Source organism: Hyla sarda, chromosome 9 (genome assembly GCF_029499605.1).
Source record: "Hyla sarda isolate aHylSar1 chromosome 9, aHylSar1.hap1, whole genome shotgun sequence".
Lineage (NCBI taxonomy): Eukaryota > Metazoa > Chordata > Amphibia > Anura > Hylidae > Hyla > Hyla sarda.
The window spans coordinates 83,317,138-83,605,495 of record NC_079197.1 but is presented as its reverse complement, the minus strand read 5'-3'; the positions used below and the strand labels follow the sequence as shown (position 1 = coordinate 83,605,495).

Below are 288,358 nucleotides of genomic sequence, written 5' to 3'. Positions count from 1 at the left end.
GGCCAAACACATTGATGTGCGTTTTTCTGAGAGACAGGAGGAACTACGCTTAGAGAGGGAACCAGCCTGAACACGGAGATATCCTCGCCTTGCACGCGTGTTTCAATGTCCACCTCTTCAGTTTCCTGCGCTTCTTGCTTAAGAGGCAATGCAAGTGGATCGTTCTCGTCTTACGCAACAGGAGAGTTCACAACGACGCAGTGAGAATTTTTGCTTGTATTGTGCTAGCCCAGAGCACTTCCTCAAGGACTGTACTGTTTGCTCTCAGCATCCGGGAAACTCCCACACCTAGGGTACGTGGGAGAGGCGTCCCTGGGTGTGAATACTACCTCGCCACGCTTAACTATTTCTGTACAAGTCTTCCTTCTGTGCTACAGCATTTTTGGATTCTGGATAAGCAGGTGACTTTATTGATGCTTCTTTGGTCCACAAGTATCATCTTCCTGTCACTCGGCTTTCCAAGCCCTTGTTCATCTCCTCTGTTAATGGACAAAATCTTGACTGTATGGTTCACTTCCGTACAGAATCTCTCATCATGCAAGTGGGAGTATCGCATAATGAAAAGATTGAATTCTATGTTCTGCCACACTATACTTCAGAGATTCTCCTTGACCTTCCTTGGCTGCAACACCATTCTCCGCAACTTCATTGGAGAACTGGAGAAATAATTTGCTTGGGACATCCTGTCAAAATCTTTGCCTCCAACCAGTTCAGCCTAAAGTTGTTTCTCGTCTTCCTTCTTTACTTGGCCTGCCGCAACCTTACCAAGAATCTCTGAGGTATTCTGCAAGAAACAGGCTGAGTCTCTGCCTCCACATCATCCTTACGACTGCCCTATTGTGTTGCTCGCGAATATTCGCAATGCGAATTTTATTCACGAATATCGCATATTCGCGAATTTGCAAATATTTGCGAATATAGCACTATATATTCGTAATTACGAATATTCGTTTTTTTTTTTTTTTTCTTCACAGTACACATCACAGTGATCACCCCTCTCTGCTTCCAGCTTGTGTGGTGTAAAGAAGCCTCTAATACTACTGTGTGAGACTGGTGCGCGAATTTTCGCATTTGCGAATTTTCGCATATGCTCATTTTCGCATACACGAATTTTCGCTTATGCGAAAATAAAACGCGAATATTATGAATATGCGAATTTAGCGAATATATGACGAATATTCATTCATATATTCGCGAAATATCGCGAATTCGAATATGGCCTATGCCGCTCAACGCTACTGCCCTATAGATCTTCTGCCTGGTACCACTCCTCCTCGTGGAAGGATATACCCTCTATCGGTTCCTGAGACCAAAGCCACAGCTGAATATATCCAGGTGAATCTCCAAAAGGGATTTATCCGTAAGTCCTCTTCTCCTGCAGGAGCTGGTTTCTTCTTTATAGGGAAGAAGGATGGCTCACTCCGTCCATGCATTGACTACAGGGGACTTCACAAAATCACGTTCAAGAACCGTTACCCTCTACCTCTTATCCCAGAGCTTTTTGACCGTCTACATGGTGCCATGGTTTTCTCCAAGTTGGACTTACGTGGAGCGTATAACCTCATTCGCATCTGAAAGGGAGATTAACGGAAAATGGCCTTCAATACTAGTGACGGACATTTTGAGTATCTCGTAATGCCTTTTGGTCTCTGCAATGCTCCAGCCATTTTCAAGAGTTTTTCATTGATATCTTCCGTGATCTTCTCTACACCTGTATTGTCGTATACCTAGATGACATCCTGATCTAGTCTTCCAACTTAGAGGAACATCTTACTCATGTTTGTCTGGTTCTTCAGTGACTACGGAAGAATCATCTATACGCCAAACTGGAAAAATGCCTGTTCGAGAAGTCTAGTCTTCCGTTTCTTGGCTACATTGTCTCTCATCAGGGCCTGCAGATGGATCCAGATAAATTGTCTGCAGTATTGGATTGGCCTCGTCCTTTGGGCCTACATGTTGTTCAATGCTTTCTGGGATTCGCTAACTATTATCGTCAATTTATCCCACATTTATCATCCTTGGTTGCTCCAATCATGGTTCTCACTAAGACTTCTAATCCTAAGTCTTGGCCTCAAGAGGCTGAAGAGGCCTTCTCCCGTTTCAAGTCTGCATATGCCTATGCTCCTGTGCTTACAAGGCCAGATCTGAAGAGGCCCTTTGCTTTGCAGGTTGATGCCTCATCTATTGGAGCGGGTGCCGTTCTTACTCAGAAAAATGCCAAAGCAAGACTGTAACTCGTGGTTTTTCTCCAAGACCTTCTCTCCTGCTGAGAGGAATTACTCCATTGGAGATCGTGAACTTCTCGCTATCAAGCTAGCTTTGGAGGAATGGCGACATTTATTGGAAGGTTCTTCTCATGCGGTCAGCATCTACTCCAACCATAAGAATCTTCTATTCCTTCAGTCTGCTCAGCGTTTGAACTCCCACCAGGCAAGGTGGTCACTGTTCTTTTCTAGATTCAACTTCTTCATCCACTTCCGTACGGCAAATAAGAACATCAGGGCAGATGCTCTCTCCAGGTCCTTGGACGTCATTGGTTTGGACTCCACAGCTAGGCATATTATTCCTCCTGACCATTTGATTCCTGCCGCTCCTGCTGAAATTCAGCAAGTTCCTCTTGGAAAATCCTTTGTACCAGCCAGATTGAGACGAAAGGCACTGAAATGGGGTCATTCTTCCTTGACAGCAGGTCATCCTGGTATGCGCAAGACTCTACTTCTAATCTCCCGGCACTACTGGTGGCCCCATCTTGAACGTGATGTTTCTGATTTTGTTCATTCCTGTGAAACTTGTGCTCGTGACAAAACTCCTCAACAGAGACCTGCAGGACTCTTAAAGCCTTTACCCATTCCGGAGATTCCCTGGTCCCATATCGCCATGGATTTCATCACCGATTTGCCTCCATTTCTGTAATGGAGCTGGTTGTGGATTCTCTAACCTGTGTGGCTGATGACTCAGACCGTATCGGGGAGCAGAGTCTAAGGTGCCGCTGGTCTTCACCAGAGCCCACCACAAGGCAAGGATGGGCTTGCTGCGGCAGGTGACACCCAGGTCGCTACCCCCGACACAGCTTGACCACACAGGTAGCTGGGCAATGCGAGGTACCGAAGGATAAGGCAGTAGCATAGTCAAATGTAGCAGAAGGTCAAGGCAGGCGGCAAAGGTGCTGAGTCTAATAATGTAGCGGAAGGTCTGGGCAACCTGGGCGTGCGTGCCCTAGGAGACGGGGACGCACGCACCGGAGCTGTGGCACAGGGGAGGAGGCGGCAGCAGAACATGGTGAGTGATGCTCTGCGCTCACGGCCGGTGCTTGCGGCCGGAGTGAAGAGTTTAACAGTACCCCCCTTTGGTCTCCCCCTCTTTTTGGAGGACAAGAACTTCTGGATGGTCTAGAATATTATCTTGTGGCTCCCAAGACCTTTCCTCTGGTCCGAATCCTTCCCAATCTTCAAGGAAGAAGCGTTTTCCTCTGATCAGTTTGGAGTCCAGAATTTCCTTGACAGTAAAAACATCGGGGGTACCTGAGATGGAAGTAGGAGAAATGTCCTTTTTAGAAAAGCAGTTATGAATGGCAGGTTTCAAGAGGGAGACGTGAAAAGAATTCGGGATCTGGAAGGAGGAAGGCAGATGAAGAGAATAAGCCACTGGAATTAGACATTACTTCACCTTGTTAGGACCCAAATAGCGAGGACCCAGTTTATAAGAAGATAATTTGAAGCGAATATATTTAGATGACAACCACACTCTGTCTTCAGGAGAGAATTCGGGAGGAGACGCCTTTTCTTGTCCGCTTGAAATTTCATACGGGTCATGGCATATAATAGGAAGAGCCGAGTCTTCTTCCAGATGGGGGTGAAACTCTGCACAAGTTATTTTGCCATAGGAGCACTGGAGGGAGAGGACAAGGGAAGGGGTGGACGTGGATTAAGTCCATAGACTACATGAAAAGGAGACGTCCTAGTGGATTTGGAATCCCTATGGTTGTAGGAAAACTCGGCCCAGGGGAGTAAAACGGTCCAGTCGTCCAGACGAGCCGAAACAAAATGGCGAAGGTAGTCTCCCAAGACTTGGTTCACCCTTTCGACTTATCCGTTAGACTGAGGGTGATAAGCCGAAGAAAAAATTTATTTGACTTGGAGACGTGAGCAGAGGGACCTCCAGAATTTTGAGACAAATTGAACTCCCCGGTCGAATACAATATGGGTAGACAGTCCATGTAAGCGGAAGATGTGGTGGAGCAAAAGTTTAGCAAACTGCGGTGCCGATGGTAATCCTGGCAGGGGCACAAAATGAGACATTTTATAGAATAGGTCTACTACAACCCAAATGACTGTATTGCCGCCAGAGGAAGGAAGGTCATGGCAATATCGGTCCAAGGTCGCTTAGGAACTGGATATAATTAGACATGGCCAGAGTTTCCGGGACTGACAAAGGGTAAATTCTACCCCTGGGAGGAGTGGTGCTGGGCAGTAAGTCAATAGGACAATCATAGGGACGATGTGGTGGTAACACTTCGGCTTGCTTTTCACTGAAGACATCAGCATAGTCCTGAAGAAAGGAAGGCAAACCGGAGATAGTACGAGATGATGGTTCCAATTTTGAGATACGTATGTGGATACAGTGGTTGTTGAAATGCGGGCTCCAGCGAAGAACTTCTCCAATTTTCCAATGCAGCTATGGAGCATGGAGTTGCAACCACAGTAGGCCAAGCAAGAGAGGAGAAGTACAATGTGGGAGAACATAGAAGGACAAATTCTCCCTATGCGTGACTCCGACCGACATAGACAATGGTTCTGTGCGATATAGCACAGTACAGTCCTGTCTTTCACCATTGTGAGGAGCAAAAAATACAGAGGACAGTGCCTCGTGTAATTCTGTGGATCCAAATGGCTATTTTGTGAGGGTCTGTGATGGGACTCTCACCTGGATAAAGCCTTGAGGCAAAACATATCACCCCTGTAAGTGGGGTACTCTGGAAGACTTGCAAGCTGGGATTCGACCGGTGCCAACTGCGTGGAACCAGTAGGGAAGATGCAGAGAGATGTGGCAGAAAAAACTAACCCCGCTAGGCGCTATCTCCAGAGGAACAAATAAAAGTGAGGGGAATCCTCTAAGTAACAATAAAACTTGTTTATTGAATAAACAAAAAAAGAAAATATAAAATTTAAAGGCTACATCAAAAGCAAGACGTGCTTCGGGTGTTGTACCACCCTTCCTCAGTTGCAGATGTGTGGCCACTGAACAGAACTTGGGATCCCCCTCATATTTCTCGGGAAGAGACAGACGGGGTTTTGATCCGGAGACGACTGCAGAAGCGGGAGGTGCCACCGAAGCAGGAGGAGGCTGTGGTTGTGGCGGTTGCTGCTGAGCAGTTAGCAACTGCTGCATCATGGCAGATAAATGGCTCAACTGCTGTGCCTGCTGGGCCAACTGCTGTGACTGGAGCGGCACAATGGAAGCAAGATCCGGGCTATCAGGCAGAGGAACCCCAGCAGGATCCATGGCCGGATCTTGCTGTAACGGAGCTGGATGTGGATCCTCTAACATGTGTGGCTGATTGCTCGGACCGTATCGGGGAGAAGAGTCTAAGGTTCCGCTGGTCTTCACCAGAGCCCGCCGGAAGACAGGACAGGCTTGCTGCGGCAGGCGACACCAAGGTCGCTACCCTGACACGGCTCGACCACACAGGTAGCTGGGACTGCAAGGTACCAAAGGATAAGGCAGTAGCATAGTCAAACGTAGTAGAAGGTCAAGGCAGGCGGCAAAGGTGCGGAGTCTAATAATGTAGCGGAAGGTCTGGATACCCGGGAAAGGCTAACAGGCTAAAGGGTCGCTTAATCTAAGGCTAAGGGCACTGAAGATCCGGCAGGGAAGTGTGGGAGGTGCAGGGACTTTATAATGTAGTGTCATGTGCAAACAGTAATTGTGGGCATACTGGCCCTTTAAATTTTAGAGCTCCGGAGCACGTGCCCTAGGAGATGGGGACCCGCGCGGGAGCTGAGGCACAGGGGAGGAGGCGGCAGCTGAACATGGTGAGTGACAGGCCGGGATTCGCATGCAGGTGCATCCCGCGATTCGAATCCCGGCCCCGCCAGCAGACAGGGACTCAGAGCGCAGAGTGTAACAATCTCATAATAACACTGTAATTTGGGTCATTGTAGATCGGTTTTCCAAGATGGCTCATTTTATTCCTCTACCAGGTCTTCCTTCTGCCCTACAGCTGGGGAAGTACTTCTTGTTGCATGTCTTTTGTTTACATGGTCTTCCTCAGCATATAGTTTCCGATCGTGTTTTGCAATTTGTCTCTAAGTTCTGGCGAGCCCTTTGTAACCCTCTGGACATCAATCTGGACTTCTCCTCGGCCTACCACCCTCAGTCCAATGGTCAGATGGAGAGGGTTAATAAAATTCTTGAGCATTATCGTCTGCATTTTGTTTCAGCTCGCCAAGATGATTATTTCGACTTTCTCCCCTGGGCTGAATTCTCATTCTCCCTTCTTTGTTGTCTACGGACTTCATCTCCATTCTCCTCTTCCTCTCCCAGTATCCTCCGGTGCACCTGCTGTTGATGAGCTAGTCCGTGACTTCTCCACCATCTGGCAACAGACCCGACAGTTGTTATCCCAGGTTTCTTCACGCATGAAGATGCAAGCTGATAAGAGTAGAAGACCTCCTCCGTCCTTCTCTCCTGGTGACCTGGTGTGGCTTTCATCCAAGTACATCCGCTTCAAGATACCCTGTTACAAGCATGGTCCTTGCTACCTTGGTCCCTTCCAGATTCTACAAAAAATTAATCCTGTCTCCTACAAACTCCGTGTTACGCCGAGCGCTCCGCTCCTCCCCGGAGCGCTCGCAGCGTCTTCCTGTTCGCAGCGCCCCGGTCAGACCCGCTGACCGGGAGCGTTGCGATAATGTCCCTAGCCGGGATGCGATCCGCGATGCGGGACGCGCCCGCTCGCGGTTCGCATCCCAGCCCGCTTACCAGACTCGTTCCCCATCTGTACTGTCCCGGCGCGTGTGGCCCCGCTCCCTAGGACGCGCACCGGCTCTCTGCGATTTAAAGGGCCGGTGCGCCGCTGATTGGCGCCTGGTTCTAATTAGTGTATTCACCTGTGCACTTCCCTATATAACCTCACTTCCCCTTCCCTTCCTTGCCGGATCTTGTTGCCATTGTGCCAGTGAAAGCGTTCTTTGTATGTCCCAAGCCAGTGTTCCAGACCTCTTGCCGTTGCCCCTGACTACGACCCTTGCTGCCTGCCCTGACCTTCTGCTACGTCCGACCTTGCTCTTGCCTAATCCCTTTTACAGCGCCTATCTCAGCAGTCAGAAAGGTTGAGCCGTTGCCGGTGGATACGACCTGGTTGCTACCGCCGCTGCAAGACCATCCCGCTTTCCAGCAGGCGCTGGTGAATACCAGTAGCAACTTAGAACCGGTCCACCGGTACGGTCCACGCCAATCCCTCTCTGACACAGAGGATCCACCTGCCTGCCGAATCCTGACACTCCATCTACCCGCTACGTTACGTATTCCCAATTCCTTCCACATATCTCTCCTCAAGCCTTGTAAACCAAAAAACGATTTTCTCAAAAGAATCTTGTCCCCACACCTGCCTCCGGCTCTTCTGACATCTACAAAGTTAAAGAGATTCTTGCCACTAAAACTGTGTAAAAAATTTTTTCTGGTTGACCTGGTGCTTCTCCTGCCCCCGCCTCTGCCTTCCTGCTACGGCGCGCATGTCTCCGTCCCTAGGGTGCGCGCGTGCCAGAGCTTTAAGATTTAAAGGGCCAGTCCACCCATTAGTGAATTAACACGTATGTCTCATTGATATATTCTTCCACCTCCCACACTTCGCTGCCGAATCTTTGTTGCCCTAGTGCCTGAGAGAAAGCATTCATGTGTATTGCCTTGCCGTATCATACCCTTTGCTCTGTGACCTGACCTTGCTCCTCTGCCACCTGCTTACTGACCACTTGCTACGTTCCTGGCTACGCTACTGTGCCGCCTGCCCTGACCTTCTGCTATCCTGACCACGAGTTGCTGTATCCTACCTGTGCCTCGAATTCCTCAGCCACCTGTGTGGTCGAGCCGTGCCAGGGGTAGCAACCTGGGTGCAGCCTGCCGCAGCAAGTCCATCCTGCTTTGCGGCGGGCTCTGGTGAAAACTAGTGGCACCCTAGACTCCGCTCCCCGGTGCGGATCTGCCACACAGGTCCAGCAGATCCACATCCTCAGATGTTCCTGTCTGCTGAAACGTGAGTGTTACAATTAACAATATGTTCGATGAGGTACAATTTCATATAGATTTGGTGAAATCTTTGCGAAAGTTAAACCTGTATAAGATTTTCAAATATAAATACACTGATACCTCTGAAATGCCCCTGACAGGGGAAACTGTGGTGAACATTGGCCCATTAGGGTTTTTATGTAATGAGCAATACAAAGCGCACAGTAGTTACCAAACTTTTTGAATAACTTGATGAAGGTTGTGAATATGTGGAGAATATGGATGATACATTTACAGGTGGATTTAAATCCCGGTACTTCCCCCCTTTGTCCCCAGGCTCCAGTTTAGATATCTTTAATACAGTAGTACTGTCAGAAATTAAAAGCTTGACATATCCTACAGCCACAGATAATCTTGCATCTGCAGAGAAAAAAAGCATTGCAGTGGCTTACGAATCATGATAAACTGATAGTGAAACCTGCGGACAAAGGGGTAATATCGTGATTTTAAACAAGAGTGATTACATCCAGGAGGCTTACTGACAACTTGGAGACACATAGACATACACACAATTAGACAAAAAAAAACACAAATATATATTCTACCAGACTACAATCATTACTTAGGAAAGTAGTTGAAAAGAACACAATAACAAAAAAGACAGCAGAGAAATTATACCCAAAAAATCCCCAAAAACCATATTGGTATCATGTACTTAAAATACATTAAACCTGTGATAAGCCAACGGGGAGACCTATTGTGGCAGACAGGGGCTCCCTTACAGAGCCCCTGTCCCGCTATCTAGATTGGTAACAATTGGTTGGTAAGCAATTAGGTCCTTGTTGGAGAGATCAGTTAATGGTCAAGTATGTACTGATTTCATCTGTGAAGCTTTACTTTTTGTTCTTGAGCATAATGCCTTTCGCTTTGGTGAAACCTGGTATGCCCAGCATACTGGTACGTCAATGGGCACGCCAGTGGCACCAACTTTTCTATTCTCTTTTTAGCCATCTGGGAAGAACAATATATTTATAATCCAAATAATCCATATCGCCATCTGTTAAAACACGTCCAGATATTTGGATGATTGCTTGATAGTGTGTGTGTGTGTGTGGGGGGGGGGGGGGGGGGGGGGGCACACAGTCTGAGTTTGATGGATTTTGTAGCTACATCAATCAAAATGATGTGAACATGCAGTTCACGGCCAACTATGGGAGATCAAAGATGGAATTTCTAGATGTGACTATATATGGAAATATCGAGGAATTAAAGGTAAAGGGAAATAGGAAGCCAGCTTCAACAAACTCTTTACTACATTTTAATAGCTTCCACCCTAATCATGTCTGTAGATCTCTACCCTACAGACAATTTTTAAGACTTCGTAGAAACAACTCTGAGTATGGCTCGTTCTTAGAACAATCGTGTGATTTAATGAACCCCCTGAGAGATCAAGGGTATGAGGAACAGATAATATATAATGGCTTTCAACGTGCATGCAAACAAGATAGAAAACAACTTATCTATGGGAAACGAATAAGAACTAGAACCAGAACACAGAATAGATGTGCCATTTTTTCATTTGAGTATGGTCCTATGTCAGAGATAATTAAGAAAACATTAGGAGAAACTGGCATATCATTCAGGCTGATAAGGAACTTACAGGTATATCCTTTGCGGGACATGTTGGTGAAAGGTCATATGACCACATGTAGGGAGTATTGGATTCAGAGAGTGCTACCGTAGAGTAATTATAGATGCAGACATTGTCCCTATTGGAGATCCTTGGAGACCTCACGTACCATTCAGTTAGGATCAGACAGAAAATACCCTAAAAGTGGTGAGAAGGGAACGTCTCGCGTAATAACAGCAGTACACCCCTATGTACTCCCAGGTTCTAGGTGAGAGGACCATATAATGTCTGCTAATACAGCAGTAATAACTAATACTGAACAAGAAAAAGCTGTAACAGACCAATGTAACAAAAAATTCCTTTATTACTCAAACATGGTTTAAAATACATTTTAAACTACGACACAGAGGAATGACATCTGACAAGGACGTCCCCTATCTAAGGTACATAGAGGTGCTATAGTGGAGTAGAGTAGAGTAGAGTGCCACATGCTATTTAACACATACAGAAGATATGGTGGGTATATGCATGCAGACAATTGCACACTACATGTGGTGTATAAGTATACAACAAAACGGGCAGAAACAGATGTAACAGTGTTGCATTAATGTCATTGTATATAAAATACAATTCAATAATATGTGCAAAAGGACACAAGAAGTGCAGAGTACACAGAGTGCAAACTGAAGCAATACCCACATGTAAGAGAGCAAATGATAGCGTGGCCAGGGGACGTCAACCCCTACGATCTTTTCGGACTACGTCCTTCTCCCGGAAGAAACGATCGTAGGGGTGACGTCCCCTGGCCACGCTACCACTTGCTCTTTTACTTGTGGGTATTGCTTCAGTTTGCACTCTGTGTACTCTGTGCACTTCTTGTGTCCTTTTGAGCATATTCTTGGATAGTATATTATATACCAAGTATTTTTCCATGGTATTTGCAAATTTCCCTATGTTTTGCAATTTTCCGTACATTTAGCTGTTTTTACACATGCTCTGAACTGTAGGGTTTTCCAGAGCTCAAATCCACCACATTTTCTGTTGAAACCTTTGTAAATATGTTAAGATTTTTTTTTCAATGCCGGGGACACGTCCTTTCCCCAACAACCACACCCCCTTTTCGGGTTGTATGAGTAAAATGGAAAATTTATTGAGTTTTTAAATTTTTCGGTGCAAATTCTGGTGCATGACCCAACAAAACAGATCAGGTTTACAATAGTAAATCAGGGCCACTGTCTAATCATTGCAGGTTCCAATTTACTTCCAATAAGAATTTTTGGTTAAAAAAAAGGTTGAGCCTTCTAGAAAGGGGTAGAGAAAAGAACACCCCTGGATTTCCACATGGCAGTTTTTTTTTTTAATTGCCACTACAGTCTTTGAGCTAAAGCCAGAAGTGTATTCAAAAGGAAAGGGAAATATAAAGGAATGACTTACACTTCTCCTTTCTCATTGATCCACTTCTGACTTTGGCTTTAAAAGTCTTAAATTGTCTTAAATTTGATGTTATCACACTCACACTCACTAATACTGGTCACTGGAAGTTCAACATAGCACCTTAATGGCAAAGATCTCTTTGAGTATCTGAAAAAAATAATTGTTATTCTACATAAAAATTACTTAGGCTATGAGAAAATTGCCAAGATCTTGAAACTGAGCTGCAGCACAGTGGGCAAGACCATACAGTGTTTTCACAGGACATGTTCCACTAAGAACAGGCCTAGCCATGTTTACCAAAGAAGTTGAGTGCACGTGCTCAGTATCATATACACAGGTTGTCTTTACAGCTGCCAGCATTGCTGCATAGGTTAAAGGGGTGGGAGGTTAGTCTGTCAGTGATCACACCATATACCACACATTGCAGCAAACTGGTCTGCATAGCTGTCATCCCAGAAGTAAGCCTCTTATTAAAATGAAGCACCAGAAAGCCTGCAAAAAGTTTGTTGAGGACATACAGACTAAGGACAAGGATTACTGAAACCATGTTCTGTGGTACGATGGGACCAAGATAAAGCTATTTGGTTCAGATGGTGTCAAGTATATGTGGCAGCAACCAAGTGAGGAGTACAAAGACAAGTGTATTTTGCCTACAGACACGCATGATGAATGAAGTGTCATAGTCTGGGGCTGCATAAGTGCTGCTGGCACTGGGAAGCTACAGTTCATTGAGGAAACCATGATTGCCAACATGCACCGTGACATACTGAAGCAGAGCATCATCTCCTCCCTTCAGAGACTGGGCCGCATGACAGTATTTCAACATGATAACAACCCCAAACATACCTCCTGAGGGTAAAGGTGATGTAAGCATGTCTCCAGAGCTAAACCCTATAGATTAAAGAACATCTGTGGGGAATCCTCGAACGGAAAGTGGAGGATCGCAAGATCTCTAACATCCACCAGCTTTGTAATATCATTATGGAGGAGTGGAAGAGGGCTCCAGTGGTAACCTGTGAAGCTCTGGTGAACTCCATACCCAAGAGGATTAAAGGGGTACCTGTCTCCTAGGGCGCACGTGCCGGAGCTCTGAAATTTAAAGGGCCAGTACGCCCATAATTACTGTCACACCTGTCACTACATTAAAAAGTTCCTGCACCTCCCCCACTTCCCTGCCGGATCTTCAGTACCCCTAGCCTGAGATTAAGCCTTCCCTATTGCCTGTTTGCCTAATCTGTGTTTCCAGACCTTCTCGCTATCTTTTAGACTTCACACCTTTGCCACCTGCCTTGACCTTCTGCTATGTCTGACTACGCTACTGCCTTATCCTCATGTACGTAGCCTTGCCCAGCTACCTGTGTGGTCAAGCTGTGTCGGGGGTAGCGACCTGGGTGTCGCCTGCCACAACAAGCCCATCCTGCCTTGCAGCGGGCTCTGGTGAAGACCAGCGGCACCTTAGACTCTGCTCCCCGATGCGTGTCATCAGTCACACAGGTTAGAGGATCCATGTCCAGCTCCGTTACAGCAAGATCCGGCCATGGATCCCACTGGGATTCCTCTGCCAGGTAATTAGGATCTCGCTTCCATCGTGGCACTCCAGTCACAGAAGTTGGCCCAGCAGGCACAGCAGTTGAGCCAGTTGTCCGTCATGATGCAGTAGTTACTCACTGTACAACAACCGCCAGAGCCTCCTCCTGCTTCGGTTTTGCCTCCCGCTCCTGCAGCCGTCTCAAGATCTAAACTCTGCTTGTCTCTTCCAGAGAAATATGAGGGGGATCCCAAGTCCTGTTGTGGTTTCTTGACTCAGTGCTCCATGCACATAGAACTCATGGCCGAACAGTTCCCTACGGAACGAGCAAAGGTGGCCTTCGTCATCAGTCTCTTAACTGGGAGGGCCTTGGCCTGGGCAACTCTGCTTTGGGATCGCAGTGATGCTCTTACTACTAATCTCCAGGCATTCTTGCCGGAATTTCGAGGTGTCTTTGAAGAACCGCTGAGTCGGCATTGCTGAGTCTATCTCAGGGCAACTCCTCTGTGGGCGAGTATGCCATACGATTTTGTACTCTGGCATCAGAGTTGTCATGGAATAATGAAGCTCTTTGCACTACCTTCAAGAGAGGATTATAAAGTCAAATCAAGGATGTCCTCGCTGCCCTGGAATTGCCATCTAACCTGAATGAACTTATACACGTGGCATCCCGGATTGATATCCGTTTCTCTGAGCAACGTGAGGAACTACGCCAAGAAAGGGAGTCTGCAAGACCTCGGCCCCTTCCTCATCTGGCACCTGTCTTCCAGCAACCCTTGCAAACTTCAATGTCGCCTCCCGCAGTGGAGGCTATGCAAGTGGATCGGTCTTGCCTGACCCTGCAGGAAAGAACTCGCTGACTAAAATGAGAATCTATGCCTATACTGCGCCAGGGCAGATCACTTCCTCAAGGATTGTCCTCTGCGTCCACAGTCACAAGGAAACGCTCGCACCTAGGGTTTGTGGGAGAGACCTCCCTAGGTGTGAATACATGCTTAAATATAACAGTCCAGCTTTTTCTACCCTCCAAAGAGATCATCTCCGTTCTTGCCTTTCTGGACTCTGGCTCTGCAGGAAACTTTGTTGATGCCTTTCTAGTTCATAGGTATCATCTGCCTGTGTTCAGCCTGTTAAAGCCTCTGTACATCTCAATAGTCAACGGAGAAAAACAGGACTGTGTCGTGCTATATCGCACAGAACCTTTGTCAATGCAGGTCGGAGTCTCGCATACGGAGAACTTATCCTTCTATGTACTACCCCATTGTACTTCTCTCTTGCTTGGTCTACCAAGTTTGCAGCTCTATGCCCCGCAGCTGGATTGGAAGACAGACGAAATTCTTAGCTGGGGTTCGTATTGCAACAGCCACTGTATTCATATACGTTTGTCTGAGTTGGAACCATCATCTTCTTGTCCTCTGTCCGGTTTGCCTTCGTTCCTCCAGGATTTTGCTTATGCCTTCAGTGAAAAACAAGCTGAAGTGTTACCACCACATCGTCCCTACTATTGTCCTATTGACTAACTGCCTGGCACCACTCCTCCCAGGGGCAGCATTTACCCTTTGTCATTACCTGAAACTCTGGCCATGTCTAAATATATCTGCTTCAAAGTTCCCTGCTATAAACTGAGTCCTCGCTATTTGGGTCCTTGCAAGATCAAGAAACGTCTAAATCCAGTGGCTTATTCTCTGCATCTGCCTTCCTCCCTCCGGATCCTGAATTCTTTTCACGTCTCCCTCTTGAAACCTGTCATTCATAACCGCTTCTCTAAAAAAGACATTTCTTCTACTCCCATCTCAGGTACCCCCGATGTTTTTACTGTCAAAGAAATTCTGGACTCCAAACTTATCACAGGAAAATGTTTCTTCCTTGTGGATTGGGAAGGATTCGGGCCAGAGGAAAGGTCTTGGGAGCCACAAGATAATATTCTAGACCCTGACCTAATCCAGAAGTTCTTGTCCACCAAAAAGGGGGGAGACCAAAGGGGTACTGTTACACACTGCGCTCCGGCCGCAAGCACCTGCTCTCCGGCCGCGAGTCCCTGTGTCCCCATCTGCTGTCGGGGCTGGGATTCGCATTGCGGGATGCCCCCGCATGCGAATCCCAGCACGTCACTCACCATACTCCGTTGCCGCCTCCCCTGTGTCTCAGTTCTGGCGCGAGCATCCCTGTCTCCTAGGGCGCGCACGCCGGAGCTCTGAAATTTAAAGGGCCAGTACGCCCATAATTACTGTCACACCTGTCACTCTGTCACCACATTATAAAGTTCCTGCACCTCCCACACTTCCCTGCTTGATTTTCAGTGCCCCTAGCCTGAGATTAAGCATTCCCTATTGACTGTTTGCCTTATCCGTGTATCCAGACCTTACCACTACGTTATAGACTTCAAACCTTTGCCACCTGCCTTGACCTTCTGCTATGTCTGACTACGCTTCTGCCTTATCCTTTGGTGCCTCATCTTGCCCAGCTATCTGTGTGGTCAAGCCATGTCGGGGGAAGTGACCTGGGTGTAGCCTGCCGCAGCAAGCCCATCGTGCCTTGAGGCGGGCTCTGATGAAGACCAGCGGGAGCTTAGACTCCGCTCCCCGATACGGTCTATGTTATCAGCCACACAGGTTAGAGGATCCACGTCCAGCTCCATTACACTTTACATTTGGACATAAAGTGCTCTGCGGGTGCACTACAGGGCTCAAAAGAGAAGGAGTGCCATTGGGCTTTTGGAGGGAGAATTTGGCTGGAATTGAAGTCGGGGGCCACATGCTTTTATAGAGCTACCATGGTGCCAGAACAGTGGAACCCCCCCCCCCCCCATTTGTACCATCATTCTGGAAACTACACCCCTCAAGGAATGTAACAAGTGTTTACACCTCACAGATGTTTGGAACAGTGGGCCGTAAAGATGGAAAATTTGTTGTTGTTTTTTTTTTTACTCAAATGCCGGTGTTACCCCAAATTATTCATTTTTACAAAGGGTAATAGGAGAAAATACTCCCCAAAGTTTGTAACCCCATTTCTTTGGAGTATGGAAATATCCCATATGTGGACGTTAATTGCTCTGCATATGAATTACAGGGCTTAGAAGAGAAGGAACGCCATTGAGCTTTTGGAGAGAGAATTTGGATGGAATTGAAGTCGTGGGTCAAGTGCGTTTACAAAGCCCCCATGGTGCCAGAACAGCGGAAACCCCGCACATGTGACACCATTTTGGAAACTGCACCCCTCGGGGAACATAACAAGAGGTACAGTGAGTATTTACAGGTTTTTTAAACAGTGAGCCATAAAATAAAAAAAATTTGATTTTTTTACACTGAATTGCTGGTGTTACCCAAATTTTTCATTTTCACAAGGAATAATAGGAAAAAAAGCTCCCCCAAATTTGTAGCCCAATTTCTCCCGAGTAAGGAAATACCACATATTTGGATGTAATGTGCTGTGCTGGTGCACAACAGGGCTAAGGAATAAGAGAGCACATTTGAGGCCTAAGATGGAGGTTCTGACATACAATAAAAGAAAAAGAAAAAACCAGCAAGTGACCTCAATTTTGAAACTACGCTGCTCAAGAAACGGGGTACAGTAGGTATTGACACCTCACAGGTGTTTAGAACAGTGGGCTGTAAAAATGAAAATTTTTATTTTTTTTACACTAAAAATCAGGTGTTACCCCAGTATGGAAATACCCCATATGTGGACGTAAACAGCTGTGTGGACGCACTACAGGGCTCAAGAGTCATAGAACTATGTTCGCATTTGATGCCTATGACATCAGTTGCTGACGGTTACATGCATTAAGAGGAAAATACAAAAAATAAACACCCACGTGTCACCATTACAGAAAGTAATTGGTTTATGGGTTTAAAATTTGGAATACAATGTACTCTGAACTGGTACATTGGGGTCAAATTATGGGAAATTAAAATGGGGTAAAAGGATTACAAATTTATTATTCCATGGAAGTGTGGTACTCCCTGAAACTATTAATGCAGAGGCCCAGATGATCGGGGCATGTGTGGCACGTGTGTGGTGGTGTCTTTCCTTATCCCCCTCCAGCAACACACTATGCATTTTTTCTGGGACCGTCCCTTCTTTCCAGAGTGGGGAACCTCACCTGGAAAGTGTTGGCCTGGTACGATCCTGGCACCTACAGTTCCAGTTCCAAGGGAACTCCAGCCTGCTCTTTCCCGGTCGCCAAAGAGAAAGAACCTGGAGGACTTCCTCTTGGAACTGAAGTAATGTCCCTGTGTTGCCAGCATACTGAGACAGAACAAAAGAGTTGTATATGGCAACCTGGACCATGTAGACTGCAACTTTTTTGTACCACGCCCAGGTTTTCTGCATGGCGTAATATGGCTTGAGGACTTGACCAGAGATGTCAACTCCCCCCATATACTGAATGTAGTCCAGAATACAAACAGGTTTGATTGTACAGGGACAGGGGTGATGCAGTTACCATGAATTGTGGTAAGCATAAAAACCTCTCGTCCATAAACCTGGCAAGCAACAGGTTTCCACTGATAAGTGTCCCAGTCTCACCCACGGCATAGGTGTGGGGAGGTCTCTTTGATTCTTCCGCACCATCCCACAAGCGACCGTGAATCTGGTGGCGAGGGATTTGAAAAGAGGGATACTGGTATAAAAGTTATCCATGTAAACGTGGTAACACTTTTTCCAGAAGTGGGTGCAAAAGGTCCCACACGAGTTTCCTGTTAACACTCTGAGGTACTGAATAGAGTTTGATGCTATACCTCGCCCGCTTAGTGGGAATGTACTGGCAGAAGAAGAGTCTCCACTTAAACCTAATGAGAGACTCATCAATAGAGACCTCCCTTTGGGGTACGTAGGCCTCCAAACATTTGGCCCCAAAGTGATTGATGACTGTCCTAAAGGCGGTCATAGGCAGGATCACCTTGGGGGGGGGGGGGGGGAGGACATGCTGCATTATCAGTGTAATGCAGGTATTTTCGTATACCCTCAAAATTTCCCCGTGACATGGCCATACTACAGAGTGTTGTCTAGTAGAGGACGTCCCCACTCCAGTATAGCCTGACACTAGGTTTTTTGTCTAGACCCATGTGCAGCACAAGGCCCCAAATTGTTCTAATTTCAGCTGCACTGACGGCGAACCCTCCATTGGGCCTAGCCAAAAGGGAATCTGGTTGGTGGGCAACAAACTGTTGGGCGTACAGGTTTGTCTGCTCCACCATAAGATTGATAAAGTCTTCACTGAAAAAAAACCCTGAAAAAGTCAGTTTCAGTGAATCCGACAATGTCAATCTTGATTCCCGGGTACCCAATAGACTCAGGAATCATGGGCTGATAGACCTCTGGGGCTCTCCAGACAGATTCACCATTAAAGGGTACAGGTAAACTTGTCTGGGGGTCGGACAACTAGGGACGCTCGTACTAGTGTGGGGCACTGGCTCACTTTTATGGGGGGTTTGTGGCCTGGCACGGCAGTGTCTCCACCGCCTTCACTAGATGATGAGGAGGACAAGAAAGACAACAGAAAAGTGGAGTCTTCCTTGCCCTCACTGGCACTTTGGGTGTCAGAGAGCATCATAGCATATACCTTCTCCACCGAAAATACCCATTTTAACAACTTCTAAAGGGGAATAAAAAAAGCACAATAATATGCGAAAAAATGCCTACACCCCAAAACTTTTATAACAAAGAGGGTCCAGCCAATGTTAAAGGGGTACTCCAGCCCTAATACATCTTATCCCCTATTCAAAGGATAGGGGATAAGATGTATGATCGCAATCTGTCATTCTGCACCCACCTTTGTGAGCTCTCCGCAGCGCTGGAGGCTCTGATTGTGTGACATTACGTGCCACCCTCCCCAATGCAAGTCTATGGGAGGGGGCGTGACGGCACAATACTCCGACCCCGTAGTCGTGATCCGGCATGTAAATGATACTTTTGTGCCCTAAACCTCCTCCAATAAAGGTTATTTAACAAAGCTTATTTAAAGGTTATCCAATAAAGGTTATTTTATTGTTCAGCTTCTTCATTATTCCAGCTTTGTCCAATTCACTGGTAGGGTGTCTGCTCTGAGGGGGACATGTATCATTATTTGTGTATGGTAGAAGCAGTTTACCCCTTTTCCCGAATTCTGAATTATGCTTTAGAGCATCTTGCTACGTTAAAGGTGTACTCCGCCCCTAGACATCTTATCCCCTGGGATCCCTGCTGCGGCACCCCGCTATCATTACAGCACAGAGCGAGTTCGCTCTGTGCGTAATGACGGGCGATACGGGGGGCGGAGCATCGTTACTTCATGGCTCCGCCCCTCGTGATGTCACGGCCCGTCCCTCGTGATGCCCCATCCCATAGACTTGCATTAAGTGGACGGGCAGTGATGTCACTAGGGGCGGAGCCATGATTTCACGCTGCTCCGTCCCCCGTATCGCCCGTCATTACGCACAGAGCGAACTGGCTCTGTGCTGTAATGATAGCGGGGTGCCGCAGCAGGGATCCCAGGGCTCCCCAGCAGCGGGACCGCGACGATCTGACATCTTATCCCCTATCCTTTGGATAGGGGATAAGATGTCTAGGGGCGGAGTACCCCTTTAAGTCCAAGATGGCTTATATTTGCGCAAAAAAAACAGCTCTTGCGGCAAAATTTTTGGTGTAAAAAAAAAGTACGCAGTTAATAAATCCATGTGTACTATAGATGTCACTCCAAGGTACCCTGATTCGGCCACATCTGGAGGACATGCTCTACCAAAACGTGCGCAAAAAAAGGGCTTGCACAAAATTTTGCACAAAAAAATACACACAAAACACTGGTAAAATCTTTGATACATGTCCCCCTGAGATCCCAAAGTTCTAATATTGAACGCCAATTCTAAGGATAGACCATTACTTAACATCTGGATAACTCATGCACTATACCACACCACCAGTAATATTAGGTGTTTACCAGTAATTTCCATCATTCATGAATTCCAGGACAGCCCTTATAATGGAAGAAGGGTGCATTTTGATGCATATACATGGTGGGCACAACATGCTTGGAAACTCCCTTTAAATATAATGTAACATATGCTCTTTAGACATGATACTTCCACTGTGATACTTATTTTCTCCTGTCTTTGTAGGTAAAATCCAATGTCAACAGTTCTGATCAAAAACTCAGTTTATTATATTGTATTATAAAACCCCACTAACCTCCAATCCTCCTTTTCCTCTATTGCTTTTCCTTCCACTCAGTATGTAGTTTGGCTTATAAAAATGTTTCCTCAACTTTTACAGCAACCCCATGTATTGTACATTCTACTTGTTTCAAGTGCCAATTAATTCAACAACAAAAAATCAGGGGGTTTTATTCAATGGTTGATACATATGCCTTCAATGTTCCAATTATTTCGGGTCCCTCAGGCATCTGGGACAATTGTAACCTCTGCACCACCCCTTTTAGTTAAGCTACTAGTTTTTATTATTCACTTTTTTGCAACAAGTATCTGCACACAAGAAACTTTCCTAGATGCTGCCATTATTGCTGGACAGTAGATTTATTCTGCGACATCTTTGTGTGAATTTGCTGAAAGAGAAATGAAATAAAAGTGTTGGAGTTTGTACATTACCTTTACTGCCTGCAAAAATGGCTTCTAACATGATGCAGTGTAGTCCTGTAGGGGCTATATGTTCTGATTTCATGTGGTTTGAATCTAGTTTGCATGCTAAATGCATTTAAACCAGATGAAAAGCCATCTAGTAAAGAGGCTATCTTTGTTATTAAACCTGCTTTTATTTATAAATGTATGATTTATGTATGGCTTATGGCTGATAAATGAAAAAGGAATCCAAACATCAACCCATTACATGCTATTCCTCCAATCTACTGATAGGAAGGAGAATAGTATAAGTAGATACTATGGGAGAGATTTACTCAATGCGGTATTTTCATATGCTAGTCTTCTGTATTCCGCTGCAAAGGTTCACTGCGCTGCATTTACTAAGAGGCAAACGCTCCAGATGCAGAGATTCTAAGCCCGATCAAAGCTGGCGTGAACTTCTTAAAGGGTACCTCTCCTCAAATAAACTTTTGATATATTTTAGATGAATGAATGTTGAATAACTTTCCAATAGCATGTTAATGAAAAATATGCTTCTTTCTATTGTATTTTTCCCGATCAGTCCTGTCAGCAAGCATTTCTGACTCATGCTGGAGTCCTAAACACTCAGAGCTGCCAGCCTGCTTTGTTCACAGCCAAACAGGCTGTGAACAAAGCAGGCTGGCAGCTCTGAGTGTTCTCCTTTGTGAACAAAGCAGACTGGCAGCTTGTAGTGTTTAGGACTCCAGCATGAGTCTGAAATGCTTGCTGCCAGGACTGGTAGGGAGACCCCTAGTGGTCATTTCTTCAAAGTGGAAAATTAAATAGAAAGAAGCATATTTTTTAATAACATGCAATTGTAAAGTTATTCTATAATATATCAAAAGTTTTTTTGATGAGAGGTACCCTTTAAACAATTTACACCTGCGTGCAGATGCAAATTGTGCTATATGTCACATGTAAAGCTGCACCCAATTTCCTGCCCCCTTGGCATGAGCGGCACATTATGTGCAAAAATGTGAATTTTTTCAGTCTGTGCCCTGCATGCAGATTGATATATCTCCCCCTATGTCTTCCATCATAAGGTTGGCAGATAATGACAATGTAGGTGAAAGTAGATCCCGGCACACAACAATCTTGATGCAAATCTTGATAATTTTTATTTAAGCATTAATTCATGCTGAAAAGAACGCAGCACGCGTGCTGCGTTCTTTTCAGCATGAATTAATGCTTAAATAAAAATTATCAAGATTTGCATCAAGTTTGTTGTGTGCCAGGATCTACTTTCACCTACATTGATCTACTTCGATCCACGAGCACCTCTAGTACCAGTGTCGACCTCCTCTTTACTCTTATGGCAGATAATGACAGGCCTTGTTACTGTACATCAGCCAAGGAACATCCTCACCGTTCTCAGACTTTAGATTTCTCGTATATGCAGTCAAACATAGAGCACTGTGTAGTACCTCGGCTGAGGCCACACTTTGCCCTCACCTGGATATCGCAGTGGCACAGTCATAGATATCCCTGGAGGAAGCAGAAACTCTGGATCAAATCAGATGGTTTACATTAAAATGTTTTTGTATAGAGAAGCATCACATGGTACCTCTCTTAAAGTTTAGAGACATAAGGAATGTATGTGAATGAACAAATGTTTTCATTGTAAACTATTTTGTAGACATATCCAGTGAAAGAGATGATAGATGGCAGCAATTAATGTTTTCTTAATCAAGTCTTTATTTTGGTCTTCACATATTTCCTTTTAACCCTCCACTATCTTTCCTATCTCTTCTACCTACAAGAATGTTCTTTAAAATCAAACCAGATGGGTGAAAAGATTTTGCAGAACTTTTAAAATAAGCATCCAAGATTCTCAGGGGCATATCTTAAAAGAAATGTGTCGGCAGAAAATGAACTCTTGTTTAAATAGGGTTTTTATGTTAAACATATTTTTTGATGATGTCTTTTATAATTTTCCATTTTGCAATCATTATTTTATAATAATCCTGATATCTTGCAATTTCCATTATGGCCACAAGTTCTAAATTTACTTAATTTAAGCTAAGACCTGCTGTTCTGTACAGATCATTTCTCAGCAATGACTTTCTACTCAGGAACAGGATGAAAGGTGACACCAGTAGAGACGTATCAGTGGATCCCCACCATTCACAGCGGAGTTCAGCACCCCCCTCCATGTAGAAGACCTCTGAAAAAATCTTCAGTTCATCTGAATAAGACAGGTGCTGTCTATGGTTCACATGTCCAAAATCTATCTGATGAGAAAGAAACTAATAAAGGGGAATATGTAAGAACATGAAAATGATGTGTGACACATAATACGTAAACAAAATCAATCAAATGCTAGTATAATAGACACAATCAGTCCAATATTAATATATAACATGAACTGCAGGTCTGTACACAGATATGCTTAAATGGGCACTCTCATTAAAACTAATTGTTGCTATTACACTCCTTATGGTAAATAAAAAAATATTTCTAATTTACGTTAAAATTTAAGTTTTCTATGTTTTATTTGTGCTTAAAAAAAGCTCAAGAGCACATTTCCCCCCATCTCATACACAGACTTAGTGCCTGGAGTGCTGAGGGGGTGTGTCCAGCCTCATCCAATCATAGCTCCTCTCACACTTAAAGGACAACTGTAGTGCAAGACTTTTATATATCGCTGTTTCCGGGCTGCAAAAATAAACAAAATAAACTTTAGCATACCTTCTTACATGCCCCCGTCGGTCCGGTACTGGCCTCACGGTCCAGCAGTGCGAACCTCATTCAACTTCCTGGGGACGGAGACGTCACAGAGCCGTCAGCGTATCACCAGTCGCAGCGATGTCCCGCCCCGGCCGGTGATAGGCTGAACGCACTGTCATGTAAGGAGCTCTGGCCGGCGCTCAGCCTATCACCGGCCGGGCGGGACATCGCTGCAGGCCGTTCATATGCCAACGGCTCTGTGATGTCTCCGTCCCCAGGAAGTTGAATGAGGTTCGCACTGCTGGACCATGAGGCCGGGTACCGGACCAACGGGGGGCACGTAGGAAGGTATGTGAAAGTTTATTTTGTTTATTTTTGCAGCCCGGGCACAGCAATATATAAAAGTCTTGCACTACAGTTGTCCTTTAACTGCCATATGCTGTTGGTTGGACACCCCCTCAGCACTCCAGGCTGCAATTCCTGTGTTTGGGCTTCGGTCCTAAGTCTGTGTATGAGATGGGGGAAAATGTGCTCTTGAGCTTTTTTTTAAGCACAAATAAAACATAGAAAAGTTCATTTTTTTTTTAAACAAAGTATATTAGAAAGATTTTTTATTTACCATAAGGAGTGCAATAGCAAAAATTAGTTTTTATGAGAGTTACCATTTAAAGAAATTAACCACAAGAAAAGGTTCCAAATGCACCACTACTACTCATATCGTTCAGTAAGCTCCACCTTCCAACATGTTTCCCCATCTAGTAGGTCACAGGTTTACCATGCAATACACTTCAATTATGTAGTGCAGTAAAGGCATCCCTTGGATACCTTTCTACATTCAGTACCCACTAAATAGATCAATAATGATAGGTACAATACTATGACATTGGCGTCTCTCGCAAACTAGGCATAATTAAGGGATATTCCAGTGTTTGCTAAAGAAACACAATGGGGGAGATTTATCAAAACCTGTCCAGAGGAAAAGTTGCTGAGTTGCCCATAGCAACCAATCAGATCACTTCTTTCATTTTGCAAAGGCCTTGTTAAAAATGAAAGAATCGATCTGATTGGTTGCTATGGGCAACTAGACAACTTTTCCTGTGGACAGATTTTGATAAATCTCCCCCAATATGCTCCTGGAGTAGGGGAAAACTTCTCTAATCCCCATTCACTGCTATTTCTCTGTTCACCTTTGTCCAGTCCACAAATCTTTCTTTCCTCTGGCTTAGCCAATCACTGGCCAAGATGGGAGACCACTGTGTTGACACTTAGTGAATATAGCCTTACATTTAAAATAAAAACATCAGCTTAGCTTTATATACCTATTTTGTGGCCTTTTTTTTTCCCTTTCATTTTACAATTGGTGAACACAGAATAAGGGTATGTTCACATTGCATAAAAAAATATGGCCATACATCTTTTCAGATGTATATTTTTACGATTGCAGTAAAAAAAAGACAGAAAATACAGCTGTACATAACATATGTCGATATTTTTTATGCAGTGTGAACCCTACTGGTGGATAGTTTATTATTTTTTTTACCCTATACTTGACATTGCACAACTCAGAGGTGACGATCTGCTGTGAATGTACAGCTGAACATTTGGGTAAAGGTGTCATAACTTAATACCATGCTCAGTAGGGTTAGCATGCTGACATTTGTAGTACTGGTATTTATCTATATCCTTGTACAGGTTTGTTTATCTATGGTCAATCATCGGAAGTGATGCAGCCCGGAGGAGGGGACCTGAAGTGGAGGTGACCTACAGAGCCCTGTACATCTTTAAAGGAGGGGCTGGCAGGTAAGGGTGAGCAAGGAGGTGTGCCAGGCTGTACAGGAAAGGTGCAGTTTGCTTTTATACCCTAAAGTTACCCATACCCCTTCCCAGCACTTACTTATTCCCCTTCTCCTCGTAAACATCTGCTTCCCTCCCTTGGTTGAACTTGATGGGCATATTTCATTTGGAATAACTTAGTAACATATAAAATGGGTCACGTTGACTGCTGTTAATATACAGTATCTACAGTATGTTTCTGCACATTTCTAGAGTTGGATTTTTAGATTTGAAAACATGTGTCTTACCATTCTGTGTACTTGAAGCATGAAGCATTCATTTCTACAAGTTAACATGAAATGTCAGAGCAGGGCTTGGAATAAACTTTTTTTAGAAAAGTGTTCTACTTCAAAGTACATGATTTCTACTCTAATACATAAATTAAAACGATATTCACAATCTAAGACCCGAGAGTGGACCATTTCAGTCACAATCTAATTTCCTCTGCTTAAATTGGGGTGCTGAATTTAAAGTGTTACTCTCAGGATGGCTGGCGGCATTAAAGGGGTACTCCGGCAGAAAGTTATATAGATTTGAAAATTACTTCAGTATAAAAAAAAAATCTTAACCCTTTCGGTGCTTAGCTGCTGTATACTACAGAGGAATTTATGTAGTACTTTCCAGTCTGACAACACTGCTCTCTGCTAATACCTCTGTCTGTGTCAGGAACTGTCTAGAGCAGTATAGGTATGCTATGGGGATTTGCTCCTACTCTGAACAGGTCCTGAAATGGACAGAGGTGTCAGCAGAGAGCACTGTGGTCAGACTGGAAAGAACTACACAACTTCCTTTGGAGCATAGAGCAACTGATAAGTACTAGAAAGATTAATATTTTTAAATAGAATTAATTCACAAAGCTGTATAGTTTTCTGGTACCAATTGATTTGAAAACATTTGTTATCCTCCAGAGTACCCCTTTAAACTAAATGAGCAATTTAATCACATTCGAACTCATGCTAAATTGAAGTCATTACACACCAGCCATTATTTAAAAGGACTCTGAATAATCACAAATTAAGTTTAACTGTTCTAGTAGGATTTTCCTGACATATGCTTAGTTGCATCAGAGAGCAGAAGCCATGATCTGCAGAGAGCATTAGAAGTTGAAAAATATTAGGCAGGAGAAGGGTACAACATAATTTATAAAGCATCAGGTATACCATGGAATACAATGAAGGCAGTTATTATCAAGAGGAGAAAATATTGCACAACAGAAACCTTACCAAGAACTGGATGTCCCTCCAAAATTGATGAAAAGACAAGGAGAAAACTGATCAGGGAGGCTTCCAAGAGGCCTACTGCAACATTAAAGGAACTGTAGAAATTTCTGGCAAGTGCTGGCTAAGTAATACATGTGACAACATGCTCCATATTCTTCATATGAATAGGTTATGGGGTAGGGTAGCAAGTCGGAAGCCTTTTCTTACAAAGAAAAACATCCAAGGCTGGCTGAAGTTTGCAAAAACAAACATGAAGCCCCCCATAAACATGAGGGGAAATGTTTTATGGTCTAATGCAACTAAGGTTGACCTTTTTATATTTTTTATTTTCCATACAATAAAATATTACACAATCCATGAATATTAATAAAACCCAACCCACCCTGTTTGGAGAGGGAAGGAGAAAACAGTTAACCTTTAAAAAAAATTGATTGGTGCAAGAAAAACACTAAATATCATCCAAAAACACTGAATATCATCCAAAAAAAAATAAAATAAACACCATATCCACAGTAAAGCATGGTGGTACCATGACAGTTTGGACCCAAAGCCTTCAGGAGACCCTTAGAAAGATGCAAGGAAGATGTGCCATGCTAATACAATCCTACCCAAATAGATGGATTGTTGTGCACACTTATGCAACCAAGTTATTGTGTTATTTTTTTTTTTAGTTTCCCCTCAAATATTTCAGTTTGTTTTGCAATTAAATTGTTCACGCTAAAGGTCACATTAAAGGTTCTGACATAATGTATCTTTGTCTCATTCTTTAGCATCACAAGAACCTGGTCTTTTATAGGATCTGGCCAACTGTACACTATAAGGGTATGTTCACATATGCCTATTTTCTGCTGCAGATCTGCTGCAGATTTGCTGTAGCAGATTTTGCTACTCATTGAAGCCAATGGGCAAAAAAATCTGCAGCAGCAAATCTCCATCAAAAGTAGGCATGTGTGAATGTATTCTAAAGTGTAATGTAAAAAGTTGTTTAATCTGTCTGGTAGCACAATTAGTCCCTCAAGAAGGAGATGATGGAATCAAATGAAACATTATGTTTAAATATAATGATGATAGTGAAGTGTTTTATAATATTCAATCAAAAAGATACTTTTATTGGGGAAAAGTGTACAATGGAAAGGAGGCTCTAATACACTGTTGGGCTAACTGTAGCATGGATACAAGATTAGATATGGCTGGCAAAGAGGCATACATGTTCCATATGGCTTCCTGTGGCAGATTTGTCCACAAATGATGCAGCTGGGCCTGTAGGTCCTGCACACTTGTAGGTTGCCAAAGACAACATCCCAGCTGGTTCCATAAATGCTTGATTGGTGATAAATTTGGCAACAAGATATACCCAAGAGGTGTTGCAATCTGGCAGAGACACTCCTAGGAAACCCTTGCTGGAAAATGCCAGTTGGAAGCCCTACCATGAGAGGGAACACAAGAAGCACATGATGTCCTGCACATGTGGCTAAACTGTAAGGGTCCTTCGTAGGAATGATCGACTGTCATATGCAATGGCTCCCCAGATCATCACAGCAGTTGGGGCAATATGTTATTCTATAGCAAAAGCTGAAGTGAAACACACATTATAAACCCTGCATACAAACAAAACCTGGATTCCTTGCTAAAGACAATACAGTTCAGTCCATAGCAGTCCAGGTTTCTCGTTCACAACACCACTGCAAACAAGGGCAACAGTGGCTGGCTGTCGATGGAAGGACACATAAAAGGTGGCAAGACATGACAATTTCTTTTGCTAACTACCTGGAAATGGTATAGACAGAGACAGGAAATAAAAGTGCCACCTGTGTCTGGAAGCTGGAAAAGGTAGCTGCTCGTGCTTGTCAGCGAATCAAACAATCCTCTCTACTGGTGGTATGTCTGGGCTGTCCAGAGCCTCTATGGGGTATATTTGGGCTATCCAGAGCCTCTATGGGGTATGTCTGGGCTGTCCAGATCCTCTATACAGTACGTTTGGGCTGTCCAGAGCCTCTATGGGGTATGTTTGGGCTGTCCAGATCTTCTATACAATGGAGGTAGGCAGTAAGGCAGGAGATGGAAGCTGGTAATTGCGCTGTTGAAGAAGGATAAATCCAACGTATTTTCATACATTTATTGAAACTATGTATACACGCAACGCGTTTCAAAACCATCAGTTTTTTCTCATTAGACGTGGTGAAGCCTGATGAAAAAACCAGATGGTCTTGAAACGCGTTGCGTGTATACATAGTTTCAATAAGTTTATGAATATACGTATGATTTATCATTCCTCGACAGCACGATTACCAGCTTCCATCTCCTGCCTTACTGCCTACCTCCATTGTCTTCACACCGATGAGTCAGCGTGGGGAGCCGCTGCAGCCGTTTCTCCTTTATGCCTTTCTGAATGTTGTGCCTCGAGTACAACCTCACCAGGTGAGCGAGTTTCCACTTAATTTCTCACCTTGGCGACATCACTGATTCCACACAGGGAACGCTCCGTGTCTGTCTTGTTTTGCAGATCCTCTATACGGTATGTTTGGGCTGTCCAAAACCTCTGTGGGGTATGTCTGGGCTGTCCAGAGCCTTTATGGGGTATGTCTGGGCTGTCCAGAGCCTCTATGGGTATATCTTTACCAGCTTGTAGTCTCTACCAAATGCTGACTTTATTAAAAAATGGACAGAGGGAATTTGTAAAATGTTGTGCAGATACACATCTCCTGGAATTCCTCTGGTTTATTTGTTGCACAAAATGTAGCAACTTTTTTAATGCTTCTGTACAAAAATGTGTGACTTTTCTATACATACACCAAAATGTATTTTTGTGACTTTTGAGAAGTTAATAAATACAGAGTACACAATACATGCATAGTGAAAAGGATAAATGGTGTATTGCACGTTAACTTTGTGAAGAATGTCTATTTAAAAAGTCGCAAAAAAAACCCACTTTGCCTAAAATGCACCAAATATAGACACCAAAACAGCTCTAAATGCAATGATAAATCTCCCCCATAGTGTTCAATTTTGGTCTCATCTGACCACAGGACATTCTTTCACATGTCTGCTTTGTCTCCCACTTGGTATGTGGCAAACTCCAAATGGGATTTCATGTGGCTCATTTTCAACAACAGCTTTCTCCTTGCCATTCTTCCATAAAGGTCAGATTTGTGGAGTACAGGAACAATACTTTACTTGTGAACAGATTCTCAAAAAGACAACTATTATTCAACCTCAGGCGTTGATCTTTTCAGCTTGCCTGGCTTGTCAGTTTGGGTGGACAGCCTTGTCTTGGTAGTTTTGTGATTGTGCCATATTGTTTACATTTTCTTTTGATGGGTTTTATGGTGGTGTATTGAGATGTTCACCGCTTGGGATATTTTTTTTATAACTAAAAGGGGTACTCCACCCTGAGACATCTTATTCCCTATCCAAAGCATAGGACATAAGATGTCTGATGGCAGGTGTTCCGGCTGTGGGGAACAAAACGCCATCACCAGCTAGGCACCCCGGCATTCTGAACATTATGTACAGAATGCTGGTTTCAGGTGGCTGTGGTCCATTCATGTCTTTGGGAGGGGGCTTGACATTTAACCCCTTAAGGACCAAGGACGTACAGGTACATCCTTGGTCCTGCTCCCGTGATATAACGCGGAGTTACACGGTAACCCCGCATCATATCACGGCGGGCCCAGCGTCATAGTGAAGCCGGGACCCGCCGCTAATAGCGCGCAGAGCCGATCGCGGCGCCACGCGCTATTAACCCTTTAGCCGCACGCTCAGAGCTGAGCTGCGCAACTAAAAGTGAAAGTAAAAGCTGCCGGTTAACTCAGCAGGCTGTTCGGGATAGCCGTGGCGGCATCCCGAACAGCTTACAGGACAGCGGGAGGGCCCCTACCTGCCTCCTCGCTGTCCGATCGCCGAATGACTGCTCAGTGCCTGAGATCCAGGCATGAGCAGTCAAGCGGCAGAATCATCGATCACTGGTTTCCTATGAGAAACCAGTGATCAATGATAAAGATCAGTGTGTGCAGTGTTATAGGTCCCTATGGGAGCTATAACACTGCAAAAAAAAAGTGAATGAATATCATTTAACCCCTTCCCTATTAAAAGTTTGAATCACCCCCCTTTTCCCATAAAAAAAACACAGTGTAAATAAAAATAAACATATATGGTATCACCGCGTGCGGAAATGTCCGAATTGTAAAAATTATATCGTTAATTAAACCGCTTGGTCAATGGCGTACGCGCAAAAAAATACTGATAGGTCAAGTGAGTTCCTTGCCATTAGTTCTAGTGTTTGTGTCTGTGGCAATGAAATCCTTTACAAATTGTGGTCACTTAATTAAATGGGCACTGTTATTAACATTATTTTTGGCATATGAGACTGCAGGCAAATTAAATAAGATTTGTAATTTACTTCCTGTAAAAAAAAAAACTTTTATTTTTATGTCACTTTCATGGCCTTATAAATCTGGCCACTAGGGGTCTCCATTCTGGTGCAGACAGCATTCCGTCAGCTCAAAAGCACAGACTTTTGTCTGCTGCTGGACTGGCAGGAGACCAAACTCAGGAAGTGAGGTCTGGCCATAGGCGGTGAATACCACTCTCTCCTGTGTATGAAACAGGGAGAGCGAGTGCTATTCACTGCCTATGGCCAGACCAGTGCTTCCTGAGCTTGGTCTCCTGCCAGGAGATCAAAGTCTGTGCCTTTGAGCAGATGGAATGTGGTCTGGACCAGAAGGGAAACCCCAAGTGGCTAGATTTATAAGGCCATGAAAGTGACATAAAAACTAATTTATTAGTAAATTACAAATTATTTTTACAGCTGAATGATACAGAGGAAATTCCTTTCTTTTTGGAACACTGAGGACATGACGAGCACAGTGCTCTCTGCTGACATCTCTGTCCATTTTAGCAACCATGCATAGCAGATGAATGCTAAGGGCAGCATGGTGGCTCAGTGGTTAGCACTGCTGTCTTGCAGTGCTGGGGACTTGGCTTCAAATCCCACTAAGGACAACAATAAATAAAGCGTTGTTATTATTATTATAATAACATCAGCAGAGAGAACTGTGCTCGTGATGTCATCAGAGAGCATTCCAAAAAGAAAATAATTTCCTCTGTAGTATTCAGCAGCTAATAAGTACAGGAAGGATTAAGCTTTTTTAATAGAAGTAATTTACAAATATGTTTAACTTTCTGCCACCAGTTGATTTAAAAGAGAAAAGGTTTTCACCGGAGTACCCCTTTAAGGCCACAGCTGAGCACATAGAGAGCAAAGCACTCACCCATGTCATTCATTAGCATATTAATGAAGGGGCCAGCCTGACAGAGAATATGGAGGAGGCAGGGGAGCTGGGTGAGCCGGCTCCCTGCCTCCATTGCGCACTGGGGCATAATGCCGAAGGAATATTACAGTGCCAGAACTCTGCAAATACTGCACAGATTTAAAGGGGTACTCTGGTGGAAAATTATTTTTTTTTCTTTATGAACTGGTGCCAGAAAGTTAAACAGATTTGTAAATTACTTCTATTAAAAAAATCTTAATCCTTTCAGTACATTTTAGCAGCTGTTTGCTACAGAGGAAAATCTTTATTTTTTTTAATTATTTTTTTGTGTTGTCCACAGTGTTCTGTGCTGACACCTGATGCCCATATCAGGAACTGTCCAGAGCAGGAGAAAATCCCCATTGCAAACCTATGCTACTCTGAACAGTTCCTGACACGGACAGAGGAGTCAGCAGAGAGCACTGTGGACAGCACAAAAAAGAAATTCAAAAAGTAAAGAATTTCCTCTGTAGCATACAGCTGCTAAAAAGTACTAAAAGGATTAAGATTGTTTAATAGAATTAAAAAATCTGTTTAACTTTCTGGCACCAGTTCATTAAAAAAAAAAAAAAAACTTTTTTACCAAAGTACCCCTTTAAGTAAGTGACGCTTCTTTTTAAAGCTGCTCATCCACACTATAACCAAGTATACTGGGTTTAGTGCGGGTGAACAGGGTGTCAGATTCTCTTTAAAGGGGTACTCCGGTGCTTAGACATCTTATCCCCTATCCGCCACTGGGGACCCCCGTGATCTTGCACCCCGCACCCCGTTAAAATCAGTCCCCGGCACGTGTTCACTCCGGGTCTGATTACTGTCGATCACGGGGCCGGAGCATTGTGACGTCAAGGCTCCGCCCCGTGTGATGTCACGCTCTGCCCCCTCACTGCAAGCCTATGGGAGGGGGCGTGACAGCTGTCAGATGGGGTGCGGCGTGCAAGATCACGGGGGTCCCCAGCAGCGGAACCGCCGCGATCAGGCATCTTATCCCTTATCCTTTGGATAGGGGATAAGATGTCAAAGCGCCGGAGTACCCCTTTAATCTACAATGTTCAGAATATTACTTCTTACCCACTCAAATGCATATGTGATGGAGATAACAGACAGAGTAATAATGTCTTTATTTTCATATACAGCCACAAAATAAACACTCTTTTCAAAAACAATGCAGTTAGGTATGACTAATATTTCTATGTTAATGTACTTGCACAGGGTTATTCTGGGTGACAGTATAGACAGAGAATACAGTGTAGATATAACACTATGTTCTATGTGCCATCTGGCATATATTACCTTTACCAGAATACCTCTATACAATATGAACCTATAATGAGGAATCACAGGAGTGAAATATAAATATTCCTTTAATCGATGGATATTTCAGTTGTGCGTACCACATAATCAAATCTTGTTATTGTAAAATGTGTGCAGGCTGTACAGACTGTGCCAGTCTTTTACATTGCTGTCTCGCTGCTGATGCACTCACAGCACCTCCCTGTCTCCCACGTGTGCTGTCTGGATCTGAGCTGTATGCGCTAGATGTGCAGACACAGTCGCTCTGCTTTATGTATTTAATACACAGAAACCTAAGCACAAGGAGTATGAATTGAAAATACACTGAGCACCTTCCGCATCACAATAAAACTACAAACGGCTCTACATACTACGATAAATTCCTCTATTTTCCTATGAATGCAGTACTCTTTGTAGACAAGGTTTACCGGGTTCAATAGATTATGCATGGATGTTGTTTTCGAAATGTGACTGCTGTACTGCATTTCTAGGAAGAGCACAGGGTAAATACAAAGCACGTAATTGTCCTGCCCACAAGTTGTGCTGATGAACTGATGGGAAGGGCCAATGTTTACCATAGAACAAGTGCGTACACAGAAACGTTCACTGGTAATGCAACGTCTCTTCAGTCTCTGCAGTCAGTGAATTTTTGAAACTCTACACTGTTAAAAATCATCAATGGGTAAAAGACATATTGTAACGGTCTTACCATAATGGCTGAGTAGTGGATCCGCTGTCCTGTGTGAACAATGACTAAACCATACCAGGTAGTGGAGTCTAAGGTGCCGCTGGTTTTCACTAGAGCCCGCCGCAAAGCGGGATGGACTTGCTGCGGCAGGCAGCACCCAGGTCACTACCCCTGGCATGATGCGTCCACACAGGTTGCCCAGATGTTACTTGGCACAGAAGATTAAGCGTAGACCGGTTGAAGCACGGGTCCGTAGGCAGGCAGCAAAGAAGCTTAGTCGGGTCACATGCACTAGGTCAGGAGGCAGACGGCAAAGGAGCAAGGTCAGGTCACAAGCTGGAGGTCAGGAACACTAATAAGGCACACTCTATGAAACTCTTTCTCTAGGGCACTAGGCATGAAGATCCAGCACCATAATAGAAAGGTGCCGGACTATATAGAGTCTGCCCTGCAGGTGACCAATTAAGGGGTTACTGGCCCTCTAAATCCAGTAACGCCGGCGTGCGTGCGCCCTAAGGAAAGGGGAAGCGCATGCCGGCAAAGTACGGGAGGAGAGAGGCCAGGGACAGTGAGAGGTGAGGAGATGCCTGGGACCCGTATGCGGGCGCATCCCGCACAGCGAGTCCCGGAGCCGCCGTAGCTATGAGGAGAGGTGCGCTCACGGCCGGGCAGAACAGCTGCAGCATTGCCCATAGCAACGACCAGGACACTCGTGCGGGTGCTTCCAGCACCCCGAGTCCCGAGGCCACTAATGTTAAGGGAGAGGGAGCGCTCACGGCCGGAATGAAAGGCTGGAGCGCTGCCCATAACAGTACTCCCCCTTGGGTCTCCCCCTCTTTTTGGGTCTTAGAAAGTCTCGAACCAGGCTGCAATCAAAAATGTTCTCCTCTGGTTCCCAAGACCTTTCTTCTGGACCAAACCCTTTCCAGTCAACAAGAAAATAAAGTTTTCCTCTTACAGTTTTCATAGCAAGGATCTCCTTTACCACAAAAATGTCCAAAGAACAAGAGACAGGAGTAGGAAACCAATTAATGACCAGAGGCTTGAGCAGAGAAACATGAAAAGAATTTGGAATGCGAAGGAGAAGGGCAGACATAATTTGTAAGAGACAGGATTGATCCATTGAAGAACTACAAATGGACCCAGGTAACAAGGACCCAACTTGTAACTGGGAATTTTAATGCTTATGGGGGAGATTTATGAAAACCTGAGCAGAGGAAAACTTGCCCAGTTGCCCATAGCAACTAATCAGCTTGCTTTTTTCATTTTCCTGATGGCCTGTGAAAAATGAAAGAAGCGATCTGATTGGTTGCTATGGGACACTGGACAACTTTTCCTCTGCACAGGCTTTGATAAATCTCCCGCTATATACTTGGAGGAGAGCGAGACCCTGCAGAATAAGATGGAGGAGCTCTTCTCCTCTTGACCGCTTAAGACTTCATTTGGGAGGAAGCGGATAGCAACAAGCACCTAGTCTCATCCCAGATGGACACAAAATTTCTGATTAGGGCATCTATGGCTGGCACTCCAGAGGAATCAGGTAAGGAAAGAGGTGGACAAGGATGAAGACCATTGAAAATAAAAAAGGGAGAGGTCTTCGTGGACTCAGAGTCTCTTTGATTATAAGAAAACTCTGCCCAAGGCAGAAGATCAACCCAATTGTCCTGCTGAGCCAAAACAAAATGTCGCAGGTAGCCTTCAAGAATTTGATTAACTCTCTCCACTTGTCCATTGGATTGAGGATGGTAGGCAGAAGAAAAGTCCAGATAAATTTTTAAACGAGAACAAAAGGCACGCCAGAATATAGAGACAAATTGCACCACATGATCCGAGACCATGTAGACGAAAAATTTGTTGAACAAAATGTTTGGCCAACTGAGAAGCAGAAGGAAGTCCGGGCAAAGGTATTTAATGCGCCATCTTGGAAAACTGATCAAGACCACCCAGATGACGGTATTGTTACAGGAAAGAGGAAGATCGGTGATGAAATCCATGGCTATATGAGTCCAAGGGGTATCCAGAATAGGCAAGGGCTGTAAGAATCCAGCAGGTTTCAACCGGGGAGTCGTGTCACGAGCACAGCTCATACAAGAACTGACGAAGTCAGTTACATCCTGTTTGAGATGTGGCCATCAATAGGGTCGAGAGATTAACTGTAAAGACTTCTTGGTCCCAGAGGGACCAGCCAGCAGTGAGGAGTGTCCCCAACTGAGGACACGACGTCTGAGACGAGGAGGCACGAACATCTTCCCAGGTGGGACTTGAAGAAGAGAAGCTGGAGTCGCAGTAATTAGGCACTCAGGAGGAATGATATGACGAGGAGTGAAATCTTGACCAACAACATCGGAGGATCGAGAAAGAGCATCGGCTCTAACATTTTTCTCAGCAGGACGAAAATGAATGATGAAGTTGAATCGGGAGAAGAAGAGCGACCATATTGCTTGACGGGGATTCAGGCGTTGTGCAGATTGTAGCTATAAATTTTGTGACCTGTAAAAATGCTGACAGGATGTGTAGAGCCCTCTAAAAGATGGTGCCATTCTTCTAAGGCAAGTTTAACGGGAGGAATTCCCGATCACCAATAGAATAGTTTCTTTCCGCAGGAGAAAAGGTCTTGGAGAGAAAAACGCAAGTAATGTTTTTGCCCTTAGAGGACTTTTGAGTCAGAACTGCGCCAGCTCCTACAGAAGATGTGTCTACCTCCAAAAAGAACGGTTTTCCAGGATCAGGTCTTCACAGAGGTGCAGAAGTGAAGTCAGACTTTAATTGAGAGAAAACCTCTTCAGCCTCAGGAGACCAATTTTTGCTGTTATTGTTCTTTTTGGTAAGGGCTACAATTTGGGGCAACTAAGGAAGGAAAATGAGGAATGAATTGACGGTAGTAGTTGGCAAACCCCAAAAATCGTTGAATAGCACGAAGACCAGAAGGACGTGGCCAGTCCAAAATGGCAGAAAGCTTAACAGAATCCATCTGTAGTCCTTGTTGGGAGACCCAGTAACCCAGAAAAGGAAGACTTGTTCTCTCAAAGAGACATTTCTCCAGCTTGGCGAACAGACGATTCTCTCGAAGATGCTGCAGGACTTGGCGGACATGATGAAGTTTTAAATTGAGAGAGAAAACCATGATATCGTCCAGATAAACCACCATGCAGGTATACAAACAATCACAAAATCGAAAGGCTTGACTAGGTACCCAAAATGGCCGTCTCGGGTCTTAAAAGCCGTTTTCCATTTGTCACCTTTCGGATGCAAATTAAATTGTATGCTCAACGCAGATAAAATTTAGAGAAGATTCTGGCTCCACGTAGACTGTCAGAGTTCAGAGATCAAGGGCAAAGGGTAGCAAGGGCAAAGAGAATCATCTTTTTTTCCAATAAAGAAGAATCCAGCCCCAGCAGGAGAGGTGGATTTCTGAATAAAACCTCTTTGAAGGTTTTCTTGAATATATTGTTCCATTGCTTGTGTCTCAGGCACAGACAGCGGATACATTCTTCCCCGAGAAGGTGTAGTGCCAGGTTGGAGATCAATGGGACAATCATAAGGGCGATGTGGTGGAAGAGTCTCTGCTGGTTTTTTGCAAAATACATCAGCAAAAGCTTGACTTAATGAGAGGCGATGGATCAGTCTTAGGCAGAAAGGACTCCAGACAGTGACCTTGACAAAAAGTTCCCCAACGAGAAACTTCTCCAGAATTCCAATCAAATTGCGGAGAATGACGCTGAAGCCAAGGAGGTCCAACAAGGAGTTCAGAAGTACAATGTGGAAGCACAAAGAACTGTATCTCCTCCCTGTTCAACACTCCTACTTGCATGATAAGTGGTTCAGTACAGTAAAGGACCATTCCCCTTAGGTTCTCTTCATTAATAGATGAGATATACAGTGGCTTAACAAGCCAAGACACTGGCAACCAATGCTTTTGGATCAGGGTAGCAGCAATAAAATTTCCCACGGAACCAGAGTCCAGGAAGGCAGAGGTGAAGAACGAAGACATCATAGGAGTATGAACTTGGCATGGACAAATGTGGAGAGGTACTATTCACACCCAGGGACGCATCTCCTACGTGCCCTAGGTGCGAGCGTTTCCAAGACGCTGAGGACGAAGAGTACACTCTTTTCCTCTACATAGCTTTTGAAAAATATCCCCCTATATTCACAGCCGCCTCTCTGTCCTGGTTTCTACTCACCTGGTCATCAAATCAAGATGGTGTGAAAACTTCTATCCTTAAAGGGGTACTCCAGTGGAAAACATTTTTTTTTAAATCAACTGGAAACAGAACATTAAACAGATTTGTTAATTACTTCTACTAAAAAATCTTAATCCTTCCATTACTTATCAGCTGCTTAATACTACAGAGGATGTTGTATTTCTTTCTGGAGTTTTTTTTCAGTCTGACCACAATACTCTCTGCTGACACCTCTATCCGTGCCAGGAACTGTCCAGAACAGGAGCAAATCCCCATAGCAAACCTCTCCTGCTCCGGACAGTTCCTGATATAGACAGAGGTGTCAGCAGAGAGCACTGTGGTCAGACAGAAAAGAAATTCAAAAAGATAAGATCTTCCTCTGTGGTATACAGCAGCTGATAAGTACTGGAAGGCTTAAGATTTTATAATAGAAGTAATTTACAAATCTATTTAACTTTCTGGTACCAGTTGGACTGCCTTTGACTTTTTGATTACTCTTTATTCTGTCTTTTCTGGCATTTAATGTGACCGAATATCAGAAATTTTGGACTTTGGTATTTTTTTTATGTGTTTTCTGTTTTTACCCATAGCAACCAATCACAGCTCAACTTTCATATCTTAATGAGTTGTGGTAAAGTGAAAGTTGAGCTGTGATTGGTTGCTATGGGAAAAAACAGACAATTTCAGGCTGATAGATCGGACATTTCCACACACAGCGATACCAAATATGTTGATTTATTTAATTTTTTCACATATTTGTTTTGTAAAATCAAAAAGAGAAAAAATGTATTTACTTTTTATTTTATTTTTCACACTTTTTAAGTCCCCACAGGGGACAATTTATTGCAATCTGTAAATTGCAAATACTGATCAGTGCTATGTAAATACCTAGCACTGATCAGTGTTGTCGGAAATCTACTTCTGTGGTCTGCGAGAAGGTAGACAAGAGAAGATTATTGCTCCAGGTCCCGCAGATGCCGTGATCAGCACTGATCACTGCATCTGAGGGGTTAATAGCAGGCATCAGCAGGATTGCCGATGTCCGCCATTATCGGAGGTCCCCATGCTATGTAGCATTCACTGCTCCTTTGCTCGCTTCATAGCCGCACTGTAAATGTACTGCGTTGTGTGCAAAGTTACTCACTGCTGCGCCACACATTTATGGCACGGGTTCTTATGAGGTTAAAGTGATTTTATCAGTATATGATAGTAGAGGGGCTTATGTTGTAGTAATTCTATAAAACAATCCCACAGCACTCAGCTGTATAAGTTCTAAGAATTTGCAGTTGTAACAGCAAAATTATCCAGAATGTTCAACCTTTTCATGGATGTTGGGAAAATGTCAGGCGCCATGTGATTCATACTATATATAGTATCCTGACACGCTGCATCATAGAAAATATTTTGTTTCATGCAATGTACATACATTCATATGACCTCTGCAGCCAGTCACTGGTTTGAGTGGTCACATGACATATATATGCTGGCACCACTGCCTGGCCAATGACTGGCTGCTTCCCCTGTGGTTGCACTGCAGCGTAATTAAACACTTACCATCATCTTCAATGGCTGGCATGCAATGCTACACTTACTTTTGTAGATAGAAATGTTAAACCATTTAGAAGGGAAATTTTTTATACTTATTTAATGAGACAACCCTTTAACCCCTTGGTGATGCATGCTGTACACTTACGGCATGCCGGCCATCAACGTCATTTAAAACCAATGATTAATAGCAAAATAAAATCTCTGTGCAGACATTCCGGAGACTTCGGGCATCTGCATAACATACCGGCGCTAAAACCACATGGAAATGCGCCGTCTCATAGACGGCTATGCATTTTGTGTGGAGCCTGCAGAAAGACTGGACAGGTTCATTATTTCTGCTGACAGGGAATTTAGCATTTCCATGCCAAGAACATCTGGCATGGAAATTCCACCGAGTGCACAGAATACAATGGGACTCTGCTGCTTTGGAATCTCCAGCGGAATTCCAATGCAGCATTTTGCACGAAAATTCCAGACATGTGAACATAGCCTTAAGGTATGTTCACGCAGCAGAATATTCTTGAGGAATTCTGCACGGACATTTCGCTGCAGCAGAGTACAATTGATTTCAATGGGATTCTGCTGCACTGTGAACACGGCAGAATATCCGCATCAGATGTTTCTGCCACGGAAATCCCCACTCTGGTGTCTGTAGAAAGAATAGACTTGTCTTTTCTTCCCGTGGAATTCGCTCACTGGATTATTCAAATGTGAGGAATGTCCACACATGGCGGACATTCCGCAAATTCTTCAACCGTGTGAACATACCCTAAAGGGAAATATATAATTAATGCCTTTCTTACTCCACTATTCTGGCTTACACTTTTTCCATTATGTAAAATTAAATGGGCCCAATTTATAATGTTTGGGCAATGCATGATAGATTTGGCACAGATTTTAAATCACTTTTTGTCTGGTAGATTTCTATACCACCTACTAAGTGAAGTGTGTAGATTGTGCAACAGTTATTCGACTAAGTATATTGCAAATAATAATGTCTAAAAGCCTTACTCCAGCTAAACCATGTTCTCTGCATGTGTTGGAAAGCAAAATAAGGTACAAAAGCACCAACAAATGTTGCAAAGACATAGTAAACTTGAAGAAGATAGTGATGAAAAAAGATAAATGGTGCAAAGACATAGCAAACTTGAAGAAGATAGTGATGAGAAAAGGGAGCAAGAGCAATGATAAATTCCCTCTGTTTGTTGGATTTGTTATCCTTGATAAATTTGGTATATTTTGTCTTCAAATCAGGAAATGAAATCCAAGCTATGAGCAGTGAAGATTTGCAAAAAGTGTGTGGCATTTTCCGGCTGTTATTGTAACAAATTTGTCTTAAATGGCCACTGCCGTTTCAAACAACTTTCCTCCATTTGATAGAGCATGATTCCTAACATATTTGTAAATCAATTTGTTAACCAATAGTCTTGGCCAATAGGTGTCTCATTTCTCTGCAATCTGCTGTCCACTGCCTGGTGACATCAGTGGGGGTGGGGTTTAGCTACTGCTATGTGAAGGAGAGAGAAAGCCTGGGCTGTGCACCTGCAAGCTGAGTCAGTCTGTCTGCTGAAGATGATTCCACACTGTTCCTCAAGGGTAAAATAAGGCTCCCCTCTCATCTCAGACCATCCATAAAACTGAGTTTCGCTGTCCCTCGTGAAAATACCAGTATACTACTGCTGTATGTCCAGAGTGCTGCATTGTAATCTCTCTCTCTATCTTAGCAGCAGGAAAAGCAGTAGTGCAGTGCTTAGCAGTGGTTCCCCCAAACTTTTCTGGTTCACAGCTCCCTTAGTGTATCACGATTTTCCCAAGGCTAACTAAAATCATGACATATGCCTATCTAACCATTGCAGCATGCAAATAGTAGTTAGGTACACCTTTGTGCCCGCATAGTAGTTAGGCCTACCTCTTATTATTATTAGCCCCCCCCCTATTATTATTATGCTCCCCTGTAGGTTACTCTGTATAATTATTATTATTAGACCCCTCCCTGTGTATTAATATTACCCCCTGTAGTATTGTTCTGAACCCCTGTATTAATATTACCCCCCAACCCCCCCCCCTTGTATTGTTTAACCCCCATAAAGAAAAAAAAATGTAAGAAACATACGTATAACAGTACCCCCTCTCAGCTCATTCCTCTCATTCCTATGTTGTCCTTACTGAAACGTCTCTCATCTGCCAGCAGGCAGCGTGATATCGTTCCGCTGCCTGTGCTGGAAAGTTACAGTTGAGAAGTTGTGTGGCGCATCTGCAGGCAACGGAAGTCCTGGCTGCTCTGCTCCAACTGAAGTTCTCTTCGGTCAGGTGGGACTTACGTGCCTCACAGCATCTCTGCTTTTCAGTGAGCGGACGCTTATAAACTGCAAACTTACTTTGTTAGCAGCACTTATTTAAAGTGTGTAAGTGCTAGCTTAGCACTTCTGGGCTCCCCTTGCAGCTGTAACACCCTTGAAAGCCATCCATAATGTCCATCCATAGGAATATGTGTTTTGATTGGACAGGAAAGTAATAGAAAGGAAACTTGTATATGTACAATTAGCAAACAGCCCAGCTCTAGTCCTGCCTCTTAAAATAGAAAGAATAAGACAAAGGTGTGCACTATGGAGGGGGCTACCAGGGGCTCAATAACAGAGGTGAGAGCACTAAAATCACCTTGTCACCAATATAACCAAACCATACAGGTTCTAGTTTTTTTTTTCTTAATCTTTTGAATTCTATGCTTTAAGTTTACTGTCCATGCCAACTCCTTTCAGTTAATGCCCATTCTAACATCACTTTAATTTTGAAATGTAAGCTCATGTTTAATGTAAACAATGATTGGGCCAATGTGAGGCCTGTGTGTCCAGGATGCTGTGCAGTCATTAGCTTACACAACCCATGCAATTTGCCCTCCCTTCCTTTGTGCTTTCCTCCCTATCTACAGGCACAGTGCCTGAAAGCATCCATGTTTTAAAAGCAGACAAGTTAAAGAAACTTGTTTGCCTTTAAAACATGGATGCTTTCAAATTTCCCCACACTCTAATATGAAGCTTCCTCCTCCCCTGCTGCTATCTGTAACACCAAGATTCAGCAGGACTGCAACGTGGTGAAGATGTTATACAGACTCCAGAGTACTTGGATATTTGTAATCTATATATATATATATATATATATATATATATATATATATATATAGATTATAGAAGAGAAGGCCTGACTCACTGACTCATCAACGCCCAGTCTAAACCTTGGACCTAGAAAGCTGAATTTTTTCACAGGTGTTGTTTTTAAGATGTAGACAATGAATAAGAAAGGATTTTTCTAAATTCAACCCTTAAGGGGGTGAAAAAGGGGTTGAAAGTTTGTGTGGAAGTCTGTAATTTTTGAAGCTAGAAGCATGAAACTTTGTTTTTAGGCTAACAATTAGAAATAAAGAAACACATATATTAACGTTTTCTAAAATTTCACCCCTGAAGGGGTGAAATGGGGGTTCAAAGTGTGTATGAATTAACCCCTTGCCGCAGAACGCCAGGCATACCCAGTGCTGCGACATGGGAGGGTTATGAAGCGAGCTCATACCCGCACCGTCCTGGCTGCTATCAGCAGCCAGGACCCGTGGCTAATGCTGGACATCGCCGTTCCAGCAGATGTCCGGCATTAACTCTTTAGATGAAAGTTGAAAAAATTCGGCTTGTTTGGATGCCGTAGACTTTACCCAGAGCGGCCTCATTACTATAGGATCGTAAAAAGTAGATCTATGTTACCCCAAATTTAACGCAAGCGAAGCCGCGGTCAAAAGCTAGTAAAGAAACAATTACATTGATGTGGTCTAAGGTGGTCTAAGGTGATACAAGGTGCTCAACCCCAAGTGCAGTTGTGCACCTAGGTTGGAGTGGAGGACCTGCACCTATGGATCACAATGTGGTTTCACAACTGTGGTTAATGTAAACAATGACATTAGCGAACCCTGTAAAATTGAGACATTAGCCAGTATATCCTTATATGAAGGACACACTTGAGCCTGCACACCATGCCAAGGTTTCTCAAATGGTGCGTGACCTAACAACTAACCTACCTGGCCTGATAAATAAAACCAGGGACCAAATTACGGAACCTTAGCTCCAACTTGCAGATTGCTCCTCAGTTACCTCCAGTATGGACTAGGCACACATACAATGGGAGGGAGGAGACAAACTACAAGCCCCACCCTGGTTGGTTCATTTATAGCCGGCCTCACAGGTGAAACCCTAATGCTACCCAGCAAGATAAAAGGGTGCATTAGTATAAGCCTTAAGCAAAGACATATCGGCTTATATTTGCATGAACATGGTTATAGCAGGAAACTCAACCCCAAGTGCAGTTGTGCACCTTTACTGGGGTAGAGGTCCTGCACTTGTGAACCGTTGTTAAGGGCGATCCCCAGCAAAAATTGCATACAATGGAGGATGCCTGCAGACGGTCACAAGTACCACAGTGGCATCCTGACACCAGATAAATGTGTATATGGATGTGTATATTTTGCAAAAATACTGTGCAGGTAAAGTATAGGTAAGGTATACTGTAGATGAGGATTATGCGAAGAATGCAGATGCGCTAAAGGTAAGGTATAGGTAATACTGTAGGTAATATATATCTAAATATGGTAGGGGAGGTATAGGTAATACTGTAGATGAGGTATAGGTAATACTGTACATGATGTATAGGTAATACTGTACGTGAGGTAAAGTGGGGATCAAAAGTTTGGGCTTCCCAGGTAAAAATTTGTATTAATGTGCATAAAGAAACCAAGGAAAGATGGAAAAATCTCCAAAGGGCATCAAATTACAGATTATAATATGTCAACAAAAGTAAAATTTTATTTCCATCAATTACACTTTCAAAATAACAGAAAACAAAAAAATGGCGTCTGCAAAGGTTTGGGCCCCCTGCAGAGTTAATATCTTGCACTGCAATATCTTACAATATCTTGTAAACGCTTTTTGTAGCCAGCCAAGAGTCTTTCAATTCTTGTTTGAGGTATCTTTGCCCATTCTTCCTTACAAAAGTCTTTGAGATTTCTGGGCTGTCTGTCAAGCACTGCTCTTTTAAGGTCTATCCATAGATTTTCAATTATGTTGAGGTCAGGAGATTGTGAAGGCCATGGCAAAATCTTCAGTTTCCGCCTCTTAAAGTAATCCCCCGTGGATTTCGAGGTGTGTTTAGGATCATTATCCATTTGTAGAAGCCATCCTCTCTTTAACCTCTTAAGGACCAAGGATGTATGAGTACGTCCTTGGTCCCGCTCCCGTGATATAACGCGGGGTCCCATCATATCACAGCGGGCCCAGCGTCATAGTGAAGCTGGGACCCGCCGCTAATAGCGCACGGCACTGATCGCGGTGCCGCGCGCTATTAACCCTTTAGCCGCGTGCTCAAAGCTGAGCCACGCGGCTAAAAGTGAAAGTAAAAAGTGCCGGTTAGTTCAGTGGGCTGTTCGGGATAGCCGCGGCGAAATCGCGGCATCCCGAACAGCTTACAGGACAGCCGGAGGGTCCCTACCTGCCTCCTCGCTGTCCGATCGCCGAATGACTGCTCAGTGCCTGAGATCCAGGCATGAGCAGTCAAGCGGCAGAATCATTGATCACTGGTTTCCTATGAGAAACCAGTGATCAATGATAAAGATCAGTGTGTGCAGTGTTATAGGTCCCTATGGGACCTATAACACTGCAAAAAAAAAGTGAAAAAAAGTGAATAAAGATCATTTAACCCCTCCCCTATTAAAAGTTTGAATCACCCCCCCTTTTCCCATAAAAAAAAACGCAGTGTAAATAAAAATAAAAATATATGGTATCGCCACGTGCAGAAATGTCCGATATAGTTAATTAAACCGCACGGTCAATGGCGTACGCGCAAAAAAATTCCAAAGTCCAAAATAGTGCATTTTTGGTCACTTTTTATATCATGAAAAAATAAATAAAAAGCGATCAATAAGTCCTATCAATGCAAAAATGATACCGCTAAAAACTTCTGATCATCGCGCAAAAAATGAGCCCTCATACCGCCCCATACGCGGAAAAATAAAAAAGTTATAGGGGTCAGAGATGACAATTTTAAACGTATTAATTTTCCTGCATGAAGTTATGATTTTTGCCAGAAGTACGACAAAATCAAACCTATATAAGTAGGGTATCATTTTAATCGTATGAACCTACAGAATAAAGATAAGGTGTCATTTTTACCGAAAAATGTACTGCGTAGAAACGGAAGCCCCAAAAGTTACAAAATTGCGTTTTTTTCAATCTTGTCTCACAATGATTTTTTTTTCCGTTTCACCGTAGATTTTTGGGCAAAATGACTGATGTCATTACAAAGTAGAATTGGTGGTGCAAAAAAGAAGCAATCATATGGATTTTTAGGTGCAAAATTGAAAGAGTTATGATTTTTTAAAGGCAAGGAGCAAAAAACAAAAGTGCAAAAACGGAAAATCCCCCGGTCCTTAAGGGGTTAACTTAGCTTTCTCACAGATGGCTTCAAGTTAGTATCTAAAATTTGCTGAAATTTTATTGAATCCATTTTTTCTTCTAGTCGTGAGATGTTCCTTGTGCCACTGGCTGCAATACAACCCCAAAGCATGATTGATCCACCCCCATGCTTAACAGTTGGACAGAGGTTCTTTTCATTAAATTCTGTTCTCCTTCTCCAAACGTACCTTTGCTCATGCCGGCCAAAAAGTTCAATTTTAACCTCATCGGTCCACAGAACTTGTTTCCAAAATGCATCAGGCTTGTCTATATGTTCATTTGCAAAGTTCAAACAATGATTTTTGTGGTGAGGATGTAGAAGAGGTTTTCTTCTGATGAATCTTCCATGAAGACCATATTTGTACAAGTATCTCTTTATAGTGGAATAGTGTACCACAACTCCAGTGTCTGCCAGATCTTTCTGGATGGATTCTGCAGTCAAACGTGGGTTTTGAATTGTTTTTCTCACAATCCTGCGAGCTGTTCTGTCTGATATTTTTCTTGGTCTTCCAGATCTTGCTTTAACTTCCACTGTTCCTGGTGACTGCCATTTCTTAATTACATTCCGAACAGAGGATATTAACATCTGAAAATGTTTAGCCTTCTCCAGCTTTGTGATCATCAACTATTTTCAGTTTCAACTGCTTAGAAGAACCCATGGTGCTGATTGTTGGGGCAAGGTCAGATGAGTCTGGGCATTTAAAACCTTTGAGATTGACATCACCTGGTCTTCCCAGATGATGATTGAGAACAATCCATGACACTGGCAGGTCTCAGCTTTGCAAAGGGGGCAGTGCATGCTATAAATTCTGCAGGGTGCCCAAACTTTTGCAGACGCCATTTTTTTGTTTTCTGTTATTTTGAAAGTGTAAATGATGGAAATAAAATCTAACTTTTGTTGACATATTATAATCTGTAATTTGATGCCTTTTGGAGATTTTTCCATCTTCCCTTGGCTTCTTTATGCACATTAATACAAATTTTTACCTGGGGTGCCCAAACTTTTGATCCCCACTGTATAGGCAATACTATAAGTAAGATATACAGTGTCTCACATAAGTGAGTACAGCCTTCACATTTTTGTAAATAACTGAAAACACAGCCATTAATGTCTAAACCTTGGTAACAAGAGTGAGTACACCCCTAAATGGAAATGTCCAAATTCGAGCCAAAGTGTCAATATTTTGTGTGACTACTATTATTTTCCAGTGCTGGAGTTCACCAGAGCTTCACAGGTTGCTACTTGATTCCTTGTCCACTCCTCCACGACGACATCACAGAGCTGGTGGATGTTAGAGACCTTGCACGCCCCCATCATCTGCTTGAGGATGTCCCACAGATACTCTTTAGCAGTGATCTAAAACTGTGGCTCTCTAGATGATGCAAAATGTTCAACTCACAGCATGCCCGGTCAGCTGTTGGTTGCAGCACACAGCTGTCCAGTTAAGGTCTTGAGACATGCCTGGCCAATCCATCAACCTTACCCTCAGCTTCTTCTTAGCAAGGCAATGGTCATCTTGGAGGTGTGTTTGTGGTTATCTTTCAGGAATACTGCCTTGTGGCCCAGTCTCCCAAGAGGGGGTGGGGGTGATATCATGCTCTACTTCAGTATGTCACAGTGCATGTTGGCATTCATGGTTCCATCAATAAACTGTAGGTCTCCAGTGCTCGCAGCACTCACGCAGCCCCAGACCATGACACTCTTATTATCATGCTTGATTGTAGACAAAAAAAACTTGTCTTTGCACTCCTCACCTGTTTGCTGCCACACACTCTTGACACCATGTGAACAAAATAAGTTTATCTTGGTCTCATGCGATCACAGGACATGGTTTCAGTAATTGTCTTCAGCAAACCATCTACAGGCTTTCTTGTGCCTTATCTTAAAAGAGGCTTCGTTCTGCAGCCCAGTTTGATGCAGTGTGAGGCATATGGTTTGAGCACTGACAGGCTGACCCTCCACCCCTTCAACTTCTGCAGCAATGCTGGCAGCACTCATACATCTATTTCCCAAAGACAACCTCTGGATATGACGCTAAGCATGTGCCCTAAACTTCTTTGGTTAACCATGGCAAGGCCTGTTCTGATTGAAACCTGTCCTGTAAACTGCTGTATAGTCTTGCACACCATGCTGTGTACAGTACTCACTTAAGCGAAATACTGTAGCTATATACTGTAGATGAGGTATAGGTAATTTATACTGCAGGTGTATAGTGTGACTACTATAACAGAGGTATAGGAAACTGTACTACAGTGAGGTAAGGAAAGGTATACTTTAGGAGATACAGGCATTTATACTGTACAGGGTAGGTTAGGGTGAGGTATAGGTATGGTAGTTGTATAGTGTGACTACTATATATGAGTTACAGGTGGCCATACATGTTATGGTCAAGGTGAGGTATAGGTATGGTATACTGTGCGGGGGGGGGGGGGGGTTGTTTGAGGCACAGGGTAGGGTCAGGGTGAGGTATAGGTAAGGTATACTGTAGAGGTACTGGTTACTATACTGTAGGTACATTCAGGGTGTGGTTAGAGTGATACAGGTTAGGTATTCTCTAGAGGTATAGTGGGGTACAGGAAACGATCAGGGTGAGGTTTAGGCAAGGTATATTATAGGGGGCACAACTGTCTATACTATAGGTAAGTTAAAGGGTACCTCTCATCAAAGAAAACTTTCGATATATTATAGATTAATGTATGCAGGATAACTTTACAATTGCATGTTATTAAAAAATATGCTTCTTTCTATTTAATTTTCCACTTTGAAGAAATGACCACTAGGAGTCTCCCTACCAGTCCTGGCAGCAAGCATTTCAGACTCATGCTGGAGTCCTAAACACTACGAGCTGCCAGTCTGCTTTATTCACAAAGGAGAACCCTCAGAGCTGCCAGCCTGCTTTGTTCACAGCCTGTTTGGCTGTGAACAAAGCAGGCTGGCAGCTCTGAGTGTTTAGGACTCCAGCATGAGTCAGAAATGCTTGCTGACAGGACTGATCGGGAAAAATACAATAGAAAGAAGCATATTTTCCATTAACATGCTATTGGAAAGTTATTCAACATTCATTAATCTAAAATATATCAAAAGTTTATTTGATGAGAGGTACCCTTTAAGGTACAGGAAAATGTCAGTTAGTGATACAAAGTATGGTCAGTGTGAGGCACAGAAAAGATATATTTTAGAAGGTACAGGCATCTCTACTGTAGGTAAGTTCAGGTACAAAGTATGGTCAAGGTGAGAAACAGGGTAGGGTAAGGATGAGGTATAGGTAAGGTATACAGTAGGGGTACAGGTGTCTATACTACCGGTTACGTTCAGGTATGGTCACTGTGAGGTTCAGTGTATGATCAGTGTGAGGTAAGGTATACAGTAGGTGAGGCATAGTGTGGCTAATAAAGATAAAGTACAGGTTAAAGGGTAGCTCCCACCATCCTTTTTTTTTTTTTTTTGCTAGACCGGTCCCCCCCCCCCCCCCCCCCCGCTACAGCACTAGCCCATTCAAACCCCCCCCCAACCCCCCCCCCCCCCCGCCCCGCATACCACGTTCCCTCATTACACTTGCAGTTACTGCAGAGTCCGGCAGCGGGCGTGCAGGGACAGTGGCGGCAACGAGGCGGTGGTGGCGATGTGCGGGAGGAGTGGCCGGTGAGCCAATGCGCTCGCTCTCGTCTGTCTGATTGACAGGCAGGGAGCGAGTGCAGCCTAACTTAAAAAGGACAGATTGCCACTCCAAAATCAGTCCTTTTTCAGTGGCCGGTTTTTAAATGTAAATTAAACCTTTTTAATGAAAAAAATAAAAATGTAAGTATATTAGAGATATGTTGTAGTACATAAGTACTACAACATATCAAAAAATAAAATTGGTGACAGTGCCCATTTAAGTATACTGCAGGGAATATTGTGTGACTACTATAGGCGAGATATACGGTAAGTAATATTATAGGTGAGATATAGGTAATAATGAAGTGTCAGATATGGGTAATACTGTAGGTGAGGTAATTATTACTGTGTAGTGTGACTACTATATAAGAGGTATAGGTGACTATGATATAGGGTATGGTCAATGTGTGATATAGATATCAAATAAATTGGAAGGTACAGTCATCTATACTGTAGGTAATTTCATTAAAAAAAAAAATTGTGTACGCTGCTGTGGCAAATACAACCTATACAGATAGAAGGTTGGAGCAGAACTCTGGGTTTAAAAAAAATAAAAAATAAAAGTGCAGTTTTGACCATGAGTGCTGCTGAAACCTTCTATGTGTATACCTAGGTAAGTTCAGGAACATGATACCGTCAGGGTGAGATACAGGATAGTCAGGGTGAGATACAGGATAGTCAGGGTGAGATACAGGATAGTCAGGGTGAGACACAGGATAGTCAGGGTGAGATACAGGATAGTCAGGGTGAGATACAGGATAGTCAGGGTGAGACACAGGATAGTCAGGGTGAGACACAGGATAGTCAGGGTGAGACACAGGATAGTCAGGGTGAGACACAGGATAGTCAGGGTGAGATACAGGATAGTCAGGGTGAGACACAGGATAGTCAGGGTGAGACACAGGATAGTCAGGGTGAGACACAGGATAGTCAGGGTGAGACACAGGATAGTCAGGGTGAGACACAGGATAGTCAGGGTGAGACACAGGATAGTCAGGGTGAGATACAGGATAGTCAGGGTGAGATACAGGATAGTCACGGTGAGACACAGGATAGTCAGGGTGAGACACAGGATAGTCAGGGTGAGACACAGGATAGTCAGGGTGAGATACAGGATAGTCAGGGTGAGATACAGGATAGTCAGGGTGAGACACAGGATAGTCAGGGTGAGACACAGGATAGTCAGGGTGAGATACAGGATAGTCAGGGTGAGATACAGGATAGTCAGGGTGAGATACAGGATAGTCACGGTGAGATACAGGATAGTCAGGGTGAGATGCAGGATAGTCAGGGTGAGATACAGGATAGTCAGGGTGAGATGCAGGATAGTCAGGGTGAGATACAGGATAGTCAGGGTGAGATACAGGATAGTCAGGGTGAGATACAGGATAGTCAGGGTGAGATACAGGATAGTCAGGGTGAGATGCAGGATAGTCAGGGTGAGATGCAGGATAGTCAGGGTGAGATGCAGGATAGTCAGGGTGAAATACAGGATAGTCAGGGTGAGATGCAGGATAGTCAGGGTGAGATGCAGGATAGTCAGGGTGAGATGCAGGATAGTCAGGGTGAGATACAGGATAGTCAGGGTGAGATACAGGATAGTCAGGGTGAGATACAGAGCACTGTCAGAGTAAGGTGCAGAATACGGTGAGTGTCAGATACAGGATACGGCCGAGATGAGGTGAGGGTCTCCGGGAGCCGTGTTCTGCACCGTGGCGCCGGCCGGAGCAGGTAGACGGGGCATGTTGGGAAGCAAGGGGCGGAGGCATGGGAGGGGAGCTGGGAGGGAGCACTGGGGAGGAGGAGAGCCAGACGATGGAAGAAGAGACGGAGGAGGACGAGAACCTGCCACCGGGGGAAGAGCAGGGGATGCGGGACAGCCTGCTCGGGGGAACCCCGGAAGGGGGACCGGTGCCTGCTGAGGTGCCCTCACATGGAGACCTGGAGAAAGAAGAGCGGAGCCGGGTCCCGGAGGGAGGCTTCGGCTGGGTGGTGGCGCTGGCGGCCACCTGGTGCAACGGCTCCATCTTCGGTATCCAGAACTCATTCGGGATCCTATACGTGATTCTGCAGGGAGAGATGGAGGGTAGCGAGAAGCACGGCATGGACTTCAGGACAGGTAACCGGGACTACTGCTCCCATCCTCCTCCCCCCGTCCTGTACTCTGCTCACAACTTCCCTCACTCTCGTGCGTGACAGCCACCGCCTCCTACTCCACGTGTAGTGGCAGTGCGGACTCCATGCAGGGCAGCCTGCTTTACCCACCGTGCCAGCCCCGTGCCCAGGTGTAAGGTGTACCTGACCTATAGAGGGGGCAGCTGTAGGGTCACAGCGGGTACAATGGTGCCAGCACATCTCCTGTGTACATGGGAGATCTGTGCAGCACAGGGGCAGGCACACACCACTCTTCTAGGGGAACAATAAGCCCCAGCATTATACATTATAAGGGACAAAAAACCTGGTTCCATAGACTGTGCCTGGCTGTGAAGGGTCTAGGATGGTACCAGTTATGTGGGCACAAGGTACAATATGCTCCTAACAAGTCTACTGATTTATATAAGCAAAAGTAAGGAGACGGTGGACACGCCATGTTAGGAGTTGTAGTTTCACAACAGGTGCAAAGACTACTACTAGTGGCGGATGAGATGGGCTTGTTACCATAAGGCTTCTGAATGGAAAAAGTGCCCCAAAAACCCTACACACTGTATGGTGCCCCATGCATAAAGAACACATAACATATTCCTAATGATGCCAGGACGAGCATATGGAAAGTGCCAGGCTCTAGACCAGTGGTCTTAAACCTGCGGACCTCCAGATGCTGCAAAACTTCAACTCCCAGTTTGCCCGGACAGCCAACGGCTGTCCGGGCATGCTGGGAGTTGTAGTTTTGCAACATCTGGAGGTCCGCAGGTTGGAAACCACTGTTCTAGATCACTGCTAGAAGTTCTATAGTCCATATAGATAATGGACCAGTCATTGAAGCCTGATACAAAGGGGACACAAGGCATAGCTTCTATGTAATTCTGTATAACCAGGCAGCCTCCGGTCATCTCTGTATACTTGATGGGAAGTGCCTGCAGCTCCTCCATATAAAGCTGGGACTCCATAAGGGACTGGCAAAACAGTGTAAGCTGGGACTCCTATAAGGGACTGGCAAAACAGTGTAAGCTGGGACTCCTATAAGGGACTGGCAAAACAGTGTAGATCCTAGGAGCCTGTAAGACCCCTCAGTAAAAGAACTTGAGTAGAGAAATCCTAATAGGAATTGGTTACCTGACATGGGATTGCCAAGCCTCCCTGTGGTAGGTCCACGCAGGGCAAATCCGCACTACGGTCTCAATGCGTTACATGTGGATTGTGGCGCAGATTTCACCTCTGCTATATTGAAAGAGGTTAAATCTGCCGTCAACCACCTAAACACAAATTGCCATGCTGCTGATCTGCACCATGGGGCAATTGTAAATACCTCAACAGCCTGTGGATATAATTCACGAATTCACACCCCCCTATGCCCACTTCTGTATTCCGCTGTAGATTTTACCTGTGCAAATCTAAAGGTAAACTATGCAGCATTTTTACCGTGTGTGAATTTACTCTTACATTTTGTAAGTGACAATAAACCGGAAGAATACAGTGAAGAACTTTCTTTTTATGACTTTCAGAAGATTATTCTCTAGAGATGAGCGAACTTACAGTAAATTGGATTCGTCACGAACTTCTCCGCTCGGCAGTTGATGACTTTTCCTGCGTAAATTAGTTCAGCTTTCAGGTGCTCCGGTGGGCTGGAAAAGGTGGATACAGTCCTAGGAAAGACTCTCCTAGGACTGTATCCACCTTTTCCAGCCCACCGGAGCACCGGAAAGCTGAACTAATTTACGCAGGATAAGTCATCAACTGCCGAGCGGAGAAGTTCGCGATTAATCGAATTTACTGTAAATTCGCTCATCTCTATTATTCTCACATTTTTTCTTTATTTTTCACAGTAATAGACAGGACATCAGAATCCGCAATACATGTGTGTAACAGGCAGTATGTCCATTTATTATGCCCACATATCTTGTATATAAAAGGGTCGTAGACATCTGAAGGTGCCCATACACCTTAGATTAAAGTTGATGAAAGTGGATGTTTTCAACCTAAATGATTGTTAATCTGGTGACATGTAACAATGACCAGTTGTCTACCTGACCGATGACAGAACTGTTAGCATCTGAAAAGAAGTCGGCTGGGTTTGGAATTTTTCTGATAACAATCAGTCAAAATATAATTTATGAATGAAAGAAGTTTTGTCCGAGAATGCTCTATTGGGAAAGAATATTCTTAGAACATTCCAGGCTATTCCCAGGAAGATCTAATTGATCATGTATGGCCAAGTTGCACAACGTAAACAGCAAATATGAACTAGAATATGTGTGGGTGCATCTTTGAAACAATTGTTCACCAGATGATTGATTGGTCAATTTACTTTTATCTAATGTGTATTAGGGATCGGTTTGGCCGATATTCACGATTTTGGACGTTATCAGTATCGGCAATTACCTTCACGATAATCTGATAATGCCCCCACCGCACCGCGCCGCACCCCCCCCACGCCCCGCGCCGCACCCCCCACTGCCCCGCCCCTGCCGCTGCCCCATTGCCTCCCCCATCCCCGGTTTTATAATTACCTGTTCCCGTGATCCACGGTATTTCTGGCTCCTGCGCCATCCTGTGTTACACTGCGCAGGAGGACGGCGCCGGAGACAGAAGTAGAGCGGGCCCCGGGAACAGGTAATTATAAAACCGGGAATGGGGGAAACAATGGGGCAGCGGTCTCTGGCCGGGGGCGGATTCGGTGATAGGACTCAGGACCCCAGGACAGGCAGGGGGAGAGAAGCGGGCGGCGGCGAAGGTCTCTGGCACAGCAAAAGCCACTGCAGTTCATTGATTTACAGCGCCCGCTTTAAATCAATGATCTGCAGCGGGGGAGGGGTGGAGATAAATAGCCGATAACTTATACCAAAATATCGATATAAGTTATCGGCTATCGGCCCTAACCTCCACAGAGTATCGGTATCGGCCCTAAAACAACGATATCGGTCAATCCCTAATGTGTATGGTTGCATTAATTCAGGTCTGTTGAAAAACAGATGCAAGTGTATCAAACAAGCAGTGTATATGTATGTATAAAGTAGTGTATATGTATATAGAAAGCAGTGTATTTGCTTAGGGAAGCAATGTCTTGTGCTGAGGTCTCACAAGGAGTCAGTCATTGAAAGTTGAAGGAAGAGATTGTAGCTGCTTATAGATGTGCTGGACAAGGAGAAGCAATGCTGCCTCAGATACAGCAGCACTCCAGATCAGCTCTGGACATGACTGCATATATGCCAATAAAGTTTATATATAATTATACCTAACTGTGTAAAATACTCCTGATAGATCACACAAGACCATATACAGTGGTCCCTCAAGTTACAATATTAAGTGGTTCCAGGACGACCATTGTATGTTGAAACCATTGTATGTTGAGACCAGAACTGTATGGAAACCTGGTAATTGGTTCTGAAGGCACCAAAATGTCATCAAAAATAGGAAAAGGTGAGGATTAAAGAAAAATAAGTAGATAATTAATATAGATAAAGCAAATCCTTACATATAAAAGTAATAAAGATCTGCTGGGGGCTGTAATCACTGTCTATATGTCAGTGTTTCCCAACCAGGGTGCCTCCAGCTGTTGCAAAACTACAACTCCCAGCATGCCCGGACAGCCGTTGGCTGTCCGGGCATGCTGGGAGTTGTAGTTTTGCAACAGCTGGAGGCACCCTGTTTGGAAAACAATGGTTTATGTAGAGGACAGGAGCTTCTTCAGGGTCCTATACAGTACACACAGTGTCCCAAATGGAGCCACCCTTACTTGGTGTCCAAAAGGAGCAGCTAACCCTGGCACAGGTAAGTAGTACGGAACTTGTAGTTCCTCCCAGTACTGTAGGGGGCGCTACCAGACAGCCAGTCAGTGCTTGTACTTCAGTAATAGAGGTGATTTACCAGTAAAATGCCCATTCTGATTGGTCAGTTCCTCCAGTTGTGACAGGTTTCACAGATCTGGACGGTCTGTAGCATTGTATGTTGAGTCTGGTTTCAAGTTACAACGGTCCATTGTATGTTGAGGCCATTGTAAGTTGAGGGATCACTGTACTAGAGTAAGATGAAGCCTCCCACAGATATGTCTACTCTCTGCAACTTTATGTAATATTCTAGAGGCCTGCTTATACACACACTTAGATATATACTTTATGATAGTAATCTTCCAGAGGCTTCCTTATGCACAGATAAATGTATATTATATCTAATTATAATTTTTTTTTTCTGCTACTTTATGTAATATTCCAGAGGTTTTCCTATACACAACTGTATACTTTCTGCTTCTTGATCTAATACTTCGGAGACTTCTCCATACACAGATAGATATATATATAGAATATATTTCTGCCTTTGTGTAAAACTCAAGAGGATTCTTAGTCATCTTCCAGGTCAGGTTTTTAATCCTTGTAATATTCCCCGGATATGGAGAATAGTCAACACAGGTATGTATCCAGTTTTATTGTAGCAGGCTACAGGTAGTTGCAGTGGTTTATGCGCATTTGCATAACATCCCCAGGTTGTAAGGAAACTCTCAGTGGAGTTGGAAATTGCGACATGAATGAAGTATACATAACAATGTGACTTGCACTTATGGAAGAATAAGTACTGTTTTATGGTGGTGATATGAGGGCTTGATGTAACTATTGTAGACAATGGGAATCATGCATTAAAAAGTGATGATTGTAAGATGCGTTCATTTTCATTGCAGTGCCACTAGAGATATTGCATTGTGCTCCACAAATCTCTTTCCGCATAAACTGTAGGAAAGCTTACTAGACATGTCTAGCCTGTTAAGTGTGTACGCCATTGTTTTGGCACAAATAGCTGGTGTAATGAGTTGATACTTGCCACAATATTATGCCAAGCCGCAGTTTTAGAAAGAAGACAGAACGATTGCAGCTGTCAAAATGTGGTTGGAAAATGGGAAAAGGTGTTGAATTTGGTGCCTGTTTTGGCAGACATGCTTAAAGTGCTAGGGTTATTTAAAGGGGTTACCGGCTGGGGGTTCAAAACTATGCCCATTGTGTGGAATATAGAAAAATAAACCTTCGCTCACCTCCAGTGCTCCCGCAATGGCTCCAGTTTCCTTCTTCCGTCCCCTAATGTGATCTTCCTCCTGAGCTGCAGCACGACTGTCGGGCCCAGAAAGCAATGTATCGAACTCTCGCACAGCAAGTTTTTGGTTGAGGCAAGACACTTATCACTATAAGGGAATATAAGAAACTTTGTAATATATCTTATCAGACAAAAAGGCTTCTCTCTCCTCTTATCAAGCTTCTTTCCTCCCCATTAACCCCTAGAGGACACCTGATGTACCATGTATGTCACATTGGATTTACTGTCTATGAAGCGAACACTGGAGGTGGGCTCGCTACATAGACCTGCTGCTAATGGCAATATCAGTGATCCCACTAATGTTTACCAACAACCCTTTAGATGTTGTGATCCATACTGATGAAGAGAAGCTGTGGGGACTGCCCCCCCCCCCTTCCCCCATGACTATTTGCTCCGTTCCCAGTGGCTGTATTAAAGTATAATTTTACTGAAGCTCTCCAGTGGATAAGACTAGATCATAGCGTGTTGGGCTCGTTCTCCCGTCTGTGTTTCATGCGGCCTGCCATTTGGGCAGCATAAAACTACTGACAGGTTTCCTTTTAAAGGAAAATATATCAGCCTGTTTATCCACACTAAAACAAATACACTTATAGTACAATATACAATGAGTACTTATAGTACAATGAGGGGTAACCCACTTAAATATGCCCAGTAGGTCCTGAGATATGTCCCCCTGAAGCTCCTCTGCTGAATTTAGTGAGTTGCGCACAGGGGGTGGGGCTTCTCTGGGGGCAGGGCTTTGTGATTCCACTTTACTAGGATGTGGAGTCACAGACAATGAGTGGGGCCCCACATCCTGCTGCGCGATGAACAGAATTTAGCATAGGATTTTTTGGGGGACAATCTCAGGACCTACTAGACATATATAAAGGGGTATTCTGGGCAAAAACCTCTTATCCCCTATCCAAAGGTCCAAGATGTATGATCGCAGGGGGCCCACTGCTGGACCCCCCCCCCCCCCCCCCCCCAGTGATCTCCCTGCAGCATCCGCATTCTATGCAGGGCTGCGTCTCCAGTGTAGGAAACCTCCAGGTTTCCAGGACTGGAGACGTGATGTAACACCACGCCCTCTTGTGAAGGCACGCCCCCTCCATCCATGTCTATGGGAAGGGGCATAAGTGACCCCTCGTTGGACTCCTGTTCACCCACACTGTAATCCAGTGTATTGTTTTGAACATTGTGTGGAGTTAGATGTATGGAGCATTAGATTTGCAAAAGAGCAACCTGTGCTGTTTGCATCCTTTTTTATTTTAATTTTTTTTTTTTTTTTTTACAGCAATTAAAATCCTATTCACCACTTGTTTAGCACAAAAATGGCATGCTACATTATCCTAATACATAAGCATGGTGCATACATACCTGCAACACTCTGAGTAATCTGGGATTACACAAAGCATTTTACTGAGCGAGGCATTGTTTCAATCAGATAGGTAACCTGCTCCGTGTCCTATGCTGTGAACACATTAAGCAGAAATCTATTTATTGATGTGAGGTGATACCATCTGCCACCCAACAGACAGATGGTTTACTTCCATTAGCTAAGAATTGGCTGGACAAGGGGCACCCCTGCCCCTGTCATGCTATAGTATTAAGTGAAACATGAACCACTTGTTCCTATTCATATTTTAGGGACTGGTGACTATAACCGTAATCTCCACAGACATTTGTCGATTAATCCACCTATACATATATTCACTTGCTTATAGCAGGATTTCAATGTGTTAGTGAAAAATGAAAAATGATTATATGTGATGGCTTATTCTTTATCCGGAACAGTTTTTTCCCTTTGGAATAGAGCAATGTGAAGGACAGATTTCATCGTAGTAAACATGCATGTCATATATAATATATATATTTTTTTGTTATTTATTTATTTTTTTTTCTACATATTTTATTTATTTTTTATTTTCATTTATTTTTATTTATTTTTTTAGGAAAAACAAATATACGATTGTCCAGGGCAAATGACAAACTATTTTCTATATAAATATACAATCATTCTGGATTTGTCAGCAGATAAGAAAGCAACAGTATACAAATGATGCCCTTTTTAATAATGATACAGATGTATTATACATAAAATGTAACCAGCAAACATTAAACATGTTACACTCGTGTCGAACAGAACAATTTGTGTACAATTGTTAGGGTGATAATAGTCTGTCGTGTATGAGTATATTGTGTATATAAAGAGACAAGTCGTTCGGACAGGTGAATACTAAAATACAAGGTCACTCATATCTGGACAGTATTGAGCGCTTACCAACTCTTCTCCAGAATGGGAGTCATTTGGGACAGTACCGCATCGGCATAGCAGGTTTTTATTTTATTTTTTAAGTCGCTAAATGACTAATACATTTGGATAGTTTGTTTGATATTGAGTGGGCTACTCTCCACTGATGTCCTGACAAATGAGAGTTAAAGAGCTACTCTGGTGGAATTTTTTTTTTTTTTTTTTTTTTAATCAACTGGTGCCAGAAAGTTAAATTGTAAATGACATCTATTTAAAAAATCTTAATTCTTCCAATACTTATCAGCTGCTGTATAATACAGAGGAAGTTCTTTTCTTTTTGATTTAGTTTTCTGTCTGTCCACAGTGCTCTCTGCTGACACCTCTGTCCATGTCAGGAACTGTCGAGAATAGAGGCAAATCCCCATAGCAAACCTCTACTGCTCTGGACAGTTCCTGACATTAACAGAGGTATCAGCAGAGAGAACCATGGACAGACAGAAAAGAACTTCCTCTGTGTTATACATCAGCTGATTTTTTTTTTTTTTTTTTAAATAGAAGTAATTTACAAATCTGTTTAACTTTCTGGCACCAGTTGATTTAAAAAAACATGTTTTCCACCTGAGTACCCCTTTAAGATCTAATAGGGCTAGGATGAGTAGGAGAAGGGAGATATGATGTCTTATAGGGGTGTCATTTGACACATTGACTCTTGTGGGAGCGGAGCTGTAAGTGGTAACTTGTAGAAGTTGTTTCACACAAGAATAAGTAGGGATAGTGGAGCATCAGTACTCTGTTGCCAATGTTAATTGTCTTATGTAGAATCTTTTTATTTTCAAATTTTATCTACTCTATATTGCGCCTGAATTCATATAAGGGCAGGAGGTACTGAGATCTGGTCACTTAAGAGAGTTTTTATTATTATTATTATAAATATATATATATTTTTTTGTATTTTTTTTGCCGTAGCAATTTGTTTTGTACAACTTTTTATGTATTTTTTTCTTGGCATATTTTTACTATATGGCGCAAAATAACTGACGATCTAGTACAGTGGTTCTCAACCTGGGGTACAAGTACTACCAGGGGTACTTAGCGGTTCTCCAGGGGGTACTTGAAAAAAATCAGTAATGGCAGCAACAGACACTGGTTACTGGTCTGGACCACTTTGATAGAAATGGTAGTCTGACGTCACTGCACCGAGGAGCGGAGCAGGAGGACAGCAAAGAGAAAGTGTGAGCACTGGGCTGCTTTGGGCAGTAACTACTAGGGATCGACCGATTATCGGTATGGCCGATATTATCGGCCGATAATCACGATTTGGGGCATTATCGGTATCGGCAATTATCTTGCCGATAAGCCGATAATGCCCCGCCCCCACCGCACCGCGACCGCCACCCCCTCGACCCGCCGCACCGCACCCCCGACCCACCGCACCGCGTCGCACCCCCCACCGTGATGCTAGGCGGCATACCGCTATGGATTTTTGCCCATACCGCTATACCAGTCGGGCCCCACCCCCACCCTCCGAGTCAATAAAAAAATTTAACTTGCCCGTAATGGGGGTGGTCCGGGCCATCCTTCCTTCCTTCCTGTAGTGTCCAGGGGCGTTCCGGGTGAAGAGTGAACCGGTCCGGGCTGTCCTTCTCCCACGGTCTTCTTCTCCACTCCGGGCAGGCTCCGGCCTAGTACGCTGCATAGACGCTGCTACGCAGTGACGTCAGGTGCGTCGCTGCGCACGGGCGTCACTGCAAAGCGGCGTCTATGCAGTGTACTAGGCCGGAGCCTGCCCGGAGTGGAGAAGATGACCGCCGGAGAAGGACAGCCCGGACCGGACCACCCTCCACCCAGAACGCCCCCGGACACTACATGAACGATGGATGGCCCGGACCACCATGACAGGTAGGGGAGAGAAGCGGGTGGTGCGGCGGCGGCCTATGGCCCCGCAAAAGCCACTGCAGATCATTGATTTAAAGCGCCCGCTTTAAATCAATGATCTGCAGCGGTGTCGCAGGGGGTTAAATAGCCGATAACTTATACCGGAATATCGGTATAAGTTATCGGCTATCGGCCCTAACCTGCACCGATTATCGGTATCGGCCCTAAAAAAACGATATCGGTCGATCCCTAGTAACTACCATCAGCTTTGTTGCTCCACTGCCCCTGCAGACTGGGGACCTACTGCTATGAGCCATAGCAATAGGTCCCCAGACCAGTGGAGCAGTGGAACACAAAAGCGGGAGAGTATGGTGGCCTACAATTATATATGGGGGCAGTTTGGCAGCCTACAGCTATATTTGGGGGCACAGAGGGGGCCTAACAACTTTATGGGGATGCAAAGCGGGTAATATTACTGTGTGTGACAATAAACATGGGGAGTTTGTAAATAGCTGGGTACTGTACTGCAAAAGAAGCCTAAAACGTTTGTTTGGCGGGTTCTGTGGAGAAGTCTTGTATGGGAGAAATCTTAATGGCGATCTAGGCCAGATAGTGAAGAAAAGTAAACAACTCTGGTTAGAGAAGACACCATCTGTAAATCAGGGGACTGGGGAGATAGGGAGAGGAACAGATAGGGGAAAGTAACGCATATGAATTATACTATAATCATTACAAAATGTCTCTAATATGGGGGTACAATTTTTGGGGGAATGGGCCCCTCTCCTGTCTTCTGGTTTTCTGGGAAGTTAAAATTTGATGACATCTAAGGCCTTGTTCACATCACCGCTGTGCTCCGCTAAAAGAAGCTCATTGCAAAAAACCGGAGTTGGATAGGGAAAAAATACTGCATGTCCTGCATGCACCTCCCCTGAAATAACCGACACCTGACAGACCCCATTCAAAATCAATGAGACTTGTCGGGACTCAGCGGTGCCCGATGTGCTCCGACCCATTCAAGGTCTGTTAAGCGGAAGAAAAAAAGTGCCTAGCTGACCCAGAACGGGGCGGAACACAAAGGTCATGTCAATTTAGGCTAAACTGAAAAACTGCAAGCTTAAAATGCTGGCTTTTTTTGGAAGTGGGAGATGGATTTAACATTTATAATTATATGCAATGTGAGGTCTCAGTTTACCTGTTAATGATAAGTTCTGGCCTGATATAAATAGAAAAAACTAAATTGGAATATTACATCTTCGGGTTGTGCATCACTTCGTGTATCCTTCTCAATTAGTTTAATGCTTTAATAACACAGGTTCTTAACCCCTTAAGGACCAAGCCCATTTTCACCTTAACCTCTTAAGGACGCAGGGCTTACCTGTACGCCCTGCGCAGGGTCCCGGTGTTTAAAATGGGTCAGGCCGTGACCCCGCATCACACCGGGTCGGTCCCGGCTGCTATGCATAGCCGGGACCTTGGGCTAATAGCGTGCGGCACAGATCGTTGTGCTGCGCGCTATTAACCCTTCAGACATGGCGATCAAAGTTGATCGCCGCGCCGAAAATGAATGTAAAAGCTTCCCGGCAGCTCAGTCTGGCTGATCGGGACTATGGCGATAAAATCGTGATGTCCCGATCAGCTAGGACGTGAGCGGAGGCCCCCTTACCTTGCTCCGTCGCATCCGATCGGCGTTTGATTTCTCCAAGCCTGAGCTACAGGCTTGAGCAATCAACCCCCTATTATGCTGATCCATGCAAAGCTATGCCTCTGCAGGGATCAGGGTAAAAGATCAGTGTGTGCAGTGTTATAGCCCCCTATGGGAGCTATAGAGCTGCAAAAAAAAAAGTTAATAAAGGTAATTTAACCCCTTCCCTAATAAAAGTTTGAATCGCCCCCTTTTTCCCATAAAAAAAAAAAAAACTGTGTAAATAAAAATAAATGTGGTATCGCCGCATGCGTAAATGTCCGAACTATAAAAAATATATCGTTCATTAAACCCCACGGTTAATGGCGTACGCGCAAAAAAAATTCAAAAGTCCAAAATAGCGTATTTTTGGTCACTTTTTAGATCATAAAAAAAAATGAATAAAAAGCGATCAAAAAGTCCGATCAATGCAATAATGGAACCGATAAAAACTTCAAAACATGGCGCAAAAAATGAGCCCTCATACCGGCCCGTAAGCAGAAAAGTAAAAAAGTTATAGGGGTCAGAAGATGACCATTTTAAACATATACATTTTCCTGCATGTAGTTATGATTTTTTACAAAATGTAATTTTTTCTTCAGTTTTGTCGCACAATGAATTTTTTCCTCGCTTTTGCCATGGATTTTGGTAAAATGACTAATGTCACTGCGAAGTAGAATTGGTGGCGCAAAAAATAAGCCATCATATGGAATTTTGTGTGCAAAATTGAAAGCGTTATGATTTTTAGAAGGTGATGAGGAAAAAATGAAAATGAAAAAAACTGAGTCCTTAAAGGGTTAAGGACCAGAGCATTTTTGCACATCTGACCACTGTCACTTTTAGCATTAATAACTTTGGGATGCTTTTACTTTTCATTCTGATTCTGAGATAGTGTTTTTTATATATATATAATATTATATATATATTTTTTTTTTTTTGTGACATATTCTACTTTAACATAGTGGTAAATTTTCAGTGTTACTTGCATCATTTCTTGGAGAAAAATCCCCCAATTAGATGAAAAATTTGAAAATTGAGCATTTTTTTTTTTTTTACTTTGAAGCTCTCTGCTTATAAGGAAAATAGACATTCCAAATAAAATATATTAATTCACATATACAATATGTCTACTTTTATATTTTGCATCATAAAGTTGACATGTTTTTACTTTTGGAAGACATCAGAGGGTTTCAAAGTTCAATAGCAATTTTCCAATTTTTCACAAAATTTTCAAAATCAGAATTTTTCAGGGACCAGTTCAGTTTTGAAGTGGATTTGAGGGGTTTTTATATAAAAAAACACCCCATAAATGACCCCATTATCAAAACTCTCGAGTAAGGAAATACCTCATGTGTATGTAAAGTGTTCTGCGTGTGCACTACAAGGCTCAGAAGGGAAGGAGCGACAGTGGGATTTTGGAGAGTGAGTTTTTCTGAAATGATTTTTGGGGGGCATGGGGGCATGTCACATTTTAGGAAGCCCCTATGGTGCCAGAACAGCAAAAAAAAAAAAAGTCACATTTGACTTTTGGAAAGCAAATTTAGCTGAAATGGTTTTTGGGGAGCATGTTGCATTTAGGAAGCCCCTATGGTGCCAGAACAGCAAAATTAATTTCACAAGTGGTAATAGGAGAAAATGTCACTGTAACTTTGTAAATACATTTCTTTGGAGTAATGACATGCCTCATATTAGGACATATGTAAATCTAGTTACTGGTGGATGTGGAGTACTTTAGTACTTTTTTCATAGGGGGGGGGGGGCACACATTTTAACTTGTTGGTCATTGTTTGTATAACACAGTAGGGCTCCATATAACAACAAAAATAGCTATCAATACAAGAGTTGGCAAATACAGGCATGAGATTACAGTCATGTTGTTACTTTTAATTAGCTTTCTGCCACTTTTTCACATTTGTAACTTTGAGCAAAAAAGATCTGTTTTCTTCCAGTATCTAGCAGAAAGCCCATACCCTGGATAGGTCTGCTAGAATTACCTCCTGTTGGAGCTCTGGGGGTGAAGTTGTGTTTATTTGATGTGTTATATCTTTGTAGATCTATGAGGTCGAATTATGCACACAAGTGTCAGACACAGGGGGTGATGTGTAGGATGAACACATCTGCTGCTACGATCACATGATTAACAATTGGTTTACAGCAGAACAATTTATGCTGTTTTCAACTTCTTGGCCTGTATAGTCCATGGACTGTAGTTTGCATGTATGAAGCATACAGGCTCTGTTGCTTTTGTTTAGGAAATTTGCATTTCCTAAAAGTTCATATCTCTTCATATTTTTTATTTAGTTTGTAAATGTACAGGGAAAAGTAACACCATTGATAAGGTGAAGAAAAATACAGATTGTTAGTATACCAGATATAATAAAGAAAAGTCCATCAGCAATAAATGGTGCCCCAAACATTGCTATACAACATAGTTTCTTTTTACTGCAGATAAAGTTCTTCTATGTGACTTTATGTATCTACCTAGTCTTAAGAAATATATTGTCTTGTTGCAATTTAATAGTTTCATATCTGATTGTGTGGTTATAGGGATACTCCACTGGCCAGCATTCAGAAGTAGATGTTCCGAACGCTGTTTTTCACGCCACACCTCTCGTGACGCCAATGCCACGCCCCCTCAATTCTAGTCTATGGGAGGGGGTGCGAAAACAGCGTTCAGAACATTTACTTCCGAACGTGCACAGGTATGGCATGTTGAAATATCAAGCTTGTATGGGTTTGTCGGAGTTATGGTTGCATGTGTGTGGGGGATCCTCGGGAGTCAATATGGCATACAATGTAGAGTACATGTTCGATATTTGTATTTTGATATGGCAGAGATCTACTGACACATGCAGTGCTCTGTGACTATGACGATGTCATTCATACAATTGCATGAGATTAGCTTTCTTGCCGGAAAGACTCTCTTGTAGTACTGTATTCTGTGAAGAAGAGAATCAGTTGGGGTCTGTCAGCGCTAACAAACATATTTTATTGTCAAGCAGCACCCATTATAAAGTTCAGGAACCAAATGATGCGAGCCCAATATGGACATTGTCATATTGGATGATAGATGTGGTTAGTATGTCTTGAGGATAATGTGTGCTGAGTAGCTCTCGCCGGGTATCTAGGGGAGACTTTTGTTGGTGGGGGGGGGGGGGGGGGGGGGATGGTCATAATGTCTTTCCAATCCTCCTTATCTTTTATATTGTTGTTTTTGTTCTATTTACTGTACAAGATTAGGGGACAGCCATTTTGCCTGAGCTGTAAGGAAACTTGCCTTGTCTGAGCTGTAAAGAACAGTTCAGACATTTACTTTACTGCAAGCACATGTCTCTAAGAAGGCCTTAAAAGAGGAACATGTTTTGTCTTCTATGCATGTGTTTTGTGAAATCTGCAGGTGGAGGAAGGAGGAACTGTAAATATTACCTAATGTTGTGATCTTGTATTATATAATAGAAGTGCAATCCTACCTGTGAAGAAAATGAGATTTATTTCATGTTCTAGAAATGTTAAATACAGGTCTGTCATGTGACCTTCACTATTAAATGGTGTTAGTGTCTTTATTTAAGACCAACTCCTCTTGTAATCAATGAAACGGGAGCTCGGATGGAAGTTCAGAACAACGCATTTAAAGAGGTAGTCCCGTGGAAAACTTTTTTTTTTTTTTTAAATGAACTGGTGCCAGAAAGTTAAACAGATTTGTAAATTACTTCTATTTAAAAATCTTAATCCTTTCAGTACTTATTAGCAGCTGTTTGCTACAGAGGAAATTATTTTCTTTGTGAATTTCTTTTTTTGTCTTGTCCACAGTGCTTTCCACTGACACTTCTGTCCGTGTCAGGAACTGTCCAGAGCAGCATAGGTTTGCTATGGGGATTTTCTCCTGCTCTGGACAGTTCCTGATACGGGCATCAGGTGTCAGCAGAGAGCACCGTGGACAAGACAAAAAAGAAATTCAAAAAGAATTTCCTCTGTAGCATACAGCTGATAATAAGTACTGTAAGGGTAAAGATTTTTTATAGAAGTAATCTACAAATCTGTTTAACTTTCTGGCACCAGTTGATAAAAAAAAATAAAATAAAAAAAAATTCCACCGGAGTACCCCTTTAACCCCTTAACGACGCAGGACGTAAATCGCGCCGCGATCCCGCATCATATCGCGTCGGTCCCAGCGCTAATCAACGGCCGGGACCCGCGGCTAATACCACACATCGCCGATCGCGGCGATGTGCGGTATTAACCCTTTAGAAGCGGTGGTCAAAGCTGACCGCCGCTTCTAAAGTGAAACTGAAAGTATCCCGGCTGCTCAGTCGGGCTGTTCGGGACCGCCGCGGTGAAATCGCGGCGTCCCGAACAGCTGATCGGACACCGGGAGGGCTCTTACCTGCCTCCTCGGTGTCCGATCGACGAATGACTGCTCCGTGCCTGAGATCTAGGCAGGAGCAGTCAAGCGCCGATAAAGCTGATCACAGGCGTGTTAATACACGCCTGTGATCAGGATGAGCGATCAGTGTGTGCAGTGTTATAGGTCCCTATGGGACCTATAACACTGCAAAAAAAAAGTTAAAAAAAAAGTGTTAATAAAGGTCATTTAACCCCTTCCCTAATAAAAGTTTGAATCACCCCCCTTTTCCCATAAAAAAAAATAAAACAGTGTAAAAAAATAAATAAATAAACATATGTGGTATCGCCGCGTGTGTAAATGTCCGAACTATAAAAATATATAATTAATGAAGCCGTACGGTCAATGGCGTACGCGCAAAAAAATTCCAAAGTCCAAAAAAGCGTATTTTGGTCATTTTTTATAACATTAAAAAATGAATAAAAAGTGATCAAAAAGTCCGATCAAAACAAAAATCATACCATTAAAAACTTCAGATCACGGCGCAAAAAATGAGTCCTCATACCGCCCCGTATGTGGAAAAATAAAAAAGTTATAGGGGTCAGAAGATGACATTTTTAAACGTATACATTTTCCTGCATGTAGTTATGATTTTTTCCAGATGTGCGACAAAATCAAACCTATATAAGTAGGGTATCATTTTAACCGTATGGACCTACAGAATAATTATAAGGTGTAATTTTTACCGAAATATGCACTGCATAGAAACGGAAGCCCCCAAAAGTTACAAAATGCCGTTTTTTTTTCGATTTTGTTGCACAATGATTTTTTTTTCTGTTTCGCCGTGCATTTTTGGGTAAAATGACTAATGTCACTGCAAAGTAGAATTGGCGACGCAAAAAATAAGCCATAATATGGATTTTTAGGTAGAAAATTGAAAGGGTTATGATTTTTAAAAGGTAAGGAGGAAAAAACGAAAGTGCAAAAAACGGAAAAACCCTGAGTCCTTAAGGGGTTAAACTCAATACCTCACACCACACTATAGTAAACATTATTCATTAAAACATACTCAAATATAACACAATCCTTCCAGTTGGTGGACGTCTTGGTGCTTTTGAATTTGGGTGTTTCTCATCAGCCTCAGGTTGTATTGAGGCTTTCCTACCATGTACAGGATTCTTGGGGAGGACCATTCAGCTCTCCTGACATGTCTGTTTTGGAAATAATTGGATTCCTCATTGCATGATTTTAGAGCAGAGAATTTTTCTTAGAATGCTTTGTGGTGCTGTTCCTTTGTCATTCCTCTTGCCAATAAGGTGTTACCAGTTTGGGATGTGTCAGTTACTGTCCAAACAGTGATGCCAGTATCAGACCATAAAGGTACACTCCCTCTGGCAAGGGAATTGGTAACATTCATGTTGTTGTCTACTTGTTTATACAAAGGAACGGCACAATGCAGAACCAGATCTAGAATTGTATTCCCCATAAACAGGAAATGATAAATTCTCTTGAAAGGAGTAGTCCGGCGTGTGCTTTTCTCATTTTATCCCGTCCGGGCTTCAAAATAAAAGAAAACAAACTTTCTCTTACCTGCCAACGAGCCCCCGGTGCTCCGGTACAGGTGTTCGGTCCCTGGGCTGTATTCTTCTTACTTCCTGTTAGCCCGGCACGTCACACGGAGCATCAGCCTATCACCAGCCGAGGCGGGACATCGCTGCGGCCAGTGATAGACTGAAGCTCCGTGTGACGTGCTGGGCTAACAGGAAGTAAGAAGAATACAGCCCGGGGACCGAACACCTGTACCGGAGCTCCGAGGGCTCATTGGCAGGTAAGAGAAAGTTTGTTTTCTTTTATTTTGCAGCCCGGACGGGATAAAATGAGAAAAGTGCGCGCTGGACTACTCCTTTAATCCAGATATGATCAGGATTATCCAGATGTTACCTAGGACAGTTGATAAACCCAGATTAGGAACCTGAATCCTATTAAGAAACATATTCCACCTGACCACATGCCTGAAGTATCTTCAGTCTCTAAGATCCCGATACATTTGGGCTAATTTATCACAGGTACTGCAATGAAAATTGATGACAAACGACATTGCATGAATACATATTAGAATGATCGGGTTGCTGTTGACATCTGTATGAGCAGTATCTTGTGTGGCTACTTGTAACAGATACTTTGCACTGTGCGAGATCACTCTGTAAAGAGACATAAGTGATATGCGCTTCTGTGGCCTCTGTACACAAAGTTGCATATTGTTTGTTTGTTTTTGAAGCTGCGATAAAAAGACCTGGTAGTTAATAATAGTAATAATGTAAAATTAGAAAGTACATCCATGTATCAGAATTATAAAACCTGTTTGCACGATAAGACATTTATTTTATATTTAACTCTAAAGATTAATAATTTTTTCTCTCTAGTAACTTTGGGTACGCGAACATTTATAACACATTTTACCAGAAGTAGATTTGCTTTACCTGTTTGTTTGAAATAATTTTCTATCAGACGATACCTCACTTGTCTATATACAGTGGTCCCTCAACATACGATGGTAATCCGTTCCAAACGGACCATCGTTTGTTGAAACCATCGCATGTTGAGGGATCCGTGCAATGTAAAGTATAGGACAGTGGTCTACAACCGGCGGACCTCCAGATGTTGCCAAACTACAACACCCATCATGCCCGGACAACTGTTGGCTGTCTGGGCATGCTGGGAGTTGTAGTTTTGCAACATCTGGAGGTCCGCAGGTTGTAGACCACTGTTAGAGGAAATTGTACTTGCCTGTCCCCGCCGCTCCGGACCGTCACTGCTCGTCACCGCTGCCCGGGATGTCGCTGTTCATCGCTGTCGCCGCGTCCCCGGGGTGTCCCCGATGCTCCGGCAAGGCCTCTGCTTCCCCGGCATCCTCGCTCTCCGTCGCCGCCATCACGTCACTACACACGCCGCTCCTATTGGATGATGGGACGGCGTGCGCAGCGACATGATGACGATGATGGAGAGCGCCGATGATGCAGGGGATCCTGAAGAGGACGCGCCGGAGCCCCGAGGACAGGTAAGTGATCGCCAGCGGACCACACGGGGCACCGTAAACAGCTATCCGGATAGCCGTTTATGCGCTGCCGGATAGCCGTTTATGCGATGGCCCCGACATACAAAAGCATTGTATGTTGATGCTGCCCTCAACATGCGATGGCCTCTGAGAGGCCATCGCATGTTGAAATTCTCGTATGTCGGGGCCATCGTAGGTCGAGGGGTCACTGTATTCACATTTAGCAGTAAGTATTGTGCTGAGAGCATATTCCTTATAATACAGTGCAGACTGGTAAACCCTTCCTGATCAGCCCATATCACCTGCCTCTCTGTGGGTAAGGTTTGCTCACAACCACTTTCTGCAGACATCCACCGGACAGATGGTTTGATTCTGTGAGTAACACCTCCCTGCCGTCACTTTTCCGTGGCCTTTGAAAGGACTTCAGGGGGGGCGGCTGGAAGAAACAGATTGTTGGGAGCTGCCTATTGAGAAAAAGCATGCTAGGTTTGCTGCAGGCCTACGTTCACTGTACATTCCAAACTCTCTTGGAATAAGCCTTTCTAACACTCTCTGCCAGAAAGAGCTTTATTGTGTTGTTGCTGTATTTGATGACGATAGTGTTAAGACAGTACATGTGACCTGTAGCTTGATCTCCTCAATGATCAGACTGTTGTCCAAGATAAACAAGAATATCTGAATGTCACCTTTATGAGATTGAGTCTCTTTGTACTAAATAGGTTTTGTAGCCTATTTTAACTCTCTTTATTTTTATTTTACATTTTCTAATAGAATAATTAATGTTCCTACCTGGGTTTTATGTTTTTTATTTTTTTTATTTTAATTTTAATTTTTTTAGGAACACTAAATATGAGTGTGTAACTAGGGGTACAACAAATATGTTGGAGTACTCTTGGAGTTTTTTTTTTTTTTTCCTGTATGTCAAGAGAAAACCCATCATACATTATTTAATCTAGATGGTTGTTCTGTAGAACATTTTAATAATCCTGTTCAGCACTGCAGTAAACTATCCGCATTTAGTTCTAGATCCTCATACAGCTACATTGATGGAAAATAAAAATTATATGTCTCTCAAAATGAGCAGCTCATAGACCCCTCCCCTAACCGCTCCGTCTGCTATTTGTATGGGATCAGGATTTATAGGAGATATACACCTCCTCTTAGGCTGTGTTCGCGCATTGCATTTTTTGTGGCAAAAAGTTATTTTACAACAACTGTTCAAATAACGGAAACATTTGTAATTTTTATCACTGTTTTTGAAAATTGCAACCAAAATGCAGTAATATGGAAAAATGCAGTAGAAATTCAACACTTGCCAAAGATATCAGATTAAGGTAAAATACCTCAGTTGTGATTATCATATCACTGTTTCTCTGAAAAACGCACTTTGAGGTCACAAGTTGTTTATATGCAGCATATTTTACGCTGCGTAAAATCGGCTGCCCAGTGGAAAATACTATGTATATACTCCTTTGAACAAACACACAGGAATTTCCCATGGCAGCCCTGTGTGCTTAGTGAAGTTTGGAGGCGGGTCGGCAGGGAAACCCTGTTTACACTCATAGAAGAAGACACAAAATATTTCCCACTGGGCAGCGTATTTTGCGCACTGTGAGTTACACTGCATATACATGTGACCCTACCCTAAAACTGCATATAGTATGAATTTGCACCAACCAACGCATGAGTCTAATGAGTTCACCTGGGTGGACCATGTGATCCTTAGCCAGAGGATTTATGGGAAATGTAGGCTGCATTACAGAACCCACAATATTTTGCATATCAAAATGGTCTATCCCATGCCTGCTTCATCAGTAAAAAGAGGTAAGCAAAAATCCCGGAATGCTTCTTTAAGGAATTGAGGACTACTTATTTATAAGTAGTGGAACATCTAGGATGTTTTTCTGCAAAATACAGCTAAAATGCATTATTTGACCACCCAAAAAATGTTTGTGTAGGGACTCGGCTGGGATAAAATTCTTACCTGCCCCAATCTTCTGCCTTATCTGTTCTGACTGCGCAGCACTTCCTGATGTCATTTTGATGTGCGGGAAACAGTCAGTTAATTGCAGGCTGTAGTAATGACCCGACTTGACATGTAATTGGCTAATCAGGCATTTTTTGCATGTTGCATCAAAAGCAAGAAGCCATGTTCAGGCATCGATGGGACAGATGGAGGATGGGAATAAGAAAAATTCTAAATCCTTTACAGACAGAAGATACCTTTTGTTATAGTACCCAAGGTGTCCATTAATGTCAATGGTCACCCTGGGTACTATATTGGCATCCCATTTGGACACGTTGGTGATGTAGAGCCGAGCCATGTGGGAGACAAAAAAGTGGTATGACTGCAGCCTACCCTGTGGGCATACTGGGGGTGCAGGGGTGGAATTGTTGTATTTCTACTGTAGTTGTTTAGTGGTAGCAAATAAACTGAACATCAAAATAAACCATGTATATTATATTTATATTTTTGGGATTTCTGAATGTTCACTTTTAAGTGATTGCAAAGCAGTTTGTGTACCAAACTGTTCTGACACCATGGGGGCTTTGTAAACACACATGGCCTTCAATTCTCCAAAAGCCCAATGGAGCTCCTTCTCTTCTGAGCACTGTAGTGGGCCCGCAGAGCACTTTGCATCCACATGCGCTTGTCTTGGGGCTAAATATAGCCTTTTCTGAACTGGTATTTCCTGTTTCATTTTTCTTCTTTTGCCTACAAATCCCATAATTCCATTTTCCTCCCTCCCACACATCAGCCACCCCACCCATTGAAACATAAATGAGCGGCATCCATTCAAACGACTTGTGGTTTTCAATCAGGGTGTCTACAGCTGTTGCATTAGTTGCAGATTGATCTCTCTCCCACCAAGCGATCTCTCCACCCATTGAAGCCTCAAAGAGGGATGTCGGCCGTCACTCCCCCTCCCATAGACATGAATGGAGGGGCGTGGTGTGACGTCACTTCCCCAGTCCCGGGAACCCAGAGGTTTCCGAAACTGGAGATTCAGCACCCGCATAGAATGCGAGTGCTGCAGAGAGATTGCGGGGGGTCTCAGAAGTGGGCCCCCTGCGATCAGACATCTTATCCCCTATCCTTTGGATAGGGGATAAAATGTTTTTGCCGGAATACCCCTTTAATGTCCTTTTAACCTTTCCCGCACTCCATGTACTAGTTTAGTAGCTTTTCACTGAACTCTTTCCTCTAGATCTATATTTAGTCACATCACATCCCTAAAAAAATTTTTTTATAATAAGTGCTCGAAAAGTCCAATCAATGCCAGATTGGTACAGCTAAAAACTACACATCATAGTGCAAAACATGACACATTGCTCCACGGGAAAAATGTTAAAGGTGGGAAAACAGGGCAATTTTAAGCATACTCCTTTTAAAACTAGTAGAAAAGAAAAAAAAAATATTGGCTTTTAGAAGGTAATAGGGAGAAAGAAAGCAAATACACAAAAATGAAATTTGGCTCAATTGTTGAGGGTAGAGCTGAGCGAACTTACAGTAAATTCGATTCGTCACGAACTTCTCGGCTCGGCAGTTGATGACTTATCCTGAATAAATTAGTTCAGCTTTCAGGTGCTCCCGTGGGCTGGAAAAGGTGGATACATTCTTAGGAAAGAGTCTCCTAGGACTGTATCCACCTTTTCCAGCCCACGGGAGCACCTGAAAGCTGAACTAATTTATGCAGGATGCAGTTCGTGACGAATCGAATTTACTGTAAGTTCGCTCATCTCTAGTTGAGGGGTTAAAATATTTGTTATGGGAAAGCCACAGATTAGCATGGAGATCAACTGGCACATCTGCAACGGGGATCCTTTGTCTCTGAAAACTGCATGAAAAACTGTAGTGGCAGCTTTCAAAAAAACAAAACAAAAACCCCATGTGTTAGACCAGCCCTATTTTGTTGCCTACTTTTAACTCACCATAATGTTGTAAACAGTTTAGAGGATCTATGCATAATCTTGTGTAACTGCAAAAGTGGAGCTTCAATTTAAGTTGTGATTGAATAGAAAAGCAGGCCCACACTTGAACAGGCTATATGATTCAAGGCCAAGTAGGGATTACTAAAATACATGTTTCAAAGGGATTATTTTTAATTATGTCAGGCTTAACAAATAGTTTTAATTATTTGTAACACATGATACAGTGTAAAGCTCTTTAGAATGTACTTATTTTTCTCTGAAAATATTAACATAGAAACCTTCATTTTGATTCAGCAATTTAATTAAAATGTTACCTGCTATACGCACAGCAGTGGTCTAGGAAATCGGCATATTGTAAATCAAAGTTGTGCATACAACTATAGATTGTTCTATTCTGTAGGGGCAATGTCAACAGACGGTGTGAAAAATTCACATTCCACTTAAAAAAGCATTTATCAAAGCCAAGTCACTTGATTGGGAAATATTTGTTATGGTGATTGGGAAACTTTTTCGTTCTTGAGTCTACAAATGACTCCACTGTTTTTGATCCAAAGTCAGAAGGGGATCCAGTAGGAAGGAGAAGTAGAAGTTCTTGCTATATGTTTCCTTTTGAAACCACTTCTGACTTTGCAGTAACAGTTTTCCAAAAAATGACAGAAAAAAACCTGTGTGGGAACCTAGTCATAAGGAGAATTAGAAGTCACTCCTTTGTATTACATATTCATTTCGAGTCAAATCAGAAACTGCAAGAAAAAAATAAACACTGACTTTGTGGTGATTTTATATATTTGGTATGTTTCCTTTTCTGTTTTAATACTTAATGTGAATGTGTGTTTGTTTTTTTTTTTTATTATATATTTTTTTAAATGGCTTCAAGTAAAAGAATTCCCCTAAATGATCTTTTATCATTCTGAAATTTCATTCAGCCCATAACTTTAGTCTACCTCCTCATCTTTTGTAAAATGCGTGTAGAAGTTATAAATGCAGTTCAATAAATTGTAGATGTAAATATATTTTGTGCCTCTGTGTGTTTTTTTTTTTGCCATACTGAGTATAAGCAAATATCAATACAGAACAATACACTGTATTAACCTAAAGGGAACCGGTCATGAGATTTTACCATGTATAATGTGTGGCAATGCTTTATGTATGTTAAAATCTTTTTCCTCACCATGCTCGGGAGATGTTTCTGACAGGATAATGAGAATATAAGCTAGAAAGTTTCCCCCCGCTGGCCTGTACTTACCTAGTCCCGACTTCTCTGGGTGTAATGATGCCCCCTCAGCGTGATTGACAGCCCACGTCACCGCTCTGCTCCCTGAGCAAAAGAAGCAGATCGATGACTCAGGCCAAGCCCGGGCTGTCAATTATGCTGAGGGTGTAGGATTACAGCTGAAGAAGATGTGACTAGGTGAGTATAGCTCCCCACTAAGGGGACTACATATGGGGCCAGCAGAGGACACTTTCTAAACTTCATATCCTCACCAACCCTGCGGGCAGAAACGTCTCCCGGAGATAGTGAGGAAGAATATATATATATATATATATATATATATATATATATATATATACCAAATATGCAGCACTATCCAGGAAAAATGTTGGTGCAGTGGGTGTCAGCATCCAGGAATCCAGATCAAAGTTCCTCCCACATATCCAACCAAAAGACGCAGCACACCAGGAATCAGGGTGGGGGGGGGGGAGCTGTTATTTAAGTAATTAATAAAAAAAAGAAATAGTTATTATTGAAAAATGTTATTAACCCCTTAAGGACTCAGGGTTTTTCAGTTTTTGCATTTTCGTTTTTCCCATCTTACCTTTTAAAAATCATAAATTTTCCACCTAAAAATCCATATTATGGCTTATTTTTTGCGTCACCAATTCTACTTTGCAGTGACATTAGTCATTTTACCCAAAAATGCACGGCGAAACGGAAAAAAAAATCATTGTGCGTCAAAATCGAAAAAAAAACGCCATTTTGTAACTTTTGGGGGCTTCCGTTTCTACGCAGTGCATATTTTGGTAAAAATTACACCTTATCATTATTCTGTAGGTCCATACGGTTAAAATGATACCCTACTTATATAGGTTTGATTTTGTCGCACTTCTGGAAAAAATCATAAAAAGTTTTAATGGTATAAAAAAGTGACCAAAATACGCTTTTTTGGACTTTGGAATTTTTTTGCGCGTACGCCATTGACCGTGCGGTTTAATTAATGATATATTTTTATAGTTCGGACATTTACGCACGCGGCGATACCACATATGTTTATTTATTTATTTTTTTACACTGTTTTATTTTTTTTATGGGAAAAGGGGGGTGATTCAAACTTTTATTAGGGAAGGGGTTAAATGACCTTTGTTAACACTTTTTTTTTTACATTTTTTTTGCAGTGTTATAGGTCCCATAGGGACCTATAACACTGCACACACTGATCTCCTATGCTGATCACTGGCGTGTATTAGCACGCCTGTGATCAGCATTATCGGCGCTTGACTGCTCCTGCCTGGATCTCAGGCACGGAGCAGTCATTCGTCGATCGGACACCGAGGAGGCAGGTAAGGGCCCTCCTGGTGTCCGGTCAGCTGTTCGGGACACCGCGATTTCACCGCGGCGGTCCCCAACAGCCCGACTGAGCAGCCGGGTCACTTTCAGTTTCACTTTAGAAGCGGCGGTCAGCTTTGACCGCCGCTTCTAAAGGGTTAATACCGCACATCGCCGCGATCGGCGATGTGTGGTATTAGCCGCGGGTCCCGGCCGTTGATGAGCGCCGGGACCGACGCGATATGATGCAGGATCGCGGCGCGGTGAAATGGAGAAAAAAAATCATTGTGTGACAAAATCGAAGAGAAAACGCCATTTTGTAACTTTTGGGGGCTTTCGTTTCTACGCAGTGCATATTTCGGTAAAAATTACACCTTATCATTATTCTGTTGGTCCATACGGTTATAATGGTACCCTACTTATATAGGTTTAATTTTGTTGTACTTCTGGAAAAAAATTATAACTACATGCAGGAAAATTTACACCGCGATTCACAGCGGTGGTCCCTAACAGCCCGACTGAGCAGCCGGGATAGTTTCGCTTTCGCTTCAGACACGGCGCAGTTGTTATTGTATATAGATATTTCAGAAGATGTTTCTACCAGAATTTTGGGGTGCGAAAAAAACCAAAACAAAAGTGCAGCGAAAAATGAATTTTCACATTTTCAAAGCGGCATAAGACCTTTGAAAATGCGAGGAGAAAAAAAAGGTGTGAACAATATTGTAAGAACAGAAATTACAGTCGTTTATGAGAATCTCCCCCTGTGTGTTACCGAAGCTTGAAAATGGCTCCATAGAGAGCAGAAACATTGCTTGTTGACTTGATATGATGGAATAAATACACACTTGCTGATTCCTGGTGTGCTGCGTCTTTTGGTTGGAGATACCGTATATACTCGAGTATAAGCCGAGACCCCTAATTTCAACCCAAAATCCCAGGAAAAGTTATTGACTCGAGTATAAGCCTAGGGTGGGAAATACCTCATCCCCCCCCCCTGTCATCATCCAGACCCGTCATTAACATCCTCATAATCATCCCCTTGTCATGATCCCACACATCCCCCCCTTCATCATCCCCTTGTCATCATCCCACACATCCCCCCTTCATCATCCCCTTGTCATCATCCCACACATCCCCCCTTCATCATCCCCTTGTCATCATCCCACACATCCCCCCTTCATCATCCCCTTGTCATCATCCCACACATCCCCTTGTCATCATCCCACACATCCCCCCTTCATCATCCCCTTGTCATCATCCCACACATCCCCCCTTCATCATCCCCTTATCATCCCACACATCCCCCCTTCATCATCCCCTTATCATCCCGCACATCCCCCCTTCATCATCCCCTTATCATCCCGCACATCCCCCCTTCATCATCCCCTTGTAATCATCCCACCCCCCCCCTTCATCATCCCCACCCCCCTTCATCATCCCCACCCCCCCCCCTTCATCATCCTCTTCTCATCATTCGCCCTCAGTGGTCTTCAACCTGCGGACCTCCAGAGGTTTCAAAACTACAACTCCCAGCAAGCCCGGGCAGCCATCGGCTGTCCGGGCTTGCTGGGAGTTGTAGTTTTGAAACCTCCGGAGGTCCGCAGGTTGAAGACCACTGCGGCCTTCAACATCATCCAGCCCCCTCTCACCCCCCTTTAGTTCTGAGTACTCACCTCCGCTCGGCGCTGGTCCGGTCCTGCAGGACTGTCCGGAGAGGAGGTGGTCCGGTGAGGAGGTGGTCCGGGCTGCTATCTTCACCAGGGGCGCCTCTTCTCCGCGCTTCCGGCCCGGAATAGAGGCGTTGCCTTGACAATGACGCAGAAGTACGTTGGCAATGAACGCACCTCTGCGTCGTTGTCACGGCAACGTGACTATTCTGAGGCCGGGCCCGAAGCGCTTAGAAGAGGCCTCCCCGGTGAAGATAGCAGCCCGGAACCACTATCCCACCGGACCACCTCCTCTCCGGACAGTCCTGCAGGACCGGACCAGCGCCGAGCGGAGGTGAGTACTCAGAACTAAAGGGGGGTGAGAGGGGGCTGGATGATGTTGAAGGCCGCAGTGGTCTTCAACCTGCGGACCTCCGGAGGTTTCAAAACTACAACTCCCAGCAAGCCCGGACAGCCGATGGCTGCCCGGGCTTGCTGGGAGATGTAGTTTTGAAACCTCTGGAAGTCCGCAGGTTGAAGACCACTGCGGGTGGGGGAGTTCACTCGAGTATAAGCCGAGGGGGGTGTTTTCAGCACGAAAAATCGTGCTGAAAAACTCGGCTTATACTCGAGTATATACGGTAGAGAGATATATATATATATATATATATATATATATATATATATATATATATATATTTGCCATATAGAACGCATTACCATGTGTTTTATATATGGTAAAATTTCATGGCAAATTCCCTTTCAGTCTGGCTATTCTTGACATGTGGTGTGTAATTAGAGCATCTCAGTATATTCTTAGTGTAGACAAAAATTACGAAACTGGCATGTAAAGAGTTAGTATTTTATACAGTACACTCAGAAGCTGCTCAGCATTTTCTCATTTTATTGCAGTACAGCTTTATTTTAAATGGAATTGACTTTTTCATTAGTGTAAATACAATTAAACCATTCTGATGGTGATACCCTTAACTTTATTGAGGCACCTTTTTGTCGTCTGGGTATGATACTTGGGTATAACCCTTTTGCTACCAATGTAACACTTTTGAAACACAAAACAAAAAATGTATAAAATTATTACACACCCACACCTATAGGGCAGGACTCTGCCTCTGACCGCCAAGGGGGTGTCTGCTCCAGTAAGGAGGGAGGGAGGGAGGAGTGCAGGGCAGGCCAGACAGGTACTGGTAGTGGGGGACTTAATTATTAGGGGGACAGACAGGGCGATCTGCCACGAAGACCGGGATCGCCGAACAGTGGGTTGTCTTCCTGGAGCTCGAATTAGGCACATTGCGGATCGGGTTGACAGGTTGCTGGGTAGGGCTGGCAGCAGTGATGGCACATATTGGCACCAATGACATAGTAAGAGGTAGGGGGAGTGTAGGAAGGAGGGGTTTGGGTTCATGGAGAACTGGGCTGACTTCGCTGTCGGTTACCGCCTCTACCGTAGGAACGGGCTGCACCTCAATCGGGAGGGTGCAGCTGTGCTTTGGGAGAAGATGGCTAGAAGGGTGGAGGAGTGTTTAAACTAGGGACTGGGGGGGGAGGGAACCTACAACATAGAGGGGGAAGATAATGTAGATAGAGAGGGGGGGACTTAATAATGTACCTGGGGGTGGAGCGGAGGGAGGGGTTAGAATCGTTAATAGGGATAGGCGTCATAGGAAAAAAAAAAACATACACCATTGAATTGCATGTTGACTAATGCCAGAAGTCTGACCAATAAAACTGACGAACTAGAGTTAAACATTTCTGAGGAGGATTATGACATAGTTGGTATAACAGAGACTTGGTTGGACGATAGCTGTGACTGGGCGGTCAACATACAGGGTTATAGTCTATTCAGGAAGGGTCGGACAAAATGGAAAGGGGGAGGAGTTTGTCTTTATGTAAAGTCTAGTCTGAAGGCCGCACTGTGGGAGGATATTTGGGAGGGAAACGATAATGTGGAGTCATTATGGGTAGAAATAATATGGAGATAAGAATAAAAAAATTCTGATAGGGCTTTGCTGTAAGCCACCAAACATAATGGAAGAGGCAGAAGATCAATTACTGAGGCAAATAAACAAGGCAGCAAATCAGAATGATGTGATAATAATGGGGGACTTTAACTATCCTGATATAAACTGGGAGACTGAGACCTGTGAATCTCATAAAGGAAACAGGTTTCTGACTATAACTAAAGACCATTATCTGTCCCAAATGGTGCGGGGCCTGACCAGAGGGGGCGCCCTACTAGACTTAATATTAACCAACAGACCTGACAGAGTAACTAATGTACAAGTAGATGACACCTAGGAAATAGTGATCATAATATAATACATTATAACTTGTTCTACAATAAGGGAATCTCTCGAGGGGCCTCAAAAACAATGAACTTTAGGAAGGCAAAGTTTGATCAACTCAGAGAAGCCATTAACAATATAAAATGGGATAATGTCCTCATGAACATGAATACTGACACTAAATGGGAGACTTTTTAAAAATATCTTAAATTCTCACTGTAAGATGTATATACCTTATGGGAATAAAAAGGTCAGAAATAAAAGAAAAACAATATGGATGAATAAGAACGTTAAGTGGGCAATAAATGACAAAAATAAAGCATTTAAACTACTAAAACAGGATGGCAATGAAGATGCATTAAAAAGCTATAGAGAAAAATGTAAAATATGTGAAAAAAAAAATAAAAGCCGCAAAAAAAAAAAAAAAAAAGAGACAGACTCATTGCCAAAGAGAGTAAAACTAGCCCCAAAATGATGAGGAAGAAATTATAAACGGGGATCAGAAAAAGCAAATATATTAAACAAATTCTTCTCCACTGTATTCACCGAGGAAAATGAAATGCCAGGTGAAATACAGCGAGATAAGGTAAACTCCCCAGTACAGGTCACCTGTCTAACGCAGGAAGAAGTACAGTGCCGCCTACAAAAAATCAAAATAGACAAATCGCCAGGTCCAGATGGCATTCACCCCGTGTTCTAAAGGAATTAAGTAATGTAATAGACAGACCCCTATTTTTAATATTAAGGGACTCTATAGTGACAGGGAAGGTTCCCCAAGGCTGGCGCATGGCAAATGTGGTGCCAATATTTAAAATGGGGCCAAAAGGTGACCCCGGGAATTACAGACCTGTTAGTTTAACCTCCGTTGTATGTAAATTGTTTGAGGGTTTTCTAAGACATGCTATTTTGAAGTATCTTGATAAAAATAAATATATGACTCCATATCAGCATGGCTTTATGAGGGATCGGTCCTGTCAAACTAACCTGATCAGCTTTTATGAGGAGGTGAGCTCCAGACTGGACCAGGGGCAATCGCTGGAGGTCGTATATCTGGATTTTTCCAAAGCATTTGATACGGTTCCACATAAAAGGTTGGTGCATAAAATGAGAAGGATTGGGCTGGGGGAGAATGTGTGTAAGTGAGTAGGTAACTGGCTCAGTGATAGGAAACAGAGGGTGGTTATTAATGATACTTATTCTGATTGGGTGGCTGTTACTAGTGGGGTACCACAGGGGTCGTCTCGATTCCTGTCCTATTTAATATATTCATTAATGACCTTGTAGAGGGGTTGAATAGTAAAGTAGAAATCTTTGCAGATGATACTAAACACTGTAAAGCGGTAAACACAATAGAGGACAGCGAACTGTTACAAATGAATCTGGATAGGTTGGAAGTTTGGGCTGGGAAGTGGCAGATGAGGTTTAACGCTGATAAATGTAAGGTAATGCGCATGGGGAAGAAAAATTGGGGCTGGGATTATGTGTTAAATGGGAGAACACTAGGAACGACTGATGTGGAAAAGGACTTGGGAGTCTTAGTTAACAGTAAATTTATCTGTAGTGACCAGTGTCGGGCAGCTGCTGCCAAGGCAAAATCATGGGGTGCATCAATAGGGGCATAGATGCCCACGACAAGGAAATAATTCTATCGCTCTACAAATCACTAGTCAGACCACACATGGAATACTGTGTACAGTACTGGGCACCAGTGTACAAGAAAGATATAGTGGAGCTGGAGAGGGTTCAAAGACGGGCAACCAGAGTAATACGGGGAATGGGAGGACTACAGTACCCAGAAAGATTATCAGAATTAAGGTTATTTAGTTTAGAAAAAAGAAGGCTTAGGGGCGACCTAATAACTATGTATAAATATATCAGGGGACCATACAGAGATCTCTCCCATAATCTGTTCATACCCAGGACTGTATCTATAATAAGGGGGCATCCTCAACGTCTAGAGGAAAGAAGGTTTCTACACCAGCACAGACGGGGGTTCTTTACTGTAAGAGCAGCGAGACTATGGAACTCTCTGCCAGAGGAGGTGGTCATGGTGATCTCTGTAAAAGAGTTCAAAAAGGGGCTGGATGCATTTTTGGAGAATAATAACATCTCTGGTTATGTATACTAGATTTAAAGGGACAGAACGTTTATCCAGGGATTTATTCTGACTGCCATATTTAGAGTCGGGAAGGAATTTTTTTTACCTCAAGTATGTTTTTTTTTTTTGCCTTCCTCTGGATCAACTCAGTAGGGAGTCATTAGGGTTATAGATTGAACTAGATGGACTCTGATCTTTTTTTTTTTCAACCTTATGAACTATGTTATTATGTTATATATTCATGGCACATTGCAAACATTCCCCCTAGCACATTTTTGGATTGAAGTATAGTGTTTAATTTTTATGCATAAAATGTATGTTTTTGGTTTAAGTTCTATCCCAAGCAGATGTACATCTCAAAAGATAAAGGTTCAGAATGTACAGAGTTCATACATGCTGTGTTTATGTCTAAGTGCACAAAGCTTTACAGGATCCTAAGAACTAAAGACTACAAAAATATCTGACCTTGATGCAGTAACTATTCAGGTTGTGATGATGACACAAGACCTGCTTAGGTGCCACTTCTTATCTTCTGACTCAAAGAAACTATAACCCTCATCATACTGTGGGGCATAAGAGCTAACCCTGTGCAGCTCAGCTAGGGATCAATTCCTTATAGTTACACTCTGACAAGGATGTATGGGAGATGCAAGCTCTAAAGCCTGCAGAATTGTGACTGAAGTGCTTGACTATAATAGATGCTGCATTTTAGAATCAATATAAGGGTATGTTCACACTGAGGAATTGGAGAGGAATTTCCACGAGTAATTCTGCTCGCCTTTTCCTCTCCAAATCATTCAGCAGTGAAAATCCCCATAGAGCTGTGCAGAATTTCCTCAAGCAGAATTCTGACGAGGAAGTCTGTTCCGCTTGAAGAAAGAACATGTTCTTTATTTCAGGCGGAATCAGTGTCGTTCTTCCATAGAGATCAATGTTGTTGTTTTTTTGAGTCAGAAGCATTTTCACGCGGAATTCGCGCGGAATTTCCGCATGAAAAAAAAAATTTATGGATAGAAATACTTGATACGCCTCCTCTGCATGAAACCTGCATTTCCGCGCGGAATTCCGCACAATATCGCTGAGAGTTCTTGTGGAAAAGTAACAAGATTTTGAGGCAGAAAATTTCTGCTTGATTTCCGCCCCAATTCCTCAGTGTGAACATACCCTAAGGATATGTTCACATGTACATTTACAGGATCTGCTGCATATTTTCTGCAGCTGATTATACTACCCATTGAAGTTAGGGGGTAGCAAAATCAGCTGCAGCAAATTCTTTACATGTGAACATACCCTTACTCCTCACATGAGCGTGTTTTGCTTACATATAAGATTCATTTTTTCCAGTCCTTAATACAGAGCTAATGTTAATCTATAGGTCTATTGACATAGCTTTATAAAATGTTTTTTAAAAATGCAGCATGTGTTTCACCCATTTAAGTGAATGGAGAATGATGAAAATATAGATGTATCGATATTTCATCAGTATATAAAATGATTTTATTATCCAAATCCCTCAAGTGCAGTTTAATTTCTTGTCTAAAAGGTGCCCATCAGTAGTTACTGTACAAAATAAGGAGGCAAATCTGAAGCAATGCCATTTCATCCATATTATGTCCATAATTTAGATCCATTTTGCTGTATGGTTCGTGCAAAATGTTAACTAAAGCCATGTATTTTAAAAGGTTTTTCAGCTCGTCAATTAATTTCATATGTAACACCTTAAGGACACATGGTGTACATGTACGCTCTGGTAACGCTCCTGGTGTAAAAAGTGCGCTCACAAGCTGAGTTCATTTCATACCCAGTAAGTACTAGCTGCTGGTACTCACCTCTAATGCTGGACATCAGTGCAATCTCCAATTTCTGCCATTAACCCTTTAGATGTGGCAATCAAAGTCGATTACAGCATCTAAAAGTGTAAGAAACAGCGTTGCCACTTGGATAAGTTCAGGATCAGGAACTCGGCTACCCAATTGCAAGGTCCTGATCAGCCATCCGCACCTCGATCTGCTTCTCCAGACTGCTTTGGCAGTCTGAAAAAGAAGCAGAGCTGTGGTAACACTAATCAATGCTATAGGGAAATATAATGAATAAAAAAAAAAGTGTTTAGAAATGTGAATAAGCCCCTTCCCAAATAAAAGTTTAAATCCCCCCCCCTTTTTCACATCATTCAAATAAAATAATGCATACAAAAATAAACATATTTGGTACAATGTGTGGGATGTCCAAACTATTAAAATATAACAATGAAACTACACAGTGAATGGTATAAACAGCAAGATTTTTGGTCATTTCGAAAAGTCCCATCAAAACAAAAATGGTACTGATAAAAGTTAAAATCGCTTCTCACAAATTGCGCCTTCATACAGCCCCATATTTGAAAAGTCTGGTGGGGTCAAAACAGGACAATTTTAAGTATACTCCTTTTTCTTACAAAAAAAAAAAAGTTAAAACCTAAAGTAGGTCTTCGTATTGACCTACAGAATAAAGCTAACACTTTATTTTCACCATAAAGTGCACTGTGTAGAAACAAACACCTCCCCCCCCCCCAAACTAGCAAAAATATTTTTTTTTTACTTTTTTAGGCTTTGTTGTAGACTTTGTAGTAAAATTAATGGTTTTATATGAAGTACATTTGGTTCTGGATAAAACAATCCCTAATATGACTCTGTAAGTTGACGTTTGAAAAACTTACAGCTATTATAAAGTGAGGAGGAAAAAAATGGAAAAATGAAAAATTGCATTCTCAAGGGGTTAAAAGAACCTGTCACCTGCCTATTGGCCCACAAATGCCCCTACTAACTTGGGCATCTGTTCAATTGTGTTTGTACCTTGTCTTTAATGGATGTCCACTCAGGGACATCAGTCAAGCTGGTAGTGAGGACAGGGCCGCCACCTTCCCTTCTTTGGACTGGTTACATTTACTTTACATATGGCACCAACAGCACTTAGATGTTTTCCTGCAGATAGTGGCATCATATGGAACATAGTAGACCTGGTCAGAATGTCATTTAACATATGTGTAAGGCACTGGGGGCACTATGTGGGGCGATATGCAGCTGACAGTTTCCCTTTAACTGTCAAAATTAGTTCAAAGATAAACCGTTTCGGAGAGATTTATCAAAACCTGTGTAGAGGAAGAGTGATGCAGTTGCCCAAAGCTTCTTTTATTTTAAGAATCCTCTGGTTCAGAGATGGTTCTGTGAGGGGTGCCGCCCAAGGAAGCTATTAGCTAATGTCATTAAGGCCCAACAACACAAGGCCCATATCGGGGCCTTTCGCACATAGAGGTGAGGTCGTTAATAAGCAGGACAGGATCCAACAAATTATTTAAAAATATTTCAAGGAGCTATACACCTCTGAGGTTCCGGGGATTCGTAGATTTATTGAGGAGTTCCTCTTAAAATATGACTTACCATGTCTAGGCCCAGAAGATATTAAAGCCATAAACATCACAGTTACTATTCAGGAAATCCATTAGGCTTTAGCAACCATGTCCAAGGATTCTGCTCCTGGGTCAGATGGCCTTCCCTTCGGGGTATACGTAGAATTCGGGGAAGTGCTCTTGCCAGCTCTCTTAAATACGTTTAATGAATCCTGTATCTGTGGGTCTCTGCCATTGACTATGTGAGAAACAAATATAGTTTTATTGTTTAAAAAGGGTAAGGACCCGCTTAAAATCAATTCATATGGACCCATTTCCATGCTAACGTCCGATATTAAAATTATCTCCAAGGTCTTAGTGCGGAGATTGGCCAGGGTTTGCAACAAAATTTGTGGGCCAGACCAAACTGGCTTTGTTCCAGGTCGTAACATCCATGATAACTTTACTAAGTTCTTTGCAAATATTTAGATGCCGTGGGAGGGGCTCCGTACCATCCTGTCGATAGATGCCATGAAGGCTTTTGACAGGGTGGAATGGAGCTACCTTTGGCGAGTGATGGAGAGGGTCGGTCAGGGCGGTAGCTTTCTGGATTTGGCAAGGGTATCATCCCACAGCACGGGCCCTAGTCAATGGGGAACAAGCAGAAATATTTAGTTTGGAGAGAGGGACAAACCCCTTGCAGTAGCTATTAGGCAGACAGAGAAGATAGAGGGATTTGACATCCATGGAAGGGATAGAAAACTTCTGCTTTATGCAGATGATCTACTCTTGATGCTACAAAATTCGGAAAAAAAACAATCCTTAAGGCTATGCAGTTAATTGAATCCTTTGGGAATTGCTCCGGATTAAGTCAACTGGTCCAAGTCGAGCTTACTGCCTTTTGAGAAGGTTAGTAGCGGGGTAGGGTTGAAGGTACTAGAGCCTGACAATACTATTGACTACCTTGAATTAACAGTCGGAATTAATCTGGCTCTCTTTCCCAAACATAATCTACACACCCTGTTAAATAAAATAAAAAATAAAATAAAATTGACGTATGGCTCAGACTTCCCATGGCAATGGCAGAGTGTAGAGATGAGCGAACTTACAGTAAATTCGATCTGTCACGAACTTCTCGGCTCGGCAGTTGATGACTTTTCCTGCATAAATCAGTTCAGCTTTCAGGTTCTCCCGTGGGCTGGAAAAGGTGGATACAGTCCTAGGAGACTCTTTCCAAGGACTGTATCCCCCTTTTCCAGCCCACCGGAGCACCGGAAAGCTGAACTAATTTATGCAGGAAAAGTCAGCAACCGCCGAGCCGAGAAGTTCGTGACGAATCGAATATACTGTAAGTTCGCTCATCTCTAGCAGAGAGGACCTCAATCATCAAAATGGTAATACTTCCACAGATCCTTTTTGTATTTAACGCATCTCCCGTCTGGGTATCAGAAAAATGGTTTCAAGCTCTTATTCCTTTACTAAATGCACTGCTTTGGGGGTGGAAACGCACTAGAATAAAATATGTATCACTGATGCTGCCTAAATGTGAAGGGGGCACTCCCTGATTTTTTTCAGGTATTGTTTGGCACTAAAATTGCAAAACATGAGGTGGAGGGAGAATACTGTTCTATTACATTTAATTTCTTTAACGGGTAGATATGAGGATATTTTTGAGATTTTGGAAGATGGATACTCACTACACCCACTTTTGGGAAACATACGTATGCGCACTTATATAATAAAGTATGGGTTGAATAAAAAATATGTTTTAAAATCACATGGAGTTTTGATTTAACTCAAATATGGTGAAATGCTACACTTTAAGAATTTTAAAAAAATTTTAATTCACACTTTTGGGTGAAAAGGGGGCTTATATATGTTAACCAATTATATTCATCAGTACAAATAATTTAGTTTGAAGAGGTAACACACAGGTTTGGGGTGTTAGATAACCAGAAATTGTGGTTTTTGCAGTTACCTTAATGCTGATTATAAAAAAAAAAAAAAAGGGAAATTTTAGAAATGTTAAACCACTTCCTCTTGTGGAATTAAAGGGGTACTCCGGCGCTAAGACATCTTATGCCCTATCCAAAGCTTAGGACCCCCATGATCTTTCATGCAGCACCCCATTACGATCAGCCCCCGGAGCATGTTTGCTCCGGGTCTGATAACTGCCGATCACTGGTCCGGAGTATTGTGACATCACGGCTCCGCCCCGTGTGATGTCACTCCCCACCCCCTCAATGCAAGCCTATGGGAGGGGGCATGACAGCTGATACGTCCCCTCCCATAGGCTTGCATTGAGGGGGCGGAGCATGACGTCACATGGGTGCGGAGCCGTGACAATACTCCGGCCTGTGAACGGCAGTCATCAAACCAGGAGAGCGAACATGCCCCGGGGGGTGATAGTAACTGGGTACTGCATGAAAGATCACCGGGGTCCCCAGTGGCAGGGCCCCTGCGATCAGGCATCTTATCCCCTATCCTTTGGATAGGGGATAAGATGTCTTAGCGCCGGGGTACCCCTTTAATGAGAGGACCAAACATGACAAAAATATATAAAATTTTGTGTCAGGAAATATCAAGAAAGTAATAAAGGGAAGATGGGAAAGGGATTTAAGGGTCGTTCAAGTAGATACCTGGGATAGAGGAATCACAAATTTTAAATTTACCACGCTTCTTGGTCCGAGTGAAAAACTGTATTAAACCGTATGTTTTTTTAACACACGTGCGTACGGTTCCATCAGGTTTTCACCATACGGTTTTTGACTTTGCACAGTTTTTTTTTTCTTGGAATTTCAATCAAACAAGTGAAACTTTATTCAAAATGGAGTGAAAAGTTAAAAACGTATAACTTTTTTTCTTAAAAAAGGATGCAACCGGACATCATTTTTCAAACCGTATACGGTTTTCAACCGTATATGGGTTAGAATTTGTACACACTTTTTGATACAGTTTAGTCAGGTTTTGAAGAATCCATTTTTCATCAAAAACCTGATACAGGAACTGTATTGCAAAAACGTGGTGTGCATGCACCCTTATTGAAGCTAGTGAAAACAAGTATAGTATTAAAATTGAAGGGGTCCCTGAAAAAATAATCATGGGGATGTTGGGGATTCGGCATATAAGAAAAGTCCCGCAGTTACAGCACTGGTTGGCTTTGTTAAATAAGGCACGCATCTATGAAAAGTTTTTAGCAAAAGAATCTAAAAGGAAAAATATGGGCTAAATGGTGAAAAGGTTTCCCCCCCTTCTTCCTTATTTTCTGCTATTTTACTTTTTATTTTTATTTATTTATTTTTATTATGACCTCTTGGGGTGGGTTGGGTGGCGATTAATTGCAATTTATATGGTCTATTTGTACAATTGGTAATACCTTTCTTTTTTGTAATTTTTTTTATAAAATAAATACATAAAAAAAAAAGTCCTCTGAATAATGAAAGAAGCAGTCAGGTTGCTATGGGCAACGTCACCACTCTTACTCTTCACAGATTTTGATAAATCTCATATGTGAGGAAGATTTATCAAACCTTCAGCAAAGGAACAGTGAAGCTATAGGAACTAGTTACCATAGCAAACAGTCCGATTTCAGCTTTAATTAAAATAATTTTTTTTTTAAAATAAAGCTGAAATCTGGTTGCTATAGGCAGTGGCTCCAATCTGATCCCAGCTTTAATTTTTCAGAGACCTTTTAAAAAATGAAAGCTGGAATCGGGTTGGTTGCTATGGACAACTGCTCTACCATTCCTCTGCACATGTTCCGATGAATCTTCCCCTGTATATCTATCGGTATATGTAACAAACAAGGGATTGCATCAATCACCTCATTGCGTGCACATTGTGAAAGTCTTCTGTTCATTCTCAGTCAATGGCAAAATTCCAGAAAAAAATTACCAGTACAAATTTGCTTTTATTTTACAAAAAAAAGCTACAAATAACCACGGTTTGAGGTCCGGTCGTAAAAGCGCATACGGCGCAAAAATGAGCCGACCGGACCGAATGTTTCACTCCGGCCGGCTCATTGAAATGAATTCCATACGGGAGCGCGAGGTTTTAGCTCCCCCCTGCCGTATGCGCTCCCGTATGGGAGAAAACGTAGTGTGAACCCACCCTTACACTTACAAATGTTCCTCTTGTAAAAAGTAATGACCTCAAAGGGATATCAGGTTGTTGCGCTGTACCTTTCTAGAGCCTTTACTTTTCAGAGGAATGCATTGTTAAAAATGAACTATTGTTTAAATTTTTTTTTTTTATGTTAACCATATTTTTTAAGAATTTGTGGTGATTTTTTTTTTCTTATTTTCCATTTTGCCTAGATTTCAAAATAATCCTGAAATCTTGCAGTTTCCTTTCTTTCCCTTTTCCTTATCAACACATACAGGATTACAATGAAAGATGACACCAATATATAGATAACACAGGATCCACCAATATTTATAACAGAGATCAGCATCCCCCCTCCCTGTAGAATGACCTCTGAAAGGCTCACAGAGAATGCCCAGTTTTGTCTACAATTCATTTGAACAGGACATACCCTGTCTATTGTTGTCTATGGTCCATGGGTCCCTTTGTAAAGCATATCTCTAAATTCTGTTTAAAACAGCTCAGGCAAGATGGCAGCTCCCATAATAATGTACAAACAAAATAGAAACAGATTTAAAAAAAAAAGGAATGTGCTTCAGTATCAGTAACCCCCCCCCCCCCCGGAGGGGTTCTCCGGTGCTTACACATCTTATAGGGACGCCCGTGATCATGCACGCGGCACCCCGTTAGTATGATCGCTGATAGCTATCACGCCCCCTCCCGTAGGCTTGCATTGAGGGGCGGATCGTGACGTCACAAGGGGGCGGGGGCGTGACGTCACACGCCGCCGGCTCTGCGGTCGACCTTAATCATACCCGGAGCGTACACGCTCCGGGGACTGATTACTATCGGGGTGCCGCATGCATGATCGCAGGCGTCCCCAGCTGCGGGACTCCCGCGATCAGTCATCTTATCCCCTATCCTTTGGATAGGGGATAAGATGTGTAAGCACCGGAGTACCCCTTTAAAGTGTAGCTGTTTGATGCAGGCCTCTCCATTGTAGTCCAATACCATAGGCCAAGTTATTTAAAAATATTCTAAAGCCTGCTAGGGTATACAAAATACAGTATACTTACCTGTGATGTCTAATGATGCTGCTCCAGTCCTCTCCACTGCCTTTGTTTACTTCCTTGCAGTGATGTTGTGCTGAAACTTTGCAGCGAATCACTGGCTTCAGTGGTTGTCTTGTGAGAGTGATTGGCTGCAGGGTGCCTTGTTGTCAGAGTTATACTCAAAGCACATCATACTTGTAAGTAAATAGCTATAAACAAGTACCACTGCTAGATGTACACCAGTAATCTAATGGTGACAAATCACAGGATAAGTGGCACAAGGCAAAAGGCCTCTAAATATGCAGATACACGGTGGTGCGTGGACTGAAGAAATGGAGGCCCTGCACCACGACAATAAATCTGTAGCTTCAACTGCTCATATCAGCTGGGCTGAGGGTCTGGGAGACAACAGACTTTACTGAGCGCTCCGTAAAGTCCGTCATCACTCAAACCCTCTGCCCAGCTGATATTAGCATTTGAAGATATAGATTTATTGCGTTGAGTGCAGGACCTCCATTTTCTACATTTATCTGCATACTTGGAAGCAAACCTCTCTCCATACCTAGAGGCTTCAGCTGCCAGCCACTTCCAGTAGCTGGAACAGAGCAAGCTCTTATGCTCACTATTGACTGTTTAGATGATGCATACACTATGTCATGGCAGCCTAAGGCCTTCTTCAGGCTGGATTAGTAGAGCACTGTTTGAAAATATCAATAAAATAAATATATATTTATTATTCTGTATAAGCAATAGAGTGATTGCTTCTAAAAGTCCTCTGTGAGGGACTATAAAAGTGTTAATAAAAAAAAATAAAATAAAAAGCAAAATATGTTTTAAATAGAAAAAAAAAATTGAAATCGCCATTTTACCATTTTTCAAATACAAGTGTACAAAACTGTTTTATCCATTAGGACCCATTTCAAATAGAATCCAGCTTAAAAATTCTGCTTAGAATTTTCCTTTGCTGCAGACTCCCATTGATTTCAAAGGGATTCTAATGCACTGTGCACACGGCAAAATTTCTGCAGCAAAAAATTCTACCATGGAAATTTAAATTCTGAACTCCGCAGAAAGAATCAACATGTTCATTGTTTTAGTGGGATTTGTTCGGATATACATTGCCCACTATAGAGATGGTGCATGTCTAAGCACAGAATGTCCACTCTGAATTTTTCCGGCCAGATATTCTGCCATGTGAATTGATCCTGCATGGTCAGTGGTGTAAGGCTTGGTTAACACATTGTAAAATGAAAGCCAAAAAATAGTGGTAAAGCATTATTATTATAATCTAATAATGTGTTCCAGTAGAGTCTATAACAAAGAGCATGCACACATTTGCCCAGATTTATCAATTGGTCGGAGACTAAAATATATGGCTGGTTGTTCTCTGTTGGAAACAAGAATCGGACACGTTTGCCATAGACAAATTGATAAATCTGGGCTTTTGTATAAAAATTTGCAGTAATTCCAACATTGGAATTACTGCCATATTTTAAAACAATGTGGTTGATTTACTAAGAGTGGATTGGAGTTTTCTGTGTTTTTTTTTTTTTTTTTCCCAACAGGTATTTTTCCACGGTATTTACTAATTTTTCCCTATGTTTAGATTTTTGCACACCTATTCTGATCTATGGGCTTTTCCAGAGATCAAAACAATCACCTTTTATGTGGAAACCTTAGCAAATATGTCGGTGGCACCCCCCTCTTGTTGGGGAAACACCCCTATTCCCAGGCAGGCATGTCCCTTTTTTTCAGGTTTTCCGAGAAAAGCTGAGAGTTGGTCGGGTCTATTGGATTTCTTTGGTGCAAAATATGGTGCACGAAAGGTGTGCCAAAATTCAGACTCATCAGAAACATGCTAGTAAATAACCCCCAATTTGTGTACTTACATCCATGTCCAATGTGTAGGCTTTTGTAATGCACATTATTAGATAACTGCTGCTTGTTATATCTATCTTACTGCAGTATATTTGATTTTATTTTACACTGTGTAAAACCAGCCTATACAAAAAAAGCAAAAAAATAAATAAAAAATTGCAGATTTTTTGTTACATCACATCCCATAAAATAGAATAAAAAGCAAACAAAAAGTCTGTGTGTGTGTGTGTATATATATATATATATATATATATATATATATATATATATATATATACACTTTATGTATGTATTTTTTATTTATTTTTTTATGGTAAAATGAAGGGTATCATTGCAAAGTACAATTGATCTCTTAAGTGTGGAAAGAAAAGAGAGCAAGGAGGAGAGACAAAAACACAAAAGAAAAAATCGGCCTTATCCTAACAGGCAAAACAAAAACTCGGGTAGCGCTGCTATCCAGATACGACATTTCTTAGTTATATAAAGGATGAAAGTAATTTGTTAACAATTCCGGTAAATCCCTCCATAACACCTTGAAGCCAGGGTAGCACAGCTTTTAAAGATTTTCCTCCACCCCTATTGTTCCCAATATCCTCTCTTGTGGAGGGCGCTCGGACAACCGCAAACCAGGTATATGGTCCGTGGAGAGAGTAATAGAAAAAAACTAAAATACCAGCGCTCAGAGAGGTAGGGTGTACTGAATAAAGAAGAATAAAAAAGACCAATTGATATAAGGGGAATTTACCTAGATTGGGGGGAAAGGAATGTAGTCCAAAATCCCCCTTCAGGTTCGCCTGTATTATGCTGGTCACTCCGACATAGCTTTGTGTCATAAGAAGAAAGGTACTTGACCAATTCTTATTAACGTTTTCTTGAAGATACAGCGAAGGGTTCTTTAATTTATTAAAGGGATACTCTGGTGGAAATGTATTTAATTTTTTTTAAATAAACTGGTGCCAGAAAGTTAAACAGATTTGTAAATTACTTCTATAAAAAAATATTTACCCTTCCAGTACTTGTTAGCAGCTGTATGCTACAAAGGAAATTATTTTCTTTTTTAATTTCTTTTTCAGGAACTGTTTTTCATATCAACTGTCTCCAGAAAGTAAAACAGATTTGTAAATGACTTCTATTAAAAAATCATAATCCTTTCAATACTCATCATCTGCTGTATACTCCAGAGGAAGTTGTATATAGTTCTTTTCTGTCTGATCACACTGCTCTGTGCTGACACCTCTGTCCATGTCAGGAACTGCTATCGGGATTTGCTTCTACTCTGGACAGTTCCTGACATGGACAGAGGTGTCAGCAGAAAGCACTGTGGCCAGACTGGAAAGACCTACACAACTTCCTCTGGAGCATACAGCAGCTGATAAGTACTGGAAGGACTATGATTTTTAAATAGAAGTCATTTACAAATCTGTTTAACTTTCTGGCACCAATAGATAAAAAAAAAAAAAAGTTTTCCACCAAATGTTGAAGTGCCTACACCGGCTGTATACAAACCCCCCCTCCCCCCCTCCTGACCACACACACAGCCTGCCTTACAAAGTCCGGATAGATTCCTGTCTCCTGAATTCACTGCTCTTTGAAGGTCCCTGTGCTGACTAGCCTGAAGCTTGATTTTGTAGCATCTTGAAGCATTGAGTAGTTCCTCCCCTTGTGTGGCTCCGCCCCCTTTGTAACTTCACCCTTGCAAAGCCACACCTGGTTAGAATGCTATCCCTCCCCCCCCCCCAGATTTCTGAGGGTTCCAACACTTATGACCTAGTGCTGGGCGGTATGACCAAAAATGCATATCACGGCATTTTTGTAAGTTATGATGGTTCTACAGTATTTAGCGGTATCCCCCCCCCTTCCTCCTCCTCCCTGGGGAACTAATCATGTGTGACGGCCGCATGCGCTATAAATGGTTAAGATGCGGCTGGAAACGATTAAAGGAAAACTGTCAGATATTTTCTCCCGCACTAAACTGGTGGATAGTGCGGGAGACGCTGATTAAAATGAACCCTACCTTGCCCTGATCCATCCGGCTGTTTGCCCGCAATTGTAGTTTTATTCTATGTTTATATCTTGCTGTAACTGGCACGGGCGGGGCTTCTACAGGTTAACTGGCATTGACGTCTGCGCTGCTTATGAATATTCATCCCCCTCCCTGCCAGGTAAGCTGCAAAAGCCCCGCCCGTGCCAGTTGCAGCAAGATATGCACATGGAATAAAACTACAATTACGGGCCAACAGCCGGACGGATCTGGGTAAGGTAGGGCTTGTTTTATTTAGCCTCTCCTGCACTATCCACCAGCATAGTGCGGGAGAAAATATCTGACAGCTTTCCTTTAAGTTGCGAGAGGAAAGCTGTCTGCTCCCCATGCAAGCGCTAAAAGCCAGGCTTTTAGCGCTTGCAGGGGGAGGTGACAGCTTGCCGCAGCCGCATCTTATTAATTTATAGTGCAGGCGGCCGGCATCTTAACCATTTATAGCACCGCGGCTGGCATCTTAACCATTTATAGCACCGCAGCTGGCATCTTAACCATTTATAGCGCATACGGCCGGCATCTCATTAATTTAAAGCGCAGGCGGCTCACAGGTAGAGATGAGCGAACTTCCAGTAATTCGATTGGCCACGAACTCCTCAGCTCGGCAGTTGCTGACTTTAGCCTGCATAAATGAGTTCAGCTTTCAGGTGCTCCTGTGGGCTGGAAAAGGTTGATACAGTCCTAGGAGACTCTCTCCTAGGACTGTATCCACCTTTTCCATCCCACTGGAGCACCTGAAAGCTGAACTCATTTATGCAGGCTAAAGTCCGCAAACGCCGAGCCGAGAAGTTCGTTACGAATTGAATTACTGTAAATTCGCTCATCTCTACTAACAGGATTATGCTGAGGATTATTTCCCCATGTAGGGACAGCCGCTGCGGCTGATAAATGATTTATTTGAGGGGGAGAGGCCCGACCGGTATTGCGGTATGGGAAAAATAGCTATGAGACATATTATATTTTGTGAGGAATGCCAGATTAACCCCTTAACGACGAAGAATGTATATTTACGTCCTCCGCCGGCTCCCGTGATATGCGTCATATCTGGTCAGTCCCGGCGGCTATCAACGGCTGGGACCCGTGGCTAATACAGGACATCACCGATCGCGGTGATGCCCTGTATTAACCCTTCAGACGCGGCGATCAAAGCTGACCGCCGCGTCTAAAGTGAAAGTATCCCGACAGCTCAGTCGGGCTGTTCGGGACAGCCGCGGTGAAATCGCGACGTCCCGAACAGCTTACAGGACATTGGGAGGGCCCCTTATCTGCCTCCTCTATGTCCGGTCGGCGAATGACTGCTCCGTGCCTGAGATCGAGGCAGAAGCAGTCAAGCGCCGATAACAGTGATCATAGGCGTGTTAATACACGCCAGTGATCTGTGTAAAAGATCAGTGTATGTAGTGTTATAGGTCCCTATGGGAGCTATAACACTGCAAAAAAAAGTAAAAAAAATGTTAAAAAGGTAATTTAACCCCTTCCCTAATAAAAGTTTGAATAACCCCCTTTTCCCATAAAAAAAAATAACAGTGTAAATAAACATATGTGGTCTCGCCGCGTGCATAAATGTCTGAACTATAAAAATATATTGTTAATTAAACCGCACAGACAATGGCGTACGCGCAAAAAAAATTCCAAAGTCCAAAAAAGCTTATTTTTGGTCACTTTTTATACCATTAAAAAATGAATGAAAAGTGATCAAAAACTCAGATCAAAACAAAAATGGTACCGATAAAAACTTCAGATCACGGCGCAAAAAATTAGCCCTCATACCTCCCTGTACGTGGAAAATTAAAAAAGTTATAGGGGTCAGAAGAGGACATTTTTAAACATATACATTTTCCTGCATGTAGTTATGATTTTTTCCAGAAGTACAACAAAATGAAAACTATATAAGTAGGATATCATTTTAACCGTATGGACATACAGAATAATAAGGTGTCATTTTTACCGAAATATGCACTGCGTAGAAATGGAAGCCCCCAAAAGTTACAAAATGGCGTTTTTTCTTCGATTTTGTCGCACAATGATTTTTTTCCCCCCGTTTTGCCGTGATTTTTTGGGTAAAATGACTGACTAATGTCCCTGCAAAGTAGAATTGGTGATGCAAAAAATAAGCCATAATATGGATTTTTAGGTGGAAAATTGAAAGGGTTATGATTTTTAAAAGGTAAGGAGGAAAAAACGAAAGTGCAAAAACTGAAAAACCCTGCGTCCTTAAGGGGTTAAAGTGTTCATCATTTTCATCATCTTTTTTTTCTCTTTAGTGCCCAGACAATCCTCCTGTTTTAATCTCCCTGTTTTAGCAAGTGCTCCTTCCACTAAAGGTTTCGGGTAGCCTTTCTGGAGAAAACGTTATTTAATAGTTAGTAATTGTTGTCTACATTTAGTGTCAGAAGAACAGTTTCAACAAATTATCTTCATCTGACCAAAGGGAATGTTATTCTTCCAACTTTTAAGATGACAGCTGGAAAAGTCTAAATAACCATTTGCATCCAGCTCCTTAAAATAGTTGGTGGTGCAAAAAGTACCAGCCATGTGAACATTGCACCGACAGTAGGAAAAGTAACTGTCAATCATCATCCTATCACTCATTATTTTCCGATCAGAACATCTCTGTTAAACAAGAAATCCCTGAAAAGAAAACCCAGTGGCTGCAGAGGAGGTCAAACATCGAAGAAAATCAGCCTACCCCCCGATACGATCAATACATTGAATGCTACAAATATGACAGATGGAGTTGAAATAAAAATATTCAACCTATCCGATTATATCTTATCAGATAATTAAGTTTATTATCTAAAGGCTTATAAATTTTAATCAATATATTAGAAAACTTACTTTGAGTCGTGATTTTTTTTTTATCTTAGAAAGGCTCAACCATATTCCGTCTGCCCCTATTGAAAACATGGACACTGGATCATTAATAATGGATACTGTTAGTACCACGGTGAAACATGTAGTAATTAAACCTGTTTCTTCCTTTTACCCAATTCACCATTGGGGTAACCATTTAGACACTTTTTATACAATGGTTATGAGAGCTTTTAATACTTTATGTGAGAAATCTATAATTTTTAGAAGGACTATGTAGGAAAGAAAAGCTATAAAAACACTACAAGATATGTCAATCATTGTCCAACCCGCGGACAAAGGAGGAGGAGTCACTATATTGGACCGATCTTCCTATATAAAAAAAAAACACTTAATATCTTATCAGACACAGAGTATTTCATACAGTTAACCCCTTAAGGACTCAGGGTTTTTCAGTTTTTTCACTTTCGTTTTTTCCTCCTTACCTTTTAAAAATCATAACCCTTTCAATTTTCCACCTAAAAATCCATATTATGGCTTATTTTTTGCGTTGCCAATTTTACTTTGCAGTGACATTAGTCATTTTACCCAAAAATTCACGGCAAAACGGAAAAAAAAATAATTGTGCGACAAAATCGAAGAAAAAACACCATTTTGTAACTATTGGGGGCTTCCGTTTCTACGCAGTGCATATTTAGGTAAAAATTACACCTTATCATTATTCTGTAAGTCCATACGGTTAAAATGATACCCTACTTATATAGGTTTGATTTTGTCACACTTCTGGAAAGAATCATAACTACATGCAGGAAAATGAATATGTTTAAAAATGTCATCTTCTGACCCCTATAACTTTTTTTTTTTCCCACGTACAGGGCGGTATGAGGACTCATTTTTTGCGCCGTAATCTGAAGTTTTTATCGGTATGATTTTGGTTTTGATCGGACTTTTTGATCACTTTTTATTCATTTTTTAATGGTATAAAAAGTGACCAAAAATTCGCTTTTTTTGACTTTGGAATTTTTTTGCGCGTACGCCATTGACCGTGCGGTTTAATTAATGATATATTTGTATAGTTCGGACATTTACGCACGCGGCGATACCACATATGTTTATTATTTTTTTTACACTGTTTTATTTTTTTTTAAGGGAAAAGGGGGGTGATTCAAACTTTTATTAGGGAAGGGGTTAAATGACCTTTATTAACACTTTTTTTTACTTTTTTTTTTGCAGTGTTATAGGTCCCATAGGGACCTATAACACTGCACACACTGATCTTTTACACAGATCACAGGCGTGTATTAACACGCCTGTGATCAGTGTTATCGGCGCTTGACTGCTCCTGCCTGGATCTCAGGCACGGAGCAGTCATTCGCCGATCGGACACCGAGGAGGCAGGTAAGAGCCCTCCCGGTGTCCTGCAAGCTGTTTGGGATGCCGAGGCGGTCCCGAACAGCCCGACTGAGCAGCCGGGTCACTTTCACTTTAGAAGCGGTGGTCAGATTTGACCGCCGCTTCTAAAGGGTTAATACCGCACATCGCCGCGATCGGCGATGTGTGGTATTAGCCGCGGGTCCCGGCCGTTGATGAGCGCCGGGTCCGACGCGATATGATGCGGGATCGTGGCGCGATCCCGCTTCATATCGCGGGAGGCGGCGCAGGACGTAAATATACGTCCTGCGTCGTTAAGGGGTTAAGAGTGATCCATCAGAAGAATATTATGATCCCTATTTTTATTATTTACCTAAATTACATAAGGATCCTCTAAATCCCCCTGGTCGTCCTATTATTTCAGGTGTAGGTTCCCTTACTGCTAATCTTTCTCACTTTATTGATCTTTATTTACAACCTTATGATCATATTTGCTTGATTCTACTCAACTTATACAAGAAAATAATATTTCTTTACCTCCATTTTCTTCTTTTTTGAAACTTGACATGTGCTCACTCTTTTCTAATATTAGCACTAATTTGGGTATTGATGCAATTAAGGATATTTTCGCTCAGGATCCATCTCTGAATATTAACCAGTCAAATTTTTTTGTTGAAATCTATTCATTTTATTTTGGAGCATAATATTTTTTAGTTTGATAATGTAATTTATAGGCAGACCTTTTTAAAAAGGTTGATGTCAATAGTTTTTTGAATTACAATAGTGCAAATTATCCTAGTTGGTTAAGGAGTGTCCCCTACGGCCAGTACCTGCACATCCGGTAGAAGTGCACTTTAGATAGTGTTGTTGATGCGCAGGCGGCTGTCGTGAGGGGATGCTTCCTCGATAAAGGATAATTCCAACCATGTTTTATCTGATGCATATGAAAAAGTAAAAAATTACAAACAATCTGAATTAGTAATCACAAAAGATAGTAAAACTAAAATTGAACACAACTTTAAATCTAACTTACTAACTAACTGTGAGGCAGTGAATATTAAAAGAATTCTAAGGAAAAACTGGCCTATTATCCTGAATGACCCCATACTTTAGGATTTAGTACCTTCAACTCCAAGGGTCACGTTCAGACGCTCAAAAAATCGAAGTGCGCATAGGCACTAGTGCGTTTTTGTTTTTCTTTGGTATTTGTTTATATACATTTTCTGTGTCTCATGTGCATTTTATTCCTCTTTTTTCTTTATGCATTATGGTTGTTTTTATCATAATACATTTGATAGGTGTTTCATGCACTTTAAATATGTTATCTGTAAGCGTTAATTCTCGGGTATATTACCTTGCGAATTGCCCATCCTTGCTATGCCTGAGGAAGCTGCGCTTATGCAGTGAAACGCGTTGCATCTTGTTAAATATAGTCGTTACCATCAAGCTACGACACCTGTTTTATGTCTGGTCCCGGTGAGCACCACGAAATTCCTGTCATCCTTGAAGCCTGGTTCTTGCATCCTAAGACTAATCAGGAAGTCTGCAGACGGATTGTCCACACTATATTTCTCTACGTGCTGTCCATTGTTGTGTATGTCGGTACACAACCGGAGTCAGTAAGAGACCATCTGCTTCCTTCTCGGAGCCTTTCTCAAATTTCAAATAGTACCAGCGTCAATGAAGATCTTCAAGGGGAACTCCAGTGTAATAAAAATTTTCAAATCAACTGGTGCCAGAAAGTTAAACAGGTTTGTAAATTACTTCAGTTTAAAAATCTTAACCCTTGCAGTACTTATCAGCTGCTGTATTCTACATATATATACTACAGAGAAATTTGTGAAGTTCTTTCCAGTCTGACCACGGTGCTCTCTGCTGACACCTCTGTCCTTGTCAGGAACTGTCCAGAGCAGTAGAGGTTTTCTATCGGGATTTGCTTCTAATCTGGACAGTTCCTGACAAGGACAGAGGTGTCAGCAGAGAGCACTGTTGTCAGACTGAGAAGAACTACACAATTATTTCTGTAGTATACAGCAGCTTATAAGTACTGGAAGGTTTCAGATTTTGGAGTAATTTACAAATCTGCTTGACTTTCTGGTACCAGTTGATTTGAAAACATTTGTTTTCCACTTGTTTCCACCAGAGTTCACCTTTAAGATCAAGGAAAACTATTTCATCTGGGTTAATATGGGAAGTGAAGGACAAACACCAATCGTTTGTGTTTAGGTCTTTAATGAATTCTCTCAAAGAGGATTCTGTCCCCTCCCAAACTAAGATAACATCATCGATATATCTTTTGAAAAAGACAACATGTGGATCTATGATACATCTCTTGAATGCCTCCACATACAGGCTTGCGTAACATGGGGCAAACTTAGTCCCCATGGCTGTTCTGCCAACCTGCACGTAGTGGGCATGGTCATACATAAAATAGTTGTGCTCCAACATAAATTTCATGGAGTCCAAGATTAAATTTCTTTGATTAGCTGGCATCAAGGGGTCCTCAAGGAGGAAAGACCCGGCCGCTTCAATCCCTTTATTGTGTGGGATGTTGCTGCAAATAAATCCTTCTTGTCACTTTATCTCTTTTAAAAGTGTCAAAAGGTGACCTGTGTCTTTTTATAAATGCAGGTAGAGAGACTGTAAATCTCTGCAATTGGTGGTCAATATATTCAGATAAGTGGCCACGATAAGGCGTCCTGTCGGATTTTTCTAATCGTTATGCCCCTTTGGCAAAAAATTTAATTGGGTACAAAAGGATTTGGGTTATAAAATATAATTTTTTATGATATACTTTAGTAGGATATTTTCCTAGCTTAAAATAAGATTTCTCATCGGACAAAATTCTACAGGCTTCTTTATGATAGTCTGAATAATCTGAATAATTCATCACTACATCCCCCCCCCCCTCCCCATCTTTATTCTCCATAAGATGGAGAACTTAATTTGTTCTCTGTTTAGATTTTTAGCATGTCTGTTTTTCTCCCTCTTTGGCCCCGTTCACACTACGGAATTCTCGTGGCTGAATTCCGCGAGCGGAGATTCCGCCTGGCGGCCCCCGCTAGTGATACTTCGGCGCTAGGGCCGCGGGGCACTGAGCCATCACCATTGACAGCTATGGTCCGCTCGCGGATTCCGCACAAAGAATGAACATGTTCTTTCTTTGCGCGGAACACTTTCAGCGGCGGAAATGTCCGCCGCTGAAATTCCGCAGTGTGAACGGGGCCTTTCTCTCCATTTTTCTAAAGCCTTCCAAAACTCTATTGTAGAAAGTTTCCAAAAAAGGACCCTTACTGTCCATTGGGTAGAAGTTGGAGTTCGGTTTCAAACTCTTAGGGATAGGACAGGAGGTAATCTATTCCACTACTTTCTCCACATCTACAACTTTCAAATGTACCTATTAAGGTCCACAAATAACTCACAAAGATTGAAATCATAGCTAGGGCTGAATGACAAATCCTTACTTAAGATAGATATTTCTATGTCTGATAAGGTATAATAAGACAAATTAAAAATGCCACATGTTTTTTCTATAGTTTTAGTTATGGCTATTGGGTTTACCTTTTTTTTTTTTTTTTAAATGCTTTTATTAAGTTTACAAAACCATACATCAATTAACCAATAATAGACAAGGAGTTAAAGAAGAGAAAAAAAAAAAAAAGGAAGAAAGATTACACACCTTCATAAAACCCACCTTTCCAACTACCCTTCCCCCTCCCCTCCGACTTTTTTGAGGTTGAAGTATTGTGGTATATTTGGTGTTTGTTTTGGGACGTGAGCCCTCCCTTATAGGGGAAATGACCACTATCTCCACCACAACAGGAAGGAAGGGCACAGGGGTCATTTGAGTTGGGCCTGGAGCAATCAGCTCCGGTTCCTTCCCTAAAAAAATTATATTTAGCCTTCCAGGTGACATATTAGATTGGAGGGATTGGAAGGATTACTGACCTTTTAGAGAATCATCTATTGGGACAATAGAATTATCATGATGTATCACCGCAGTGACCGCTATATATTTGCCCTGTGGGATATTGTGACCTATGGTGTTGTTGGTATCAGCAGAGGGTTCACTCTGTCTGAAACACTTACCATGTCCCTCCAGGGTGTTCATGACTTCCATGGGGCCCTCACCCTCTCTGGAGAGACCACGGAGTCCCCCATTGAGCAATGCCTCCTTATAGAACTTAATTGTCTTTTTAGGTCTCCAATATTTGCTATTGTAGAATGTTCTGTCTTGTTGTTGTACAGAAGGCTTAGTGGTGGTGGTGGTGGTGGGGGGGGGGGGGGGGGGGGGGGGTGTATGATTTCCAACTTCTCCATCCATATCTATGGGGGGGAGAGCCAGTATCAATCTGTAAAGGGGCTGTATGTATATTACTATGTGTAATGATAAAATGGACAGCTGTTTGATGTATGAATCTACAGGGTGGGCAATTTATATGGATACAGCTTAATAAAATGGGAATGGTTGGTGATATTAACTTCCTGTTTGTGGGGAAACTTTTCAAGTTGGGTGGTGACCATGGCAGCCATATTGAAGTCAGCCATTTTGAATCCAACTTTAGTTTTTTCAATAGGAAGAGGGTCATGTGACACATCAAACTTATTGGGAATTTCACAAGAAAAACAATGATTTGCTTGGTTTTAACTTTATTCTTCCATGAGTTATTTACAAGTTTCTGACCACTTATAAAATGTGTTCAATGTGCTGCCCATTGTGTTGGATTGTCAATGCAACCCTCTTCTCCCACTCTTCACACACTGATAGCAACACCGCAGGAGAAATGCTAGCACAGGCTTCCAGTATCAGTAGTTTCGGGTGCTGCACATCTCGTATCTTCACAGCATAGACAATTGCCTTCAGATGACCCCAAAGATAAGTCTAAGGGGGTCAGATCGGGAGACCTTGGGGGCCATTCAACTGGCCCACGACAAACAATCCACTTTCCAGGAAACTATTCATCTAGGAATGCTCAGACCTGACACCCATAATGTGGTGGTGCACCATCTTGCTGGGAAAACTCAAGGAACGTGCCAGCTTCAGGGAAACACCTCATCATGTAGCAATTTCGCATATCCAGTGGCCTTGAGGTTTCCATTGATGAAGAATGGTCCTACTATCTTTGTACCCCATATACCATACCATCAATTTTTGTGTACCAAAAATCTTTGAGGGATCTATCCAATGTGGGTTAGTGTCAGACCAATAGTGGTGGTTTTGTTTGTTAACTTCACCATTCACATAAGTTTGCCTCATCACTGAACAAAATCTTCTGCGTAAACTGAGGGTCCTGTTCCAATTTTTGTTTTGCCCATTTTGCAGCACCTGAAACTACGGATACTGGAAGCCTGTGCTAGCATTTCTCCTGCAGTGTTGCTATCAGTGTGTGAAGAGTGGGAGAAGAGGGTTGCATTGACAATCCAACACAATGGGCAGCACATTGAACACATTTTATAAGTGGTCAGAAACTTGTACGGTAAATAACTCATGAAAGAATAAAGTTATGTTAAAACCAAGCACATCATTGTTGTTTTTTCCTGTGAAATTCCCGATAAGTTTGATGTGTCATATGCCCCTCTTCCTATTGAAAAAAACTAAAGTTGGATTCAAAATAGCCACCATGGTCACCACCCATCTTGAAAAGTGTCCCCCCTCACATATACTAATGTGCCACAAACAGGAAGTTAATATCACCATCCATTCCCATTTCATTAAGGTGTATCCATATAAATGGCCCACCATGTAGATTGATATTTAGATCTATGATGGGGTCTAAAGGGCTTTTTAAATCTAACAGAATTAGCCCTATTGATTGAATTATTATCCCCATTCGAATGGCCCTTAAAATAAGTTGAACCATTGAACTTATATTTGATGTCTTATATTAATTTCTTAGTTTTCCTGCATATAATATACTTCTCTTGTCTAAAAAAGACATCCAGAGACACAGTTTTATGTCGCTACAGAGTCTCCAGTGAGTTTATAGATAGATAGATTCTAAAGTAGAATTCATAAGCATTTTCCTTTTTTCAATAAGTTTTTCAATCATAAAATTAGAAAAGGTAGACCTCATTACTTCCCATTGACCTGTAAATGATGTATCTGACAAAAAAGCAGATTTGAATTGCATACATAAATCTTAAGGTGGTAATGGTGGTTCTTCAAAGTCCCAAGAGAGAGGGATTTTTTTCATTAAAGATTCCATTGGGATTTCCTTTATTGGCAAATGGGGGAGCAATTATGCGAGTTATCAGATGGGACGGCGCATGGAACGGACATCACCATTGCCCAATGCGGGATGATAACGATCAGCATGGACAGGTGAGATCACTAATGATAATTTTTATATGTGTATATATACAAATGCTATTGTCTGGAGAGGAAGGAGGTGCTTAATAACTTCAGAAACGCGTCGCTGTATTTTCAATAAAACTTTCAACGTTCAAGTACCTTTCTTATGACACAAAACTATGTCGGAGTGACCAGCATGATGCAGGCTAAGCTGGAGGGGGGATTTTGGACTACATTCCTTCCCCTCCCCTCCCCCCCCCCCCCCCCCCCAAATCTAAGTAAGTTCACCTTATATCAATTGGTCTCTTCTTTATTCAGTACTCCCTCCCTCTCTGAGTCCTGGTATTTTATTAATTTTTTTCTATTAGACACTCTCTATTGTCTTTGTATAGCTGTTTATTCTTATCAGTTTAACCATTTTGATTTATTTAACCTTCAAATTCTGAATATAATACTGCCACCCACTGTACCCCTTGCATATAATACTGCCACCCACTGTACCTCCTGCATATAATACTGCCACCCACTGTACCTCCTGCATATAATAATACTGCCACCCACTGTACCCCTGAATATAACACTGTCACCCACTGTACCCCTGAAAATAATACTGCCACCTACTGTACCCCCTGAATATAATACTGCCACCTACTGTACCCCCTGAATATAATACTGCCACACACTGTACCCCCTGAATATAATACTGCCACACACTGTATCCCCTGAATTTTATACTGCCACACACCGTACCCCCTGAATATAATACTGCCACACACTGTATCCCCTGAATATAATACTGCCACACACTGTATCACCTGAATATAAAATTGCCACCTCCTGTTACCCCTGAATATAATCCTGCCACACACTGTGCTCTCTGAATATAATACTGCCACATACTGTTCCCTTTGAATACAATCCTGCCACACACTGTACTCCCTGAATATAATCCTGCCACACAATGTACCCTCTGAATATAATACATGGTGCCCATGAACGTAATGCTGCCACCCACTGTACCCCTGAATATAATACTTCCACACACTGTGCCCCTGAATATAAACCCTCAAAAATAACCATGATATAAGCTGTACCCTCTGAATATTACCCTGCCACACACCTTCCAAATATTATCCTCCATAATAATACTAATACTGTTAAACACTGTTTCTTCTCAGTTTAGCTGAATCACCCCTGTCCTCCTCCAGACCCCTCTGTCCTCCTCCTGACTCCTCTGTTCCAACCCCCTCCCCCCCCCCCCAGATCCATAAGTCCTCCTACGTGCTCCTCTTCCCCCCCCCCTCTCCCTAGACCACTAAGACCTCTCCAGGCTCCTCTGCCCCCTCCCCAGACCCCAGAATTCAGCTCTAGGCTCCCCTGTCAAACTCTCCAGACTCCAAAAACTGACCCATACCCAATCACCTCCTGTCCCCCCATATTGATGAACAGTATATGCATTTATATATGATAGATATGTATGAGATTGGTGTATGTATGGTAGATGTATGGTTATGATATTTGCGTGCATGATGTATGTATGATAGATGTATAATACATATACACATCATATACCCATCTATCATACATACACCTCTCATTCATAAGTACATCTATCATACACACATACATCATACATAGATACATCCATCTAGCTTACACACATCTATCATGCATACACACATCATACAAACACGCCCGGCGCAGCCCCCCCCCCGCCTTACCAACACACACACTTGCATAATACATACATATACACGCACATCATACACACACATACATTATGCATAAACACATATCATACATACACCTGCCGCCTCCAGATCTCGCCGCATAATACATCTCCACACATGATACATACATCCTTCTACCTTACACACATCTCCACACATGATACATACATCTTGCTTACACACATCTCTCATTCATACACACACCATTCATACACACAGATCATTCATACATCATACATACAGTACATACACACATCATTCATACATCATATATACAGTACATACACACATTCATACATCTTACATACATACATACAGTACATACACACACATCATACATACACACATACATAAACACATCATATACACACCTGCCGCCTCCAGATCCCCCTGCATAATACATCTGAATACATCTTACTAGCTTACACACAATACATACATACATGTTGCTTACACACATCATTCATACACACACATCATACATACACCACATACAGTACATACACACACATCATACATGCACCATACATAGAGTACATATACATACACACTCTGCCTCTGGACCCAAAATTAACCCCCCAGCAACCCGACCACCTGGCCACCCATGCCGCTCCTCCGGACCCCAAATTAAGCCCCCCACCGCTCCTCCAGACCCAAAATTAAATTAACCCCTCCTCACTCACCTGCGGCCGCCATGAAGTTCAGTGAGGAGACCTGCTGGTGATCCGGTCCCTCCTCTGCGCTCACTGCTAGGCTGTTGCTGCAGGCATTAGGAGTGTGTCTGCAGTGCCTGCGCTGCATACGGTGAGGGGAGGAGGGGGGTGTATGTCTCAGCAACATGATGGTGTGCTTAGGGGTTGAGGGGGAGGGTTGAGGCTAGCGCCGCGCCAGGCCTGGTACTGGCAGCGCCGCTGCCACAAGCCTCCCCTTCAGGCCCGGGACCTCAGCGGAGGAGGGGAGGGGCGTTGGGTTTGTGGCTAGCGCCAGGCCTGGTACTGACAGCGCTGCTGCAGCAGCGTCCACAGCAACGCCCCTCCCCTTCAGGCCCGGGACTAAGGGGCCCGGTCGCAATGGCGACCTTTGTGACCTCTATAGCTACCCCACTGCCAGTAATGAATGACAAGCAATCACAATGCAACATGCATACATATTTTAGCCACTGTATGACACTTACTTTTTCCTATTTTTGGATGACATATTGGGGCTTCAGAGTCAATTACCAGATTTTCATAGAATTATGGTCTCGCCATACAATGATCAATCTGTAACCGTTTATTTTTTTTATTTTTTATTTTTTTTTACTAATTCAACCTAAATGAACCAGTTTGCATAAATAAATCTTATTATTCTCTTTTAATGATATATTGGAGTGAGAATTTGTAAATTAGTTTTGGTAAATGCTGCAGTACATAAAGGATTGTGGCAGAACGCAATAAGTAAAGGAAATTGTGTTGCTTTAGGTTTGTTAGCATATTATGGTACTATATTTATTTTTGGATTATTCTAATATTGCTTACAATGAGATTGTATAGCCCATACAAAAACATTAAAGTGTACCTGTTAAACAATGTGTATATTTTAATGTGAAAACATACTGTCTTGTCCCTGAAGCTATCACCTGTGTGGCACAAAATACATGAAATGACTGCAGGTCAAGAAGGACTCTGTGCAGGCTCCTAACTTGTCATTCAGCCTGCTGTGTGAGCTCAGAGCATGTCACAGAGCCTCACTGCACAGAGCCCTGCTTGTCCTCACTGCACAGAGCCCTGCTTGTCGTCACTGCACAGGGCCCTGCTTGACCTCACTGCACAGGGCCCTGCTTGACCTCACTGCACAGGGCCCTGCTTGTCCTCACTGCACAGGGCCCTGCTTGTCCTCACTGCACAGGGCCCTGCTTGTCCTCACTGCACAGGGCCCTGCTTGTCCTCACTGCACAGGGCCCTGCTTGTCCTCACTGCACAGGGCCCTGCTTGTCCTCACTGCACAGGGCCCTGCTTGTCCTCACTGCACAGGGCCCTGCTTGTCCTCACTGCACAGGGCCCTGCTTGTCCCACCCACACTTCCTGGGTTTTGTTCAAGCATTGACACACAAGCAATAGGTACATGGACAAGACATCATATTCCACCTAAAAATATACACATTTTTAAATATAAAAAGTTTTTGCAAATGACATACTCTTTAAGAAAATACTATTTTTGCAAGGTCAATTTAACCACAATTGAAAACTTTTGGTAACTCTGCCAAATCTAAAATTGGACTGGAACTAGCCTGTAGGAAGTGAGCACAATCGTTGTTTTCTTAGTTTGCCTTTCAAAGAGTCAAAGTTTAGGTTTCCAGATAAAAGACTTTAATAACTAACTTTCCAGGAAAATTGTTTGAAAGTAGATGTTCAAGGAACAAATCAAGAATGATCTCCCAGCAATTTCTCCTAAATAAGGTCCATAAAGGAAAGTGTCCTATTGATTTGTATTTTGGATGGTGAGGTAGTGACTATGAAATCCTGTAAATAATAACAAAGTGCTTTTCAGAAGCTAAGCTATACTGTTAGGGGTGTGTCTGCCATCAAGCTGTTGACTATTTACAATGCCAACAAATAGAATTGTAAATGGAGTGGATCAATCATAGATAGAGATATATATATATCTCTAAAACTCAACGTGTATGTATGTATGTTCCACAAAAACTTTCAAACGGCTAAAGATATTAACATGAAACTTGGCACACATGTTACTTATATGTCAACAACAAACATAGGATAGGTAATTTAACCGTTAACTACCACCATTTGTGAGGGTCAGGTTTCTTTTTTAAAGTCCCATGCAAATCAATGGGAAATGTATGTTCCCATCTAATTTCCATTAGGCTGGAGCTATTTCATTACCTGGTACACATATTATGAGGACGGGATGGGAGGACGGGATATGGGGTTGGGATATGACAACAATATATGAGGACGGGATATGAAGTCAAGCTTCCTCCTTTGTTTATTTTCCTTCCCAAAAAGGATTAGGAAGGAAAAAACGGGCAATGCCGGGTACTCAGCTAGTGTATATATATGTGTGTGTGTGTGTGTGTGTGTGTGTGTGTGTGTGTGTGTGTGTATATATATATATATTATATATATATATATATATATATATATATATATATATAATATATAATCTCGACGTGTGCGCGTGTGTGTTTTTAAGTATGTTCCACAAAAACTTCCAAACAGCTAAAGATATTAACATGAAACTTGGCACACATGTTACTGATATGTCAGCAACAAACATAGGATAGGTGATTTAACCCTTACTCGCCCCCATTTGCCAGGGGCGGGGTTTATGTTTAAAGTCCCATACAAGTCAATAGGAAATATATGTTACTGCATAACTTCCAAACGGCTGGAGATATTTCGATAATACTTGGTCACATGTTAATTAAATGTCCTCTTAAAATATAGGATAGTTAATTTAACCCTTAACTACCCACATTTGTGAGTGTCAGGGTTTTTGTTTAAAGTCCCATGCAAATCAATGGGAAATGTATGTTCCCACAAAACTTCCGTACGGCTGGAGATATTTCAATACCTGGTACACATATTATGGATCGGGATGGGAGGACGGGATATGGGGTTGGGATATGGCAACAATATATGAGGATGGGATATGAAGTCAAAAGCTTCCTCCTTTTGTTTATTTTCCTCCCCAAAAAGGATTAGGAAGGAAAAACCGGGCAATGCCGGGTATTAAGCTAGTATATATATAAAACTCAATGTGTGTATGTATGTTCCACAAAAACGTCCAAACAGCTAAAGATATTAACATGGAACTTGGCACACATGTTACTTATATGTCAACAACAAACATAGGGTAGGTGATTTAACCCTTACTCACCCCCATTTGCCAGGGTCGGGGTTTTTGTTTAATGTCCCATACAAGTCTATGGGAAATATATGTTACTGCATAACTTCCAAACGGCTGAAGATATTTCAATACCTGGTACACATATTATGGGTCGGGATAGGAGGACGGGATAGGAGGTCGGGATATGACAACAATATATGAGGACGGAATATGAAGTCAAAAGCTTCCTCCTTTGTTTATTTTCCTCCCCAACAAGGATTAGGAAGGAAAAAACGGGCAATGCCGGGTACTCAGCTAGTAAGAGATAAAGTAAAGTCTGTATAATATATCTCCTTTTTTGAAGCACATTTTTATATTACTGTATAATACTGGGCTTGACAAATTCCGGGTCGTCATGGGGACAGACAATTTCCCGCAGTCGTTAATCTCTTCCAGACCTATTATATTCATTTGTGTCATGGGTCAGGTGAGGGAGTATGATGTGTGTCCGGGAGCCAGGCCCGTGTCATACCCAGCAGGTATCAGCTGGCCCCTGCCAGTAATGACAGACATTGGAGATCACTTTGATATCCATGATTTAACTGTTTAAATTCTGCAGCATTTGAAAAAGTTATGATATGCATACCGGGTGGTCCAATCATGGGATGCCAGTTGGTTCTCTGGCCAGCCCAAGACCTGTAAAAAAAAAAAATATATTTTTTTTTAAATTAAAAACAAAAACCTTCCCAATAGCAATTTTATTTGCCTCCCATTCTCATTTTCAAAATAAATAAATGTAAAACAAAATAAACATATTTGGTATTACTGCATGCAGAATAAGAATGGCTGGTTTGACACAAATTTAAAAAATAATGGCAGATAATATGCATTTTGTGCTCTAGGCTCATACTTACTGCTCTGTTTTCTGTCCTAGATGAAGCTGTTCTAATTATTTAGTTTATATTGCTTTTTTCCTGGCCCCATTTGGTGACTTTGGCACCGGATCTCTCAACAACATCCCCTTGCTTTAACTTCAAAGTGTTCATTTAATATAAAAGCCATCAATGTGCTTTGAAGCTCTGAACTGGACAATATAGAAAAAAGACCTGCTGAAGGTCTACTTTAATGAGGAAATATTAAGTTAATAATTATATGTTCGCATTTGGCTAGGCCATTTATTCAGTCGGCTGCAGACAGGTTACAGTAAGTTAATGCAGCTTATTATTTTAGAAACACAATACTTTTGATTGTAAAGGAAATAAACACCATGTATGTCTCCTATATTGTTTGTTATGGGTCTGTCACAAATCCTACTTTCGGCCCATGGTAGCCTGGTCTCTGTAACTCCTATTGATCCCAAGAACAGGGCAGTGCCAATCTTAAAGGGAATCTGTCATTTCAAACCTGATGTAGACTACTTAGACACTGTGGTATAGCTGTTGGAACAATTAAATCAATTTTAGCCTTGGTGCTTATCGTACTTACTACTTGTTTTTGGCAGTTTAAAAGATGCAGTGCCACAGGTTAGCACACCACCCTGCTCCCCTTTCGGTCCCTGTTCCTACCTTATTGACAGTCAATGCAGCCCTGTCTGAAAACCTTGCTTGCACCATGGATGCAATTTTCCCTGCTGTAGGCACCAGCCTGAGTCATTGCCAATATTTATATCCATGCAGTCAGCTGCTATAGCTGATGTAAGCTGTGGGCTACCATGTGATGATGACTATTCAAATAATTGGTTTTACTCCGTAATAGAGGCAAGTTCAAAGCAAGGCTTCCTCTATAATGTTTAAATGCCCTAATAGGATATGGAAATAAGCAGGTGTTTACCCTAATAGAGCAACCCAATAACCCCCATCATTATGTATATACCTTCATACTGTGGTCATTAAAGGGGTACTCCGGTGGAAAACTTTTATTTTTTATTTTTATGAACTGATGCCAGAAAGTTAAACAGATTTGTAAATTACCTTCCAGTACTTTTTAGCAGCTGTTTGCTACAGAGGAAAGTATTTTCTTTTTTAATTTTTTTGTCTTGTCCACAGTGCTCTCTGCTGACACCTCTGTCCGGATCAGGAACTGTCCAGAGCAGCATAGGTTTGCTGTGGGGATTTTCTCCTGCTCCGGACAGTTCCTGATATGGGCATCAGGGGATTTTTGAGCATTTTATGTTGACGGCCTATCTTCTGAAGCCTCCGAGATCAAAAAGTGTGTGTATATGTGTGTGTGTGTATATATACAGTGTGTGTGTGTATATATATATATATATATATATATATATATATATATATATATATAAAATTATAATTTTTTTTTTTTGCTATTGCTGTTGGAAATAAAAAATGAAATGTATGTTGCTTAGCAAGACCTGTCCACTAAGCCAAATTTCTCAATCTTGCTTAGAAAATAGAAACAAGAAGCACTCCCCATACGCTATGTTTAGTTGCAGATTTATTTTTCTTAATGCAGATTAAAAAGCAGCAGGGACAGAAGAGGTACACCACTGGTGGCGTACCTCTGAGGTCCTGCTGTTTTGATCTGCACTAAGAAAAATAAATCTGCAGCTGAACATAGCGTATGGTGAGTGCTTCTTGTTTCTATTACTTCTTTATTGCAAGACTACTGTATGCTTCATTGGATATTGAGCACCCCAAGCTTGTGGCATCCATTTTCCTCAATTACCCATTGGCATATGGTGCAGGCAGAAAAGGGAGATTGAGTAAGGCTGTGCTGACCACTGTGCCTTTAAAGACTTCCATGTATTTAAATCTTCAACCAGTCCCCTCCCCCCCAGCAACATGCACAAAAAATTTTGATCCCAGAATACCCCTTTTAAGGAATTTTATTCGACCTATGCCATTTTTTTTTTTTTTTTTTACAGTACACAGTCGAATACTGTTGCCTTAAGGGGCTGTACTTCAACACTGTTTTTGTAGGTTGAATATGCCAAAATAACACCCACGTGACTACAAGAACACAAGGTTTCCTAGCAAAGAAATGTCCAGAGCTTTATGGTCATGTTCACATTTTAGGAGCTTTTGGCAGTGGACAGGAGTCACCAGGGGCATTTTGACCCCTCTGTGGCCATACAAACGCAAATGCAGCGGTCTAAGAGGCAGTCTGTGTTCTTGCTCATTTTTATGCTTCCAATACATCAACTTCATGAACTGACTGTTCACTTGCTGCCAAATATTTTCCTACTTTTGACACTTGCCACTGATACAACAAAATGAAAGGGTCTATTTGGGGACTTTATTATTGCCTATCCTTAGGATAGACCATGAATCAATCAGATCAACAGGGATGCCAGGAGTCGGACCTCCACTGATCTGCCAATAGCGGGCTTTGGAGTGTTCCTGTAAGTGCAATGACCTCTTCATTTCATACTTAGCACAGCCCCATACAGTCACGGCTGTATCTCGTTGTGCATCTGCCGTGCACTTAAAAGAATTTTTGTTACACACATTACTTTACATAAAATTACAGGATCTGTAACCAGTGCCACCTTTGTCATACATAATAGTGTTTTAGTACTGTATTTGTCCTTGCATGGAAGCCTTGACTCGGTTTTTTACATTACAGAGGCCATTCACTAGTAAGATCTTGCCAGCAAGAGAGAAAGGGTAAATGAACTAATGGCATAGAATAGTGCAAATAAAATAGGGATTCAAAGACTTATGATGTACTTGTTTACCCTGCTCTGCGTAGGATGACTCAAAGAACATGATACATATATCTAAGTAGGTAGGTAATCCAGTCAGTCAATACATGATGGTTTATTGTAGATTTGCAACATGTATTGGATCTTTGTAAAAGGTCAGTTTCCCGTCACAGTGACTAAATAATACTATGGGACCAACTTGGAGTTTTTTTTTTTTTCATCTTTGTTCTTTTCCTTACAGCTTTACATTTACTGAAAGATTTAGGCATAATGGCATGTATTTTAAGATGGAAAAATAATATTATTGTTTCCTTTGTATGCTTTGCTGCTTATAAAGGTACAATGCTAACAGGTTACATATAGGTTGCGTATAAAAAATAAATAAATAAAAAGTCCTGCTTTTAATGTTCGCTCATCTGGGCCTAAAGGCACATGTTGGGCTTATGTCCAACATTGGCAAACAGGGAATGAGTAACAATCTAGTGTCATAGGAAAGAATCTGTAGAACAGTGTGTTTGTGTATTCATAGCCTGCTCTGATCTAAAATTTTCAGTATAGGCAACTTGTGTGATTTTTGTAATGGAGCAGCTTATCCTCTATATTTACTTTTTATTTATTTATTTTTGTCAATATTTAATATTGTTATAAAAGTGGCCCATAATAACCAGCATAATCTTATATGAATGTTGTTTGTCTGCAAAACTAAAGAAAAAACGGCATCATCAAAGTTAGGCTGCTTTGACACTATGAAAAGTACCCGTTATATAAAGCCCGTTATAAAATAGCAGGTGATCGCGGGGTTAAACGGCCATTAGAAAATCCCTAACAGACGTTAGAAAATCCCATTATAGTCTATGGGATTTTTCTAATAACTTTTAACCCGTTATCGCCCGTCATTAATAACTGACGTTATTTTGTGACGGGCGATTGAACAGAAGAAATAATGCATGCACTATTTCTCCCGTAACTATCTTCCGTCACAAAAAAAAAAACATCCGTTATTAATGACGGGCGATAACGGGTTAAAAGTTATTAGAAAAATCCCATAGACTATAATGGGATTTTCTAACGTCCGTTAGGGATTTTCTAATGGCCGTTTAACCCCGCGATCACCCGCTATTTTATAACGGGTACTTTTCATAGTGTGAAAGCAGCCTTAATCTTTAATATGTTGTAGATAGGGCTGCATGGTTTGGGGAAAATGTGTGATTGCGGTTATGGAGGTAAATATTATGATTTCCATATGCAATTGCAATATAAAAACAGATGGTGAAATCCCCATATTTTATGCCCAATCCCCTCATTTCATATAGTCAACTCCCTCCCCACTTAATTTTCATTGAATGAACATAAAATGGAGGAGATTGGATATGAAGTAGGGAAAAATTAGCTTAATACCTCGTTCACATTTCATGTGCCTGGCCTGGTATAGTCTGCACACTCTCTGGCGTTGTTGCATTGCTTTCTCGTACACGGCTGCACTGCACCATAAAGTGCTGGGAGGAAGGTACTTCCCTTAAAGGGGTACACCAGTGGAAAAAAATTGTATTCCTTTTTTTTTTAAAGAAAAATCTTAATCCTTCTAAAACGTATCAGCTGCTGTATGCTTCACATGAAGTTGTATAGCTCTTTTCAGTCTGAGCACAGTCTGCTGCCTCTTCTGTCTGTGTCAGGAACTGTCCAGAGTACAAGTAAACCCCGAAAGTAAACCTCTCCTGTTCTGGACGGTTCCTGACACTTACAGAGGTGTCAGCAGAGAGCACTGTGGTCATACTAAAAAGATCTATACAACTTCCTCTGTAGTATACAGCAGCTGATAAGTACTGGAAGATGGATTAAGACTGGAGTAAGATTTTTAAATAGAAGTAATTTATAAATCTGTGTAACTTTCTGGCACCAGTTGGTTTGAAAAAAAATAAAAAATTTCCACCCCTTTAAGGCCCAGGAGTGTTTTGTATTTTCCTTCTCACCTTCTAATAGCCACAACTCTTAATACTCATATGAGGCTTGTTTTGTGCGGCCACCAATTGTACTTTGTAAGGAAATCACTTACTCATTTTACCACAAAATCTACAGTGAAATAAAAGAAAAACACATTTTATATAAAAAAAATCTGTATGTCTAAAATGCCCTGTTCTGTATTCAGAGATGTATAAGGGCTCAATATTTGCGCCGTGATCTGTATTTTTTATTTGTACCATTTATGTTTTGATGAGACTTAATCACTTTTTATACAAAAAATAAATAAAAGAAGAAAGTATTTAACTTTTTCACAGAGTTCCATGACCACTTCGTCTGGCAGAGAGTTCCGCAGTCTCACTGCTCTTACAGTTATGGTGTAGAAACCTTCTTTCCTCTATATGTAGAGGATGCCCCTTGTTATAAATACAGTCCTGGGTATAAATAGGTCATGGAAGAGATTTCTGTAAGGCCCTCTGATACATTTGTACATAGTTATTAGCCTTCTTTTTTCAAAACTAACCCTAATTCTGATAATCTTTCGGGGTGCTGTTGCCCTTCCATTCCCCGTATTACACTGGTTGCCCGTATTTGAACCCTCTTCAGCTCCACTATGTATTTCTTGTACACTGGTGCCCAAGGGGGATCCTTCTGTGATCCATTTATTGTAATTATTAGGATTTGTAGATTGTGTAGGATTTGAGTGTTAATTCTTACTGAGAAAGAAGAAATTAACTAACGGGAACAAGTGGGATACTCAAGAAGGGGGTGATAGTATTTTGATTTATGTATTTATTCGGAGAGTGATGTTTTGTTAGTAAGACATAGAATAAGGTTAATTCCAAAATGTGTTGGTTGTTTTTTGTATTTTTATAGTCCACTTGTCATTTTAAAGAACCTTCAATAAAGCTGTAATGTTTTTACCAAGAAGCTGACGTCCGGAGTGCTGGGATCCCCTACTCATTGGAGTTTTCCTATTATGTACCAATAATAAACACCCTCTGTTTTCTATCACATAGCCAGTTACTCGCTCACTTACACAGTTTCCCCTGCCCAAGCTTTCTCATTTTATGTACCAACCTTTTATGTGACACAGTATCAAATGCTTTAAAAAAAATCTAAGATATACGACATCCAGCAATTCACCCCTGGTCCAGTCTTGAGCTACATTGAAAAAATGTTGCAGTCTATATGAGTGATCAAATATCAGATGTTTCTGTCCCTTAAATCTTAAATTTAAAAAACCTTGCATAATTAAAAAATTGTACCCTATAATTGTATCATTAAATGGTCAGGGTGTCCCACAAAAAATCAAGCCGTTATACAGTGCCAGTATAAAACAACAACCCTGTTGACAGCAGTGCTAGTGATAGTAGGAAGGTATGGAACGGAGCTTCTTACCTTTGTGTGAACTCAGACTAAGCATTTTCTCTGTTAGGCTGCATTCACATCACGATTGCAGCCTACAGCTACGGCTGGGGGAGGGAAAAACTGGCGCTCCCGTACCCCAGCCTGACCGGCACTGAAATCCATTCACTTTAATGAACCGACCGGAGTCAAACAGTGACTCTGGTCGGCTCATTTCTGCCCCGTATCCTGTTTTGTGACCGTACCTAAACCAGTAAGTCAAATTCTGTAGTCCCCAGAAAGAATAAACATGTCTAATCTTTCTGAAGACTCCGGACGGAAATGTATTGCTGACAGAGCATTTCCGGGCGGTCCTAGTTTTGGCAAGTTCTGCTCTGCTGTCAGGAGAGTGTCTGCACAGAGATTTTCCATGCGGACATTTCCCCATGTGAACATAGCCTTATAGTGTCCTTCTGCCAGCAATGTTCAGGTGTGGCACTTTGCAATAAGGTGTTTCTTTCACCTTTCTTTGTACAGTATATTATTTCTATTAATAAGTAGTGCATGTAAAGGTAAACATTTTAATAATGCCTCCCATCCATTGACAGACGCTTTTTATTCCCTATATATTTCCCTCCTGTTGCGGGGGGAATCGGACAATGCTCTTGCATGTGTATAACATAAAGTCAAGGACTGTTTAAAAAGTTTATCTGCAGCTTTATTTTATCCATAATCATATGTAAGGTAGCATAATGATCTGTATTTTTTCTTTGCCTGATATGTCAAAGGAAATAAATATGTGATGCCATATATTTTCATTATCAGGATAATTCTAAGAAACTGAAGATATTCTTTACCCTTTAGTCATAACACCAGTCTCCTGCATTGTGTAGGCAATGAAGAAATCACAAGTTTGCCAGCCACAATATACCTCATAAGTTTTGGCCATTTTGCTGTATATGTGTATAGCCGTGTAGCTAAAATCCACAGCACCCAAATAGCTGACAAGCGATTCAATGGCTGATGCTTAAAGGGGTATTCATCCCTTAGGCATCTTATGCCCAAACGCCATGCCCCTTTGTGATGTCATACCACGCCCCCTCCATTCTGGTCTATGGCAGGGGTTGTGACGGCTGTCACGTCCCCTCCCATAGACATGACTGGAGGGAGGTGTGGCATGATGTCACAAGTGGGCGTGGCAAGACTTCTCCATCTCGGAAACCCAGCATTTCCGAAACTGAAACAGCATGCGGCACAGAATGTCGGGTGCTGCACAGGACACCAACGATCAGTCATCTTATCCCCTATCCTTTAAGGGCGAAACACCCCTTAAAGTAAGTATACATTTATTCCAGCATACAGAAAAACACATAACGTCAGGTGTTGATCCAGTTTAAATCTTTATCAAGGATATCTGAAAATAAAATCTACATTGAATGAATGCATCGCACCACAACTGTATAAAGACTTTACTGCATATGTGTATAGCAGACTTCATGAACCATTATCAGTGCGGAATACACTTGTTGGAGAATGTTTATTTACAGTACAGTCATGTAGCATCTGCTTATGATGGCAGCACTATGTATCTTGACTCGGGCTGGATTGAGATGTACCCCTGTCACAGTATTCATATTGAATACATTTTTCTTACGCAAAGAAGAAAGAGAAGGAAAAGAATAACAAGTGATGTAAGTGAAACAGTTGAGCAACTGCGTTTTGCTCTTATGAAAACAGAAAAATTCAGCCTGGCATTGAGAATAGTAAATTATCAAATCCTTTTTTTTTTCCTCAGCAAATAACCATTTAACTCATTGAGGACATATTTGTTTGGACATACTGTCTGTGAGTCATATAGTAATGTGTATTGCCACGCAAAAAACAAGTGTTTGTACAGCTACGCAATTCACACTTCGCAATTCAATTCGCAGTTCAGTTTTCCACTAGAATATTGCTATGTTCTGACCTCTATAACTACATTTATTTTGCCAACTGTGTTGGGGGTGTGTGTGTGTGTGTGTGTGTTTTTTTTACTCCATTCATATATTTGTATTGCATTGATGGATACGATCAGCACTCTACTGGTACAGCCTGCATTAGGCGGACTGTATCAGTAGATCAGTCACTTCTGCCACAGAAGCCTAACAAAAGCCTCAGGCTGCCATGACAAGTGATTGGCACCCCACCATTACTTTGCAGGTGGTGCCAACTAGAGCATTCAAACATGAACAACACATCAAAAAACCGCAATCAATATTTATTGTGGTATCTAAAAAGTGAATTGACTGGCATCAGAGTGGGCTCCTGCCACTGTTGTATGTAATGAGTACATTTTGCTCCATATCATCTTGTCCTCATCAGTATGACATATCCTCATGGAGGTTCCTTAGGGACCAATGTCCGTATTATAGTATGGCTGGCTAGTGCACATGAAATTTAATCTAAAAATGAATTCCATAATTAGGACAGAACTACCAATTTACTTGAGGCAAACTTGCAACATTTAGCAAAGATGTTTAAAGTTCCATTTTATGGTTATGATGGCAAAACATGCTTACCAAGAACTTCACAGGTGGAAGACCCCCCCATTAATGATCATGACCATTAGAACAAGGACAAAGCGCCCCTTATCATTAGTGGGTTTTTCACATTTTTATAGCCCCTCAAATAGTTAATGGGGTTCATATCGCACAATGAATTCTGTGTGGTCTTCCTATGGTAAAATTACTTTTTTTCCTTGTGAAATTAATAGCCGTATTCATTCGAAAGGCAATAAATAATGTGGATATTAAAAGGAGTCCTGAAGTCTTAGAAATGAAATCCTACACAGTATCATGGGAATTTTCTACTGCAAGAAAAAAAGCATGCAAAAATGTGATTTATTTCTTCTCCAGAGACCCTGAAGACTATGTATGAAACGGAGTGTATTAAAGAGCCATTTCATGTGGCTTGTCTTGTGTTATTTTCTGTATGATGGGAGGAGAAGCTTGAATATAACTTCCTGACATCGCTGTGAGCCCCTCTTGCTGCAATTCAGAATTGTACATTGGATGAGACCCTGCACAAACAACTTTTTGTTTAAATATCTTCTTAGCAGAGTGTCCCTAAAGATACCGCTAACATTTCAGTGACCTGGAAATGATGTGACACAATGGAAGTTAACCCTTCATCACATGGAGGATAGTCGTTGGATTAACCTTTTCATGACTGGGCAAGCAAAATGTCTCTTTTTCAAAGGCTACATTCTAAAATAAATTTTAAATATTATTTTGATATCTTCTGAGCCCATGCAACATGGACCCGTGTCATTGTGGGGGGGAGGGGTAGAGATTTTTCACATCCTGCCACCGGAAACACCATTGATACGTTTATCAGCTTGGCATTTACACATTTATCCATTTGTTGTGTAGTACAAGCAGTTATCCCAGAGCACCAGATAATACTACTTTATGTGACACCTTGGTTTTATTGCTTTGTACAGTCACTACCCATACTTTTTATTTGTTTAACCCCTTGATAAAACAGTATGTATTTCATTCCTGTCATTGGTGACTACAAGCAGATAAAAGCTTAAAGGGGCACTCCAGTGGAAAACAATTTTGCAGATCAACTGGTGCCAGAAAGTTAAATGATCTTAATCCTTCCAGTACTTATCAGCTGCTGTATACTACAGAGGAAGATGTATAGTTATTTTCTGTCTGACCACAGTGCTCTCTGCTGACACATCTGTCCGTATCAGGAACTGTCCAGAGCAGGAGAAGTTTGCTATGGGGATTTGCTTGCACTCTGGACAGTTCCTGACATGGACAGAGGTGTCGGCAGAGAACACTGTGGTCAGGCTGAAAAAGAACTCTAGAAAGAATTACAACTTCCTCTTTAGTATACAGCAGCTGATAAATACTGGAAGGATTAAGATTTTAAATAGAAGTAATTTACAAATCTGTTTAACTTTCTGGCCCCAGTTGATTTAAAAAAGAAAATATTTTCACTGGAGTCACACCCCTACCCCTTAATTCCCTGGTTGAACTTGATGGACATATGTCTTTTTTCGACCGTACTAACTATGTAACTATGTAACACTTTAAAATTTGAAGTCCATGTGGTTTTTAAACTCTGTTTCAGAAAAGTTATCAAATTGTATTAAGAAATTACTTCAAAATGTTGGGCCTATAAAGTGGTATTAAAAGATCGATTAGAACAGATGTATGTATGTATGTATGTATATGGATGTGTGCATTTACTTTAACAAAAAGCATCTGTATCTTGTTATGTTGGCGTAGCTTTAAATCGAAGCTCCACTTTTGAACATCATTTTACAATTACATGTGATGCTGGTTAATGTTTCAGATGCTTTGCTTTATTTCCACTGAACATGATCCATTGCATGTCTCCAATCACCATCAGAAGTGTATTCCTAATTCTGCTGGTTTCCTGTTGCTCTGAGGTGCTGAGTTTGTAGGACCCTGGACCCCTTTGCTGGCTATAAAGAGCAGTCTCTCTGGTTGTGCATTGTGTAAATAAAGGCCTGTACATGAGTATAAACTAAAGTAAATTTATCTTCAACATTAAAGAAACACCTTAAGTTATTAGAAGTTATTTACAGGTGTCAAGCATGCACATTTAATAGGCCTCATTGTGGGTGAAATATACCCTTTACAAATGGATTCTATGAAATGTATTTTTTTAACCTCTTCCTATAAAATCCCCTATGTGTATGAGATAAGTGTGATGAGGGAATATATAGCGGGCTTAGGAGCTGATGTCAGTCTTAAGATGCCGTGGTGCTGCATCGGTCAGCCCTACAACAGAGTGCTGATTGTCATGGCAGCCTGAGGCCTTCTGAAGGCCTCAATGACTACCATGTCAGATCTGCTAGTACAGGCTGCCTGTACTTTTAGATAACCGATACATAAAACAGTAATGCCATAGTCCCCTAGGGGAAACTAAAAAGAATGTTCCTAAAAACATAGCAAAAAAAAAATATATTATGTTATATTTTTATCCTTAAAGCGTACCTGTCCAATCCCACAAATAATTTTACTCAGTACCTAATCCTGACCATGTTCATCTATTTCTTATGCCTTGATCACATATTTATTCTAAAAATTCCTCTTTTCATTCGCTCACAGTGTTAGAAATCCTCTCTTGGGAAGTGGTGGGGGTGGGAGGTGAGTGCTGTGCCTGGTCTTGCAGCCTTGTCCATGAGCCATCTCCTGTCCATGACTCATGGGCAATCCTAGTGCTGCTGCAGTCCCAATAGGTATGGGGACCCCTAGTGGTGGGATTTTCAAGGGCCGTTTTCTTTATTAAATATAAATAAAAAAATCAACAACCATATTAAATCAGTAATAAAAAGTTTTTTAATCTGACATTGCCCATTTAAATGAGGTAATGTACAGTCTATTAAAATACGGTATGTTGATACCGAACAAGGTTATAAATGGGAAAAAAAAAACAATGCTAGAATTGTTACTTTTTGGCCATATCATAAATATAATCAAAGAATCCCATCTACCTCAAAATGGTACAGACAAAATGAATATTACAGTGCAGACAGCGAGCTCTCACACTGCTCCATAAAAGTAGTAACCTCGTGATCACAACTACGGTATGTAAAATGGGTACTGCTGTAATCATACTGGCCTGCAGAGTAAAGGTATCATGTCAGTTTTACCTCAAGATGAAAGGCATAAAGAGAAAAAAAATGCCCCAAAAGTTGCAGAATTGTGTTCAGTTTTTTTTTTTCTGTATTTAATTTTCACTGCGCAAATATAGTACAATCGGTCCTGCACAAATAAACCAGCTCTCATACAGCTCTGTATATCAACAAATAAATGTTATGTATTTTAGAAGCCAAGGAGGAATAAAACAAAAAAACACAAAAAATAAAAATAAAAAATAAAAAAGCTAATTTTAAGGTTGATTGGTCTTTAAGGAGTTAAGCATTTGTCTTGTGATTTAAGTTAAAATCTGGTCTATTCAGACCGTGCCTCTGTATATAAGTGACCTTTGTCTTTTAGCCTTTTCCCCATATCGGAGGTCCACTGGGTTTACTGGGTTTATTGTGCGCCAGGGTTTTGTTGGTAAATTTTAGAGCAACAAGGTTAAAAGGTAACTTTTAGTTAAAGTTTGCATAAATAGACTTTATTTTGTTTCTTTTTGTAACCTGTCCTTGAACAAACTCATTCCTGCTATGCTGATAAAAATGGATTGATGTCCATGAGGCCTTCAGTGTGTTGGCTACAGAGGTAGGCTGTTAACCCCTACAGGATATGTACGTCCTGGTTGCCTAGTACTCAGCGCACAAGAACGTACAAGTACATCCTGAGAACTATCCGGACTATGAAGTAAGCGCAGGAGCTGCACTTGCTTTATAGTTCGTTGGTCCCAGTTGCTATCAGCAGCCAGGGACCCGCTTTTAATAGAGAACATCAACAATAATGCTAATGCCTTGCATTAACACCTTAGATGCCGTGATCAATACTGATCTCAGCATCTAAAGTATTGCCAGGACATTGTGTGCTGATTTTTGGCCACATCAGAACCCCCCCCGCCCCCAAAAATTTTATAAAAAGTGATAAAAAAAAGTCACATAAAAATGTGGCACCAATAAATGCTACAGATCATGGCACAGAAAATGAGCCCTCATACAGCCATGTATACGAAGAAACAGGAAAGCTATAGGGGTCAGATTAGGGAATATTTAAGCATACTTATTTTGTTAAAAAAGTTTGCCTTTTTTTTTTTAAGTAGTACAGTATTACAAAAGCATGTAAACATGAATATCGTTTCAACCAGATTGACCCACAGAATAAAAAAAATGTCAATTGTACTATAACTAAGTACAACTCTAAAAAAAAAATGACCCCCCCCACAGACACACAAAAGTTGTAAAAATTGCATTGTTTTGTTTTTCTTTTGTATTTTTGTTTTTTATTTCCCCCCCAACAAGTAATAATGTATTGGCTTTGCCATTTCATTACAATATACAATTGGTCATTTAAAAAAAATCGGCCCTCACATGGGTCTGTGGAAGGAAACGCAGAAATGAAAATTTGCTTTATTCTCAAGGCCACAATTGGTGGTGTCCTTAAGCGGTTAAGGTAGCTATTGTGGCTGTTAAATAAAAAGCTATAGATACCTTTACACCTCTTGATTTTTTTTTTTTGTCATAATTGAAAAAGGTTCCTACACTTTAGCTACTACTCAGAGAGTGCTACTATTTCTAACACTAAAAGAGCAGATAGAGAGAGGATAGGAGATATCTCAGATTGTAGACAAAGGGAAAAAGACTCCATGGAGAACAGCTCACAAAGGCTGTAGAGAAGGAGGAAAATCACATGGGCTATGTGTAGAGAGAAAACAGAACTCACAGCAAATTTTAGAAGCTGAAGAAGAGAAACTAAGCAATGTTTTCAATAAAGACATATGCAGAATATTATTTTATTTTAAGCCACGGATCCAAAAATCCCAGTTGCCAAGTAGCCAAGAATTTAGTTTTGGCGCCAAGGCTTTTGTCAGTCCTGTGTGTGCTCGCAGTTAAATTCATAAATGTACGGAAGCGGTTGGTATGCCAGACAGCCGGGATGACAGCTCACCATTTCTGCACCTCCCAACGTAGACTAGTATACCCAACCTCTCTTCCTCCCTTATACATCTGGGATTTAGCCCAACAGTACCTACGTCATGTGCAAAGGACAAGAGCCCAGAGAATTGTCTGTTGCCTTTCATTGGCTCTTCATAGAAGCAAGGGGTGAAGTGAGCAGAGGGAGGCACCACTTCTATTGCCAGGTGAGCTGTGAGAGCGTTCTTCCGGAGCCTTTCCTGTTGACAGGATAAGTGCTCTGAATTGCAGCATACTTTTGCAGGATGATACCCTTCCCAACCGAAAGTCCTAGTATGCAAAGGTGGTACAGGTAAAAACTGCAGCTCACGGTACAAAAACGGAAAAATATCACATGATAAAAAAATTGAAAAAAAATCTGGCTCCTAAATTTCTCAAGCCCGGTTCAAAGTACAAAGCAAGAATGAAAAAATGCTGTTAAAGGAAGGTCTGAGGCTGGTTTAAAAATGACATACTTACCTGCTTCATGCCCTGCTGCTGCTGTTGTGCCAATGCTGATCACCGTTACCTGATCCTCCTCTCCACAAAGGAAATCACTAATCACAGATGTGACCCTCCTCAGCCATCATGACCCCTTTAAAAAAAATGTTCTAGTGCCTTGACAAACACTTTAATATAGCTATGATGAAATGCTGGTTGCTAGGACTAGACAAATTGTTAATAAGTGTTGCCAGATTGATGAAACCATAGAACTTACATGACTCTTCAGCTGACATGAGCAGGTATGTGTTTAGTGGGGGTACATAGCTGTAGGTTTTTTTTGGTCCAATTTGCTTTTTCTGAATCAGCAGAGGTATCTTCAGGCAACAGCAACAAACTATTGTAAAATTGGCCCAGCAATGGGAAGCAAGTCAAGAACAAGGTTGTCCTGTTGTAGGAAATTAAACCCCTCTCAAAAATGTGAGTTGATGCCTGCTATTACAAGCATCATATTATATGGAATTATTTTTGAGTCACTTGTGTTTTGGTAACACATATTTTTCCTAGTTTCCTCTGACTTTTATTTATCTATAACACTATCAATAATCTTCCTGATTCCTCTCTCTATTTCTTAGGGTATTACCAGTTCTATGAATGACTGAGCAGAACTGTAAACAGCAGTGCTGCATGTGTAAGTGTATTTGGAATTAAGGCTGCATGTGTTCTATGCCAAGTCCCTGAAACCTCTGATGAAATATTTGCAAGGGATATTAACTAGAAAATATTCTCTGATGTCTGGTAATGAATGGAACTGAATATGTTCGGAACAGTTGACTGCAAGCCCAGGATACATTGATGATACATCTCTAATAACGATTTGGAAAATCTGTCATATAGGATGCTCTACAGCAGAAAATTGTCTCATAAAATGGTAACCCTTTCATCTATCTGCAGTGAGTTCAAATATCTAAAATACTTTAGGAGGAATTAATTTAGACCATTGTTTTAAATTAACATAATGTACATAAAAGCAAAAAAAAAAATAATATTAAGTAAATTTAAAAGTGAATTTTTTTTAGAATCTGTTGTTTCCCCACTTTATATTGTTTGTGCTTGTTGCCCAGGGTCACAGCCACTGTTGTGATCTAGCATTAGTGGTCGCGCCTGCGTAGCGTGAGCATGACGCTGGAGCTTGCACGGTAACTCTGCTGGGATACCTCTCTGCAGCAGCTTGAAGCTGTCACACAGAGCAGAAGAAGTACAGACCTCCCCTGCTTGTGTGCTTCCGTATCAAATACATAGATAACTGCAAATATATAGGACCAGACCTCATTGAAAGTTCATTTCACATCGGGATTGTAGCAAGGCACCTTTATCTATTTATTTAAATACATAGATAAGAGTGGATAGCTCAGAACAAGTGCACTTCACTTCAGCCGCTTGTTTTACATGGGAGATCTTTTAAATCTTGGCACTCGCACTTCAGGTGAGTTACCTTCTCACATTGCTGATGCATACTAGCTATGTATTAGCATTGGATCGCTCCCATCAGGCGGGCCTGAGCTATCACTCCAAAGAAAATGACATTCCAAACATTTTAGCCCTTCTGAACATGGCCTTAGGCTGCATTTCCACTTGCCAATTTTTTTTTAAAGACTGCCACTGCAGTTTTTCAGTGGATCCAGCAGGAAGAAGAAGAATTATAAGTCCTTCCTTAATATTTCCCATTCCTTTTGAATATACTTCTGGCTTTGGCTCAAAAACTGCAGTTCTAGTTTTCCAAAAAAGTAACTGCCAAATGAAAATGCAACCTTCACAAGTCATATAAAAAGTAGACCAAAAAGGAAAAACTATTGAATGAGGAAGGTGAAAATTATAGTGAAGACCAAAATGGTCTAATTGCCAACATTACTTGTACTGCTATCTCCTACTTAAGTGGTATTTCCTTTAACAAGTGTATCCATTGAATCCAGGTCTTTTTCAGTCGCTTTAAAGAATCCTGTGTGATACCTAAGATTATTTTGTTGGCCTTTATCCTAGACAGCTTTATTTTCACTGATCCCAATTGAATTTAGCTCTTTCCAAGTGCTTACAATTGGTATTTCCCTGGCTAACAAATTGTATCTAATCTTCAGTGTGTTTTTAGGGAGCTCTGGCATTGGTGCATTTAGGAAATTGATACTGAAATGCATAATGATATTAAGATTTCTGTCAGCTCTAGTATTCATGTACCTGATCTCCCACAGTATGCAGATCCAGTGGTGTCTCTTGCTAGTTGTATAGGCCCAATTGTATTTGGTAAGCATATGTGAAATACCGGAGGATTTGACAGTGGTGGGGTAGCTGGGGAGGTGAGTATAGCCTCTTGTTTTGACAGCAACAGGAGACAGGCCACTTAAAAAAAGATCTTAGTCTGACAAAAAAAAAACCCTGAATGCATAGATATTTTTTCCATATAGTGTGTCTAGGCTGTGGACAGGAAAAGAATCAGGAGGCGCTCTGTGGTGTAATAATGTCTGACAAGGCAAAACTCTCAGTGGCTCAATGTAAATGTTGTGCTTTCTGGTGACAGTGGTGCTGTCCAAGCCCAACTTTGATAATGGTATGTAATGGTATAGTGGGTCCCCCTTCTGCCTTCCCATCCACAGATAGATGCAATGAAACAAGTAGTCCTCCGAAACAATGATGCTGGGTGGCCGCGTGAATCCCATCATTGTTGTGCTTGTTTTATTTTATCTAGGCTGCTGATAGGGCTGGCGCCATGTTTATGTAGGCACTTGGGTTTCAGAGGTTCAGAGGGCCCCCATATGCCTTAACCTCTTTCATCATGTATACTATAAACCAGTAAGAGCTCCAGTGGGTTTTTTTTATAATCAGAGTTGTAAAGCATTTTTGTTCTGTCACTAGCACTGGCTATGGTGATTCGAAGTCTGTGTTTTTCACCTTTTGATATTGCACAGGGAGACCCCTAACACCCCCCCCCCCCCCACACACACACTGCAACCCAACCCCCCTTTCCCCCCAAAACAATAAAAAGAATGTCCACTAGCACATAGACACAGCAAAAGTTACTCAGCTAAATCCCAGAACCATGGCCCATCCTGAGGGGGCCCGAAGACAATTCCCGAAACAAACAGCTCACACATATAACGTCCAAGTCCTCAGGTCCCAGGACAGGGCAATCCGGCAGGGCTTCTGGGTCCTTGAGAAGAAGAAAACCAGTCCCTTGGCAACCAACTTGGTTTTGTTTGTTGACTGCACGTTGTCCTGTGTAATGAGTATTTGCGGTTAACATATGACAGAAGAAAGGGGCTGCATAAATTAACCTGTGTAGCCCTGCCCACCTGATACCAAGCCATGTAATAGTAAACTAGCACCTATCTATTGAGTTGTAGTTTAAAAGTCTGAGGAATTATGTTGCCTTTCTCAAATTTGAGTAAGGTAAAAGCTGTTTGACAATGGGGATAAACTGCTGTCTGGCTCAGGCAACAAGTAGAATTTTGAAAACATCCATATGTATGACCGGAGAAAATATTGAAATGACCCAAAAATCACTTCAAACCATAGTTAGGGATTAAACATCCTTTCAAGTAAAACACCTTTTTAATTTTTTTTATTTAATAAGATGTTCACTTTTCACTTAGATTTTAGTTTTGTCTTAAGACATATCACAAATATGGCACACAATAATGTTTATTTAACAGCTGAACCCCCGCCTTCATAATTCACACAAATAAATATAAATTACTCAATTTTTTCCAAGTACAGTGTTACATTCTAGATCAACCTCTCTTCCTTCACAGTTTATATATTATGTATGGTTCCAGCATTTGATCAACATGCCATGTTCTTTTGCTCTCACTGTCTCCCTCTCTCTGCCTTTTAAGAACATTTCATTGGAAGATTCACCATGCAGAGCTCCCAAGGAGAAAATATTCATTCCTCCGCAGGAAATAAAGCATTTATAGCTGTAAAGGGGTTAAACGAGGACAACTAAATGGATTGTGTAGAAGCCGGAAACATTCTCATATAAGAGCATAGGAACTGCAGTTTGCTACTTGTTATGATATGGCATTGACTCATTGCATAACATAGCACAACCCCAGACTATATATCTGTCGCCTTAGCTCCAAAAGGAGGGGGTAGCGCAGCCATAATGTTCTTGAGCTAATGCCAGCTGCTAATCCGTGTGTTTCAGTTTAAAGACATTCATTTCCCAAGCTGTGCATAAACAGTGGACGCCCAAGGTCTGGCCCCCAACTGAGCAATACTATTGAGCTTCTAGAAAATGGACACACAGTGGTACTTATGATATGAATATCATTTAACTCTTGCACTTGTGCAATATATGGCTTCGGTTAAGTGGAGTACACCAGTATTAGGTTGAAAGATTGTAAATAATGTGAACAGTACAAAAAAGAACCTGTCCCACCATGGAATGTGACAGCCTGTGGTAATCCGGTTTAACAGGCACAGTAGCTACAAAGAGCAGTTACTACAACAAATATATTAACTCTAGGAGCACTGTACATTTCCTGTATCTAGAAGAATGAGCAGTTACATTTAGTTTCTTGAGTGTATTATATGTGATTTCAAGGTAAAGTTGGCACCATACATTAGACGAACATCTGTCACCTGGTGCACAACTCTTTGTAATGTACAGCTGCAATTCTATCCAAACATTATCTGATACCGTTTTGTTTGTCAACTGTGGCCATTCAAGAATGAAGCCATCTGATCCTCAGCCAATAGACATAAACAGATTATCAGCAAGTAGTTGGTCTCTTGGATGAAGGAACTTGAAAAAGATATGCCCGATTCCCAGATAAATCAGTCCTTATGGCTGAAACTCCCACAATCTTCAATATGGGGACCTGAGCCTCCTGTCAGACTGGACTAGTTGGGATGCGCATCTGTGTCTCTTCAGTCTCCCATTATCTATCTGAGCTGCCTGGAAAACGTACTCGGATATCTTCAGCAGCTCCCATAGAGAATGAATGGAGCAGCAACTCACATTTACATCCCACACTCCATTCTCATGGGAGAATCAGGTTTCAATTCTCAAAATTGTAGGGAATTGGGGGTCACACAATCAGGTTAATTGTAAGACTATGTTCATAATAGGGGTCACACAATCAGGTTAATTGTAAGACTATGTTCATAATAGGGGTCACACAATCAGGTTAATTGTAAGACTATGTTCATAATAGGGGTCACACAATCAGGTTAATTGTAAGACTGTTCATAATAGGGGTCACACAATCAGGTTAATTGTAAGACTATGTTCATAATAGGGGTCACACAATCAGGTTAATTGTAAGGCTATGTTCATAAAAGGGGTCACACAATCAGGTTAATTGTAAGACTATGTTCATAATAGGGGTCACACAATCAGGTTAATTGTAAGACTATGTTCATAATAGGGGTCACACAATCAGGTTAATTGTAAGGCTATGTTCATAATAGGGGTCACACAATCAGGTTAATTGTAAGGCTATGTTCATAATAGGGGTCACACAATCAGGTTAATTGTAAGGCTATGTTTATAATACGGGTCACACAATCAGGTTAATTGTAAGGCTATGTTCATAATAGGGGTCACACAATCAGGTTAATTCTAAGGCTAGGTCAAAATTTATGTCAGATTCTGCTGCGCTGTGCATGCAGCAAAAAATTACGTGTTTTCAGAAAGAATGAACCTGTCTATTCTTTCTGCAGACTCCGCACAGAATGCATTGACGTCTATGTCATGCCAGTGCCCGCAGTCTGTGAAATGTCTGCACAGAGCTTTTCCGTGCAGACATTCTGACATGTAAAGATAGCCTAATCGTGGGACAACCCCTTTAACTCCGGTGTCCACTACTAAATCCACTACTGCTTGAGGAGGCCAAAACACTTCTCTCACACATAAGAAGGCACCAATATTGTCTAATTTTCTGGTGCCACTTTTTACAGATTTTGCGTTGGGGCCAAGAAAACTCGACTTCTCTGACAAAATCCTTTGTTACACACAAGCCAAATAGTGGCAGAACATGAATAGTCAGAAGTGTAAGAACATGGGGTATATATATGGAGTTATTGGATTTACTTACAGTCAGAAAGGAGTTAGTGAGCATTAAAACTGTGCTGATTTGTAGTAAAACTTTTTACCCTCCCATAGTGGCCTTTTGTTGTGGAATCTTTGGCAATATAGAACATGCTGTGGATTTAAAAGATCACAGTGCTTCTATTTTTCTATTCGCACATGTGAATAGAGCCTGAATGTTAACAGACAGAGTTAGAGAATTTAGGCCCAGGATCTGTCTCTGAATCCTGCCAGAATCTTCATCATGTAAACATGGGCTTACCCTGCAGACAACATCATAAGAATACAGGATACCAGATTCTTTCAATGTTTTGCTAGACACAGGAATGGATTTATCAGGTAGAAGTATTGTGTAATCTCAGAAGACTTCCTCCTTATTTATACATAGCTCAGACTCTTTTGAGTTTTGTTGATAGAAGAGGTGTGGTGAGGAAATTTTAAGGAAATAGCTAGTTAGCCTGGATTACCCAACATATTTATCTGTGTCCATTTACATTATTGTCTTTGTAACATATGTAACATATCATACACTTAAAATGATGACTGACAAATGTGCAAGCCAGGGACACTGCGTGTAAAACCTCTAGTTCTTTGTTTTGTTTCTTTAACGTGCATTACTACAATGTAGGTTTGAAGAAAAGCAGTTCTAGGAATGTGTCCAAGTATGACTTTATAAAAAATAATACAAGCACCTCCACAAACAAGAAATAAAACCTATTGTATTGATGGGACATAGGGACAGCAGTGTTATTACAAACTATGGCTGCACACCTCAAATAAAGCAGGAATCTGCATATGGATCTTTGGGAAAATCCTTTTTTCCCTCTATTTGTCATCTGTATAACCCTCTGTACTTTATAACATAATTGAAAGTGTACAGTATTCTGCATTGTTGTCTTTTATATGCCGATACAGAGCTGCTGTATGTAAAGAAAAAGATTGGCCTCCACAGTCAGTAATAGATTGTATTTACCAAGACAAGAAAGACATGAATTCAGTATTTTGTGTTTCTGATTCTTCGGTCACCATACACGTTAGTCAGTGTGCCAGTCACAATTTGATGGATTCGGACAACTTTACAGTGATCTTTATGGGGCCACCTGACTCTCACTTATGGAAGATATTGGTGAAGAAAGGGATCGGACATATTTTATTTCAACGGCCCAAAGAGTTAAGCCTCAGCCAGAGCGGTCTCCCAGCGTTTTATCCCTTCTTTCTCCACTGAGAACACACAAATGGTCAGCCATGCCGAGCATTCATGTGTATAGGAAGATAGGCAGAGTTTGCTGTGGCCAACAAGTGTTTATTGGTTTGGCCAGATACACAGTTAAGAATGTGTATGGCCACCTTAAAAATGTTTTTCATATCAACTGGCTCCAGAAAGATATTAAATAGATTTGTAAATTACTTCTATTAAAAAATCGTAATCCTTCCACTACTTATCAGCTGCTGTATACTACAGAGGAAGTTGCTCTTTTATGTCTGACCACAGTGCTCTCTGCTGCCCCCTCTGTCCAAATCAGGAACTGTCCAGAGTAGGAGCAAATCCCTATAGCAAACCTCTCCTGCTCTGGACAATTCCTGACCTTAACCCTTTAGATGCCATGATCAATACTAATCATGACATCTTATGCATTATCGGGGCCCGAGGGTACTCATCAGACCACCTGCAGGGGCCGTTGGAGGTCCCTTCACCTGCCTCCCAGTGGCTTTGGTGATCTTTTAATCTGGTTTGCCTTCTAGAAGTAGATCGCTGATATAACCGACCAGTGTTATGTATATGCATAGCACTGAACAGTAATAGCAATCTAGTGATTGCTTAAGATTTTAAAAAAAAGTAAAGTTAGTAAAAAAAAAAAAGTTCTTAATTTTTTTTTAAATAAGCCGTGTCCCCCATAAAATCTGTCCTTAAAGAATAAGACTCATTCCCTAAATTACAGAAAAACGTATCCCCTATCCGCAGGATAAGTTTTAGATCACGGGGGGGGGTCTGAGCACTGTGGTACCCAACCCCCCCCCCCCCCTTGATTGTCTGCATGAAGCCCCGGCTCTCACACAGAGTGGTGTGTCACAACCTCCGCTCGAAGCAGGGGCCGCCACGCCCCCTCCATAGAGCTCTACGAGAGAGCCAAAGATTATCGAACGGGTTGTGACACGCCGCTCAGTGTGAGAGCCGGGGCTCCGTACAGACAATCGCGGGGGGCCACAGTGCTCAGACCCCCCGCGATCTAAAACTCATCCTCTATCCTATAGGGGATACATTCTTCTGTAATTAAGGGCATGAGACTTGTCCTTTGAGGCAAAAATAGGCTTTGTCCTTAAGGGTTAAATGCTTTAAAGTTTTTAATAAAACTTAATCGCAAAAAAATATTTTTAACCATAAATATGTGTATTTTGGTAAAGAAAAAGAATCCCCAGAGGTGGCAGTAGCCTGAAGGGGGAAGTGGAATAAAAATCTTCTGCCTGACAGTTCAATTATGTTTTTCTTGCAAGCAATGTGCTTATTTTTCTGTAACTATCTACATTGAAAATACCTGAAATAGTGTATGAATATCCAAATCTCAAAAAAAAAAAAAAATGCATGACCACAAATATGATAGTTATACATGTTTTATCTTGTTTGGTTGCATTTTTAGAATACGCTAAGGCATTTTGCTCATCAGTACAGAAGTTTCTACTAGACAGGAATGCATTGTTAGCTTCTCTGGTGGATAATGAATTAATCTTCCCTTCTAAGGTGAACCAGTGTCAGCATTTACATGTGCAAAGTCATTCCTATTAGTTGTAATAAGTATGTTATTTTGCATGAGGGAGGTCTTACCAGATGTAAGCCATGTATTTAGTTTTGTATTTAGTTGTTAATATCTCTTTAACCAGTCCTCACAAAGAGGCCTATAAATGTGATATGCATATACTTTGCTTTATGATGAATCTCCTTTAAAATGGCCTTTGCTTCCCTTTTAAATGAAAATAAGTGAATAGTATCTAAAGGGACTGCCCAAGATTAATAAAATGGTCCTACTTATATTCTATAAGCCCGTGTCTCCATGGGTTGTGTCTGATGTTGTTGCTCAGTAAATGAAGCAAACTGCAATACCAAACAAGTCCATGAACATATGTGTGCGGATGTCCTGCAATTAGAGGCTTATCCCTACTATACTGTGGATAGGGGATAAATCATTTTTTCCTTCATAACCCCTTTTAAGAGTAGCCTTACCCAAAACTTCCTAATCCCTTTTTTTTTTTTTCTTTTTCTTAACCTGTGGCCCATGCAATGCATAGAGCCACCATATAGTTGTGTATGAACTGTAAACGTTATCTTTGTAATTGCTCAATCTTCTCAAAATGTTAAGTAAATCCTCATTATAAGACTTCTTATTATATAACCAGCTAGCCAGATTTTAAAGATTCTGCTATCTGAATAGAAGTATAGTAGGCCCTGGGTTTTAGAGAGTATGCTATAAAAAAGCATTCAGGGAGTCATTTTGGGTATTGCATCCCATAGTGTAATATTGTTGACTGCCTCCATGATGCTCTTGAAGACATTTTAGCTTGTTGGCTGAACTTTATTGATTGTCTTTTTTTTTCCGACCGTACTATGTAGTTACAGACTTTGAGATTGCTCACTTTATTGGACTGAGAGGAGCATGATGACTGTTTCAATTCAATACCTGCTATCTAGGTAGTTCTGGGCTAGCTGTTGTTGGGATCAGTTATGTGAGATCACACACACGGTAAACAGACTCCCAGATACAACACCAGTAGATTGGATCATTTCATCTTTTGGCAACCATGAGCAGCTCCCACAGTTTATCTAGATATAGGTGGCACCTTTTATTACACATCCCTGTCATTGCTTGGACCATTTCCAGGCACTCCAAGCAGAATGAAATTTGATGTCACAGCGCCCATTATCTGTACTGCCAATTGATTGTGGAGGATTGTCTGATTGTGGAGGATTGTGCAGCGTTCATGCATCCCCACCTCTCCCATAGAGCTGATTGGAGGGGGCATGTTTGTTGACCTCTTAGTAAGGTCGACGGCACAAGCAATAGCCATGCAGAACCACGGCAATGCCGGGTCCCCAAACAGGAGATACAGGATAATTGTTCTTTGGCTGTAGTACTCCTTTAATTAATCCTGCCTTTGCTGTGGAACAACACACTGCCCCAACTGCTGGTGTTATGATCTTGGTAGATGGATCTTGGTCATTGGATTCAAGAGACTGTCTCCCCTAGTAGTTAAACAAGGGACACTAACAGCTCAGTGATATGAGCAGAACATCTTGCAGCCACATGTGCTGCCTCTCATTGCTAAGCTCCCAACTGGCATTTTTCAGCAGGATAATGCTTTCCCACACACAGAAGGGGCTTCTTAAGAACACATCTGCCTGGTTGCAACACTTCCTTGGCCTGTTTTGCCACCATATTTATTGCCAACTGAGCATTTTTGGAACCAGCTTGGACTGCAATCTTAGCGAACTACAAGTGCGCAGGACCCACAGTATGTCTTCAGTATGCCAACGAGTATGATACCACTGTGATACCAACTTGGTTGGCTTGAGGCCATATTCTGTAGTGGAGTCTAAGTACCTCTTTGGTTTCCACCCTTTATTCTCCAGGATGCTAAAGATGGACATTGCTACCATAAAGTGGTGTGATAGCTGCAGGTCCAGGAGAGACCAAACAGGAAGGGTGTGAGACAACAGGTAAACAGGCAAGGGGCTTAGTCAGCAGACCAGGTTGTACACTGGAGAAACAGTATGGTGCCAAGGGTGAAGTGGCATATTAGCCCCTTAACGACGCAGGACGTAAATGTATGTCCTGGTGATGTGGTACTTAACGCACCAGGACGTACATTTACGTCCTGAGCATAACCGCGGGCATCGGAACGATGCCGGCATCATGCGCGGCAGGTCCCAGCTGTGGATCGCAGCCAGGGATCCGCCGGTAATGGCGGACACCCGCGATCCCGCGGATGTCCACCATTAACCCCTCAGATGCCGTGATCAATACAGATCATGGCATCTGCAGTATCGCGGTCACTTAACAGGAGGGTCGGATCGCCCGCAGCGCTGCCGCGGTGATCCGATCATCCTGCACAGCAGACTGAGGTCCCCTCACCTGCCTCCGCTGTCTTCCGGGAGTCTTCTGCTCTGATCTGCCTTCCCGCAGACCAGAGCAGAAGATGACCGATAACCCTGATCAGTGCTATGTCCTATACATAGCACTGAACAGGATTAGCAATCGAATGGTTGCTATAAATAGTCCACTATGGGGACTATAAGAGTGTAAAAATAAAAGTAAAAAAAATGTGAAAAACCCCCTCCCCCAATAAAAACGTAAATTGTCCCATTTTCCCTATTTTACCCCCAAAAAATTTTTTCTAAATTATTTTATATACATATTTAGTATCTCCGTGTGCGTAAATATCCGTACTATTAAAATAAAATGTCAATGATCCCCTACGGTGAACGGCGTGAACGTAAAAAAACAAAAAAAAAAGTCCAAAATAGCTGCTTTTTATAACATTCCAAATTTTTTTTAACAAAAAATGTAATAAAAGTTTTGTATAAGCAAATATGGTAGTAATAAAAAGTACAGATCACGGCACAAAAAATGAGCCCTCATACCACCGCTGATACGGAAAAATGAAAAAGTTATAGGTTTTCAAAATAGGGGGATTTTAAACGTACTAATTTGGTTTAAAAGTTTGCCATTTTTTTTAAGCGAAACAGTAATAGAAAAGTGTATAATCATGGGTATAATTTTAATCGTATTGACCCAAAGAATAAAAAACACATGTCATTTTTACCATAAATTGTACGGCGTGAAAACAAAACCTTCCAAAATTTGCTAAATTGCGGTTTTCTTTTTAATTTCCCCACACAAATAGTATTTTTTTTTGTTGTGCCATACATTTTATGGTAAAGTGAGTGATGGCATTACAACGGACAACTGATCACGCAAAAAACAAGCCCTTATACTAGTCTGTGGATGAAAATATAAAAGAGTAATGATTTTTTTGAAGGGGAGGAGGAAAAAACGAAAGCGTAAAAATAAAATTGTCTGAGTCCTTAAGGTCCAAATGGGCTGAGTCCTTAAGTGGTTAGTCTAGAACGGGCAGCTGGTCAAGGTAGGCATACAGGTTCAGGCCAGCAATCTGGATCAGGAACAGGAGAGTTAGCCCATGTTCACACAGCCAAATTTAGGTGCTGGATTCCAATGCGGAGATTTCACTGCTGCAGAGTCCCATTGAATTCAAAAGGATTCTGCTGCTACGAGCACACGGCAGAGTCGCTGTGCCAGATGTTTCTGGCGTGGAAACATGTTCATTCTTTGTGTGGAGACTACACAGAATGCATAGCCATCTAAGAGACGGTGCATTCCCATGCGGTCCTAGCGCTGGCAGATTATGCTGGCACCCTGCAGTGTCCGGAATGTTCGCACGGAGATTCTCCATATGGACGTTCTGGCGTGTGAACATAGCCTTAGTACGTACAGAAGGGGTCAGACACAATCTGAGTCTGAAAAACAGACAAAGATCAGGATACACAGGATAACAGAATCAGGATAGCACACCATTGCTAGGAGCAATGTTTTCATGCATTTAAATTTTTTTGGCAGATTTTACAGTCTGCGGTCAGTGGGAAGTAATTGCTGACACTAGTGTCTGCCTTCTTTAAAAATCAAGCCTCTCTTAATCCATGTGGAAAGGAAAATATAGTATATTACATGTTTAATGCACAATATCAGATCATGGAATTTTATTTCCATTTTTCTTATAAGAAAAAAGCAGTTTAATGAAATCCTCTATCATCCAATTGGCATATATATGACCACTTTACAACTGTGGTGGTTCTGTATAGTGTATGACCCAAGTGTCACTTTTTCAGTTTGATCTTGAGCTGTTTTGTTGAGGTTTTAGTTTGCTGTATTATAAAGCAGTTCCTTTTGTATATCAGATTTTTTTTTTTTTATAGTAGACATTTGTTTTGCATTTCATGCATTTCGCCGGTTTCACTGAGTTTTTTTGTGCAGAGAAGGTTGATATTCTGAAATGGGACTTCATGGATGCCTGTAGATTTTCCTACTAAGGATCATGTATCAGAGCAGTGTGTTCAGGCACAGGTACAGCTAAGAACAAAAGTCCAAGAAAATAAATTCCCTTCTAATGGAACCCTTAATTTATAGGCAGCATTATGGCACTGGTGGCTGGCCAGTACATGCTAAAAGTCTGAGGGAAGGAAATGTAAGGCCCCTCTATAGACACTAAAATGATCTATTTGTTCCCTCTCGGGAATTAATCTGACCGTCCCTTCTGCATTTAATATTTCCCCATCCCCATTTATTTTGTAACTGTAATGTTAGTTTATCGTAGTAGATGTACTATGCTTCATTTCAATATCTCAAGTATTATTTTAATGGTTAAAAATTTTAGCTTTGCTAATCTTTTAAAAACCCAAAGGTTTGAGAAATGAGAATGAGAAATTAGATTTGCTTGTGCACATGTATATACAATTGGCGCATGTTTTGATCCTGATGTAAAGTAGAGTCTCACATAAATAAGTGTCTGAATTGGATAAGATCCAGTCATTTGGTCAGAGTAGCTGGATTCTGTCAGCCTTACAGAGCCCTTCCATCTTTAGCAATATTCCAATCAGTTGGCGACATTCTTGAGAAACCAGTGTGAGATCATTGTCAAAGTTCTTAGAGAACACTTCTATTGCAGAACTAGTGCAGCTCCACACAGCATATACCCAGCATGCTACACGCACATCAGCATAGTTGACTCTTTAAAGGAGCACTCCATTGGAAAACAGAAAGTTAAACAGATTTGTAAATGACTTCTATTTAAAAATGTTTTATCCTTCTAGTACTTATAAGCCTCTGTATGCTCCACATGAAGTTCTTTTCTTTTTGAATTTCTTTTCTGTCTGACCACAGTGCCCTCTGCTGACACCTCTGTCTATGTCAGGAACTGTCCAGAGCTGGATAGGTTTGCTATGAGGATTTGCTCCTACTCTGGACAGTTCCTAAAGTGGTTAGACGTGTCAGCAGAGAGCACTGTGGTCAGACAGAAAGGAAATTCAAAAAGAAAATAACTTCTTGTGGAGCATACAGAAGCTTATAAGTACTAGAAGGATTAAGATTTTTTAATAGAAGTAATTTATAAAATCTGTTTAATCTGTTGATTTAAATAAAAATGTTTTTCAGTGGGGTACCCCTTTTAATCTCCTCCACTGTGCTATTGTCCTGTGTATACTTGTTTTTTTTTTTTTTTTTTTTTTTAAGGAGGTTCAAAGCTATTCAAACATTAAAATAAATTTGTGGTCCTGGGCCTTGCGTACTGTAATGTAATGATGATGTCATTCTTAAGGTCCTTTTACATCAGCCTTTTTATTGGTCCAAAAATGTTTTCCTATTCTGCCCAGGTAAACGAGTCAGCAATTAGCAGATTAATAAGCAAATGCTCACCTATTAAACATTTTGTGTGTCCATTAAATCAATGTTATTGCCCACACATTTTGCTGTGTGAACAGGGGATGTGTGGCTGATAACAATACATTTTATATGGGTCCCATGACCGATCCAGCTATCATTTGTGCGGGCTGGCGGCACAATCAATTCAGTCTTGTAAGACGATCACTAATCTCACTGATCAGTGCTTGTTTGCTGCCATGTGATGACCACGAGTCATTTGCTGGCAGCAGCGGTGATGCCTGTGGACACATCTCAGATGCAGGCAATTATCAGTTCTCTTGATTACGGGTTGAGGCAACACTTTATCACTATTGTATACAAAGACTAGCAACTAGAGAATTCTACAATTCGATCATTTAATCGGTTATATAATACTTCAGTATACTCTCTATGCCAAAGAATTACTGCCTGTCAGCGTAAAGCTAGAGGCATGGGGTAAGGTTCCTTTCACACCAAGTTTTTGGGATGTCTGGCAGAAGTATACCTCAGGGGATGGACTCCCATTTAAAAAAAAAAAACAAGCAAACAAACATATACTTCATGGTATATTATATTTTCACTGGATCCTGCTTAATGGAATAGGGCAGAGATCTGTGCTAATCAGTCCAGGAAAAATGCAAACAGAAGCCAATATGACATTTTTCTGGACTCCGTCAGATGGTTGGGGTTTATGAATACATTTTCTGCATGTGTTGGAGGATTCCACTAAGCATACGCCAAAAACGGCACAAACATGGTAGGCCTGGAGATTTGTTGTTATGTCATGACAACCCTTGGCATCCACAATTGCATTTGTGGGGTGCAGATGGGTGATAGCGTGGGCACATAGATGTCGCAGTCACTTACTGCCAGTCAATCACAGATGGGTACTGTAATATTCAGAAAAGCAATTGTCGAACTGCTGTTTTTGGTTTGTTTTTTCAATTCACCCCAAACATATCATAGGCTTTTCAATACATTTAATGATACAAAAAAAGAATAAAATGTCCAGCGCTTGACTCGGAGAGCAGGAACTTTTAATTAGAATCCACAGGAAAACATACAGGAAAACAAATGCGTGTGACGCGTTTCGGCTTGTTGTCACCAAGCCTTAGTCATACACTAAAACATTATTACAAACGGATCCATTTATGTAGGGAATGGCAGAGAAAGGTGCACACCCAAATCCGGTTGCCCGTTATCAGCCACACCCCCACATAATCACAGTGTTGCAAATACCTGGGGAAGTTATAAAATTCTATGTCCATATTCAGACGTGGTAAAAAACACCACACAATAAATAGAGATATGCATTCCATCTTACAAAAGTTAAAAGAAAGGAGAAAAACTTCCTTAATGTAATGTATATGTATACTGCATTCATTCTCAAACTGCTATATAGTTATCCACATAAAACATATGTATATAGATTATTAGGTAATGGCCTGTAAAATTATATTGACAGGTCTGGCAGGAGAAATAACTATATGAAGCACTGAAGGATTTTATTTTGAACCAAGTAAATGCAGAAGATAACTAAAAAAACCTAGAGTAACCTAGTAGTGTAAAATGGTATCTAGACGTCTATTCAACCCGGAGGGGGTTCTCGTGTCCAGTTTTAAAATCCAAAAGACCTCACGGTCCAGGATTTTTTGTTTCAGATTGCCCCCTCTGGAGGATAGACAAACTTTTTCGATACCTTGTAATGACATGCAAGACGGATCCCCTCCATGCTTTTCGGCTACGTGCTTCGAAACCATAGACACATGGCGTGATTGAAAATGTTTGACATCTGAAAGATGTTTCCTTATTCTGACCTTCAGTGGGTTGGTCGTACATCCCACATATTGGATGTTACAATCGCGGCATGTGAATAAATATATTACACCCGAGGTGTTACAATTGATGAACTGTTTTATGCTGTGGGTATTACCATTAGAGGAAGATGAAAAGGTTTTAGAATTAGACATATACCCACAGCATATACATCTCGTAGCGCCGCACTTATAAGATCCAACAAAATTTAACCAGGTGGGTTTATTGGCTGGCTGTTCCAAAACCAAACTTGGTGACCGCATTTGGCCCAGAGTGGGAGCCCTTCTCGAAACACATTTATAGCCTGATCTTAGAGCTTCCCTAAAATTAGGGTCTGTATGTAAGATGGGTATATACCTATCAATTATCTTTTTCACAGCTTCAAATTCAGTGCTATATTGTGTTGAGAAGACTATAGGCATACTCTCCTCCTTGCAGTTGCGGTTTTCCTCGTTCGGCCGAACGAGGTTGTCACGTCTTTTCTCCCTAGCGATATGTATCGCCCTCGAGATAGTCCTAATTTTACAGGCCATTACCTAATAATCTACATACATATGTTTTATGTGGATAACTATATAGCAGTTTGAGAATGAACACAGTATACATATACATTACGGAAGTTTTTCTCCTTTCTTTTAACTTTTGTAAGATGGAATGCATATCTCTATTTATTGTGTGGTGTTTTTTACCACGTCTGAATATGGACATAGAATTTTATAACTTCCCCAGGTATTTGTAACACTGTGATTGTGTGGGGGTGTGGCTGATGACGGGCAACCGGATTTGTGTGTGCACCTTTCTCTGCCATTCCCTACATAAATGGATCCGTTTGTAATAATGTTTTAGTGTATGACTAAGGCTTGGTGACAACAAGCCGAAACGCGTCACACGCATTTGTGTTCCTGTATGTTTTCCTGTGGATTCTAATTAAAAGTTCCTGCTCTCCGAGTCAAGCGCTGGACATTTTATTATTTTCTGCATCTTACTTGGGCGTAGTCCACGCCAGTTCGTGCGCTAGCAGCTGAAGGTGAGCTGGTACACACTTACATTTAATGATACAGTAATAGTGCCCACTATTTCCCAACAAAAAAGCACTCATATTGCTATTTTGATTGAAAAATAAGTTCTGGAAGGTACAGAAATACAAGAGAAAATCCCATTGGGCAGGGGTTAAACAATAGGTCATTTATGATGACTATTTCCTTTTAAGTCTGTTTCCAGTTGCCTGTGGGAGTTTCTTTTTCTTGAAAGAGATTCTGATATCCTATGTATTTAACCTTATATTTCCTATCTGTTCAGGAGCATTGCTCAGCTGAAAAGAATTTCAGCCTGTGATCTACTAAGCCAGCCATAGGATTTATTTCACGTCAGATATACAGATTTTCAGGATTTAGTTCAAAAACCATTCACTCTTCCACTGAATAACACAGCTGATGTAAATGGAGCTGTCATGCTTCCTGATGCAGCGGAACAACATTATTACATCTTGAAAGTCATGTCTTCTTTGATTTCGTTATTGTCTGTCTTTGAATATAAAGATGACTGTGTTTCTTTGTGTGTATACAAACGTATCTATTAATTAGAAAAAAAAAAAAAAAAAAATATATATATATATATATATATATATATATATATATATATATACAGGGGTGTGGAAATTAAAAAAAAAAAATACTTGTCTAAGGGACTAAAATGGAGCAGAATCTACTTGTCCCTCATAACAATCCACTTGTCATGGTACAAAATAATTTTAACCCAAATAGTATGTAAATAAGATCTTTTATCAATAAAAAAACTTGATAGGCAGACCAGTATGTCACCCCAATAGGTGGATAGGGTCCTTGATAAGTAAGTCCGCCCCATTAAAGGAACACTTCAGTGCAAAATAACTTATTCTGACTGCTGGAAAACCCCTCCCCCCGATCTCTTCTAAGGGGCCCCGGCAGGAATGGGGCTTGTCCGCATGATGCAGCAGCCGACATGCCCCCCCCCCCCCCCCAATTATCCCATAGATACATGGAGGGGGCATTTCAGCAGCCGTGTCATGCAGTGACGTAACATTCCCTTCATGGCGTCTGCTGGGGCCTGATACAAGAGATGTGGGGGTTATCCCAGCGGTCAGACCCCCGCGATCTATTACTTATGGGGATAAGTTATTTTGCACTACAGTCTTCCTTTAAGTGGGTAGTCCCCCTTCAGGTAGGTATGTCCCTTTATCAGGTAGGGATCAAGTAGGGCCCCCTGCGCCATTATGTTAACCCCCCCTCTGATGCTCCCTGTGTCATTATATTCTCCCCACTCTGATGTCCCCTGCGCCATTTTATTCCCCCCCCCCTCTGATGCCTCCTGCGCCATTATATCCCCCCCCCCCTCTGATGCCCCTGCACCATTATATTCCACCCCCCTCTGATGCCCCCTGCGCCATTATATCCCCCCTCTGATGCCCCTGCACCATTATATTCCACCCCCCTCTGATGCCCCCTGCGCCATTATATTCCCCCCTCTGATGCTCTCTGCCCCATTATATCCCCCCTCTACCCCCTGCGCCATTATATTCCCCCCTCTGATGCTCTCTGCCCCATTATATTCCCCCCTCTTATGCCCCCTGTGCCATTATATTCCCCCCCACTCTGATGCCCCCTGCGCCATTATATTCCCCCCCCCCCCTGATGCCCCCTGTGTCATTATATTCCCCCCCCTGATGCCCCCTGTGTCATTATATTCCTCCCCTCTCTGATGCTCCCAGCTGCAGTCTATAGGAGTTTAGTTACAGGGCAAAACCGATTGCCCCGTTATATGTGAATTCTTTAGGCATTTAGCCCTGCTTGCCCGAAGCAGGGCTAAATGCCTGAAGAATTCACCTGCCCGGCGCCCGGAACTGCTAGTCCACGACGTCGGGCGATACAATTTCCACATCCCTTATATATATATGTATACAATGAATTTACCTCTTTATACTGGGAGATCAGAGACATTACACTACTTAACAGTAAGTCTCCAAAAACTGTGTATCTGAGTCTGGCTTTAAGGGATGGTAAATGTTTTCATGCCGAAGTTGGAAAATGTTAGAATATGCCAAAGTTCATTCTGCTCCTATTTTCCATTCACTACTTTATTCATTTTACAATTTTTTTCCTAAAGTAACATTTGGCTTAGCTTTGTTTTTAAACAGAATTCCAGCTTCATTTTCTGGCATGTCAAGATGCCATTAATGTGGGTCCATGAGCTTTGACCCCAGTCAATACCTAGAATGAAGAGGTCATAGAACAAGGCCCAACCTTCTTTTGCAATAATCAGGTTAATCGAAGTATAATTTGAAAATATAATTTGGTCTGTATAGTAAGGAGGAACATTGTCTTAGCATAGGCAAGAAGTGTTATAACGACAGAGTATAAGGACCACAAACCTGAGACCTGATTTCATGCATTTATATTGATCATCTTTTACTGACTCTCTGAGGCCAATTTAACAGAAGTGTAAGGCTGGATTCACTACAGAGTTTCCGAACAGAATTCAGCTTTGAAATGACACTTGGAAATTCCGGTGCAGCATAATACCATTGCTGACAATATGCTTTCAGACTCAGAAATTTGTCTGTTAAATGACCTTTAATATTTATGGATGTAGATTCCGTATTCTTAACATAGCCTAATACTTGCACCAATATTATAGACACAAGTCTCAGCATCACCACATGTGTAAGCTCTATGAATCTAGAGGTTCAGGTAATTCACCCCAGTTGGGCTAGACTTTAAGGCCATGATTTGGGCACAGTATTACACCTATGTGAAATTAGCCATTTCTTTAATAACTAAAAAAAAAAAAAAATTCTAACCCACGAGTTTTTTTTAACAGCTTACACTGTTCTATAATGTCCTCAATGTTGCTGCTGCTTTTGAGGGTGTGCTCTAGAGAAAAACAGGATCTCCTGTCCTGTGTGTGTTTTTGTCTGCGTGCAGTGTATACATCATAGAACAGGGATTCTCAACCAGTATAGTAGAAAATCGCATGGTTGTGCTGTTACAAAGGTCCTATATTTATTGTTAATGGTCATATAGGTATAGGACAGTGAGATTGGAAGTTAGCTGTAGACGCTGGTCAGAGCTGGTGAAATCAGCAGAGAGACAGCAGAGGATGATGGGTTGTCTCGGGAGAAAGGGAGGAGTCGGGTAACTGCTGAAAATGGAAGGACTATGCAACGTCCGGTCAGGATGAATCGCATCAATGCTTACTGAAGCCATTACAATTAGTGATAACACTATATCAGTAAGTTATATATCTTAGGGTGATAGTTTTATTTAAATACACTTTTCTGATACGGGAATACTCTTTATGGCCATATATATGCATATTTTTGTGTTTGTATTGTTGTCTCTGTAATAGTCCTAGTCTGACCACGGGGCTGATGACAGCTGCATGCTCAGGCCAGGTCTTGTATCCAAAAGACAGATACAAGTATAAGCATGTAACACGCATGTGTGAAGCTGGCCTAACATGTGTTTTTGTTGCAGTTTTAACAGCTGCTATGGTCTGTGGCAAAATAGATGTACACTCCATGCATTTTTGCAAGTGCAATAAAAACCAGTCACAATAAAACTTTGGCAAATAACATAACATGTATTTACATGTATACTAGCCATCATGCTCTACAATCCTACCAAAATCTGGAGCATGTTATCCATGCCGATTACTTTCCAATCCCACTTGTATTGTACTTTACTCAGCTGCTGTATGTTCCACAGGAAGTTCTTTGAACATTTCCTTTCTGTATGACCACAGTGCTCTCTACTGACACCTCTGTCCATTTTAGGAACTGTCCAGAGTAGGAGCAAATCCCCATAGCAAACCTCTCCTGCTGTGGACAGTTTCTAAAATAGACAGAGGTGTCAGCAGAGAGCACTGGTCAGACAGAAAGGAAATTCAAAAAGAAAAGAGCTTCATGTGGAGCATACAGCAGCTGATAAGTACTGGAAGATTTTTAAATAGAAGTAATTTACAAATCTGTCCAAAGGATAAAGGATAGGGGATAAGATGTCTGACTGTGGCAGCTCAGACATCCGGTGCATGAAGCGAACTTTGCTCCGTGCTGGATGACTGGCTATGTGGGGCGGAGGCTCGTGATGTCATGACCACGCCCCCTCAATGCAAGTCTATGGGAGGGGGTGTGACGGCTGTCACGCCCCTCCTATAGACTTGAATTGAGAGGGCGTGACCTTGAGCTCACGAGCCTCCGGCGCTGTACCCGACACTCTAAACGAATGCTGAGTGCGACAGGGAGATTGCGGGGGTCCACAGTAGCGGGATCAGATATCAGATATCTCCTTTGGATAGGGGATAAGCCGTCTAGGGGCAGAGTAACCCCTTTAACTTTCTGGCACCAGTGATTTAAAAAAAAAAAAAAAAAAAAAAGTTTTTTCAGGGTAGTACCCCTTTAAGTATTCTAGTAATAAGTAAATCATAAAAACACAGACAATGATATAAAAAAGAAATAAAGAAAAATGATTTGCCGGTCAGTGAGGGCGACAGGAAACCTATACCTGATGATACCTTAGCACTCAGTTCGGTATGTGTAAAGTGATCATTTAACTCCTTCACACACTGCTGTACTCAAGATGACTGCATCAACACTGCAAGTCCTGAGATGAACTCTGAAAGCGTCATCAGGCCTTTAGTAATTGTCGCTATTATTCGGTAGTAGATGCACTAAACAGTGTGACATAGCATAATTGTGTACAAGCACAAACGTAGTTCGCTTCCTCTTTATGTCATTGTGTAGAGTATGTATAGGCATGGCATATGCAGCTTCACTAATCTGTACTAAAAGCCTGTGTGGGAGCTTTACCATTCTGTAGCAGCGGTGACATAAAAGTGGGATCCAATGAACAGAGCGAACATTTGTAGCTTGATCTTGGCTATTAGATAGAACAATGTGGTCCCCACCTGCATCAGTGTTTTGTGTGCTGTTAAGATGGCCACACATGGCTGGACTTTTCTGCCCAATGTGTTCAACATGACACATTGTGTTTTAATGTGAACTAAAAGATGAACTTTTTGAGCTAAAGTGCAAAAATGTCAGATTGTAAAACAGACAGCAAAAAAAGTTGCATCTGTACCAAGGACTGTGGCTTTTATATCAATGAAGGACTAAATGGGAAAGCTATGTGCTGATCTAGCTGAACGTAGTCTTACTATCTGGGCTAGTTGTATGATACTTGCTTTACTGCAGTTGCAATAAGGCCAATGTCACACATGGCCGTTTTTTTGTACAACTGCCACTACAGTCTTTGAGCAGAAAACTGAAGTAGATCCAGCAGGAAGGAGAAGTATAAATCCTTCCTTTTAGTTCCCCATTCCTTTTGGACCCCCATGTCAGCAGATTTTACCTTATATAACTGTTGAAAACTAGCGCGTTTTGAACATATATGGGTTCTTATTCATGACTGTAGTATAAATTTATGTGTGAGAAGTGCATCCAGTCATCTCCTGACATATGTCTGCAGTATTGTACACAGGAAGGGTACAAAAAGGGTACTATAACATCTACAATCTATATAGACTAGGGATATCCTGATACCATTTTTTTGTAAGACAAAACGAGCAGTACTTGCTGATACCAAATACCGAAACTTTTTTCTATGTCATGGGACAGGGTTTTTTTTTTAATGGGGAAAAAGGGGTGTTTTTAGTTTTTATTAGAGGAAGGGCTTTTTAATATTTTAAAAAAAAGTTTTTATTTTATTTAAAGGTGGGGGGTTCAAACTTTTATTAGGGAACGGGTTAATTCACATTTATTATTTATTCTTTTTTCACTTTTTATTTTTTTTGCTATTACATGCAATCTGAATATTGCATAGCAATGATCAGTGTTATCAGCGCTCCTTTACTACTGCCTGACATGGATTGCTGCAGTAAATGAGCAATGATTGAACGGCACAGAGCGCGGCAAGGGACCTCCGGGCATTATCACAGCTGATCAGGACACCACAATTTCACTGCGGTGATCCCGATCAGCATCCCTGAGCTTACCGGCAGTTAAAGGAGTATTCTGGGCAAAAACAAAGGTTAAGGGATAAGATGTCTGATCGCGGGGGGCCCGCTGCTGGGACCACCCGCGATCTCCCTGCAGCACCTGCATTCTATGCGGAGCTGCATCTCTAGTTTTGTAATGCCACGCCCCCTCCATTCATGTCTATGGGAGGGGGCGTGATAGCCGTGTGTTACGTCATGTCCCCAGTCCCAGAAACCGGGAGGTTTCTGAAACTAGAGATGCAGCCCCGCATAGAATGCGGGTGCTGCAGGCAGATCGTGGGGGGGTCCCAGCAGTGGGCCCCCCGCGATCAGACATCTTATCCCCAATCCTTTAGATAGGGGATAAGATGTTTTTGCCTGGAATACCCCTTTAACTTCAGGACTTTTAGATGCCACAATCAACTTTGATCGCGGCATCTATAGGGTTAATGCCGGACATCACCATGATCAGTGATGTTCGGCATTAGCCACAGGTCCCGGCTATGATGCGCACTCAGCTGCTGCATAGTTCGGAACCTCCGTGATACCTGCCGGCAGGTATAGGATTAGGTATCGGGGACATCCCTAATATAGAAACATGGAAATTCTGAAATTTCGGGCACTGATTACTTGAAAATGTTATAACAGTTGCAGATTTGGTCCAGAACTGCCGCAGGTTTGTGGATTTTACCTTTCCTATTGATTTTCTTGACAGAATTAGCAACAAGTCTGTGACATAGATTGACATTCTGCAGATTCTAGTATCTGCACCGCAGGAAAATGTCCACTATATATAGATGAGACCTTACAAAGACATCTATCTTGCTGGTTCTATAATCTGCTGTAGATTGGCTGTACAAATTCCCACATGGAATGTCGACAGAAAATGTATTTTGTCTGCATTTACCCTTACAGTGTCTGTGGTGAACTTGATGCTTTATAAAACTAGTGAGTTCTTAATAATCCCCATTTCCTCTGTAACATTCTTTGAAAGACTGTTTGTAGGGATCCCCTCGCACCATTAGGCCCAGTTCATAGAGCCGGTAAGAGGGTGTGTATAGAACTCTAAACTGAATTTATGGGAGTTTGTTATCTTGAGTAACCATATTTTCCAGCAAACATTGCAGTCAGTTGTGGGAGATGCAGCATTAGACCGTGTGGCCAAGTTGCTGACGCCACCATAAGGAGCCAGAGTCCACTCCTGTAGCCTTAGGAAAGTGTTTTGCTACTTTTCAGAAAAGCTTTCAACTTTGCAGCTCCTGCGTTCTTTTAATTTTGCAGTAGAAAAGCCCAGCACATAACATCCTGTAGAGATCCATATTACAATGTCTACATCTGGACACCCATCCTTTGCTTCCAACTTACAGCCTCTCTACGCCTCCCTCATCCTCGTCACATCAAAGGATCCTAATAATACTGTATTAGATTGCTGTACAGATATGCTGGCGAGAGAATTATTTTTTATACCGATGTTGCATACTGGTATCCTGTTTTACTTACTTTCTTTCATGTTCGGAAACATTTATTGTGAAAATAGGCCTTTGGTTCTATCTGGCATGCTTACGACATCTCTTTGTTTCATAGGCTTTGCATTGTTTAGGTTATTTTATATGTTTCTATTCTGAAGTTGTATGTCTCTGGAATACTCCGGCAACAGATAATGGAAGCGTATAACCGCTTTATTGTTTATCTATGAAGCAGATTGGATCATTCTATAGGTTTCTAGAAATAGAATTCATTGGAATAAGTTCATGAATTCTCAGTTTGCAATATGCAGAAATTGGGTCTTGCGTACATGTTCTAGCAGAGGAAAGCAACCAATTGGAAAAATGTCCCCATTCCATATGGTGTAGATAATTTTCTTACCTGCAGTTAAAGGGGTATTCCAGTAAAAAATATTTTTTATATATCAACTGGCTCCAGAAAGTTAAACAGATTTGTAAATTACTTCTATTAAAAAATCTCAATCCTTCTAGTATTTATCAGCTGCTGAAGTTGAGTTGTTCTTTTTTGTCTGGCAACAGTGCTCTCTGTTGACACCTCTGTCTGTCTCGGGGACTGCACATAGCAGAAGAGGCTTCTACTCTGGACAGTTCCCGAAACAGGTATCATCAGAGAGCACTTAGACAGAAAAAACAACTCATATTCAGCAGCTCATAAGTACTGAAAGGATTAAGTTGTTTTAATAGAAGTTATTTACAAATCTGTTTAACATTTTTTTTTTTTTTTTTTGCTGGATAACCTCTTTAACATCACTAGTCGATATATATAAATGTAAATAAACTATTTTCCTTTTATAGGTCCGTCTTTAGTAAGATGTAAAAGCTGTGTTCACACCTGTGTCTCCGAACCGCAAGGGCTGACTAAAATCAAGCATAAACAAAAAATGCATCTTATTATACTGAACATAATTAAGGAATAATTAATAACATTCCCTTTTACAGAGGACCGGTCAGCTCTCCTAACTTGTCTGGTTTAGTAACAATTCTCGGGTACCTGTACCTTTAAACAGCATTGTGACACTCTTGTTATTCCTCCTGGAAATGCATGAATAAATTTGATGACTAGCTGTTACCATTTAAATGGTGTATCTCGATACAATTTGACACTTGCAGTAAATACTGGACAGTGTCATAGTCTGTAGCAATATGCCCAGTTGTTACATTAGTAATTTGTTTCCAGGAGGAGTAACAGAGGAACCACACAATACAGAGTTCTAAAAAAAAAGTCAGAAGAGTTGGCACGTCCTCTTTACATTGACAAGGCCAAGACATGAAAATTGGATTCCCTCCACGGTAGTCATAAGAAATTTACAGTATAGAGACAACCAGCTCGATAGTGGAGGGGGCAGTGTTTCTTCCAAGACCCTTAAAGACATTCAAGAGGCTGAACAGAAATAAAGGAGCAATAAAACCTCAGTTCACAGGGACTGTAGGATCAGCACAGTTTGGTAAGTGGGGCATTCATGCATGTTGCCTAGCACTGTCTGCGAGACATGAGGGTAACTAAACCTGGCAGCCTCCACCTCACTGCAGCTTATAGTTTAGTGGCGTTCACTGTGTTATTTTGAGTACGTAGGAAAAGAGAGACATCTGGGGCAAAAACAGCAGCATGAATACATGGAGTAGAGGAGAAAGTATCCTAGTGTATTCTTTTTGCATTGAAATTGTTAAATGGGCTGTCCAGAATTAGGAAAACATGGCCCTTTTTCCCCAGAAACAGCATTACTGTGATTGGGCTGTCTCTAGTATTGCAACTCATATACCACAACCCCTCAGGTTTGAAAACCTGGGGATAAAAAAAACCTAAATTGTGACCCACTCCTAAAAATGAATTCAAAAGCTGCTGGAAATAGGCTGATCCTGAAGTGTATATGGTAGATAAGCTATCCCTATTTAGGGATAGTACAGTAGCTCAGCATCTGCAGTGTGCTATCATTAAACACTGCCTGGATTGAATTTTAGATAAATCTTACAAAGTCTCCCAACGTGTTCCACAGTCATCAGGAGTAGTGAGGCTATAGTTCTCATTATGGCCTTCCTCCCCATGATAACACGGTTGTTAGGGCATTATTTTGTATTTGGTATAGCAACTCTACTCCACTCAAACTGTAATACTGCTTGCAACCTGCTGATAGGTGTGGTGCTGTATTTGAGTGAAATCATCCATGATTTTCCAATGCTTGTTATTCTGAGGCTTACATACATGACTGATCCCGTTGCTGTGATGAGTAAAACAAGATAAGGTTGGAAGATGGCACCTGATCAATTTTTAAAGAAATATAAATTCCTACACTGCTCAAAAAAATAAAGGGAACACTTAAACGACACAATGTAACTCCAAATCAATCACACTTCTGTGAAATCACACTGTCCACTCAGGAAGCAACACTGATTGACAATCAATTTCACATGGTGTGGTGCAAGTGGAACAGACAACAGGTGGAAATTATAGGCAATTAGCAAGATACCCCCAATAAAGGAGTGGTTCTGCAAGTGGTGACCACAGACCACTTCTTAGTTCCTATGCTTCCTGGCTGATGTTTTGGTCACTTTTGAATACTGGCTGTGCTTTCACTCTAGTGGTAGCATGAGACGGAGTCTACAACCCACTCAAGTGGCTCAGGTAGTGCATCTCATCCGGGATGGCACATCAATGCGAGCAGAAGGTTTGCTGTGTCTGTCAGCGTAGTGTCCAGAGCATGGAGGTGCTACCAGGAGACAGGCCAGTACATCAGGAGGCCTGGAGGAGGCTGTAGGAGGGCAACAACCCAGCAGCAGGACCGCTACCTTCCTTTGTGCAAGGAGAAGCAGGAGGAGCACTGCCGGAGCCCTGTAAAATGACCTCCAGCAGGCCACAAATGTGCATGTGTCCACTCAAACGGTCAGAAACAGACTCCATGAGAGTGGTATGAGGGCCCAACATCCACAGGTGGGGGTTGTGCTTACAGCCCAACACTGTGCAGGATGTTTGGCATTTGCCAGAGAACACCAAGATTGGTGCCCTGTGCTCTTCACAGGGGAAAGCAGGTTCACACTGAGCACATGTGACAGACGTGAAAGAGTCTGGAGATGCTGTGGAAAACGTTTTGCTGCCTGCAACATCCTCCAGCATGACCAGTTTGGCGGTGGGTCAGTAATGCTGTGGGGTGGCATTTCTTTGGGGTGCCACACAGCCCTCCATGTGCTTGCCAGAGGTAGCCTGACTGCAATTAGGTACCGAGATGAGATCCTCAGACCCCTTGTGAGACCATATGCTGGTGCGGTTGGCCCGGATTTCCACCTAATGCAAGACAATGCTAGACCTCGTAGCTGGAGTGTGTCAGCAGTTCCTGTAAGAGAAAGGCATTGATGCTTAGGACTGGCCCGCCTGTTCCCCAAGCCTGATTCCGATTGAGCACATTGGGGACATCATGTCTCGCTCCATCCACAAATGCCTCCTTGTACCACCGACTGTCCAGGAGTTGGCAGAGGCTTTAGTCCGGGTCTGGGAGGACATCCCTCCGGAGACCATCTGCCACCTCATCAGAAGCATGCCCAGGCGTTGTAGGGAGGTCATATGGGCACGTGGAGGCCACACACTACTGATCCTCATTGTGACTTGTTTTAAGGACATTACATAAAGTTGGATCAGCCTGTAGTGGGGTTTTCCACTTTGATTTTGAGTGTGACTCCATATCCAGACCTCCATGGGTTGATAAATTTGATTTCCATTGATCATTTTTGTGTGATTTGGTTGTCAGCACATTCAACTATGTAAAGACAAAAGTATTTCATACGAATAGTTCATTCATTCAGATCTAGGATGTGTTATCTTAGTGCTCCCTTTATTTTTTTGGAGCAGTGCATGATACCTGGTATAGTAGATTGCTCTGTTGCAAGTTTGTGTATTAGTGTAGGGCAAGCAAAACACTATAACCCTTAAATAGACTTAGAAGGTGTTATATTGGGCAGCAGTGTATAACAGCATTTCCTGCTTTTCACTATGCCTTCTTTGTCTTTTAGTAGTCACAAGAATTACTTTAATATTACATGGAGCTTCATTTTTCCACAATGGAGCTCTTAGTCTTTGTGCATTGACATTATATTAGTCTGTTTGCCTGCAGCCACTGTTTGGGGAAACATGACAGCTTACTTTTATGTCTTTTAAATGGATCCATAAACCCAGGGCTCAAGTCCTGCAGGAACTCATGGGAACAGAGTTCCTGCACTTTTTCCACAGCAGGAACGCAGTTCCCATTAGCAGGAGTCCTGCAGGACCAGCCCTTAAAGGGGTACTCCACCCATAGACATCTTATCCCCTATCCAAAGTATAGGGGATAAGATGTAAGATTGTGGGGGTCCCGCTGCTGGGGACCCCCACGATCTCAGCTGTGGCACCCCAATCATCTGGTGCATGGAGCGAGCTTCGCTCCTTGCCGGATGACTGGTGATGTGAGGCAGAGGCTTGTGACGTCACAGTAATGCCCCCTCAATGCAAGTCCATGGGAGAGGGCGTGACGGACCTGCCATTGTCGGACCTGTCACATCCCCTGCCATTGACTTGCATTGAGGGGCCATGACAGTGATGTCACGAGCCTCCGGCGCTGCACCCAGTGCTCTAAGCAAATGCTGGGTGCAGCAGGGAGAACGTGGGGGTCTCCAGCGTCGGGACTCCTGGGATCAGACATCTTATCCTTTGGATAGGGTATAAGATGTCTAGTACCCCTCTAAATGGAAATTTTAGGTGAGTTTCCGCACTTTTTTTCCCAGGACTTGACCCCTGCATAAACCCCATATTACCCAATAGACTCTAGAGGCTAAAATTGTTTCATTTGGGTCATACCCATCAGGGTTTGCTGCATAAATAGCACAGACTTCTGTGAGCAGCTTTCAGTATAGAAAACATACTGAATGGTGGTACACTTTTCTTTTAACATTGGACCCTATGTCCAGTATGACAGGGGCAGCATGGATGTCCATCATAGATGTACATCTGTGGTATACATTGGGGAGTCCCCTGCAGGTATGCATCCTACTAGTGCAGTGTGACACCAACCGTATCTATGAAGATCAGTTGGAGAACTTAGGCTGTGTTTAATTTGTGTGTAGCGCTATTTTTCCTGAAAAATTAGAAACACCATGACTGAATCCATCAGACACCAAAGCTGTGGTCAGTCCAATGTTATTGATGCTTTCCCTACTGAATCAGGCTATGCTTACCCCTATTGTATTTAAATATGAAGTCCCTGGAATAGTAAAATGAGGCTTTATAATCCTAGCACACTATCTGGAACAAGTCTATCCAATTCTGGTCAACCACACCCTTATTACAATGTAGCTGTGCCCTTTACTGGAATTGCAGTATTATCCATGTGTGACCTATTCAATACTTAAAGATGAATTATCTGCATGTATCCTGCCTACTTGCAGGATACAGGAAAGATTAGAACCTTGGACAGATACAACAATAGACATGGTGGCACAGGAAAAATTAGTAGGATGTAAAACCTGTAAATACACCCATTTGTTAGTCCTAATACTGCCTGCAATATTGCCCTAGAATCCTGCTCAGGGAATGGTGTTATTAGTATACCAGCTAAAAACACGCTCCACAGATAAGCGATACAAGTAGATTTACCGTATTTTTCATGATATAAGACGCTCCGGCATATAAGACGCACCTAATTTTATAGGATAAAAATCTAGTAAATAATGATTCTGAACCAAATACAATGTAAAGTATATGACAGTGATCTTCAACCTGCGGACCTTCAGATGTTGCAAAACTACAACTCCCAGCATGCCCGGACAGCCAACGGCTGTCCGGGCATGCTGGGGGTTGTAGTTTTGCAACATCTGGAAGTCCGCAGGTTGAAGACCACTGGTATAGGAGGTAATACTCACGTGTCCCCGCCACTCCAGACCCGTCACCGCTGCGGTGTATGTCGCCCTCCATCGCTGTCACCGCGTCCCCGGGGTGTCCTTGTCGCTCCGGAACGTCTCTGCTACCCGGTATCCTCGCTCTCGGTCGCCACCATGACGCCGCTACGCACGCCGCTCCTATTGAATGACGGGACGGCGTCCCAACACGGCACGGAGCAGACACAGAGGAGGCAGGTAAGGTCCCTCTCGGTGTCCTGTAAGCTGTTCGGGACGCCGCGGCGGTCCCGAACAGCCCAACTGAACAGCCGGGTTAGTGTTATTTTCGCTTCATACGTGGCGGTCAGCTTTGATCACCGCAACTGAAGGGTTAATACAGGGCACCACCGCGATCGGTGATGTCCTGTATTAGCCGCGGGTCTCGGCCGTTGATGGCCGCAGGGACCGCCGCGGTAGGTATGTATTTGCCTTATAAGACGCACAAACTCCCCCCCAGTTTTGGGGAAGAAAAAGTGCGTCTTATACGGCGAAAAATACGGTACCTTCAAACAAGTAAAGAATGTTTTCTGCTTTTTATATTTGTTTGGATTGTTCACAGTATTTATCGTTGTATCATTGTGCACTGTACAAGAGGATAAAGACTGGAAGTAATGGAACAGTTATAATCAAGGATCTGTTCCTAATAAGAATTAGGTCCTGGTGCGGCACGATGGTGCGAGCTGCTGGTTATTTTATAGGCTGTAGGCCAGATCGGTGCTGTATAGAATAAATTCCCATTCTTTATCCTGAGACCTTGAGGGGCTGAAACCTTTTTTGTGCTGTAGACATTCTAGTTGATCCTTTGTGTCTCCATCTCCCTGCTCTGTGTTCTTTACTCTGTTCAGGACTTTCTGTACTCTCTTGCTGTTTAGTTTAATAAAGAATTTCCTGTCAGTTATAACATTGCTCATAACAATACAGGAATCAAAACCCCCAGAGAGTTAAAATCCCACACATATCCACAACAGAACTTTTGCCTGCATTGAATTTCACAATTAATTTCGATTTCTCCCTGAAATGTAACCCTTTCAACCAATTGACTATACATAAAACGTAGGAAACTAAGGTAAATGCCTTTCGCTATTTGTGTGCACTTTGCAGCGGTGAAGTAGTTAATCCTCTTGCCTCAAGGGCTCAGATCTGCCACTTAGGTTTTGCTGCTGTATTGGGTGTTCTGCTTTTTGTTTTCCAGCAATGCTAAAGATGATCCTATTTGGCTGACACATTTTTATTTAGAACTACTTGTCAGTTTTGGATTATTTGTCATGCAAGATGTTGTGAGAATTCTCCATTGTTGTGTCTGATAATATCAAAGAGTGGCACTAGTGCTGGCGCATGGCTTCCTACGTACCATGCAGTGCTGCTTTGTTTGTGCAAGCTCCTGTGACGTTGATATACAGTATATATTGTGAGCTGCAGCCTGAATGAAGTTGTTTTGTCATGTCATTATATGTTGCTATGTAGAAAACATGTTTTTCCTAAATATTTGTCCTTGTACTTGTGTACAGAGGTTTAGAAAGGGAATTTGTTAGAGCCTGGATTAAAGGAACCAGTCTTTGGATGGGGAAATCTAATATTTAGTTTATTTGGAAATCACGACCAAAGCATTTGCAGCACAAGCAATGGGAATTTGACATTTCCTGCTGGTTATCAGTACCGTCCCGCAGCTATGGGAACATTTCCCATATCAACATATGAGGATTTGCTATTTATGCAGTCCCCTAGTTTTATTCTACAAATACAGTAAAAGTGATAATTTCTTTACAAATGTGTCTAATATTTTCTTATGTAAATTACAGTTGAATATTATTTAATCTCTGCAAGCACTGCATTTCCTCTATGTGATTGAGGGGTCTTTAGACTACCAGTCACTAGGCTAGTGTATTATTGAACCCTTTGTACTACTTCTCCAACCAGGGGCCTTCCATTAGTTTGTGGTACAGTTAGGCTAGGTTCACACTACGGAATCTCTGCACAGAAAATTTCCGAGTGCGGCCAGCACCAACTGATTCAGTGCGGACACTGCAGTCTCCAATAGACTGCAATGTGTTATGCAAGTATTTCCACCTAAAGAATGAGCAACGCCATTCTTTAGGCGGAAATTTTCAAGCGGATTTTCCGTTCACAAATTCCGCTTCACATATTCCGAAGTGTGAATTTGTGAACCGAAACCCATTCACTATACAGTACATTTTAGTAGGCGGAATTTCTGCCTGCAATTTCAAAGCGGAATTGCAGGCGAAAATTACGTAGTGTGAACCTAGCCTTAAATGGGGTACTCCACCCCTAGACATCTTGTCCCCTATCCAGAGGATAGGGGATAAGATGTCTGATCGCGGGGGTCCTGCCGCTGGGACCCCTGAAATTTCTGTGCAGCACCCGACATTCGTTAAAAAACGCTGGGTGTGGGTGGCAGGGGTTGTGACATCACGGCCATGCACCCTGGTGATGTCACGCCACACCCCCTCAATGAAAGGCTATGTGAGGGGGCGTGGCGGCCGCCATGCCCCCTCCCATAGACTTGCATTGAGGGGGCGTGGTGTGACATCATGACCCCCGCCACTCGCTTCAAACGTTCGGAACAAAATGTTCCGAACGCTGGGGCAGCGGAGTACCCCTTTTAAAGCTTTGTTTTCTACAGTCATGGTCTCAAGTTTTAAGACGGAGACAAATTTTGATTTCCACAAAGTTTTCTGCTTCCGAGTTTTACATTTGTAAAGAATTTTACATTTTTAATTGTCAACTACAACAAGTTTATGCGGAGGCTCAATATTTACAGTGTTAATCCTTCTTTTTCAAGACTTCTGCAATGCGTCCTGGCATGCTGGATATCAGTATGGACCAAGTCCGGATTGATAACAATCCATTCTTGCCTATTCAGTGCTTGGGGCTTATCATATTTTCTGCTTTATGAGGATTGAGATCCGAGAAGTTTTCCAACCATGGACCCAAAAATTTGATGTTTTGTTTACTGAGCCACTTAGTTATCACTTTCCTTGTGACATGACGCTCCATCATGCAGGAAAAGGCATTGTTTATCACCTAATTGTTTCTGGATCATTGGGAGAAATTGCTCTTGGAAGTGCTGGGACCATCTCCTAAATGGAAGTCGGCTACATGATCGGTTCATCACCAAAGCTGAGCTTGCTCAGGAACAAAAGCCGGCAAGTGTCAGTGCCACTACATGCTCAGAGAGGGTAGGCTTTTGGAGGCTGGCCTGGTGTGAAGAAGGGCAGCAAATAAGCCACATCTCTCCAAGAAAAACATCAAGGATTTACTAACATTTTGCAGGAAGTACAGGGGTTGTACTGCAGAGGACTGGGGTATAATAGTTCTCTGTGATGAAGTCCCTTCATACTGTTTAGGACTTCTAAAAGAATGATTGTCTAGAAAAGAAAAGGTGAGCACTATGATGAGCCCTGTTTCAGGCCAACAGTGTAGCCCCCTGAAACCATTCATGTGTGGGATTGCTTTTCATCTAAGGGAGTGGGCTCTCTTACATTGTTGCCTGCCTTGAATAAAAATGGTATAACCTTCTTCAAGAGCAACCTCTCCCAAAAAGCCAGGAGAAATTTGGTGATAAACAATACTTTTTCCTGCTTGATGGCTCATTCAAGTCACAAGGCAACAGTGGGTTGCCATCAGTCAGGGTTTGGCCCAGAAGCTGGTATCCAGCATGCCAGGGCGAATCGAGGAGGCCAGTACTCTAAATATTGGGTCTTTGCATAAACTTGATGTAATTTTCAAAGGTTTAAAAACCTATGCATTTCCTATAATTGTACTTCAATATACCATATCTGACTAAAAGGTCTAAAAACGCAGATGCAGCAGACTTTTTGGAAACCAAAATGTGTGTCAATCTCAAAACTTTTGGCCATTACTATGTACAGTATCCCACATAAGTGAGTACATCTCTTACATTTTTGCAAATGTTTTTATATCTTTTTCATGTGACAACACGGAAGAAATGACACTCTGCTACAGTGTAAAGTAGTGAGTGTGCACCCTGTATAACACTGTTTTAAGGTTGTGTTGTCTAGAAATAACTTAACACATAGCCATTAATGTCTAATCCTTGGCAAAAATATGAGTACACCCCTAAATGGAAATGTCCAAAGTGGGCCTTTAAGTGTCAATATTTTGTTTAGCCACCATTATTATTTTCTAGCACTGCCTTAAGCCTCCTGGGCATGGAGTTCACCGGAGTCCTCTTCAACTCCTCAATGACGACATCACAGAGCTGGTGGATGTCAGAAACCTTTCGCTTCCCCACCTTTCATTTGAGGATGCTCCATAGATGCTCAATAGGGTTTAGGTCTGGAGACATGCTTGGTCCATCACCTTTATTCTCAGAGGACCATGCTCTGCTTCAGTATGTCACAGTACATGTTGGCATTCATGGTTCCCTTAATGAACTGTACCTCCCAGTACCAGCAGCACTCATGCAGCCCAAGACCATGACACTCCCACCACCATGTATGACTGTAGGCAAGACACACTTGCCTTTGTACTCCTCACCTGGTTGCCGCCACACACACTTAACACCATGTAAACCTGTGGTCTCAAATTGTGTCCCTCCAGAAGTTCCAAAACTTCAACTCCCAGTGTGCCCGGACAGCTGTTGGCTGCAGCTTTGCAGTTTCTCGTGTACCATAGTTTGAGAACAATGATCGAAACCAAATAAGTCTATCTCGGCCTCCTCAATCCACAGGACGTAGTTTTAGTAATCTAGGTCCTGTTTGCAGGCTTTCTTGTGCTATATGGCGATGAAAGCCATGTAGACCAATTTGATGCAGTGTGCAGAGTATGGTCTGAGCATTGACTGGCTGCCCCCCCTTTAACCTCTACAATGCTGGCCGAACACATATGTCTATTTACCAAAAACAAACTCTGAATAAGACACCAAGCACGTACCCTCAACTTCTTGATGCCTGTTCTGAGTGAAACCTGTCCTGTCAAACTGCTGTATGGTCTTGCCCATCATGCTGCACTGCAGTTTCAGGATCCTGCCAATCTTCCTATAGCCAAGGTCATCTTTATGTAGAGAAACAATTCTGTTTTTCAAATCTTAGATAGTTCTTTGCCATGAGGTTCCATGTTGAACTTCCAATGACCAGTATTAGAGACTATGTGAGCGATAACACCAAATTTAAGACACCTGCTCCCCATTCATAACTGAGATCTTGTAACACTAATGAGTCACATGACACAAGGGAGGGCAAATGGCTTATTGGGCCCAATTTGGACATTGCGTTGCCATATTCTGCAAATGGGTGAAAAAAAATAATTGCAGTGAACAGATTAAAACAAGGTACAGCTCTCCAGGCCTATGTTCCATATATCTTGCAATCTTTTCATTCAGCTTTGAAAAAGAGTAGGTGCGCAGATTCTGTCTCGAGCAATGGCCATGGAGCATTCAAAGAAAGATGCAAAGTCTGATACCAGTTGACAATTTTAAAGGGGTATTACGGGCAAAAACATTTTATCCCCTATCCAAAGGATACGGGATAAAATGTCTGATCGCGGGGAGTCTCAGCAGCGGACCCCCGCGATCAGACATCTTATCCCCTATCCTTTGGATAGGGGATAAAATGTTTTTGCCTCGAATACCCCTTTAATCTTTGTTTAAACTGTAAAAAAAAACCTTATTGTTGCAACAGGCCCGAGAGTTTTGACCCCTTTATTACTAGACAGACGAGGGGTAATGGTAGAGACTATTCTTGCTCTACCTACCTCCAGTATTGCACCTGTGACCATACTGAAAGCATTGCTTTCTGCTGCTGCCATTACCATAGTCCTGTTAGTAATACAGGTAACCATGTGAAGCCTTAGTCTAATTCTACAAATATTCTCTTGAGTCTTTGCAATATACCTTAAGTAATTGAAGGTTTATATAAAGTCCGTGGCTTGAGAACCAACTTTGGTCCATATCTGATATACTAAGCAAACACTCTATTTTTCTGCTTCCAAATAGGATTTTATACAAAGGCAGACCTATGGTGATTCATACATAACCATACTTTTTTCCTTGTATAATTCTCGAAGCCTGTGTATAGTACAGTGGTAAAGTGGTTGTATGTTCAGCTGTCAGGGTGTAATGTATGGGGTTATATAAGGTAAAATCAGAGCATGTAAAGGGACAGTTGCATCCGCAACATTAAATATTTATTCCTCCTTGCTTTAAAAGCATGCTAATGAAAAAGTTTGGCAGCACACTTGGAATACCGTACTGGTTTAGAGAATTAATTTTTACCATATCCAGCACACTACAGACGTGGGGGTTTTTCTGCTCCAGTGACTTTTTCATTTAACTGATCACTAGTTTGAATATACAGCATTTAACAATCTGTAGTATAGTTACATCAGTTATAATGGGCGAAGTAAACTTGGATATGTGATTACTTGGTGATCAGTGATGATCTGACCACTGGGACACCTAGGGATTGCTAGAATAAAGGAACTGCAGCCATCTGTAGAGCACCACATCTGGATTTCTGCACAGTGCCTGAACTGGAGCAATGCTGTGTAGAGGAAATAGTGGAAAGTGCCACCAATTCTTTGTTCTTATGATAACTGGGGGTCCCTTATAAAGGGAGCTTAGAACACTTGCCCTACAAATTAAAGTGGACGTGTCAACAGGAAAATGCAAGTAATAACTTGGTGGATAGGGCTAGTCATCTGGATTCCAGGCATTCCTCTTTTATCCCTGTAGTCCTCTCCTTCAGTGAGATAGAAGCTTTTTTTGTTAATATGTAAATGAAGCTCAGGTGCCAAGGGGGCATTCCACAGAAGTAACTCCAGCCCATGCCTTCTTTATCTAGGATGTCGGTAAGATGGGTCGGTGGGTGCAAGTGAGCTATGGGCGGTGATAAGCTCGACTTACCTGGGCTCTTTCAGTGCTGGGAAAAACCACTGGGCTTTTAAGCCTCATTTACATATTAACTAAAAGGTTTATATCTCAGAGCTGGAAAATTTTCCTGAAGACCTAATGAGAAGTTCAATCTAGCCACTGGCTCATTTACACCCCTGTTTCCCTTGCTGACAGGTATGCTTTGACAGTGATAAAGTAACTCTACGATGCATGTGTTAGGAGAGCTGATTAATTCTTTCTATAGGGGCTTCTAGATATTTATAAAAGAGTTTTAGAGTGTATTCACACGTTCAGTATCGTGCATATTTGATGCGCAGGATTTGAAGCCGTGTTTAAAGTGTACATGTCTAACAAAAACTTTTTATATATTGTAGATAATACCATTATATGTATATAGTAATATACATTGTAGGGACAAAAATATACACATATATAAAAATATAACCAGCTATTGCCCGTGTGTCTCCGTGAGGAGTTCAAATACAGGTAGTGTGGGTGGACAAGTGGGGTTCTGTACACTGAGGACAAGCGGGGCTCTGTACACTGAGGACAAGCTGGGCTCTGTACACTGAGGACAAGCTGGGCTCTGTACACTGAGGACAAGCTGGGCTCTGTACACTGAGGACAAGCTGGGCTCTGTACACTGAGGACAAGCAGGGCTCTGTACACCGAGGACAAGCAGGGCTCTGTACACCGAGGACAAGCGGGGCTCTGTACACCGAGGACAAGCGGGGCTCTGGGCACCGAGGACAAGCGGGGCTCTGGGCACCGAGGACAAGCGGGGCTCTGGGCACCGAGGACAAGCGGGGCTCTGGGCACCGAGGACAAGCGGGGCTCTGGGCACCGAGGACAAGCGGGGCTCTGGGCACCGAGGACAAGCGGGGCTCTGGGCACCGAGGACAAGCAGGGCTCTACACTGAGGACAAGCAGGGCTCTACACTGAGGACAAGCAGGGCTCTACACTGAGGACAAGTAGGGCTCTGTACACTGAGGACAAGCAGGGCTCTGTGCAGTGAAGCTCTGTGACATGCTCCCGGCTCACACTGCAGGATGATTGACAAGCCAGGAGCCTGCACAGAGCCCTTCTTGTCCCGCCCACAGTTCCTGTATTTGGACTCTTCATACCGACACACAGGCAATAGCTGCAGGGACAGCATTTTTTCACCCAAAAAATATACATATAATTTTTTTGTGTGTGGTATTACAACTTGTCCCCATTCACTTCAATGGAACCGTGCTGCAGAACCACACCCAACCTGGAGACAGACGGGAAGTGGTTTTTGAAAGAAATTACCTCTGTTTTTCTATTCCTAGATAACCCCTTTAACCCCTTAAGGACCAAGTCCATTTTGACCTTAAGGACGAGGCCAATTTTAGTTTTGCGTTTTCATTTTTTTTCCCTCCTCTCCTTCTAAAATCCATAGTGGAATATTGGTATGGCTTGAATTAAATGCCGGCTCCATGGCTCCAGGACACATTGCTTGATTGTATCCTGCGCCTCGTGGAGCCGCATTTACCTTGAAGCCATACCGATATTCCACTATTGTTCAGCCAGAGGGCAGCGGATACCTTTGTTACCTGATGTGCTTACCATTGTTGTGTATGCTGTTACACAACTGCTTGGGGTGAGCAGTTTTCATGCCTACATTTTATATTGACATTTGTCTCTATTATTACTCCAAGGAGCGCTCTTCCCCTTTTTATTTTCAGATTTTCTAAAATCCATAACTCTCTTATATTTCCATCTACAGACCCATATAAGGGCTTGTTTTTTGCGGGACCAATTGTACTTTGTAATGAAAACTCTCATTTTACCAAAAAATTGATGGCGAGCAAAAATGAAAAAAATTTTAGGGAGGAAATTTAAATGAAAACCACAATTTTGCGCATTTTGGAGGGTTTCGTTTTCACACTGTACACTTTACTGTAAAAGTGTCATGTTCTTTATTCTGTGGGTCAATAAGATTAAAATGATACCCATTGCTAGATACTTTTCTATTTTTGTACAGATTAAAAAATATCTCTAACTTTTTGTACAAAATCAGTAATATAAAATTGCCCTATTTTGACTACCTATAACTTTTTTTCATTTTTCCGTATATAGGGCGGTATGAGGGCTCCTTTTTTGCACCATGATATGTACTTTTTATTGATACTGCATTTGCATTTAAAACTTTTAGATCACTTTTTATAAAAAAAATTTGAATAAAACGTGACACAAAAGCTACATTTTTGGACTTTTTTATTTTTTACGTTTACACCGTTCACCGTAAGGGATCATTAACTTTATATTTTGATAGTTTGGACATTTACGCATGTGGGGATACCAGTATGTTTATAAAAAATAAATTTATGCTTTTTGGGGGTAAAATGGGAAAAATGGACAGTTTTCGTTTTTACTGAGGAGGGGATTTTTCCCTTTTTTTACTTTTTATTTTTACATTAGTCAACTTTTTTTTTAACACTTTTTATGTCCCCATTGGGGACTATCAATAGTAATCAGTTGATTGCTAATACTGTTCAGTGCTATGCACAGGGCATAGCACTGATCAGTATTATCGGCTATCTTCTGCTCTGGTCTGCTCAATCTCAGACCAGAGCAGAAGACCTGAGGAGACGGACGGAGGCAGGTGAGGGGACATCCGTCCGCCATTACAGATAAGATCCCCGTGGCAGCACTGCGGGGGATCCGATCATCTATTTTAACATTAGCATTGCCACAGATGCCGTGATCTGTACTGATCATGGCATCTGAGTGGTTAATGGTGGACATCCGCATGATCGCGAATGTCGGCCATTACCGGCGGGTCACCGGCTGCTGATAGCAGCCGGGACCTGCAGTGTATGGCGCTAACACCGCTCTGATGCTCGCGTTCATACACAGGACGTAAATGTATGTCCTGGTGCTCTAAGTACCTCCGCACCAGGACGTACATTTATGTCCGCGGTCGTTAAGGGGTTAAATGGGTATTCCAGAAAAAATTTTTTTTTTTATATCAACTAGCACCAGAAAGTTAAACAGATTTGTAAATTGGTTCTATTAAAAAGCCTTAATCCTTCCACTAGTTATCAGCTGCTGAAGTTGAGTTGTTGTTTTCTGTCTGACAACTGTCTTCTCTGCTGACACCTGCTTGTTTCAGGAACTGTCCAGAGTAGGAGCAAATCCTCATTGCAAACCTCTAATGCTTTGGAAAGTTCCTGAGACAAACAGAGGTGTCAGCAGAGAGCACTATTGTCAGAAAGAAAAGAATAACTCAACTTCAGCAGCTGATAACTACTGGAAGGATTAAGATCTTTTAATAGAAGTAATTTACAAATCTGTTTAACTTTCTGGAGCCAGTTGATATAAAAAAAAGTTTTTTTCCCTGGAATACCCCTTTAAGAGCAAGAATGTTTCTCTGTATTTTACAGCATTTTGGATACCAGCCATAAAGCAAACAGATATCCAGTATAGGAGATCTGTGCTATGCAGACTTGCTCAGACAGACGGCTCTTCAGTGTGTGATTGTTAGTGCTCACACCTCCCTCATCTATCTTCACTGCTCCCTATCCATGTGACCTCAGGTCTGTAACATTTCAGATTTGGATGTTCTCATACTACAACAAACAACAACAATGAAAACAAAGATTTCTAATGTTGGCCTTTGTTAGGGTTTTATGAAATATTGGCAAACATGATCTTCCTATTTTTCATAACTATTTCAAAATAAATAGAAAAAGGTTCATTGTAAACAGTGGAGCGGTTATGTTAAAGGTCACTCGGACTTGTTTGAGTTGTCTGGAAATTAATGCATGTAAAGCTTAATAACAGACATGTACAGTACATGTCCCTTTGTTTTGTTAGTCAGCTGGGGTAACACCTGATATGAAATTATTAGGGTTGTTTAATGTTGTACCTTTATCAGAATATATGTTTCATAATAGTCATATTAGTATCAGAGAGCAATGTATGTGTTTTAATCTAATGCAGAAATTAAATATCCAAGTAAGTGGAGAGTGCATGTGACCACTGAAGACAGTGATTGGCTGCAGTGCCCTGTGCATTGTGTATGGTGAGCAGGTGGAGAAGTGAATGTAGTCTTTTGGTGGGTTATTTTTTTTATCCATCCCACATCTTATGATCTATTATAGTAAAAGCCTGTGAAACCCCTTTAAAGGGGTATTCCAGGATTTTTTTTTACTTGACTATACTACAGGGGCTGTAAAGTTAGTGTAGGTTATAATACAGTGATCCCTCAACTTACAATGGCCTCAACATACAACAGATCCAGCATACAATGGTCTTTTCTGGATCATTGTAACATGAAACCAGACTCGATATACAACAGACAATCCAGATCTGTGAAACGTGTCAATGGTTGGAAGAACTGACAAATTAGAATGTGCATTCACTTGTAAAACCCCTGTATTACTGAAGTGCATGCACTGAATTCTGGTGGCGCCCCCTACAGTACAGGGATGTATTACATGTTCTGTACTTTTTTTTTTTTACCTGTGCCAGTTAGCTGCTCCTTTGGACACCAGGTGAGTGTGGCTCCATTTTACTTTTTTAGGACATTGCATGTACTGTACAGGACCCTGAAAAAGCTCCTGTCTTCTACATAGACCGTGATTTATAGCTTCCAGCATATCTTTCTTACTTTATATTTAAGGACTAGATTTATCTATATTTGTTATCTACTTATTTAGTCCTCACTTTTTCCTATTTTTGGATGACATTTTGGTGGCTTCATAACCAATTACCAGGTTTCTATAGAGTTATGCTCGCAACATACAATGGTTTCAACTTACAATGGTCGTCCTGGAACCAATTAATATTGCTACTTGAGGGACCATTGTATAGTGTCTGTACTTGTGTTTACTGGCTGGTCTCGCAATTCTTCTGTCATCTTTGCCCTGTTTGTTTATTTTTAACATCATGCAAAATTAGTGCTGTCTCAGGTTTTCCCAGGTTGCGGTGCAGCCCAAGACTTTACATCACTAGTCAGGTGTTGAAAGGCAGCGAGTCTACTTCAATTGGTGGAGTGACCTCTGGGAAATTGTAGTTTCAAACACAGTACAGCATGGTAGGTTGATAAGGTGTGCTTCAATGGGTGGGGTGTCTGATGTGCGGGAGGGAGAAAAGTGACCTCACACATACAAACAAGGGATTATAGGGCTTGTAGTTGGAGGGAGGGAACTCCAACAGGAAATAGCCATTTCACAAAAAGAGAGCAGCAGTGTTATGGTGAACTCACAACACAGCCATTTAGCCCGAAGACCAGCACGGATCCTTCCTAAGCATGTCCATTACTGTCTGACAGGTAAGTACTAAAATCACCTAATGGTGGATAACCCCTTTAATGTCATTAAAGGGGTACGCCTGTGGAATTTTTTTTTTCTTTTTAGATCAACTGGTGCCAGAAAGTTAAACAGATTTGTAAATTACTTCTATTAAAAAAATCTTAATCCTTCCAGTACTTTTTAGGGGCTGTATACTACAGAGAAAATGTTTTTCTTTTTAGATTTCTCTTATGTCGCGACCACAGTGCTCCCTGCTTACCTCTGCTGTCCATTTTAGGAACTGTCCAGAGCAGGAGAAAATCCCCAAAGCAAACATATGCTGCTCTGTACAGTTCCTCAAATGGACAGCAGAGGTCAGCAGCGAGCACTGTGGTCGTGACATAAGAAAAATTCAAAAAGAAAAACATTTCCTCTGTAGTATACAGCACCTAAAAAGTACTGGAAGGATTAAGTTTTTTTAATAGAAGTAATTAACAAATCTGTTTAACTTTCTGGCACCAGTTGATTTAAAAAAAAAAAAAAAAAAATCCACGGGAGTACCCCTTTAACTATGAAATCTTATATTATAACTGTATTGAGTCCAAACTAAAGATATGCAGAAAATAAGCAAAACACAGAGGGACTGAAAATGTGCCGTTGTCTCATATTATATTGTATGCAATACAGAGGTATTGTGCTTACCTTTACCCATTGTTGTGTATGCCTCCTATAAAATATAGCTAAGAGCTGCCAGGATCAGAACCGTATTTCAGAGCCTGGGATGATGAATAGTACTGTGATGTGGAATAAATTCACATGTGTATAAAATTGGTGCTGCTTCGGCACTAACCTGCAACATACAGTTAAGTTACCATGATTCTGGACAATATTTTAAATAAATGCTAATTTATAAAATACATTAGCTTCTATTTATTTATTTACACATCTGGATTTGTTCCACATCACATGGCTTTAGTTCTATAGTTATGAAATGTTCACATGCTGCAGATGTGCTGTGGATTTTCTGTAGATTTTGACTTCCCTATCAAAAATTATTGGGAAATTCTACATCAAAGCTGCAGTGTGTGAATATAGCCTTAAAAAAAGCAATCTGTCAGATGGTTTTACATGGTGTGTCTGTGCCCCAGGTAGGGGTTAAAAGCACCTTCACAGTCCTGTAACCTTCTGCTTATGAGCGGAGCAATTTACATTTTTTCCATGTTTGAAAATGTGAAGCAAGTGCCCACAGGGTGTGGCCAACCTCTAGTGCCCAGAATTTTCATATCCTACAGCACAGAGCCTGTCAATCAAATGCCAGGCACTTGAGGCAATCAGCCCTGCCCTGTGGGCACTTGATGCTTATTGACATGTATAGAAAATGCAGATTGTTCACAAGCTGAAGATCACAAATCTAAAGGTATTTGATGATTTAGCTTTCTGCCATTTAGAAAACCTGTGGTTGATCACTGCACATCCGCTTACACCGCAAGCTGAAGTATATGGCTGTAATTGGACTGGAAGAGCTATATTGCCTTTCACCTCTGTGTGAACTTGGTGCTAGGGCCTATGCCTACTGCACAGTTTCCACTAATTCATAGAAAACAGGTTGAAGTGCTTCTTAAGAGGTTTTTTTTTTTGCATGTTTTTCTCCACTTTTTTAAATGGAATTTTCAGCTTCAGCACAACATCTGACAGCTGCTTATAGTATCACATTATAAGAAGACACACATTCATGTTTTACATGAGCGAAATTAGGTAGAGTAGGTTCACACATAACTAATCCGCTGCCAACCAACAAATCGTTTATCTATTGTGGAATTTTTGCGTGCCCATTGAAGTCAATGGTATCAAAATCTTCTGCACGCAACCCGCTAGTTACATGTGAACCGATCATTAAAGAACATTTCCAACTAGAGGGTAAAATGGAGCAGGTTCCAAAGTTGTTTTTTAAACCACCAGCTGCTGAATTAAAGGAGGTAAATTTGGAATGGTGATGCTGTGGTACAGCACAAACAAAGGTCTAAAGAGTCATTTACAATTTTACCAAATATATGTAGGTTGACGCAGAATACTAATTTTCAGTTAAATATGCTCATGGCTCATAAGGAGAGAGACCAATAGTGAATAGTTTCTAAACTAAGCCAAGAGAGACCAATAGTGAATAGTTAGGAAACTAAGCCAGTTATGATAAATGAGGTCCACTTGCTCACTGTTTTATGTCTAGTTCAGAACCTAATGGGAGGTATGTGACTCTACCTTATGTTTCCTATGTCTCCCTGAGTAATATTTTGCCTCGAACATCCTGTACTAGACATAACAGTGCATCATTTTTTATTGGTGTTACTTTAGGCTATGCAGATCTGCAGCAGATCTACTTCTGATTTCATGGCAAATCTGTGTTGAACATGGAACATGAAACATTTCGATAGAACAAAACATCAAACACAACAGTGTCAGAATGGCAGTGTTAAAGAAATGAACACGCAGGGCCAAATTGTAGCGGAACACAGTATATTAAAGATAATATAACCATCAGTATTGACAAAAAGAAAAAATAATTTACAATTTACTACACACACAAATAGCTGGCAGTTTAGAGTCTACTGGATGCGTGTATGGGCCCAAAGTGGCCGGAATATCCATGGCCCCACAGTCAGAAGCTTAGGTTGGGGGTAAAGAAGACCCCTAGTAAAGCTCATAAGGAGAGAGAAGAGAAAATAAAGAAAGGGGGAGGCCTTTCTTGGCTTGCAAGAGCCAGCCCGAAAAGAAGGAGAGAAGAGTTGATTCAGGGCTAGGTTGGACCGAGTCGGACGAGACCTTTTTGTAGAGTTCATAGGCAGATTCCCCCAAAAAAGGACGAGAAGTGAGCAATCCCTCAAAACATGTATGCATGTCGCTATTGCCTGCTTTTATCGCCAACATGTTGCCGGGGCTACAGACTCCCATTTAAGAACATATATGGGTTGAACTGGAAGCTCAACTGAACTGCGCGGCACTCCGTAGAGAAGGTGTGAGAGGGGTCTACTACCGATGATAAATAAGCTGATTTCTTTTGGTGCAGAAACAGTTCCTGCAATGTATCTGTAGCAGATCCACAACAAATCTGCATCAAATCCACAGTTGGCATACTCTCAAAGTAAATCTCCCCCTTAGGTTTATTTTCTCTTTTGCCATGGTAACCATATCTGTTAATGTAACAAAATTTTTAAGATATGAAGGACACACTATTTTTGTCAATATGTTCTACCCAGTTTTTCATAAGTGTCTGAAAATACTGTAGCTACTCCTCTGGTATCAGTTCGACTATGATTAACAGATTGCAAATGTGTATATGAAATGATAGCAAAGAAAGAAATACATGCACTCACCGCCGGGACGGTGTCAACGCATCCAGGGTTTCAGGATCATGCAGAGACGGGATGGAGCACTCCATCCCGTCTCTGCATGATCCCGTAACCCCGGACTCCTTGACGCGTTGACACCGTCCCGGCGGTGAGTGCATGTATTTCTTTCTTTTGCTATTGTTTACATGATACTTTACGTGATGTGTGCACCCTGCAGGTGTCGCTGATTCACTGAGGACCCGGAGTTTAGTGTGCTCTCCCCCTACACTCTTATGGTAGTTCTGTATATGAAATGACTTGACAATTGTAAAGGTTTGGAATATGATCTTTAACCCCTTGCGGCAAAATGCCGTTTATAAACGGTGCTACGTCACGGGAGGGTTAAGAAGCAAGCTCAAGAGCTGAGCTCACATCATACTCTCATGGTCCCGGCTGCTATCAGCAGCCAGGACCGGTGGCTAATGCCGGACATCACCCTTTAGGCAGATGTCCGGCATTAACTCTTTAGACGCAGCGATCAAAGTTGATCACCGCATTTAAAGTGAAAGTAAAAGCTTCCTGGCAGCTCATTCGGGCAGATCGGGACCATCGCGGTAAAATCACGATGTCTTGATTAGCTAAAACGCATCAGGAGGGTGCCTTACCTGCCTCCTGCGTGTCCAATCGGCAATTGATTGCTCCAAGCCGGAAATTCAGGCTTTAGCAATCAACCACCGATAACACTGATCAATGCATTGCAATGCAATGGCAGTGATCAGTATATTGAATCAATATATTGCATGTTATCGTCCCCTATGGAGGCTATAACATTGCAAAAAAAAAAAGTTAATAACCCCTTCCCTAATAAAAGTTTGAATCACCCCCCCTCAAATAAACATATGTGGTATCACCGCGTGCGTAAATGTCCGAACTATAAAAATATTTATTAAACCGCACAGTCAATGGCGTATGCGCAAAAAAAATCAAAAGCGTATTTTTGGTCACTTTTTATACCATAAATTTTTTTTTATAAAAAGCAATCAAAAAGTCTGATCAAAATAAAAAAGTTATAGGGGTCAGAAGAGGACAATTTTAAACGTATACATTTTCCTTCATGTAGTTATGATTTTTTTCAGAAGTACGACTAAATCAAACCTATATAAGTAGGGTGTCATTTTAATCATATGGACCTACAAAATAAAAAGGTGACATTTTTAACAAATGCCCCCAAAAGTTACAAAATTGCATTTTTTCTTCTATTTTATTGGGTAAAATTACTAATGTCACTGCAAAGTAGAATTGGTGGCGCAAAAAAATAAGCCATCATATGGATTTTTAGGTGCAAAATTGAAAGGGTTATGATTTTTAAAATGTAAGGAGGAAAAAACGAAAGGGCAAAAAATGGAAAAACACTATGTCCTTAAGGGATTAAGGGTACGGTCACATGTAACATCTCCTCTGTGGACATTTCGCTTGTGGATTATTTGCTAACCATTGAATTCAACGAGTAGCAACATAATCTGCAAGCGGAAAACGGATACCCACAGCGGATCAGTTGTGTGTGACCGTACCCTTAATAATTGTTCCAGTAACATAATGTGCAATATATAATTTCATGTATGGCCACCATTCGAGACATCCAGACTTTCATTTAGTTTCTTTGTGTAGACGCCCAGATGAAAATCACTCTTTCTCTTTTTCTCCCATCCAATTATGTTTTGTTTGAAGTTTACGACAACAACAACAACTTGTATGACAGAATTATCACAGCATTACACTGTTCCGGTTAAGAGAACAGTTTAATGAGCTATAAAGGACAGGATCTTTATATGCCCCAGGATTCGTGGGGAGAGGCCATGACCCAGAAATTTTCCCTGCTCGAGCCTCTTGTTTTAATGTCAGCGGTTCTTGGTAAAAATGTATCCCATTAATGGAAATCCTGATTTATGGTGTGTTTCCTTATACAAGAAAGCAAGATGTTCATAAAATAAGAATTACTTCCATATGAGCAGAGTGAACCCTAAATCCATGTTATAACACGCACAGCAAAAACTCTGCGTTCCTGTGGACATTTCGTTTGACTGTTGTGTTTGGACCTCAATGTATATTTTCAGGCCATTTTTTTTTTTTTTTGGGTTGAAGTTCAAAGCATCATTCTGAGACGGGAGAAAGATCTTATATTTTTTTTCTCAGTTGGAGCGCCGGCTAGAATGTGTTGAGGTGCGACTCAATGGGGTACAGCACCCCACTTCCTGCCCCTGCAGAGAGCTTCATCTGAAGCGTACTGTGTTCTTCTGTTTCCTGAAGTCAGCAGGAAATGTATAAATTGTACATTTCTTTGGGAAGGTAAACATGCATATGTTAAAGGCAAAACAAATTCTTTATATCACAGAAAAAAATCAGTAGAATCATTCACTAGAATAATAAATAAAATATAGGTCATGTTCCAGGCAGAAAAAGATTAAAATTGTGATATTTCCTGTAAGTGAATGTGCTATTTTTATTTGTTAGGTATTTGTAGCGACAGTAGGCTTGTTGGCACAAACTTTCATAAATTAACTTAGTGAAGATTGTTTTTATACATTCTTTTTGGCTACTTAAAAGTACAATTAAGCAAAATACATTTTGAAGTTAAAACATGTTGTTATTCCAGAATTGATATATAGGAGGGGAAAAAATGTGCAAATAATAGATCAATTTATTTTCAAAATGTTATCCTTATAATAGATCTGTCTGATGTTTGTACAACAATATTGTACTGTTTATTTTTCATGTATTTTCACCACAACTGGATTATATTGACCCTCCAGTTTTGTTTACAACAAAAGTCTCAGCAGTATCTCTGGAGATTTTTGAGCAATGACTCCGTCCTAGTCACGAGTTGTGTTGTGAATCATCCAGTTGTTTGTCTATGGGAGACGTTTCTGAAAAATAATGTTCCCTAGAAATGTATCCATTTTTTGCGTTGTGTGTGTTAAACTGCTAGTTTTTCCCTTCATCAGTACAGGACTACATACTAAGGACTGTTGATCAAATCACCAGAAATCTACTGAAGAAGAATAGAAAGAGATCATAAATCCTTATATGAAATTAGTTGGCAGATGGACTGTATGGAAAAACAATATTTTAAAGAATACAATTTTACGTTAAATAGTGTTTGAGAACCCTATGGACATGGATGAAGCTGTAACAAAAATGACACTTTTATGGCATATTAATTAGATTTTGAGGACATAAATGCTGGTGCTTACCCAGAAATGGGAAACTAAATGAATTTTCTATTGAAATATATAGGAGTTCCCACAAATAATGTGTTGCACTGGATCATTCTTGGGATAGATGGGTAGCCAGCTGCACTTCCACAAAGGGCTCCCTCTACTCTGCCGTTCTTTTTTTTTTTTTTTTTTTGCTCAAAACTCCCTCAAAATACACTGCTCAAAAAAATTGAGCAATACAATGTAACTCCAAGTCAATCTCACTTCTGTGAAATCACACTGTCCACTCAGGAAGAAACACTGATTGACAATTTCACATGCTGTTTTGCAAATGGAACAGACAAGAGGTGGAAGTTATAGGCAATTAGCAAGACACCCCCAATAAAGGAGTGGTTCTGCAGGTGGTGACCACAGACCACTTCTCAGTTCATATGCTTCCTGGCTGATGTTTTGGTCACTTTTGAATGCTGGCGGTGCTTTCACTCTAGTGGTAGCATGAGACAGAGTGTACAATCCACACAAGTGGCTCAGGTAGTGCAGCGCTCATTCAGGATGGCACATCAATTCGAGCTGTGGCAAGAAGGTTTGCCGTGTCTGTCAGCATAGTGTCCAGAGTATGGAGGCACTACCAGGAGACAAGCCAGTACATCAGGAGACGTGGAGGAGGCCATAGGAGGGCAACAACCCAGCAGCAAGACCGCTATCTCCGTCTTTGTGCAAGGAGGAGCACTGCCAGAGCCTGCAAAATGACCTCCAGCAGGCTACAAATGTGCATGTGTCCACTCAAACGGTCAGAAACAGACTCCGTGAGGGTGGTATGAGGGCCAGATGTCCACAGGGGGGGGTTGTACTTACAGCCCAACACTGTGCAGGACGTTTGGCATTTGCCAGAGAACACAAAGATTGGCAAATTCACAACTGGTGCACTGTGCTATTCACATGTGCTCAGTGTGAACCTGCTTTCACATGTGACAGACGTGGCAGAGTCTGGAGACGCCGTGGAGAATGTTCGGCTGCCTGCAACATCCTCAAGCATGACCAGTTTGGCGGTGGGTCAATAATGGTGTGGGGTTGCATTTCTTTGGGGGGTCGCACAGCCCTCCATGTGCTATTCACATGTGCTCATTGTGAACCTGCTTTCACATGTGACAGACGTAGCAGAGTCTGGAGACGCCGTGGAGAACGTTCGGCTGCCTGCAACATCCTCAAGCATGACCAGTTTGGCGGTGGGTCAATAATGGTGTGGGGTGGCATTTCTTTGGGGGGGTTGCACAGCCCTCCATGTGCTTGCCAGAGGTAGCCTGACTGTCATTAGGTACCGAGATGAGATCCTCAGACCCCTTGTGAAACCATGCTGGTGCGGTTGACCCTGGGTTCCTCCTAATGCAAGATAATGCTAGACCTCATGTGGCTGGAGTGTGTCTGCAGTTCCTGCAAGAGGAAGGTATTGATGCTTAGGACTGGACCACCCATTCCCCAGACCTGAATCCAATTGAGCACATCTGGGACATCATGTCTCGCTCCATCTGCACCACAGACTGTCCAGGAGTTGGCGGATGCTTTAGTCCAGGTCTGGGAGGACATCCCTCAGGAGACACTCTGCCACCTCATCAGGAGAATGCCCAGGCATTGTAGGAAGGTCATACGGGCATGTGGAGGCCACACACACTACTGGGCCTCATTTTGGCTTGTTTTAAGGACATTACATTAATGTTGGACCAGCCTGTAGTGTGGTTTTCCATTTTGATTTTGAGTGTGACACCATATCCAGACCTCCATGGGTTGATAAATTTGATTTCCATTGATAATTTTTGTGCGATTTTGTTGTCAGCAAATTCAACTATGTAAAGACTAAATTCATTTCATACGATTAGTTCATTCAGATCTAGGATGTGTTATCCTAGTGTTCCCTTTATTTTTTTGAGCAGTGTACAATTATAATCCATTCTTGGCGATCATTGTAAGTTACTACTATTCTGTCTTGATAGTATGGGAGGAGATATATCAAAAAACTTCTTTCCCCATTATTTTATGGAAAGTTAGTAATTGGTTCGGAAGCCTTCAAAATGTCAGCAGCAGTTTGACTCTTCAACTGCTAACAAACAAGGAACTTTTAGGGTAGGGTCACACATAGCATATACGCTGCTTATTTTCTGCAGCTTATTTTGCTACTCATTGACTTCAATGGGTAGGAGAATATGCAGCAGCAAATACGCAGTGTATACGGCATGTGTGACCCTACCCTTATTACTTTACAAATAGCGATCAGCAAACATAAATCTATAGTTGATTTTTTCCCTCTGGAACCTATCTGCCAGGATCTGCAGCTCTATACCTGGTACGAAGCTGACAGATTCCCTTTAAATGTCTGCATCATGGAAGCTACTAGAATGTGCTGTTCCCCTAAATCTGATGGGCAGCATACTTATCAAAGACAAGGTTTGAAGGGAGAGAGGGGGGTCTGACAGGAGCAGAAAGAGCAGGATTTAGTGTATGTCAACAGTACCAATGGCACTGAAGTGAATGTGTCTTATATCCCTGAGATCAGAACCGTGTTCAGGACCATCAGAGCAGAGAACTGCACTCTTTTATACATCTTCTATCACGTATAGATTTCCATAAAAACTATATATTTAATCATTTCTTTACAGCATTATTAGAAAGATTTTAAATTCATTTTATTTTACTATTTGAAGCTTTGGGAATAGGCAGAACCAGTAAGCATGATGAATTACTATAGAGACAAGGCTGAGCTAGCGCCATTATATACTGCATCACATATGTAAGGAATTACTGGGGATTTCCAGATACAATTCATCTCCAGTTAGCTTTCGGTGCTGGGATCACGTTCTTGTGACTAAGTTGCTGAGGCTAAGGAACAGAGAGTGCAAGCATTACGTTACAAAGACTATATGAACTCCATGTACACACTGGAAGATGCATCATCACATCATTGAAATTGTTACTGGACTGTAGTGAATGTTTCTGGATTGTGAGACACTGATTTTCTGTTTTAATAATTACTTTCGGTGTAGGATGTGAAATTTATTATGTTATATGTTGAAATGTTCTAATTGATTTAAAATAAAGTACAAAACATGACCTCCTTGTTGAAAATAATGTCTGAAAATGTACTTTAAGGATACTTAACAAGTCTCTGTAAGTTCTCTTGACATAGGAAAACTTTTAGCAAACACTTGTGTAAAGTAACAATATTGGACCATCCTTTATGTCACTTTGCATCATAATTGCTCTTTAAAATTGATGAATAAAATGACAACTGATAAAAGTACATAGACTTTTTAATTGATTAAATAAAAGTTAAGTGTTATATAATTTCTATAGGGGTACTTTAGTCAGGGTTATCCCTGAGGGGATCTATTCCCCAGTAGGTTTGTTGTATATATTAGTTGGCCCAGAGACCCCTAGGGGAGTTTTGTAGCGTGTTTAAAATGACAACTGGACCTTACTATTCCCTGTATCGGTTAGGTGTGTCTCTGCACTGTCTGATTTGATAGTGTCAGGGTGAGTAGGGACACTCCTTACTGACAGGGGAATGGCACCCAGTTGACTATTTTTTCATACTATTAAAGGGGTTCTCCGGTGCTTAGACATCTTAGCCCCTATCCAAAGGATAGGGTATAAGATGCCTGATCGCGGGAGTCCCGCTGCTGGGGACCCCGTGATCGTGCACCCGGCACCCCATTTATAATCATTCCCCGAAGGGTGTGACGTCACACTCCGCCCCTCAATGCAAGCCTATGGGAGGGGCTGATTATAAACAGGGTGCCACGTGCAAGATCACGGGGGTCCCCAGCGGCAGGACTCCCGCGATCAGGCATCTTATCCCCTATCCTTTGGATGGGGCTTAGATGTCTAAGCACCGGAGAACCCCTTTAAGTAATAGAACATACAAGTGAAGCCCCTTTGAGAACACATCGCTCGTTTTGCCACAGCAAACCAAACAAAAAAATATATTTTCGTGGCAAAATTGAAAAAAAACAAAAAAACACCATTTTGAAAATTTGGGGGCTTAGGTTTCTATACAGTGCATTTTTTCGTAAAAATGACATGTTATCTAAATTCTGAGGGTCCATACAATTAAAATGATACTCAAATTATATAGGTTTTGTTTTATTTCACTTATCTAAAAATAATTATAGCTTTTGTATGAAAATGAGTATGTTAAAAAAAAAATTTTTCCATGTACCAGGATGTATGAGGGCTAATCTTTTGCGCCGTAATTTGGTTTTTATCTGTACCTTTTTTGTTTTGATGTAACTTTATGACCGCTTTTACTAATTTTTTTATCCTGATGTATGAAGTGACAAAAAATGTTTGTGAATTTGTGAAATATATCAATTTTATTGACCTTAATTTATTTTGAACCACAACTTTTACTAGACAGGGCATTTTATGTTTAGTATAGTGGATGGTGAAATACAGGGGAAAAGAAGCGTCAGGCAATGCCATTCTACAGGCGAGATGATGTCACCCCTTACAATACGATTCATAATATACCCGATGGTGAATGGTGCAGACTAAAGAACTGTTCCAATAGGGGTATTTATGAAAATGAATCAGTACAACTATTTAATAGGCTGCAAACAGAGGCTATTCTGATAGTAGTCCGAAAGAGGCCAAAGAAGGGGCTGATGAAAATAGATAGGAAAATCTGATTAGACACAATGCCCTAGGTAAATAATAATTTTTCTGGTCATAAAAATCAAAAAATTTAAGGTAATAATCTTCCTCCATTTGTCACAGCCTCTAATAAACAATTGTTTTGCACCTAAAAATGTAATAAAAAAATGAATGCCGATATTGGAGCAGGATCCAGTACTGCAAGATATGGTGGGCAACAGTTTCCGTATGGTATCCAGAAAGGGGCCATCATTAGGGACCATGGGGGACATGTATCAAAGATTTTACCCCTGTTTTGTGTGTATTTTTTTGCGCAAAATTTTGCGCAAGCCCTTTTTTTGCGCAATTTTTTTGCGCACGTTTTGGTAGAGCATGTCCTCCAGATGTGGCTGAATCAGGGTACCTTGGAGTGACATCTATAGTACGCATGGATTTATTAACTGCGTACTTTTCCTTTACACCAAAAATTTTGCCGCAAGAGCTGTTTTTTTGCGCAAATATAAGCCATCTTGGACTTAACGTAGCAAGATGCTCTAAATCATTGATTCTATTTTCCAAAGAGTGGATTGAGGAGATTACTACATTTACCCGCAATTTATGTAGCTCATTGCACTTGATTGATAAATTTAGCGCTTCTGCGCATAATTTAGAATTCGGGAAAAGGGGTAAACTGCTTCTACCATACACAAATAATGATACATGTCCCCCCATGTTATCCCCGAGCTTATAGGGGAATAAAACAAAGATAAAAAAATTGGGGGGGAACTGGAGGCAACACAAGATGTGGCAGTTGTTCATACATGGGTGTCACTACTACGTTTTTAATAGTTAAACAAAATTTAAATGATGTGCAGTATGACATCGTTGGTCTATTTAGCAGAATGCACCCTATGTCAGTGCTAATATGTGGGCTGCACCTCCAGATCCTTATAATCATACATCAGGAGACATTTCTCAGATGCCAGGAGCCAACAATTCATTGTCTCTGCACTGACCAGTGTTTCCCAACCAGGGTGCCTCCAGGTGTTGCAAAACTACAACTCCTGGACAGCCAAAGGCTGCCAAAGGTTGTCCAGGCATGCTGGGAGTTGTAGTTTTGTAACATCTGAAGGCACTTTGGTTGGGAAACACTGCTTTAGAGACTTCCATGAGCAGCATTTGGGAGAAGTGTCTTAGGCTATGTTCACACTTCTGGAATGTCCGCACAAAAAATCTCCGTGTAGAAATCCCGGACACTGTGGGCGCCGGCATAACTTGCCAACGCAAAGACCGCATGGCAATGCGGCATCTCCTAGACAGCTATGCATTCTGTGCCGGGTCGACAAAAAGAATAAACAGGTTCATTCTTTCTGCAGACAATGGAAAGGGAATTTAGGTGCCAGAAACATCTGGTGCAGAAATGTTGCCATGTGCGCAGTGCATCAGGATCCAATTGATAGCAATGAAGTATCTGCAGCTCCGGAATCTCCGGCAGAATTCAAATGTGGAATTCTGCATGGAAATTCCGGACATGTCAACATGGCCTTAGGATGAAAGGCATTGAACAGGTTTTTAAAGGTAGCAGAGGGTGTGATCTAAAACTCTTGAATAGAGGATCATACTGGATGTTTATATTGAACACCAGACGGCCACTGGGAATGAACTCCAGACAAGATTTGATAATAACGTTTTCACTTTATCCATATAAGTTGCAATGTAGGTTTGTGTTCATATTTGTGTAGATGAAACAGGAAAAATTAAATCCATATCGTATTTTGCATGCTGTTCTTACCACGTCTCATGACTCTTCTATCATGTGACCCTCCCGGGTGCTATATATTGTGTTTTTTTTTTATGTATATGTTATACCATGACTAAGCGTACAGATGACCTGAAACTCGTCACCGTGGCATATCTTGTCTGTGACTTCATGTTGTAATTTTGGTTTGCTGAAATGAAGATTTCCGGTTTATTACTGCACCTACAAGACTGCTTTTTATTACTTTTTTTTCCGATTTAGGAAGTGACCAAAAATACACAATTTGGGATCATGTTTTAAGTTATTAAAATTTTATTAGCAATTTTTTACACTTTTTTTTGTAGTTTCCATAAGGAACTATTAAATGCAGTCTTTAGATTGCATGCACTGTTTAATGTTGTGCTATAGCAGAGCATTGATCAGTGTTATCAGCGCTCCACTGCTTCAGGATGCCGTGGCTTACTAGAGCACCAATCGGACGGCAAGGAGGCAGGTAAGGGCCCTCCCGCTGTCCTCTCAGCTGATCAGGACCCCACGATTTAGTTGCGAAGGTCCCGGTCAGCCCACTGAGCTAAGCCGAGATGGGTTTTTTCCCGTTTAGATGCCATGATCAACTTTGATTATGGTGTCTAAAGAGTTAATGCCAAACAATGGCCTGATCGGCAATATCCAGCATTAGCCATGGGTCCTGGCTGCTGATAGTAAAATTTAAGGTGGTGTTACAAAGTTCAGTTCGTTGAGCAAAAAACAAGCACACATATGGGTCTGTAGAAAACGATAACGCAAAAAAGAAAAGTGGCTGTGTCCTTAAAGGAGATTCCAGTTAAGTAAAATATAATTTATTTAATTCCCTCTTTTAATGATAAATATATCTTTCCAAGCAAGTAATTTATAAGTAATGCACAGTTGCAGAGCTTTATAAAGCATTAATCAGTGTGATTAATGAGCAAAATGAGCTATCCTGCATCCACTCTGTCTCTGCTTTCCTCCCCTAACTGCCTCTGGCCCCCACCCTCTGAGACAGAGATCATGTAACTTTTTTGCTGTCTATGAGGCCTTGTACGTTCATGAAGCAGAGCTGTGTGTGTTTCATGAAGCAGAGCTGTGTGTGTCTCATGAAGCAGAGCTGTGTGTGTCTCATGAAGCAGAGCTGTGTGTGTTTCATGAAGCAGAGCTGTGTGTGTGTCTCATGAAGCAGAGCTGTGTGTGTGTGTGTCTCATGAAGCAGAGCTGTGTGTGTGTGTGTGTGTGTCTCATGAAGCAGAGCTGTGTATGTGTGTCTCATTAACCAAAACTGTGTGTGTGTGGGTCTCATGAAGCAGAGCTGTGTGTGTCTCCTATGAAGCAGAGCTATGTTTTGTGTCTCTTATGAAGCAGAGCTGTAGTCAGCTACATTACCTCCGAGACCCGGACCATACTACCTCTGAGGCTGGGACCTCGACGCCTGCAACTTGCTCTGGGGCCTGGCTTATTGCAGCATCTCTGGTAAGCTAGGCCTCCTTTGCCACACGACTCCTATCCAGAGTGCCTCTAGCTGTTGCAAAACTACAACTCCCAACATGCCTGGACAGCCTCTGGTTGCCTGGTCATGCTGGGATTTGTAGTTTTGCAACAGAGCTGGCGGCACCCTGGTGGGGAAACACTGATTATATATATATGTATATATATATATATATATATATATATATATATATATATATATATAATGTGTGTGTGTGTGTAAAAAAAAAAAAAAAAAATAAAAATATATATATATATATATATATATATATATATATATATATATATATATATATATATAAAAAGTCTATCTATTGCAGTATAGTTTAGTATATAGTAGTGTTTTTCCAAAAGTTGGACCCTCTAGCTTTTGCAAAACTATAACTCCCATTATTGTGCCCTGTCAGCCTTTTACTTGGTGGGTATGCTGTGAGTTGTAGTTTTTCCACAGGACATTTTTGTAAACACCCTCTATATAGTATAGTATGGAGCGTAATGTGTATATAGAGGGAGATTCATCAATACTTGTATAGAGGAAAAGTTTACCAGTTGTCCATAGCAACCCATCAGATTGCTTCTTTTTTTTTCAGAGGCCTTTTTAAAAATGAAATAAGACAACGTATGTGTATATATGTAAATATACTATAGCGATACTAAAATATGGTATATTTTATATAGCATATAAAATGATAGATATATTCATACTATGTAGCAATGTTTCCCAAAATGGTGGCTTCAGCCATTTATAAACTTTAAAAAATTCCTTGCATGCACAGATGGACTTTGATTTTTTTGGGCATGAGGGGAGTTGAAGTTTTGCAACAGATGGATGCACCCTTTTTGTAAGTCATTGCTATATATATATATATATATATATATATATATATATATATATATGGGCATTTATCATTGTAGGTGTAAGTGAAAAAATGTTTACACCTTTTTTGTGTGCTGGTAATGTGTAGGAGAACCAGATTTATTAAATCGCAGAGCATTTCATAAATATTGTGCATTTAAATTTTTCTAAAAATGTTACTCTTCACATACACCAAAAAGCTAAGCTAAGTCTGGGCTGGTGTAGTTTGAGACTTGTCAGTGGCTTTGCACCTTTTCACAAAAAGGCGCAGTTCATAAAACCCGTCCATATCATGTGTATTGCCAAAATCTGTGGATTACAATTCAAAATCTGCAGAAATGTGTAAACCAAAAGGTGCAAAAAAGGTGCAAGTAAACCCTGCTTGCTCCTTTTTTGCGCCTTTTCTAGACAAAAAAAAAAAAACAGTTTAAAGAAAATGTTAAATGTTGGCCATATTCTCTATAGTTTATGGGCTGTTTTAGGGCTAATATTGGGCAGCAGGGCAAATTTTTGTAAATTATCATGTTATTTGTATTGTGAAAGGAACATAAGGAGTATAACCGGTTTCTTGCAGGATGGGAATGGTTGCTTAGTAACATTCCGATTGTTGAGGAATCGGAAGCCACGTACAGAGCCACGTTGGGGAATCGGAAGCATTGTACAGAGCCATGTACAGGGGATAAAAAGGTCACAGTAGAATAATAGATACAAGGTTAATGTCCTTTACTGAGCTGAGTTTTTTTTTTTTTTTTTACTTATTCCACCTTTAAGACCAGAATAGGCTGTGTCCTTCTTTAGGGGTTAAGAGATGAATGGTTCCTTAAAAACGTGAAAAAAAACATTTCAACTTAAAAATTTGTGGCCGGTGACCGGTACACAGATTGGGACCAGAGACTCGGATACATTTTTATCATTCAGTTGTTTTAAGTTAATAGATTATCTTTAATAAAATATAAAATTACATACTACCACCTATATGTACATCCGAGACAGAGCCCAAAACTTTGCTACATTAGCCCTTTAGGAATGCTGATATGTAAGACCATTGTCGGAGCACTTTTGCTCACAACCTCCTGCAATGTAACATTATGTCACTGTAAATCTGAAAACAGCAGTTTAGAGTTGCGTAGATAAGATGGAGAGGTAAGAAATGATTATTTATGGTTAGCATTGACCAATGACCCTTTCTGAGTACTTTATCCTTTGAATAGATGGATGACTAGACAAGGTCAAAGGACATGTTTATGAAGTGTCTGGTCAAGCTGAAAATAACATGGTGGTCACAGCCAAAATACAGTTAGTCAAAGAGAACAAGGCCAGAAGTGAATCACATGATAGGAGAGTTCTGAGTCTTTTCATGTCGTTTGTATCTTTTTAGCAGGTCTTTGTAGTTAATCATTTATTCAGTGTACAGTATGGTGTGATCTTATTAAATGCTGACTTGGCAGGAAGATTCAGTAGTAGGATGGTTATTGTTAGGGATTTGTGATGGTGCAGCTAATATCCTTACAGTTCACACTACCAGCTCAGCACTCAGGGATAAGACTCACTTCCTGACATTTACGTCAACTACAACCCTCATCCTGGTAGAGGAGGACCCATAAAGGCTTTGTTATACATAGTTTATAGTTAGTATGGCTGAAAAGCCGGGAGAAATTCAGCCAGACCAATTAATTTCTTTACAGTTTTGTAGTGTCTGTGGAGAGATCACCTTGGTCCCCATTATCACTATTCTCCTTGTAATGTGGCTTAAGATGTAAGTAACACTCTTGGACTCTAAGAAATACATTGTCCTATGTAATTCACATGGTTTCTCAAGCTGCATTAAAATTGATGTTTTGCTGGTATAAAACCCCTGAACTGCTGCATTAACCCGACCTGTCTGCCTCAAAACTGTGCTGCGGCTGCCTCGAAGAGACAAGCTCCCTGTCGCACTTATGGTGCTACTGCCATCTGATTCAACCCTTCTGGAAGGAGATTGAACACATGATTGTCCTTGCCCTTGATCGTGCTACCTTTATCCACACCCATGTTTAGACATCTAGACACTCCCTCTCTACTCAACACCCAACGGGGTTGGTAGGTAAGGTCTGGCATACTTGTTCCCTTTGGTCTTTGGGTTTGGTTCTCTCGTTCATTCCCTCCTTGCCCTCGTGCTTGCGTTTAGCAGTATTCTGGTGCGACTTTACTTTTGATACCTACATCTTATTGCCCTCTGACCTCATACTTATGTTTATTATCCCTTTTATGCTGAGTTCCAGTCCCTACCTACCTATCTGTATTTTTTTTCGGTGCCTTGTTTTTATCATGTACATGTACTGTTGTTTTTAATTGATGATACATTTCAATAAAGATTTTGTTAACTTTTTTTTCTATATGCTGTTCATTTGTGCATAATTTTTTCTGTATTTTTGGTGGTGCTTCTATAATGCACATTACTTACCTCTTTGAGGTATAGTCTCTTATGTAGGTGTCTAACACCCAACTCATCCCTACATCATGTGCTGATGCTGTTGATCCTCTTACTCGTATTACTCCTCTTTCACCCTACCCTGTTACCTATGAAATTTCCTTGTTACTCTGAACGGACTCTCACACCTGTGGACTCTGTCTTGCTACCACTATCAAACAAGCCATTGCTGTACACTCAACTTGTGAGCTCCTATTTGTGTAACTACTTATCTCTTGATACTCTTCCACAGTAGTGGAGCCAAAATCCCTGAAGACTTCCTTTCTCTTCCAGGGCATATTGTTGTTCTGATGTTATTTTATTTTTTCAATAAAAACAGATTTGATTAAAGAAAAAAAATTGAAGTGACACATTATAATGTTACTACCTATTAGAACACCTTCTGTGCCATCATTGGTGCCAAGATGAGGGCAAAGAGGGGTAAGGAGGCTAGGTAGTATGTAAACCACAATTTCTCTAACACTCACTGCAACAATAATCTCTTAATCGAATAGTCTTTTCTTTTCCAGATTGAAAAAAATTCAGCCAAAAACCCCCACGCTTTTTACATCACCTTCCTTAGACTGACTTTCTTCTTTCACTCTGCTTTATAGATTTTTAATCATTAACACCTCATTTCATAACCCACAGAAATATTTTAGGATATTGTGTTGTCTCCTATTTTATGTGGTTTTGTAAGGTTTAGTGCTTCGCAGTATTTACAGCTGCATTTCCCATTCCCAAAAAATTGAAGGTATACATATATCTGAAATAACAAGATGAATATTCCTGAGGTAGTTCTGTATAGGAAAGGTTGACAATAAATATGTTTAACATAATCCCTGAGCCAAGAGGAGAGTAATAATGAGTTGGCCCTACTCCCATAGACCAACACTGGTCTCTGCTCCAGTATGGGACACAGGACCTTCAATTCGTTGTAAGTTCATGTCCCCTTTTAAAGTCCATGTGACCTTATCTGTTAGTTAGACTAATATATACCAAGCCAAGTAGATTTTTAGTAGAATTATTTCTCATGTTTAGGCCAGTTAGGCTTGTGGCTTTCTAAAATAACAGGCTCTGTGAGCCGACCACTGGACATTTTGTCTTAGATAGCTTTCTTTCTCTCCTGCTTGCAGTAAAGCAGTTATGCTATAAAAGTATTTTTAAAGAAGACCTAGCAATAGATGTTTTTTTTTTATTTATTTTTTATTTCACATCTACGCTGAAAGATGTTTATTACAGGTTTTAATACCAAAACAATATAAGCAAGAACATATATGGACTCTATTGTTTCAAACACCATTTCTCCATTTGACAGCCAGTATGACTCCTAACATAATTGTAAATCATGTTATCAACCAAAAATGGTTGCTTATCCCCCCAAAAAACAGCTGTAAAATCTCATTTTTCTTCCATCTATCAGAGGAATTCTGTCTATATTAACAGAGATGCCAAAACAATTTACAGAAAGAAGGTATGGGGCTTAGAATTTGCTCTAAGTGAAGAGAGGGAGAACCTGAATTGTGTACATGCAATCTTCTGAAGATGATCAACACTGTTCCTCAAAGGGGAATCAAAGCTTCCTTCTCCTGTTACTGCTGTCCCCCTGCCTCCTTTTTTTTCTGCACCTCTGGGTACTGCTGTCCCCCTCCTTTCTTCTGCACCCCGTTACTGCTGTCCCACTTCTTTCTTCTGCACCTCCTGTTACTGCTCTCCCCCTTCTTTCTTCTGCACCTCCTGTTACTGCTCTCCCCCTTCTTTCTTCTGCACCTCCTGTTACTGCTGTCCCCCTCCTTTCTTCTGCACCTCATGTTACTGCTGTCCCCCTCCTTTCTTCTGCACCTCCTGTTACTGCTCTCCCCCTTCTTTCTTCTGCACCTCCTGTTACTGCTGTCCCTCTTCTTTCTTCTGCACCTCATGTTACTGCTGTCCCCCTCCTTTCTTCTGCACCTCATGTTACTGCTGTCCCCCTCCTTTCTTCTGCACCTCATGTTACTGCTGTCCCCCTCCTTTCTTCTGCACCTCATGTTACTGCTGTCCCCCTCCTTTCTTCTGCACCTCCTGTTACTGCTCTCCCCCTTCTTTCTTCTGCACCTCCTGTTACTGCTGTCCCTCTTCTTTCTTCTGCACCTCATGTCACTGCTGTCCCCCTCCTTTCTTCTGCACCTCCTGTTACTGCTGTCCCCCTCCTTTCTTCTGCACCTCCTGTTACTGCTCTCCCCCTTCTTTCTTCTGCACCTCCTGTCACTGCTGTCCCCCTCCTTTCTTCTGCACCTCCTGTTACTGCTGTCCCCCTCCTTTCTTCTGCACCTCCTGTTACTGCTCTCCCCCTTCTTTCTTCTGCACCTCCTGTCACTGCTGTCCCCCTCCTTTCTTCTGCACCTCCTGTTACTGCTGTCCCCCTTCTTTCTTCTGCACCTCCTGTTACTGCTGTCCCCCTTCTTTCTTCTGCACCTCCTGTCACTGCTGTCCCCCTTCTTTCTTCTGCACCTCCTGTTACTGCTGTCCCCTTCCTTTCTTCTGCACCTCCTGTTACTGCTGTCCCCCTTCTTTCTTCTGCACCTCCTGTCACTGCTGTCCCCCTTCTTTCTTCTGCACCTCCTGTTACTGCTGTCCCCCTTCCTTTCTTCTGCACCTCCTGTTACTGCTGTCCCAGTCCTTTCTTCTGCACCTCCTGTTACTGCTGTCCCCCTCCTTTCTTCTGCACCTCCTGTCACTGCTGCCCCCCTTCTTTCCTCTGCACCCCCTGTTACTGCTGTTCCCCTCCTTTCTTCTACACCTCCTGCTACTGCTGTCCCCCTCCTTTCTTCTGCACCCCCTCTTACTGCTGTCCCCCTTCTTTCTTCTGCACCTCCTGTTACTGATGTCCCCCTCCTTTCTTCTGCACCTCCTGTCACTGCTGTCCCCCTTCTTTCTTCTGCACCTCATGTTACTGCTGTCCCCCTCCTTTCTTCTGCACCTCCTGTTACTGCTGTCCCCCTTCTTTCCTCTGCACCCCCTGTTACTGCTGTCCCCCTCCTTTCTTCTGCACCTCCTGTCACTGCTGTCCCCCTTCTTTCCTCTGCACCCCCTGTTACTGCTGTCCCCCTCCTTTCTTCTGCACCTCCTGTTACTGCTGTCCCCCTCCTTTCTTCTGCACCTCCTGTTACTGCTGTCCCCCTCCTTTCTTCTGCACCTCCTGTTACTGCTGTCCCCCTCCTTTCTTCTGCACCTCCTGTTACTGCTGTCCCCCTCCTTTCTTCTGCACCTCCTGTTACTGCTGTCCCCCTCCTTTCTTCTGCACCTCCTGTCACTGCTGTCCCCCTTCTTTCTTCTGCACCTCCTGTTACTGCTGTCCCCCTCCTTTCTTCTGCACCTCCTGTTACTGCTGTCCCCCTCCTTTCTTCTGCACCTCCTGTCACTGCTGCCCCCTTCTTTCCTCTGCACCCCCTGTTACTGCTGTTTCCCTCCTTTCTTCTACACCTCCTGCTACTGCTGTCCCCCTCCTTTCTTCTGCACCCCCTCTTACTGCTGTCCCCCTTCTTTCTTCTGCACCTCCTGTTACTGCTGTCCCCCTCCTTTCTTCTGCACCTCCTGTCACTGCTGTCCCCCTTCTTTCTTCTGCACCTCCTGTTACTGCTGTCCCTCTTCTTTCTTCTGCACCTCCTGTCACTGCTGTCCCCCTCCTTTCTTCTGCACCTCCTGTTACTGCTTTCCCCCTTCTTTCTTCTGCACCTCCTGTCACTGCTGTCCCCCTTCTTTCTTCTGCACCTCCTGTTACTGCTGTCCCCCTCCTTTCTTCTGCACCTCCTGTTACTGCTGTCCCCCTCCTTTCTTCTGCACCTCCTGTTACTGCCACCCCCTTCTTTCTTCTGCACCTCCTGCTACTGCTGTCCCCCTCCTTTCTTCTGCACCTCCTGTTACTGCTGTCCCCTTCCTTTCTTCTGCACCTCCTGTTACTGCTGTCCCCCTTCTTTCTTCTGCACCTCCTGTTACTGCTGTCCCCCTCCTTTCTTCTGCACCTCCTGTTACTGCTGTCCCCCTTCTTTCTTCTGCACCTCCTGTTACTGCTGTCCCCTTCCTTTCTTCTGCACCTCCTGTTACTGCTCTCCCCCTTCTTTCTTCTGCACCTCCTGTTACTGCTGTCCCCCTCCTTTCTTCTGCACCTCCTGTTACTGCTGTCCCCCTCCTTTCTTCTGCGCCTCCTGTTACTGCTGTCCCTCTTCTTTCTTCTGCGCCTCCTGTCACTGCTGTCCCCCTCCTTTCTTCTGCACCTCCTGTTACTGCTGTCCCCCTTCTTTCTTCTGCACCTCCTGTCACTGCTGCCCCCCTTCTTTCTTCTGCACCTCCTGTTACTGCTGTCCCCCTCCTTTCTTCTGCACCTCCTGTCACTGCTGTCCCCCTTCTTTCCTCTGCACCCCCTGTTACTGCTGTCCCCCTCCTTTCTTCTGCACCTCCTGTTACTGCTGTCCCCCTCCTTTCTTCTGCACCTCCTGTTACTGCTGTCCCCCTCCTTTCTTCTGCACCTCCTGTTACTGCTGTCCCCCTCCTTTCTTCTGCACCTCCTGTTACTGCTGTCCCCCTCCTTTCTTCTGCACCTCCTGTCATTGCTGCCCCCCTTCTTTCCTCTGCACCCCCTGTTACTGCTGTTCCCCTCCTTTCTTCTACACCTCCTGCTACTGCTGTCCCCCTCCTTTCTTCTGCACCCCCTCTTACTGCTGTCCCCCTTCTTTCTTCTGCACCTCCTGTTACTGCTGTCCCCCTCCTTTCTTCTGAACCTCCTGTCACTGCTGTCCCCCTTCTTTCTTCTGCACCTCCTGTTACTGCTGTCCCCCTCCTTTCTTCTGCACCTCCTGTTACTGCTGTCCCCCTTCTTTCCTCTGCACCCCCTGTTACTGCTGTCCCCCTCCTTTCTTCTGCACCTCCTGTCACTGCTGTCCCACTTCTTTCTTCTGCACCCCCTGTTACTGCTGTCCCCCTCCTTTCTTCTGCACCTCCTGTCACTGCTGTCCCACTTCTTTCTTCTGCACCCCCTGTTATTGCTGTCCCCCTCCTTTCTTCTGCACCTCCTGTTACTGCTGTCCCCCTCCTTTCTTCTGCACCTCCTGTTACTGCTGTCCCCCTTCTTTCTTCTGCACCTCCTGTTACTGCTATCCCCTTCCTTTCTTCTGCACCTCCTGTTACTGCTGTCCCTCTTCTTTCTTCTGCACCTCCTGTCACTGCTGTCCCCCTCCTTTCTTCTGCACCTCCTGTTACTGCTGTCCTCCTTCTTTCTTCTGCACCTCCTGTCACTGCTGTCCCCCTTCTTTCTTCTGCACCTCCTGTTACTGCTGTCCCCTTCCTTTCTTCTGCACCTCCTGTTACTGCTCTCCCCCTTCTTTCTTCTGCACCCCCTCTTACTGCTGTCCCCCTCCTTTCTTCTGCACCTCCTGTTACTGCTGTCCCCCTCCTTTCTTCTGCACCTCCTGTCACTGCTGCCCCCCTTCTTTCCTCTGCACCCCCTGTTACTGCTGTTCCCCTCCTTTCTTCTACACCTCCTGCTACTGCTGTCCCCCTCCTTTCTTCTGCACCCCCTCTTACTGCTGTCCCCCTTCTTTCTTCTGCACCTCCTGTTACTGCTGTCCCCCTCCTTTCTTCTGCACCTCCTGTCACTGCTGTCCCCCTTCTTTCTTCTGCACCTCCTGTTACTGCTGTCCCCCTCCTTTCTTCTGCACCTCCTGTTACTGCTGTCCCCCTTCTTTCCTCTGCACCCCCTGTTACTGCTGTTCCCCCTCCTTTCTTCAACACCTCCTGCTACTGCTGTCCCCCTCCTTTCTTCTGCACCCCCTCTTACTGCTGTCCCCCTTCTTTCTTCTGCACCTCCTGTTACTGCTGTCCCCCTCCTTTCTTCTGCACCTCCTGTCACTGCTCTCCCCCTTCTTTCTTCTGCACCTCCTGTTACTGCTGTCCCCTTCCTTTCTTCTGCACCTCCTGTTACTGCTGTCCCCCTTCTTTCTTCTGCACCTCCTGTTACTGCTGTCCCCCTCCTTTCTTCTGCACCCCCTGTTACTGCTGTCCCCCTTCTTTCTTCTGCACCTCCTGTTACTGCTGTCCCCCTTCTTTCTTCTGCATCTCCTGTTACTGCTGTCCCCTTCCTTTCTTCTGCACCTCCTGTTACTGCTGTCCCCCTTCTTTCTTCTGCACCTCCTGTTACTGCTGTCCCCCTCCTTTCTTCTGCACCCCCTGTTACTGCTGTCCCCCTCCTTTCTTCTACACCTCCTGTCACTGCTGTCCCCCTTCTTTCTTATGCACCTCCTGTCACTGCTCTCCCCCTTCTTTCTTCTGCACCTCCTTTCACTGTTGTCAACCTCCTTCCAAAAAAAGTGTGAAAAATAAAAATTGATATCACCCCATTTTCCAAACTTTTATATGATCACATTCCTGTTCCTTCAGGGTCAATGGTGTAAAAAGTACAGCTCCCAGCTAAAATACTGAAAATTCATGCAGGTTTTTTTTTTAAATTAAAAAAATCCTGGCTCCTACCTTTTTTTTTTTTTTTTTTTCCTGGTTCCTAGATTCAACGTAAATTTGTCAAGTCCTGCAGCAGTCTATTTATGAGGTGTAAAAACTTATTTGTAAGGTAAATTTCCTTCCTTGTTTAATCTACATTGGTGTGCAAAGGGAAAAACTAGAAAACAAACATTGTCCTTTTTATACATATTGTCACATAGATAAAAAAATAAAAGTTAAAATATTTTTATTAGTTTTGTAATAAAGCCTTGCTTGTTGTTTGGAGAGAAAAAATATTTACCTACTCAAAACTAAAATTTTGTTTGGATCATGAAAACACAACATTTTATGACTTGGATTTGTATGTAAAACCTAAAATAGTAAAGTACCAGTCCCTTTTTGACATAGTATAGGAATGCAACAGATAGCTCTGGCTATGCAACCATCACAAGCCATTAGGAATCCATCCAAAAAATCCAATTGAACTTCAGCATCTCCACAGTTACAAACTTTTATTTACATTCCATATATTACATAAAGCAGCATTGTTTCTACATATAATAAGCCTTTCTCAAACATAATAATAATACATAAGTAATCTGTGTATACGCATTGTAGGTGTGTTTGTGATATATCACCAAAGGACAGTACCGTATATACTCGAGTTTAAGCCGACCCGAGTATAAGCAGAGACCCCTAATTTCAACCCAAAATCCCAGGAAAAGTTATTGACTCAAGTATAAGCCTAGGGTGGGAAATACATCATCCCCCCCTGTCATCATCCAGAACCGTCATTAACATCCTCATCATCATCACCGCCTGTCATCATCCAGACCCTCATCATCATCACCTGTCATCATCCCCTTGTCATCATCCCACACCCCCCCTTCATCATCCCCTTGTCATCATCCCCACCCCCCTTCATCATCCCCTTGTCATCATCCCCACCCCCTTCATCATCCCCTTGTAATCATCCCACACACCCACTTCATCATCCTCTTGTCATCATCCCACACCCCCCCTTCATCATCCTCTTGTCATCATCCGCCCTCAGTAGTCTTCAACTTGCGGACCTCCAGAGGTTTCAAAACTACAACTCCCATCGGCTGTCCGGGCTTGCTGGGAGTTGTAGTTTTGAAACCTCCGGAGGTCCGCAGGTTGAAGACCACTGCGGCCTTCGACCTCATCCAGCCCACTCTCACCCCCTTTAGTTCTGTACAGTACTCGCCTCCGCTCGGCGCTGGTCCGGTGCTGCAGGACTCTCCGGTGGGGAGGTCGTCCGGTGGGATAGTGGTTCCGGGCTGCTATCTTCACTGGGGGCGCCTCTTCTCCGCGCTTCGGGCCCAGAATAGAGACGTTGCCTTGACGATGACGCAGAAGTACGTTGGCAATGAACGTACCTCTGCGTCGTTGTCAAGGCAACGTGACTATTCTGTGGCCGGGCCCGAAGTGCTTAGAAGAGGCCTCCCCGGTGAAGATAGCAACCCGGAACCACTATCCCACCGGACGACCTCCTCACGGGACAGTCCTGCAGCACCGGACCAGCGCCGAGCGGAGGCGAGTACTGTACAGAACTAAAGGGGGTGAGAGGGGGCTGGATGATGTCGAAGGCCGCAGTGGTCTTCAACCTGCGGACCTCCGGAGGTTTCAAAACTACAACTCCCAGCAAGCCCGGACAGCCGATGGGGTGGAGAGTTCACTCGAGTATAAGCCGAGGGGGGTGTTTTCAGCACGAAAAATCGTGCTGAAAAACTCTGCTTATACTCGAGTATATACGGTACATCTTAAATGAATTGCACATTCAGCAGCTGCAGTACTACAACACACTGCAGACTATTCTGGCTGACTTGTGCATTCACCAATCCACTTACATCATCCCACTATATTTAATAAAGTGATCTAGTCATATGTATTCCTCTATTCCTCAGCATTTCACATTCTCCTTTGCACATTTCAAGACAGATGGCTGATCAATTGAATGACAGTTTAAGGCATTTATAACATGATGTTTTTTCCCTCGTCTTATGTACCAAGAAAAATTGCCATTATTTGGCTGTTTTACAAGGCAAAATACGCCCAAAAGTCCATATTTTTTTAATTGTTGGTCATCTTTTTATCCACAAAAAAAGGGACTGGACCAAAAGCTGTTAACATAACTCCAGCCAAAACTAACTTATCCCCTATGCACATGATAGAGGATAAGTAGCTGATCGCTAATTTCATTTTTGTTTGCATTATTTTATTTGAAAAATGGAAAAACTTTTATTAGGGAAGAGGCTTCACATTTTATTGAAATTTTTTCCACTTTCTTTCCACTATTTATTAGTCCCCATAGGGAAATAAATAATGCTGTGCTATAGATGCTTTTATTCTCTGGTGTCAAAGAGGCGTTTCCAAGTCCTTGGGGTTTCTCCGTGCTCACCTTTCCATTCTTATCCCTGCCCGATTGACAGTCAGCTGGAAACCAAGCCCTGTTTTCAGATCTCACACCCGCGTTTCTATGCACAGAACAGGAACCACATTTTGGAAACAGAGCATACAGGCGACTGTCAATTAAGCAGGGACAGATGTGAGGGAAGCAATGAGGGGTTCCAGCCCTAGAAACAAGGAGCTTGGAAACAACAATTTGATACCTGAACATAAAAGCATTTTTCTATGTTATGGAAGAACAGACATATATGAAAGATACCACATGTCTCCTTGCCCTAACAGTGTCCGCAGTTTAAAGCATACCTGTCAGATACCAAAAAATCACTAAATTGCTACTCAGTACCTAATCCTGATCATGTATATACATTTTTTATGCTCTATCACCTAAATTTATTATTAAAATACTGCTTTTCATTAGCTCACAATGTTAGAAATGCTCTTGGGGAAAGGGGCATGTCCCTCTCTTGTGCTGTTGGGAGGTGATTGTTGTGTCTGCTTTTGCAGCCTTGTCCATGAGTCATCTCCTGTCCATGACTCATGTACAAGCCTGATGCTGCTGAATGACTGGTTAGTTTCCCAGTAGGTATGGGGACTGTTTTCTTTATTAAATATTCAAAAACATTTTTAAACAACCATATTACAAAAGATCAGTAACAACATATTAAAAAGTTTTTGGATATGACAGGGCCCATTTAAAACATGAATTCCAACTAAAAAGAGCCCCTTTAAAAGAATACATAGAATTGTAGGTTATACAGTATAGTCTTTTATCCCTAGACTTCCTTATGCTGTGTAACCTACTGTTTTATGCAAACATTCTGATTTTACTATTACGTTGGTGGACTTCCAACTACTTTTGACTGTTACTATGTGTCATATGAGTATGTCAGTGCATCAGAGTAAGTATTAAGCCCAATAGAAGAGACCAGCTGGATTGTTTGTCAGTCTGATTACTTACATTATGTCAGTAATCCTCAGGGTTTACTCATCCAGTACCATGCCATTACAAGCTAGTGCTCATTAACCCCTTAAGGACCAAGCCCATTTTGGCCTTAAAGGGGTATTCCAGGCCAAAACTTTTTTTTATATATCAACTGGCTCCGGAAAGTTAAACAGATTTGTATATTACTTCTATTAAAAAATCTTAATCCTTCCAATAGTTATTAGCTTCTGAAGTTGAGTTGCTGTTTTCTGTCTAACTGCTTTCTGATGTACACTTTCCAGTAAAAATTAAACGTTTTCTTTATTCTGTGGGTCAATACAATTAAAATGATACCCATGTTATATGCTTTTATAGAATTGTACCGCTTTAAAAAAAATCTCAAACCATTTTAACAAAATTAGTATGTTTGAAATTGCCCTATTTTGACCACCTATAACTTTCTAATTTTTCCGTATACGGGGCGATATGAGGGCTAATTTTTTGCACCATGATCTGTAGTTTTTATCAGTACCACTTTTGCTTAGGTTTTACTTTTTATTAATTTTTTTAAAATAAAATGTGACAAAAAAGCAGCAAATTTTGACTTTTTATTTTTATTTTTTTAAGTTTATGCCGTTCACCGGAAGGGATAATTAACAATATATTTTAATAGTTCATACTTTTACGCACGCGGCCGGAGCAAGGTGAGGGGACCTCCGGCCGCCATGCTGGATGATCGGATCCCCACGGCAGCGCTGCGGGCGATCCGATCGTCCATTCAAACTACCGCAATGCCGCAGATGCCGTGATCTGTATTGATCATGGCATCGGAGGGGTTAATGGCGGACATCCGCGCAATCGCGGAGGTCCGCCATTACCGGCAAGTCCCTGGCTGCTGATATCAGCCGGGACCTGCCGGGCATGACACGAGCACCGCTCCGGTGCTCGCGATCATGTCGGCGCGTAAATGTACGTCATGGTGCGCTAAGTATCACGTCACCATGACGTACATTTACGTCCATTGTCGTTAAGGGGTTAAATAGCTTGTTAACATTGGGAATGGGGGGAGCTTGTTCAGGATGGTCAAGTTGCTTGACTCAATGTGACAATGTATCACATAGTGGCCATTTATTTGAATAGACACCAGGTTATACAAGATGTACTCTAGAGCAGACATTTTCCCTGGAGATATTCTCATTGGGGATAGAGAAGCAGGAACCATGGCAATAAGCTGACCACCCGGGAGTGTGTATTCTAAGGGTACGCCCAGTTGGATAGACTCTTCGACCAGTGATTCTTAGACAAACATTATTTCCCAACAAACATTCAAAACATTAAAATAGACTCATCTGTCTTAGACATTCAACATTGATGTTCCAAGTAATAATTCTTTTTATACTATTTGCTTTAATAGCCTGTTGGATAATCCAAAGTTGTTCTTGGATAGGGCACAACTTGATTTCTTGATAAGTTTGGAACACTCTTAATGTATTTGATCAGCACACATATGAGAATGTTGCTACTGTTTAAGGATGTTACAGAATTATTTTTGGCTGACTGAACTGTATGTGAACTGGCTGATTTATGAGACATCTACAAGGATAGTGTTTTATCAGAAATGCACAAGCAGATCATGAAACACTGTCTTACTGTCATCCTCTGAATAACTGGAATTTTCCCAAACCTTCATCTCTGTTTTCCTTGCTCTTTTTTTTTAAGTCCCTGAATTTTTGGTATACATTTCTGAAAAGCAAAACAATTTAAAAAAGTTAAGTAATATATAAAATCATTGGTTTGTAAATGGGAAAAATAATATATATATATATATATATATATATATATATATATATATATATATAATTTTTTTTTTTACTATTTTCATGTAGGTAAGCAGTATATATATACAGGGGGTGAAATAAGTATTGAACAAGTCAATTTTTTTTCACTGCTATTGACTTGAAATTTTCACCAGATGTAATAACCCAAGTAATCCATACATACAACGAAACCAAAACAAATAAGTTCAGAAATGAACATCTTAAGGACGCAGGGAGTACATGTATACCCTGTGCTCACTTACCTACTATGACTCGTGCTCAGGAGCTGAGGGTGTGTCCCAGCAGCATGGTCCCGACAGCTATCAGCCGCCGGGACCCGTGGCTAATGCCAGACATCACGGTGAAATTCCGGTGTCCCAATCGGATAAGAGGATGGCGAGAGGTCCCTTACCTGCCTCCTAGCCATCCGATTGGCGCTACAATTCTCCAATAAGCCATGACAGGCTGGAGCAATAGAGCGCTGATTACACTGAACAATGCTGTTCTATGGAGAGGTATTTCAGTGTATGCAATCTAAAGATTGTTAGCTATAGTCTCCTGTGGAGACCTAAAGAAAGTAAAACATAATTTTTTTTAAATGTGAATTAACCCCTCCCCTAATAAAAGTTTGAATCACCCCCCTTTTCCTTTTTTACCCCTTTGGGACTAAGTCCATTTTGGCCTTAAAGGGGTACTCGGCCCCTAGACATCTTATCCCTATCCAAAGGATAGGGGATAAGACGTCCAATCGCGGGGGGTTCCGCTGCTGGGGACTCCCGCGATCTTTCCTGCAGCACCTCCGTTCCTCAGCTGCACAGAGCGAGGATCGCTCTATGGCTGATGATGTGCGATGCAGGGGACAGAGTATCGTGAAGTCATGGCTCCACCCCCTCATGACACCATGCCCCCTCCCATAGAATTGCATCAAGGGGTCGGGCCATGACATCAGGAGGGGGCAGAGCTGTGACGTCACAAAATTCTGGCCCTATTATCGTCCGTCATTACGGAGTGATGTTTGCTCTCTGCAGTGATGACAGCGGGGTGCCGCAGCCGAGATAGCAGGGGTCCCCAGTGGCAGGGCCCCCATGATCAGACATTTGATAGGGGATAAGATGTCTAGGGGTGGAGTACCCCTTTAAGCACTTAAGACCAAGGGTGTATCGGTACACCCTTGGACCTTAAAGGGGTACTCCGGTGCTTACACATCTTATCTCCTATCCAAAGGCATCTCACCGCAACCTTCCATGAAGAGGGCAGCCAGCGATATCATCTTCACATAGCAGTATTCATCTGCTTGCAGGTAATATCCTTCTAATAGGCCGGGCGAATACACGTGCCATACCTGCAACGCTCACAACTTGATTCAAACTGTGTATTCCAACTTATGGATTTAACAAGACTTTGAAAACCTATATATGCGCATCACACAGGACATTTAAATTGGCACAAAACTAGGTGGCATTATTTGTGTATGTATCGTATCATAATTTTATGCAACTATATTTTACCATATTTGATTTTACCACATTTTATTATATAGTGTATGTACTATATCTGCAGCAAGGGCACTGCTCAGATAATAGGCAGTCATATTTTATCTAAATAAAGCATAATTCATTTTATATTCATTTTATACCTTGAGGTCTGAATCCTAATACTGTTTGTATTCTAAAATAAGATAAAACCGAAATAATTGTTGTAATTGTATAGACCTACAGAATAAAGCTAATGTGTCATTTTACTGAAAATTACACTGCATAGAAATGGAAGCCCCCAAAAATTTCAAAATGGTGGTGTCACGATCACACCCTATCGGTCCAGCTAGAGAGAGTGTGATGGTGCAAGGGTTAAAGCCGCCAGACCTCTGGGTATCCACTACTAGTCCCAGCAAGTCACCAAATTAACCCTTAGATAAGTGTTTCATCAGAGCTTCCTACAGAAAAGGTGAGCTCCTATATTTAGAGATCAAAGACCAGAGCTGATTAATGAAACATTTAATCTGATTAAAGGTATCACAGTGAGATATATATATATATATATATATATATATATATATATATATATATATACAGAAACAAATGACATACAGGTACAAAAATATATAAAAGAGTTTGGCAAGACAAGTTCAGAAAGCAAAAATGAAGTCCTTACAGCATAATGGTATAGCCTTCCTTGTCAGTGAGAGTCCAGCTCTTGTCAGCCTTTGGCACAGCCTTGAACAACAGTTGAGTCCCAGCATTTTAAGTCTTATCTGCTTCTTTGGAGGGAAACTCCATTCCCCCCCTCCCCTCTGATCCCACCAGGTGGGGCATCTCTCTTCCTGACCACTATCTGTTTGATTATATGATGGGACCAGAGTGCATGACTTCAAAGGAGATACCAAACAGCCAGACCCCCCCCCCAATTGACTGCAATACACAAACACACAGCCTGAATGACCCTCACCCCCAGGTCTTAGTTTATACACAGATACAATTATAAAACACATGTATGTTTCCATAATCAGGCCTTGGGCCTGACAGGTGTTGTTTTTTTTTTTCGATTTCCACCCCAAAATATCTTTTATTTTTATTTTTTTTCATTACAAAGTAAAATTGGTGGCGCAATGAACAAACCCTCATATGGATTGTATTGAAAGCATTAGAGTTGTCAAGGGGTTACGTTATGTGAAATAATTTGAAATGACACAGGGAAAGGATTAGGGGGGTTATCCACCATAAGGTGATTTTAATACGTACCTGGCAGACAGTAACGGGCATGCTTAGGAAGGATCTGCGCTTGACTTGGGGCTAAAAGGCTATATTGTGAGATTACCATAACACTGTGGCTAGCTTTTTGTGAACTGGTATTTCCTGTTTGACTTTTCTTTTTTTGACTACAAATCCCACTATTTCATTTTCCTCCCTCCCACACATCAGCCACCCCACCCATTGAAATATAAATGAGCTGCATCCATCAAAAGACCTGTGGTGTTCAATCAGGGTGCCTACAGCTGTTGCATTAGTTGCAGATTGATCTCTCTCCCACCAAGCGATCCCTCCACCCATTAAAGCAGACAGGCTCCCTGTCATCAGCTGACTAGTGAGTCAGGTCTTGGCCGCAATCGGAGAAAACTGTTAAAAATAAATATTAGGGTGAAAATCACATAAGAATTGTGAGAAAACCGTCACACACAGTTACAGACACTATATTATGAACTACACTATCTTTACAGCCCCTGAAGCATAGTCAAAAAAAAATAAATCCTGGAATACCCCTTTAAAGATGCTTACTGATATTTATTTAATACTTTGTATAAAAGCCTTTGTTGGTAATGACAGCTTAAAGACATTTTCTGTATGGAGAAACTAGTCACATGCATTGCTCTGGTGGGATTTTGGCCAATTCTTCCACACAAACTGTCTTCAAATCTTGAATGTTCTGTGGGCCTCTTCTATTAATCATGATCTATTAGTTTTGATACTGATTACAGCAATACTAGATTTGCATGTTTTACTAATTTAAAAAAAATCTGAACTTTTTCAAAAAAAAATTTATTGCCATTTTTTGACCCATGTAGCTTTTTTTCAAATTTTGTTTTTCACATACCAGGCTGTAGGAAGGCAATTTTTTTGTGCCATAATCAGTTTTTTGTATCGGTAGCATTTTGGTATTGATATGACTTTTTAATCGCTTTTTAACTTTTTTTTTTCTGGGATATTGTAAAAATTGCAATTCTGTGGGTATGTATTTTTTTTTTACATTTATGTAATTTAACGTACGGATACATAATGTTATATTTTTATAGTTCGTACAATTACACACACAGCAATACTGAATATGTTTATTTTTATTATGTTTACATGTTTTTATATAGGAAAATGGGGTGATTTAAACTTTTAACATGGAAGGGGTAAATGTGTGTCTTTTACTTTTTTTTCGTTTTGTTTTTGTTTTACACTTTATTAGACTTTTAGGAGGAATCATTAGATTCGTCATACAGATCAATAGAGTTCTATTGAACTCCATTGATCTGTGTGCTCTTCAATCCATTGATAGAGCCTAGTCCAGCGAGGCTCTATCAATGACAGATCCACAGACACCAGGGAAGCAGAGGTAAGCCCTTCGGCTACCTCTATAGTTCCCCACCAGGGAGCATTCACATGTCCCTTTAGACATCGGCGATCTAAAGGGTTAATAGCCAGCCGCGGAGTCCGGAGCCCGCTCCATACAGACTGCTGAGCGCCGCCACGCTTGTCAGTTCCGACCCTGCCTGCCCGAAACAGGGCTAAGGGCCCGAAAAATTCACCTGCCCGGTGCCCAGAACTGCTTGTTTCTGATGTAGGGTGATAGGAATTCCACATCCCTGTACCAATATCTGGAAATATTTTATGTCAATAGCTCATTTGGAAATATATTTAGTGAGAAAAGTGGTGATGTATTCAATACTAATTTCATCCACTGTATATGTTACTCAGTAGGTCATGCTTTTTTGCATGTTTTTTATTTTTCTAGCTTCTGTTTTTGGCTGACAGATCCCTCTGTTCTGCTGTTTACTCATTCTAAAATCCACTGATCAGGAAGGGATGTGTCTGAGATAAAGACTGAGCTTGCCATTACTCACCATGCATTCACTTCCTCCCTGAGTCTGTTTTGCTGTGCTGGGTCTCTTCATTCAGTCACTGCAGACTGCTCTGTAACCCTTCCTTCTCTCTGTTTTCAGAGAGGAGTCTGATAGGACAGGAGTGAGCACAGAGAAATGCAAGCCCTGCTCTCCATTCTTGGACTTTCACTTCCTGTTTATGTAGATATTTATATAGTGTATATTTATTTGTATTTAGGGTAGTATTTCAGTGTGGGCCATACATTTAGATAAATAGACCCATTCCATCCCCATTATGGAGGACTATCCAGGAATTTATTGATATTAATATTTCTTCTGTAGCACCAACGTATTCTGCAAAGCTTTTACTCCAGTCAAATCAGTGCCTGTGTCTTTTAGGGCTCACAATCTAAATTCGCCAACGAGTATGTTTTAACCTGTGCCGCTGTGCTAACCCTGATTAACACATCAGGTGGTTTGGTATAGTGCACAGATTTATGGTGCTGGTTTAGGGCAGGAAGGTATACCTATTTTTTTACTATATTATTTAAATATCATTCAGAAATCTTTTTCTGATTTAGGGCACAAAATTCTGTGTTTTGCCTTACAATGCCCTATGGATACATGATAAATTATGTTTTACTTTAGCCACCACTTGGGGGGGGGGGGGGGGGGGCTCCCTGCATAGGAAATTCTACAGTCCCCATTGAACTGAACACTAAAAGAACTGGCAGTAAGTTTCCCCTAGTGGCAGCATAAAGAATTGCTTCATTGACTTCTGCAAAAGAGTTCAGAGTGAAGCTATTGCGCCCCCCCCCCCCCCCCCCCTTATCCACCATTAATACTCCATAATGTTCTAACTTTAAAGGGGTTATCCACCATAAAATGATTTTAGTACGTACCTGCCAGGCTATCTTTTTCTGAATTGGGTATTTCCTGTTGGAGTTTGGTGTCTTAAACTACACATCCCATAGTTCCATGTTTGTAAGTGTGAAGTTGCATTCTTCCTTCCCACACATCGGCCACCCCACCTATTGCAACACAAATGAGCAGCATCAATTCAAAAGACTAGTGTTTTCTAATCAGGGTGCCTACAGCTGTTGCAAAATGATCTCTCTCTCTCTCACCCAGCGGTCGCTCCACCCATTGAAGCAGGAGTGGCACCCTTTGCACGCCTGACTAGTGATATCACGTCTCGACGCACTGCAACCTGGGGAAACCTAAGACCTGAGTCATTTTGTATGCTGTTAAAAATAAACATTGGGGTGAAAATCGCATAATAATTGTGAGATCACACAGGTACAGACACTATATTACAAACTACACTAACTTTACAGCCCCTGTAGCATAAGTCAAATAAAAAAAAATCCTGGAACACCCCTTTTAATAGAGGATTGATTAAATGAATAATATTCTAATAAAATTCTGTTTAGTTTTCAGAGATACAACAGTTTAGTGTCCATGGGGGAAATTTATCAATGTTGGTGTAAGGTAGTATAGATTTAACCCCCCTTCTCTCTGTTTTCAGAGAGTAGTCTGATAGACAGGACAAGAGTTTGCACAGTTGCTCAAAATTTACCAAAAGGTGCACGGGACTTGATGAAGTGAGCTGCAGAGATAGGTTTAAGCTTTGTGCTTCGGCATCTGACACTTTTGTAGGTGTCCTATTAGGTGGTGTAGGTTTTGCGCCATAAACACACTTCTAAATTTAATTTGTACAAATAATAAATACAGCTCCACTGCAAAAAGTGGTGTACGGTGCACCAAACAGTAGATAACTTTGAAAATTGCTATTACGCAAAATTTGCAGGGGCATTAAGAACATTGAAGTTGTATAAAGCCAATGATAAATGTCCCCCATGTCTTTAGTATATGGATTAGTAGCCCACGATCAATAAGAAAGCGTTTAAGAAAAATGTGGGGGAAAACTAGTTTTAGCTAAATAATGGAAAAAGGTTCTAGTTTATTTATTTATCATATAAATCTGCATTTTGATACTAGAAGCTGGTGCAATATCTGTGCGTCCTTTACCATTTATGGTTCTGCCTAAATGTTTACCGTCACCTGTGTGAGCTGTTTCTCCAGACATGCTTCTTTTTTTTTTTTTTTGTTCTCTTTTCTGCGCTAAAGCTGTTCCTTTTGGCATTCTGAGCTGTTTTCTTTGTTGCGAGGTCACTGATAATCCAGTTGTCCTGCTGCGCAGGAGAGTATGGTAATTTTTCTTCAGCATACAGTATGTGGGTGGATTCTTGTGGGATGTAAGATGGAAATCCGGGCTGTGTTTCTGCACAGCTGCCTTTAAAGAAAGAAGCTGTTAAGTTAGGTACAATGAACAGTTTGTTACATCCATGGGGCAATCGAAGTTTTGTATACTTTGTTGATAAGATTATTTTTTCATTTTTAAACTCTGAAAATCTGGCATGATCGAGATGATCTTGACAATAAGTTGTCACTTCCTGATCTGTAGAGAGAACTTCTTAGTAGAGACATCTCATTGTGATCACAGGCAGGATAAGAATTAAAGGTAACCCGACTTTAGAAATGTAGGGGCAGATCACCTCTTCTTTCCTATGGAAGCAAACTGTGAAGTAGAAATCTGTTCATTAATTCTTGAGGATCTTCAGAGAATATTTGTGTCTTTATTTTCCAATGAATACATTTTATTTGCAGGAAACAAATAATTTGCAAGTAGAAGATTTAGCAATGTTAAAGGGGTACTCTGGCGCTAAGACATCTTATCCCCTATCCAAAGGATTGGGGATAAGATGCCTGATCGAGTAGGTCCCGCCACTGGGGACCCCCATGATCTTTCACACAGCACCCCATTACCATCAGCCCCTCGAGCATGTTCGCCCGTCTGACTGCCGATCACAGGGCAGAGTATTTTGACATCACGGCTCTGCCCCGTGTGATGTCACACTCCGCCCCCTCAATGCAAGCCTATGGGAGGGGGCGTGACAGCTGTCACGCCCCCTCCCATAGGCTTGCATTGAGGGGGCGGAGCGTGACAGCACACTGGTTCGGAGCCGTGACATCACAATACTCCGGCCCTGTGATCGGCAGTAATCAGACCCGGAGCGAACATGCTCCAGCGGCTGATGGTAAGGGGGTGCTGAGTGACCAGCGGCGGGACCCCGGCGATCAGGCATCTTATCCCCTATCCTTTGGATAGGGTATAAGATTTCTTAGTGCCGGAGTACCCCTTTAACTTTATTATAGTATAAATATATTATTAATAAGATGAGCACCTGACCACATTGGTTTTGTACAGAAGTAGGTCCTGTATTGTTCTTGTGGTGCCAATGAACTATAATTATTTCTAAAAAGGAATTAGTCATGGTACAGTTAATCTACTCAGTATGTGAGACAGTATTGTGAATCATACATCACAGCAAATGCATTGTTACCAGCAATTTGCCTTCATTTTCTGGACATGTGAATACAAGTCTGGGATGTGTCGGCACTCTGAACCTATGACAGGAGCATGAAGGATGGGTCACTGAGGTGTTGTTTTAGCGTTTGAGCTTTTCACATTGTGGTGTCTTATGAGAATTTAGTTAATGAGTTTTCCAGGTTCATCTCGGGGTACTGCTCTTTCATCTCCTAAAATATAACCTTCATTTGGTCTAGGAATGTAAATCTATCAGCAGGATTTATCTTTATAATTATTTCTCAACTTCTTATGAAAATTAAACAAAAAATTTGTATTTCGCCTTTACACAGGGTCTACTTGTTTTTAATTGTTGCAACTCATCTGGACCAATAGTGTTTGGTTGTGTTGTAATATCCATGACTTTTTGTTAGGTTTATTTCAGGTTCTTCATCCCTTCTATCAATAACTTATTTGTTATTGAATTGATCAAGATTTTTGTTTTGTTTTTTTATCATTGGGGGGGGGGGAGGAATCAGTGGATAACAGACTTAAAAATGAAATAAATAAATCATTCTGATTGCAAACAGGTAAAGGTTAACCACAGCTTGTATCTTTAAGGGTAAATTCACATGTTCATAACTTGCAGTTATGGGAAATCCACTTCGAGTTTAGTTACTATTCACTTCACTGGGTCCTTGGAAAATCCACGATAGTGACAGATTTTCAGATTGCTGGCAGACCCATTCAAGTGAGTGGTAGTGTAACTCGCAGCAGAAAACCCGCTGCAAGTTATAAATGTGTGAATGTACCCTAAGTGAGCAGGGTTACCCCCTGGCATTGATGGTTTTCACTTTTTATTTTTGTTGCTGTCTGTAGGTTTTAGCTAATGTTGAGTTTCAACTTGCTATGTCACATGCTTACCTGATCTCATTATAGAAACATGTATCGGCAGATAAGAACCATTTGGCCCATCTAGTCTACCCAATAACCTTATCCTATCAATAGTCCCTGGCCCTATCTTATATGAAGTATAGCCTTATGCTTATCCCATGCATGTTTAAACTCCTTCTTTGTATTTGCAGAAACCACTTCTGCAGGAAGGCTATTCTATGCATCCACTACTCTCTCAGTAAAGTAATACTTCCTGATATTACTTTTAAACCTTTGCCCCTCTAATTTAAAACTATGTCCTCTTGTGGTAGTTTTTCTTCTTTTAAATATGCTCTCCTCCTTTACAGTGTTGATTCCCTTTATGTATTTATAAGTCTCTATCAAATCACCTCTGTCTCTTCTTTCTTCCAAGCTATACATGTTAATGTCCTTTAACCTTTCCTGGTAAGTTTTATCTTGCAATCCATGTACAAGTTTAGTAGCTCTTCTCTGAACTTTCTCTAGTGTATCTATATCCTTATGGAGATACCATCTCCAGTACTGCGCACAATACTCCAAGTGAGGTCTCACCAGTGTTCTTTACAGCGGCATGAGCACTTCTCTCTTTCTACTGCTTATACCTCTCCCTATACATCCAAGCATTCTGCTAGCGTTTCCTGCTACTCTATTACATTGTCTTCCTACCTTTTAAGTCTTCTGAAATAATTACTCCTAAATCCCTCTCCTCAGATACTGAGGTCAGGACTCGGTGAAATATTCTATATTCTGCCCGAGGGTTTTTACACCCCAGGTACATTATCTTGCACTTATCCACATTTAATTTCAGTTGCCAGCGTTCTGACCATTCTTCTAGCTTACCTAAATCCTTTTCCATTTGGCAAATCCTTCCAGGAACATCAACCCTGTTACATATCTTTGTGTCATCAGCAAAAAAGACATACCTTACCATCAATACCTTCTGTAATATCACTAATGAAGATATTAAACAAAATTTGTCCCAGTACAGATCCCTGAGGTCCCCCACTGGTAACAAGACCTTGCTCTGAATATTCTCCATTGACTACAACCCTCTGTTGTCTGTCATTCAGCCACTCAACAATATGGGAGTCCAAGCTCAATGACTGTAGTTTATTGTTAAGTCTTCTATGTGGGACAGTGTGGAATTTTAGATGTTCCACAATCCTATCCTTTAGTAGGGTTTCCATTAATTTCCCCACTATTGATGCCAGACTTATTGGACTATGGTTTCTTGATTTCTCCCTACTACCTTTCTTGTGAATGGGCACTAATTTCCAATCTTCCGGGACGACTCCTGTTACCAGTTACCAGTAAATCTGGTAACTGTTTTGCGTAAATGAGGAACCTCTTCCTCTGTAAAGACACATGTATCAAACGATTCATTAGTCTTCCTCCTTAATGGAGGTCCTTTTCCTTCTTTTTCTTCAGTAAAAACTGAACAGAAGTATTCATTAAGGCAGTCGGATAGCCCTTTATTCTCTTCTATATACCTTCCTTTTTTTGTTTTTAATTTAGATATTCCTTGTTTTAATTTCCTATATTTCATTTATATATCTGAAGAATGTCTTATCCCCTTTTTTCACAGACTGAGCTAGTTTTTCTTATAACTTGCTTGGCCTCTTTCTGCCTAATCTTGTAGATTTCCCTATCTTCATTGCTCTGGGTGGTTGAATAATTACTAAATGCTAGCTTTTGGTTTTTTATGATTTTGGCCACTTCTGCTACCACAGTGGTCTCTTCCTTTTTATTCTTTTACTGACAAGTCTAATGCAATTTTCTGTTGCCTTCAATAATGCATCTTTTAAGTAGTCCCATTTCTCCTGGACTCCCATGAAATCCGTTCCAGTCTGATAGGGACTCATTCATGACTAATCTCATTTTTGAAAAGTCTGTTTTTCTAAAACTTTAGTTTTTGTGTGGTGTGACTCCTTCATTTGTGAATACCAAATCCAAAATGGCCTCCCTCCGTGTTGGCTCCTTAACCACTTGTTGTAGAGATAATCCCAGTAGGAAATTTAGAATATCTGTACTCCTGGCAGAACTAGCTATTTTGGTTTTCCAGTTTATATCCGGGAGACTGAAGTCTCCCATAATGATTACTTCTCCTTTCATTGTCATTTTAGCTATTTCTTCAACTAATAGATCATCTAATTCTTTAATTTGGCCAGGTGGTCTATATATCACACCTACTTTCTGATTACCAAACTGCAACGTAACCCAAACTGACTCTATGTTGGCCTCACTAACTTGTATTAGGTTAGATTTTGGTTGCCTTCTCTGTCTTTTCTGTATAAACAGTACCCTGGTATGGATATGTCCCAGTCATTACTTTCATTTATCCATGTCTCATTAACAGCCACTAAATCTACATTCTCAGATGCCATTGTTGACCTAAGTTCATTGATTTTAATACCTAAACTGCGGGCATTTGTAGACAGGACTCTGAGCTTGTCATTTCTTAACTTCTGTGCTACTGACATGTTCTTTTTTTTTTTTTTTTTTGGGGGGGGGGGGGGGGCAATTGGACTCTAGTCAAATCTAGTCTGCCCAATATTCTGAATACTATGAATAGTCCCAGGCCCTATCTTATATAAAGGATAGCCTTATGCTTAACCCATGCATGCTGAAACTCCTTCACTGTACCTTCTGCAGGAAGGCTATTCCATGCATCCACTACTCTCTCAGTAAAGTAATACTTCCTGAAATTACTGCATAAGTCTTTGCCCCTCTAATTTAAAACTGTCCTCCAGTGGTGTTTTTTCTTCTTTTAACTATCCTCTCCTTCTTTACCATGTTGATTCTTTTTATGTATTTAAAAGTTTCTATCATATCCCCTCTGCCTCGTCTTTCTTGCAAGCTAAACATAAGATCTTTAACCCATTGATGAATCTGCCCCTTTCATTGAGGTGATTTGACGTATCATACATGCCCATAGGGAGTCTAATTTAATTGCACTTTTTACTTTCAGTTGGTGGACTAAAAGTCTAACACCTTCTCTGTTTCAAAAACAAAGTCTCTGCCATACTTTGCTTACTCACGCCATTGATATTTTTCTTCATTTTTTGCCCAACTAGATGAATCACGTCTCATATGCTTGATGTGTGGCCACATGGGAAGGCATTCACACTGCAGCTGTCTTCCCCAGTGTAATGATCAGATGTGAGTGCTCCTATTCTCTCAGTGCTCTACTTAACTATAAAAACAGAAGAACTCTTCCATTGTTCTCGATATTACTGATTGATTGTTTTTCTCTGTCATATGGTCACTGTGCTATCGTCCCTTCCCCAAAATGTGTTTGTTTGTTTGTATAGACTTTTATTTTTTTAATTTTTTATTTACATGTCATTCATATGTATTGTGCAAAAACAATAACTAATCTTAAAAAAGCACAACAGTTAAAAACTTCCACTCGCATTTAGGGGAGTGAGGGAATATGGCTGCTCTACTCTCCTTCTTACTATGTGACTCCAATTCCCAGATATGATGCCGATTCCAGTCCCTGGTGCCCTCAAAGTGAATAAACGATGCACACAGCACTTGTTATCTGGAATGGAAGTTCTTTTTTAATATAACTCTGAGACTTTAAGATGCCCAGGCTCAATGCAGTAAAAAAACAAAGCTATATTTACTTTCCACCCTCCCTCTGCTGCCTTTGGTAATGCTGCTTCCAGTCTCCGTTGCTCTTCTCTTCCAGGTGGGCACAGCCCCAGGTCATTAGCGCTCCTATTCCGGGAACTAGGGCCCAATATGTCACATTGAAGCTAGGTAATCAGATCGGTGCCCCTTGTAGGAAATGTCCAGTCTAGATGTAGGACACCATGAAGGTAGTTTCTCTACCCTCCTCTAATCCCTGTATGTAGTTCTTCCCTCAGTAGATAGGATACTATTGTAGGTAGGACCCTAATGGTAGGTAGTTTGCCCCCTCTAAGTAGAAATGACCTGCAGAAAGGTTGCCTCCTGTAGGAACCCCCTTAAAAAAAAATCTTCTCTGCTCCTTTCGCAGTCACCCCCATCTTTTACTTCCGCTTTGAGGCAGTCAGTAACGTCACTTATCATGCACATCCTGGAAAAAGAGACACTGTCAACCTATAGTGGCTGCAGGCAGTATCATACAGTCATGGCCTGTAAATGTTGGCACCCCTGAAATTTGTCGAGAATATGAAGTATTTGCCACAGAAAAGGATTGCAGTAACACATGTTTTGCTATACACATGTTTATTCCCTTTGTGTGTCATGGAACTAAACCAAAAAAGGGTGGGAAAAAAGCAAATTGGACATAATGTCACACCAAACTCTAAAAATGGGCTGGACAAAATTATTGGCACAGATAACTTAATATTTAGTCGCACACCCTTTAGAAAAACTAACTGAAATCAGTCGCTTCCTATAACCATCAATAAGCTTCTTACACCTCTCAGACAGAATGTTGGACCACTCTTCCTTTGCAAACTGCTCCAGGAAGGGCGCCTTTTCCCAACAGCAGTTTTAAGACCTCTCCACAGGTGTTTAAAGGTGCTGGATCTCGGATGCAAACCCAGCTTTCTGACACTGTGCTGTACAGTGTGACCCAAAATCCGTTGGTAATCCTCAGATTTCATGATGCCTTGCACACATTTAAGGCATCCAGTGCCAGAGGCAGCAATACAACCCCAAAACATCAATGAACCTTCACCATATTTCACTGTAGGTACTGTGTTATTTTCTTTGTAGGCCTCAGTTTTCGGTAAACAGTAGAATGATGTGTTTTAGCAAAAAGCTCTATCTTGATCTCATCTTTTCACAAGACGTTTTCTCTGAAGGTTTTGGCTTACTCAAGTTCATTTTGGCAAAATGTTGTCTTGCTTTTTTATGTCTCTGTGTCAGCAGTGGGGTCCTCCTGGGTCTCATAGCGTTTCATTTAAATGTTGACGGATAGTTCGCGCTGACACTGATGCTCCCTGAGTCTGCAGGACAGCTTGAATATCTTTGGAACTTGTTTGGGGCTGCTTATCCACCATCCGGACTATCCTGCATTGGCACCTTTCATCAATTTTTATTTTCCGTCCACACCCAGTGAAATTAGCTACAGTGCCATGGGTTGCAAACTTCTTGATAATGTTGCACACTGTGGACAAAGGCAAATCTAGATCTCTGGAGATGGACTTGTAACCTTGAGATTGTTGATATTTTTCCCCAATTTTGGTTCTCAAGTCCTCAGACAGTTCTCTTCTCCTCTTTCTGTTGTCCATGCTTAGTGTGGCACACAAAGACACACAATGCAAAGACTAAGTGAACTTCTCTACTTTTTATCTACTTTCAGATGTAATTTCTATATTGCCCACACCTATTACCTGCCCCAGGTGAGTTTAAAGGAGCATCACATGCTTGAAACAATCATATATTTCCACAATTTTGAAAGGGTGACAATAATTTTGTCCAGCCCATTTTTGGAGTTTTTGTGTGACATTATGTCCAATTTGCTTTTTTCTACAACAATTTTCTGTTTCCAGATTTTCTATTGTTCTTTTATGCTATAACAAAAACATTTACTATGACTAAAATTCTGCATGTTTTTTTCCACAAACATTTAAGGAGCTTTCTTTTATTTGAACAATATTTCTCTGCTGACGCTTTTCTTCTCCTTTAGCTAATTTGTTTGTACTGGGGGGTGGATGGGGGGCTGTGCTAACACCATAATAGAAACAGTACTCACAACTACTATTGGCAGCAAGAACTTTTTCGGATGGAGAGAGCGGTGGGAGAACATCAGCCAAAACATATGTAAGAATGGAGCCTGGTAATTAGCAACTGGGGAGAGAAGCCTTTCATGGGTAATGTTCTTCTCAGAAGCTTTGTGTAGGAATAATTGTTCTGTCCCAGCAGCAGTAACAATGGCACAAGTCGGACTGCCCAAATGTGCATTTTCCTATGCCAGGATAAATCTTTTTTTTTTTTCTCACGACATGAATCTCGTACACAGGTCTGCACGCAAAGCAACTTCCCATGGTGCTTCTTGTCAGACCCTATCCTTTTGTAGCTCAAGTGATGTGCATAGTTTGATTTAACTCTCTCTACTTGAACAGCGTTTACAGTCTAACACCACAAAGATCTAAACCTAGTTATCAATTGATGAGTGAGAAGAACATCCTGGCTCCTTATAATATTGGATCACTGACAGCCCTAAATATTCTCATCTACCAAAATGTAGAAAGCTTTCTTTAATTCACTTTTATATGCAAAAATACAACAGAGAACTAAAGGGAGACAAAACATGAAGCAGAGTGTTGCTGTTTCTACAAATGATAAACGAGAACAACTTAACCTATTGTGTAATACAGTAGAGCATATAAATATGGGCATAAAGGCACATTAATGCAACATGTATTGTTTAAAGTGGTTAGCAGGCTTTTAAAAATTGATAACCATTAATTTTAGATCAGTGGGGTCAGCTGTTTAGAGAGGCTGTGGCGCTTGAGCACCGTAGCCTCTTCAAGGTTTGTATTTGCTGCAGGCCAGTTCATACTTACATTAACACTGTTTTATATGTAACAATATGAATATTTGTAAAGTGGGCCATATCACAGGTCCTGTGCAGTAGGGCAGAGCGGTGCAGCAAGGGGCTGGCAAACACCCGAAGTGCACCAAAAAGCTAATCTAGGCAATGCTTCTATCATTTTCAGGAAATTGCATTGTTTAAAGGGGTGCACCAGAGGAAAAAAAGACATTTGATTAACTGGTGCCAGAAAGTTATACCAGTTTGTAAATGACTTCTATTTATCAGCTGCTGTATGCTCTAGAGGAAGTTGTGCAGTTATTTCCAGCCGGACTACAGTGATTTCTGCTGACACCTCTGTCTGTGTTAGGAACTGTCCAGAGCAAAATCAAATCCTCATAGCAAACCTCTCCTGCTCTAGGCAGTTCCTAAAATGGACATAGGTGTCAGCAGAGAGTACTGTGAAAGATTGAAAAGAAGTACACAACTTCCTATGTAGTATACAGCAGTTGATAAATACTATAAATAGAAGTACTGTATAACAAATCTGTATAACTTTCTGTCTCCAGTTGATTTAAGAAGAAAAAAAAAACCTCTGGTTTACCCCTTTTACCAGAAGGATTGACAGGCCCATATGTTTGCAGCATTAAGTTGGTGGTTTGCTTCCAGCATAAAAAGTTTTTTTTTAAACTTGAGTTCCTAGCAGTGTGCGTCTTAGGAACAAGATGGTGCTTTCAGTTGCAACCAGATGGAAAAGCAGGTTTCTTTGTTGTATCACAAGTTTATTTAGCAAGATAAAGAATTAGGGGGAAAAAACTTATTACGCTATGTTCTTCTCATTCATAAAATAACCTATGTTCGTGGCATACTTTGGCAAACCAACGGTTTGCCAACATATACCGAGATGTGCCCATTCTGGATCCAATAATTCCAATGGACCAAATATAGTCTTGTAATGACTATGTTTGGTTCATGTCAGAGTGTAAAGTTTATATGAGGCACCCAAAAGCAGGGCCGCTTGCCACAAACGTAGGCTATTTTTATATGTGTACATAACCTTACAGGCTTTCACCACCATTGGGCCCACCAGTTACTAAAATGGAAGTCCCAAGTCTCCCATTCCTTCTCAGCCATATTAGAATGGTAAATAAAATTTATAGAAATGCAGTGACCAATTGTAGAAATCACTTCTATAGACTTTAAAGGCATACTTAGGGCCGGACTAGGGATAAAAACCAGCCCTGGAAATTATTGCATACCAGCCCAACGGCTACAACGCATAACTCACAATATGCCCAAAACCTCTGCAAACGCACCAGCGAAAAGCTTAGGAATCATCTAATCCACCAACTATACAAGAAAAGAGAAGATATCAAACATTTAAAACAATCCCTACTTCAGGATCTATGGGAAAGTTAGATTTGCTTTGGACTTGACAAAGGGAGGAATCCCGAAAGCTTGTCTCTACAAAATTCTGTTAGTCCAATAAAAAAGGTATTACAAGATACTGCAACATTTTTCGATTTGCATCAGCATCACTTGACTAATACGGCTACTCAAATTTATATATACACACACATATCTATATTGATCTTTACGCATATATAGACACACTGGATGTGCTCCATGTGGCCCTACCCTAATAGTGAAATATGTTGGCAGTGCTTGAAAATGGAGAAACTGAAGCACTGCATGTGAACAATCCAGTATACTGAGATCAATATTACCAATACTACCTGTATACAGATAGATAGATAGATACTACCAGAATACAGAGAAATGTTATCACCATATCACCATACATTTTACCATCATACTGTTACTGACCAAATCCTGTATACTGAGACCAATATTACTAATACCAGCGAATATTCCTACACTGCTACTGAATTAAATCCACTATCCCAAGACCAAGATTTCCTCCATACAGTGACCATATACAGAGAGACACTACGCAGAATCTGAAGACCAGATAAATGCTTACAGTTACACCCAGTGAATGTCATGTGACTTTGTCTCCAAGTGAATCACAGGGGATTTCTTGTCCAAATGAATCACAGGGGACGTTGTCTCCAAATGAATAACAGGTGACGTCTTCTTTGTTCAGAGTAGTTCACTTTTACTTTACTTCTCCATCTGTCCTGGGCATCATGAAGACTTCTCCCGGCCAAGACTTGTCACCACAGAATCTGCCAGACAAACATTTTAGGCTCCTCGCTTCAGCACCATCCTTATCTCTATACAAACCTCCTATCAATATTGTCTCACATAGTAATTGTGCCCATATAGCACTTAGGCCCCTTCTGTGCCCACATAGAGTAGGCAAGGCCCACTTTGTGCCCCATATAGTTTTAGGCCCCCAATGTGCCTCTATATAATAGTAAGGTCCTCTCTGTGCTCCTATATAGTAGTTAGGCCCCCTCTATGCCTGCATGTTGCAGTTAGGCCCTCTCTGTGCCCCCCCCCCACACTGTTTCCTTATATTAGATAGGTAAGAGCCCCTCCCTCGCTCCATCCATAACTCCCTCCTTTCATGGTATTTAGGTAAATCTATCCCCCTCTTTACAGTAGATAGGAAGGCAGGGTTTTTCTCCTCTCCCCTAGACAGGCTCACCTGCTTTCCACCCTCTCTATAAGTAGGTAGATCTTCACCTTTAGATAAGCAAGTACATTTTCTGGCTGACTGACTTCCCTACACCTCCCCCCTCTCCCATCCATATTAGCACTATTTGTTTTAAAAAGAAGAATATAAACAGCAACTTACCTTTCCCCGCACCCACACCCTTTCTGTCTGGCGCAGTAACATCAACATAATAGCGCAAGCGGCGACTTCATGTCATTGCGCTGCCCTTGCATGAGGCAGACGTCCTGTGCGGCCTCTCCGGAGTTGGTAAGTGGAGTGAGTGATGTGGTCAGGAGCTTATAGCTCTTAGCTCCACCACTCAACAGCTGCTGCATGCAAGGTCCTGATGCCAGTGTCATGACCTTGGTATGCCAGCGTGAGGTGGCGGCCCAACTGCGCTTCTTTCTATGGGGCCACATTGGATGGCTAAGCCTGGGTGGCCTACCGGAAATTTGCCCGGTATCCCGGTAGGACAGTCTGGCCCTGGGAGTACTTCTGGTTCCAGAAAGTTATACAGATTTGTAAATTACTTCTATTTAAAAATTTAAATCAAATCTTTTCCAGTACTTATAAGCTGCTGTATGCTCCAGAGGAAGTTGTGTAGTTCTTTCTAGTCTGACACAGTGCTCTCTGCTGTGAACTCTGTCTGTGTCAGGAACTGTCCAAAGCAGGAGAGGTTTGCTATGGGAATTTGCTCTTGTTCTGGACAGTTCCTGACATGGACCGAGGTTGCATCAGAGAGCCCTGTGGTCAGACTGGAAAGAACTACACAACTTTCTGTAGAGCACACCACAGCTGATAAGTACTGGAAGGCTTAAAGGGGTACTCCAGTGCTTAGACATCTTATCCCCTATCCAAAGGATAGGGGATAAGATGCCTGATCGCTGGAGTCCCGCCGCTGGGGACCCCCGTGATCTTGCACGCGGCACCCCGTTTGTAATCAGTCCCCGGAGCGTGTTCACTCCGGGTCTGATTACCGGCGACCACAGGGCCGACGGCGTGTGACGTTACGCCTGCGCCCCGTGTGACGTCACACTCTGCCCCTCAATGCAAGCCTACGGGAGGGGCGTGATAGCTATCACGCCCCCTCCCATAGGCTTGCATTGAGGGGCAGAGCGTGACATCACACGGGGGCGGAGGCATGACATCACACGCTGTCGGCCCTGTGGTCGCCGGTAATCAGACCCGGAGTGAACACGCTTCAGGGACCGATTACAAACGGGGTGCCGCGTGCAAGATCACGCCCGTGTCACTTTATTTATGTGACGTCACGCCTCTGCCCCTGTGTGATGTCACGCTCCGCCCCTCAATGCAAGCCTATGGGAGGGGGCGTCGGTAAGCCTATGGGAGGGGGCCCTGTGGTCGCCGGTAATCAGTCCCGGAGCGAACACGCTCCGGGGACTGATTACAAACGGGGTGCCGCGTGCAAGATCACGCCCGTGTCACTTTATTCTCCTTGATCCTCCACTGTACTATTTCACAGCTGGCCTGTCCTGTGTCTTACAGTGCGTTCTGGCAGGCTCAGGTCCAGAGTCGGTGGGTGAAGATCAGACTGCACGGGCTGTGGCCATCTAAATGGGGTACTCCAGTGGGAAACAAATTTTATTAAATCAATTGGTGGCTAAAAGTTAAACAGATTTGTAAATTACTTCTATTTAAAAATCTCAATCCTTCCAGTACTTATCAGCTGTTGTATTTTCTGCCTGGTCACAGTACTCTCTGTTGACACTTTGGTCTGTGTCAGGAACTGTCCAGAGCAGGAGAGGTTTGCTATGGGGATTTGTTTGTACTCTGGACAGTTCCTGACAAGGACAGAGGTGTCAGCAGAGGGCACTATGGTCAGGCAAAAAAGTACTATACATCTTTCTCTGGAGCATACAGCTGTTGATAAGTACTGGAAGGATTAAGTAAATAGAAGTAATTTACATGTTTGGTTTTTTTTGGCACCAGTTGATTTAAATAAAATAAAAAATGTTTTCCACAGGAGTACTCTTTAAATAGGCACGGTCAGATCCAAAAACTTTTTAAATGTTGTTACTGATGAAAATTAAAGACCTTTTGTAATATGGTTGTTTAAACTTTTTTTTAGAAATTTAATAAAGAAATGGCTCCTGAAAATCACTCCACTAGGGGTCCCCATACCTACTGGGACACAAATCAGTCCTGGAGCAGCATCAGCTTGTCTATGTATCATGGACAAGAGATGACCTATGTCAAGGCTGAATGAGCAGACACAACAATCACCTCCCACTATGAGCTAATGAAAAGAGCGAACACTGTGAGCTAATGAAAAGAGGTGTTTTTATAATAAATATAGGGGATAGTGTCATGGCACCCAGTTTGAAAAGCACTGCAGTGCGGTCTGGCATGTTATAGCCTTCTCAGAAATTTGGCACACTAGAGTGCGTCAGAGAGGCGCCAGTCTCTCTAGAGCAGTAATGTCCAAACTGTGGCCCTCCAGATGTTGCAAAAGGCTGTCCGGGCATGCTGGGAGTTGTAGTTTTTCAACATCTGGAGGGCCACAGTTTGGACATCACTGCTCTAGGCCCTTTTCTTGGGATATTTGTGAATACCAGTTAGATTTCTGTAGCTGTAGATAGTTTGCATTACAGTTTTATGTAAATACAAGGATTTAAAGGTCTGCAGCAGCATTAATCCTCCTATTGATGTGTTGAATCAACAAGTTATGTAACCATGAAATTCTGATGTTTTTTGCCTGGATTTATGAAAACTGCCAGAAGCCGTCATTGTTTTTACTTGTGGTTTAGTAGAAATTTAAAACCATGTCATATTTGAGCATTTTTAGATAACTGAGTTGAAGAAGATGTCAGTGAAGTTTTGAGTTAATATTTCATGTTGACTTGGTTAAAGTTATCACTAAAAGTGGTGCAATATATTTAAGGAGGGCAACTGTATAACATTGTATACAGTGATAACTGAACTAAATGTATAAGAGAATGAGCTATTATTTAAATGGTTTGTTTTAATGTTAGTCCTACTTCAGTTTTAATGTTAGTCCTACTTTTAAGTCAGTCTTTTATAAGAAAAAAAAACAAAATATAACAGTTTTCACTCTGGTCCTTGCACCTCACAATAGACTGACACTCCCTGTCCTGTAGAGATCACTTTTTTGTAGTCCTCTGTCCACCATAGGCATCCTAACAATGGAGGGCAGGGCTGCCATCAGGGGGGTACAGCCAGTACTCCAGTAAGGGACCCGAGCTCCAAGGGGCCCCGGCTGCACCCCATTGTAGGCAGCCTGCAGCCCCAGCACAAAAGCAGGAGACCGCTGTTTAAAGCAATCTCCTGGTTCCAGGGGCGGACAGAGGGGGCCCGCCACTGCCGGAGGCATTACCTGCAATATCAGCACAGGGGCTGCAGCCAACCTGGCAGCAGAGAGGGACGCTCCTCCCCTCACACTATTGGTGGAGCAGGCACATGCTTTGTGTTTCCTGCTCTCCACCAAAGACCCTGACACTCGGTTGCCACTGGGAACAGGAAGACTTCCCATGCCCACAGCTGGGTCCCACCGAACAAAGTAAGTAACTTTCTGGGGAGGGGAAGGGGAGATGCAATTGGGGATTAGTGGGAGGTAAATAGGCACCATCTCATGCAACAGCTGGAGGCACCCTGGTTGAGAGAGAATGAGGTAGTGTTTATTTACCTCCATCTCATTGTTTCTCAACCCGGGTACCTCCAGCTGTTGCAAAACTACAACTCCCAGCATGCCTTGTATTTGGGAAACACTTTTATATCTATCTTTCTATTTATTTAGGGCCCATACTCACTAGATGCCATATCTATCTATATATCTATCTATCTCATATCTATCTCACATCTATCTATCTCATATTTATCTATCTATCTATCTCATATCTCTAGATCTATTTATCTATCTCATATCTATCTCATATTTATCTATCATATTTATCTATCTCATATCTATCTATCTCATATTTATCTATCTCATATCTATCGATCTATTTATCTAGCTCATATCTATCTATTTCTCTCTCATATCTATCTATTTCTCTATCTCATATCTATCTATTTATCTATCTCATATCTATCTATCTCATATCTATCGATCGATTTATCTATCTCATATCTGTCTATCTCATATTTATCTATATCATATCTATCTATTTATCTATCTATCTCTAACTCATATATATTATGCTGCCAGCTCCTTACCCCAGGTCTCCCACCTAACACCCCTCCCCCCGGGCCCCTACTCACTTAGATGCCTGGACGGGCTGCAAGCCCTTTACAATCAGCACAGGGGCTGCTACTACAGGCTACCATCTACTGTGGGATTACCTCCCTGGAGGCACTAACTACATTGGCACTAACAACTGATGGTACTACCTACTAGGTGCATTACCTGCCTGAGGGACACTTTTTACTGGGAGCATTACCTACCTGGGAGAATTACCTACTACCAACTAGGGGCAATGCCTATTACATACCTACTGGGGGCATTAACTACAACCTGGGGCATGACCTACTGTCTACCTACAGGGATATTCCCTACCTGGGAGCATTACTGGGGGAATTACTGACCTACTGGGGGCGGGGGGCTAACTTATGAGGGGATTTCCTACCTACTGTTGCCACTACTTAATAGGGAAGGTGAAATAATCTACCCACTCTCACCCTATCCCCCTACCCTTTCCCCCAACATACTTAACTACTTCCTTTCGACATCATTTGGAGAACTTAGGGTAGAGAACATGTGGGAAATGTGTTGAAAAAGTGCAAAGCCTTATATGATTGTTGTCTGGTAGATTCTGTGGGGACGAGTCATGCTTAAAAGAAGAAGACTTCATGATGATCAGAGCAACACGGGAAAGGAAAGAGAGCAACTCCAAGAAGACGCCTCCTGTGAGTCAGCACTTATACGGTCTGCAGAGCCTGTGTAGATCCTGGGTCATTACTATGTGGGCTTTGTATGGGGAGAATATTGGTCTATGTTCAGTAGTTTTATTTTAATCACTATGTGGTCGTAATGGTAGTGGTGATGGTGTATTGGTATTAGTCTCACTTTTATACTGGTATTATTATTGGCAATATTGGTCTCAGTATGCAGGATTTAGTCAGTAACAGTATGATGGTAATATGTATGGTGATAATATTCCTCCTTGTATACTGGTAATATTCATCTCAATATACTAGATTTAGTCATAACAGTATGGAGGTGATATGTATGGTGATATTTCCTCCCTCCTTCTTCTCTGAATTAAAGGGCTCTTGTTTTTCTTGTCCTGTGTTTTAAAATATTTTTTTTTTCATAGAGGATGGGTAAAATAGCGGGCGGACACTGGGGGCAGACTTGGTGGTTGGCCACGGGAGGTGGGAGGGTCAGGGCTTGAGCCGTGTAACGGGCCTCAAAATTTCTGATGGCAGCCCTGATGGAGGGTACCACCTCTATTATAATGCTAGAGGCAGATATTTCAGGAAGCATAAAAACATAGAATCTGTTGGCAGATAAGAACTATTCGGCCCATCTAGTCTGCCCAATATTTTCAATACTATCAATAGTCCTTGCTCCTATCTTATATGGCTATTCCATGCATCCACTACTCTACTTTTAATTCTTTGCCCCCCTAATTTAAAACGATGTTCTCCTGTGGTAGTTTTTCTTCATTTAAATATAATCTTTCCTTTATAGAAACATTCAGCAATAAGTGATGGTCACACTTAGGTAGACCCCATGTAAGGCTTCTTTCACACTGCCATTGCGCCCCGTCAAGAACGGCTCCCATCAAAGTGACGGCCATCAAACACCCAAAAAAAAAAAAAGAGAGTTTGGCTGTCATTTTGATGGGGCGCAACGGGCAACAGTGGGTTCCAATGGACCCCATTATAGTCAATGGGGTCTGTCGGGCGCCGCTGTTTTTCAGCGGAAGAAAAAGACAGGGCAAGTTGTATTTTTTTTTCTCCCTCTATTTTTCCTGGTGGCCTAAATAGCCACCACACTACCGTGTGACAAAAGTAATGGGAAAGAGGCCTAAGCCTCTGGGGATATCTGGAGCATCCCTCTTTAGAGGAAATTCACAACTTGAAGTATTTCTCTAAAATGTAGTAACTCCATTACAAAACAGCATGCAACAAATGCCAATTTATAAGGCAGATTTACAATGGTGATATCCCTTGTGACTTCCCTTTATAGATGGTAACTTTTATGTGTACGTAAAGACCAAAAAAAGTTAATGTTTTTAATGGTTTTAGCAACTCAACATAAAATACCTGGACTGAGACCAGTATAAGGCCACTTTGGTCTGCATTATAGTTTTTTCTGGACTGATTTAATATATCTGCCTGCTAAAAAGCTCTTACCAAAGCTAATGCTGTCATTTGGTATGTTTGCAGTTGGGTTGTCAGGAATAACAATACCCAGTATAAAATCAAGGGATTATGACTACATGAGGAGCCTGTGTCTATATCTCATGTAAGATACGGCCTTGTGATTAGCCTTGGGAGAGACTGTGCTCAGTCATGTTTTCTAATAAATGCAGTGAGAGGGACGGCACATTAGAAGATGCCGAAAACAATACAGAACTCACTTTTCTGTGCCATTTATTGGAAATATTGCAGCAAATAATATTATTATGCAAATATTGCTAAAAGATTATGCCTGTATTGGTGGAGACTAGATTCTGGAACCATAGTACCAACAGCAGAAAAACCTTGTGTTACAACCAGATGTTTTGTATTCACAACTTTTTAAATAGCCACTGTCATGTCCTAGCAACTTGTGAAAAGTTTTAATCAATGGGGTAAAACCTCCACCGATTAGGTGAACAAGTTGGGAGCCTTGTCACATGAACGAGATAAACTCCTTGTAAGTTTATGAGAGTTTCCCGATCACATGATACAGACAGTGGGGGAGGCAGGGAGAGGAGAATACAGCAGTGCGGACTTCTCTTGGCTCTTTTTATGATCAGTGGAGGTCTGAACACTAAGACTCACGCCGATCAAACTTTTGACATGTCTTTAGGAGAGGCCAAAAGTTTTGTATAATGACAGGTACTCTTTGAACATTTTTTAATAATTTTATTTAGTTTTAACAATGAATAAATTTTATTTGTTTTTTTCTTTTTTTATTTAAGTTGTTGTTCTTTTAGTTTTATAAATATACTTGGCATTGACTTATTTTTTTTGTGCAGGTAAAATAAGTCTATGCAGAAAGTAAAATCATCTAATTTAAAATTCTGTGACGTGTGATCATTCCTGGAAAATGTATGTTATTGTTTTAAGAAAAACGAGTATGGTGCCAGCTTAATGAGGGCACACCTCTACTGCCCACATTTATGTTCTGCCAGTACAAAAAAAATACTACAGGATGATGCAATCTTACATTGTAGGTTATGGTTTTTACAACATAATAGTACTGTTGAACTAAAACCTTTTTTTCTTAATGACTGAAAGCCCAGATTTATGATGTGTATATCCCGCCTTTATAGTCTTAAGACAAATCCAAGGCTGTCATCTGATATTATGTAGTCTTCTATTGACACTCTCTTCCTTTGTATGCCAAGTGCAGTAGACAGTTGAGGTGTTTATTTCCCACATCCTGCCATTCCAAATATATTGTGGCCAGAATTCATGTAGAATGTGCATTCTTTTTTTTTTTTTCATATTCCAAGACGAGGATGAGTTTTAGGAAATGGTAAAACATTGACTAAATAGTGTAAATGGTTTATGATAGTAACCTTTTTGATCCTTAGACTTGAATCAGTTGTTTTTAATATATTTGAAGGTTAATTTGTCTTCTTAGAATTTAATAATAAAGGAAAGCATTAAAATGCAGTTTGAAAATAAGGGATTCTGAGACTGTACTCATACGCTCTGACCCTGTGGGTGAGACCTTAAAGCGTTCTACATAGGCGCATGAGCTGTTTTGAAAGAGATTGCTTTTTTTTATGTCCTTTTGGCTACTTGCACATTGCTACATATTCCTGACTCCCAAGAACTGGCTGTAGACTGCTTATTCCATTAAAGGAAAGTATGTCTTAAAGACAATATGCCATAGCAAACCACAATCTGTCTTCTTTTCATGAAGTTCACTTTTTCCATTCGTGATCGGAATACTTGTGGATTTTTTTACGGATAAGAATGCACCATGTGTGAAGGTCAACTTGTGATTTTCCTTAGATTTTGTTTTCCAGTCTTGCCTCATCTGCTTATTTGTTGTCTAAATGTATTATGGGATCACATGAGAATGTGGTATTCATTCTGCAAATATTTATTTGCTTTTAGTGCATAATAAGATTAATATGATGTTCATTAAATGTATGTTCTGAATATTATACTTCCTTAAAGAATCAAAGCAAGGTCAGTCAAGGGACATCATTGTAAAAGAAAATAAGGCTAGGGACCAAAAAGGACCTTGACTTAACCTCGTGATATTCATTCTTCAGAGCTTTTTTTTCACTTCCAAGTTCTGCCCAGTTTAAGTTTTTCATCTTTTATTCATTTCTGCTCCTCACTCCATGGATAATGGCTTCCCATCACATACCCTTGTTTAAGGAATCCATAGATCCATAAATTTTGTCTTTTCACTCTTTTAGTCTAATCACATTCTTTTAACAAAGTCCTAAATCTTTTGGTTTGTGTAGATTTTTTGTTAGTGATGTCATTTAAATACCACATGTAGACTCTAAGAACTTACAGTATAGCACAATGTTTGAGTTTTCTCAAGTTTTAAGTCTTTAACTTTTTTAAAGTCTTAAAAGTACTAATACTATATTGAAAAAAAAAACACTCAAATAATTTGATCCAGTATAAAGAAGCAGGGTGTATTTTAGCATCCTGAAGTGCATGGACATTATAGATATTAGAAAGTTTTTGTTGTGGCAATCCTGCAGGTGAAGCAAATAATTTTTTGTTTAAATTCTGATCCATTATGTGTACACATTTAGTGGTAGTGCCATATCGATTGAGATATCTACTTGTGTCCTATGTTGCTTTAATTGTTTATCATAATACAGAAATTTTCTTGGTTGTAGACTAGCCCATTTCACTTTTGGATCCTTCATCAAATAAAATAAAAAATCATAAAATACGTTCGAGTATAGTGACTTTATGGAATCTAATCACTTATGTGAATTATTTTGAGGACAAAGCCCATGACTTATGAAAGAGGGCCATAAATTAAAGTAGGAGGCCATAGAGTAGCAGGTCACTGCTCAGAAAAGCCCCATGATGAAGTTAAAAGAACTTTCTATGTTCAAATTACTTACATTATGACAATAACTGTTCTAATGTCCATTTGTCATTTGAAGAGCAATATATTACACAAAAACATGGTGGAATATCCTCTTGAATCTTCTGTTGTTTTAGAACTCCAACATGCCAGGGCAGTTTACTTTTTGTACTGTGTCCTTAATGGTTAATGAACAAAGTTTCGGAAATGTAGGACACAAAACAGGAGCCATTAGTCATAATTTATACTTAGACGGTTGTTCTATGTGAGGTCTTTCTGCCAGGAGGTGCAAGTGGGTCAAGTGCTGGACAATGGGTGGTTTTATTGCCTCGGATTAGACAAAAGCCTTTTTAGGAAACAAGATCTGTACCAAATGATTTTTTTGTTCTGTGCTCTCATTAAAACTTTTTAGCACAATTAAATGTATTTATATCCTGGCACTGTGTGATACCTTCGTGTTTGTAATCAATTATGTCGGATGTTGGTATTGTTTGTAATTAGGTTGTGCCAATGGCCACTGGTGCTTAAAACTATTCTCATCTATTTGGGCCCATGCATGCCTGCTTGTATCCTTTTTATTCTCATAAAAACCTGCTTATAGATGGACTTATAGCCAACCTATTTGAAGCTTCGAGTTTTTTACTTAATTACATTGTGCTCCATTTCTTCATGAAAGGTAGGTTTAAAATAGTGCAACTTACTGCCCTAGATGTCATTTTAACCCATTGTCAACGTGGCAAACCAATTTTAATCTATCCTGTCCACCACTTGCTCTAATGATTAGACATTGTATAAATTCAGAGCTGTTCCCAAATGTGGACCGAGAAATGCCAAATTTGTATTTCAGTTTGGGAAACTGGGAATTCAACATGACACTTAATCCAGTATTCCATCATAATGACCATATAGTGTCTTATCAATACCTTAACCAAGAAATAAATATGGGAATTCTTTCTTCTTTCTTTCTCTTTCACCTATACCTTCCTTCTTCTGATTAATCTACTTCTTGTCTCCTAGCAACATTCCTTCTAATTCTCTTTTCTACACTACCTCTATGGCTCCTTCATTCCATGTGATTTGGGCTGCCATAGTCATCCTGAGGTATTGTGGCTCCAGATATAGGGGGGGGGGGGGGGACACCAGCGACAACTTCTGTCATAGAATTTTAACCCGACCATTTGTTTGTTTACCCACTAGTCGAATCTGAAGTTCGAAACCCATTGAAATCTCCTTCTCCAAAATGTGATGAAGCAATAACCTGCAAGAACCTAGGACTCACTATGACTTTGACTACACTATATGTCCTAATGTGTCTTTCTCTTGGTGACCTGTAATGATTTCTGCTTACCGTTTCCTTTTCTATTTTTTCCTTTTTTTCCTTTTTTCTCTTCCTATAATAGGTAGGCATATCCTTAATTATCCACACATCTAGATAGATGTGTACTCACTTTTGTTGCCAAGGTTTACATATTATCGACTGTGTGTTGAGTTATTTTGAGGGGACAGCAACATAAAGGGGGTACTTCGGATATCAAAAATTATTCATATTTTGTCACACCATGGCCAGACCAATTGTATTGTATTAAGTCAATGCCCTCTATATTATAGCTCATCAAGCCACATCTCCTTCTGAAATTATATCAGCAAGCCAGAAATAAGCAAATAAGCCATGGGGACTATGAAAGTTTATTTATTTATTTTTTATTTTTTTGAAGGGCCCCAAATAACCCCTTTAAACACTGTTATAGCGGCTGTGCCACATTATTTTTCATTGTAGCAGAGTGTCATTTTTTCAGTGTTGACACATGGAAAGATATAATAAAATATTTTCAAATATGAGCAGTGTACTCACTTACATGAGATACTGTAACTATTTTACTTTATGTGGCATTCCTGGGATGCATGCCATGTTTGTTCCTATTTTCTCCTCTGATACCCAAATGCAGCCTATCTTTTTCTATAATGCCGCTGGCTTGTCAGAAGGCTCAGAGTCATATCTCTGCACTTACTGAGTCTTATTTAAGTGCAGCAAATGATAGATCAGTGGCACAGAACTTCTGTCCCATAACTCACACTGTTTTAGTACTATAGTACTATGAGATGCAGCTCTAACTTGTCTGTCTTCCTTGTTAGCGCTTACATGCAGAAGAAAGTGAGAGCAGTGTTATGCTGCATCTGTTAGAACTCTGCAGCTAATCATTGAAGTGCCTCACCTACTATAAAACTGCACTCCTGGTCTCTAAGAGCAGAAATGATCTTTTCAACAACACTTTGTGCCTCAGTCAAAAGTTTATTTTAATGACACTATTGCTTCAAATTCTAGTATAGAGTAAATAGATGGAGCTCCCAGGCACAAATTTTTTGTGCCCACTTGCCCTGAAATTTCTAATAATATGTTGAAAATGCCCAGTGTAAGCTTCTGGTGGTATGTATACTTCATCATTCTTCTACAAAATACAATTTTGTTTTCTTTTGGTTGCCAACTATAGTAAAACAAGAATCATGTTTTAAAAATCGAAAACGCTAGGAAAATATACAAATGAGTTTCTTTAAGCAGAACATATGTACGCAGAAGTCCCAGTAGGATCTGGGAAGAAATTTTAATAAATGTGACTACTTCAGATAAGTAATAGTAGCTCTAGGATGAATTCTGTCCTCCTCCAGGTCCCAGATGGCTGTGTAGCTCACTACTACACTTTCCTTTCCCGAGTTGTGCTCTGCTGTGCACATGCTCAGAGTGACTGCATGTTGTTACTGCACATGCCTTGCCACGTGTATATACTTCTGTGGGATCATTAACAGCCAACGCTCCTTTAATCACTTTTGGGTCTGCCAAGTGTTTTGAGCGCTGTAGTCAAAAATGTTCAGTGGCCCCAAAGAGCATGAATGGTATGCTGGCCGCGCAAGTGTTCCATTCATTCCCAGGACAGATTTGTCCCCATTTCCAGGATTGTTGCTGGTCCCAGCTGGCTGACCCCTACAAACAGCTTATCTTCTATCTTGTAACTTGTGAATACCCTTTTCATTTATTAGTTGATATGAATATGTTGGTACAAAATAGGTGTACTTATTTGTTTGTTTTATTACATGTTTTATGGATAAAAAAGTAATTTTTGTGTTACCACATTCTGAGATCCTTTTCTTTTTTTTCCCCATTCATATAGCTGTTTACTTGTCAATTGGATTGCGCCAGTACCAAGTATGCATTTTATTAAGTATATAGTTATATCATTATATCAGCAATGGACAGTGGAAGGTGGTACAAAAGAAAATAATGAAGGACGGATTTACAGGATATCAGTATAGTCCAAAGATCAAGGGAAATCCCTGATAGTAGAATATCGGTCCTAGGTTAGATACACAGGCAAAAATTCTAAGGCTGCTGCTCAGTACTCCTGTTGAAAGTTTCTCCCAGAAAACCCCATTAGTCAGTGGGACTTTAATTACCGACACTTATATAAAGTTCTGTGTTCAACATTTATACTGATGTGGCTTAATAGGCAGATGCTTATGGTGGGCCTGGGTGTGATGTTTGTCATTCACCATTTGGGTCTTGATGTTACATAGTTAGTACGGTCGAAAAAAGACATATGTCCATCAAGTTCAACCAGGGAATTAAGGGGTAGGGGTGTGGCGCGATATTGGGGAAGGGATGGGATTTTATATTTCTTCATAAGCATTAATGTTATTTTGTTCCAGGAATGTATCTAATCCTGTTTTAAAGCTGTTAATTGTTCCTTCTGTGACCAGTTCCTGAGGTAGACCGTTCCATAAATTCACAGTTCTCATGGTAAAGAAGGCGTGTCGCCCCTTGAGACTAAACTTTTTCTTCTCCAGACGGAGGGAGTGCCCCCTCGTCCTTTGGGGGGGTTTAACCTGGAACAGTTTTTCTCCATATTTTTTGTATGGGCCATTAATATACTTCTATACGTTTATCATATCCCCCCTCAAACGTCTCTTCTCAAGCCTAAACAATTGTAACTCCTTTAATCGCTCCTCATAGCTAAGATGTTCCATGCCCCATATTAGTTTATGTCACGATGCCGGCTGGCAGGAGGTGGATCCTCTGTGCCAGAGAGGGATTGGCGTGGACCGTGCTAGTGGACCGGTTCTAAGTCACTACTGGTATTCACCAGAGCCCGCCACAAAGCGGGATGGTCTTGCTGCGACGGTAGTGACCAGGTCGTATCCACTAGCAACGGCTCAACCTCTCTGACTGCTGAAGATAGGCGCGGTACAAGGGAGTAGACAGAAGCAAGGTCGGACGTAGCATAAGGTCGGGGCAGGCAGCAAGGATCGTAGTCAGGGGCAACGGCAGGAGGTCTGGAACACAGGCTAGGAACACACAAGGGAACGCTTTCACTAGGCACAAGGGCAACAAGATCCGGCGAGGGAGTGCAGGGGAAGTGAGGTATACATAGGGAGTGCACAGGTGAAGACACTAATTGGAACCACTGCGCCAATCAGTGGCGCAGTGGCCCTTTAAATCGCAGAGACCCGGCGCGCGCGCGCCCTAGGGAGCGGGGCCGCGCGCGCCGGGACAGGACCGAGGGAGAGCGAGTCAGGTACGGAAGCCGGGGTGCGCATCGCGAGCGGGCGCCACCCGCATCGCGAATCGCATCCCGGCTGGAGGCGGTATCGCAGCGCACCCGGTCAGTGGGTCTGACCGGGGCGCTGCCGTAGCGAGGATGTTGCGAGCGCTCCGGGGAGGAGCGGGGACCCGGAGCGCTCGGCGTAACAGTACCCCCCCCTTGGGTCTCCCCCTCTTCTTAGAGCCTGAGAACCTGAGGACCAGACTTTTATCTAGGATATTGTCCTCAGGTTCCCAGGATCTCTCTTCAGGGCCACAGCCCTCCCAGTCCACTAAAAAAAAAGTTTTTCCTCTGACCTTTTTGGAGGCTAGTATCTCCTTTACGGGGAAGAAGTCTGAAGAACCGGAGACAGGAGTAGGCGAAATAAGTTTGGGAGAGAAACGGTTGATGACGAGTGGTTTAAGAAGAGAGACATGAAAGGCATTAGGAATACGAAGAGAAGGAGGAAGAAGAAGTTTGTAAGAAACAGGATTAATTTGGCACAAGATCTTGAAAGGACCAAGATAGCGTGGTCCCAATTTGTAGCTGGGAACACGGAAGCGAACATATTTAGCGGAGAGCCATACCTTGTCTCCGGGAGAAAAAATGGGGGGAGCTCTTCTTTTCTTATCAGCAAACTTCTTCATGCGTGATGAAGCCTGTAAGAGAGAATTTTGGGTCTCTTTCCATATGGTGGAAAGATCACGAGTTATTTCATCCACAGCGGGCAAACCAGAGGGCAAGGGAGTAGGGAGGGGGGGAAGAGGGTGACGGCCGTACACCACGAAAAATGGGGATTTGGAAGAAGATTCAGAGACTCTGAAGTTGTACGAGAATTCGGCCCATGGAAGAAGATCTGCCCAGTCATCCTGGCGGGAGGAAACAAAATGCCGTAAATAATCACCCAGGACCTGGTTAATTCTTTCTACTTGCCCATTGGATTGAGGATGATAAGCAGAAGAAAAGTTTAATTTAATCTTGAGTTGTTTACAGAGAGCCCTCCAGAATTTTGACACGAATTGGACGCCTCTATCCGAGACGATCTGCGTGGGCAACCCGTGAAGACGAAAAATATGTACAAAAAATTGTTTTGCCAACTGAGGCGCTGAAGGAAGACCAGGAAGAGGAATAAAATGTGCCATCTTGGAAAATCGATCAACGACCACCCAAACAACAGTGTTGCCACGGGATGGGGGTAAGTCTGTAATAAAGTCCATACCAATCAGAGACCAAGGCTGTTCGGGGACAGGCAGAGGATGAAGAAGACCAGCAGGCTTCTGGCGAGGAGTCTTATCCCTGGCACAGACAGTACAGGCCCGCACAAAATCAACAACATCCGTTTCCAGAGTCGGCCACCAATAGAAACGAGAGATGAGTTGCAAGGATTTCTTGATGCCCGCATGGCCTGCGAGATGGGAGGAGTGACCCCATTTGAGGATTCCGAGGCGTTGGCGTGGAGAAACGAAGGTCTTCCCTGGAGGAGTTTGCCTGATGGAGGCTGGAGAAGTGGAGATCAGGCAGTCAGGAGAAATGATGTGTTGCGGAGAGAGCTCTACTTCCGAGGCATCCGAGGAACGAGAGAGAGCATCGGCCCTAATGTTCTTATCGGCAGGGCGAAAGTGAATTTCAAAATTAAACCGGGCAAAGAACAGAGACCACCTGGCCTGGCGAGGGTTCAGCCGTTGGGCAGACTGAAGATAGGAGAGATTCTTGTGATCGGTGTAAATAATAACTGGAAATTTTGATCCCTCCAGCAGATGCCTCCATTCCTCAAGTGCTAATTTAATGGCCAGTAGCTCTCGATCCCCGATGGAGTAGTTCCTCTCCGCCAGAGAGAAGGTCCTAGAAAAAAAACCACAAGTAACAGCATGCCCAGAAGAATTTTTTTGTAGAAGAACTGCTCCAGCTCCTACTGAGGAGGCATCAACCTCCAATAGGAAGGGTTTAGATGGGTCAGGTCTGGAGAGCACGGGAGCAGAAGAAAAGGCAGACTTGAGCTGTTTAAAGGCGTCTTCCGCTTGAGGAGGCCATGACTTAGGATTGGCGTTCTTCTTGGTTAAAGCCACGATAGGAGCCACAATGGTGGAAAAATGTGGAATAAATTGTCTGTAATAATTGGCGAACCCCAAAAAACGTTGGATAGCACGGAGTCCGGAGGGACGTGGCCAATCTAAGACGGCAGAGAGTTTGTCTGGGTCCATTTGTAGTCCCTGGCCAGAGACCAAGTATCCTAGGAAAGGAAGAGATTGACATTCAAACAGACATTTCTCCATTTTGGCATAAAGTTGGTTGTCTCGAAGTCTCTGAAGAACCATGCGGACATGCTGGCGGTGTTCTTCTAGGTTGGCAGAAAAAATCAGAATATCGTCCAGATACACAACAACACAGGAATATAAGAGATCACGAAAAATTTCATTAACAAAGTCTTGGAAGACGGCAGGGGCGTTGCACAGGCCAAAGGGCATGACCAGATACTCAAAGTGTCCATCTCTAGTGTTAAATGCCGTTTTCCATTCGTCCCCCTCCCTGATGCGGATGAGATTATAAGCACCTCTTAAGTCCAGTTTGGTAAAGATGTGGGCACCTTGGAGGCGATCAAAGAGTTCAGAGATAAGAGGTAGAGGGTAGCGGTTCTTTACCGTGATTTTATTAAGTCCGCGGTAGTCAATGCAAGGACGTAGGGAGCCATCTTTTTTGGACACAAAGAAAAATCCAGCTCCGGCAGGAGAGGAGGATTTGCGGATAAACCCCTTTTTTAAATTTTCCTGGATGTACTCAGACATAGCAAGAGTCTCTGGGGCGGACAGAGGATAAATTCTGCCCCGGGGTGGAGTAGTGCCCGGGAGGAGGTCAATAGGACAGTCATAAGGCCTGTGAGGAGGTAGAGTCTCAGCTTGTTTTTTGCAAAACACATCAGCAAAGTCCATATAGGCCTTAGGGAGACCGGTTACAGGGGGAACCACAGGGTCACGGCAGGGAATACTGGGAACCGGTTTAAGGCAGTCCTTGAAACAAGAGGTACCCCAGCTCTTGATCTCCCCCGTGGACCAATCCAGGGTTGGGGAATGGCGTTGGAGCCACGGTAGTCCAAGGAGAATTTCGGAAGTGCAATTGGGGAGGACCAAGAACTCAATTTTTTCTTGATGAGGTTCGATGCACATTAGAAGGGGCTCCGTGCGGTAACGTATGGTACAGTCCAATCTTTCATTGTTAACACAATTGATGTAGAGGGGCCTGGCGAGACTGGTTACCGGGATGTTGAACCTGTTGATGAGAGAGGCCAAAATAAAGTTTCCTGCAGATCCGGAATCCAAGAAGGCCATAGTAGAGAAGGAGAAGGTAGATGCAGATATCCGCACAGGCACAGTAAGACGTGGAGAAGCAGAGTAGACATCAAGGACTGTCTCACTTTTGTGCGGAGTCTGCGTGCGTCTTTCCAGGCGGGGAGGATGGATAGGACAATCCTTCAGGAAGTGTTCGGTACCGGCACAGTACAGGCAGAAATTCTCCATGCGGCGTCGTGTCCTCTCTTGAGGTGTCAGGCGAGACCGGTCAACTTGCATAGCCTCCACGGCGGGAGGCACAGGAACGGATTGCAGAGGACCAGAGGAGAGAGGAGCCGGGGAGAAAAAACGCCTTGTGCGAACAAAGTCCATATCCTGGCGGAGCTCCTGACGCCTTTCGGAAAAACGCATGTCAATGCGAGTGGCAAGATGAATGAGTTCATGTAGATTAGCAGGAATTTCTCGTGCGGCCAGAACATCTTTAATGTTGCTGGATAGGCCTTTTTTAAAGGTCGCGCAGAGGGCCTCATTATTCAGGATAGTTCAGAAGCAAGAGTACGGAATTGTATGGCGTACTCGCCAACGGAAGAATTACCCTGGACCAGGTTCAGCAGGGCAGTCTCAGCAGAGGAGGCTCGGGCAGGTTCCTCAAAGACACTACGAATTTCCGAGAAGAAGGAGTGTACAGAGGCAGTGATGGGGTCATTGCGGTCCCAGAACGGTGTGGCCCATGACAGAGCTTTTCCAGACAGAAGGCTGACTACGAAAGCCACCTTAGACCTTTCAGTAGGAAACTGGTCCGACATCATCTCCAAGTGCAGAGAACATTGTGAAAGAAAGCCACGGCAAAACTTAGAGTCCCCATCAAATTTATCCGGCAAGGATAGTCGTAGGCCTGAAGCGGCCACTCGCTGCGGAGGAGGTGCAGGAGCTGGCGGAGGAGATGATTGCTGAAGCTGTGGTAGTAGCTGCTGTAGCATCACGGTCAGTTGAGACAGCTGGTGGCCTTGTTGCGCTATCTGTTGTGACTGCTGGGCGACCACCGTGGTGAGGTCAGCGACAACTGGCAGAGGTACTTCAGCGGGATCCATGGCCGGATCTACTGTCACGATGCCGGCTGGCAGGAGGTGGATCCTCTGTGCCAGAGAGGGATTGGCGTGGACCGTGCTAGTGGACCGGTTCTAAGTCACTACTGGTATTCACCAGAGCCCGCCGCAAAGCGGGATGGTCTTGCTGCGGCGGTAGTGACCAGGTCGTATCCACTAGCAACGGCTCAACCTCTCTGACTGCTGAAGATAGGCGCGGTACAAGGGAGTAGACAGAAGCAAGGTCGGACGTAGCAGAAGGTCGGGGCAGGCAGCAAGGATCGTAGTCAGGGGCAACGGCAGGAGGTCTGGAACACAGGCTAGGAACACACAAGGGAACGCTTTCACTAGGCACAAGGGCAACAAGATCCGGCGAGGGAGTGCTGGGGAAGTGAGGTTTACATAGGGAGTGCACAGGTGAAGACACTAATTGGAACCACTGCGCCAATCAGTGGCGCAGTGGCCCTTTAAATCGCAGAGACCCGGCGCGCGCGCGCCCTAGGGAGCGGGGCCGCGCGCGCCGGGACAGGACCGAGGGAGAACGAGTCAGGTACGGAAGCCGGGGTGCGCATCGCGAGCGGGCGCCACCCGCATCGCGAATCGCATCCCGGCTGGAGGCGGTATCGCAGCGCACCCGGTCAGTGGGTCTGACCGGGGCGCTGCCGTAGCGAGGATGTTGCGAGCGCTCCGGGGAGGAGCGGGGACCCGGAGCGCTCGGTGTAACAGTTTAGTTGCGCATCTCTGCACCCTTTCCAACTCCGCAGTGTCCCTTTTATGGACAGGTGCCCAAAACTGAACAGCATATTCCAGGTGAGGCCGTACCAATGCTTTATAAACAACAGTGCAAAGGTACTGCTCTATCCCCGTATCCTGGCTTCTGTGCTGCAGACCGGCAGGGTGGCGTTCCCTTCTACGTGCAATAGTAGAAAACGGAAGATGTCCAGCACCAGGAAGGCAGGTAAAAACTTGTTTATTGAGGTACAAAAATAACAAACAGCATATCGAGGAGCTTAGAGCCTACGCGTTTCAGGCTAAAAAGCCCTTAGTCATGGCATAAAAACTTTACAGCATTGTGTCCTTTTATAATAAAACACATAAGAATCACATGATCTGAGCAGTAAAGTGGTGGATCATCTAAAAAATCCGGCATGGAATTGATCACAAAGTACTATGACCGTTATACATCGATAGACATGGTGTTCAATACACGAGTATACAAGAAAGCCACAAAATTCAATTGCACTAATACTTTAGTTTCACAAGTAAAATTGTAGGCTGGCTAAATAAATAGACCATATTAACTAGTTGCTTTCATTATTAAAACGTTAGTATAAGGTCTTGTCTCAAATTTAACCCATGAGGCTCCCTCGTGTCTAACATGAATATCCAGAAAGATTCCCTGTTGAGAACCATCCTCCTTAGATCTCCACCCCGTCTCAGTTTCCTGACTTTTTCTATGCCCATAATTTGTAGAGTACTCATGTTGCCTCCATGAACATCCCTGAAATGCCTGGACAACGCAGAAATATTACTATTAAATGACCAAATATTCCTTGCATCAGATATGTGCCTGCGTATCCGAGTCTTCAGGGAGTTCATGGTGCAACCTACATACTGGCATTGGCAAGATGTGCAGGACGCTAGGTAAACAACACTTTTTGTATTGCAATTAACATAATCCTTCAAGACAAAAGTTTTAGTATTTGAATATGATTTAAATTCTTTGTTAACATGCATGTAACTGCAAGTGATACAGACATTGTGCCCACACTTCCAGTTACCTGCATGTACCAACCAGTTCGTACCCGTATGTTTGTTGTCAGCACCACAAAACATACTAGGTGATAGAATGGATCCCAAAGAGGGACCTCTTTTGGACACCATTTTGAAGTTGTCCTGTAAAAGATTATATAAGACAGTGTCTTGATGCAGTATAGGTAAATTTTTCTCAATGATATTACTGATTTTATGAAATTGTTTGCTATACTGTGTAATAAAGAAAGGGGGATGAGCCCTGTCCTGTCTCGTTGCTTATTCCTTGTCTTTTGTATTATGTGCAATAAGGTCCTGTCTATTTAATTTGGCCGCTCTGTTTCTAGCCTTATTGAGTGTCTCCGGGTGATATCCTCTTTCCCGTAACCTATTAAAGAGCAGATCCGATTCCTGTATAAACGTATCTTGTTTGCTACAATTACGTCTTAATCTGCACCATTCCCCATAGGGGATGTTGCGGAGAACATGTTGGGGATGGCACGATGTAGCTTGTAGGATTGAATTTCCCGTGTTTTCCTTTCTATAGGGGGCCACCACAATCTCATTGTTTTCCACAGAAAAACACACATCCAGAAAGGATATGCTTCTCTGTGAAAAAGTATAAGTGAAGGAGAGGTTAAGATTGTTATAATTAATGTATTGTACAAACTCCTTAAACTCCAATTCCGAACCTTCCCACACAAAAATGAGATCGTCTATATATCTCCCCATCCATTTTATCCGTTTTTTATATGGATTACTGTTTGAAAAGATCACCTCCTCTTCCCACTGGCTCATAAAGATATTGGCAAAAGATGGGGAGTATTTTGCCCCCATCGATGCTCCCCTGGTTTGAAGAAAAAATCGGCCATCAAACATGAAGTAATTATTTCTCAACAAAAATTCAGTGGCCATTAAAATAAATTCCTTCAAACCAGGGGAGTATCGGCTATATGTATCCATGTGTTTTGCCAACGCTCTAATGCCCTCTGGCCAGGGAATGGATGGATAAAGGGAGATCACATCACATGTGGCCCATGCACATGCGGAATCCCACCTAATACCCTCCATTACCTGTAAGACATGTTTAGTATCCCTAATATAGCTGAGTGTGACCTTAGTGAGGGATTGTAAATAACTGTCAACCCAGTCCCCCAGTCTCTCCCCAAGGGATCCAATACCGACCACAATAGGGCGAAGGGGAGGTGGAAAAACCCCTTTGTGGACCTTGGGGAGAGAGTGGAAGACTGGGGTGACAGGATTCCTGACCATCAAATATTCCTTCATTTTGTTATCCAAGATACCCATTTGGAGACCTTCCTCCAATAATCTGTTTAATGCAGCCTGACAACAGCTTGTAGGATCACCCTTGAGCTGTCTGTATGTGGATTGGTCTGATAACATATTCATATTAAATTTCTCATACAGACCCACATCTAAAACAACTATACATCCACCTTTATCTGAATTCCGGATGATCACATTTTTGTTGTATTTTAATTCCTGTACGGCTGCTTTTTCTGCCCTGGACAGATTGGAACCATGTGTATTTTTTCTACTCTTAACCTCTTCGTGTAATTCCACTAAATCTTTTTCCACTAGTTCCTGAAATCTGTCCAGGGCAGGAGGGCGTGACGCTACAGGATAGAAATCCCTATTACAAGTAGTGACTCCTTGTCCCTCATCACAAAATGTAGACGATTCAATGTTCAATGCTCTTAATGTAAGTATATTTCTTTGATCAGCAAAATCAACACACGCACCAACATAATTTCCAACTATACCCTCATAAACATGTGTATCATCACTGTGAGTGTCCGTGTCCGGCTCATATCTTGGAGATTTAGGTATAAGGGAAAAATGTTTGTGCAAAGTCAATTTCCGTGCCCACCTGTTTACATCCAATATAGTGGCAAACAGGTTAAAGTCACATGTTGGAACATAATTAAGTCCCTTACTGAGGGCAGATAATTGTGCAGAGGTGATGATAGATGCAGAGAGATTCAGTACGGTTTCACTCACTTTTTGTGCGGTGTCTTGGACCGGAGGGCATAGCCGCTTGCATCCACGCTTCCTTCCTCCTCTCCGCGTACGTTTGCGTGACGAAACCCCAATTGCTCACGATTAACACCAGATGTGGTTGGGTTGGATTTCCGGGACGAGGTAGACAAGCTTTCATTTGATGAGGATATTTCCTGGGCGCTATCCACATCGGAAAAACTCACTCTGCGTTTTACCTTGCGGTTTCTCTTCCGGTAATTCCTCTTTTTATTCCCATTCCTCAAAATGGATTTTGGTGCATTGTGTTCATAGTCCGATGTTTTATGTATGGCCCATGTGTATATTTCATCTTTCTGATAATCCAGGGTGTCTCGGTTGAATTTTCCTTTTTTAATGTCCATGATTTTATTTTCCAATTCTGTAGTTTTTTGTGTAACTTTTAGTTCCAACACTTTATAGTTATCGTTGTTTTGGAATGGTTCAAGTTTATTTTTCACATCTTGCATCTCAGTTTCGATAGCTTTTAGCTCCAGCTCTTCTTCCTCCATAATATAGGAGATCAATTTTTGAGAGCACTCTGATAAAGCTGTATCCCATTTATTCTGGAATTGTTGTGAAAAGACTTTATAAATGCTTTATAAAGGGGGAGTTTTATGTCCTTGTCCCTTGAGTCCATGCCTCTTTTGATACATGACAATATCCTGCCGGCTTTGGAAGCAGCAGCCTGACATTGCATGCTATTCTGTAGTCTGTGATCTACAAGTACACCCAGATCCTTCTCTACCAGTGACTCTGCCAGTTTAATCCCCCCTAAGACATACGATACATGCACTTGTGATGTGATCACTTGGGCACATTTTCTCAGCTATGACATAATAGTATGCCAAAGAGCACAAAACCTTTTGATGTAATTGACGTACATTTATTTATGTAAGATGCATGTGGTGTTTTTTTTTTTTTTTTTTTTTTTTTTTTATGCCTTCCCCAGCAGTATATCGTTTGTATCACTAGTTGTAGAGCACTCAGCAGTAGACATTTCCTTCATTGGTCTTTTCAAAATGTCGTGAAGATCAGGAGAAAGCAGATTTAGCATTTTGCTTTTTTTTCTCTGTTTTAATATAAGGTTAACTTACCTTTTAATAGAGTAGATAAATTCTTGGGTCATTTTTATTAAACACATTTTAGAGCAGTGCTCTCCCATTTAAAAAATAAACTTAGGGCTTTATTCACATAACCCAAATTATTATTATGTGCCAATTTCTTTGAATGTTTTCAAGTGTGTCCTGATGCAAAGCAGAGATGCTCAAACAATTAGCAATGGCTCACAAGTGAGTTAGGGGAATGCTTTGATTCTAGAGCCCTGAATGAAGTCTACAAACAATGAAAGTATGCACTTTCAGCTATTCCTGCTAGAGGTTTGAATGTGTCATAATGATTCTGATAATGTGTGTTCTATGTTGGGAGCAGTAGTACCTGCAGATAAGGAAAGATCACAGTGGGTGTCCTCCTGCCATCATCCTATATAATGTATAGATGCGGGTGGCCGCTCTTCTCTGGTCCCACTGTAGTATGAGTATATGCCATATAAATACCTATTATTCATATTTCCTGCCGAGATCTGTGATTGGCTGGAACCATGTGGCCATTCACACCTCTCTGTGGGAAATATGAATAAGTGATGTGAATGCTATGCACATCACTGGCCGGCCGGAGTATAGTGCAGAGATGCGAGCGCAGGAGAAAGCCTCTCCATCTCGGCAATAGAAAGGACAATTGCATCGGGTGTCAGGAATTAACACCCAGGGCGATCTGTCTATTAGTACAGGTACTACAGCTCCCATCATGGAACAGTCTGTTCCATGCTGGGAGTAGTAGTAATACCACCTAAACAATGTAAAAAAAAATAGAGAAAAAAAGTGAAACACACACACTTTATTAAACACAATATTAAAAATGCATTATTAATTAAAAAAATTAAAAATTATTTATAAAAAATATATTATTTTTACATTTGAATGGCCCCTTTCTAAATTTTTATTATTGTCGGCTAAATTTTTAGGTCCCTGCCCGCCCACATAAATTGATTCCTGTTTAACCTCTTAAGGACCCATGACGTACCGGTACGTCATGAGTCCGCTCCCGTTCAATAACGCAGGGCCACGGCCCTAACAACGGCCACGACCCATGGCAAATAGCAGGCGGCACTGATCGCGGTGCCGTGTGCTATTAACCCCTTAAAGGGGTACTCCGCCCCTAGACATCTTATCCCCTATCCAAAGGATAAGATGTCAGATCGCCGGGGTGCCGCTGCTGGGGACCCCGGGGATCTCCACTGCGGCACCCCGTTATCATTACTGCGCAGAGCTAGTTCGCTCTGCACGTAATGACGGGCAATACAGGGGCCGGAGCATCGTTACGTCACGGCTCTGCCCCTCGTGACGTCACAGCCCGCCCCCGTCAATACAAGTCTATGGAAGGGGGCGTGGCGGTAGTCATGCCCCCTGCCATAGACTTGCATTAAGGGGACGGGCCGTGATGTCATGAGGGGGCGGAGCCATGACGTCACGCTGCTCCGTCCCCTGTATCGCTCGTCATTACGCACAGAGAGTACTCGCTCTGTGCAGTAATGATAGCGCGGTGCCACAGCGGCGATATGTAGAGGTAATATAGTCTACAACAAATTGGCCCCTAGGGGTCAAGAAAAAAGCCTCTATGTTACATGCGTCACACAAAATATTAAAACTTTAGCTTTTATTGTGAACAAAGATAATAACATGAGGAACAAAAAGTACTAAAATCACAGCTCCACTGTACTCATATATGTCTATGAGATAAGCCTATCAGTTGTGGGTGGGAATACCCTATTTTTCGGGCTATATGTTGAAACTGATCTGATATAACATTAGATCCTTGAGGTAACAGTTCAAGGTCACTCAAAGAGTGGTACCTATTACAACGGTCACTATAAACTCAGTTAAACCACTATTGGATGTGGTGGTATTAAGATCTTGAATCTCCCCTCAATGAGGTATAGGGAGGTCCCAAACCTCAGCACCAACCACCAGCCGTGCACTGCAGGTGTGTGCCATACAACTGAATTTATACAGCAACTTTAAAGCGACATGGCGTACAGTGGAGTTGCTAATTAAAATACGGAGCTTTCACCCCCGACATGTTTCGCCAATTTGGTGGCTTTATCAAGGAGACAAACTGACAGCATTGAGTGCCAAAGCTAAAATGAGCCTTTTTATATGGTGCCTCCCTGATTGTTTAGCACCATAGACCAATCATGGACCTTATTACTTAGGCCAATCTCTACAGTGTTTGCAAACCTACTCCAGCCATTTACTATACAATATACTGGCCGTGATGTTTATGAGCCAATCCAATTGCCGCTTGTAAATGATGTCACACGCCAGTGGAGGTAACTGTCCACCTGGTACCAAGGTCAGATGGACCAATCTGTGTTCAGGGGCATATACCTGCCTTCCGTTGTGTTTACGTCTGTATGCTTCCTGTATCGGCCGGTCATGTGATCAGCCACGATCACATGGCCCGCCGTCATCAACCCTGACTACATGACCGGCCGTGCGATCCTGTGAAGTTGTAATCACAGGTCATGCTGGCGCAATGTGCGCATGCGTGTGAGCGAGGCTGTCAGGTCGCGATGCTCAAGTTTAGGAAGCAATAGGAGTTAACTATTTCGGACCTGGATGTCTGCATTAAAGCCTACGGTAGGTGGTTCATAATGAAAAAGATGTGTCTTGGTGATCTACGTGTACCAGCATAAACGGTCATACCCATGTACCTCCCGTGGGTTAGTTAATAAAAGAGAATTTTCTATACTTGTATATATTTTTGTTTAATATTAGTTCTTTAAGCTATATTTATAAGGTGATTACTCACTCCATTTTAGTGTTGTAATAAGACTAATATATAACTAGGTACTGATCTTCTTAAATGTTGATCACTCGGTGTTTTTATATATGTCTTATGTATGACTTAATATATTATATAGGGCATATAATGCTACCTACCAGGTACTATTATTCTTTTAAAAGGATATTAAACCAAATAATGAATACAATATTGTATTAAGATTTACAAACAGTCAGATCTTGATTCCTCCTTATGTGACATACGGCTATTATTATTCTTACAGATGTGTAAAAAAAAATATTAAAAAAAATATATATATATATAGATGGAGGTAAGAGGTATTATCTCAAAAGAGAGGGAGGGGAGGGGGAGGAAATCCCTTGGGACCATATAGTATTAGGCTCATAAGCACCGGCACTCACATTCCTCTACTAGCAAAATCGTGGTATTAAATTACTATATTATTGTATCTGTCTAATTTATAGTGTGGCTGGCAGCAGACAACACTTGACTATAGGTGAACAGTCGAATAGATATTTGTTTATTACTCGGACATTTTCCAAACCAACAGGATACTGTTCCCATCCCCTTATTCACAGGGCCTTATTAGATAAAGGCCATATAATTAAAGGGGTATTCCAGAAGCTAATAACTATTGGAAGGATTAAGAATTTTTTAATAGAAGTAATTTAAAAACCTGTTTAACTTTCCGGACCCAGTTGAAATATACAAAAAAGTTTTGGCCTGGAATACCCCTTTAAAGCCCTCATTTAGGCTATGTGGATTCAGGGTTTTTAGGCGAAAAATCCATTTGGACTCCACTTTCAGGAGGATATTTTCAAAATTTCCACCTTGTCCCATTTTGATCTGTCTCAGCCCCCAAAATCGTAAACTATTTTTATGTATATCTCGAACGTGCCGAGCTATAGGGGTATCTGCGCCCGTTCTGATACCGCTAAGATGTTTCGAAATCCGACGTCTGAATTCCTGGCGGGTTTTACCCACGTATAATTTTGGGCATGCGCAAACATACACAATCCCCACACACTTGCAATTGATAAAGTCATATAGTTTGTATATCCGACTGTCTGTTGGATTTGTAAACTCTCTCCGCCGAGTGACAAATGAGCGGAAAGAGCATTGTCCACAAGGGCAGGTGCCCATGTTCGAATTTTTTAGCCATGCATCTTTTTTCTGTTTGTTAAAGTGGCTGTGAACCACTAGGTCTCAAGTTAGAACCCCTCCGATATGTAATGCTCGGATAAGTGTTTAACACTGTTTTCAAGTCCTCATCTGCTCTAAGAATCGGCCAGTACCTCCTCATGATATTCATGACTTGGTCTGACTTATTGTCAAAGGTGCCAATGCATCGAATAACCTTCGGTTCTGCATTTCACTCCGTTCCTCGAAGCAATTCCGCCTGATCCTAAGGAATTGTCCTACCGATATTCCTCACTTTAAAGGTTTTGGATGCCAACTCCCCCATTCCAGGAGACTGTTGACTGCTGTTTCTTTATAAAAGATAGATGTTTGAATGCAGCTGCCACTGTCGATCTTAATGGTGAGATCTAGAAAATGAATGGAGTTATAACCAAACTCAGATGTGAACATCATCCCAATCTGATTGTGATTCAGAACTGAGACAAACTCATGAAAAAGTTCCCTACCACCATCCCACAAAATCAAAATGTCGTCTATAAAACGACCCTCATTGAAAACAATAGTATCCTCCCACCATCCTAAAAATAAATTTGCATATGTAGGTGCACAAACCGTGCCCATTGCAGAACCCTTTATTTGGTAATATTTGCCGTTGAATGTGATGAAATTATGCGTAAGAGCGAAATTTAAAAGGGATAAAACAAATCCATTGTGTGCGTGATGCTGTGTGCCTTTAGTGCTTAAAAAATGAGTGACGGCTTTAATGCCCAATTCGTGTTTTATGCTGCTGTACAGGGCTTCCACATCTAGACTAGCCAGGCATGTACCGTCCTGCACAGCAACATCACTAAGTTTTCATGTCATGTCCTTTGTGTCTCGTAAATACGAGGGTAACGTGTGGACAAAAGGGAATAATAATAGACCAAATGTTACTTCAATTTGGTCATCTCTCTGGAGTGATTGCAGGGCCACCCACTCAGATGTATTCAAGTTGTCTGGTCTACTATTCTTGTTGGACTTAATTTTGCCCAGATCTTGTGTTACCAATTGCATGAAGGTGTCTATATTGTTATATTGACTTAATGGTGGTGTATTTCTACTTTTCTTGTGCAGATTGGAAAAAGGTGCCCAAGGATTCGGTGGACCACTCTCATTTCCCAGTGGAGCTGCAAATCCACCGATTACACCCAGTTATGCAATTGCACCTCCACTGGGAAACTTTTTTAGGGATACAAAGGTAAAGGATGACCTGAGAGTAACTCCTGTGGAGAACAGATTACAAGTTATTAACCTGTCCAAGAAAATACTCACACAGGATGAAATCACTATACTCTCAAAAAGGCCTATCCTTTAAACCTACCCCTAAATTTGATCTATTCTCCTGGGTGAAGGATGTCAATTTGATTGGTCAGAAGTTAGCTTTGCACAAGTACCATACCATACAAGCAAGGACAGAAGGGGGTATTCGTCAGAGAGACAAATAGGTTATTGAAACACTTACCTCGCTCTTAGAGGAAAATGAGAATGGTCCACCGAATCCTAGGGCACCTTTTTCCAATCTGCACAAGAAAAGTAGAAATACACCACCATTGAGTCAATATAACGATATAGACACCTTCGTGCAGTATATTGTATAGTAAATGGCTGGAATAGGTTTGCAAACACTGTAGAGATTGGCCCTAAGTAATAAGGTCCTTGATTGGTCTATGGTGCTAAACAATCAGGGAGGCACCATATAAAAAGGCTCATTTTAGCTTTGGCACTCAATGCTGTCAGTTTGTCTCCTTGATAAAGCCACCAAAGTGGCAAAACATGTCGGGGGTGACAGCTCCGTATTTTAATTAGCAACTCCACTGTACGCCATGTCGCTTTAAAGTTGCTGTATAAATTCAGTTGTATAGCACACACCTGCAGTGCACGGCTGGTGGTTGGTGCTGAGGTTTGGGACCTCCCTATACCTCATTGAGGGGAGATTCAAGATCTTAATACCACCACATCCAATAGTGGTTTAACTGAGTTTATTGTGACTGTTGTAATAGGTACCACTCTTGAACTGTTACCTCAAGGATCTAATGTTATATGAGATCAGTTTCAACATATAGCCCTAAAAATAGGGTATTCCCACCCACAACTGATAGGCTTATCTCATAGACATATATGAGTACAGTGGAGCTTTGATTTTAGTATTTTGTTCCTCACATTATTATCTTGGTTCACAATAAAAGCTAAGTTTTAATATTTTGTGTGACACATGTAACATAGAGGCTTTTTTTCTTGACCCCTAGGGGCCAATTTGTTGTAGACTATTATCCCGTGGTGTTCAAAGTTGATTGCCGCGTCTAAAGGGAAACTAAACTAATGCCGGTTAGCTCAGGGGGCTGTTGGGATTGCCACCGTGAAATTGCGGCATCCCGAACAGCTGTAGGACACGAAGAGGGTCCCCCTACCTGCCTCCTGGTGTCCGATTGCCGAATGACTGCTCAGTGCCTGAGATCCAGGCATGAGCAGTCAAGCAGCAGTCATTGATCAATGGTTTCCTATGAGAAACCATTGATCAATGTAAAAGAGCAGTGTGTGCAGTGTTATAGCCCCCTATGGGAGCTATAACATTACAAAAAAAAAAAGTGAAAAAAAAGTTAATAAAGATCATTTAACCCCTTCCCTAATAAAAGTTTGAATCATTTCCCATTTTTAAAAAAAGCGTGTAAATAAAATTTAAACATTTGTGGTATAGCCGTGTGCAGAAATGTCCGAATTATAAAAATATATAATTAATTTAACCGCAAGGTCAATAGCGTACGCGCGTAAAATTTCAAAGTCCAAAATAGCATATTTTGGTCACTTTTTATATCATGAAAAAATGTATAAAAAGGGATCAATAAGTCCGATCAATGCAAAAAAAAAGGGACAGCTAAAAACTACAGATCACAGCGCAAAAAAATGAGCCATCATACCGCCCCATACGTGGAAAAAATTAAAAAGTTATAGGGGTCAGAAGAGGACAATTTTAAATGTATACATTTTCCTGCATGTAGTTATGATTTTTTTCAGAAGTACAACAAAATCAAACCTGCATAAGTAGGGTATCATTTTAATCATATGGACCTACAGAAAAAAGATAAGCTGTGATTTTTACCAAAAAAATTATTGTGTAGAAAAGGAAGCCCCCAAAAGTTACAAAATGGCTTTTTTTCTTCAATTATGTTGCACAATGATTTTTTTCCGTTTCGCCATACATTTTTGGGTAAAATGACTGATTTAATTACAAAGTAGAATTGGTGGCACAAAAAATAAGCCATCATATGGATTTTTAGGCGCAAAATTGAAAGAGTTATGATTTTTTAAATGTAAGGAGGAAAAAATTAAAGTGCAAAAACGGAAAAACCCAGGGGCCTTAAGGGGTTAAAAATTAACAATTTGTTTCTTTTTTGTCTTTCAATTTTCGGGAGCTGGCAGGGACCAGAAAATTCACTGCTTCATTATTACCATTATCAATTCATTATTTTCGTTCTTTACCCCTTAAGGACCAGGGTTTTTTTCCGTTTTTGCACTTTAATTTTTCCTTCTTACCTTAAAAAAATCATAACTCTTTCAATTTTGCACCTAAAAATCCATATGATGGCTTATTTTTTGCGCCACCAATTCTACTTTGTAATGACATCAGTCATTTTACCCAAAAATCTACGGCGAATCGGAAAAAAAAATCATTGTGAGACAAAATTGAAAAAAAAAAACGCCATTTTGTAAATTTTGGGGGCTACTTATATAGGTTTGATTTTGTTGTACTTCTGAAAAAAATAACTACATGCAGGAAAATGTGTGCGTTTAAAATTGTCATTTTCTGACCCCTATAACTTTTTTAATTTTTCCGCATATGGGGCAGTATGAGGGCTAATTTTTTGCGCCGTGATATGAAGTTTTTAGCGATACCATTTTTGTATTGATTAGACTTGTTGATCGCTTTTTATTCATTTTTTCATTATATAAAAAGTGACCAAAAATGCACTATTTTAGACTTTGTAATTTTTTTGCACGTACGCCATTGACTGTGCGGTTTAATTAATTATATATTTTTATAATTCGGACATTTCCGCACGCGGCGATACCACATGTTTGTTTTTTATTTACACAGTTTTTTTTTTTTTTAAATGGGAAAAGGAGGGTGATTCAAACTTTTATTAGGGGAAGTGTTAAATGATCTTTATTCACTCCCATAGGGGGGCTATAACACTGCACACACTGATCTTTTACATTCATCACTGGTTTCTCATAGGAAACCATTGATCAGTGATTCTGCTGCTTGACTGTGGCAGGTACCCAGGGAGTAGTAGATCCGAAATACCACGGTAGTCTGGAACAGGTGATGTAGTGGATTCGCTGGACCTGTGTGGCAGATGACGCGGGCCATTCCAGGGAGCGGAGTCTAAGGTGCCGCTGGTTTTCACCAGAGCCCGCCGCAAAGCGGGTTGGACTTGCTGCGGCAGGCGACACCCAGGTCACTCCCCTTGGCACGACTCGACCACACAGGCAGCTGAGGAGAAGCGTGGTACCAAAGGAATAGGCAGGACATAGTCAGGCAGGCTAGAGGTCAGGGCAGGCCGCACAGGAGCGTAGTCAGCAGGGTAGCAGAAGGTCAATAGGCTGGTGGCTAGAATCACGGTCGGGTCACGGAATACAAAGGTCTGGTACATGGCAAGGAATTACAAGGACTTCTTTCTCTAAGGCGCAAAGCAAACAAAGATCCGGTAGGGGTACTAGGGAGGAGCAAAAACTTTTATAAGAAAGGTACAGGTGTGAACACTAATTACGGGCGCACTGGCCCTTTAAATTTCAAAGCTCCGGCGCGCACTAGGAGGCGGGGGACAGAGGTGTTTGGGGCTGCTTATCCACCATCCGGACTATCCTTCATTGACACCTGTCATAAATTTTTCTCTTCTGTACTTGCCCAGGGAGATTGGCTACAGGGCCATGGGTTGCAAACTTCTTCATAATATTGCGCACTGTGGACAAATGCAAATCTAGATCTCTGGAGATGGACTTGTAACCTTGAGATTGTTGATATTTTTCCACAATTTTGGTTCTCAAGTCCTCAGACAGTTCTCTTCTCCTCTTTCTGTTGTCCATGCTTAGTGTGGCACACACAGACACACAATGCAAAGACTAAGTGAACTTCTCTTCTTTTAATCTGCTTTCAGGTATGATTTTTATATTGCCCACCCCTGTTACTTGCCCAAGGTGAGTTTAAAGGAGCATCACACGCTTGAAACAATTTTATTTTTCCACAATTTTGAAAGGGTGCCAATAATTTTGTCCAGACCATTTTTGGAGTCTGGTGTGACATTGTCTAATTTGCTTTTTTTTCTCCATTTTTTGGTTTAGTTACAATACACACAAAGGGAATAAAGATGTGTATAGCAAAACATGTGTTACTGCAATCATTTTCTGTGAGAAATACTTCAATACTTTCTAGAAAAATTTCAGGGGTGCCAACATTTATGGCCATGACTGTGTATATATATGTATGTATTTGTCATCTATAGAGATATATATATATATATATATATATATATATATATATAAAATATAAAATTCGCTCACACAGCAGACAGATGGATGAAGAACAGGAAGTAGGAGGGAAAGACCTTATTTTAAATAATGAAACCACAGGCAATTGAGGTCAAACCACTTGATCTACATTCCTTTGATGTTCTATTACCTATTTGACCTTAATTGGCTGGGGTCTCATTATTCAATTATCCTTAATGTGCTCCAATTAGAGCAGCTACTGTATATTTCAAAATTTTCTTTCTTCCATTAATACGGTCCCAGTGTCTCCCTGCCGGTCCCAGCTGCAACCACTGTGATTGCAAGCGGAGACAACTGGAATTCAAGAATTACAATTAAATTTTTTAGGTAGTACTACTACTCCCAGCATGGAACAGACAGGCCGCCCGCATCTATACATTATACAGGACGATCGCAGCGGATGTCAGGAGTGACACCCACTGTGATCTTTCCTTACCTGCAAGACAGATCGCAACAGGTGTCAGAAGTGACACCAGCTGCGATCTGTCTATTAATGCAGGTACTACAGCTCCCAGCATGGAGCAGAGTGTGCTCTATTGCAGAGATGCGAGCGCAGGAGAAAGCCGCTTGCATCTATAGATTATACAGGACAATTGCAGCAGGTGTCGCTAATGAAAAAATTCATTATTTTGAATCGAGTCGAAGTTCAGATTCGGTCCAAATAGAATTTTTCATGAAATTCGGAACAAATTCAACTTCGTCCGGTTCGATTCGCTCATCTCTAATTGTGACATACTCAATACCTTGTTATGCCACCTTTTGCCCACCCTAACATGTTGTAATATCTGGCATTACACGAAGGCTTAGAACTGATTTTCCGTGATTGTCATGAACTGACTGTTCCTGTCCAAGCAGCATTCAATTGCTATTCAATTACTACCACAGTCCTGTCCAGTCCCTGTTTTTTATTTTTATTTTTTTTGTCATGCTTCACTTTGCTCTTGATCAGTTTTACTTTTGTCCTCACCAGAGCTTCATGACTAATCATCCCAAATTCATAGTTGGTGAGATTACAATGTTGTCCAATCACATCTTCTAAAACTCTAGGAGCCACTGAAGGTTTTTACCAGCAGTATCTACATGATGATAAATTCTAAAAATAATTTATATTGGTGAATTTATTGTTCTCCTGTTTTCAATCAGGACCTAATACTATTGCAAATGCGCTAGAATTCTGGTGGTACTTGTGCCAGAAAATTGCGTTGCATAATTTGCGCCATGTGTATTATAAATTTTAGATTTTATCATTGACTTACTCATAAAATTCGCACTGTATTCAGTATGTGTAAACACTCTTAGTTGCCTATTCACCATCAAAGCTGTGTGGCCTCGCTATAAAGGGTCAATATTATAATGTATGTATAATGTGACAAAAATGCACCAAATTTTGACAGATGATTCTGGTTTTAAAGTAAGCCAACTAATAGTTGGTTTTAACTTAGATGAGACAACCTTCAGATGCACTAGATCAGTGGTCTTAACCTTGTTGGAGTTACTGAACCCCACCAGTTTCATATGCGCATTCACCGAACCACTCGTAATTGGAAAAATAAAATATGATTTTTTTCAAATTCAAGACATAGGAGGTATATATTTAAGTATATATTTATACATAGGTGCACAAAATGAGCAAAACCATTAAGAACAAAGAACAAAACCATGAAAACATGATTTTCACACAAAAACATAATGAATATTTACTGCAAATCAGTATCAGTGTGACTTCCCCCACATTCGGCAGGCAGTGTTCTCCCACATTAGGCAGGCAGTGTTCTCCCACATTAGGCAGGCAGTGTTCCCCCACATTAGGCAGGCAGTGTTCCCCCACATTAGGCAGGCAGTGTTCCCCCACATTAGGCAGGCAGTGTTCCCCCACATTAGGCAGGCAGTGTTCCCCCACATTAGGCAGGGAGTGTTCCCCCACATTAGGCAGGCAGTGTTCCCCCACATTAGGCAGGCAGTGTTCCCCCACATTATGCAGGCAGTGTTCCCCCACATTAGGCAGGCAGTGTTCACCCACATTAGGCAGGCAGTGTTCCCCCACATTAGGCAGGCAGTGTTCCCCCACATTAGGCAGGCAGTGTTCCCCCACATTAGGCAGGCAGTGTTCCCCCACATTAGGCAGGCAGTGTTCCCCTACATTAGGCAGGCAGTGTTCCCCCACATAAGGCAGGCAGTGTTCCCCCACATTAGGCAGGCAGTGTTCCCCCACATTATGTAGGCCAGTGGTCTTCAACCTGCGGACCTCCTGATGTTGCAAAACTACAGACAGTTAGGCAGGCAGTGTTCCCCCACATTAGGCAGGCAGTGTTCCCCCACATTAGGCAGGCAGTGTTCCCCCACATTAGGCAGGCAGTGTTCCCCCACATTAGGCAGGCAGTGTTCCCCCACATTAGGCAGGCAGTGTTCCCCCACATTAGGCAGGCAGTGTTCCCCCACATAAGGCAGGCAGTGTTCCACCACAGACACACAGCCTCCAGCCATATATAGTGTATGGCTGTAGGCTGTATGCCTGTGTACTGCCCACTTCAGTGCTCTGACCACTGCTCCGGCTATAGCAGTAGGTCTCGGGACCGGTGGTCAGAGCACTGAAGATGATGTGTCGCTGGTCACTTACCAAGCTGGCCAGCACTCGTCTTCCTCCTTCTCTATCCTCTGGTCCTCGGCGCCTTCGTTTCCATGGGTGCACGCACGGGACATCAGTGACGTCCCGGCGTTTTTTAAACTTAACGCGGGGCCATAGGGAGTTAATAGTGATGGGAGGAATTGCCCCGTCGCTACAGGACTGGCAAACACCGGCTCTGCTCGGGGCCCCAAGCAATTGTTTGGTTGCCTGTCCTGTTGCGACCTCCCCCGCCGAACCCCCAGGACTGTCTCACCGAACCCCTGGGGTAACCCAGGTTAAGAACCACTACACTAGATATAGCTACACCTTGGTAAATCTGGTGCAAGTTTTGCACATTTAAGAATTAGACAATTTTGTAAATCTGGGCCACTTTACTGAAGTTGCATGTTTGGTGGTTATGGTTGAAACAGAAATGTGATTTTGTGTATAGTGGTTGGAAAATAGCTTTGTAATGTACTGTAATCTAACAAGTCTTTTTTTCCCCTTACAGCTTGGGTCGGTTCTCTTGCCATGGGAATGATTTTCTTCTGCTCCCCAGTTGTAAGCATTTTCACAGATAGGCTGGGATGTCGAAAGACCTCATCTGGAGGAGCTGCATTGGCTTTCATTGGATTGTTGTCGAGTTCGTTCACAAAGTAAGATAGTCTTTCACATGTTGCATACTCTTTGTTTTAATACCAAACCCCTGATGACCCAGGATGAGCATACTTGTCCTGAGGCCATTAACGGTTTATGGAATAGGCTCAGTCTATACGGCGCAGCTCCCAGCTGCTTTCAGCAGCAGAGGGCCTCTGCTGTTAGCCAGTACTGAGTATTCTTCGATGCCAACTACTTTAACTGTTTTAGAAAGACATTTAAAGAATACCTGTCACCAAACTAAACTTTTAATATATTGTTCCTTATGTAATTATAAGACACTTTGAGAATTTTAACAGCAAGTAAATAGCAACCTTTTTTTCTCAATATTTTTTTTATGTGAATAAAAAAACGGCCACTAGGTTGCTCTGTTCTGTTCCTTCCCTAGTCAAACAGTTAGTTTGGTTTCCTCACGGCCTGGAGACCAAACTCAGGAAGGGGATAAGTAGTCTGATCGCGGGGGTTCCCCGCGATCTCTCCTGCAGCCCCCCTAGTCATCAGCTCTCCGGAGCGAAGTTTGCTCCGTGGATGATGAGAGGGGCCGGCGGTTCGTGACGTCATGGCTCCGCCCACTCATGACTATGCCCCGCCCCCAGTCCCATCAAAACAAAAATGGTACTGGTAAAAACTACAGACCATGGCACAAAAAATGAGCCCTCATATAGTCCCGTATGCGGAAAAATTTAAAAGTTATAGGGGTCAGAAGATTACAATTTTAAACATACTAATTTTGGTGCATGTAGTTAGGATTTTTTTTTAAGTAATAAAATAAAATAAAACCTACATAAATTGGGTATCCTTGTAACCGTATGGACCTACAGAATAAAGATACAGTGTTGTTTTTACTGAAAATTGCACTTTCAATTGCATGTTCAATTTTTTTTTTTATTTTACCCCACAAATATATATATTTTTGGTTTTGAAGTAGATTTTGTTATTAAATGATTGATGTCATTACACAGTACAATTGGTGGTGCAAAAAACAAGCCCTTATATGGGTCTGTAGGTGCTAAATTGAAAGCGGTATGATTTTTAGAAGGAGGGGATGAAAAAAACGTAGGTGCAAAAATGAAAATTGTCCCGGACCTTAAGGTGAAAATGGGCTTGGTCCTTAAGGGGTTAATAAAGGTGTTAAACAATAAAACCTGGGTTAGGTTTTCCATTATGAATAAAGTTAACATTGAAAAAAGTATTCAAATTAAAACAAAGCTTGATGCTTCCCTATTGGATTCATTTTTGAGAGCAACGAAGAAAGGTAGCAGTAAATGACTTAGATATGCTGGCTTTTACTGAAGAGTGACTATATTGCTCCAAGGATAAGGAGTGACCATATTGGTTTTTACTCAAACACTTGGGTAGAGTTCCTGGTGGTACCTATGAATACTACTGCCTGTTTTGCACTAGCACTGACTATGACTGTTACATAAAGATTTCCAGCACAGTCAGAGATTTAAATTGAAACTTTTGTGCTCCAATGCTAAATCTGCTCCCACCTGACATTTATAATACTGATGTTCTCTCTTGTGGCAGAGGGGCCTTTTGACCCCTTAAGATAAAGTACCTGGATGCATCAGCTTTTTTTGCTTTCTCAATTTAGCCATGTCCCTGACCACTTAGGACTCTTTAGAAAACTTGAGGATCAAATAAATCTCTGTTAGATTAAAGGACTGTCTAATATATACTGTATAGTAAATTGCATCTTGTTTATGTGTTTTTTTTTTCTTTAACACAGGTCTCTAGGTGTCCGATATTTTACTTACGGAATCCTCTTTGGTTGTGGCTGCTCCTTTGCTTTCCAGCCCTCATTGGTCATACTTGGTCATTACTTCAAGAAGCGCCTTGGTCTTGTGAATGGCATTGTGACCGGGGGTGCTTGCGTGTTCACAATATGCTTTCCTTTCTTGCTGGAGATAATGGGAAAAGCTATCGGATTGGCACATACATTTCAAGTGCTCAGTGTTTTCATGTTCATTCAAATTTTCCTGTCTCTGACCTTTAAGCCACTTCTACCAAGCCCGGTAGATGATCATGAGAGAGCTAATTTGGCAGGAAGAAGTAAGACCCAGCAGTGTGTGGCACATACAAAAAAGTATTTCAACATGCAAGTATTCCAGAAGACAACCTACAGAATCTGGGCTTGTGGTATTGCCACAACGGTATTGGGATATTTTGTTCCATATATACACCTGGTATGTGAATATTATAACTTGTCAAAATGTACATGACAATAAGTATAGTGTATGTCTTGGCTTAGTTACTATAGAAAGATTATGATCTACACTAGACTATATATTACTTTTAAATAATGAATACAAGTTTATCAAAAAATGTTCCATTGGTAACCATTAAAACATTTAGGTTAGAAAATATCAGCTGATCCATTGTCAACATGTTTTCCTTTCCATTATTTATAAGTATAAACATTAGGCAGCAGTCCGAGCTTGCCCTTTAAGGCTGTGTACATACACCGTTTTGGGGGGCATTTTGTCCGCTTTACAAAAGAAACTAAAAAAACTTTTGGGACTTTTTTCCAGTTTTGTGCACTTGGACTGTGGCTGTGTTGTGAATAGGCCTGTAAAAGTTAATTGATATTATCAATAAAAATTGTTTATGGAAATCGTTATCGACTGTTTCCATCATCTATTAATAGGGCTCCGATTGGTTGACAAGCAAAATGTGATGGAAAAATGATAGAACGCTGATTCACGATCCTCTATAGCAGTCTGCAATGGTTTACAGTTTATTAGAACAACTCAGAGTACAGTGGTCCCTCAACATACGATGGTAATCCGTTCCAAACGGACCATCGTATGTTGAGGGATCTGTGCAATGTAAAGTATAGGACAGTGGTCTACAACCTGCGGACCTCCAGATGTTGCAAAACTACAACACCCAGCATGCCCGGACAGCCGTTGGCTGTCCGGGCATGCTGGGTGTTGTAGTTTTGCAACATCTGAAGGTCCGCAGGTTGAAGACCAGTGTTAGAGGAAGTTGTACTCACCTGTCCCCGCCGCTCCGGACCGTCACCGCTGCCCTGGATGTCGCCGTCCATCGCTGTCGCCGCGTCCCTGAGGTGTCCCCGATGCTCCGGTAAGGCCTCTGCTTCCCCGGCATCCTCGCTCTCCGTCGCCGCCATCATGTTGTTACACACGACGCTCCTATTGGATGATGGGACAGCGTGCGAACAACGTGATGACGTCGATGGAGAGCGCCGACGATGCAGGGGATCCCGAAGAGGACGCGCCGGAGCACCGAGGACAGGTAAGTGATCATCAGCGGACCACACGGGGCACCGTAAACGGCTATCCGGTGGCAGCTGAAGCAGTCAGCGCTGCCGGATAGCCGTTTATGCGATGGCCCCGACATACAAAAGCATCGTATGTTGATGCTGCCTTCAACATGCGATGGCATCTGAGAGGCCATCGTATGTTGAAATGATCGTATGTCGGGGCCATCGTAGGTCGGGGGGTCACTGTAGTTGGAATAGCACGTTTCAGCACACACTTGTGCCTTCCTTAGGTCCGTAATAAAATGCCTCTCAGTGTGAGCAAACCAACTTTTTTTATCAGTTTTTTTTTTTTTTAGATGGGAACAAAATTTCCTTATACCATCACATTATATAACAACCCTACACCATAGTATAACCTTGTACATCATCTATTTGAGAACTGTTTTTCACTTCCCTTAGATAAAGTTTGTGGAGAAACGATTTAAGGATAACTCTGGGAAATGGATACTGTTGGTGTGCATTGGAGCAACATCTGGCATTGGGCGCCTTACTTCTGGCAAAATTGGCGACTGTATTCCTGGTCTGAAGAAGATCTACTTGCAGGTATTGAAGTTAATAAAGTTTTTGGAAGTTTACTACATAAATAGCAATTCTATAGTATGTTATTTCAATGGTTACTAGAGGTAGAGGTATTCCCATCTTAGACAGTTTTGGTATAGTTTAAGGATATGCCATTACTTTATGAACTTTTCATTGTTTCTCCTTACACAGCGGTCTCTCTGGTCATCTGTTATACAGGATCCTGCAACAAGGCCTTGTTTAAGTGAGTCAGGTTCATAGGAATAGTGATGGCATATCCTAATCTATCATCATGTAAAACCCTCTAATTCTACTTTAGTATGTGTATGTATAGTGGCTTATCTTGGTTATCTGCAATACATAGACACTCCCTCATGTATTTTCTATACTTTATACTTTCCACAAGAATCTACATAAGCGAATTATATCATTTTCAGACTCATAAACTAGTGTAAAGTGTCCAGCAGCTCTGCACTTTCTCCTCAGAATAGTAACCCTAGCAACTGTTTTTTCTTCCTGAATTCTGGTGCAAACCAGGATACTGAGTCATCCTGACATTTCATATGTCAGTGGTTGCCCTTGAACATTTGTTCCTTTACACGCAGTGTGCCAACATTTACTTTGTCTCTGTACTTTTTCATGACACAGAAGACTATAGGTTGTTTATTTGCTGTACATATCCTACTATATATGGGTTCTGTTTACATCCATAAGGCTTTCTAGCAAAGCAGAGAACGCTGTGATTGTTCTTGCTGCTGCCTGTACATTTCCTCCTAATGAAAGGGATGTTAATAAGCACCTTATGCTGCAGTGACTGATATAGTCGACTGATAATCTCCTTGTTATGATGTCCTCAGTATAATGGAAATAGTATAACAACTCCTACAGATTTAATATGTAACCTTAGTTCTCTAATTAAAGGGGAACTACTTAAACATGTATACTTAAAATACCTTTCTGTGTTGAACATATGTATCCCTTCACCTTTTACCCACATTCATTTGCTGTGGTGATCAGCCATAACCTTGACCAACAAGAGGTGAAGTAAATAACATTACCTATGGCAATGTCTCCTGGTAAGGGGAAGGATGTATTAAGCAACCGTGAACGGTCAGTTTTTAAAGTTGGTATGTTGGAAGCAAGAAATGGGCAAGCATAAGGTACGGAGCAACTTTGAGAAGAGTGTCCTAGCTAGACACTTGTCGGGATGGCATGTCTTGTGGGGTGTTACAAGTATGCTCTGGTTAGTACCTAGTAGTCAAGCGCAACTCGTGACAGAGTCTTAGGTCCTGGGTCACCAGTGCACATGCTGATCCCAGTCCACCACTGAATGCACATACCATCAAGCCATGGAAGAAGGTGGCCTCTTCTGATGAATCACATCATCTTCTACAGTGTGTGGATGAGCAGGTATATAGGAGTTGCTTACCTGGGGAAGAGATGAAAGAGTACACATAGGGGGAGATTTATCAAAACCTGTGCAAAGTAAAAGTTGCTGAGTTGCCCATAGCAACCAATCAGATCACTTCTTTCATTTTGCAGAGGCCATGTTTAAAATGAAAGAAGCAATCTGATTGGTTGCTATGGGCAACTCAGCAACTTTCCCTCTGCACAGGTTTTGATTAATCTCCCCCATAGACTGTACAATGTGTTTTCATTCCATGGCTGACTGGTTGCTCAAATTAAGGATCCAATCAGGGCCAGTTTTAGACGTGTTGCCCTGGGCAAAATAAAAAATAGTGCCCCCAGATTGCGTGACCAAAAATCAAAACTGGAGTGATTTTTCCACAAGAACCAATCACAGCTCAGCTTTCACTTTACCAGAACGTTTTAACTGAGCTGTGATTGGTTGCTGTGGAAAAATTCTCTCCACTTTTTCTCTTACATAGTTTGATAAATCTGGGCCAATATGTCATTTTATCTGTAAAATATATTGCATAGAAACAACAATTATTTTTCTATATTTTCTTCATGTATTAAAAGATTTATTTGTATGTAGGCGGGGAATCTATATGGGTGTGTCTTACACAAGGGTGGGCACATGTGGGGTCCCCATGAGTTTTCAGTCCACCCCTGGCCGTAACATACATAATGGGGGATACAGAAGCTGATCTTTAGTGATGATTGGACTGAATGATAAAAGTGATGTAGAATTCAGAGAACAAAAATATCACAACTTGAAGGGAAGACCTTAGCAGCTATATTCACACATCATTGCTTATAACATCTCTCAATTTTGGGGATGCGGAGAACTGTAAATTCCCCTGACTTTGAAAACTGATTTGGAGCAACCTACACAGTTTTCTTCACATTTCCAACCTTGGGAAAATGCATCCACAGCAAGTTCATTCATTTTCACTTTCAGGTTATCAGTCAACACAATGTTATTTTTCCTTTTCTTGCACGGTCTACCGGCGGCGCCCTGTTTTTCTCACAGAAAATGTTGATAAATAACCTTGGAGTGGTTAGGCTGCTTTATCCTTGGTTTTTGTTAACCAAGGCAGATTGTTAATATTTCACTTTTATGTGGTGCAGCTGCTGCATTGTAATTTATAGGGTAACATTCATTTCTTTATCCAGGGTTACAACTTATAGAAGGTCCCTGCTGGATTCTGGAAATGAAGTGCTACGTTTAGCAAGTTTCTTGGCCAGCCAAAGTCTGAGGTTTTATAAGAGGCTGTATAGGTTACAGGAAATTTTATACCGCTGACGTGTAATGTGTCTAGAGCCCAGACCCTATATAACAAGACTTTTAAATCATGACATGTGGGTACAGACAGGAGAATATTTTATTGGTTTTCAATTTCCCAGAAATAACTGAATATTCATTAAAAGTATATTTCATGTTGAAAAGTGAACACAGTGTTTATAAATCAGGGCTATGTATAGTGGGACACACATAGACAGTATGGGGGAGATTTATCAAAACCTGTCCAGAGGAAAAGTTACTGAGTTGCCCATAGCAACCAATCAGATCGTTTCTTTCATTTCTGAAAAGGCTTCTGAAAATTGAAGGCGCAATCTGATTGGTTGCTATGGGCAACTCAGCAACGTTCTCTGCTGGACAGGTTTTGAGAAATCTCCCCATATGTGTATAGCAGTGTAAAGGGTTTTCACACCTGCCCACTGTTTGAGTATAATGTCTACACACAATTGCCAATTTAATTGCTTCTGATACAACTTTAAAGACTAAATAATGTATTTTATCTATTTAGTCTTGGATACATTTTTTTAATTTATTTTCCATCCCATCGACTGTGTTTCTCCAGGCATGCAAAGGGATATGTCCCACTTTAATTGGCACCATTGCCCTTCTAGGCTGAACCATTACTTTGCATTCTGAGGAGGGTTTGTCATCCCGTTTCTGATATAACATGTATGCTTCCGACAGCTATTCGCTTGGTTGACACAATAACTCTAAATGTTTGGCCCAAAAGACATTTGACCTAATTCTTGTTACATACCACAACAATTTGCTTTGTGTTCTATTCGCATACTGCCTCGCTATCTCACCAAATCCTCCGAAAGGATGATTCTAGCCCTCTGTTCCCAGACTTCCAGTCTTGCTCCCCACTGATTCCCTTCTTGAGAATTGAACAGCCCCCTCCAGGAACACTGTGGGATGCAAAACAGTTTTTTATAAGGGGTTATTTGAACCCTTTCCTGAATTTATGCCTACCATTTTTTTTTATCATATTTCTGTAAGGCAAATAACCTACATAATGCTAGGCAATGTGGTGAAATATTAGTTGCCTTGACTTATGTACCGACATTATTCTTTAGTCCTTTTAGTATTTTTTTTAGCTGACATCACTTGGTTCTAAATCCTCCTGACCCAGCATAAGTTTTTGTTCCTCTTGAGAACAAACAGGGACCTGTAGTGTCACATCAATTATCCCTGGAGGTCTGAACTCCTTTTCCTAGGTGAGAAAGGCTGCCTAGGAATGAAGCTCTATGTAGTTTCTAGGTAGCACTAATTTTGGAAATTTCAGTAGAATATGGGTGGTCCCCTTGTACATTGATATAATGAACTAATCGATAGGTTGGTCAAATACCTTACTTTAGTGTAATGTGTAAGGCTATGTTCACACCATGTTAAATTTAGTGGCACATTTTATTTTACACACGCATTTTGGCCTTAAAGGGGTTCTCTGGTGTCTAGACATCTTATCCCCTATCCAAAGGATAGGGGATAAGATGCCTGATCGCGGGAGTCCCGCTGCTGAGGACCCCCCTGATCTTGCACGCGGCACCCAGTTTGTAATCAGTCCCCGGAGCGTGTTCGATCCGGGTCTGATTACCGTCGACCACAGGGCCGACGGCGTGTGACGTTACGCCTCCGCCCCGTGTGACGTCACGCTCCGCCCCTCAATGCAAGCCTACGGGAGGGGGCGTGATAGCTGTGGTCGCCGGTAATCAGACCAGGAGCGAACACGCTCCGGGGACTGATTACAAACGGGGTGCCACGTGCAAGATCACGGGGGTCCCCAGCAGCGGGACTCCCGCTATCAGGCATCTTTGGATAGGGGATAAGATGTCTAAGCACCAGAGAACCCCTTTAATAAAAGAAAATGCGGCCAAATTTTAGCAGGTTACAAACTAAATTGTGTGAGTAAAATAAAATGCGCCACAAAATTTTATGCTGTGTTAACATAGCTTTAGCGTTCTTAACGCAACGCATGGCTGGAAAAGTACAGAAGTTGTCTTACCATTTAGTATTAGCCCCAGTCCACCAAGTTTTTTGACAACATTATTATTGTTGACATAAGGGGGCTTGTTGTTTGGTGAATGAGTTGTACTCTTTAATAACACAATTTAATGTTTCATATATATAGAAACTTTTGTTATCCAAGGTGACTATAAAACAGCAATTCTGGCATAGTGTTATTGTTTTTTTGTATGCAGGATAAATATTGCAATCTTGTAATACTTCGCACTACCACAGATGCACTCTCCTGTTAAACTGACTGTGGCAAGGGATGGTACGAGTACAATGATGGCAGAGGGAAGGGGGTGGTTGTCCACATTCTATTGTTTCTCTTTATTATTTATAGAAAAGAGAATCATGTATGGTAGTTTTCTAATATTACATATATTAAACATTCTGTTCTCATCCCTTTCTTTCACCAGTGTAGTAACCCCTTTCTAGTAAACAAATGTGGTACAATAGTTCTATAGTTGCACATGCCATGGACAGTCATGTGACCTACTACATATGTCATGTGACCCATAATATTCAGTGAACACTGGCCACATATCTTAAATGGGGAATAGCATTATATTGAGGAGCAGAACATATACAGTATTAGCATCTCAGCACTGCTCTCACATTCTTCTCACTCCTCTGTATGTTTTTTATTTATTTATTTTTTACAGCTAACTTTATTAACAACATAATGTGTCTAAACAGACAGTAGAGTTTTACATATAAACAAATTCACAGTGAAGTAGTAGTTGGTAGAAGAATAATTCATCCGTCAGTATCTCTATTCAGACCTTGATATAATGTAACCCTGACTGATATATTAACTCCTGTGGGTTATACCATTCTGCTGTACAGAGATGGGGGGTACTACACTGGTATAACAAAGGTATGTGAGCTGAATTTTCCATACATGTATATTACAAAAGTGTATGATGAGATGAAAACATTGACCTAAACTGTGACCCAATTAAGAGTAAGTTCTGTCAATAACCACCCTCTGCTTCCTATGATTGAGCCAATTTACATTTATCCTCCCCTAATCCCAGCATCCCCATTTTATGCACCAACCTTTTATGTGGCACCGTATCAAATGCTTTAGAAAGTCCAGATACGCATTAGCTGGCGCTGTGTGAGGATGCATTTTCACGGTCAGATCTTTTGGGAGTTTCATGCTGTAGGTTCAAGGCCCAGCAGGTTCTCCAAGAAGGATTTTCCGCTACAGAGAATGTGCTATGGCTTAAACCTGCAGCGGGAAACTTGCAGAATATCTGGCTATGTAAACCTACAGCACCCTTATAAGGTTATTTTCATTAAGATACTTCACCATATCATCTCTCAGAAAACCCTCAATATTTTGCCTACAAAAGGTGAGACCTATATTGCCACCACATTTCTTACATTTAACCATGATTGTTGGTGTTTTAAATCTCCATCTGTATAGCTCTATATAATGCAAATGGCCCAGGGGAATTGGGAGATGGAGGTTTGCTGATTTATATCTTCAGGTTCACTTTTTTTTATTATATGATGTATTCCCTTCTCTCCAAAAGAACTGTTCCTAATAGCGTAAAGAAAGAACTAGAGGCAATAAGTGATCATCTGTATTAGGTGTCAGGAAAAGGTGAAGAAGTTTTAGTCTGGGATTTTATCTACATGGCAAATGTGGTTTGAGTTTTGTGGTAAAACAGATTACGATGGAGAAGAAGACCAGTGTGTTACTGGAAAGAATAACTAGAATCCTATTGCACAGCCATTACATACTGTATGTGTAAAAATATGTTGCTTATAACTTGCAGTTTTGTCTGTCATGGAACTGCTGTGTATCAGTGGTTTGTTTTTGACACGTTTCATCCCATTAGGAATTTTGCAGTTGTTTTCCTGTGGGATAAAAGAGGGAAACATCTGTACTACAGTAAATACCCATTAGGATTAGTATTTAATCTCACACTTTTTCACTGCTCATAATTCCAGCAGCTAACACCCTGTTCTACCAATACTTTATTGTGCTTGGCCACCAATGCTTGTTAGCTGCATACCTCATTTTATGTAGTATGTAGTATGGCATTTCAAAAACACATTTGTAAATGCTGCCATCTTATTTCCTGTAATTTAACAACTTCCTATACTAATCACTGATAATGGGTATTTATATGATGACATAACTATAGCTAGACATTTGGCCTTTACTGTTATAGTCTTACTAAGCTTATTCATCTTATTTTTCAGGTGGTCTCCTTACTACTGCTGGGTATTCTGAGCATGATGCTGCCACAATGCCAGGTTTTTGAAAGCGTCATTGTTGTATGCCTGTTTCTTGGCCTGTCCGATGGCTTTTTTATTAGTATGATGAGTCCTATTGCTTTTGAGTTGGTGGGTCCAATGCAAGCTTCACAAGCCATCGGTTATGTCCTGGGGATGATGTCCATTCCAATGACAGCTGGACCTCCTCTAGCAGGTTTGTTTGAACCAATGATAGCTAAAGTTCTAATAGGACATGCATGGATTGTTTTACCACATCAACTTGATTTAATATTCATATACAGTCTAGTCAAAGTGTTAACACCGCAAAACACACAAACAAAGGGGCTGTTCAGTGGATAATGTTAATTAAGATTGTCCTCAGGATGTTTACAAAAGTAATAAACACTTTAACTCCCCTTCTGTCACTCCCTCGTATCTCCGATATTGGGGTACCACCTCTCTGGTTGGTCTCAGCTGGCAGTCTACTTCAGTGGAGCTGGTCGGAGCTGTAGACATGATGTCACTCTGCCAATCACTGACCACAGGGGTGTTGATGCTATACTCTGCAGCTCGGGGGAAAGCTGTGTGACCGGTCATGGATGGGGTGCCCCGATACCGGAGCTACGAGGGAGGGACAGAAGGTAAGAATGTGTTTTATTTTTTCTGTAGGCAGCCTGGGGACAGGAGTAAATTTACATTTTTCACTGCACAACCCCTTTCAGCTGTAATACCTATTTGATAAGTCATAAGTGAACCAGCTAGGGGGAGGGGGGCAAAGGTTGGGAAAAAGAGGGAATATTACACACTAAATATTCAAACAAGAGGAGTGTGGGTCCTGTTTGCAAGAGCGTACAATGGGATGAGGTTGCGTCAAAAGGCAGAAAGTGCTTTGTATATACAATGGTCCAGCCATATTTTATGAATAGGGTAGATGAAGGTGGATGACAACTAATCTCTAACTAAAGTGTATATGTTACGCCGAGCGCTCCGGGTCCCCGCTCCTCCCCGGAGCGCTCGCTACACTCTCCTCACTGCAGCGCTCCGGTCAGATCCACTGACCCGGGGCGCTGCGATACCGCCTCCAGCCGGGATGCGATTCGCGATGCGGGTAGCGCCCGCTCGCGATGCGCACCCCGGCTCCCGTACCTGACTCGCTCTCCGTCAGTCCTGTCCCGGCGCGCGCGGCCCCGCTCCCTAGGGCTCGCGCGCGCCGGGTCTTTGCGATTTAAAGGGCCACTGCGCCGCTGATTGGCGCAGTGGTTCCAATTAGTGTTATCACCTGTGCACTTCCCTATATCACCTCACTTCCCCTGCACTTCCTTGCCGGATCTTGTTGCCATCGTGCCAGTGAAAGCGTTTCCTTGTGTGTTCCTAGCCTGTGTTCCAGACCTCCTGCCGTTGCCCCTGACTACGATCCTTGCTGCCTGCCCCGACCTTCTGCTACGTCCGACCTTGCTTCTGTCTACTCCCTTGTACCGCGCCTATCTTCAGCAGCCAGAGAGGTTGAGCCGTTGCTAGTGGATACGACCTGGTCACTACCGCCGCAGCAAGACCATCCCGCTTTGCGGCGGGCTCTGGTGAAAACCAGTAGTGACTTAGAACCGATCCACTAGCACGGTCCACGCCAATCCCTCTCTGGCACAGAGGATCCACTACCTGCCAGCCGGCATCGTGACAGTAGATCCGGCCATGGATCCCGCTGAAGTTCCTCTGCCAGTTGTCGCTGACCTCACCACGGTGGTCGCCCAGCAGTCACAACAGATAGCGCAACAAGGCCAACAGCTGTCTCAACTGACCGTTATGCTACAGCAGTTACTACCACAGCTTCAGCAATCATCTCCTCCGCCAGCTCCTGCACCTCCTCCGCAGCGAGTGGCCGCTTCTGGTCTACGACTATCCTTGCCGGATAAATTTGATGGGGACTCTAAGTTTTGCCGTGGCTTCCTTTCCCAATGTTCCCTGCACTTGGAGATGATGTCGGACCAGTTTCCCACTGAAAGGTCTAAGGTGGCTTTCGTAGTTAGCCTTCTGTCTGGAAAAGCCCTGTCTTGGGCCACACCGCTCTGGGACCGCAATGACCCCGTCACTGCCTCTATACACTCCTTCTTCTCGGAAATTCGAAGTGTCTTTGAGGAACCTGCCCGAGCCTCTTCTGCTGAGACTGCCCTGTTGAACCTGGTCCAGGGTAATTCTTCCGTTGGCGAGTATGCCGTACAATTCCGTACTCTTGCTTCAGAATTATCCTGGAATAATGAGGCCCTCTGCGCGACCTTTAAAAAAGGCCTATCCAGCAACATTAAAGATGTTCTGGCCGCACGAGAAATCCCTGCTAATCTACATGAACTCATTCACCTAGCCACTCGCATTGACATGCGTTTTTCCGAAAGGCGTCAGGAGCTCCGCCAGGATATGGACTCTGTTCGCACGAGGCGTTTCTTCTCCCCGGCTCCTCTCTCCTCTGGTCCCCTGCAAACTGTTCCTGTGCCTCCCGCCGTGGAGGCTATGCAGGTTGACCGGTCTCGCCTGACACCTCAAGAGAGGACACGACGCCGCATGGAGAATCTCTGCCTGTACTGTGCTAGTACCGAACACTTCCTGAAGGATTGTCCTATCCGTCCTCCCCGCCTGGAAAGACGTACGCTGACTCCGCACAAAGGTGAGACAGTCCTTGATGTCTACTCTGCTTCTCCACGTCTTACGGTGCCTGTGCGGATGTCTGCTTCTGCCTTCTCCTTCTCTGCTGTGGCCTTCTTGGATTCCGGATCTGCAGGAAATTTTATTTTGGCCTCTCTCGTCAATAGGTTCAACATCCCGGTGACCAGTCTCGCCAGACCCCTCTACATCAATTGTGTAAACAATGAAAGATTGGACTGTACCATACGTTTCCGCACGGAGCCCCTTCTAATGTGCATCGGACCTCATCACGAGAGGATTGAACTTTTGGTCCTCCCCAATTGCACTTCTGAAATTCTCCTTGGACTTCCCTGGCTTCAACTTCATTCCCCAACCCTGGATTGGTCCACTGGGGAGATCAAGAGTTGGGGGCCCTCTTGTTCCAAGGACTGCCTAAAACCGGTTCCCAGTAACCCTTGCCGTGACTCTGTGGTTCCTCCTGTAACCGGTCTCCCTAAGGCCTATATGGACTTTGCGGATGTTTTTTGCAAAAAACAAGCTGAGACTCTACCTCCCCACAGGCCTTATGATTGTCCCATCGACCTCCTCCCGGGCACTACTCCACCCCGGGGCAGAATTTATCCTCTGTCCGCCCCAGAGACTCTTGCCATGTCTGAATACGTCCAGGAAAATTTAAAAAAGGGCTTTATCCGTAAATCCTCCTCTCCTGCCGGAGCCGGATTTTTCTTTGTGTCCAAAAAAGATGGCTCTCTACGTCCTTGCATTGACTTCCGCGGTCTTAATAAAATCACGGTTAAGAACCGCTACCCCCTACCCCTCATCTCTGAACTCTTTGATCGCCTCCAAGGTGCCCACATCTTTACCAAACTGGACTTAAGAGGTGCTTATAATCTCATCCGCATCAGAGAGGGGGATGAATGGAAAACGGCATTTAACACCAGAGATGGACACTTTGAGTATCTGGTCATGCCCTTTGGCCTGTGCAACGCCCCTGCCGTCTTCCAAGACTTTGTTAATGAAATTTTTCGTGATCTCTTATACTCCTGTGTGGTTGTATATCTGGACGATATCCTGATTTTTTCTGCCAATCTAGAAGAACACCGCCAGCATGTCCGTATGGTTCTTCAGAGACTTCGTGACAATCAACTCTATGCCAAAATAGAGAAATGTCTGTTTGAATGCCAATCTCTTCCTTTCCTAGGATACTTGGTCTCTGGCCAGGGACTACAAATGGATCCAGACAAACTCTCTGCCGTCTTAGATTGGCCACGCCCCTCCGGACTCCGTGCTATCCAACGTTTTTTGGGGTTCGCCAATTATTACAGGCAATTTATTCCACATTTTTCTACCGTTGTGGCTCCTATTGTGGCTTTAACCAAAAAAAATGCCGATCCCAAGTCTTGGCCTCCTCAAGCGGAAGACGCCTTTAAACGGCTCAAGTCTGCCTTTTCTTCGGCTCCCGTGCTCTCCAGACCTGACCCATCTAAACCCTTCCTATTGGAGGTTGATGCCTCCTCTGTGGGAGCTGGAGCTGTCCTTCTACAAAAAAATTCTTCCGGGCATGCTGTTACTTGTGGTTTTTTTTCTAGGACCTTCTCTCCGGCGGAGAGGAACTACTCCATCGGGGATCGAGAGCTTCTAGCCATTAAATTAGCACTTGAGGAATGGAGGCATCTGCTGGAGGGATCAAGATTTCCAGTTATTATTTACACTGATCACAAGAACCTCTCCTACCTCCAGTCTGCCCAACGGCTGAATCCTCGCCAGGCCAGGTGGTCTCTGTTCTTTGCCCGATTTAATTTTGAAATTCACTTTCGGCCTGCCGATAAGAACATTAGGGCCGATGCTCTCTCTCGTTCCTCGGATGCTTCTGAAGTTGAACTCTCTCCGCAACACATCATTCCTCCTGACTGCCTGATTTCCACTTCTCCAGCCTCCATCAGGCAAACTCCTCCAGGAAAGACCTTTGTTTCTCCACGCCAACGCCTCGGAATCCTCAAATGGGGTCACTCCTCCCATCTCGCAGGTCATGCGGGCATCAAGAAATCTGTGCAATTCATCTCTCGCTTCTATTGGTGGCCGACTCTGGAGACGGATGTTGTGGACTTTGTGCGAGCCTGCACTATCTGTGCCCGGGATAAGACTCCTCGCCAGAAGCCCGCTGGTTTTCTTCATCCTCTGCCTGTCCCCGAACAGCCTTGGTCTCTGATTGGTATGGATTTTATTACTGACTTACCCCCTTCCCGGGGCAACACTGTTATTTGGGTGGTCGTTGATCGATTCTCCAAAATGGCACATTTCATCCCTCTTCCTGGTCTTCCTTCAGCGCCTCAGTTGGCTAAACAATTTTTTGTACACATTTTTCGTCTTCACGGGTTGCCCACGCAGATCGTCTCGGATAGAGGCGTCCAATTCGTGTCTAAATTCTGGAGGGCTCTCTGTAAACAACTCAAGATTAAATTAAATTTTTCTTCTGCATATCATCCTCAATCCAATGGACAAGTAGAAAGAATTAACCAGGTCTTGGGTGATTATTTACGACATTTTGTTTCCTCCCGCCAGGATGACTGGGCAGATCTTCTACCATGGGCCGAATTCTCGTATAACTTCAGAGTCTCTGAATCTTCCTCCAAATCCCCATTTTTCGTGGTGTACGGCCGTCACCCTCTTCCCCCCCTCCCTACCCCCTTGCCCTCTGGTCTGCCCGCTGTGGATGAAATTTCTCGTGATCTTTCCATCATATGGAGAGAGACCCAAAATTCTCTCTTACAGGCTTCATCTCGCATGAAGAAGTTCGCGGATAAGAAAAGAAGAGCTCCTCCCATTTTTTCCCCTGGAGACAAGGTATGGCTCTCCGCTAAATATGTCCGCTTCCGTGTCCCTAGCTATAAGTTGGGACCACGCTATCTTGGTCCTTTCAAAATTTTGTGCCAGATTAATCCTGTCTCTTACAAACTTCTTCTTCCTCCTTCTCTTCGTATTCCTAATGCCTTTCACGTTTCTCTTCTTAAACCACTTATCATTAACCGTTTCTCTCCCAAATCTGTTCCTCCCACTCCTGTTTCCGGCTCCTCGGACATCTTCTCCGTCAAAGAGATTCTGGCATCCAAAAAGGTCAGAGGGAAAACCTTTTTTTTAGTGGATTGGGAGGGTTGTGGTCCAGAAGAGAGATCCTGGGAACCTGAGGACAATATCCTAGACAAAAGTCTGCTCCTCAGGTTCTCAGGCTCTAAAAAGAGGGGGAGACCCAAGGGGGGGGGTACTGTTACGCCGAGCGCTCCGGGTCCCCGCTCCTCCCCGGAGCGCTCGCTACACTCTCCTCACTGCAGCGCTCCGGTCAGATCCACTGACCCGGGGCGCTGCGATACCGCCTCCAGCCGGGATGCGATTCGCGATGCGGGTAGCGCCCGCTCGCGATGCGCACCCCGGCTCCCGTACCTGACTCGCTCTCCGTCAGTCCTGTCCCGGCGCGCGCGGCCCCGCTCCCTAGGGCGCGCGCGCGCCGGGTCTTTGCGATTTAAAGGGCCACTGCGCCGCTGATTGGCGCAGTGGTTCCAATTAGTGTTATCACCTGTGCACTTCCCTATATCACCTCACTTCCCCTGCACTTCCTTGCCGGATCTTGTTGCCATCGTGCCAGTGAAAGCGTTTCCTTGTGTGTTCCTAGCCTGTGTTCCAGACCTCCTGCCGTTGCCCCTGACTACGATCCTTGCTGCCTGCCCCGACCTTCTGCTACGTCCGACCTTGCTTCTGTCTACTCCCTTGTACCGCGCCTATCTTCAGCAGCCAGAGAGGTTGAGCCGTTGCTAGTGGATACGACCTGGTCACTACCGCCGCAGCAAGACCATCCCGCTTTGCGGCGGGCTCTGGTGAAAACCAGTAGTGACTTAGAACCGATCCACTAGCACGGTCCACGCCAATCCCTCTCTGGCACAGAGGATCCACTACCTGCCAGCCGGCATCGTGACAGTATATAAAGTAGAGAGATACTGCTAAATGATAATGGGGGCACATATTGATAGTTTAGTAGACCGATTAGGGAATGTTATAGGCCCACTTGAAAAGATGATTTTAGGGCACGTTTAAAAATGTGGATGTTTGGTATAAGTCTGAGATTAACCCTATGTTCACACTTCGGAATGTCCGCACAGAAAATCTTTGTACGGACATTCCGAAGACTGCAGGCGCTAGGACCACACAGTAATGCACTGTCTCACAGAATGCTATACATGCCGTGCAGAGTCTGCAGAAAGAATGAACAGATTTATTCTTTCTGTGGACACGAAAATTGAATTTCCGTGCCAGAAACATCTGAGGCCAGGTCTCTGTGAGTTTACCTGCAGGGTTATCCCTTCCCAGCATTTGTTCTTATCTGTGTTCTGTGTATCAAGGTCCTATGACCTGACGAAGTGAGGGTCCTCTCGCTAAACGTGTTGTCTGTACCACCTTTTTATTATTTTACAAATAAAACAGTGTGTTTTAATACACCTTAAATTTTAACTCCTTTTTAACTCCTTCATCCGCTCTTACACACCAATACCAGTGTAGTGCTTGTTGGGCAGAGTCTAACCACTCACCTGTCTGTTTGATCTGCCGCACACAGCAAGCATCCAACCCCAGTAATGGCACTTAGATAGTGCCATCTCTGTTCCCTTTTTATTTTCTATATATTCAAAACTGAATAAAAAGAAGTTCACAGGATGGGTTGCTATGTGTGTTTTCTTCATGGAATATGTGTATAGTCAAAAAGGCAGGAATTCTATTAAACTAAGGGATGTGAATGTTGGGCAAAGAGGATGCTTCATAATCACACCCCCTGAAAATGACTAACACCCTTTCATCCTCCTAATTCCACCCCCTGTGCCTAGCACTCACACACTATTTTGCAATCGAGTTCCTACCCATCTGACTATTCATTAAGAAGTAACGATAGACAACCAAATAGTACAACTAGGGGTCAAGTCCTGAGAGAAAAAAAGTGTGAGAAATCATCCAGCATTTCCACTCAATATCCTGCAGGACTCCTGCCAATGGGAACAGTGTTTCTGCTGTGGAAAAAGAGCAGAAACTCTGTTCCCATGTTTTCCTGCAGGACTTGAGCCCTGAGTACAACCTTTTATATTTTTGGACTGACCACTTTGAGACCATTGCTTACAAAAAAAAAAACACTGATAAATTAATTATTGCACTGCTGCCAGTCTACGAAATGATGGGAATTGTAGTGCTATATTGTAGCAAGTATGGAGATTAATTTTTTTGTATGGATAAATCCACTTAATATATAGAAATAAAATAGATCCAAATTAAGTTATTTTATGTAAAGTGTCCCATAACCTATTTTATTTCCTTTTATAGGACTGCTACGAGATCATTTTGGGAATTATGACCTGGCATTTTATCTAGCTGGAATCCCTCCTCTCATTGGAGCTCTAGTTCTCCTGTCTGTTCCCCTGCTCCATGAGAGAGACCTGAAGAAGGCCAAGCAGGCTGAGCCCGGGAAAGAGAAGACACAAGATGGTGTGGTGAATGGAGAACTTCTTCCTGGAAGCCCTGTGACTGATGCTTCTGTTTAGAGAGCTTATAAAGAGTCAACACCCAGGGGCACAATGTCTATCCCATGGCAACTCTGCATAGAAACATATTTTAGTGAAAAAAGTGTTTTCAAGGTATATGCTGGGTTGCTAATTTACAGCATTTTTCTGAATTGCATTTCAGCCTGGAAGAGTCTCAGGATCAAGTCTCATATTCTTAGGAGGCCATATAGTTGATCTGATTTTTTTTACAAAGTTTAGTAGAAATGCGATTTTATGTTTGTGCAAAACACCTGGGAGGGATCCTGGCAATGCCAATTATAGGCTACAGATATACTTAAGATGACCCTAATGAAGGTATATGTCCCATGTAAATCTTCAACTACTTCAAACATTCCTAGGTGTAAAAGAGACCCAAACGTGTTGTGGTGTTTGCATCTTCACTTCATTTGGTTGAATGTTTAGCTGTCTTATACATTTTGCATTGCTTCTTCATCATTGACAAAACACTTTTGAGGTGACAGATGACTGAGTCACAAGTTTCACCACTTTAAGTGTCATGTTAAAATTTGCGATGTGTGATTTTGTTAATTGGCCTCTTCCCCTAAACTAGAAGAAACAGATTTTCATGGCAATATCAGGGCTGACTACTCAACACAGGTTTTAAATGAAGCATACAAGAGGAAAATAACTATTTCATGAAACTTTATGTAATGTTGAAAAAGTCAATGTATCTGACTGATCTCACACATTTCCAAAGAGTTTTCCTATATTCAAGTTGATCTCTTGTGTAAGATCTCTTTCAGTCAGAGTTTCACCATGCCATGTATACTTACAGACACTGGTAATTTTCATATTACAACTAAAGATAATGAGATATATATATATATATATATATATATATATATATATATATATATATACATACATACATATCCCATGCATCTAGATTCCAGGAGAAGTCCTATTAACATTTTATTAGGCCTTCATGAAAATGAGGGGAAGCTGTCATCCAACTAGGATCATTCTAGGTCCAGAAGCCCCTATGCCCTTTTGTACCCGAATGGTAGTGTTTCATTACATTAACCAGCAACTACTGCTTTAGCTTCCCTTTCTACCTTCAGTTTGATAAATAGCTGGTACCTAAATCAATCAATAACCATGTGCTTGAGCCTAAAAGCAATACAACGTACAAAATAAAATTGGAGATTCTGCCTAAATAACTCATAAATTCAGATCACAGAAAATGCTGATGGTAAGTGGTGTGGATTTGCCAGCACTTTACAGTGCCAAAAACGACAGGATTCAGGAGTGTAAATCTTAAGTATGCCTTCTAGTGAAGAGCCCATTAATTACTGGAGCATAACTGTATTATATGGTTCATTGGTGGAATGAAGGGTCATATGCAAGGTTCCTAAAATTAATTAGCTAGGCCATAAATAAGCAATACTAAAAGCACGTACTCCACACTGGGGATGGTTGTGTTGGCACTTGTCCATGTTCATTAATTGCCAAAAAGATTTAGGAACGATAACAGGGTATACCATCCTAAGGTGCCGGGAATCTACATGTCCGAAGAGTTATATGATTATGAAGCAATATTGCATGTGTTATGTGGCTGCCAGGAGTGAAATGGATGTGATAAGGAAGACATGCTCTAAACAGAACATGGAGACAAATGCTATGGTCACTGTAAAGTATATGTCAGTGATGTATCTTTTAGCCTATGATGCCTTCACCCCTTTGTTGTGCCTGTGGAGTTTAAATAAAGAGGACTTTTGTGCACAGACTGGAAATAAAGATTTACTTTCCAGTTCTGCCCCAAGATTTCCAGTTCTGTCCCTTCTCTAGAATTCCAGTCCTATGGAATGAATTGTAAGCCGATCTAGATTACTTTGTATGTGAAAATTGAATGTTATCATTGTATTGCTCATATACTCATCTGCACATGGTCTATAACATTGTGTTATTCACTGTTGTGGCATTCTGGTAGGTTATGGAATGAGAGAGGTTTTTGTCTACTTTTTATTTTTTTTGCATAAAATCCAACAATATTGTACTACTAAGGTATGTGAGAGAAAAGTGTGAGTGTATGTCTCCTGTACATTTTGCCCAATGTATTATTGTGCTTAGGATACTAGAAAATTTCTGCAGCTGTTGGTCTATGAATCAATGCAAGATAGGGGGCAGATTTACTATTGCCAATGTGCCAGAAGTTCTGGCTTAATTTGCACCAAAACACTGTCCTACATCATTTATTGTTGCATGGGACAAAAGGTGTATGGCTCCAATAAAAAGGGAGTTGGCTTAAGATGTGACACAGCGCGACAAAAGAATCAAAAGAATTCTGATGCAAGATTCTGGTGCAGTTTAAACCAACTACTAATTAGTCTAAATTTACACTAGACAGTATAACAGTATAAAGATGTTACAAATTTAAGCAATGATACACTGTGATAAATAAGGCACATTCTTAGACTTTTTAGTCAAAGTTTGTAGTGTCTAAGACAGTGTAACCAAACCAGGCCTTTGGCTGTCCAGGAATGCTGGGAGTTGTAGTTTTGCAACAGCTGGAAGCACCCTGGTTTGGGAATACTGGTCTAACAAATAATTTTAGTAAATCAGCCCCGGTATGTTTAATCGAAGGTAAGGATACATGTTTTTTTTTTAGCTCTGCAGTTTATTGGGGGTTTTCAGGATAACTTACTTTATCTGTACAGGAGAGTGACAGTAATGGCTGTTTAGTAGCAGTCTATTTAGGTGCAAATGTGCAGTTTGGAAGGTAAACTATGTGTGGATGTGCAAATCATTTGTTGCTGCCCCAGCCTTATAGTGAAAGCAGCCATAGTCCCATTTAAAGGTTAATTCATACATGGATTTGTGCAGCTAAAATCGCCAGCACAATACAGTAGTAGGCAAATGGATGAGTTTTTTTTTTTCCATGCAGAAATTGACATAAAATTCAAATACTTCACTTGTGACCTTATCCTAAAGGCAGGGCTCAAATACTGCAGGAACACATGGGAACAGTGTTCCTGCACTTTTTTCCACAAGAGAAACACTGTTTCCATTAGTATGAGTCATGGAGGACCAACTCTTGAGTGAGTTCCCACATTTTTTCCCAGGTCTTGACCCCTGCCTAAAGGGCGATTTAGGTCTAGGAAGGAAGGCGCTTGTTTATAGCTGCCAGGCACGGTTAGACAGCTGTAAGCTACACTGTTTACGTAACAGTGTAGCTTGCTGTGCTGGTCTCATGCAGTTTGTTCAAAACGTGACAGATTGCTAGGATTTCATTACAATTTTGCACCTAAATTCATTGTTGCTACATGAAACTTGAGTCTTGTTCACAACCAAAACAAAGGAGTGGGTCCTAAACTGTTACTTTGGATTCAGACCCTGTTTTGGTTTACAAAAAATGCATGTGTAATTGCACTTTGTGAACTTGGCCTTAAAGAAGCGCATACATTTTTTTGGTGTTTTTGCTCATACCAGGCACACTCATCATCACTATTCCTACAGTGCTGTTTGTTTCATTCCAGCACAGCTGCATCCATGCATTTCATTATTGTACCTTGTCAGGACCACCAGGAAATTACATGGCTTTACTAATTGATCTGTCCTGGGTCAGCTGACTTCTTGTGAACTACAGGATGACATAATTGCCTATCAGGCCCCTCCCAGATCTGTATGCTGCTGCTGCTATTTCTATCAGATTAGGATATATAGTAGTCATACGCTTCTCCTGTGTTCACATAGTGTCGTGTTTGTTCGTTTTTTTTGTTATGAACTGACACCAAGTATTGGCAGTCCATGCTGTTGGAGTCTAGCCAGGTGATTATGTTGTTCTGCAGTGATAGGACTCCACTCCCAGATTCATGGGAAAAGTAGGCAGCATCAGAAAATAATTTCTGCAATTAAATATTAGTCAATGTGGCTGAAAACCCATACTGCACTGTATAAGCAAAAAGAAAAATTCCCAGAGTGCTTCATTAAAGAGTAAGGTTCAAATGGCTGCATTGTAACATCTTTATAGCAGGACGGTGGCATAGAGGTTATTGTTGTTGCCTTAGAGTGTTGAGTTTCTGGGTTTAAATCTTACAAAGGGCAAAATCTACATGAAGTTTGCATGTTTTCCCTGATTTGTGATAGTTTCCTCCCAAATGTTAGAAACATACTGACAACTTGGCTTCTGATGAATATTGTCCCCAGTGTGTGCCTGCCTGACAATGATTGGTGTAAATGGTAACAATCTCTGTAGAGCATTGGGGAACATGCTTTGTGGAGCTCCGTCAGCAATTCCTTTGATTTTAACAGACCCCATTTAAGTCAGTGGGATCTGTGGTGACCCGGTAGAGTGTGTTGTGCTCCTGCCCCTTTTTGAGGCCATTCTTACAACTGCAGAAGAACTGCAGGATGAAGACCATTGCTTTAAACACTACTCCAGTTTAGGGTGAAAAGGAAAAATTCATGAACAAATTACATAAAATTGCAATATTTAAACTGGGCCTAAAATGGCAACTATGCAATTTCAGTTTCTCAAGCATATGGGTTAAAACTAACTTCTAAACACTTCAGAAAAGCTTTCCTTTGGTTCTTTACCTGGATAGTTACATTTGCTTCTCCAAACACTTGTTTGAAGAACTTGCTGGGAGTTGATCAGGATCAAACTACAAGCCGGTGTGTTTTCATGAACCAGCCTCTAGTTTTACATGGAGTAGTGGTCAGCCCTGCATTCTGTGCCTCCTGCAGAAATGGGAAAGAATATTTCTCTATTCATTGGGAAGAAATTTGCTGGGTTAATGTAAATAAGTAGGGCTTTTCCTGTAACATAAAGAAGCTGCTCATCATATATAAGAAGCAATGACAATCATTTGTAGGAGGAAACTTTGCCTTAGAGGAGATAAGAGAATTTGCTAGAGTATTGACCAAGGAGACGTAAACGCACATTAGCTTTACTATTTAATGGACTTGTGTGAAGCTGTGGATATTTTTTATTTGATTTGTGTAAAATGTGTAATCCGATTTCACAATGCTGACAATATTTTGTAGTGCATGTCTTCTTGCTGTAAGACATCTGTGCATTTCATATATTGTTACCTTGTCTGCAGTACTCACTGTGAAATCCAGCATGTGGAACCATGAACAAGATTCACCATTTCCCTATGTCGGGCTCTGATATTGGGATAAATAGCTGTTAACTTGGTAGATCCTTCTAAAACTGAAAGGTAATACTTACATATTATAACGCACATTTCCAGCATTATTTTACAATAAGGTTAATACCATGGAAATGTTCTTTTATCCTGCTATCAACTTTCTTTGGTTCTGAAAGGTTTTCCTCAAAGGAGTGTGGTATGTTTTTGTATGCATAGACCAGTGTAAGATTCTTGAGTAAGGCCTATAGAGCTCACGAATCCATGCACTGGTTACGACAAGTAGCTTACAGGAGGATGTACTAAGAGGCATCTCACCTACAAGTGGGTTGAGCACTGTGCAGGGTTGTCTAACATTACAAAGGGTCTGCTCTTTCTCTAAAACATGCCAATCTTGTCAATAGTTTTTTTTTTTTATTGCAGCTCAGTCCCCTTTTTAAATGATAGCTGGAATGATATGGGGTCTCCAATCTCTCCTATAGAGAGATGGGAATTGTAAACTGAAAAGCGGTAACCCCAAGAACATGCACACTCCCTAATGTTTATATTTTATTAAAATTGGTGTCAGACTCAACAAAGTGCTTGTGTAATGTTATACTCCCCTGCCCCTATCCGTTACTGTGTTGGGATGGTGTCTGGTCCCAGCTGAGAAATGCTTTTTGCTTTGTTTTGACATGCATTAAATTCTTAGTATGCATTTTCTGTGTGTCAAGACAAAAGCAGGAAGCGCACTATTGCAAAGGATGGGGGCAGGTGAGTATACACAATTTATAGGGCAAACAAACCCTTTAAATAAGCCTAATGTGTAGTTCATTGCCACTTTGTGTCCCCTTTTTAAGTGACAGCCCTACTCTTGCTGGTTCCCATTTGCAAGGTTTGATAAAATTGTCTGTGAGTGCCTTCTCAGCCTCCAGTGATTCTGTATTCAATGTTGGTGTTTAATCTATTCTACCATACTGCAAAGTATCTGAATATGGACACTGGGAGACGGCACCAACTGGAGAATTTTGCAACACATTTTAAATAACCTGAAACACACTTAATTGTTGCAATTGGAGACTCTTGTTATATCTTCCTGTGAAAACGAGTGCCTTCCCTCTATCCTGTCTGGTATACTAAGTGCTGCTTGCTGGATTTTCAACCAAAATGCGCAATTTGGCTATATTAACAATAATAAGAATAATAATAAAAAGTGCCATTTACTTTTGTAACAATCTTATTTCTCGAGATTGTGTTTTTATACTAAGTTTTTCAGTGATGTGAAGTGTTGTCTGATTTCGACACCATGCCTTAAATATACCTCTTGTAGATGCCAGTAATGTGCATGTGCCGGGCACTGGTCTGCCTTTGCTTATAGTATGAAATGATGTATGAAATGTTCACTTTTGTTTAGAATTTTCTGATTTAACCTCTGTTTGTCATTTTTAACTTTCGCTGTTGCAAAGCCACTACCACAGACCCATACCCTGTGTTCCCGGGTTATCCCCCAGCTTGTCCAACATGCAGTACTTTACACCTTGATCAATGACAACGAAGAAGAATTTGCAGCTTAGTTTAATTTCCTTAAGTTTAATTGTCCAAATAGAAACCAAATGTGAAATGAAAATGAGTTAATCCCAAAGCATTAACAATTTTATATAAAAAGAAATGATCTTGTTCTAATTCTTAATAGAATTGGATTCACTTGTATTGAAGCATGTGGGCCAAAAGGTTCATACTGACTTTACACTTTTTTTTAAATTTTGCTTTAATTTTAGATATTTGTAAAATATTTTCTATATACACTGTACAAGATGAGAAATGATAATTTACTGAACCTTAGCAGTAATATTTATAACAAAGAACAATACAATAAAATCGTGTTAACCTGTGATGTCTAATTTTTTCATTATTCTTACACTGGGGAAGATAAAGAGTAACTGATTTATCAATCTATTGATACTATCTATATAATTTATTTAGCATTTCTGTGGAAGTTCATCCCTATTAAAGTATGTATATTTGTTTACATACAGCACAGTATAGGGGGTATAGGGGTTGTCCAGGATGAGAAAAACTGCTGCATTATTCACAGGCTGTAATTTGTTTTGAACCTAAGCCCTATTATTTTCAATGGTGCTGAACTACAATACCCGACATAGCTTATGGGTGGATGTGGCTGTGTTAATTGAAAATACAAACTGTGCTTTTCTGATCCTGTACAATCACAAATAGTTTTTCTCACCTTTATTATTTTTATCGCACTATTACTACTACACAGTCTTTACTATAACCCCACCCACTGCATCCACAGGATCCATCCACATAGTAGGAGGGAGATAGTTGGCTAAATTCCCAACTAGAGTGTATAACAGGAAGTTTTTTATAGCATGTTCACCAGGTCATGTTTTCTGGATTTACTTAGTCACAGGCAATATACTGTAACTGCGGTGATGCCTGATGCACTGGCCATAACTATATCACCTGTGAAAGACTAAAGCAATCCAGAAAACATGACCTGTTGGGGGTACTTGAGGACCACACTTTAGAAACACTGCATTAGACAGGAAGTTGGGCAGTAAAGAGAACAGAGCAGGCAGCAACTTTGTTTACCAATATGTGTTCATTTATTAAACCGTTTAAAATGGTGTTTTCAAGAATGAAACATTTAAAACACAAAAAATTCTAATGTTTGGGAAGATTATGACATCTTGTTTAGGCTATACATATTAGTAAGCTGAATATGCCTATTTTAGCAACATTAACCAACCGTGTAAAGGAGTCTCCTGACTTCCTCTGATGTCAAGAGAAAGAAGGAATTCAGCCTGATCCATTTTGTTCCAGTGGAAAATAAGCTGCTTTCAGAGGGGTATGGCAGTGATTTAGTCCGCTCACCCTAATAAAGAAAACGTAGTCAGGTGAGTTTTATTGAGGAGTCAGGATGGAACGCAGTTGACTACTTAGATGCGGAGATAATTACAACTTTAGATTTGGATGAGAGAATTTTCACATTATAAATGATGGTCAGTTACAAAAACTGCTATCATCCTTAAATAAAAACAATCACCTTTGGTCATTTACACACTTTGGTTATAGCCAAAGGTGGTCAGAAGGTAGCATATTTGATATTGAGCAGAGAAATGATAGACCTTATTTGGCAGCTAGGAAAGTAAACCTACAACATCAGTAAGTGTATAAATCTAGATATATCCAGACAGGTAGAGTCACAAAAGTAATTTGTAGACAGCTCTTCAGATAGATAATTACTTTAAACAGACAGTGAGGTTGGTGAAAGGGCATTGCCAAATGCAATTATAGTTATATAGGTGAAGACAACTGCTTGAGATAGTACTATGATAATTATAAAATGTACTTTAAATGAATTGCTAGGGGAGTCCTGATAGGTCACATCACATACTTGCCCTCTATAAAGTAGGTGGCTTTGGTGAAGCTTGGATTTGTAATAGTGTTATTATCCGGACATTCATTGTTGAACTGTAAATTTGTCTTTCAACTGATAATAATAATTCAGGAAACAGATCTTCATGTGCTACAGTTCTCCAAGTACAATAGTACTCCTAGTAAGTGAAAGATAAAACGCACATTTATACAGGGCAAAGTGGCTCCCTGCCAACCCAGTTGGCCCTTGGCATAAGCCTGGGTGGAAAATGCCAGCCAAGCCTAAATTTTACAGATGAATCCATCAATATTAATGTCTTTTTGGTATCACCATTTACAAAACAAAGGAGCCCCCTTACCCCTTTTGTCTCGGCACAATGGGGCATTCTATTCCATTTTATGTCATTTCCCCCACATTCTGTTACATTCACCCCCTTGGTATTCTGTCTACCCAATTATTACATTCTTGTAGTAAGTAGATATACGGTACTTTTCTTAGTCTCTCATAACATCATTATTACTTTCACATTAATCTGTAGAAGTTACTGTGACATGCTCCATGTGAAGATTAAATCACTCCCAGGTTATGTATATCACTGTAATTTGATTAGCGTTGAATTCTTGTACTGAAAATTGTGCTGAAGGAGAACACTGCACCACTCCCCGACCCAGGATAAATTCCTGCCCAGGGCAGTGAAATATGAGAACGGGCAATTTGTTAAAAATAACGAGACACCTCATAAAATTTTACAACTAATATGTCCATAAAACTAATGCACGTGAGCAATTTATCGAGTTTACTGTTTCACTGTACACTGGCTGTGGTTGCTTGGCAACATCTATGCATGAAACTCATTTAAAGGGGTGTTACCACTTTCCACAGCAAACTTAATATTTTGTGAGGTGGAATGAGATGAAATGTCTGCCTCTGAAAAATAATGCAGACATGACCTTATTTCCTTGTCCCTGTCATCTTTTCATCCACTCTCTTTTTCATATGAAAATGTGTGCAGTGGGCGGAGCTTCTGACTGTCACATGATCTGCTTTGAACTTAATTTCTCAGCAGTCATTAGTTCGGATGCTCGTTCCTATGCTGCATAGTATCAGTCATTCATCAAGGGTAGGGTTGCCACCTGGCCGGTATTTTACTGGCACAGCCGGTATTTTGGCCACCATGCAAATAGCCGGTATTTATCCAACCATTCATCCAACTCCCGAAATGTTGTACCATAATCTATACCAGTGTTTCCCAACCAGAGCGCCTCCAGCTGTTCCAAAACTACAACTACCAGCATGCCGGGACAGCCAAAGGCTGTCCCGGCATGCTGGAAGTTGGTTTTGCAACAGCTGGAGGCACTCTGGTTGGGAAACACTGACCTATACTATATACTACTATATAGTCCAACATGCTGGTTGTTGTAGTTTTCATTTGGGACAGCTGCTGAGCCACAGCCTGTATCATGGCACGCTGGGGGTTGTAGTTTTCATTTGGGACAGCTGCTGAGCCAAAGCCTGTATCATGGTATGCTGGGAGTTGTAGTTTTCATTTGGGGCAGTTGCTGAGCCACAGCCTGTATCATCGCATGCTGGGAGTTGTAGTTAGTAACTAACAGCATCTCCCAAATTGAATTAAAAAAAAAGCGATCAAAAAGACACATCAACACAAAAATGGTACTGTTATAAACTGCAGATCGAGGCGCAAAAAAATGATCCCTTATACAGGCCCGTATAAGGAGAAATTAAAAAAGTTATAGGGATCAGAATAGGACAAAATTCCCCCCACATGTGTGTATCCTGTGATGTTACGCATATATAATGAATTATGCAAATTAGAATGGCCGGTATTTTTTTGCAAGAAAGGTGGCAACCCTAATTAAGAGACTCTTCTTACTGGTAAATTTATCTCTTCTCTCTCCTCACAAAGTGTACGTTTTATTATAGGGAATAGAGATGAGCGAACTTACAGTAAATTTGATTAGTCACAAACTTGTCGGCTCGGCAGTTGATGGCTTATCCTGCATAGATTAGTTCAGCTTTCAGGTGCTCCCGTGGGCTGGAAAAGGTGGATACAGTCCTAGGAGACTCTTTCCTAGGACTGTATCCACCTTTTCCAGCCCACCGGAGCACCTGAAGGCTGAACTAATTTATGCAGGAAAAGTGCCGAGCCGAGAACTGTAAATTCGCTCATCTCTAATAGGGAATAATATCCTCCCCTCCTGCCTAGTGAACTTAGTGTTACAGCCTGTAATAAAGAAGCTATAGCCATACATTATATTATATGAGGTATATTTACCTCATTCTGGCCAGTAAATATTCAGCAAGACAGTGAGACTCCCTCATACATAAGTATGTGAGTAAACTTTATGCAATGTATCAGCTGGATGTGGCTGTATATTCACTGTGTGGGAGGAGAACTACTGACCAGAAGAAAAAAGTGCATACAGGATGTATCCCATGGCAACAAGCAAAAAAACTGAGAACATCCTGCCTATATTGGTAAGGCTGCTTTTTAAAAACTATTGATTTCTGATAATTACTTTTATTTGTAAATATGTTTTATTTCACATAATACATACATTTAGACATGTCATTCTGTCATTCTGTATGACTCATCTTCCTTCCTGAGTCTGCTGTGCCTGGTCTCTTCATCCAATCACTGCATACTGCTCTGTAACCCCCTCCTTTATATAAAATGGAAATACATTTTTATTATGAAGTATATTAAAAGGTTAGTGTACAACATATAAAGTTTTTTAATCTGACAGTGCACATTAAAGGAAGGCTCCCGAAAAGAAAAATCAATGGCCCTCATTTACTATTCTAAACCCGACCCGACATCGTGCGCCAGTCTGCGACACGATGCAACATTTTTTCCTGACGGACCCGATGTGGATTCTCCCAAACCCGAAAAGGGGCGTAACCCGACATTTCTGAGCTTTCCCACGTATTTATTAAGGTTTCCAACCCGAATTTGTTGTATCGTTGTGGATTTTTTCCCGAGAGCTCAGAGGAGTTTGAAACCAAAACCAACAAAACCCACGTGCGACAAACAGGATGCAACATAATAATAAATACCAGGGGGAAAAAGCAGTCGGGTAAGAAAGCAAGATAGACTTACAACCCGATTTTCTTAGTAAATGAGGGCCAATGTTTTCTTTTTACACGTGTCATTTTCAGGCAAAACATTTTGTACTGAATAATTTCTTAACAAATCTCCACAACCATGAGAACTTAGTTTGTTTTCAAGATATATATACATATATAAATATTTTTTTTTTTTTTAGAAAGAACCTAATAGCCCCTGCCACTAGATGGCACTAATTGCATACTATCTTATCACGGAATTAAAAGTTTTGATTGGTTGAGGCCTAAGTATTCAGACCCTGACTGATTAGCAGAGGAAGCCAGGAGATACACAGGTTAGGTCAGGTTCATAATCACAAGGCATCTTTATGTGCGTATTTTGGCATTGCACAAAAATGTATATGCCAAAAACTACGATGCAATGTGTATTACATTGTTTTTAATGGGAATGAGTACTGCAAATCTTACTGTGCATTTGTTTTTTCACTGGTCATTTCAAATACACTTGAATAAATTGAATCTCATTTATTCTGAGTGGATTCCTTGTGAAAAGTGTCGAAAATGCAGGATCTTGACCAGCCCCACTAAATTCATGACCATTATAAAACACACATTCAAAAAAGTAAACTGCATGATAAAATGTAAGGCTACCTTTTAAAATTTCTCCAGCACATTTCATAGCATATTTTTCTGCTATTGGAAAAGGGCACATTCTACACTCCTGCTTTACAAAATAGAGGGAACACTAAGATAACACATCCTAGATCTGAATGAATGAACTAATCGTATGAAATACTTTCGTCTTTACATAGTTGAATGTGCTGACAACAAAATCACACAAAAATTATCAATGGAAATAAAATTTATCAACCCATGGAGGTCTGGATGTGGAGTCACACTCAAAATCAAAGTGGAAAACTACACTACAGGCTGATCCAACTTTATGTAATGTCCTTAAAACAAGTCAAAATGAGGCTCAGTAGTGTGTGTGGCCTCCACTTGCATGTATGGCCTCCCTACAATGCCTGGGCATGCTCCTGATGAGGTGGCAGATGGTCTCCTGAGGGATGTCCCGCCAGACCTGGACTAAAGCATCTGCCAACTCCTGGACAGTCTGTGGTGCAACGTGGCGTTGGATGGAGCGAGACATGATGTCCCAGATATGCACAATCTGATTCAGGTTTGGGGAATGGGCAGGCAAGTCCATAGCATCAATGCCTTCCTCTTGCAGGAACTGCTGACACACTCCAGCCACATGAGGTCTAGCATTGTCTTGCATTAGGAGGAACCCAGGGCCAACTTCACCAGCATATGGTCTCACAAGGGGTCTGAGGATCTCATCTCGGTACCTAATGGCAATCAGGCTACATCTGGCAAGCACAAGGAGGGCTGTACGGCCCCCCAAAGAAATGCCACCCCACACCATTACTGACCCACAGCCAAACCGGTCATGCTGGAGGATGTTGCAGGCAGCAGAATGTTCTCCATGGTGTCTCTAGACTCTACCACATCTGTCACGTGCTCAGGGAGAACCTGCTTTCATCTGTGAAGAGCACAGGACACCAGTGGCAAATTTGCCAATCTTTATGTTCTCTGGCAAATGCCAAACTTCCTGCGCAGTGTTTGGCTGTAAGCAAAACCCCCACCTGTGGACGTCCGGCCCTCATACCACCCTCATGAAGTCTGTTTGAGTGGACACATGCACATTTGTGGCCTGCTGGAGGTCATTTTGCAGGCTATGGCAGTGCTTCTGCTGCTCCTTGCACAAAGGCGGAGGTAGCGGTCCTGCTGCTGGGTTGTTGCCTTCCTATGGCTTCCTCCACATCTCCTGGTGTACTGGCCTGTCTCCTGGTAGCGCCTCCATGCTCTGGACACTACGCTGACAGACAAAGCAAACCTTGCCACAGCTCGAATTGATGTGCCATCCTGGATGAGCTGCACTACCTGAGCGACTTGTGTGGGTTGTAGACTCCTTCTCATGTGACCTCTAGAGTGAAAGCACCACCAGCATTCAAAGGTGACCAAAACATCAGCCAGGAAGCATAGGAACTGAGAAGTGGTCTGTGGTCACCACCTGCAGAACCACTCCTTTAATGGGGGGTCTTGCTAATTGCCTATAATTTTCAGCTGTTGTCTGTTCCATTTGCACAACAGCATGTGAAATTGATTGTCAATCAGTGTTTCTTCCTGAGTGGACAGTGATTTCACAGAAGTGTAATTGACTTGGAGTTACATTGTGTTGATCCACCACTAGGCAGTTTAGAACTGGAAGATTAAAGGGGTATTCCAGGCAAAAACTTTTTTTTATATATATCAACTGGCTCAGGAAAGTTAAACAGATTTGTAAATTACTTCTATTAAAAAATCTTAATCCTTCCAATAGTTATTAGCTTCTGAAGTTTTCTGTCTAACTGCTCAATGATGATGTCACGTCCCGGGAGCTGTGCATGATGGGAAAATATCCCCATAGGAGCTGGACAGCTCCTGGGACGTGAGTCATCAGAAAGCAGTTAGACAGAAAACAGCAACTCAACTTCAGAAGCTAATAACTATTGGAAAGATTAAGATTTTTTAATAGAAGTAATTTACAAATCTGTTTAACTTTCCGGAGCCAGTTGATATATATAAAAAAAAGTTTTTGCCTGGAATACCCCTTTAACACAATAAGATTAACAAAAGATTAACACAATAAGTGCTTCATTGCTTAGTGGCCCATTCTGGGGTTTAACGCTAGAGCTGAGTTGTCACTCTTCCACTTCACAATAAGGGTGCTCACAGTTGACTGGGACAAATATCACAGTCCTATTAGACTGGCTGACTTGCTGCACAAAACGCGTGTCGATCTTTCTGATCAGCCATTTTTCACAGAGCCTTCACTAGGCTCTATTAGTCGGGCAGCTGGGCCGAACAAACGATTGCTGGTTCATGCGTGCAGCCCTTTGAAATCATTATTGACGGTACATCATCTGTTTATAGAGTGTGATGTGTTGCCGATGACTGTGATTTGATTGGCCACACAAAAGATCCAATCAGCATATGAATGAGCGCTTTCTTGATCACTGGCTTATCGCTGACCCTTTTACATAGGTTTTCAATCGGGTCAGAGCGTTCGTAAAAAGCTAAAAGAAATCAGAAAATTCTCAAACTGATTTGTGGCGTAGCAGGGATCCTATGAAAGTACTAGGTTTAAATCCGCTGAGCTCTTCCATACAACTTATACTACCTTCAGTGTTTGTCTATGAAGATTGCATGGCTGTTTGCCTGATATTATGCAATATTTTGCAACAGCATGACTGAAATATGAGAACTAAATAAATAGGTGTGTCCACATGCTGTTGTCTATAAAGTATACTAGGTGATCATCGCAAAGAGGTTTTTACAGTGTGTAAAAGATACAATAGTGTCCTTTTGGGAAAAGTTTAAGCAGTACGCAATACCATAAAACTGGCACATGTTCTATAGATTTGTAAAACAAATGAGACATAAAGAACTAAGATTTGTGCTACGCTGAACTAAGGGGTGTGGCTAAGCAGAAAGTAGGTGTGGCTTATAAATTTTTTAGGTAAAATTTACTCAAAGGTTAGATATCTTTTACATAGTGAAAGAAAGACAAGAGTCCATCAAGTTCCACCTTAAACCCAACTGTGTTGTTCCAAAGGAAGGCAAAATCCCTCATAAAGCAGATGCCAGTTGCCCCATGAGAGGGAAAATTCCTTCTCGAATCCAATATGGGAATTAGAATAAATTCCTGGATCAACGTTCTAGCCACGTAAATTTAGTTTCCAGCTGTAATACTATATTTTCCAGAAACACATCCAGGCCTCCCTTGAACTTGGTTATTGAGTCAGACTTCACAACATCACGTGGCAGAGAGTTCCATAGTCTCACTGCTCTTACAGTAAAGAATCTCTCTGTGATGATGGTGAAGCCTTCTTTTCACTAGATGCAGAAGATGCCCCCTTGTCATGGTTACTGGCCTAGGTATAAAAAAGATCTCTGCACTGCCCATTCATATACTGTATTTGTTCATTGTCATCAAATCGCTCCTAAGACGTTTTTTCTCCAAACTAAATAATCCCAAGATTGGTCATTTTTGAGCAATTAACCGCCGTCATAGCTTGCATCCAGTCATGTCTCACTTATACCCGCTTAGCCAAAATAGTCTTCTTCCAACAGTGATAGTTCCATTTTCTCCATCTTATTATTGAGGCTTCTGGAATTAGTGCAGCGGTGGACTGACATGTCGGGCACTCGGACAGTGCTGAGGGCTCGGGTTCCTGCTGGGGGGCCTGCTGCTGCTGCCAGCTTCTTCTTTTTTTTTTTCTTTCTTTTGTTTTTTTTAATTGGTTTAACAACTCCTCCTGAACCCCCGCTATCTCGCCCGCCCGCGACGATGCCAACTCTGACCTGTGGGATTCGTGCCATGCCCCTTTAACAGCGCAGGGGCTGCTGGTACAGATGTGTGTGCCGCTCGCAGGCATGTCTGTTCCACCTTGCAGCTGTTCAAGTCAATGAGGAGGCTGTACCAGAGAGGACCGCCTCTCTGGCCCTAATAAGCAGAAAGTGGTAAGTGGCAGGCAAACTGTAAAAACATATAGAAAAATTTTAAAAAATTAGCTTTCACATGCAGTAATGTTTTAGTTTTGGCACAGCAGCAGACCTAAAGAATGTATCAAGGCATGCTGGTTGTTGTAGTTACTAACTTTAATGCCCAGCATGCCCTGATCCAGCCTATGGTTCTGCAGCAGACCCAAAACAACAACTCCCAGCATGTTGCACTTTATAATAATATAGTATAGATTATTGTGCAATGCAGCTGGGAGTTGTACTTTTGGGGCAGTTGCAGAGCCATAGGCTCTATTAGGGCAAGCTGGGCATTGTAGTTACTAACTGTAAGTCCCATCATTCCTTGACACAGCCTATGGCTGTGCAGCTGACCCGAAACTGCAACTGTAGTTTTGGTTTGGGGCAACTGCAGAACCATAGGCTGAATCAGGACATGCTGGGGGTTGTAGTAAGTTAGTAACTAATTGCAACTTTCAGCATTTCCTGACAAATTACAGCAAATAAAATAAAGTATAAAATGCGCCACAGGAACTTGAAAAACAGCACACCACTGATAACCCTACAGTGCTGTTCAGTGTTTTGCAATCAAAATACTTCATATATAAGTCCCTATGGAGACAAAAAAAGTGAATAAAATATTTTAAAATAGGTTAATAAATGTGAATAAGCCTTTTTCCTAATATAAGTTTATATCACCCCCTTTTCACAATTTTTAAATAAAAATTATGTATACAACAAAGGTGATATGTTGAAATGTCAGTACTATAAAAACATAAAGTTAATTTAACCATATGTTGAACGGCGTAAATGTAAAAAACTGTCCAGAATTGCTGATGTTTGATTACTTCATATGGGGGAAAAAATTAATAAAAAGAGATCAAAAAGTTCCATCACAACAAAAATTGTACCGATAAAAACTTCTGTCCTGTATACAGTAAAATAAGAAAGTTATTGGGGGGCAGAATTTTTTTATTTCCCCACACAAAAAATATTTTTTGGTTGTGCCATACATTTTATGGTAAAATGAAAGGTGTCATCACAAAGTACAATTGGTAGCACATGGGTCTGTAGCTGGAGGAAAAAACGAAAATGCAAAAATGAAATTGTCTGCATCCTTAAAGGAGTAGTGCCGAATATTCCTTCTCTGTTGTGCCCGCGCTGATAAAAAAAAATGAATATAAACTTTCACTTCCTGCGTTACCCCAGAGCACCGCTACAGCTGATTGGTCCTCCGGTCCGGTCTTCTTCCTTCTTCTGTGTGCACGGATCGTTACACCATGCTCAGCCTATCACCGGCTGCAGAGATGTCCCGCCTCGGCCTGTGATAGACTGAGGACCGCGGGACGACCCATGCACATGGAAGTAGGCAGAAGACGGGACCGGAGGACCGATCAGCTGTAGCGGTGCTCTGGGGGAATAGAGGAAGGTGAGTGATAGTTTATTTCAATTTTTTTTCCAGCCCGGGCACAATGGAGGAGGAATAGTCTGCACTAGACTACTCCTTTAAGGCCAAAGGCTGTTTCCTTAAGGGGTTAAATGTAAATTTATTTTTC

At 42.0% G+C, this 288,358-nt stretch overlaps 1 protein-coding gene and 1 long non-coding RNA gene across 3 annotated transcripts; one reads left to right on the top strand and one right to left on the bottom strand.

Annotated features, from left to right (window-relative positions):
* The first annotated feature begins 51,089 nt into the window (after positions 1-51,089).
* Positions 51,090-277,647, top strand: SLC16A2 (solute carrier family 16 member 2). Its single transcript, XM_056541486.1, has 6 exons — positions 51,090-51,408; positions 251,559-251,703; positions 253,437-253,893; positions 255,393-255,536; positions 262,444-262,672; positions 270,448-277,647. The coding sequence occupies exons 1-6, from the start codon at positions 51,105-51,107 to the stop codon at positions 270,663-270,665; spliced, it is 1,497 nt and encodes a 498-aa protein (XP_056397461.1). The 5' UTR covers positions 51,090-51,104; the 3' UTR covers positions 270,666-277,647.
* Positions 204,374-257,035, bottom strand: LOC130292046 (uncharacterized). 2 transcript variants are annotated; one of them, XR_008848067.1, is made up of 3 exons: positions 256,942-257,035; positions 244,358-244,415; positions 204,374-204,834 (listed from the first exon to the last, which is right to left on the bottom strand). It is a non-coding gene; the product is annotated as an uncharacterized LOC130292046 (long non-coding RNA). The 2 variants fall into 2 exon arrangements; XR_008848066.1 differs by lacking the exon at positions 204,374-204,834 and adding an exon at positions 242,208-243,263.
* Positions 277,648-288,358: the final 10,711 nt, after the last annotated feature.

Coding starts and splice junctions, on each gene's coding strand:
- SLC16A2 (XM_056541486.1), top strand. CDS start 51,105: ATGGAAGAAGAGACGGAGGAGGACGAGAACCTGCCACCGGGGGAAGAG. Junction 51,409..251,558: donor CGGCATGGACTTCAGGACAG/GTAACCGGGACT, acceptor TTCCCCTTACAG/CTTGGGTCGGTTCTCTTGCC. Junction 251,704..253,436: donor TTGTCGAGTTCGTTCACAAA/GTAAGATAGTCT, acceptor TCTTTAACACAG/GTCTCTAGGTGTCCGATATT.